This window comes from Pipistrellus kuhlii, unplaced genomic scaffold, assembly GCF_014108245.1.
Source record: "Pipistrellus kuhlii isolate mPipKuh1 unplaced genomic scaffold, mPipKuh1.p scaffold_m20_p_37, whole genome shotgun sequence".
NCBI classification, from domain to species: Eukaryota; Metazoa; Chordata; class Mammalia; order Chiroptera; family Vespertilionidae; genus Pipistrellus; species Pipistrellus kuhlii.
In genome coordinates, this window is record NW_023425537.1 from 2,849,611 (window position 1) to 3,137,968 (window position 288,358).

The 288,358-nt window shown below is 39.7% G+C and overlaps 4 protein-coding genes and 1 long non-coding RNA gene across 20 annotated transcripts; 2 read left to right on the forward strand and 3 right to left on the reverse strand.

The window, feature by feature from the left end:
• The first annotated feature begins 10,834 nt into the window (after positions 1 to 10,834).
• ABCA5 (ATP binding cassette subfamily A member 5) lies at positions 10,835 to 65,160 on the forward strand. Of its 6 annotated transcripts, XM_036407692.2 has the most exons (40): positions 10,858 to 10,974; positions 14,528 to 14,641; positions 16,650 to 16,766; positions 17,714 to 17,918; positions 19,893 to 20,054; positions 20,945 to 21,033; positions 22,526 to 22,755; positions 24,321 to 24,462; positions 25,371 to 25,559; positions 26,358 to 26,505; positions 28,847 to 29,015; positions 30,321 to 30,379; positions 33,018 to 33,128; positions 34,240 to 34,415; positions 34,912 to 35,031; positions 36,073 to 36,211; positions 37,852 to 37,942; positions 38,131 to 38,270; positions 39,184 to 39,303; positions 40,488 to 40,689; positions 41,773 to 41,942; positions 44,602 to 44,729; positions 45,132 to 45,269; positions 47,167 to 47,280; positions 50,355 to 50,525; positions 51,841 to 51,954; positions 52,344 to 52,478; positions 53,932 to 54,006; positions 54,855 to 54,946; positions 56,947 to 57,073; positions 58,925 to 59,036; positions 59,133 to 59,224; positions 59,951 to 60,126; positions 60,478 to 60,553; positions 60,669 to 60,763; positions 61,378 to 61,497; positions 62,638 to 62,787; positions 63,161 to 63,240; positions 64,306 to 64,361; positions 64,865 to 65,160. In XM_036407692.2, the coding sequence occupies exons 3-40, from the start codon at positions 16,665 to 16,667 to the stop codon at positions 64,970 to 64,972; spliced, it is 4,923 nt and encodes a 1,640-aa protein (XP_036263585.1). In that variant the 5' UTR covers positions 10,858 to 10,974; positions 14,528 to 14,641; positions 16,650 to 16,664; the 3' UTR covers positions 64,973 to 65,160. The 6 variants fall into 6 exon arrangements, 5 of the variants coding, with proteins under 5 accessions (XP_036263586.1, XP_045426719.1, XP_045426720.1 ...); XM_036407693.2 differs by lacking the exon at positions 14,528 to 14,641 and having other exon boundaries at positions 10,835 to 10,974; XM_045570763.1 differs by lacking the exon at positions 47,167 to 47,280 and having other exon boundaries at positions 10,857 to 10,974.
• Positions 65,161 to 75,332: 10,172 nt separating this feature from the next.
• ABCA9 (ATP binding cassette subfamily A member 9) lies at positions 75,333 to 228,374 on the forward strand. Of its 11 annotated transcripts, none has more exons than XM_045570770.1 (39): positions 75,333 to 75,623; positions 76,696 to 76,796; positions 78,011 to 78,215; positions 79,185 to 79,346; positions 81,532 to 81,632; positions 82,028 to 82,254; positions 86,717 to 86,858; positions 87,838 to 88,023; positions 89,545 to 89,692; positions 91,006 to 91,168; positions 92,167 to 92,225; positions 93,200 to 93,310; positions 93,626 to 93,801; positions 94,016 to 94,135; positions 94,381 to 94,519; positions 95,330 to 95,420; positions 96,328 to 96,467; positions 96,928 to 97,044; positions 98,122 to 98,275; positions 98,667 to 98,833; positions 99,985 to 100,118; positions 101,189 to 101,326; positions 104,603 to 104,710; positions 105,549 to 105,722; positions 105,950 to 106,063; positions 108,093 to 108,212; positions 109,703 to 109,780; positions 111,788 to 111,879; positions 112,563 to 112,686; positions 113,525 to 113,642; positions 115,078 to 115,169; positions 115,421 to 115,590; positions 116,288 to 116,363; positions 116,440 to 116,534; positions 117,987 to 118,106; positions 118,298 to 118,438; positions 119,973 to 120,052; positions 121,600 to 121,655; positions 121,780 to 122,141. In XM_045570770.1, exons 2-39 carry the CDS (start codon positions 76,701 to 76,703, stop codon positions 121,879 to 121,881), a joined length of 4,836 nt encoding a protein of 1,611 aa, XP_045426726.1. In that variant the 5' UTR covers positions 75,333 to 75,623; positions 76,696 to 76,700; the 3' UTR covers positions 121,882 to 122,141. The 11 variants fall into 11 exon arrangements, 9 of the variants coding, with proteins under 9 accessions (XP_045426726.1, XP_036263595.1, XP_045426725.1 ...); XM_036407702.2 differs by having other exon boundaries at positions 75,337 to 75,623; positions 98,125 to 98,275; XM_045570769.1 differs by lacking the exons at positions 92,167 to 92,225; positions 93,200 to 93,310; positions 93,626 to 93,801; ... (24 more) ...; positions 121,600 to 121,655; positions 121,780 to 122,141 and adding exons at positions 197,695 to 197,753; positions 198,759 to 198,869; positions 199,628 to 199,803; ... (24 more) ...; positions 227,294 to 227,349; positions 227,481 to 228,374 and having other exon boundaries at positions 75,358 to 75,623.
• Positions 228,375 to 248,268: 19,894 nt separating this feature from the next.
• LOC123651111 lies at positions 248,269 to 256,122 on the reverse strand. The gene is made up of 3 exons (XR_006739600.1): positions 255,945 to 256,122; positions 250,480 to 250,812; positions 248,269 to 249,467 (listed from the first exon to the last, which is right to left on the reverse strand). It is a non-coding gene; the product is annotated as an uncharacterized LOC123651111 (long non-coding RNA).
• Positions 256,123 to 258,952: 2,830 nt separating this feature from the next.
• Positions 258,953 to 259,466, reverse strand: GAST (gastrin). The gene is made up of 2 exons (XM_036407775.2): positions 259,256 to 259,466; positions 258,953 to 259,143 (listed from the first exon to the last, which is right to left on the reverse strand). The coding sequence occupies exons 1-2, from the start codon at positions 259,464 to 259,466 to the stop codon at positions 259,040 to 259,042; spliced, it is 315 nt and encodes a 104-aa protein (XP_036263668.1). The 3' UTR covers positions 258,953 to 259,039.
• A 10,048-nt stretch (positions 259,467 to 269,514) lies between these two features.
• On the reverse strand, positions 269,515 to 272,405 carry EIF1 (eukaryotic translation initiation factor 1). The gene is made up of 4 exons (XM_036407788.2): positions 272,218 to 272,405; positions 271,328 to 271,491; positions 270,885 to 270,986; positions 269,515 to 270,328 (listed from the first exon to the last, which is right to left on the reverse strand). The coding sequence occupies exons 1-4, from the start codon at positions 272,246 to 272,248 to the stop codon at positions 270,284 to 270,286; spliced, it is 342 nt and encodes a 113-aa protein (XP_036263681.1). The 5' UTR covers positions 272,249 to 272,405; the 3' UTR covers positions 269,515 to 270,283.
• Between the last annotated feature and the right edge of the window lie 15,953 nt (positions 272,406 to 288,358).

Below are 288,358 nucleotides of genomic sequence, written 5' to 3' on the forward strand. Positions count from 1 at the left end.
TTCAGTATTACTTTACGGCACACCACGCACTCTTTCCCTAACTTTGCCCGGAGTTGGCACCCAGCGAGTGGAAATGAAAATATCTTTCACATCAGTCTGTCTTGCCTCACAACATTCTCGAGCTGTTTTCCCCATTTTGGTATTTCAAGGGCAGTTCTGTGCTCCTAAAGCTGACTGGGTTTCCGAGGAAGAGTTGATCATCCAAGAAAGAAAAGGAGAGAATGGAATTCACCTGTGCTGACCAAGGGACAGAAGAGGTCACGGCAAGGTCAGATAATAGACAGTTCAAAAGTTCATCTTCCCATTTGTTTGCTAGAAAACCCAGACAGAAACGCCCTTTGCCCCAGAAAACTGTTCTGATGGGGTCTAAGTTTGCATCTTGAGGTTATTTTTATAGCATCTCTGTTGGTTTTCGATTGCCATAAATAGAGAGAAAAAAAGCCAACAAACCACTAAGTTGAGAAACTGGAATGATAATTTGAGCAGAGTGATGAGTGGGTAGGGTATGGAATAAAAAATGCAGTTCTTCATATAGAAAAAAAATGTCCTGTTTCAGAAAAACAAAGCTTTTGTGGTTCTCAAAAAAAAAAAAAAAAAAAAAAAGTCATTTCAACACTGCTTGCTTATTCAACTTAGCAGTTCAGGTGTAGCAATTCTTATTCCTCCAATGTCTAATGCACTCTCAATTGAACAGAAAAATATGTAATTAGGTGGGTATAATTTACTTGGAATGAAATTAGGTTCCACTTTAATTTATCTTCTGTGCCCATTGTAGTGTGGAAAATGCCAGTTTTTTGGGTTTTTTTTAACAGTCTTAAGAAAAAAGTGAGGTTTCCTTGTATTAGGACCTAATACAATTGCACTCATGCTGGAAAATAATACGCACAGCATTTCAATGGAGACATTTAGAAAAGAACTGCGTCTCACTCAAAGAACATTTTGATTCCAATAGAAAATCAGGTGGTGCCGAAACCGGTTTGGCTCAGTGGGTAGAGCATCGGCCTGCAGACTCAAGGGTCCCAGGTTTGATTCCGGTCAAGGGCATGTACCTTGGTTGCAGGCACATGCCCAGTAGGGGGTGTGCAAGAGGCAGCTGATTGATGATTCTCTCTCATCTATGTTTCTAACTCTCTCTTCCTCTCTGTAAAAAATTAATAATATATATATATATATATATATATATATATATATATATATATATATTTTTTTTTTTTAAATCAGGTGGTATTTCTCCTCTTTTTGTTGACAGGTATCCCTCCAATAGAAGGGCAGCCAAGCAAAGCTACGGCAATTCCCCATCACTACACCTCAGCTGAGAGCTAGAGAATTAAGTGTACTGGGATCCCCCCAGAAAAAGGAAACTTTCTCTACTACTATACAAACATATCATAAAATAGTGACTCAGAATAACCTGTGTCTTAGACAGATGAGAAGTTATCAAGCCCTGATCTAAAAGAAAAATAATACCCAGACTGGGACTACTCTGTGCCAGGCTGTATGCGACACGTGTCCCTTGTACTATGTCCTTACATTCTCATAACAACCCTATGAAACAGTTACCATCATTTATTTCCATTTCACAGATGAGGAAAGCTGAGGCTGAGAGATGTTCACTTATTTCCCCAATCAAACAAGCCATTATGTGTTGGAATTGTGATCTGAACCTACATTTTGAAAACCATTCTATTGCCCATGATCTTACACAACGTCCTCCAGGCTATAGGAGGTATTCTTGTGTTTTTAAAAATATTTATTTTTATCGCTTTCATGGGGGAAGGGAGAGGAAGAGAGGGATAGAAACATCAAGGGTGAGAGAGAATCATTGATTGGCTGACTCCTGCATGCCCCCTACTGGGGATCATGCCTCCAACCCTGGCAGGTATGTAAAGGTAATTCAATTTTAAATTCCTTGCTGTCTTATATGTTCAAAAGGAAAGAAAGATAGTTGGTTATTTTTTTATGTTAAATTTAAGAGCCAGGATAGTATAAATTCTATGGTTGGGGAGTTCCTTCTTATCAATGACCTGACCCTCTGATGGGTTTCCAGAAAGGTAAGTGAAATCTGCATTTTTTGTCTCTAGGCGTACCAGTGCCATCTAGTGGTAAAAGAGGGCCACCACAGGAATGAAATCCTCTTTATAGAAAACACTGACTTGTTTTTCACTTGCTATTTATCATAATTAGCTAATCAAAATGCACCGTGTTGTAACTGGATCAGAAAATAATGTCGCAGCCTAAAACAAGGTTATTTGATCATTGGCTTACGAAAATTTGGGATCAGATAAAAATGGATTATAGACAAAGGGCTTATTAAACACGAAACATTTGAATTTAACATCAAATTGTACTTTGGAATGAACCTGAAAGCAACATTTATTGACTTGTTAGAGACTGTTGAGAGGAGTAAATGAGGAAGAGGCTGAAATCCTGAAGATAACAGCATTCTACCAGAATCCTCTCTTCTTCCCCTTTACCTTACTCCTACTTAGACTTCAGACCTTAATACAGATGTGACTTCCTCTGGACAATGTCCCTCCACCTCTCAGGTCGGTATTAGACGAATCACTATGTCCTCCTGCCAACTATGGTCTCCAGGATGCTACTGACCACACCCCAATGTCACTCCATGACAGTCTAAACTCCTTAGCAGCTGGTACCATGTCTGTTTTATTTACTACTAGAGGCCCAGTACATCTCATGCACCTGTGGGGTCCCTGGGGCAGCCTGTGGGGATCAGGCCATGAGCCCTTCATTGGGCACCTGTGAGTCAACTGAGTGGGAGCGCACTGACCACCAGGGGGCAGCTCCTGCATTCAGGGTCTGTCCCCTGGTAGTCAGTATGCATCATAGTGACCAGTCGACAGGTTGCTCAGGCTTTTATAGATATAGATTGTATCCTAATGTATGTTGGATTGTGTCCTAATCCAACATACAAGTTGGTGCAAAAGTAGGTTTACAGTTGTTGGTATGGGAAATAATACAAGCCTATATAATAAAACCCTAATATGCAAATTGACCAAACGGAGGAACTACTGGTGGAACGACTGGTCACTGTGATGCGCACTGACCAACAGGGGGCAGATGCTCAATGCAGGAGCTTCTCCCTGGTGATCAGTGTGTTCACACAGAGGGAGCGCTGCTCAGCCAGAAGCAGGGCTCATGGCTGGCGAGTGCAGCCGGTGGTGGTGGGAGCCTCTCCCGCCTCCACTGCAGGCAGGTGGTAAGAAGCAAGGGATCCTGGACTACAAGAGGCTCGGACTGCAAGAGGGATATGACTGCTGGCTTAGGCCTGATCTTTAGGGGAATTGGGCCTAAGCTGGCAGGTGGACATCCCCCAAGGGGTCCCAGACTATGAGAGGGTGTGGGCCGGGCAAAGGGACCCCCCAAGTGCACGAATTTCATGCACCAGGCCTCTACTAATTAATAAATAATATGAGAAGAATGTTCCCTTGCTTTTTCCAGTGACTAGAGGCCACCTGAATTCCTTCCTCTACCTTCATAGCCAGCAATGGTGGTTGAGTTCTCACATAACATTACTCTCTCTTTTCTAATCCCCTCTGATATTTTTAAGGACCCTAGTAATTACACTGGTTATCGATTTCAGAGAGGAAGGGAGAGGGAGATAGAAACATCAATGATGAGAGAGATTTTCTGATGGGTTGCCTCGTGTGTGTGTGTGTGTGTGTGTGTGTGTGTGTGTGTGTATGAGGCCTGAAGCATGAATTCGTGCATAAGTGGGGGTCAGGCCAGCTAGCCAGTGGGAGGGGACATTGGCAGTTGGCCAGTCTGCCTGCTGGACTCCTGGTCAAGGGGACAATTTGCATATTAGCCTTTTATTATATAGGATATACACTGAGTGGCCAGATCATTATGCATTCAGAGATCATAATAATCTGTCCACTCAGTGTGTGTGTGTGTGTGTGTGTGTGTGTGTGTATATATATATATATATATATATATATATATATATATATATATATATTATCAACTCACATTGATCTTGGCAGACACTAAAGCCTCTGGATGTTTTTGACATGGTTAAACCAGAATCCCTCCTATTTTGTACTTCTGCCGTTTTATTTTTCAATTTGAACAAATGGAGGGATTGCCACGTTTCTACTAAATGTGGCTTTAAATTTAAGCTTAGTGTTTCAAGTATTCATACAATATTGTTTCCAGGTTCAGTTCTCCATCATATTTTCTCTGCTATATGGGCTTTTATTTTTTTCCAACCTCTGATTTGATCAGAATGATCACAATGACCTCACCTGTATAATTTATGAAAAATGATAAACAAAAATTTGACTGCGATTTTCCAACTAACGTTAAATTTATCCAATTAAAACTATATCGAGCTCTTATCTTAGACTCTCATCCACAAATATCATGAAAGACTGGCTTACATATTTTGCTAAAATTAATTTATATCATGATTACACAATTTCCATTTTAATTCGAAGATAAAATTTTAAAAAAGGAAGAATATACTTATCTTTAGGTAGTTTGGTTCTTTGTGACCACCAAGCTTTCTTATACCTAACTATTCATAAAATATAGTTAATTATGTACTCTGGAATTTTACTCTTCTATTTTAAAGTTTTTAGTATCTACTTTCTACACAACTTTTAAAAGCAGGTGATCTTTCATCTTTTTCATATTTTACAGTTTCTCTGAACTTAGCAATGGGTCTTAGGTTACGTGTAAACAGCCATGGGATGTAATTTGTGCCTGGAACTCATGAACTTCCTTGAAACAGATAGGTGTTTGCTTACTGTCTCCTTACCTATCTCGAGTTTCAGTTCTCTTTCTATGCTGTTTCACCTTTACTACTTGAAAGTCCGTTTTCCTTTCCGAGTAGGGAAAGAACACACAAATAGTCTAGTCCCTTTTTTAACCTTTTCATCATATCTTAGACCAACTGATAATTTTGTGTTTCTAAAAACCTGTGCAGGCTTATTTCTCTTTGCCTCCTGATATAGTCTCCGATTGGTTAAATCAATTTCCACATCGTTTCCTCTGGAAGGTACCAGGTAACTCTAGCTCTCAATGATTTCTCTACATTCCTTTCTAGTTTGCACCGCATAGTTTAACAGGGAAAGAAATATTAATCTTCCATGTGATACTCTTAACATTTCTTTTTTGGTCTCTCAGAATAACTGTTGATTTGTTTACCTTTTTTTAATTCTGCTGCAAAGTTGGGGTTCTTGCTGAGCACTCAATACTAGGCACTCAATATACTCTTGTTGGTTGCTTAAGGGTTTTTTTTTTGTTTTTTTTTTAATATTAGGTCTAGTAATAATTAATGTCGTTTTCTAATACTTTTTTTTAAATCGAATTTATTTAAACAATACAACAAAATTTAATCAACAATATAGTTGCCGTTGTTTTCTACTACTTGTGCCCAACGCTCAGGAAGCATTTTAATCCCTCTGTTGTAAAATTCTTGTGATTTTGATGCAAAAAATTCGGTCAATGCATTTTTGAGGCATTCTTCATTATTAAATTTTTTTCCAAGAAGAAAGTTTTGCAAAGAACGAAACAAATGGTAATCAGAAGGGGCAATATCAGGAGAATATGCAGGTTGAGGGAGAACTTCCCATTCCAACTGGCGCAGTTTTTCAGCAGTGATTCTTGCAGTATGCGGTCGTGCATTATCGTGGTGAAGAATTACGCCCTTCCGATTAATCAGCGCGGCTTTTCTCTTAAAGCTTGGGCTAACCTTTCCAATTGGGCACTATACACTGCACTTGTAATGGTTTGGTTAGATGATAAAAGTTCATAATGAAGAATTCTTTAAAATTCCACCAAACACACAACATCATTTTTTTCGCATGCAAGTCAGGTTTTGGCGTGGGCTGCGGAGCCTCATTTTTGTCCAACCATTGAGGCCGCCTTTTCAAATTAACATACAGCACCCATTCTTCATCTCCGGTAACAATTTGCTCTAAAAACGGCAAACGATTTTGACGAGAGAGGAGCGAACTGCAAATTGTGACTCTTTGATTACGGTTGTTGTCAGTCAACTCATGAGGAACCCATTTTCCAAACTTTTGGACTTTGCCAAGTGCACGCAATTGATTGGAAATTGTTTTTTGTGAACAATTTAAAGTTGTCGCAAGCTCTTGTTGGGTAATTTGAGGATTTTGCACCAAAAGAGCTTGAAGAGCTTCTTGATCAAAATTGGACACACGGCCTCGACCACTCTTGTCATCTAACGAAAAATTTCCCTCGCGAAATTTCTCAAACCAATGCTGGCATTTTCTGGCACTAACTGCATCTTGACCAAGAGCAGTACAGATGTTTTTTGCAGCCTCACTTGCTTTTCTTCCTAATTGGAACTCGTAAAGCATGCAGTGCCGAATATGCTCTTCATCTGCCATCTTCTTAGCCCTAGTTTTGCAACAAAAACCAAACCAAACACAAACTTTTTCAAGCAAAACTTGTTAATTGCACTTCACACGTTCCGTAGATACCACGTGTTTGAATGTTATGTCAATACAAGTCAACGCCAAGCAAGATTTTAAACGAATGTTAAAAAACGACATTAATTATTACAAAATATTTTATTGATTTTTTACAGAGAGGAAGAGAGAGGGATAGTTAGAAACATCGATGAGAAACATCGATCAGCTGCCTCTTGCACACCCCCTACTGGGGATTGCCTGCAACCAAGGTACATGCCATTGACCGGAATTGAACCTGGGACTCTTCAGTCCACAGGCTGACACTCTATCCACTGAGCCAAACAGGTTTCGGCGGTTGCTTGAGTTTTTAAACATCACATTTGGCAAGATAGTCTTCAAATATTAATCTCTGTGAATACCTTTTCTGTTTAGAGAAACCCAAAGAATATAATACTTGAAATTCTTTTAAATGTAATAAAAACAACATTATTAGTAGAAATAAAAGCTAAACTAAAAGTACCTTTGGAAGTCATTCCCTCTCTACCCCTCCTCAAATTGTCCACTTGCCTAACAAAATCTACCTTAAAAAAGAAAGGGAATCGGGGTGATGGCATGAGTGAGGGTGGGGTGGGGGGGTTAATGAAGGGATGAGGACACATATGTAATATCTTAATAAAGAAATTTTTAAAAAAGAAAGGGAAAAATATTAAATTCTTATGGAAGGAGCAACAAAATTATAATGATAACGTGGTTATGGGAATTACATAACAGGATCCTGAGAAAGACCTTTTAATAAACAGACTACACAGTGTAATGCATTGTCCATGACATACTTTTCTCTCTGTGTGTGGGATGCTTATCAGGTTGCATGTACCCTGTAAACAATTCAGCCACATCATCTTAACCTACATTTCCATAGTTACCATCTGCAGGGAAGATGTTACTTTCTGAGCTTCTGTATCTAGGAAATAGCAAACAAGCTGTTCTGCTTGGTTGTCATGGTGGCAACCTAAATCCCCAGACCTCATTAATAGATTCTTAGACAAACAAGTCACTTGGGAATACATAGATCATAGAAGTCATACACTGAGATGTAACAAGTTGCCTAAATGGTGAACCAAGATTTTGACAGTCTTCACACAAAGAAAGAGAATCAGGCTTGCTAACCTAAACACCAACCTACACCATAACCTCCTCCTGGTGAACAATAGATTCTATTCTTGCTAGCAACTAAAACCTTATTTAAATTTCTCAATTCAGGATTTAAATTAGGTATAATTTCAAATTGGTACTTTTTTTTGAGAATAGAGCAAGACAAATAAAGGAGCACATTCTTGACTGAGAAAGTAGGAAAGAATCTCATTTCTTTAACTATAGAATTCCAAACTACCATCTCAAATGTGGCTGAGGTTGTTATTACTAAAAACCTCATAAATTGCCTAAGGAAATGTTTAATTATTAATTTGAGGAGGGGTAGAGAGGGAATGACTTCCAAAGGTACTTTTAGTTTAGCTTTTATTTCTACTAATAATGTTGTTTTTATTACATTTAAAAGAATTTCAAGTATTATATTCTTTGGGTTTCTCTAAACAGAAAAGGTATTCACAAAGATTAATATTTGAAGACTATCTTGCCAAATGTGATGTTTAAAAACTCAAGCAACCGCCGAAACCTGTTTGGCTCAGTGGATAGAGTGTCAGCCTGTGGACTGAAGAGTCCCAGGTTCAATTCCAGTCAATGGCATGTACCTTGGTTGCAGGCAATCCCCAGTAGGGGGTGTGCAAGAGGCAGCTGATCGATGTTTCTATCTCTCTCTTCCTCTCCTTTCTTCTCTGAAAGCAATATATATATATATATATATATATATATATATATATATATATATATATATTTATATTATATTTATATTTATATTTATATTTATATTTATATATATTTATATGTAAATACTGTTGTCATTATTATCCCCACTAGTGAAAGCAGAAACAGACAGAATGAATGACAGAACATCACAAGGACAAGAAACTCAGGAAACAAAAGCCTTGAGTAACGGTAGAAAGGATGAGTCAGCTTCTGACCTTAAAGTAGTTTAAGGCTACTACTAGTCAGAAGTATAATTGGAGAGTTGGGGTGAATGGTATAATCCAGTAAGACTTTTTTTTTACCAACTTTATCTTCGATCTAATTTATTTGCCCACAAGGCCAAGGACATTAAGAGTGCATTCTCTTTGGATAGTCAATAGTGAGGAGATAATGGAATATGGGGCCAGGTAGGTGCTTGGTGGCAGCAATCGAACCACCCTGATGAGTGTGTGGTTTGCCCACCACTTTGCTGGGCATCTGAAACTGGTACAGAATGGTATTGAATGTAAATAGTGGTTGAAAAATGTAAATAAATACATAAAGTGTTAAAAAAAAAAAAAAGCATCCTTCTGAATTTGTAACTAAACAGTTTTAGCTATTTCAAGAAAAAAAATAGATAATAATTTCCGTTGCCTGCTTTCTTCAGTATTCTGGTGCAGTTTCTAGAATAGTCCATTTCCCTTCCCCAACTCCCAATGCCTGATTTTTAGTCATTATGGATTCTGCTAACCCTTTTTGAATTTTCTATTCAATCCCTATTTGGTAGAATAAATAAAACTTGATTCTTGAAAGGGTTAAAGAAAATAAAATTAGGCAGAGAAAAACGTGAATTTTTTCACATTTAGCAAATATCTTGCAGAAAGCTTGAAGCCTTGAGCACCACATAGCCCGGATAACCACTAGCCATCATGCTGGGAGGAACCAAGGATGGACCAGACCCTTATGTCAGCAGAGTGGCTTACAGCCAGCAAAAGCTAATAAAAACCTATCTCTCCCTGTTCTCTTAGCTGATGCCTTTCTCGGTCTTAGCCCACCTGTGCCCAGGAGCCTGGAATAAAATCTCTTTTGAGGAATTAGGCCTCATGTCATACATGTGTGGCCACAGACCACCCGGACCTTTCAATTCCTTTGTTTTAAAATATTTTTATAGAGCTTAGCATTGCAATTATTGGGGAAATCTGGCTTAAATTTGAGCAGAAAAACAAAGACGTGTTGTGTTTTTTTAATGCACGATATGAATAGGATTGGCAAATTAAGAGAAAAAAATTTGAAATTAAGTTAAACTCCCCAAAGTAAACAACTGTGCAAAGAAATGTGGCCATACAACTCAGCTGGTGTTGCTCAGTGGATAAGCATGGACCCATGAACCAAGAGTTCAACCCTGTCAGGACACATACCCAGTTGTGGCTGGATCCCCAGTCGGGGACCTGCAGGAGGCAGCCCATCAACGTCTCTCTCTCATCCATGTTTATATCTCTCTCTAAAATTAATCAAAACGTATTTTTTTAAAAAAAATTCTACACATTTATATGTATACAAAAAAAAGAAATGAAACGTGATCATAGAGAAAATTAAGAGAACAGAATTTGTGATGCTAGTGTTGTGAGGTTTTCTTTAAGGTCATTTTTTTGACTACCAAGTAGACTCCTTTATAAACACCGGTTTATATTTTCAGCAAAAGAAACTGTCTCTCAAAGATACCATCGGTGCCCACCTGGCTGGCGTGGCTCAGTGGTTGACCTATGAACCAGATCACCCTTGGATTCAGGTATATGCAGGGCACATGCTCATGTTGCAGACTCAATCCCCAGTAGGGGGCGTGCAGGAGGCAGCCCAACAGTGATTCTCTCCCATCATTGATGTTTTTCTCTCTCCCTCTCCCTTCCTCTCTGAAATTATATATATATATATATATATATATATATATATATATATATATATATATATATATATATATATATATATATATATATATATATATATTTTTTTTTTTAAGATACCACTTGCCTCAGGCCATTTAAAAAAAAATCCAGGATCTGCCCCTTTTCCCAGACTCTCACGAGGACGCTGCAGAAACTCAAAGCGTCCTTCTCGGCCAGATGTCCCGGGGGCGGTGTCTGACGGGGGCCGAGGAAGCAGGGACCAGAGGTCACTGCACCCCATCGCTGCGGCAGGAAGGGACTGCGGGGGAGGGAAGGGACATGCGGTCCAGGGAGAGGACGGCCCGACGTCGCAGGGAATCAAAAGAAAAGAACAGATTCTTACAACTAGGGACGACCCCGGAGGCCGCCGCGGGGAGGGCCGCCGGGCAAGGTCACCCGGGTGGGGACTCCCACCCGAGCTCCTCACTGCCAGCCGCTTCTTCTGCCCGCGCCTCCCAGGGCAGCGCGGCGAGGGCGCCACTGCGCAGTCTCGCGGCGCGGGACCTCCCGGGCCTCCGCAGCCAGGCGGGCGCGCGGGACCCTGGTCTCCCGGCGCCACGCTCGCCCCGCCCCCCGGCGCGCGTCCCTCACAGAGGCCCCGCCCCCCGGCGCGCGTCCTTCACGGACGCCCCGCCCACTCCACCTGCGCCCCGGCGCGCGCAACGCAGCGGCGGGGACGCGCGCGGGGGGCGCGCCTTCACGCACTTCTCGGAGCGCGGTCTGCACTGAGGGAGCACGTCCCGGCCTGACTGCGCTGCGGCTCCGGCTCCGGCCCGGGCCCTCAAGTGAGGACGCCGCCGAGGGCTGCGGCGGTGGAGGCTCCCCGGCCCGGGGGAGACCGCCCGCCGCTGGGGGAGGAGAGGGTCGAGCCGGGCGGCCGGACGCGGCCGTTGAGGGACTGGTTGGGCGGCGGAGCACGATGCGGGCGGGCGGGCGGGCGGGTCGGGGATGAGGTGGAGGCGGCGGGGGTGGGAGGGAGGCCGCTCCCCGGCGCGCGGGAAGCGCGGTTTGTCCCTTCTTCCCGGGCGTGAGGGTGCGGATGCTCGGGGTGCTGGGGAGGGGGCCCCGTCCGGCTCCCCGGACCCCAGGCCGACTGGGCTGGGGGGCGAGCGCCAGGGCGCGTCTGGGTGGACCGGGTCGTTTCTTTCCTTGGCGCGTCGCGGGAGATGGGAAATGTTGTCCATCACACACACACACACACACATATACATACACAGACACACACACACACTCAGAAAAACACAGACACACAGAAACACACACACACACAGACACACACACTCAGAAAAACACACAGAAACACACACACACACTCAGAAACACACACAGACACACACACTCAGAAAAACACACACACACACACACTCAGAAACACACACAGACACACACACACTCAGAAACACACACACAGACACCCCGCGGGATGGGAAATGTTGTCCATCACACACACAGACACACACACACACTCAGAAACACACACACACACACACACACTCTCAGAAAAACACCCGCGCACACACACCCGCGCGCCCCCGCGCCGCCGCAGCACCAGCTTCGCTCGCCCCTCACGCCGCGGGGCGCGCTCGCTCAGCCTCGCCGCGCGGGTGTGTGCGGGGCGGTGGGCAGGGGAATGCGCGCAGCTCGTGACACGATCCGGGGGGGAAAGACACCCCGTTTTCCTCGCCCGCAAAGGGAAGCTCCGGGCGGGAGCGCACGTCGGCCTGTGTGCGCGGGGTGGAGGCAGGGAGCGCCCCGATGGGATCGTGCTGGGCGCTGGGGCTTCGGTGTGCGCGTCAGTAAGCCTCCAGGGCGGACGGCCGGGTCTCCCGGGCATCGGGGACGTTGGGCAGGAACGGAAAGGGGAGGCCGGCAGTCTAGGGTCAGGCTTAGTCTTGATCTCATTTAATCCCGAGTGCAACCCTGTGGGGTTTGGAGGTGTTATTCTAGTCGGGGAAAAATGGGTCTCAGAGAGGTTAAGTCACTTCTGAAGGTCTCAGGCAGAAAATAAAATAAAATAAAATAAAAATAAAATAAAATAAAGGTAGAGCTGAGATTTCAACCCAGGGATGCCAGCCGCTTCATTTCTGGCGCTTTCTGTTTTGCGTCTGGGCCCAAAGAACAGTATTTGCTAGATTTAGGGAAGACTCCATAGGAGAGAATAGTAGGACAATGAGGGCCCTTGGGGTGTTCCAGTAAAAGTCGTTAACAAGGCGTGAATCCTTGAATACATGCTTGTTTCAATGTATTTGCCTTTAAAAAGGGGAAACCTTACACTCAGGAGAAAAGCAAATTTATTGGTACGTTCCAAATAAGGTATCCATTGAATACCTTATTTCCCAGATACTCAACTATGTGACCACGAGTAACAACATGAATAAAATGTAGAATCTGTGCCTTGAGTTTAATTGGGAAGGTGGTCTTATAAAAGAGTTCTGTAATACTCGACTGAACGTGGCAATCTGCATTGGTGTGTGAATTAATTGGGTTACAACAGTTTTGAGCACAAGCTTTTAGGAGCCATTAAGAGAAGGTGTTGGATAGCTTATCATTGTGCCATTGATGGCGTCGCTGTTTTCCCATTCAGCAAGAAATGCTGCCGTGAACTTTAGGTTAAAATCTAGCCATTAAGTCATTTTAACAGGGAGTATTTTGCCGTGTTATTATACTGCCTTTAGCAAATGTTCAAATAGTAGAGAAGAGAGCATTTATAATTTATCTCCTGTTAAGTTAAAAGGTTTGATATATTTTTTTTTTGTAGTGCTTTTATTTCATTAGTTGGAAAGCCTGTATGGGCAGGATTTCTTTCAAGTTAGCTGCCAAGTATGAGCTTAACCCCTTCTTCCAAAAAATAAATGTTAAAAGTACAGAGTGGGCAAAAGTAGGCTTACCGTTGTTCGCATGGAAAAATCACACAGTAATAATAATAATATTTGTTTTGTGTAGTCATAGCTGTAAACAGACTTCTGCCCCACCCTGTATAGTTAATACCAGGTCCCATGCATTTCTGCTTTTGTGGCTCAGCGTTCTAATGAGCACAGTCTTCAGTTTAGGCTGAAATTCTAGTAGCACTTCGTTGAAACGTATCACGTTACGTTAGGCACATTAGCGGTAGATGGGTGGGTGGGTAGGAGGGATGGTGGGGCATGTTGGAAATTTCCAGTAGCTTCAGTATTCAGTGAAGTAGAAATCTGCTTGTCATCGAGGGTAATGGGGTGGGGTGGGGTTATGGGGCGGGGAAGAGGTGGTTGAAGGGGGGGGGGGGTGTGTGGATGCTTTTTGAAGGTTTGGAGCTTTGAGACGGTGAATAGATTGGTGAAATAGATGATTGCCAGGCAATTAACCATTCAGTCTGAGGTATGAAAAGCCCGGTAGAGGAAATAGGGGGTGCTATATGTGGGTACACAAAATAGTGTCTTAATTTGATTTCGCACCCTAGGTGTTCCACAATTTATTTCCATTGCCCATCTGTACACTGTGGTATGAAGCATGCACCTGCCATCCTTTGCCCTAATTCACTTTGTGCCTCTGCCATATTGCAGGTGTCCTTGTTCTTTATGCAAGTTAAGCTTTTTGGGAGTCTAGCTTTTCCTTTTTTTTTTTTTTCCCTCTGCCTGGAATTTCCATTCCAGTCTTTTCCAAGCTCTTTCCCCCAATTTCACTTATCACATTATATTGCATCTTATCTATCTGTAAAGTCAGTGATAGGGTCTGACTTATTTTTCGTCATTATGTTTAGTGTGAAATGAATGTGCCACTTTTCTCTTTCTTATTCCTTTTATCTGTATCAGGGGTCAGTAGGCCCCCATTTCTGTAAAGAGTCACATAGTTAATATTTTAGGTTTTGCCGACCATCTGGCCTGTGTTTCAGTTACCTAACTCTGCTGTTGGAGCACAAAGCAGTTACAGACAATACCGAAACGAATGAGCATGGCTTTGTTCCAGTAACACTTTATTTGAATTTCATGTACTTTTACGTGTCATGGGCTATTATTCTTTGATTTCCCAATCCCCCAATCATTAAAAATGGGGGCGGGGGGAACCCTCTGAACTCGGGCTATACAAAACAGGCTGGATTTAGCCACCACCTCCTCCATTGTCATTTGCACAACATTGATCTCTAAACTCTCAGAAAGCCTCGTAATTTGCAGGAAGGTGATATTGGTTATAATATTACCATTAGTGGTAGAGAAGCAAAGATAGATAAAGCAGTTTTTTGTGTGTGTGTGTTTTTTTTTTGTCAAGGATCTCATGGGCAAGTTCAAGATTAAGACTAAGATGTGAAAAAAAAGATGATGACCAGTTTGGTAACTGCAATTACGGTTTATTTATTGGTTACAGACTCGGAACAGAGGAGCGATAATCAGCTTTGCTGGGGTGGAACAGAAGTAACTTCAGACAGTCAGCGGCACATTTTCAGCTGAGAGCCCTTCTGAGACTTTCAGGCTTGCTAAGGTGATTGGCCACATCCGTTACCAGAAGATTAAGAACAGGGTGATTCACTTTATTTTATAGGATATAATCTGAATTCATTTCTCTCGGAAATAAAACCAATGCCTCCCAAATTATTTTCCCCTAACAACTATTTCTAAAGGTCATGTACATTTTGTATTGTTTTGAGAAAGATGAACTATGTTTCATAGCATGCTAATGCAGTAATCAATATTTCTTTAGTAAACAAATGAATGTTTGAGATTGAGTTTCAGATTATGTAAACTTCTAATCTTTAAGTCAATTATTAATATATTAGAAAAGGAGAAAGGGCTTTAGTAGCTTTCAGTTTTCTTGCAATTTATTTGATTTAGTATGAATTATTTAACCTAAGAAAGTATTCATCTAGGAAAGTTAAATATTTGATTAATACGAGGTGTTTAAAACCTATCTGATTATTTAAAGCTGTACAACAAAAGTAACACATTCCCCAGGTATCTGTGAGTCAATAGAAAGTAACTTAAATTTTTTTAAACTTCTGTACCTTTATTTCTGTATATTTGTCATTTTCTTTAGCACTTAAGAAGTGGGTTTGTTAAAGAGTATTTTTTACCAAAATAACTGCATTGGTAAGACTTTGAGTCAGAACTATATCAAGTGTTACAAGTTTCGAAAGGTATATGTTAAAAATATGCCATTAAAAGTTTTAATGTTTATTAGTTGTAAACTTGTGCTTTCAAGGATCATCTAATGTTGCAAAAAAAAAAGTCTGATATATGTTGCTACTCAGAAAGCTGCTCTTTAATGTTGTGTGACCCTCTCCATCCTTTCCAGCTCTGCCATGTGCTTGTGTGAACTATATTACTAGAGAGCGAACTCCTGGATATTATTTGCATGATTCTGTTCTCACAGCCAATGTTAAATGTGGGGCAGGCCAGGCCTTCTTCGCTGCCTTTCCCTTTTATTCTTTTGAACACCACCACTTGCTGGAGCACTTTACTTAATAGCGGCTTTAAACGTTTTGCCAGAAGATTTCAAAATCTTGGCATTGGCTTCTGATTTTCATTTCTTAAAAAAAAAAAAAAAAAAAAAAAAAAAAAAGAGTTGATATTTTCCACATGCTTCATTTGCCAAGTCATTTTGGATTGTATGAGACTCTGAGTTTTGCCTTAATCCTATGGAGAGTGTTGTTCCTTTCTTTTAGCCTGCTGCCAACCCGGTTAGGTTCCGGCTGCAGGTTTACCCACACTGTGTGAGCTGTGGTTCTGTTTCGGTTTGGTTTACAAGAACCTTTGCACTGCAGTTTGGATGTGTCCCGTGTGTTCCACCTAGTGACAGGTCTGGATCTGGACAGTGGTCTGACATCTGTCTGTTCAGTTCCTTAAGCCTGTGGTACACAGAATAGGATAAGATCCCTGTATGCCCAGTTTGGAGGTTAGTTCAGGAGTTAATAAACAACTTGGCTGTGTTTCTTTCCTGAGCTCCTTTTGATTTGTTCTCCCTCTGGCTTTCCTCTTTTTCATCCTCCAGCCGGAAAGCTATGGTTTATCTGTATCACTGGGCTACACAGTTTTGCCACCACATTCACGACATGAGGGGCGTGTTGGCAAGGAGGGAAGAAAGCAGTAGGGTTTGGCCCCCCTCCTTTAGAACCATAACTTGCATTATTGCAGCCTGCCACTACTTTCTTGGTATTGCAGGGGGCTGGGGACACAAGAAAAAGCAGAAAACAAAATAAGATTGGTGCCCTGGTGCCTGCTTGCAGTGCATTCCAGTAAAAAGTGGCAAGCACCCTGTTGGCTGGGTGGTAGTCATAATTCCTGCTCCCTCTTGTTTCGCATGCCACTAATTACCTCCCAGGGTCTTCTAATTGCTGCTCAGAGACAGCATGGAGTATACTTAACTCCATCCAACATGAGACTGAGACATCCGTTTGTTTTGCCATTAAGAATGGCATGTTCTTAACTGTGTGGTTCCAGTTTTTTAAAAAAAAAGTTTTAATTTTTGTTTTTAAATCTCCCCCCTTTAATAGACTGACCCAGAAAACATGGCTACCGCAATTAGGGAGGTGGGAGTTTGGAGACAGACTAGGACACTGCTACTGAAGAATTACCTAATTAAATGCAGGACTAAAAAAAGTAGTGTTCAGGTAAGTTAAATGTTTTTCTTTCTTATGGCCTCTTGCAGTTTATATTGCATTCCATCTTTAAGAGATGTTTATTTTGCTGAGTACATTTTTATTATAATTTAATATTGTTAGGTTCCTTTAATTTGCTTGTGAAGTAAAAAAGCCATAGAAAGCTATTTTCTAAATGTTAAAAATTCTAATGATTCCTAAATTTAGTTAATGTCTGATATCAGTGCTTAATTTTGAATTTTTAGAAATGCATTTCCCAAGTTTCATGATATGAAAAATAAATTCCACAGACAACTTTGTTGAACATTATTTTGTAATTTATTCCCCGTAACTTCTCATCTTTTGACTCTTGGTTGAGTTGCCTAACATTACCAAAATTATGTCATGTGTTTGTTTAAAGTAATTTTTAAAGCATACATTGCTTTAAAGGATAAAGGAAAAATAAGAACTCTGGCTAACCAGTTAATAATAATTTTAAAGGATGAAAATATATTTTTTATTTTTTTCCTGAAACCAGAACAGTTAAATAGCAAGATGAAATAATAGATAGTTCATCTCTATTATAGTGGACTATTAATTTAACTGAGTGTAGTTTTAGAAATTTAGGTATAATTAAAGCATGAGTTTTAATGTAGAACTAAATAAAGACATTTTTATGGTCCTCTCTATTAGGGGTGTTTGGTAAGTTATTTTAAATAAAATTATATATGAGTACATTTGTTTAAATACATTAATTTTTATGTCTTGATTTATTACATGACTTGTTTTTTAAAATACAGTAAAAATTTAAAGGAAAATTAATATGACTGTTGGGTTAGGATAGAACTGCTTTTACCTTTTTGTACTTGAGAGCCAAATTTCTCATGTTTTTTCTTGGTATTATATTATTTGCATAGAAACTTTGATGAATTTTGTTGCCATTGTTATACTTCATAATTATTTTGTTTCCTTTATTATAGGAAATTCTTTTTCCACTGTTTTTTCTATTTTGGTTAATATTAATTAGCATGATGCATCCAAATAAGAAATATGAAGAAGTGCCTGATATTGAACTTAATCCTATGGACAAATCTATTCTCTTTAACCTAATTCTTGGATATACTCCAGTGACAAATATTACAAGAAACATCATGCAAATGGTTTCTACTGATCACCTTTCTGATGGTATTGTGAGCTTTTATCTCTGTATTCTATCTGTTACAGAAAACCTTTTCAGTATTTTTCTACTTGCTTTATTGAGAAAATAACATTCTTAACACTTAGAGACATGCCCTTTCACCAAAGTATAGTTTTTAAAAAATATTAAAATAATTTAATTCTTCTCTTATTTTTCTTCTGAAACTTTAATTTATATTTTTGTTAGTAGGATGCATATAATATATGTTTTAATAGTTTATTTTTAATTCTTAGGCCATCACAAAGTAAGTGTATTTATATGGGACAAAAGATTGGAAGGAATATTAATAATATGTCTCATGTAATAATTAAGAAGTTGGAAACATATGATAAAGATGATAAAGAAGTAATCTTTTCAGATTGCCATACTTATTTATGGAGGTATATGGTGTCAACTGGAGAAGCACTTAGTTTTGGATACTGTGACTGTGGCTATGTGCCTAAGTCTGTTTTTCTCAGTTTGTACTTCTCACAAAGAAATGGAATAGGAAACACTGAGGTATGAAGAGTAAAGTGGTTGAGCGAGAACCTAAAGCAGGACATGGAGAAAGTGACAGAAATGTTCATACTGTGGTGACTGATTTAATAAAATGCTGAATTGCAGAAAAGAACAGATTAACATGTCTTATGATAACAGATGAACATGTTTTATAATAGGGTAGTTGTAATTAACTTTTAGTATATGTCATGACATTATCGGATAGCGCATCATTCAATAGAAGATATTTGTTTACATAATCAGGAGTCAAGTAACTTCCCCCATTGATTTCTTTCTGGCTTATTGCTATTTAATATTTTTATCCAACACCTATCTTATTGGTATATAGCATGTTTGTTGATTTATCATATTAAGCACAAGTAACATGGATAATCATAATAATTTAGCATGCCAGCTCAAAAAACTGATCAGAAATGTTAACAGAATTTATTGATAACTCTAAGCAGGAGAATAGCATATACACCAAAGAAATTCAAGTCAGTGTATATTAATTTAGATGCCAAAATAGTAAAAACATATAGATTTCTTAAAAGTTCTGTCATTTTAATATAAGCTATCTGAAAGTGGGATATACCTACATAAATGGTAATTTGACTAAGAGGACATTGACCTAACACCCTTTTTATTCGTATCAATCCTGGAGTTGCAGGTCTACCTTAAGAGGTCTGGAAAATCACAGTAATTAACATTTAAGTAATACTTTAAATTTACACAGCATTTTCATATTTGAAACTGCATTTGATCTTAAGAATACAGTGTGATCAGGTAGGTATTATGCATCAGGATATTAAAGTTTGGGGAATTATTTGCCTGTGCTCACTCAGCTAATAAGTAATAAAGTTAAATACTAATCCTACGTTCTTTCCACTTCATCACATGTGCTGAAGCTTCTGTACTGGAAACTAGTTGCTTGTAAATAAAGCTTCAGTAAAATATTTTAAAATTAGGATTATCTGATGTGAAAGGATCTGAATGATGACTACAGTATTTCCTCCATGTATCTTCTAAGAGAGGAACAGGCTATATTGGTTTTCAGTGCCAATTTTTATTCAAAGAAGCATTGCATCATAGTTACGAAAATATATACTTTAGTGTCTGAGAAAAATTATGGAATTTTCTTCATAAGAAGATATTTGAAAAAAAAAACCACTCATTTATCAAGAACTTATTTGTATAGTTTAACTTGGAGATAGATAAGTGAACTGCAAGTATCACATATAAAGTGTATATTCTTATCATACCCATAACATGTATTGTACATAATTTATATAGTTAAATCGTGTGTGTAAAATTTTACTATTTGTTATTTTTTGGTATTTTTTTAGAAGAGCACTTCATTTTCTAAGAAGCTAGAACATAAAACGGAAGTGCTTACAAAATATTATATTCATCAAATATAAAGGTCTATTGTATTAGATAATTTATTTTAAATTGTGACTTAACTATATTGTTGTATTTTATAGTCATAATTACTGAAGAATATGCAAATGAAAAAGAATTGCTAGCAGCCAGTCTTTCTAAGACCGACAGCTTTGTAGGTGTGTTTTTCAAAGACTTCATGTCCTACGAACTCCGTTTTTTTCCTGATATGATTCCAGTAACTTCTGTTTATATGAATTCAAGAGGTAAGTAGTTTCCGCTAAAAAATTGAAAACTTGTTAAATGCATGTGTTTTGCTGCTCATAGTTTACATGCAAAATTTTAGTCAGGTCCAACATTGGCATTTTCAACAATGCTTATTTATTCAGATAAGAAAACTGTCAAGTGTAGCATGAATATATGTAAGTCTACTTAAATAACCACCTATCTACATCTACGTATATAATACAAAATACAATTAATCTAACACCCATTTTCATTTTAATACGTTTATATAACATCAATTACAGTAATTTTTTTTCTGTAATTTAATTCTGTTATTTTTTTCTCCATTTAATTGTTTTCACAAATAGTATATTACATATCTTTAAAACCTCAAGGTTTTCCACCAGAGAACTTCATTAGTTTATGTTTGAAACATGGAAAACAGCCTTCAGTGCTTAAACTTCTGAAGAAATATTATTAACCAGAAACATTTGTTGATCAGTATTGAAGTCACTATCATTATGCTAAGTATTGAATTTGTGGCTAATTCCAAAAAGGCCTTAGATAATATTTTTTTCTATTGACTTAACCTGGGCTTGTCCTTGTATCTGGAAGTGCTTTCAAGCTTATAAGTCATTGTAGAGTAACTTTCCTTAAAACAAAAAAGTGGCTTATTTTAAATATCTTTACAATTCCTTTCTATTTATTTTTATTTATTCAGTATCATAACACTTGTTAACATATTCTACAATTTCAAATGAACAAGTCAGGAATGGGATGTTTTTAGTTTTTGAAGGGTAATTGCTTATTTTCTTTGGTCCTGTAGAAAATGAGTAATCATATTTTGGTAAACATCCATGTTACCTTTAAAAGAAGGCATTTGCAAGTCATGCAGAATCTTATATCTCACATTTCCTCCCTCCCCCTATAGCTGGCTGTTCAAAATCATGTGAGGCTGCTCAGTACTGGTCCTCAGGGTTCACAGCGTTACAAGCATCCATAGACGCTGCCATTATCCAGGTAAATATGATAAAGGAAGAAAAAAACAACCCTTATTTTAACAGTTATGCCCTAGGTATTTACAACAGTATTTGTTTTGACTGCTGTCAAATGAATAAAATACATAACTTATTACAATTTAAGAAAAAAGATAAGGACAAAGTCATATTTTCTGTTTTAATATTTTTGAAACCCACATTTAACGGATAATTTCTAAATATATAATTCAGCATTCTATGTATCTGTATTATTGTATCTGTGTTGACCATAGGTAATATTTGTGAAAGATCTGTATTTTCAGACTTTGCCCCTTGAATAAAAATAACTTAGACTATATTTATCTTAATCATAGTAGATTTTATTTTTTAATTTAACATTTATAATTTCAGACTTTGCCCCTTGAATAAAAATAACTTAGACTATATTTATCTTAATCATAGTAGTAGATTTTATTTTTTAATTTAACATTTATAATTTATCTGCCAAACATGATTCTAAGTTATGTGCTAATATTAACCAATTTAATCTTTTCCAACCCTTTGTGATTGGTGCTGCTGTTATTATGTCCATTTTATATATGAAACTAAAGTAGAGGGAGATTAAGTGATTTTCCAAAACTTGGTTAATTTAGAGGCAAAGCTAGTTCAGCCTATTGCTTTTTGGCAGTGTAGTTTTAGTACTATTCTGCCACTAGGATTGCATATAGAATGTTTCAATTATATTTTAAAGACAAGCTTAAGGCTGATCCATGCTTCACATTTTTATAAAAATGAACAGGAGGCCTTGAACAGAAGACCTATCTCTGTTGTTAGACTGCTATATAGTAAAACGATTACAATAATGCTTTACCTGACAGGGTTGTTAAAAGAACCAAAGGAGATAATATACATAGAATCGTTTTATAAACTCTCACACATGGGATATGTTTTATAGATATGTAATATTACACAAATCAGTAATACAGAAGTTTAAGGTACAGACAGTCCAGATCACACTGGAAGAATAGGCCAAGTAGATCACATTTTATACATTACATTGAATATTGGTAGAGGTATCATAGGGCATCAATTACATTATTCTATCTATACCTGCTGTACAAATATAAAACAATAGGATATACTATTTAAAAAATACTATTTAAAAGTACACTTTTAATGATATTCATGTTACTAGTAATCATTCCTTAATTCTTCAATTTTATAAATGAATATGTTAATATACATAATTGCTTAAGATGATAACTGAAATTTAATTTTCTTTGACAAATTATTTTAACAAAATATGTATACTTCCCAACTTCTGACTTTAAACTTTATGGTCTGCTTCCAGAATGCATAAAAGCAATATTCTCTGTCATGGTTTTGGGATCAGTCACTTTATTTCAGGTGTTTAGCTTCTTGAAGATTGTATTAACTAGGTTATTGACTAATTTTCTTGGTATATTTATCACAATTTTTTAGGGGTTACTTTCAGGAGAAAATTAATCGAATGTATTTACATTTTCCAATTATAGTTGAAGACCAATGTTTCTGTATGGAAGGAGCTGGAATCAACTAAAGCTGTTATTATGGGAGAAACTGCTGTTGTAGAAATAGATACCTTTCCCCGAGGAGTAATTTTAATATACTTAGTAATAGCATTTTCACCCTTTGGATACTTTTTGGCAATTCATATCGTGGCAGAAAAAGAGAAAAAGCTAAAAGAGTTTTTAAAGATAATGGGACTTCATGACACTGCCTTTTGGTATGTTATTAAAAGTTTATTCAGTATGGTTATTAATTATACAAATTTCAGAATTTCAATTTTGTTACTCACCTGACTTGGTAGGAGAGGTACTGCTCCTGTTTTCTCACAGTGCTTGTCTTTCTCTTGAAATGTGAGACTATTCAACAAGCTTCTGCAATCGATTGGCTTGTTTTAACATAAGAAAAGTGGGATTTGGAAAGCCTGTTAACATTACATGTTAAATTTTATTGCACATTTTGTTTGCATTGATAAAGTGTGCTCCATGTATTTTAGTGTATTTCTTCACTGCAAAGAATATATGAGATCTTGGAGAGTTAGAAATTAATTGCTTTGTATGGTCCTCTCCCAATATCGTAGCATATATATGCTATTAAAAATTTAGTTAAAGTGATTGAACTTTGTGCATGCAGTTTATAGGCTTTTTTCCTGAAAAAAAAAAAGGTTATTTGTGTGAATTAAGATGAAATTGAAATAATTGATAGAGAAACAAATGAAAAATGTTTTCACAAGTGAACATTTTGAAACAATGATAATTTTATAGAGTCATGCATTTTTATTAGTAATTCTAGGTGTATTTTTTTGAGTTTTACTATTATGAGAAAATTTATTTGGACCCCATATTGGGAGAAAAGTTAATACATTTTGGGAAAAGTTAGTAAGTAATGGGAGTTGGTATTATAGGCCACTTTACAAAATTTTATTCCATTTAACTCAATGCAACAGTTAATTATAACACTTTACCTGCTGAGATCATTGTGTATAACCTGTTTTCTTTGCTTCTTTTTTCCCCCTCCTGTCATTTTAGCAGTGATTGGTTTTTAAGATGCATTGGGTTATTAAAGTATTTTGTGAGGAAGCAGTAGCTGGAAGAATTTAGGCAAAACAGTCTTTCAGTGCTTCAGGTTTACCTTTGTAAAATGATGGGCTGCATTTTGGAAATTTAGGTATTCTTAGCTCTATTATAGTGATTTTTATGATAGCATATATTAAATCAACTACTAACTTGATAGATAAAGATAAAATGAAACTACTATAGAAATTCCATTGAGCTCTGATTTGAGGAGAAATTTTGAACAAATATAGTGAATCTGTTATTGGTCTTCTTGATCTGATGTGTAAATATGTAGTAATTATGTTGTTAGTGATTAGTGATGTAGTCTTGTTTAAAATATCATAAGTTACCAGGGGTTTTATTGTAGCACATGCACCAAAGAAAATTGCTAGTCATTAAACTCGTGTATTTTAAGAAAATCAGAAGTAATGTGTATGATTGAAATTTTGAAATATTAAATTTAAATTATCATATTGATAACTCATTTTTTTACTCTTGCAAAGATAATCACCATTTAATATCTGTATCAGAGTATAACTTAACCAGTACAGTATTTTTAATTACATATAAGAGTATTCATTTTCAATACATGAACATACACAGAAATTAATAGATTGATTTAACTTTAAGAATATAATGGCTGAAACAAAGATGAAATGTAGTTTAAAGTGATTTTGAACTTTTAAAACCCATGCATTTAGCCATAAATATATTTGTATTCTCATTTTAGGCTCTCCTGGGTTCTTCTGTATGCAAGTTTGATTTTTCTCATGTCCATTCTAATGGCAGTTATTGCAACAACTTCCGCGTTATTCCCTCAAAGTAGCTGCGTCGTGATATTTCTACTCTTTTTCTTGTATGGACTATCATCTGTAAGTATTTCCACTTGAAATACGAATAAGGAACTGCCAAAATATTTGTTTAATGTAGTAAAGTCTTATTCTTTGGCTTACTTATAGTCAATTTCCCAAGAAAGACAGATTGTTATGAGGTTATTGATAAATGACACATATGGCATCATTGTACCTCGTTCTAGGAAAGGTACAAAATAGTCTCAAGTTTCAATTAAACTTGTTTTTATACGATGTATTTCACATACAAATCTTCTGAACCTATTTTTTACTCTTCATATAACGTGCATTTAAGATTGTGTAGTGCTAGACTTTTTATCCCTTTGTTTCATGAAATCTTGAAAGTAAACTTATATTATAGGATGATGTTGTATAAAGATATGTCTTTGTAAATGAAGATCTTGGGAAGTGTTGATGTCCATTCAGTATATTGGCTGAATGCTGACTGTTAATGACCAGCCTTTGCTTTAAGTGGTTCCAGTTTCCATCTTGGTTGGCTTATATACCCATGCTGTGCCAGTTATAAATATTTCACTATCATTTCTTTTCTTTAACATAATAATTTACATATCACTCATACACTTTTCTACATAATTGCCCAGTTTTTAATGTGTTTTGTTTCATATCGAAACAAAACTTTAAAGATGGGGTCTATATTTAAAAGCTTATTGATTTATTGTTTTGTTCATGTATGTATACATCTAACTCCAGAAACACATAGCTGTTATGGTTTCTGTAGACTACAGATGATCATGTTTGCCTCCTATCTAGATAATAAGCAGTTTTTAAGTTTGTCAGTTTAAATTTTTAAAAGTATATTTCTATTTGTATGAAAATAAAATATCTTACTGTAGCATTTATAAATTATTGTACTTTAATACCAATGTATATGAACAATGTGCATTAAACTTAATGTTTATATTTTATAGGTATTTTTTGCTTTAATGCTGACACCTCTGTTTAAAAAGTCAAAACATGTGGGAATAGTTGAATTTTTAGTCACTGTGGCTTTTGGATTTGTTGGCCTTTTGATAGTCCTCATGGAGAGTTTTCCCAAATCATTAGTGTGGCTTTTAAGTCCCTTCTGTCAGTGTACTTTTTTGATTGGTATTGCACAGGTAGGTGGCATATTTATATTGCTTTCACTAAATGTTGTCTTTTCTGTTCAGCTTCATGCAGCTTGTTACACTACCATGATTTGAAAGAAAAAAAACACAACATTAAATTTAAATCTGAGAAAGAAATATTTGAATGCTGGAGAACATTGTATACTGGTTTCATTTATATTTTCTCCATTTTAATTTGTTCATTTATATTACCTGTTTGTAAATTCTCCTGGTTCTGTTAGTATATCTCAGCAGTCTAGTTCATTGCAATAATAACTCAGTTTGTTAGAAGTGATTAGTTTAGGTGTCAGGTAATTTAGATTGCTTATGGCCTGCTTACATTGTTACCTGTTGTAAAATAATCTCAGATGTGTGTCTGGAGGAAATTGTGTGTGGAGCAGAACAAATATTTAATGACTATAGCAGTAAAATAAGTAGACTTGGTGGATATTATTGGTCCAGGATTCATGGGATTATCATTCACCTAAATAATATCATACTTTATTTTTATTTAATTTGATAACTGATAGTATTATAATTCAATACCCCAGGAGTGGATGTATACTAGTTTTAGAAGCACCACATTAACAATATGATTGAAAGGGATTGCTGTTATAAACTTAAGAGTTTGGTAAAGTTCTTACTGTTTTCCTTATAAATTTATGTTACTAACATGGTAGATTTTAATCTGTTAAAAGGCTCAATTTGATTACTGTCACTCTGGATATAAGAAGTAATTCTTAGTAGTAACTTTTGCTTATTTTTTTTTAATCATTTTTGTATAATAAAATTGGTATTTCTGTTCTCCAGGTCATGCATTTGGAAGATGTTAATGAAGGTGCTTTATTTTATAATTTGACTGAAGGTCCATATCCTCTAATTATTACTATTATCATGCTAATACTTAATAGTATATTCTATGTCCTCTTGGCTGTTTATCTTGATCAAGTCATTCCAGGTATGGACATAGTTTTTGGATTTAACTTTAAAGATTTTTAGTTTTGTCCAATAGGATCAACTTAACTTTGTTTCTTTATTAGCCAAAGCACCCAACTTATATTCATTGTTAAAGCTTTTAATTTAATTTTAATTAAATATATTTTGTACCTGTGTCTTAACCAGTAGTGAATACAAGAAAATTGTGTAAAAAGAGAGCAATTTCCCCCCCCCCAAATATATATATATTTTTTATTTAAGAGATAGAAACATGAATGATGAGAGAGAATCATTGATTGGCTGCTTTCTGCACATCCCCCACTGAGGACCAAGCCCAGAACCTGGGCATGAGCTGTAGACCGGAACCAAACCTGGGACCCTTGAGTCCACAGGCCAATGCTCTAGCCACTGAGCCAAACTGGCTAGGGCAAGAGCAGTTTGTTTTAAAAGGTTTGAGTCCCTAACTGAACTTCTTAGCCTGGTACTTCCCTATCTCAGTCTTCTTTGGCTAAAGTGTTTCATAATTTTACCCTCTACGGTCTAAAATATGAAGCAATCTTATAACTCCTACCATTCCCCTCATCTTCTATCCTACATCCGTAGCAGCAATTTTCAATGGGTGTGCTCCCTATTTAGTCAGATACACTGACTTCTTTTCCCTTTGATTGTCAAAATAAAACAACAGCCAACACAACAACAGAACAAAATGTCCAGTGTGAATGAATCAAAACTATACCTTTTTTGGGGGGGTCTGGCCAACAAAAGATACAACATTTTTGGATGTGCCACTCAATTCTAGTAATTAGTTTATGTGTTCCATGAGATGAATATCACTGATAAAGCAAATGCCTATAGATTCAAAATATTATGCAACACCCAGTACCCTTATTACTTTTCCCCTTGAGTTCATTATTTTTGTCTGTGTTCTAGACTTGCACTGTTTTATATGGTAACTGCTAAACACATGTGACTTAAAATTTAAATTAAGTAGAATAAATTAGCAATTCATTTCCTCATAGCACAGCCACATTGCAAGTGCTTAGTAGCCACATATGGCCTGTTAATTACCATAACGTCCAGCATAGATATAAGACATTTCTATCATTGCTGAAAGTTGTATTAGGTAGCACTAGTATAGACTCTCATCTAATTACTTACCTTAAGTCTAAGAACTTCAGTATTTCCTTTAATCAGGTTAGTTACCCACTCAAAATCCTTAGTGGGCATATCCTTATTAAATAGATATTTCTAGTTAAATAGAAACTCATTATATGTTAATGTCCTCCACAATACTTGTATATATTTAATCTCTTCTAATCACCCTCTCCATATTAACTTAATATTCATTAGTACAGTCCTATTTACCTATTTAAACACATATCCAGTGTATTGGATAGTTTTTAGCTACTCATAGCAGAAAATCGTTTCTTATTGGCTTAAACAAAAAGGAAATCAATTGTTTTTTACTTCAAAGAAGTCCAGAGATAGGATGGCTTTCAAGTTGTTTGACTTGCTCAACCATGTCATCTGGGATCCACTGTCCCCATGCTTTTGCCAGCTTAGTCTCTAGTTTGGCAGATTTGCTCTCCTCATGACCTCAGGGTTTTATTCTTCTTTGTTTCATGGCCAGTGGAAGAGGGAGGGCGAAACTTTCTCCCAACTAAGCCCTTTGCTGCTTCTGTCTGATTGGTTACATGCTTATGGCTGGGGCAATAGCAATCACTAGAGCATGTCAAGAAATGATTAGATCGATTAGAATCTTCTGGGTAATTAGGATCAGATTTCTTTGAAACATGGCCGTCTAGGAGTGGACATTCTTAAAGTGTCAGTTTTGGGGAAGAAAATGGGGGAAATGGGTATATGCTATGTGGGCAACTATCACTGTCTACTATATATGTTTCCTGTGTTTGTCCTATTGATGTATTATTCTCCTAATTCTAAAATGTCTTCTCTATGAACTATATTAACTTTTCTAAAAAATTCCTGTTTTCATAGTCTCTCTAAGATAATACATTCAAGCTTTCAAAATACTTCCCCTAGCCAGATATAAATGTTTCCTCTTCTTGACTCTTATTAGCATTGTGGATGACATGCCTCACACTCTGCATTGTGTTTTAGCCACTTTGTATACGTGTACTCATACAGATTTATGTTCCTTTAGGGAAAAATGTGCTTTACTCACATTTACACTCCATGCCCTCTCAGCAACTCTGAAACTGTTTATTGATTTTATATATCAGTATTGACTTAGTACTTTATCTCTAAACAAGATTGAGGTTATATATTTCACATATTGCCTTTATGATTATAAAACTGGTTTTCAGAAAGTTCGTTATGATAATTCAGTTTTTTTTATTTTTCAGGGGAATTTGGCTTACGAAGATCATCTTTATATTTTCTGAAGCCATCATATTGGTCAAAGAACAAAAGAAATTATAAAGAATTATCAGAGGGCAATGTTAATGGGAATATTAGTTTTAGTGAAATTGTTGAGCCTGTTTCTTCAGAATTTATAGGAAAAGAAGCCATAAGGTATGATTTAATTTTTGGCAATTTAGGTACAAGAATTGCTGATGGAACATTCCACATTTAAATCCTATATTTAAAATAAGCTGTGTAAATATTTTATCTTAGGAGATTTGGTACACATTTCATGATTTTTAAAACAGTGTTAAAAAGAACTTTTAAGTTCTTACCTTTTTTGCGACCTTTTAGAACTTGGGTGTCGAACTCAATCAGAGAAGGGGCCAAAATCTAAAATCCAGCCTAAATCGCGGGCCGAATGGTTTACTGAACAGTCATAAACTGTCATTGTGATGGAAACGCAGCGGAGTGCAGTGATGACAGCGCAGTGCGGGCCACATTGCAAGGCCTGGCGGGACGGATTTGGCCCGCGGGCCTTGTGTTTGACACATGTGTTTTACAATAAGGTTGTTGCTAGGTTTGAAATTTTCATCTTAAGGAAAAGATTTTAAAGTAATAAAACGGGTGTTTACACAATTAAGTTGTTTTAAACTTTCTCGGTATTGGATTAAGACAATATGTATTAACTATAATTCAGGATATGTTAATCTAAGTTGTAAAACATATGAAATTGTGCTCTGTTAATTTCATAGACCCTTAGATATTGTGTCATAATTAGAATATCTGTTTAATTTCTAAGAACCAAAGAGATTAATCACTTTCTTGCTAGGTCAGTCAAAACCAAATTAAAAAATAATGAGAAAAAGAGCAGAAAGAAAAATGAAAGAAAAAAAGTGAAGTGTAATTTGTTCTTTCAGTTTAAGAAAAATGTATAAAATCTGGGGAGAAGGAAATACTTGGGATATAATTAGTGGGCGAATGGTCTGCCTTTTCAAGGGTAAAACTCAAACTGGTTAATAAAACCATTCTGTAAAATATCTAAAACATTTAAAGTGGAATGAGAGAATAACTTCACATTTATTTACAGTTTGAAATGTGTGCTGATATATTGTTTTTTAACCTGTCTAAAATCAAGTATTTGATTAGTTGCAAACAGAGAAGTATCAAAGATGAAAAGAAATTTCTAAATTACTTGAGTTAAATGCTTCATTTTGTTTTAGAGGTTTGCTTATGAAAAATGAATGAATGACATCTAAAATGGAGAGGGATACTATATTTTTGTCTTGTATTTTGTTTGTTTTTTTACAAATGCTTTTATCATTATTATTAACTCTCTTTGATTAATTATTTTAGTAGGTAGGTACTTCATTATTATTCTTAAAAAATATGACAGATGTGATTTAAAGATGTACCTGGAAACACACATTTATAAATTGCTTTAAATACTTAAAGTAGAAAATGGTGTTTTTTCAGAATCAATGGTATTCAGAAGACCTACAGAAAGAAAGGTGACAGTGTGGAGGCTTTGAGAAGTAAGTAGCTTTCTTAGTATTAAACTACAAATGGAAAAATAATTTGTGGGAAATTTAAGCTTTTTTATCACAATTTTCTCTTTTTCCTTTGGGGATACTTAACATTTATTTATGTGATTAATATTCATAATACAACTAACATCAAAGTAGTAAAAGGAAAAAGTAATAACTGTTAAGATGAAAAATATTCAACTATTCTTTTATTATTATGCATGAGTATATAGATTAGTTGCTTTTTTTTTTTCTTTTGGCTTAACACAGGGTTTCTCAGCCTCGCCACTATTGATACTTTGTGAGTAATAATTCTTTTTTTGTGAGGGGCTGCCCTGAGAATTGTAGTTATATAGCAATGGGTCAGTCTGGGTTCTTCAGAACCAACAGAACATATATACTTTATGCATATACTTACAGAGACAGAGTAAGCTGCTTGGGAGAGGACAGGAAGGATCATATATATGAAGGTGGTCCCATCCTATATAATAAAAGCCTAATATGCAAATTTAACGAACAGTGGAAAGACCAGTAGAATGACTGGTTGCTATGATGCTCACTGACCACCAGGGGACAGATGCTCAATGCACGAGCTTCCCCCTGCCCACAGACTCCAGGACAGCCAAGGCGGGTGCCAGCAGGGCCACCCTAATCGCTCCACCAGTCACCCTGCAGAGGGAGGTGACCAGCAGTGGCAGCAGGTGGTGGCAGGAGGCGGGGCAGGCTGGCAAGCAAGTGGTACCAGGCCAGCCAGCAGGGGCCCCCAATAACCCTGCCAGTCACCCCAGAGATGGCCCTGATCACCAGCCAGGCCTTGGAACCCTACCTGTGCACAAATTTCATGCACCAGGCCTCTAGTAAGATTATAAATGGGAGATGAAAAATTCCTATCACCTAGTGACATGGTAGTTTTGTGACATTGTAGCGCAAAGCCTTACTGGTGTTGTGGTGATGTTGGTGTCAACAAATCTGCACTGCCAGTGGTATAAGAGTATAGCTCGTTGTATAAGTACACTATGATGTTCACACAAGGACGAAATTGCCTAATAATGCATTTTCCAGAATATATGGCTATCAAGTGGTGCATGACTATACTTGAGTAGAATATCTAGGTCATGAGTAGAATTGCTCTGTCATATGTTTAACTTTGTTCCAGTAGGAACTGGAACATTTTTCTAAAATTGGTATCCTCGTTTGCTATGACCAGAATGTATGACAGTTCCTCACCAACCTTTGGTATTGTCAGTGGTTTTAACTTTAGTTGTTGTGGTAGAATACACTGATAAGTTAACAAGGTTTAATTTGCATTTACCTACTAACGTGTTATTGATTTAAGGTCTTTCTGTTTGTTTTTTGGTTTTCAGCAGTTTTACTGTATGCAACATTGGTGATGTTTTTGTTTTTACCTTTATTCTGCGTTGTATAGTGCATCTTAAATCTGTGGCTTGATGTCTTGCTTCTGTTTTAGAGAATTCTCAGTCATTTCTTTTACAATATTTTGTCCTATTTTTCTCTCTTGTTACTTGCTATAAATTGTCACTATATTCCATTTGTCTTTTAATCTCTTTTTCAAATTTTTTACACTTTTATATCTATGCTCTAGTTTAGGTATTTTCTTCTGACTTTTCTTGTCATTCACTGATTTTCCCTATAGTTGGAAAGCTATTGAAATCTTTTTCACTTATCTTTTACAGTTTTTGTCTTTCCACTTGGTTCTTTTATGTAGTTTTTAGTTCTTTGCGAAATTCTTTTCTGACTATGATAGCTAATGATTTTAAATCTTCTCATATGGTGCCAGTATATACATCTCCTCTAAATCTATTTTTATTGCTTATCTTTTCTGTTGGTTTTTGGTCTTATTTTGCTCTGATTATTTTTGGCTGAGTGCTATATTGGAACCCTACCTGTGCAAATAATCTTCCAGAGATGATTCATTTTTACTTCTGGCCTACAGCTCTCTAGGGATACTAAATCCTAGATCACCTTCATTAAATGAAGGGCTATACTTATAGGGGTGGGCAAAAGTAGGATTATAGCTTAATATGAATAAATAATGCAATGCTTAATAAATAAAAATACAAGAATAAACTCTGATTCGTGTTCTCACAACTATATGCCCTCTTTCCCCCGCCCCTCTATGTGAAACTGGGTTTTCAGATCTCTGTTTCCTGTCCTCCTTCAATAATTGACACATCTATCCAATGACATTACTTTGTTCCATTTTTCTCTTATTTAAATTGAATCTGTCAAGTGTTAACTATTCCTATGCTATTGGCCAATTTCTAGTTTTCTTGACATGCCTATGAATACTCTTGGGAAGAAACTTTTGTTTTATTATCTATTTTAATTCCTTTGGAAATTCCCCAAAGTAAATGTACAGATCTTCCCCAATATTTTATGCATCCTCTTAAATCGGAATGCATAACAACAACAAAAAATAAAAGCTTATTTTTATTACTTATTGTTCATATTACTTACTATAACAATTATTATTATGGTATAATATTAAACATAACACATGTACATATGCTGGTAACTTTAAATTTGTCTTAAATTTACTGACTTGTTTAACTAGTATGAATTATCTTGTGTAGCTCAACAGAAATAAAAATTATATTTGAATCTTTTCCTTTCCCCCCTGAACTAGATTTGTCATTTGACATATATGAGGGTCAGATTACTGCATTACTTGGACACAGTGGAACAGGAAAAAGTACATTGATGAATATTCTTTGTGGCCTATGTCCACCTTCTGATGGTGAGAATTTTCTGACAAAAAAAAAAAAAAAAATCTTACTTGTTTTATTAGTATGGTTAACTAAGGTGTCACAATATAATTATCCTTGAAATATGTACGATAGATTTTTATCAGTGATTTGAAACCAACTTCTGTGTCTATAAAGGTGTTTTATTTTTTTTATTATATATGCTTGTTTTTAATAGAAAATTAAAAATGAATCATAAAGTAAAAAGGTTCTAATTTTGTACCTATTTTACCAGATTGTGTATGTGTGTTGATTTTTCATTTTCAAGGAAGGATAAATAAGTAATTACCTGGATATTAAATGAGACCAAAACGTATTTCAGGTTGAGAAAATAGATCCAGATTTCTAATTATATGACAACAGTTCAAAAGGAAAGAATAATAAATGTCAATACCATCTCCTAAAATAGAATTTTAAGAACAATTCCTTAAACATATAATTGTTATATGTGATTGCCCTGTAGATTAGAATTCAATATGGCAGTTCCATATTTCCACAGTAAACAAAGAGTAGAGATACAATTTTTATTTTGAGAAAGGGCCAAATTTCCATGTATTGAATCTGAATCTTTTAAATTGTAGTTTAACATTTAAGTTTACTTATAACTATATCGCTTTGTATTAATATATTTATATAAGAATGTATAATTTTTGCTATAAATCTACATTAACATATTGTTTTAACAATTCATAAGTGGGAAATATTTGTATTCATTTTATATGAGAAGAAGATGGAATTTAGATTAAGTGATTTCTCAAGATCACACTGCTAGTTAAGGGAATATTTTTATCTTTCTGTTCTTTCAACTATTGTTTAATGCCTGGAAATGAATATAGTTACTGAAATATCAGTGTGAATAACAAACCAATGAAGCTTCTGGCTCCTTGCTCTTTCCACTATGTAATATGTCCTGGAAATGAGGGAAGAAGAGATTGAACTATAAGTTGAAGTAAATTACCAACAGTATAGAAATGAGGGTGCATTGAATTTCCAAATTTATATTAATTCTTATATGTCTAATATACAAGTAACTGAGTTATTAGTGAATATATTAAAGCATATATACCTAATATATTCAATATGAATGTATATATTTTGTTTTAGGGTTTGCATCGATATATGGACACAGTGTCTCAGAAATAGATGAAATGTTTGAAGCAAGAAAAATGATTGGCATCTGTCCACAGTTAGATATACACTTTGACGTTTTGACAGTAGAAGAAAACTTATCCATTTTGGCTTCAGTCAAAGGAATACCAGCTAATAATATAATACAAGAAGTATGTTATTCATATTGAATTCATTACTTCTGTTTCCTGTAAATTAGCAGCCTTTTGTAATAAAAATACGCTTGAAAATCTAAGTAAAAAACCTATTTTGAGTCAGTAAACAAAATCCTTACGAAGAATTAGAATTTTGAGTAAAGATTTTGCACGTGTGAAACTGTCCTTGTTTCATTTGGAGGATGCTAGTCTTCAATATAGGTTTTTCTTTTCTTCCTTCCCTTTCACATCATCTCCCCCTACACACAGCCTTTGCACTGATTCCCTTCCCCACTACCCAGGAAATCACATGAAAGTAAAACAGACATTTCCTTCAGGAACCTTTTTATCTGTTATTTCAAAAGTACATATGAATATGTGTCAAAATTAAATTCTGCACTAAGATAACATTTTAAAGGCTGATATTAAAATTGGAACACTTAGAAACTAATAGTGATAATTATGTAAATGGTGTGCTTTTAAAAATAACATTGTTTACATTTTGCTTTTACAGGTGCAAAAGGTTTTACTGGATTTAGATATGCAGGCTATCAAAGATAATCAAGCTAAAAAATTAAGTGGTGGTCAAAAAAGAAAACTGTCTTTAGGAATTGCTGTTCTTGGCAATCCAAAGGTAAACAAACATTGTGTCACTGATGCCATAAATTTAAGTTATGCTAAATAAAAATATAGGTTGTAGCAAGATGTATATACGCACACATTATGAAGTTTAAACATGCATAAAACACTGTATGTTATTATAAATGTAATTATAGTAATAAGGCTTTAATTTTGAATTCAGAAAGATGCATAACATCTTTACGAAAGTGGTCACCACTGGGAAGAGGAATGGAATGGGTGGCCTTTAGATACAGCTGTGAAATTTTATTTTTTAAAAAAAAGATCTGAGGAAAATATGGCCAGAAGTAAGATTTGTTAAATTTCACTGGTGGATATAACAGTGTTATTCTATTATTCTCTATAGTTTACTGTATATCTATAATAGTTCATAATAAAATTCTTAAAATAGAATGAAAAGAATTGTTTTGGTTTTCACTGCCCTGCTGATTTACTTTTGTATGTGTCTCTTTGTGCCATTCTCCATCCTTAGAAACATAACTAGCTGATAAAATCCTTTGCAAAGTGCTAGAAAACTGCAAGGTACATGCCTGCAGCTAAGAGATCCAGGGACCCTACCATCCTGTCACATTTGTTCTTGTTGCTGCAGCTCAGGGACGGCTCTGGGTTCTGGCTTTATGTTCATTTATCTTTCTCCCAACCTTCGCCACCATGTTCTTTTGAAATTGAAAATATGTTTAAAACAAATTGCTTCTCTAACAAGCAGCTATTATATTTACAGCATTTGATTGTTCAGATAAAAATAATCTACTTAATGTTTTGTTTTAAGTTTATCTGATTATTATACTTATATGTTACCTTATTATACTTATATGTTACCTTATATATATTAGTCTTTTATCATTAAAGCAAGGAAAATATTCATTTGCCAAACTGATAACTTTAAAATCTAGGCTCAAATATGAGCAAAAAACTCAGAACTGATAGAGTTCTAGTTAGAAATAATAACTTGAAATGGGGAAGCTTTAAGTTCACACAAGTTTTGTATATTTAGTTTCATGAGGATTCCCTGCCCTCCCCTTGTTGTTTCACACAGATACTCTTGCTAGATGAGCCAACAGCTGGAATGGACCCCTGTTCTCGTCATATTGTTTGGAATCTTCTAAAATACAGAAAATCTAATCGAGTTACAGTGTTTAGTACTCATTTCATGGATGAAGCTGACATTCTTGCTGGTAAGATTTTTTACTTTTATTTTTGAAGTATCAGGTCATGGGGCCAAATGGGAGATTGGACATAGAAAAGTCAATTTTTTGAGGAATAAATAAGGAAGCTGGTGCTCTTAAGAAAGGTTTAAACCTTTTTTAAAAGTTACATTTTTTTTGTATTGAAGAGGCCCTCAGACTATTCAAGGGTTAATCATTTGCTGGGAGAACTCATAGGACTCAGCATAGTCACACTCATGCATATATTACAGTGAAACTGTCAGATACAAAGCAAAAAAGCAACAGGAAAAGGCACATGGGACAAAGTCTAGAGGAAACCAGACACAAGCTTCCAAGAACTCTCACAGTGGTCACACAGAATGTGCTCAGTTTGTCCAGCAATGAATTGTTAGCAACACATGTGAAATGTCTATGAGGAAAGCTCTTTAGAGACTTGCTTCCCAAGGTATTCACTGGGCACTGGTCACATAGGCACCCTCTGCCTAGCATGTACCCAAATTACAGATTGCAAAGCCATGGTGATGGGGCCAAGGCAGAGGTGGTTAGGGGCAAGTAGGCCAGAAGGGGGGAGGGGGCAGTTGGGGGCTAGCAGGCTGGCAGGGGGCAGTTGGAGGCAATCAGACCAGCGGGGGGAGGGAGGGTAGTTGGGGACAGTCAAGCCTCGGGGGGGGGGGGCAGTTGGGGGCGATCAGGCTAGTAGGGGGACAGTTGAGGGCGATCAGGCTAGTAGGGGGACAGTTGGAAGCAATCAGGCTGGCAGGCATGTGAGCGGTTAGGAGCTAGTGGTCCCAACTGCCGATTTGGGCTCAATCCCAAAGAGCAGTCGGACATCCCCATAGGGGTCCCAGATTGGATAGAGTTCAGGCCGCCATGGGACACCTCCCCTACCTCCCGTGCACGAATTTCGTGCACCAGGCCACTAGTTTTTAATAACTGAGGAAGTCCAAGAGTTTGAAATTCTAGAGCAATCACTTTCTGCTTATAATATAATCTAATAAATTTGGCATGCCATTTTTTTCATTAGTATCTTTACTAAAACAACTAACATTTTGTTTCTGTTGCTTTTTTGTCATGTTTTTACCTTTGGTTATAAAGGAAATCATGGAAGTGCTTGCATAGTAAATCTTAGGAAGTCTCTGAGATACTTGGAGCAGTATTAGGAAAATAGACTCAAGAGTTAGACTGGTTGGGTTCAATTCCTGGCTTTGTCATTTAATATGTGAAATGTGGGCAAATTGAATAGTTTCTCATTGCCTCAGTGGTCTCATCTAAAAAGCAGGGGATGATAATCTAGCACCTTCCTCAAAAGGTTGTTGTGATAATTTGATCAACTAATACCATGGTCGGCAAACTGCAACTCATGAGCTACATGCAGATCTTTGGGTCCTTGAGTGTGGCTCTTCCACAAAATACCGGGGCCTGGGCAAGTATTTTGAAGAAGTGGTGTTAGAAGAAGTTTGAGTTTAAAAAATTAGGCTCTCACAAGAAATTTCAATCGTAGTACTATTGATCTTTGGCTCTGTTGACTAATGAGTTTGCCGACCACTGGACTAATACATTGGTTCTCATATAGTAATTCATAAAATATGATTGCCAGTTATTAATGCTGTTACTAACTTAAAATTTGAAATGCAAATTTCTGTTTGCAGATAGGAAAGCTGTTATATCACAAGGAATGTTGAAATGTGTTGGTTCCTCAATGTTTCTCAAAAGTAAATGGGGGATTGGCTACCGTCTGAGGTATCTATCCATTCTTTATTGGCTCTATTCTCTATTATATTCTTGATCTATTGTTGTTATACTTAGGGCTTGTACTAATGTGCCTTGGACAGTTTTACTTTTTTGGCACTAACTTTAAAGCATTCAGAGTTTACTTTTTGGTTATTTACTGAGTAAGCACAAAAAAATATGATTTTTTGTTTCTCTAGCATGTACATAGACAGATACTGTGCCACAGAGTCTCTCTCTTCTCTGGTTAAACAACATGTACCTGGAGCTACTTTATTACAACAGAATGACCAGCAACTTGTGTATAGCTTGCCTTTCAAGGACATGGACAAATTTGCAGGTATTACCTACTTTCAATTTCTTGGTGGTTGCACCAAGGTCTTGCATTAGGAGTAGGATTTGTTTACTTTTTTACTTTTCTGTGTAATATTTACATGCTCCCAGGTGCCCAGATTTAATAATCTGTTTCTACTTTATTTTGTTTTAGAAAATCAGAAATACTACTAGCTAACATGTTTCTTTTCTTTTTTTTTTTTTACAAACAGCATGCAAGAAACTAATATGTTAGCTTTGGTAAATGTGTTTGCTTTGTTAAGAAAGAAAGAAATTGCTATATTTGTAGGCTTCAGAATAAGATTTGTGTGTGTACATAGACATATATATACACATATATTTTTACATGTATATACATACCACATATATAATTGTGTATGTCTCAAGTTCTTTTTCCTTTTTCTTGATTTCATGATAAAATACATTATTATATGTTAAACCATTGAGTTATTTTGTTAGTTTTTCACTTTATAATGTAGAACTGAAACTCAGCCTCTTACCAGTATATCTGTTTAGGGATCTCTTAAGAACCAAAAAGATATTACTACTGTATATATGTTGTGCAGAATTCTCATAGCATTTATCTCATAATCAGATAGAAATTTTTTGTTAGTTTAATTGGTTTCTTTCAAGAAATAAATTAGAATCATTAACTAACTGGATGGAATTACCTGTGCTAACTTAATGTACCCTGCCTATCATTCTGTCCCATAAAATATTTTTTTTCATTTATAATTAATGTCTAACATATTTCTATAAACAAGCATTCCTTAGGCTCTTAGCAATATATAAGAATGTTAAATTGAGGACCACTGTGCCAGCAGAGTAAATTTAGACACATCCTGTTTTTAAAATTATATTTAAGAACAATTCATGACAGTATGTTTAACTATGCAACATTCTTTTATATTTTCTTTCAGGTTTATTTTCTGCTCTCGACACTCATTCGAGTTTGGGTGTTATTTCTTATGGTGTTTCCATGACGACTTTGGAAGATGTATTCTTAAATCTAGAAGTTGAAGCTGAAATAGACCAAGCAGGTAAAAACAAAAGTAACAATACATTTTAGGGAGAGGGGTTAGACTTGTTCATCTTACAAAGTCATTCATCTAAACTGGTAAATTAGTAGGGTGCCAGGACAACCAGGTTGTATGTAAATACTATTTTATGCATTACTCCATGCCACTCTTCAGATTTTAAATGTTTATTTTTTAAATTTAGCGTAAACCCAAAAAGTCTCTCATATGGAAGCCACTTTTCATCTCTTTTTATTATTTTTTATCTGTTTGAAATTAAGTCAGTTATAAAAATAGCACCTTGATTTCTATCTTCATTGACTAGTTTTGTCTATTCTTGGTCTGATACAGTGATTTTCAATCTTTTTCTTATGGCACACAAATTAATTACTGTGGCATACCAAAAAGTATATTTTTTAACAGTCTGACAAAATAATAGGTATAATTTTGATTCATTCATTTTGGATGGCTATTGCTGTATTAGTGGTATCATTTTTTTATTTGACAGTCATCAGGTATTTTGATATTTTAGAGAGACGGGGGGAGGAATAGCAAGATAGAAATGTGAATAAGAGAATCATTGATGAGCTGCCTCCTGTACATCCCCTACTGGGGATCAAGCCTGCAGCTTGGCATGTGCCCTGACTGGGAATCAGACGCAGGACCTCTTGGTTTATGGCTCAATGCTCAATCACAGCCACACCAGTCGGGCAGGTTTTGCATACTGGTTGAAAATAACTGGTCTAATGAAATCACTCTTAGCACGTCTCTTTTGTGTTTGGCTTCTTTTATTTAATATTATGTTTATAAGATTCCTACTACTGTATTTGGACAGTGGTTTGTTTGCTTTCATTGTTTTATACTATTTTACTACAGGAATATTTCACAATTTATCACATTTGATAGCCTTTGGGTTCTTCCCACTTTATGGCTGTTCTGGATAGGGTGATGGTTAAGAATATTCTTTTACATGTGTTTCGGTGAACATATGTACATATCTCTGTTGGGTTTATACCTAATAGAATTTCAGGGGTTGTAAGCTATGCATCTGTTCAGTTTTTAATAATATTGCCAAAGAATATGAGAGTTCCATTTGACCTATATCACTGCCAGATGTGTGTGTCTTTTAACATTTACCTGTTTCAGAAAGATTTTCGTTATTTCAAGGAATAGATCATAATTTTCTATCCTTTTGTTTTGGCAAATAGATTATAGCGTATTTACTCAGCAGTCACTTGAGGAAGAAGTGGATTCAAAATCTTTTGATGAGATGGAGCAGAGCTTACTCATGCTTTCTGAAACCAAGGCTTCCCTAGTGAGCACCATGAGCCTTTGGAAGCAGCAGGTGTATACAATAGCAAAGTTTCATTTCCACACCCTGAAACGTGAAAGTAAATCAGTGAGATCAGTGTAAGTGTAATCTCTCTTCTGCCTGATGCATTGTTTTGAATGATACAAATTGGATTTATTACCATCTTAATTTTTAAAATGTAGACATATGTAAATAATCTCTGTAGTTTTGGAAGATTAAAACTAATTTCACATGTTAAAAAATATGCTTATGATAACTTTATTGAATACTATTAGAGCCTTACCCTTAAAAAAAAAAAAAAACAGCATTTTTTGGTCTCATTTATAAAGTGAGGAAGTGACAAATAATATTCTCAAATTGTGTAATTTTTGAATTACTGTTGTATTTAAATTTTACTTTGCATTCATATTTCTCACAATTGTTTTGCCATCTATTACTAATATTTATAGTAAATAGCAGATTTTTTTATTATAGGATTTCTGAAATGAAAAAATGTTAAAGCATGATAATTCAAGCTCTCTCTACCCACTTGTGATACCTTTTACATAGAATCTAGAGATATTTCACAGAAGGATTTCTGCCGTCCAGGTAGAAGGGCATTTTGAATGGGTGATAAAATTATGTAGCAGACCAGCTGCAAGTGATGATCCATATCACAGACTCTAGTCCATCTTGCTTTGTCTATAGAGAAACAGTGGGAGTTAAGGTGCTTAGGATGAAATTTCAAAGATCTGAAGCATTCATAATTTCACTTGTATTTTCATCTTCTTTCTTGTATCTAAAATATCTTTGTGTGGTACATTTTCTAAAATATAAGGACAGTAAATAGTTAGAATAGAGGTGGGGCTGGAATTACTTCCTTCAAGAAAATAGATGTAAATGTGACATAACTTCTCGTTCTTTAAAGTTGTAATGGTAGGTTTACATACCCTATAGCGTATTTACTCAGCTATAAGTAGTTTGATCTAAAGTACACTTTTATAGCTTTTAATTTTGTCATTGACTATCGACTTTCTGCCCATATTGTCCTGAAATAGTTAGAAATTCTATTATCATTCAAGTTTTTTCCTTTTCTTCCTTTCTTTTTTTAAATTAGCACCTTTTAACTAACATATAAAGATTTTTAAAAATAGTTTTACATTTGAATATGCTTTGAGCTATATTATTTTTTTCCCTTTCAGGTTGCTTCTGCTTTTAATCTTTTTTGCAGTTCAGATTTTTATGTTTTTGGTGCATCGCTCTTTTAAAAGTGCTGTGGTTCCGATCAGACTTGTTCCAGACTTATATTTCCTAAAACCTGGAGATAAACCTCATAAATATAAAACAAGCCTGCTTCTTCAAAATTCTACTGGTGAGAGTGTGTGAAGGTCTGTGAATGTGTGTTGGTTGGGGCATGGGGGTGAGGGGTAAATATAGGTCAGAGATGTGAATTTTAGAAATGTATGAAAGGTAAAGCCATGTTTTATCTGCACAATTCCAAACTAAATAAAGCTCCTTATTAATGCTGAGCAGTATGTTGCAGATATGAAATTTTGGTTAAAGTATAGGTGACAGTCTTTAAAAACATTCTAACTTACACAGCTTATAATCACAAAAGTTCCTTTTTAATGATAGAAACATTATTCTCAGAGCAGCATGTTTCATCTCATAATTTATGATGAGTAAAATAAACTTCAGAATTTGAAAAACCCTCTTTAGAGTTTCTGCATATAGTATTTATGCAGTTATCTACCAAATAGAAATGTTTAAGTTTTTAAGGGTTATCTGAAACATTCAAACTAAGGAAAAAGCACCTTAGATGTAAATATTTATAATTAAATACTTTACATTTATAATCCATATTTTTGGATTTTTCTATTGGGCATTCTTGTTACATAATTGTCAAATATGAAAGAATTTTTAAAAAACATATGGTCTGAACAATGGACAGAATAAAAAATACTGACATAGATTCTGCTTTCCAACAAACTTCTATTCATATGTGATCAGTTATTGCTATAACATCTTCCATATATAAAGGCAGTTTGTGGTCCCCGGGCTCTGGAAGAGAAAGTTGAGATTAACTAACTGGAAAACCACAGCCTCTTCATTTGCTTATCGTGCTGACATATGTTAGAAATTTTCATTTAATACAACCCTTTCTATACTTATAAACTCTTTGAGGTTTCACATCTCCCAGCACGTCAGTTATATTCTCATACCTTTTTTTTTTTTTAAGAATAGTTTATTGATTTTTACAGAGAGAGGAAGGGGCGAGAGGGAGAGAAACATTGATGGTTGAGCGTAACATCGATCAGCTGCCTCCTGCACACCTTTGAGCCCCTAAACCTGGACATGTTCCCTGACCAGGAATCAAATGGTAAGTTTTCAGTGTCTTGGATGACACTCAACCGAGCCACCTGGGCCAGGGCTGGTATATTTCCTTTTGATTCACTATTAACTGAAAAGCTTTGCTCATGTTTAAAATAATAATTATAGTTGGAGATGATTATAAATTACTCTTAAAATCATCACTCTTAAAATCTGACTTTCAAATTTATTATATAACTTTTCTTCTTTCGGAAGAAAAATGCATTTACTGATAAAAACAAAAACTACTTTTGAATAAAAAGTGTTATGTTTTGCAATTTTTCTTTTATTAGAATTCTTGGGGTTTAATATACATTTCATGTTGCTAAATTATACTGCATGGAGCTTTATACTCTGATATTGTGACAGTTTTTGTATATTTGGGAGTTGTACATGTATCTCAAAATCTTTCTGCTTTCCGTTCACTCTTAACTGATCTGCAGAAATTCTGTTATCTTCAAAGTTTGTCCCTTCTGTAATATTTCAGTATTTCTGGACTTGTTTATACACATATCCCATATTTTCCTAGGCCTTGCTTTTGGTCCAAATAAAGCCATGCTTCCTTAAGGAATCACTGGCTACTCTCTGTGTAAATATTGTTGGTATCTTACCCTCCTTGCAAAGTTTTTTTGTATCACAAATACAGTTCCTTCATTTATAATATAGCTCTCTCCTCAGGAGTACAGAGCCATTTTGGCAAGCTGGGGATGAGAGATCAATTAGAGCACAAGATGGGAATAAATGTAGTCTCACCAAGACCACTGCTCTCTGTGACTCTCAGGTTTGGTCCTGAGCCTGATCCACCCTGCCATACTACTTAATTACTGATCATGTTTTCTTTCGTTGGTTTCGATTTTTTTATTCCAAGTCACATTTCTCCTACCTTGAGTTCTGGCTTTTGTGATAATAAAATATTTTCATTATCAGGCATGTTGGTATGAATTTTAAACTTAGTTCGGTTCTAGTTTTTCCCTTGGCTCCAGGCAATTTAAAGACTGTAGATGGAGACCTGATAATGTGTTTTCCTATTTTAAGGTAGTTAAGGCAGTCAACATTTATAAAACTTGTCTATTCGGACCGCACAGAAATCCTCTAAGGAGTAATGTTCCCGAATGTTACACCATGATTTCTAATCTTCCTAAACCCACAGGTTAACTTGATACATAAAATTGCCAGATTTTATTGTCACTAACCAAATTTCAGGAAAGATAGGTAGATGTTCAGTGTGAGTAATAGTCTTAGCAGTAGCAGCAGCTAAAATTTGCAGTCGCCTTCAGGTTCTGTGCTCAGGCTGACTGGCTCCAGTGTTCTTAGTCATGTATTAGCCTCATGGTCAGCAAACTGCGGCTCACGAGCCACATGCGGCTCTTTGTCCCCTTGAGTGTGGCTCTTCCACAAAATACCACAGCCTGGGCGAGTCCATTTTGAAGAAATGGTGTTAGAAGTTTAAGTTTAAAAATTTTGGCTCTCAAAAGAAATGTCAATCATTGTGCTGTTGATATTTGGCTCTGTTTACTAATGAGTTTGCTGACCACTGTCCTACCCAATGAAGATAAAATATCTTTTAAGGAAGAGAGGGGCTCATTGCAGTGTTATTAAAAGCCTATATCTGTTTGTCATTTGAACTGATTCTTTACTGTTTGCTTTTTCTCTAACACCAGACTCAGATATCAGCGACCTTATTACCTTTTTCACAAACCAGAACATCATGGTGACGATGTTTAATGACAGTGACTATGTGTCTGCTGCTCCCCACAGTGCAGCTTTAAACGTGATCCAGTCAGAAAAGGTAAGAGTAGAATACCCATTGGAAAGTTATGAAAGGTTAAGATATTTCCTCTAAAATTAATAATTTGCCAATTTGGCCTCCTTAGGTTGAAATTAGAATTTACTTTTGGAAATAATAGCTGTGTTTATTTAGAATATATTTATTGGATGACCAATAAATAAAGCTTAAAGGAATTTAATTTTATGTTACATTTTTGTTTAAATATCAAAATATCTGTAGATTCCAAACCAGGTTGAATTTATCATTCAGTATTATAATATTTCTGTGATTTGCTGAGTAGTTTTTATTACAGTTAATGAGAATTAGCTTCAGGGATGAGAAAAGCTGGGCACATAGCAACAATATATCCATTTATATTTATATATGGTATGTAATAAGTCGTCTCTCTTTTCCAATTTGTAGGACTATGTTTTTACAGCTGTTTTCAACAGTACTATGGTTTATGCTTTGCCTGTATTGATGAATATCATTAGTAACTACTACCTTTATCAGTTAAATGTGACTGAAACCATCCAGGTCTGGAATACCCCATTCTTTCAAGTAAGCAAATTAAAAACTATGAGTGTGTGTGCATACAATAATAAGATGTGAAGAAGTTCATCTTGTGACATCTCCTAGTCTTCTTAAAACTTGGGGATGTTTTACTTCTGGGGTTAGGAGTCCCTAGGATTAGTTTACTTTAGGATCATTGTGTTCCGTGTTGGTGCTGACATTTTTGTAAAGTATAAGTATTTTTTATATTAATCATAGAAAAGTTAATATAATTTAAAAGTGAATGTTGTTCAGCTAAAACCTGGTTTCTGAGGTATATTGAAAGAACCTTGAGAAGTTATCTAGACAGTTCTTCTAGGTGGGACTGTTGGTTAGAAACATGAAAATTAATTTGTCTCCAGATAAATACTCAACATTTTTTCTTAGTTCTTATGTTTCATTTTTTATATGTGGAAAAATAAATGGACAAATATCTTTCTGTAATAGCGTGCTTCATTCACTGTGTTTTAGCAGCTTTATTGAGATGTACATCATATACCTTCTAATTCACCCATTTAAAATGTACAACTCAGTGGGTTTTGTTATATTCATAGTTATATAACTATCACCACAAATCCATTTTATATTTCAACACTCCCCCAAGAATCCCTTGTGCCTAGTAGTTCACCACTCCCTATTTCTCCTACCTCCACCCCCAATTTGCCCTCCATCTGCTTTCTGTCTTTATGATTATATAATCTACACCCAAAACTTTTTTTAGTTGGCTATAATTCTTTGCCATATTTAAATGGAAATCACATGGAAGATTAATTTAGTACTCCTCTTGTTATAGTTATACATAGGTATGGGGACAAAGTAACATTAAAATTGCATTTTCAAAAGTTCACTGGTGCTCTACCTGGTCTGGCTCAGCAAATAGAGAGTTGGACCATAAACCGAAGGGTCCCAGGTTTGATTCTGGTCAAGGGCACATACCTCTGTTGCAGGCTCGATACCAGCCTTGGTCAGGACTGGTGTGGAGGCAACTGATCTTTGTGTCTTTCTCACATCAATGTTTTTCTCTCTCCCTGACTGCCCCTCTCTTCCACTATCTCTAAAAATAAATGGAAAAATATCCTCAAGTGAGGATTAAAAAGAAAATCACTGGCACAGGATAGAGAGGTATTTCTGTTTGGAGAATTGTGGAGGGAAGAAAGTAAAATCAAATCAGAGATTCTTTTACTAAATAGCTTAGATGATAGGTAATGGAGTGTCTGAGTTAATTCAGGGGCAGTAATAATAATGACAGAGGGAAAGAAATGTATGGTGTACTCCATCATTGCTTGGGGCAATGAGGCTCCTTTGGGACATCTGTGTGGGAATATAGACAACCCTCTCCCCCTTGCTTGGGACAAAAGCTTCTGATTCTCCAGGAAATTGAGCTTGGGTGCAGCTTTTCCCATTGGAGAAAAGTAGGGTGTTGAAGATCCCAGCTGGCTTACAGTCTAGGCAGCCTAATGAAGGCTTCCAAGATCATTGTGAGATGGTTATGTTCATTGCATAAGGCCACTGGTGGATATGCTAACTGCTTTTCAGATTGACTTTTAATTAAATGGTGAAGCTTAATTTATATGCTCTATTATTATTCTATGTTGTAGATAAGAAAATGGAAGTCCAGTGGTTTGCTCAAGATCTCGTAGCTTTTTAGTAAGTGGCAAGGTTGGCACTATAGCTCACTGCCTGTTAACTTGGCCATCTGTTCTTTTATATAGACCAGCGGTCGCCAACTGGGGGTCTGTGGACCACTGGCGGACCATGAGATCTGAAAGGTTGGCAACCGCTGTAGACTATGCCTACAATAGTTATCCTAGTTTGTTTCTTCAGAGGTTTTGATAATCTTTTAGAATGTACTACGATGTATCAAATGATTCTTAGTTCCATTTCTTAATCTGTGGTTGTTTTTCAGGAAATTACAGACATCGTTTTTAAAATTGAGCTGTATTTTCAAGCAACTTTACTTGGAATCATTGCTACTGCAATGCCACCTTACTTTGCCATGGAAAATGCAGAGAATCATAAGGTAATGCTCAGTGAAAAAAATTACAAGTATAGTTTGCTTATAAGAAATCACATCAAAAAATAACCTGTTTTGGCTCAGCCGGTTTGGTTTAGTGGTTGAGCATTGATCTGTGAACCAGGAGGTCATGGCTTGATTCCCAGTCAGCAGGGCATATTCCTAGGTTTCAGGCTTGATCCCCAATGTGCAGGAGGTAGCCAGTCAATGATTCTCTCTCATCATTGATATTCCTATCTCTCCCTCTCCCTTCCTCTCTATAATCAATTTAAAAATATATATATATATTATATATATATATATATATGTTATATATATAATATATATATATATAAAAAACATTTTGCATGAGAACAAGACTTATATATACTTATTTCAGGAGTAGGCAAATGGAGTATAAATACATTTATTGTAATTATAGTAATACAGGGTGGGGCAAAGTAGGTTTGCAGTTGTGAGTACACAAAACACAGTTTATTCTTGTATTCTTAATTATTGTATTGTATTCTATATGGTCAGCTGTAAACCTAATTTACTCTATCCCATAGTAATAGCTATATTACTCAAATTCTTTAAAAGTTGCATCCTTTAATTCTTACAACCTTGTGAGGTAAGTTTTATGTGGCCCACTTTATATGTCAGGAAACGGAGGATGGAGGTGTTCAGACAATGTGTGCAGGTTGACTCATCTGGGTTCAATAGTGGATCTGGGAACTGACTGCGATCCTTATGTTCTTAATTGGTGCACTCCTCTTTAACCTTTAATGGAATGTGTTGATTGTATAAGGCATTTAATTTGGTGGTAAGTGGGGGGGGGGGGGGGCTTAGAAATTACTGCCATTGCCAGGGCCTAGAAAAAATTGCTGTGTGTACAGAGGGTCTTTAGTATTCTTCCACCTTCTTTTCTGTTCCTTTCTCTTTTTAATACCCCTATCCAGCAGATGCAGGTGATCTTTACACAATTTTTGAGCTTTTGACAGTCAGAGCCTTATACTCTTCACTCTGCTGAGATTGTCTTTTACATACTCCTCTAATCAAAATTCTCATTCTCTTTGAATCTGTTGTTAGTTCAGTTTGTTGTCTAAAGTAATTTAAACAATGTGATTAATAATGAGGTTAAGCCTCATCTAAAACTAATACATGAGTCTCAGGAGACATTTAAAAATATACTCAATTTTTCTGTTACACACATTCATTATACTAATTTAGAAAATATATTATAGGAAAGTTTAAAGAAAATAAAAATTATACATAATCTTTACCACTCAAATATAAAACTTACTTCACTATTGCATTTTTCTCTTTTTTGTTCCCACTTAAGTGATTTTTAATTTGGATTTTTATTTTGAGGTAATTGTGGATTTATATTTGTTGTAAAATATAATACAGCGAGATCTACATACTCTTGTCCACTTAACACCAATAAAAACATCTTGCAAAACTATTGTTCAGTAAAAGCCAGGATATTGACATCAAGAGCAGAATAGTCTGTCATCACAAAGATCCCTTCTGTAGCCCTTTCCAGCCCACATGCTAACCCTACCCCCTCCCCGACCTCTGGAAACCACTAATTTGTTCTCCATTTCTGTGATTTTGATGTTTCCAGAATGACTAAATGGAATCACAGCATATTTTCTTTGGAGATTGGTTTTTCTCACTCAGCATAATTCCCTGGAGGTTCATTCAAATTGCATGCAGTAGTATTTTCTTCTTTTTATTGCTAGGTAGTATTTTATGATGTGGATCTGGATTGTTCCAGTTTTTTACTATTATGAATTAAACTGCTGTGAACATTTGTGTACAGGTTTATGTGTGAACATGTTTTCATATATCTGTGATAAATGCCCAGGAGTATAAATGCCCAAGAGTACAGTGCTATGTTGTATAGTGATTGAAAGTTTAGTTTTATTAAAAATTGTCAAACTGTTTTCCAGAGTGGATGAATAACAAAAGCATCCAGTTGGATTATAAAAAATAATTTTATTTGCCTTGGTTTATGTTTTTATACACATATTGGAATTTATATTTTGTTATAATTTATTGAACACAAAAGTTGTCCTTTTTAAAAAGATCATTTCTCCTCTCTTTTTTTAATTGATTTCAGAGAGGAGGGGAGATGGAGAGATAGAAACATCAGCGTTGAGATAGAATCATTTATCAGCTGCCTCCTGCACACTTCCTAGTGGGGACTGAGCCCACAACCCACACATATTCTCTGACTGGGAATTGAACCATAATCTCTTGGTTTGCAGGTCTATGCTCAGCCAACAACCCACATTAGCCAGGCTCCTCCTCTTCTTAACTCTATATTACGTGCTTCCCTTACCTCACTCTCTGGCTACTTCTTTCATAGAATACTTTTATTAGGAGTGATGTTTTTATAGATGACAGAATCAACTGAATAAAATTGTTAGGAATTTGGATTTGTAACAGATTTTTAAAATTCAAATTAAGCAATGAGAACATTAGAGAGTTCGAAAACTATCATTTAAGTTACTCTTAGTGCTCATGAATATGCTGTTTACTTGCAGTAGTAATAGCTTGCATTTATGTACAACAAAAGAGCATATAAAAAGCTCTTAAATACATTATCTGTGCAGTTTCATGCTTAAGCTGAAAGCCCTATGTAAACCCGGAGGGTACTTGGCAGTTTGTTAATGTTTTCATGAAAGGTCAGTTTTTTAAAGTGAGAGTCCCTTGTTTAAAACACACCTTTCCACGTATTTCCACAGATTTTCATAAGCAACCATGTTTTGACTACTGTGATATAGAATCACCGTTGTACAACTATAACCCCACAACCTTTGTTTTATTTTAGTTTTGTGTTTCTTAGCAGCACTGCTGTAACCTGATTCTGAAGGTTTTTATTGACGTATTGTTACATTTCAGAAATAATGATCTAAATTAATATTAAATGGAATTTATATTATTTGTAAGAAGGGCTTTTATTACCTACAGACCTATAATATAAAATTTTATTGTTTTTTTATGTAAAATTAAGAGTTCTACAACTATTTTATAGAATTTTTTGTTTGTAAAATGTTTAAAATTATAACTAATTTTTTCCTTTCTTTTTTTAGATCAGAGCTTATACTCAACTTAAACTTTCAGGTCTTTTGCCATCTGCATATTGGGTTGGGCAAGCTATTGTTGATATCCCCTTTTTTTTTATTCTTCTTATTTTGATGATTGGAAGTTTATTTGGATTTCATTATGGATTATATTTTTATCCTGTAAAGTTTCTTTCTATGGTAAGTTAACATTAGTTTTACTCATTCTATTTGTAAATAAAGCACTGCTTTAAAAAATGAAGTCTTTCCAAACATGATAATCAGCTGGTTGAGTAATTTGGATATTAATTTTTTTATAGACAATAGAACCTGTTTCTATTTAATGATTGTATACTAGAGGCCTGGTGCATGAAATTCGTGCACAGGTAGGGTCCATAGGCCTGGCTAGCAATCAGGGCTGATTGGGGCCTTCTGTCTGACGGCTGGGGCCTTCCTTCATTCTGCGTCGCATTGGGTGGTAAGCACAAGTGATAGTGAGCAATCGAACTCCTGGTCTCCTGGCCAATCTCCTGAGGGGACACTTTGCATATTAGCCATATATATGTATATATAGACTGGAGGCACGGTGCACAAAATTATTGCACAGGTCCCTAGGCCTGGTTAATGATCGAAACATGAGCGTTTGGCTTGGAATATAAGTTTTAAAAGCAATGACTTACTACCATTATAAGATAATTCCTTGAAATTGAAGCAGCCTTTTATGTAGACTACCTACTTACGTGTAATTAAAAATATTTAAATAGTCCTTCCTTAAAATGTCTTCTTGTTTCTATGACTGAAATAATTTCACGAGGAAGCTCTTCTATTTCATAATTTAAAACATTGTCTAAAATCCTAAGTAAAAGTATGATTTGTATTCTTGTTCACATGTAAATGACATACTAAGCCCCTTTATATGAATGATTTATACGAGGTGAGGTCAGGGTTGCTGAAAGTAAACTCTTTTGCTAGAGATCATACTGATTTTTCTTAATTTCTGCCTTATAAATTAATGTTTTCCTTAAAAATTAAAAAATGCATTAAGTTCTGTATATTAAATGGTAGCTAATGGTTGATTGAGAAAGAGTTGCAACTTAATTTATGCCTTATAAATTGATATTTTCCTTAAAAATGTATAAAATGTACTAAGTGCTATAAGTTAAAATGATAGCTATATATTAAAATAGTTCACTGAGGAAAGATTTAACCAACTAACCTGTGGTGTGTTTTTTTTTGTTTTTTTTTAAATAAAGAGCATTTTACTTGGCAAAGAAAACTGTTTAGTTTAATTATTCAGGATTGTGTTGATTAGTTAAAAGCCTGAGTTTTATTATTTAGGAGCAATGTGCATGGTAACTCCTCAAGTAACCATACTTTTAGTTTGTGGAGTGATTTGTTGAGTAAGCAAACTTGAAGAATAATTATTCTGTAATATTTTAATATTACTGGTAATTTATATTTATATATTTCTAGTTATTCATATTTTTATATAAAATTTCATATTTTTGTTTTACAGGTTTTTTGTCTTATTGGTTATGTTCCGTCAGTTATTCTGTTTACCTATATTGCTTCTTTCACTTTTAAGAAAATTTTAAATACAAAAGAAGTTTGGTCCTTTATATATTCTGTGGTAAGTTACACTTTATATTATTTCATTTCAACTTTACATAGCAGCTTATTTGAAACTCATGTTTATACCAGAAAAAAAGAGAGCTATGAGCTCTTTCAGGATTAAACCCGTAATGTGTCTATTGTAAGTACAGGGTTAGGTATGTAGCTGGCAACATCTTACTGACTGTACGTTTGTCTTCTGCATCATCCACTCCTTGAAGGGATGGGTGATACTGAAAGCATTTGACAACTGCATGACAAAGAAGCCAGCTAAAAGCAGCTGGTACCAGTGTACTGGTACTTCTGGCTAAGTATCATCTGTGGTCCCATGTTTTACTAGAAGATTGAAAATATATTTAATATTGAGTATGAAATTTCTAAACACTTTTCACTTTCTTTTTTTTTTAGACAATGTTGGCTTGCATTGCAATCACCGAAATCAGTTACTTTATTGGACATACAGTTACAGCTATTCTCTATTACACCTTTTGCATAGTCATTCCAGTCTATCCACTTCTAGGTGGTCTGATTTGTTTCATAAAGGTAGGTCTGTTAGGTGTCTTAATGTTTAAAAAGTATAAATAGTACCTAATCTTTAAGGTTTTGGTTCTTGTGCTGAAAATAATAAAACAAAAACACTTCATGTTAGCTGCTACTACTTGATTTAAATGTTATTAATGAAACAATTTAGAATCACGATGGCATCTTTTTAAGCGTGTTTTTAAACTTAAAGTTTCAGAGGAGAATGGCCATGTTCATTATGTGTTCTGTGATGCTCCAAATGCCATATGTACATAAATTATAAGTATGATCTGACTTGAGGTAGTATTTGGGGAGTTTTTCCAAGGATTGAATAATGTATTGTCCTGTAAAGGGATGAGAAAATAAAGCGTAGAGATTTTTTTTCAAAGAAAAAGAAAATGACAGGTTAGTTTTATTAAGCCTGGATAATTGGGGAGTAAAATCCATGTGAATAAAAAAAAATTGATGAATTATTGATGTAGGATGAGTGCTGATTAATTCTACTCACTAATCTCTTTTACCTCCTCCCTTTTTGTTTCAGTTTAATTGTTTATATTATCTCCCCCACATTTTGGGATAGAGAAAATTTAATCTAAGTACAAATCATAGCTATTAATAATAGTAGCCAACTTATTTATACAGAATACATGTTTGCTGAACAAAATACTCCCCCCCCCCACACTTTAATCCAAATGTTTCTACACATTGCAGCTAAAATAAAACTAGTACAGCCCCTGTGAAACCAAATGTGTGGGGTTTTTCCTCACATAAAGCAATACTTAACTACCTGCAGTTAGCACAGACCCCATAGTTGAAGACTTCAACCCTTAAGACTGTCCCCCTTGCCCACTTCAGATGCCAGTTACAAGTTGTGGGTCCCCTATTACTAATCCTTCTGTCTGAGTTGGCTACAAACCTCATGGTTTTATGACCCTTTCTCAGGTTCAATCATTTGCTATTATGGCTTACAGAATTCAGGCAAACACTATTTCCTAGCACCAGTTCAGTATAATAGATAAACAAAGGAACAGCTAGGTCAAGAGGTACAGAGGGTGAGGTCCAGAAGGGTGCCACAGTGCAGGAGCTCTGTCCCTGTGGAGTCTGGAGTGTGCCTCTCCTTAGGACTCGATGCACCCATCAACCCAAAAGCTCTTCCAACCCCGTGTTTAGGGTTTTTATGATAGGTCCATTACTGATGGCATATGACTTAATCTCCAAACTCCTTGCCCCTCCCGCTGGGCAGATGGGACAAAAAGTTCCATCCTTCTAATCACTTGATGGGTCATCCTCCAACCCTCACGTGGCCTCATTGGGAAGCGGCTTATTTTAAATAACAAAAGATACTCTTGTCACCTCTGACACTCAGAAAATTCTGAGGGTTTTAGAAGCTGTGTGCTAGGAACCAGGGTCAAAGATCAAATGTCATGTCCCAACATCACAGCAGCATATACATTTTCAATAATTTCTGTCTTAGATTTCTTGGAAGAATATTCGAAAAAATGAGGAAACCTATGATCCATGGGATAGGCTTTTGGTGGCTGTTTTATCGGTAAGAAATGACAAAAATGTTTCTTTGTTAGCGTGTTACTTTAAGAATGTGAGAGGGCAGGTGTGTCAATTGTGGGGAAAGGGGACATCTGTAGTATTTTCAACAATAAACATTTTTTTTTAAGTTGGGGGGGGGGAAAAGAAAAGAATAATTGGGTTATACCATGGCCAAGTGGCTCAGTTGGATGAGGTGTGGTCCCATACACCAAAAGGCTTCAGATTCTATTACCAGTCAGGGCACATACCTAAGGTTGTGTGTTTGATCTCCAGTTGGGTGTGAGGGAGAGGAAACTGATCCCTATCTCTTTCTCTCTTCCTTTCTTCCTCTCCCTCCCTCTTTATAATAAAAAATATCCTTGGTTAAGGATTTTAAAAAAAGAATGAATAGTTTGGTTGTAAGATTTTAACTCTTCTTAGTTTATATCCTCTTGCATAAAAAGTCAAATGTGTTAATAACTAGCTAATGTGAATTTTGAGAGAAAAAAACAACCTACCTTTTATTCACTGAATACATCTATTTTAATATCCTTGGCTTTTTCATGTTAATTCTATTTAATTATGATTCTGGCTTCCATAGAGTAAAAAAGAAAGCTTCCTTTTTCCTTTGTATTTTATGAAGCTGACAACCAATAAACTTATTGAGATAGAAACAAAATATATAGAGATAAAAAAAATATGTCAAGAGTTTTCTAACTAAAAATCTTCCTTGGCTTATAATCAGATCTTTTTTTTAACTGATATGACTTGGAAAAAAAATTGTGGTTAACTTTTTTGATTTTGGAAAGGAAACTTATGTATGTGGTCTTTATTCTGTTGATAGTCATGAACTGTTCTGTGTTCTTCTTTTAGCCTTACCTGCAGTGCGTACTATGGATTTTCCTCTTACAGCACTATGAGAAAAAATATGGAGGAAGATCAATAAGAAAGGATCCCTTTTTCAGGTCAGTTCAATTTTTTTTTAAGTTTTAATGTTTTTCAGCATATATGTACAAGTTGTGCACTATACCATATATTATTTTAGATAATCTTTATCACTCCAAAAGAACCCATTAGTAGTTACTTATTGATTTTTAGGGGCGGGGGAGAAAAAGGGAAAGAGAGAGAGAAACATTGATCTGAGAGTGTAACACCGATCAGCTGACTCCTGCTACTTTTGTGGTATTTCTGTGGGTTCGAACATCAGCCCTCTACATATACTTAAGGAAATCTCATTTACACCCAGACTGTAAATTGTTTTAGGCCCTGTTTTCTTTTTGTTTTCTAATTTTTATTTTTCCCAGGCATATGCCCTTGCCTAGGAATCTAATGAGCAATCTGGTACAACGGGATGATGTCCAACCAACTCAGCCATACTGGCCAGGGCCTAATCTACCTTCTGTCTCCAAATAATAGACTTGCCAATTTTGAGCATTCATATAAATGCAATTTTACAATACATAGTTTTTTTTTGTCTGTTTCCCTTTTCTTAGCATAATGTTTTGAAGGTGCATCCATGTTATAGCATGTAGCTATACTTCATTCCTTTTTTATGCTAAATAATGATACATTTTAGATTATACCACGCTTTCTCCGTTTTATCAGTTGATGGGCATTTGAGTTGTTTGCACTTCTTGGCTATCACGAATAATGCTGCTATGAACATTTGTGTACAAGTATTTGTATGGGCATAACATCTTCATTTCTCTTGGATGGATGCCTAGGAAAGGAATTGATGGGTCATGTTGTTAATGTATGTTTAACCTTTTGAAGAACTTGCAGCTATTGTTTTCTAAAGTGGTTGCACCATCTTACATTGGTCTCCCTTTCTCTGTGGGGAATACACTCCAAGACCCCCCCAGTGGAGGCCTGAAATCGTGGGTAGTGCCAAGCCCAATGTGTGTGCTATGCTTTTTTCCTATACATATGTCCCTTTTCACTAAAGGAAGCACTTTCAGACTTTTCTTTGGCCTGTCTGAATTGCCAGCTTTGCTACCCTTGTGCTTTGGGGCCCATTATTAAGTAAAATGAGATTTAGTTGAACATAAGCACTGTGACACTGAAATAGTCGATTTGATAGCAAAGGAATGACTCACATCTCCATGGAGACAGATTGGGATGGTGTGAGATTTCATCATGCTCCTCAGGACAGCATGAAATTTAAAACTTATGCATATTTATATCTGGAATTTTCCATTTGATGTTTTTGGATTGTGGTTGACCATCGGTGAACAAAACTGCAGAAAGTAAAAGTGCCTGAAAGGGAGACACTGTACATTCCCATCAGGGATGCAGGAGGGGTCTGTTTCCTCCACATTCTTGACATATTTGTTACTGTTTATCTTTTTCATTTTAGCCATTCTAGTGGGTCTGAAGTGGGGCTCCTTATGGTTTTCATTTACATTTCCCTGATGAGTCATGTGTTTCTTCCCTCTCTTGGTATTCCTTTCTGTAAGATAACTAATGTCTTCCTCTTCATCTTGTCAAGGAGGCTCATCTGTCACCTTACATGTGATTGACTTCTTTCTCAGTCTTTTCTGTTTTTCCATTGTTTTCAATATGTTGAATCCTATTTTCCTTTTTACCTTACTACTAACTACTAAAAGTCAGATTTTCTCTGGAAGCATTTTTCCTCTGCCTGCCTACCTTTGTGGTATTTCTGTGGGTTTGGATGTCAGGATAATCTTATTTATACCCAGACTGTAAATTGTTTGAGTTAAGTGTTCTTTTTTGTTGTTGTTTTTATCTTTGTGTGAAGTAGTGTCTGATAATAAATAGTATAGATGAGTGAATTTAGATACTATCACATAAATATCAGTGAATGAAAAAACAGCTCTTTAGTTCCCATCTTTTAGAGAGAACCACAGATCTCATATTAGTATATTTTTTCATTCTTTTCTCTATGTAGTGCCTGAATTTTTTACTCTTTTAATTATTTGAAAATCTACTACCTTAATATATTTAGGACCCTTTCAACAAAGCCCAAAAATAGGAAGTTTCCAGAACCACCAAACAATGAGGATGAAGATGAAGATGTCAAAGCTGAAAGACTGAAGGTCAGAGAGTTGATGAGTTGCCAGTGTTGTGAAGAGGTAATTTAGTTTTTATAGTTAAGTCATCTTAAATGTGCAATGATCAGTTCCCATATTTTTTCTTTCTATATGAATTAATCTGAAATACTTTCTTTCTATATGAATCAATCTGAAAAAGAAATCTATAAAAAAATATTTTTGTCCACTTACTTTTTTTGAACAGTCTTAAGGTATATTAAAAAAGAAAAGATTCAGATTATTGTTACAGAATGATACTTTCTTAAAGTAAATGAACACATATATCTCAAGAATATACTGAAAGGATATACATGAAATTGGTGAGGGCAGATTGGGTGCTGAAATACGGAGGTGGCATATTTATGTTAATTTTCAATTTAAAACATTTTGAAATATATAAAAGTAATACAAAAAAATCAAATGGTAAAATACTCACAAAAGCAAAAAAGTAAAAGCTCTGAGAAATTCTACAGTAAGAAAACTTTCAACCTTCCCCTGATTCAGCATTTCCTAAGCCTATATGACTATAGGAATCAGATTCCCTTCTTCTTTTCCAATGAAAGCTGTTCTCTTCTATGAGAGACTAGCATTGCAGATACATGTTTTTTTTTAAATCACTATTTGGTTAATTTGAGCCAACTAAAAACAGAATACTACTTGTGTCATTTGAAATACTACTTTTTTATGTAGACAATCAGAGTAATTTCAAATATAATTGCAATTCCACTGGCAGTACAAAAGTTGCATCTTCTAAAAATCCCGACTTAGCATTTTCCAAGATATTCTTAAGTGCAGTCATCATCCCATGGCTTATTTGTCTCAAAGACTGGGTGTCTCTGACATTCCTGGCCAACCTGAATGAAAGTAACCATCTTTTAACGAGTGGTTAAGATCTTGAGCAAGTCATGTTAGCCAGCATTTCCTAACTTTTGTTCTGTATCCACACGTGATTTATTAGCATAGGCTCTATGACCAAACAGGTATGGGAAATACTATATATTATATACATTTTTAGAAGATTTATAATGTTTATAAACATATCGTGAGTTTGAGAAGTCCTCTGATTATGCATGCCCCCAAAGTTGTAACTAGTTCTGTAATTTAGGAAAGGCTTTGGATCTAATGGCCTGTAGTTGGCAGGAGGCCAATTAAATTCTGCAATTGGAGTTCTATTACCTGGGCCATTATTACTACTTTTGAATGGCTTGTGAACTGGGTTGGGAAGCATAAATTGAGTCAAAGCTTTATTAATAACAGTGTGTTGGGCCTTCTTTATACTGCTCTCTGTGGGCCCCCAGGTCTGCTCACCAAGACTCAGTTGCACTGAGAACGTCTGATTGATTGAAGCTTGGTGAAACAATATTGACCTAAGTGCTGTATCCCTCATGGCTCCAAAAATTTTTCCCAGGCTCCTGGGCTTCCTCACTTTCTGCTGGGGGAATGCAGCCATCCCACATCTGCTCTGGCCACCATTGTGCCATTATGCACTTAGTTTAGAATGTCGTAATTTCATTGACAAAGGGATATTTCTTTATATGATACCCTTTATTTTCAAATATAGTTCTTATGATATGGACATGAGGTGTGTGCAGCCTATGTAATGTCAGGATAGGTTTCTGAGTTTAACTCTTTTTTTTTTTTTTTAATATATTTTATTGATTTTGTACAGAGAGGAAGGGAGAGAGACAGAGAGTTAGAAACATCGATGAGAGAGAGTCATCGATCAGCTGCCTCTTGCACCCTCCCCCTACTGGGGATATGCGCGCTACCAAGGTATATGCCCTTGACCAGAATCAAACCCAGGACCCTTCAGTCCCCAAGCCGACACTCTATCCATTGAGCCAAACCGATCTCGGCTATAACTCTCTTTTAAATTCTTGTTTCCTTTGTTAGAAACCAGCCATTATGGTCAGCAATTTGCATAAAGAATATGATGACAAGAAAGATTTTCTTACAAGAGTCAAGAAAGTGGCAACTAAACACATCTCTTTCTGTGTGAAAAAAGGCTAGTATTTATTTATTTTTTTCCCTAAGTAACATTTTCAAAAGAGTAGTTTTCATTTTAAATTTGATTTGATAATTTTTCTTTTAATTCCTTTAGGAGAGATCTTAGGACTGTTGGGCCCAAATGGTGCAGGCAAAAGCACAGTTATTAATATTCTGGTTGGTGATATTGAACCAACTTCAGGCCAGGTATGATATACTGGGGTGTGGTATATGTTGACTATGATTTGAATATTTTATTAAAATAAAATTTTTAATGGCAAGTTATTTTACTGCTTAAATATTATATTTTTTAATCTTAAAGTTCTAGTATAAAATTGTGATCTTTTTGGTTACCTAAGAAAATAATGTACATAGTAAAATTTTTATGACATACCTGCAGGCACAGGTACATATATGCATTATTTCTGATTAGTACACCAACTTAATGGATAACAATAGTATTTCCTTAAGGAGAGGGGAGCTAGTTCTGATGCTGCCATCAATTAGTCTTTGAGTATAAGCATATCATTCAACACTTTGTGGAAACTTCACAAAACTGCTCTGATCCTATCTTCTCTCCCCTTGTTTACTTCACACCAGCCATGCTTTTCTGGAAAATGCTGACCCTTTTCTTTATAATATATATATATATTTGCCATAGTTATTTTTTTGTTAGTTATATCTCAGTGACCAAAATTGCTTACCTCGCTGGCTCAAATATCCCCTTCCATTGAGGCCCCCAATCTTTCTAGTTAAAATCGGGGCTGGCCATGTCACTGAACTCTGATTTCGCTATTCATGCCCTTTCTTCATTGAAAGGAGTAAAAAGTCTTACCCCCCTCTAGGAAGGAATTTGAATTAATTCACTTGGCATTCCTTTTATCATGTAAATTAGGCAAAAATAGTGATTTCAATGGGTTTGTATTTCTGTAGGTGTTTTTAGGAGATTACTCTTCAGATCCAGCGGAGGAGGATGACTCTGTTAAGTGTATGGGATACTGTCCTCAGATAAACCCACTGTGGCCAGATATTACACTGCAAGAACATTTTGAAATTTATGGAGCTGTGAAAGGAATGAGTCCGAGTGACATAAAGGAAGTCACAAATCGGTAAAATTTAGAATCTTTTTGTTAACCTGGAGAAAAGTTTACATTTCACATTTTAAAAGTTTTATATCAGGCATTGCCATAGATTATAATTTTCATAGGAAATGGTCATGACTTTTTCATATATTCCATACCAAATTATGTAGCTATGGGAACGAAAAGGCAATTTTTCTATATCTAATTACAGAATGAATTGCCTATAATTATTATGAAATTTAATTTAAGTGAATCTTTTAATTGAGATATTAATTTGTTTTATTGATAAAAGATGTAAATTGGAGGTCTAATTTTAGGAAGCTGAGCTTTCTAGAAAAAATGTCAGTGATCACAGACAGTACATTACCTGTTTTGCAGAATAACAAATGCCCTTGATTTGAAAGAACATCTTCAGAAAACTATAAAGAAACTACCTGCAGGAATCAAGCGAAAGGTACTTTTATCAAACAACAGATATGTGTGTGTTTTATTAATAGTTTAGCGCCTGATGCTGTGATGATAAATTTCTTGCTTTGAAACCCCCTCTCCCCCATTTTCTTTCCCTCTAGTTGTGTTTTGCTCTAAGTATGCTGGGGAACCCTCAAATTACTTTGCTAGATGAACCATCCACAGGTATGGATCCTAAGGCCAAACAGCATATGTGGTGAGTATAACTGTAAAGCCACTCGAGACACATTACACTGTATTCTACCTTGGAATAAAAGATTAATTTATTTTATTATAACTAATGGTTTTATTTTTTTTAGTGTTTTTATTGATTTTTAGAGAGAGTAAGCGAGAGGGATAGAAAGATAGATACATCAGTGAGAGAAAATCATCACTGATTGGCTGCCTCCTACCCAGCAGTCATCACAGTGCTATCTGTGTCTATAAGTTCTTTCTCTCCCTTTTTTTTTTTGCTCAATCCCTCTGCCCCAGCCCCCATGTAGCACCCCCGCCACAGCTGTCAGCCTGTTGTAGAGTCTCTATTTAGTTCATTAGTTCATTCTGTTCATTAGAGTACACATATGAATGAGATCATAATTCATTTCTTAAAGCATAGAAACATTTGAAATCATGAAATTTCTATTTGACAAGCTTTTAAAAATAAGGGAAAATAAGTTAGAATGGAAAAAATCGTAGTTGGGCAAAATATAACTACAGCAATTGAAATTTGCCATTTTAAATACTCTAATCAAATAATTGGATTTTTAAAAAACATGGGGTCTTCATTAACATTCAGATACTTTCCTCCTTTTTTTATTTTCTGTCTTGTAGGCGAGCAATTCGAACTGCATTTAAAAACAAGAAGCGCGCTGCTATTCTGACCACTCATTATATGGAGGAGGCAGAGGCTGTCTGTGACCGCGTGGCTATCATGATAGCTGGGCAGTTAAGGTACACATCCAAGCAGCCATTTGGAGGACACGGGGTGGGCTTTAAATATCATCATGTAAAAATGCACATTCACTTAAATGTTTTCCTTGTTTGATTTTTTTTTTGAATCAGTTGGCTTTGTATAGAGTTACTGGGAAATATGTCATTTCCTCACAAAAATATGGCTAGCTGCTTTGCATTTGGAATTGGCTTAATTATTCAACAATTTAGAATGTTATTTTCAGGTGTCATGTCTATTTCAAAAATTGTTAGGTAGTGTATTGGTTTACCTAAAGTATAAAATAAGTGTGCATGAATTCATACTCATTTAAATAAATGAATAAATAAATAAATAAATAAATAAATAAATAAATGTGGCGGAAGAGGCAAATCTTCCTTACAGAAAGATTTCACATAAATCTGTAAATACTACCCCCTCTTGTAGGGGGAGCTTAATCCCCCATCTCCCAAGTGTGGTCTAGGTTTAGGCAGTTTCTCCCGGTGTACAGAAAGGGGAGGATGGTAACTGCCCAGTGGAGAAACCTGAAGACTTGCCTTAACCAGACAGTGTCATGTGGAAGTCATGAACTGCCTGATACGATGTACTTCACTGTAAAGTACTTCTTAAGGAAAATATTTACTAAGCTCTGTGGTATTTTCTCCAAAAACCGGTAGCCCCAGTCTAAGTGTGAGAAAAATACCAGACTACTCCAAATTGAGGGACATTCCATTAAAACACCTGACCAGTTCTTCTCAAAACTCACGGAAAAAAGGGAGTAAGACACTGTCACAGACCTGTGGAGACTAAGGAGCCTTGAGAAATGTGTGCAACGTGGTATCCTGGTTAAATCCTGGAACAAAAAATAAAATAAAGTTAGTAGGAAAATCTAGTGAAATATAAAGTCAAATAGCGTTAATGGTAGTACGCCAATTCCCGTTTCCTAATTTTGACATACGTGCCATGGTGATGTAAGATGATAATATTAGGGACACTGAAACTGGGGGAGGTGTGTTTGAAGACTGTATATTTGCTACTTTTCTATAAATTTTAAAGTATTCCCTCATAAACATTTTATTTAAATCATGTTTTAGCGGAGAAATCATTTTTTTTGAAACTGTCAAACTATTTTATATCGGACCTTTCTTTTAAACATACTGCAGATGTATTGGAACAGTCCAGCATCTAAAGAGTAAATTTGGAAAAGGTTACTTTTTGGAAATTAAGTTAAAGGATTGGATAGAAAACTTAGAAATAGACCGACTTCAAAGAGAAATTCAGTATATTTTCCCAAATGCAAGCCGTCAGGAAAGGTAAATATTTTAAACATTTAATTATACTTTTTGTGCAGTAATCATAAAAATGTGTTACTGTGTTAAGAATTATGGAAAAAAATTCTGTATTGGAATAATATTGGGTTAATTGTAGTGAATGATTGGAGTTTGATATCTAATTTATTGTTAGGTCTTTCATTATAGGATACTACTTAAACTTTTCAAGTTCTTATTTAGTATTAATGAGAGTTATTTCATTTGCATGGAAAATTTAAAGATTTTAAAAAATTTTTATCTGAATGTCAGAATAAGTTATTGGCATATACTTTTGAACTTTAAAAATTTTGAACTTTAGCTTTAGAATACAGTAATAATTTAAATTTTTTTTCTACATTTTATCTTATGTTTTCAGCTTTTCTTCAATTTTGGCTTTTAAAATTCCTAAGGAAGATGTTCAGTCCCTTTCACAGTCTTTTTCTAAGCTGGAAGAAGGTAAGTAATATCTGAAGTACATAGCTTTCAAATTATAAAAGAATTTTATTTTAAAAATTTTAGAAGTTGGGACTCAGTTTATTATAGAAACTAAGGCAAATAGATAACTTTTTATTAATTGAATCTAAGATATTGGTAAATATTAATACTGTAGGGATTTGGTAGGTCACTAATATTGCAGGATTAGCCTCTTGCTATTTTGATAGCTATAACTACAGTTTTTCACATTGCGTCTCTGATAAAGTCCCGCATAATTAGCCGTCACAAAGTCAGTCTAGAAGTGGGAGCTTTGAGTTTCTTGAATCCCTTCTTCATTTTGGGCCATAGAAGTAGAAATGGTAGCAAAACTTCAGTCACATCAGGAGAGAGGAGAGTAAAATTCATGGTGCAGGAGGGTGGGCATTCCTAAAGCTTTAAAAAGCTTAATTGAATCTTGGCCTTTTTTAAAATAAGTAGTAGGTAGGACAGAGATACTCTGGTGGCAGTAGAGGGCGGTAGTAAGCTCCTGGATGGCGCAAGTATTCAGATGCAGGTTATTTTATGGAATTTATAACTATGAAACAGCCTATATTTCCTGGTGATTTCTTTATGATTAAAGAGAATGCTTGAACTACTTAGGAATAATTAAAAGAACAATTAGAAAAACAGAAAAGTTGGTGTTAGATGAAAAAAAAAAAAAAGTTGAAATAAGTATTTTTAAAAAGTATATAGATTTATGAATCTAGTTCAAGAAGGCAATAAGAATAGGAAATAGAGCCTAGAGATAAAAATAAATGAAAAGAGGAATAAGGTAAAGTACAGAGGAGATGCTTGGAAAAGGCAAAAAGAGGCAAGTAATATTAAATATATTGAGCTTAGCCCATGAGGGGCTTTTAGGCTGGGGAAGAGAAATAAAGTAAGACAGAGGAAAAGGACATGTTCTGATAACTTCAAATTTAAATGAATTAATTACAGAGATTATGTTGTGTGTTTTTTTAAAGATAGATTGTTAGCCACTTAGTAGTCACTGCCATTTTTATTCTTTAAAATACTAATAAGTAAAATATTATTTTCTTATTTTAATAGCTAAACATACTTTTGCCATTGAAGAATATAGCTTTTCTCAAGCAACACTGGAACAGGTACTTTAAAGTTAAACTAAAAGAAAAATATTTTATAGAAGAAAGTATCTAATATCTAATTGTTTAGGGTTACTTTGGAGGGAATTTAAGAACCAAAGACAAATTGTTACACAATATTCCTGCACTTTGTATGATTTTAAATAACTCCAGGTGCTCCCTCTGCTTATTTTGAATAGCTGAATTTTTTGTAAAGTAAGTGGGTCATGATGCTGGTTATTTTACATTATCATATCAAATTCCATTGCTTAAATATTGGTAAATTATTTGTATGACAGTGCTACATAACTTAATGAAAAATAACTAATTCATTAATCCTCCAAAATACTTACCTTTGTATGTGATAAATGGAGATTATTCTGTTTAAATATATTAATAGTAATCAGTCTTTTGATACTTGAGTTGTTAATGTAACTAGCAAGAGCCTTAAACTGTTTCTGATTTAGTTAAGTCTTTGTGGTAATTGAGATACAACATACTGTACTCATTTATTTACTTTCGTTTAGGTTTTTGTTGAACTCACTAAGGAACAGGAGGAAGAAGATAATAGTTGTGGGACTTTAAACAGCACACTGTGGTGGGAAAGAACCCAGGAAGACAGAGTAGTATTTTGAATTTGTATTACTGAATCTGCTTACTGAATTTATGCTTTATTTTAACTTTGGTTTTAAAAAAGTATGCTATTTGAATGGTAACTGAAAAACCATGAAAGCACTTGGAATTTTTCTAAGTTTCTTAATTGAAATGTTGTGGTTGTATGTTTTTCTTTTCTTCAAATAAAACTACGTGTAATTTATTGAAACTGCATGTTTATAGCTGAAGTATATTGAACTATAGTCTGTATGTGAAATTGAAAATTGACTATTTTTTACCTTTCAAAAAGAGTGCTTCTAAATGTATGATTTAAAGAAGTGATAGAATAATTTTATTTTGAACAAGTATCTTATTTTTCAGTTTATATAATCCTGTTACATAAATATGTAATGTCCCAAATGAAATAAAAAAAAACTAATACCTAAAAATACATAGAAAAGAGACATAAATCCAAAGTTTCTTGGTTCTCCTCTTTAGATTCTAAAAGAAACTTTGAGTGAAATTTGGCATCCTGAAAAGTTAGTCTCATTGCAGATATAAGTTTGTGAGAATTGACACCCACTAGGTGGCACTCATTAATCATAATAAATTAAATGAGACCTTGTTCTGTTAGGTGATTGTAAACATAGCTAACTTAGGTATTTGAAATTACATTTCTTTTGCTGACAGTAAAATTCATACATACAAAGAAGCCAGAATTGCACTCTGTCAAAGTTGGAGTAAGGTCATGGTTAATGTAATCTCAGAAATACAGTTGACTCTTGAACAACGTGGGGTTAACAGTGCCGACCTCCTCCCATCCCCCACCCCTATGCAGTTGAAAATTTGTCTATTTTCAGTCTACGTATATCTTTGATTCCTCAGAAACTTAACTAAGAGCCTGCTGTTAACTGAAAGTTTTCCTGCTAACATTAACAGCCATTTAATACATATTTTGTATAGGTATCATATATTGCACTCTTATCCATAAATTAAGCTAGAGTAAATAAAATGTTATTAAGAAAATCGTCATAAGAAAGAGAAAATACATTCATAGAACCATGCATATTTATTTTAAAAAAATATCTGCGTATAAGTGGACCTGCACAGTTCAAATCCGTGTTGTTCAAGAGTCAACTATACTTCCCTGTAGAACCCATGTATGGACTATTGGTAAAATATAGTATAATACCAGTTGACGTTATATTTCAGCCAGATGAATGAAAGTATTAACTTTGCCAAAGCTAATATATTGGGAATGTGATAATGGCAAAAACATAAGAATTGGAAGTACTTTAAATAGCCAAACCTTTTAATGAAATTATTAACTATTTAAAATAGACAAAACTTAGTGAACTTTTAGCTCTACTGTGTAATGAGACATCTGTGATTTTAGACTCTAGGTACAGACTGATATTTTCCTCCACTGCTTTGGTAACTGCTGTCAACATTCCTAAAGGTGCCCACTTTACCAGCTATCTCAGAGGTCTAACTAATCCGAGCCGTCTCCGGGTTTCTGCCTGGATTTTACAACTCACAACAAACTTATTTCTCCTTATAAGGTTTATTTGGCTCTTATTCTTAATCTTTCATTATTAAGTGACAGTCATTTGCCTCATGATACCACACTTTTGGATTCTTCATCTGAGAATCTTACTTTTAGGACTTTAGTACCAAACTTAAGTACTGCATGATGAATACAATTCCAGACACATTTGAAAGAAAATCGTTACCTTTGTAGATTAGTTAATAAATAGTCCATTGCATTTACTAAACAAGCCATTGCTAAGTGGTATCATAAATTTAAAGAGCTATATTTTAGTGTCCGATATCCACATAAATACCCAGGGACTTGTCTTTCGGATGGGTGTTTGTAGCTATGCATTATCTTGAATAGTTACACTCACAGTGTAAAGAATAAAACTATTAATGGTTTACTAAGACAGTGACTGAAAAGGTAGTTTTCATACCCGGGAAGATGTGTTATTTTAAAGCAGAGCATGACTAATACAGAACACTACCTGCTTTTGCATATTGACTTGGTCACCTTCATTTTAACATCTGGGAAGCGTGATCAATGGAAAGGAAAAATACAAAGTGAAAGTTGAGATTATACTGATTATGTTCTTTTCTACTATGTTCAACTTCTTTACATATTATTTTGTTCCTACAGGCATTTTTTAAAAAGATACTTGAATTATTTTTTCAGTTTTTACATAGAGTGAATATTTTGGTCATGAATTGAATTATTTATAGGCATGTTCTATTCCCCTTTTCACAGTAATTCAATTTTTCCTATTCAGAAGTATAACTAATCCTTAGGAAAGCAAGGGTAAGTAGGGTGGGAAGAAAAGAAGACAGAAAGTAAAATATGAAGTTTATGTTTATTTACAGTGTACTGTTCATCTTATTGAGAGAGCGCCGAATCCTAACCACTAGACCACCAGGGAGATCTGTTCATCTTATTGAATACGAGAGGCCTGATGCACGGAATACGTGCAAGGGGCTCGCCCCAGCTTTGGCCGGTCTAATTAGCATATTACGCTTTTATTATTATAGATGTTACTTTATTTAAAAATACCTTAAATTACGGATCTCAAACTCAAACTTTTTATAGCAATATAAATGCATATATTGGGCAAAGTTGGGGAAAAAACTCATCACCTAGTTTATATTTTCTGTCCATGGTTATGTTTTAAAAGTAAAGACTGGACTTCACTGAGTGACTGGTTACTGACTAATAAGGTAACCCTCTGTCTGCAGCACTTAAAAATCAAGCAGTTGGTAACAATTAAAAACAATTAAAAACGAGTAAGTGTACTTGACACTTCACTTTTTTAAAAAATCTTAATAATCCCCCTCTCCCTCAGTTTGTTCTTAGTAAAAGGCCATAGGGTTTTTTTTGACAACATTCCTTTGCATTGACGCAAGTTATCTTAAGCCAAATAGATTGATTTTTATCATTAAAATATTTTTAGAATTATTTAATGCAACAATTTATTAGTAACTGTGTTTGAAGCGATGGGTTCTTTGGATAGGAACAACTATCAATTTTGGCCCTGTAAGATTATATAATCTAATAGGTGGAAGACAGATCCTTGTGTAACTAACTTTGATATAATATGACAACTACTTCGCTAGTGATACCGACACTTTTATTGGAGCACAATTAATTCTACCTAGGGTAATTGGTCATTGTTTTTATTGTTCTGTTGGTCACACAATATTTCATTTTGATTGTACTCTGAATTTGATGAAATACCATTCTGTATTTTTATGTAATGCGTAAATAGGCATTAATTATTTAAAAAAATAGAGATGCTTATCCTTAATGTATTTTTAATATTGCTAACATTGATTTTTTTATTTTCTTTTCTGAAAGAACATATAACATAAATGAAAGAATTTATTCTTGGGTGGACAATTTTTATATCAGCTATTCTTATAAGGTAAAAGTTTACTTATTTTTTATTCGTAACATGTATCTAAGTATCAATGATGCCCTTTAAGAAAAAAAATTGATTATATTATTAGTAATAAGCTTTAAGAACTGAAAATTTCAGACAACCTTTATTTTGTATAAAATGAATTCTTTGGTATTTAGTATTGAGAAATGAAAATGAGTGGCTCATATTAAAAATGAAGAAAAAACCTGGCCCTATAATTGTTAGTAATTTTTGTTTTCAAATACAGAGTAAATGTGTTTATTATATTTAACATATTAAATTATTTCCAAATATTCAATACTACTTACATATTTATCAACTTTCTTAGAATTTTTGAATAACTTTGATTCTCTCAAACACTTAGGCCCTAACTATGTATAGTATGGTATCAGGTGGGTATTAGACTTACTGGGCTGATTACTTTGTGAATTATGTAAATGTCTAATCACTGTGTTGTACACCTGAAACTAAGATAATGTGTGTCAACTGCAATTGAAAAATAAAATTTTAAAAAAGATTACAAATTTAGTGACCAACTTCTTCCTAAGCATCTAAGCAACTTTTGCAATTCTAATTAATCACCTTTGATTTTATTTATTTTTTCAAATCTTCACCCGAGGAGTTTTTCCATTGATTTTTAGAGTGATTGGAAGAGAGAGGAAAAGATGGAAATACTGATGTCAGAGAAACACACCGATTGGTTGCCTCCTGTACAAGCCTCGACCAGTGCCCTGTTCGGGGAGAGGAGAGGGGCTACAACTGAAGTATGTGCCCTTGACTGGAACAGACTCAGAACCTTTCAGTCCGCAGGCTAACACTCTACCCACTGAGCCAAACCAGCCAAACCTTTTGTTATTTTTTAAAAATATATTTTATTGATTTTTTACAGAGAGGAAGGGAGAGAGATAGAGAGCTAGAAACGTCGATGAGAGAGGAACATCGACCAGCTGCCTCTTGCACACCCCCTACCGGGGATGTGCCGGCAACCAACGTATTATACATGCCCCTGACCGGAATCGAACCTGGGACCTTTCAGTCCACAGCCGACTCTACCACTGAGCCAAGCCGGTTTCGGCCAGCCAAACCTTTTAAATTAAATCAATTCTTTAATAATTTCAAGCATCTTCAAAATAGACAACATACAGAAAATTACATGTTAGGAGAAGGCCTACTACCACACTTGGATTAATACTGAATGCTCCAAAAGTATCAATATAGTAATAGGAAGTAATTTTTATTTTTTTTATTTTTACATATATGCCTTTCCTAAGGTTACACATTTACCAGTAAAAGAGCCATTTTGGGTCACAAAAGATTGCACTTTGATAACATGAGATAAGAAATGAGTGCTGGTTAGGTTGTTCAGTTAATAATTGGAATTGATTAAGGGCTATCTGTGATGTAACTAAGTACCAATACAAAGTAAAACCCAGATCTTCCTTTAAAGAGTAAGCTGGCAGCTGTAGTCTGGCAATATTCTGAGCATTTTTATCTGTGTCATAGAAGTAACCCAAATAAACAGTTTTGTCATATTAGAGGAGGGGAAATGCAACATGATACAAAAGCAAATTCTCTTAAGCTATAATTGCAAAAATCGGTTATGGTTGGAAGGAGGTCATCAAGAAGATGTGAGTGCTGGGTGACCCCCGGCTGGACAGACAGTTGGAGACTCCTCACTTGACTCCTATCCTTGGGATGTACATTCTGCCCATTGGTCCCACAGTGAGAGCCATTTTCAAGGACACAGCCTGGAGAGAGCCCTGTGTGGCTGAGACCATCTGGATGGTGTCCTGACTACTCACTCGAGACCTCCGTATAAAGATGCTGGCAGGTAGAGAGATCTGTTTGCAGTCGCCCAAGAGCAGTCTTGTAAGTAACTTCAGCCGACTTCATTATCAGAGAAAAAGTCTTATCCCAACTCATAGACTATCCCCTGGTGCCCCATGGGACTTGAAGTATAATGTAGGCATATTTAATGTGTATATGTATATTCATTTAGTCCTTGTTTTTCTTCAATAGCTGTCCTTGACGTATCTGATAAGTTCCTAAAGTATGCATGATGGAACAAGTACTCATAAAACCATGACATTAACAAACTTAAAATATATTGCATAATGTTCATGCCCTCTGATGGTCTTGATCTTAATGCAACGAATGAGAAATTTAAATTTCCTGAAAATATCTGTTCTTTTTCTGCTGTGCTTATCAATACTTACTCCTTCCCCCAATCAACTGGCTCTAGCATCCACTGCTTAGTACGGCTTTTCTCAGCCTGCTTCTTTTGCTTACTTAGAGCTTTTGTTCACTTCTGGCTTGCACTTCCCCCACGACCTACATTGTCCCTCCTGCCTCATTGCCTCCCTGTGCACATTGTGGAATCCACTGTATTTCCCAGTTGAGTTTCCAGAGAGCCAAAGCTTTTGATTGGGTTTGTCTCTATTTGAACTGAGCTTTTATAAAAAAAATTGATTTCAGAGATGCAAGGAGAGGGAGAGAGAGAAACATCAGTGATGAGAGACTCATTGATTGGCTACCTCCTGCATGCCCCACACAGGATTGAGCCTGCAACCCAGGCAGGTGCCCTGATGGGGAATCGAACCATGATCTCCTTGCCATGCTAGCTAGACTGAGCTGAGCTTTTTACAGTCAACAACACATAGGATGAAATGTGCTGTGGTCTTGTTTCCATGATACAAATTATGGTCAGCCTTCCATTAAGAACAGCCTGGGCCCTCATCCCTCCGGAGGGCTGTTTTCCCATGAAGCTGGTTAGCCCCATGTTTGTTCTATTCCAAAAAACCCATTCATAGAGTTTAACCAACATAGTTCATGCCTTTGAATACAGATCCTCCTCCCATTGCAAACACATGAAATTCTGTATAAAATAGAACAAAACCACTTTAACACCACCAGAGAGCAGTAAGCTCTGGCTTGTGTTGTGTTGAGGCCCAGCAGGATACTGAACCTGGATATAAATCCAAAGACTGAGACAAATCAGAGAAGGCGTCTAAAGTTGACTGGAGATGTGATGCACAGTACCCACTAATTAGAGAAGCTATCCTGGACACTGGACCTGCGAAAGAAAAGTTAGAGCCGTACTCAGGTGGTTGAGATAGAATTTATACTAATTGAATGAGATAGAATTTATACTAATTGAATGAGATTCAGGAATCCAGACAGAAAAAGTCAGCCTATCTTGCCAAATAGATAAAAAATGGTAAGAGTTGTCGAGGCTGTGGAGAAAGGAACTCCTGTGTACTGTTGAAGGGGATGATGCAAATTGGTACCTACTTCGAAAGAGTATGGAAGGTCCTCAGAAAATTAAAAACAGAACCACCATATGTTCCAGCAATTCCATTACAGGGTATATCACCAAAGGAAATGAAAGCAGGACAGTGAAAAGATACCGGAATGCCCATGTTCATGGCAGCATTACTCATGATCGCCAAGGTTTGAAAATGACCTAAGCATCCTTTGGGAAATGAATGGGTAAAGGAGATAGAGCCACTGGCAGAGAAGCCAACCCAAAAGCCACATCAGAAGCAGCGGTGAGACAAACGGTAGGTTGGTGGAGGCAGAGGGCACAGGCAGTTGCTTACTTATAAATCTTTGCAGCATGCAGTGTTTGAGGCAGAACAGTGCACAATCCTGATGGGATGAACACAGAAGCACATGCCATGAAAGAGCTAGCAGAGTAGGTAAAACATACTAATGGTTGCAAGTCAAATGAATGGCCATTCTCATTGCCCAGAATTTTTAATGTCTCAATCCATTTGACTTTTTTAAACTGGTGAAATATAACCTAAAATTTTCTTGAAATAAACGAGGAGTGCGTATTGTATTAATGGGAGCACTCATATGAAATATCTAGAATTGGCAAATTCATGGAGATGGAAAGTGGTTGAATGGTTGCCAGGGGCAAGAAGAAGAAGAAGAACAAGGGGTAAATGGGGAAGTGATTGCTTAATGCTTACAAAGTTTCCTGTACTGAAGTTTTGGAACTAGATAGTGATGATGGTTGTGTAATATTGTGAATGTCATTAATGTCACTGACTTGTACACTTAAAATAGTTAAAATGGCAAATGGGTGAAAAAGGTAAAAGATAAATAATGTCAATGACAACCAGACCCTTTGGAATTAAAAATAAATTCTGGAAAATGTTTTATACATTTTATCCTTGAGCATTCTTTTTACTTTGTTTTCCTCATTTAAAAAGACCTATTAAACATATTCTGGACATCTTTCATATCCTTTAACATCTCAAATATTTTCCCATTTTATTCTTACTTTGCACTAAATTTTATATGATTTCTTCAGTCATATTTATGATTTAGTAATGTTCTTTTCAGCTGTGTCTAAACTATAAAACTTTTCTACTAAATTTTTAAGCTTTATTAATCCTTTGTTAAATTCCTATAAATTCTAATGGGTTATTTTCCTATTAGTTTTTCTTTTCATTTCCTAAATATTTTTCTTTAATAATTTATATATTTTATAGTCTTTGGCATAATATTTATTATTATTTGTTTTTTGAGGTTGGTAATAGTCCCATTATTTTTATCTGCTGATTATCTTTCATAGTTAACTTTTGATTATGAGCTTAGCTGCTAAATCTGTGTGCCTTGTATTCTTGACTTATCTTTATAGATTTCTTTTGTCTTCTCTGTGGGGTTTCAGGATAATAGTGGTAATAAGAAGAAAGGAGGAGGAAGAGGCTTTTTGGCAACAAGTAATGTGGTTGTGATGTGTTTTATTCTTTGAGCTTTTATAATTTTCCAGGGCCTGTTCTATTAACTTTCCTTATATTAATGAACTCAGTCCTCCAAATAACCATACATATAGACAGTTATCTCAATTTTTTAAAATATATTTTTAATTAATTTCAGAGAGAAGCAGAGAGAAATAAAAACATCAACGATGAGAGAGAATCATTGGCCCACCATCTAGGCATGTGCCTGACCAGGAATTGAACCGTGACCTCTTAGTTAATAGGTCTAGCTCAACTACTGAGGCATATTGGCTGGGCAGTTATCTCAATTGTTATGAATGAAAAGCTGAGGAAGAAAAGTTAAATAGATGACACAAGGACACACAGCTATGGCATAGCCAGAATTTGAACCCAAGTACATCCACTGACTGCTGTTTTATTGTTCTTAAACATGCTGCTATGCAGGGAGAATAAATTCTGCTCCTGCTCCTGTGTCCTGTAACTGCCATGTGCTGCATATGCTTGGGTTTCCATTTTCTATGGAGAATACATATGTTAGTTTTTCAATCTAGAGATTGGCAAATAATGCATCCTTACTTTCCAATAGAGTAGAAGGTGAAGTTTTCCTAGTCTCAATTTCTAACGCTGAACAGTCTTGAAGCTTCTGGATTCATGTGGAGACAGGAGGCTAACTTCAGAACCTGCCAGGCACCACGCTCAGGTCACAAGGGTATGAAAACACCTCTTTGGACTGCTGGATTTCCAACATACTCACAGTTCCAGCACTAATTTCCCTTCCCCTTTTTTACACCTGAGAATGTGTTTTTCTTTCTCTTTGTTTCTTTTGTTGATTCCTATTTTCTTCTCTTGATCTTTTTCTTCTTTTAAGTTTTGGTTATATATCTGAGCATCTATTTTGGATATATTTTACCCACCATTTCAATGTGCTTCTAGCTGGAGGTTGGACACTTCTTTAACAAATTAGGTCAAATTTATGGGGAAGTCACGAAAAAAGGCCCCCTCAAAAAGTAAATTACAGTAAATAAGTCAAGAAAGAGGAACACAAAGAATACACAGAAAGTAAAGTTAGTATCAATAAAATACTTAATCTGAATAATTATAGACATCATAGTTGTGAATTTTAATACAATTATGAGAAAGGCAGGGTGGGAAAATGATTTTTAAAATAGAGTGCAATGTTAAAATATGTACACAGATAATAATTTAATAAATGTAAAATAAATAAATAAAAATAAAGTAAATAAAATAAAATAGAGTACATAGAGTCTAAAGCAATAACAAAATGAATAAAAACTTGAAATATATTTCAGGTGATTTAAAACAAACAGCATTTTTGTTTGGACCTCGTGACCTATTACTGATATAAAATTTTAATAGTATTTATGATCTGCTCCTCTGCCCCCATCTATGAGAACTTTAGAACATTTTTATTACCTTTGTTTTTGCAAAGTTTAAATGTAAATTACATATTAAATGTAAATGACAAATGTAAATTACAGTTTAAATATAAATGACATATAGTATTTCACTTGTATATTTTTAAAAGTAGAACTAAAATGATCCACCTTTTCTCCAAAACATCTCTCAGTTTTATGATTATTAACATCTGTGGATCAGGAGCCATGTCCAATATTTGAGATTTCCCAATTCATGGACTTTGGTTTCCTGTTTTGTCATTTACTTTGCTGGGTCAAGAAAAGTTTGCAACTCTTTACAGGGAGAAATCAACTATTCAATAACAGTTGAACAAATTTCAAGTTTTTTTGACTGGTTGTCATGCATAAAAATTGACCCAAATCTTTTTTTAAAATTCTTCTATGTTTTTTAGTCCCTAGAAATCCACTTTTTTTTTTATTATGTTCTATTGCCTTATGAAATTTGGTATTCATTATGAACCGAGGAATGAGGGAGAAGGACCTTATTATTCATTTGTCTAATTTAGGTGTTTCTCCATGGCAAACTATAGATTGCTTAGCTTTTCTAGGCAAAATTTGAAATTTGGCTCCAGTACATGGTGCATATTTCATCTGAAATAGTCAGATATATCATTGGCAGTTGTGTTTAGGCATTAGGAGTGAAAAAAAATAGCAAAAGAGTCCTTATACAAATTTACTTTGCTTAGTTATTGATTTTACTCAGTCATCATGCTACCCCCCCCCTCCCATCTTTATTCATCATGTCTGAAGGACTTGCTGCATTTGTTTACCATTGTCCCCCAGAGCTCTGGAGTTGAAAGGCCAAGTGCACAAAAACAGGGTTTGTTTTATTCTCAACCAACCACAGAACAGTCATTTCCGTGCAGAATAATTGGCGTAAGAAAGAAAACAAGTGCATCATGTGCAGCTCGGTCTGACTACACCCCTTTTCAGAGATCAGCCTGAGTTAAGAACTGTTGGGAGTGGGTCCCCATTTAAGGAATAAATGAAGAAGTGGCAATCAAAAACTTTTAATCGTTGCCTTAGACAAAAAGAGAACAGTGCTTTGAGAGTGGTTTCCAGAGTACTTCTGATTTTTCAGTAAGTAAAGCTCTGTGTTGTGGTGTTATGTCAAATATGTGGGTGGACACGGGGGGGGGGGGGGGGGCGGCAGAAGGGGAGATCAACCAAAGGACTTGTATGCATGCATATAAGCCTAACCAATGGACACAGACACCAGTGGGAGTAAGGGCATGAGTGATGTTTTTCTAAATACATGATTTATGATTAAATTTTTCTATTTTTTCCCAACCAAGTATATTATATAAACACAAGAGTAGAATATAGGAAAATGGTAAAAAAAATTTGCTTCTATGCTAGTCTGAATATTTTCATATACAAGTCTCAAATTAATTTTGAGATTTCAAAAACTGAAAAAAAAATTATCTCTTGGTTTACTTACAAACATTTGGGCGAAATTATATTCCCATGTGATTTTTTTTCTTTTCTTTTTTCTAAAGTGTACTTTGTAGTTTGTTTCCTCAGTTATTCAGGGACTTCAGAATTCAGAAAATTGACATAGATTGTTTCAATCTTCCTGTGTATTAAAATCAAGTATCAAGTAGTTTATGTCTGGATTATTATCCATGGCCTATCTCTTTTGACAAAAGTTGTTCAAGTCAATCTGGAAGGTAAATGCCACAAAATATTTCATTGGGGTTACATCTCATGGACATAATTATTCAGAAGAACTTAATAAGTTCGATATAATTTCTGGAATTTCTATTTAAATGCAAAGAATAAAAATATTAGTCATAAGATACAATTCAGATACGCTGTTCATATAGCTGCATTTCTATTATGAAAGGTCAAAAATGTGAAGCATCTTACAAGTTCTGGTATCTAATGATGTATTTTCCATTGTAATACTTTATTATTATAAAATTGTGATCATAATCATTTTACTTCCCCACCAAATAACTTGCAGTGCGTATATTTGATGTATAATTTTATAATGGTGAGTTATTCAAATATTTTAAATCCATTTTTTCCAGTTCTTAAAGGTAGGAAATATTCCCCACCCCGATATGATCAAGGTTTTTCTTATTACACATTTTTTTTCTGGTTTATGCTCCATGATGTTTACTTTCTTCTTGTTCATTTAAATGAATAGGCTAAATGCACAGGAAAAAGAAAAATGTGTATGAACAAACTCAAGCACTTCTGTGCAAAAATTTGCTTAAGAAATGGAGGATGAAAAGAGAGAGCTTACTGGTATGTTTGAAAGTTTTCTTCTTTCTATAGTCAGCATTATTGTATTTTATTACCTAACGATTCTCATTTTATATTTTAAGTAACAGACTAGATGTATTGATTTTCAAGTTGTCTCGTTGTATTTGTTGAATTGTGAGACTCACAGCACTCCAGAAAAATAATGTAAAATTGTAAAGACAAAATATTGACTCATTTTTTTTAAAATGAGGTTAAGTGAAAATTTAATTATGTGATAAAGTGCAACAACTATTAAAGCTACTATAATTTGCATGTAATACACTTAGAGTCAAGAAAGAATAAAAGTAGTGCCTGGCAGAAATTAAAGAATTTTAATTTTAGGGATTTATTTTCAAGGCCATGAATCATCTACATAGAGTCTGTTTCTAAGAATTAAGACCAAGGAACATCATTGATTGTCAGTTTGAATTAGGTAGGTGGGCTATCTACAGGTAACAGCCCCAAATCACAGTGGCTCCATTCTTTTTACAGCCTAAGTAAGGTTGGCAGGAAAGTGAAGTGGGTTGGGTAGGTGAAGGGATCTTCTCCACACAGTCATTTAGGAACCCAGGCTTTCCTCTAGGGACTCTGCCCTCTCCTTGGGCCTTGGAAACTCACTGGATCCAATGCATCCAGTCAGAAGATCAGGTATAGAAGGGCCTAGGTTGTTCCATGACCCAGGCCTGGAAGTGGCCTGTATCACTGCTGCCTACCTTCCATCGGCTGTAACTGACTCACTTGGTCCCACTTGATTTCGAGAGCCTGGAAATATAGTCTAGCATGTGCCAAGCAGGAAGAGATGACCGATAATGGTGAAACACTAGACAGTCTCTAACACTCAGTTCCTTTTCATTTTCTTTGATTTTCCTTGACAACTGACAAGGGTATTGCTCTTTGCCACCATAAAACTTATCTGGGATCATTGTGTCTTGTAGAATTTAGAACCTGATGCCCATACATACAGAGATTGTCATTCTTTTATCTTATAGGACGGTCTGTCCATTGGTTCATGATTTAGTGAAAAGGTGTAGTTCTGTTATGGAGAATGATATCTTTGGCAACTTTCTCACTATGTGTCTTTTCTTGAGTTCCTTTTGTTCTGATGGAGAGCAATGCTGTGGCAACACTGGAATTTGTCTTTAGTTGTTTGGTGTTAATTGAGCTCTTTAATGGAATATGATATAAATTTCTTCTTTTTTCCCCCTTCTGTGTTATAGGAATGGGGCTTTCCAGTACTTCTAGTACTATATATGGGCTTATTTTCATATACAAAAGAAAATATCCAGCTTCCTGGAAAGCCTTCTCAGAACCTGGGAAGGGTAGATAAATATAATAGCTCTTTAATGATTGCTGGGTATACACCAATCTCTAATATAACTAAGCAGATAATGAATAAAACAGGATCTGCTCCCTTTTTGAGAGGTAAGTAAGTATACGAAAGACAAAGGAATTACTGATACTGTTTTAAATTTTGGGGAAGATGTGTATATGTTTAATTTGAACTTAAGCTAATTATTTAGGTATTAAAATAGCATATAAACTTGGTTAGTTTCTTCTTTAACAACAATTAACCTATTGAACTCTTTTTCAGCTTGATGGGGGTCCAAGTTAGGGAGGCCTACATTTCTATTGAAATTTAACTAAAGCAATACATTTGTCATCCCAGACTTATAGAATAGTGAATAGGAAGAATATGTGGGTGTTACACAGGAATACAATGATTAAGATTTATGTAACTTAGGGGAAATAATCATCTAAATAAAACAAATTGGGCCATAGTTATTACATAATAATTTCAAAACTATAATAAGTTAGGATGAGTAGTCTAAAGATAATCTGTATCAGGTGTGTTTTGTTTTGTTTTGTTTTGTTTTGTTTTGTTTTGTTTTGTAAGCATCTTTCAAGGCCTTCATTCTAAATGAGATTGTCATATAACTGATATAAGCACCATGTGTTTCACTCATGGGTGAGCTAGGTACCTGATTTTTAACTCTTAATTTTTAACAGGTAAAACTCCTGGTTGTTAGATATAGAGTCACTTTGTGCTCTTGGTTTCTGAGTAAAGCAAAGATCATAGGAGAGATGTATTTGCTTCAGTAACTCTAATTTCTTATGCATACCAATTATCCTTTCTTATGCATACTTATCCTGGTATAATCTTTTATGTACCTAAAACTTGCCCTAAGACTTAACATTATTTCTAATGCATGTCTCCTGATTATATAACCTAAAACATTAAAATAAAAAATTCCCCTTTGCCTTTTGACATAAGTTTTATGTAAATGGAAAAAGATTTTAATTCTAGTGGAAAATATAGGATACAATTAGATATCACATTCTGTTTTAGTAAAATTCTAACAATCTTATCTGTTTATGCTTTGTAATTCACAGAAACAAAAGTCATTGGGGCACCAAATCAAAAATCTTTGGACGAACTACTTGTGAACAATTTCCCAAATGCAGTGGGAATCATCTTTAGTGACACTTTCTCTTACAAGTTAAAATTTTTTCATAGATCTGGCATTCCATTTTTGAAGGAAGAATATTTCTCAGGTGATTTTTCCTATAAAATATCATTATGATGTTTTTCATGTTTTTCACATGAACATTTTGGCATGGTCACCAGAGATGCTTTCAATGGCATATGAGAACACTCAAAAGCATGTGTTATTGCAACCTTCTCACAAGGTTAAGCATATTATCCCACTATAGGATGATGCACAAAAGATTATGGAGCCAAAACCAGTTTGGCTCAATGGATAGAGCGTCGGCTCGGGGACTGAAGGATCCCGGGTTTTATTCAGGTCAAGGGCATGTACCTTGGTTGTGGGCATATCCCCAGTAGGGGGTGTGCAAGAGGCAGCTGATCGATGACTCTCTCTCATCGATGTTTCTAACTCTCTATCTCTCTCCCTTCCTCTCTGTACAAAATCAATAAAATATATTAAAAAAAAAAAAAAAGATTATGGAGTCACCCAACGTCTGTATGTAGTGAGCTCTCACGTGGATACTGCAAGGATGCAGAGGGTGACCAAGAGTGATAGGTCCCAATCTAGCAGAATAGACAAATATTGAGATATGCTAATGGTAAGTGCAAGGGAAAGTCCTTGAAGCAACTTGGACCAGAGTTTATAATACGCTTGGGATTAGAGAAGTCGTGTGGGGAGATGATGTTTTAACAAACATCCGAAGGTATAGCACATGTACAGTGCTAAGGGCATTGTTTTTTTAGAGAGGAAAAGGGCAAGGTGAAGGACATCAGCTAATATATACAGTAGAAGAGCAGTATAACTGAATAGAGAACACTAGAAGGAATGTGATGGGAGAATGAGGCTGAAATTTCTAAAGGCCTAGATCCTGCAGGGTCCTATATTTATTTATTTTTTTATTTTGTCTTTTTAATATATTTTATTGATTTTTTACAGAGAGGAAGGGAGAGAGATAGAGAGCTAGAAACATCGATGAGAGAGAAACATCGACCAGCTGCCTCTTGCACACCCCCTATCGGGGATGTGCCCCCAACCAATGTGCATGCCCTTGACCAGAATCGAATCTGGGACCTTTCAGTCTGCAGACCGACGCTCTACTACTGAGCCAAACTGGTTTCGGCCTGCAGGGCCCTTTAATCCTAGGGCAATGGTCAGCAAACTGGCTCACAAGCTGCAGTTTGCCACTCTGTTGACTGATTAGTTTGCCAGCCACTGTCCTAGGGCAATGGAGAGCCATCCAGGTACAGTAATCGGCTCAGAGGCGTGATTAGATTTCTGAGTCTAAGGTAACAGTGTGGACATAGCCTTGAGGATGGATTGCAGAGGAGTCAGGGAGAATGCTATAAAACATACCAATGAGCTGATGGTGGCTTAGACCAGAGTGGAGGCACCTTAGAAAGAGGTGAAGATATTTGAGGACCCCTTAAGAAGCAGAATCGAAGTGACTAATATATCTGTTTTTTTTTTCTATCTCTTCAATAATGGTCTATTGTGTGTTCCGCATTTTTCTTGGCCTTGAAGATTAAAGTAAAGAAAACATACTTAGATAAGCCTGCTAGCACGGATCATTACAGTCCAGTGGCAGTAAAGCAACAGAGTAAGATAAAGCAGGAATAGAAGATAGAGCTTGAAAGAGCTATTTTCGATTATTTATGGTGGCCAGAAAAGACCACTATAATGAGTTCACTTTTGAGAAGAGGGCAGGCTGGAGGGAAGGAGTTCACCATTAATTCCTCTAGAGCACATGTGTCAAACACAAGGCCCGCGGGCCAAATCCGTCCCACCTGGCCTTGCAATGTGGCCCGCACCGCGCTGTCATCACTGCACTCCGCTGCGTTTCCATCACAATGACAGTTTATGACTGTTCAGTAAACCATTCGGCCCGCGATTTAGGCTGGATTTTAGATTTTGGCCCCTTCTCTGATTGAGTTCAACACCCCTACTCTAGAGTGAGAGTGAGCTCAAAAGAAGTTCTAGCCCTGGAGTGCATTTGGTGTTTTTAGGCACAGCAAGGGGTCCAGTATGGGTGAAGATTTCCTTTTCTAAGCTTCCTATGCATGCTATGGTCTCCAGGAATAAACTTGCCTCATCGAGAACTTTCATTTGCTGCTTTCTTTTTTTTTTCTATGTGGTTGAAAGTCCTGACTGGTGGGTCCCCTTCTACATTGTTTTCTCTTGGATTCTTGTTTCTTGTTCTCAAAGTGCATTCATCCTGTAATATTAAATCTGCCCTTTTTTGTGCTTTACAGCTCATTGCTGGTATGGAGGAAATGAACCATGTTCACTGGCCAAATACTGGCGTTCAGGATTTGTGACTTTACAAACTGCCATTAATGCTGCTATTATAGAAGTAAGAAAACTCCTAATAAACAATGCAAATTAATGCCAGAAGCATCAAAATGTTGATGAAAGGTGATACATAATCAGGTTTCCACATGGTTATATAAGGAAGCAGGTGTGCATAGGGTGTAATGGGCTTTAGGTAAAGGAACACATTGCTTTTGTTTTTTTTGCTTTAAAATTTCCAGTAGTAATGGAATGAGTGGAAGTTGCAAAAACAATGCCCAGATAGGTCTGTGTGTCCTTCCCCCAGTTTCTCCAATTGGTAATGTCTGACATTACCATGGGACAGTATTGGACAGTATTAAAACCAGGAAATTGACATTGGTACAATCCCCATAGCTTATTGATTTCTCGATTCTTGACTTTAAAAAGTGATTTTGTGTCTTTAAACTCTTTTTTAAGATCCTGACAGATCACTCTGTGATGGAAGAGCTGATGTCAGTCACTGCTATAAATATGAAGACATTACCTTTTATTGCTAAAGGCTTCCTTCAAAATGAGATGTTTATTTTCTACTGCTTGCTTTACTTCTCCTCGTTTATATATTTTGCATCATTCGGTGTTACCAAAGAGAGAAAAAAGAGTAAGGATTTGATGAAAATGATGGGTCTGCAAGATTCAGCATTTTGGTGAGTGACAGACATAAAGAAGCAGTGAGAAAGTATTACCATTTCAGGACATTATGATCTGAACTCCATACATTGGCCATTTTCCTTCTGTTCTGACGTTTTTATTTCGTCTTTGTTAAATTTTGCCATGCAAAACAGTTACCCTAATTTGCTGAGCACTTTTTCTGTGCCAGAGTATGTTAAGCTAACACTGTTATACTCATCAAAGAGGGTAAGAGTAGCCCAGTATCCCCTGGCCCATGATTGCCAGAGCTGGGACTACAACCCAGGTGCCCTTATGGCAACTCTCTGGCTAGGTCTGCCCACCATTGTCATTTGATTTCTTTACAGTTCCTTGTGTTGATGAAAGTATGACCTAATAAAGGCTAGCTTGCGTTCAGAGGTTGGGCCATCAGGAATATATATATATTTTTAGCAACTAAATATCACTTTACTTCTCCTCGAATTTCCTATGAATTGTGTTTTATTAACAGAGAGAGTTTTTATGTTGGGGTTAAAAGAGATTGTCTATGGAATGTTCCCAACACGCACAACACAGAAGCTGGCACATAGCAGGGCTTAATAAGAGCATTTTCTTTATATATTGATATATTTATATCGTTCCCTATGCCATGAATAGTTTGAAGTGATTATGAAATTTTGAAATACAAGTAGCTCTATGTGTGTTTGAATTAAAATAAGAACAGCCCTGGCTGGGTGGCTGGGTTGGTTGGAGCATCATCCTCTATACCAAAAGGTGGCAGGTTCGTTTCCTGGTCAGGACACATGCCTAGGTTGCAGTTCAATCCCATGTCAGGGTGCACATGGGAGGCAACTGATTGATGTTCCTCTCTCTCTGAAATCAATAAACATTTCCTCAGGTGATGATTAAAAATAATAATAATAAAATAAAAACAAATAATTGAGGAATAGAAGCAAAGACCTAGCAAAATAATTAATAGGTAAGACTTGATAGATGAAAATGCAAACTATAGAAACTCTAAGTGCTGAGTCCAAACAGAGAATTCTGCAATACAATCAGTTATAAAGTCCATAGTCTCTAGGAAAATAAAAAAAGATCAATTAATTTTACCCCCAAAGACACCTGATGTTTTTCAGAATTGAAACCTGGGAGACATGTCTCCATAGTCCTCGTGTCCAGAAAATAGTTTAGAAATGTGGAACTATCTGTGATAGATGAGAAACTATTTATTGACCAATCTTTTACAAGCCACATGTCCTCTGAAATAAAAGTGTGATATAGGTCTGGCCAATGGACACAGACAACTGGGGGGTTAGAGCGTGAGAGGGGGGGGTATGGGAGCAATGGAAGGATAGGACACATATGTAATACCTTAATCAATAAAAGGAAAGTATGGTCTAGGAAATTTGACTTAACCACAGGGTAAGGGAATTACAAGTACTTTTTTTTTTTTTAATTACAATTTCCTATGAATTGTGTTTTATTAGCAGAGAGTTTTGATTCTGATATGTAATATGACATGTGAAATAGAAAAAGAGAAAACTGGGTCTTTCAATAAAAAGGAAAGAGTATTTTGTAGTGAGACTTTGGGAAATATAAAAAAATAGATGGATCTGTGAGGAGGGAAAAGACGGGAGTTCTGTGTGAAGACACTCTTTCAGTCCAGGGCATGTCTTGTGGAACACACCTGTGCGGTCACCTGAAGTAGGTAGGACCAAGTCAACTCTAGATCAGAATCGGAAAGGCATTGGATATTCACATGGGGATTCAATCTCAGGATAAATGCTTCTTAAAAGCATCCCCAGGATGCATGTAACTGGAAACTAAGAAGGCAATAGATTCTGAAACTTTTCATTAAGTATAGGATGTCTATTGCAAATAAATTTTATGACAGCTTTTAAAAACTTACATAATGTATGTGAAATGTAATCAATATTCTTTTTTTTTTTAATCTTTATCGTTGAAAATATTACAGATGCTCCCTTTTTCTCCCCACTGACCCTTTCTAGCCCACACCCACCCCCACCCCAGGCCTTCACCATACTATTGTCTATGTCCATGGGTTATGCATATATCTATATTAATTCTTTGGTTAATCTCTTTCCACCCATTCACACAACCCTGCCCTTCCCTCTGAGATGGGTAATCTGTTTCATGTTTCTGTGTCTCTGGATCTATTTTGTCCATCAGTTTATTTTGTTTTTTAGATTCCACATATGAGTTAAATGTGTTGTCTGAATTGTTTTGTTTTCATGCTGAAGTTTTTCTTGAGTTTAATGACATCTCTCTCACCCCCTACCCCCAACTCTGCAATGAGTTCCTTGTTCTAGATAATGTTTGAGTTTCCTGTACTTGTAATTCCCTTACCCTGTGGTTTTTCAATTCCTACCTATTGTAGTTCCTTCTGTTCTCAGGAAGTGGATTCTGCAGAACATATTATGCTTTTTAAAAAATGCTTATGTTTCCAGTCAGTCTGAATCATTGTAAAGACATGAATTTTAAAAAGAAGTCTCATAGCAATATTTTTTTCTGACATACCTCATTGGCCAAGGGAAACAAAATAAAAAATAAATGCAACTACATGGAACTTTGAAGTTTTTACACATCAAAAGAAACCATCAACTAAATGAAAAAACAACACACTGAATAGGAGAACATACTCACCAAAGATACATCTGGTAAAGGGTTAAAATCCAAAGTTTATAAAGAAATAAAGAACTTATGCAACTCAACACCAAAAAAAAAACAAACAAAAACAAACAAACAAAAAAACCAACTAAAAAAACACACAAATAGTCCAATTAATAAATGGAAAAAGAATCCAAATAAGGATATACAGAAGGCCAATAGACATATGAAAATATGCTCAACATCACTTGATCATCAGAAAAATGCAGATTAAAACCACAATTAGATATCTTCTCACACCTGTCAGAATGGCTATCATCAATAAATCAATAAACATGTGTTGATAAGAATGTAGAGAAACGGGAGCCCTCATGCACTGTTGTTGTTTTTTTAGAGATTTTATTATTTTTATTTTTATTTACTTTTATACAATATACAAATCTATTTCCAGATTGTAGATACAAGGTAATTAGCCATTTACTTGCAATAAACATGAATATTTCAAGAAAAATGATTTTAAATAAAATATTACATGCAATAAACATTAATATTTCAAGGAAAAAATATTTCAAATATTACCAAAACTATATTAAAATAGTATAATATCACAAAATTTTTATGAAATATTAAAAATCTGCAAGTAATAGGATTACTTCTATTATATTCTAAAATATTTTTTCTCTGGCTTTATTTTGTTCATCAGTTTATGTTCATTATATTCCACAAATGAGTGAGGTCATGTGATATCTTTCTCTAACTGGCTTATTTTGCTTAGTATAATACTCTCCAGGTCCATCTTTGCTGTTGCAAATGGTAAGAGTTTCTTCTTTTTAACCACAATGTAGTATTCCATTGTTTAGATGTACCACTGTTTTTAATTCACTCATCTGCTGATGGGCACTTAGCCTGTTTCCAAATCTTAGCTATTGTAAATTGTGTTCCTATGAACATGGGGGGTGCATATATCCTTTCTGATTGGTGTTTCTGATTTCTTGGGATATATTCCTAGAAGTGAGATTACTGAGTCAAATGGGAGTTCCATTTTTAATTTTTTGAGGAAACTCTATTCTGTTTTCCGCAGTGGTTGCACCAGTCTGCATTTCCACCAGCAGTCTGCATCCTCACCAGCACTTGTCGTTCATTGATTTGTTGATGATAGCCATTCTGACAGGTGTGAGATGATACCTCATTGTCAGTTTGGTTTGCCTCTCTTGGGATGGCAAGAATGGAATAGGCTTAGTGGGGTTATGGAATTTGCTACTGGCCAAGATCTCAAGAATGGTCAAATTATCATTCGCCCCCAGTGCTTCCATGGTTACTCAATTGATCGGCAGCTGTCAAGTTTCTTCCAATTTTACAGTTATAACATGTTGGTAATATATAATTAAACTGAAGATACAAAGTGCTTATCCCCTTTAATTCAGCGATTTTACCTAAGAGAAATGTTTTTGCATTTCCCCCCCAAAAAAGACAAATAGAAGAAAGCTCTCAGAAACATTGCATTAAAAGAAAAGAAACACCCAAAATATTTATTGGCAGGAAAACTTTGAGATATACTCATTAATGAAATATTATATAGCAGTGTATACTATTGAATATGTTGATTGGTAAAGGCAAGTTGGAGAGGAATCCATATGGAATCCATATAAGATGATAATATTTTTGCAATGTTCATACTGTTTATACAGTATGTGAATATAGAGCTAACACCTACCCAGGAGATACAGCCATGCCAGTGTATTATTAGTGATATTTTAGTTAATAATCTAGGTGGCAGGCACAGAGGCAATCAGGCCATTATTCTTTAGATACTTTATGTTTCCAGTATTTCATTCTAAAGTTAAAATAATTGCAAAAATGTTTTGTCTTTAGGTTTTCCTGGGGTTTAATCTATGCTGGCTTCATCTTCATTATTTCCATATTCATTGCAATGATCATAACATCCACCAAAATGATAGTCATGACGGGCTTCATGGTCATATTTATACTTTTTTTCTTATATGGCTTATCCTTGGTAAGTTCATGCCATGATGACCACTTTCTCTGCTTTAGGTCTTAGCTATATGTAGCAAGAATTGTCTCAGCAGTCGTTTCTTTTATGTGCATTTTGTGTTTGAGAAAGTCCCTCTGACTGTGAGAAAATGATGTAATCTAAATAAAGTTGGACCTCACTTTTCATAAAGATCTGAATTAATGAAATGCATCAAAAAAAATAGTCCTAGCTGGTTTGGTTCAGCGAGTATAGCATAGGCTTACAGACTTAAGGGTCCCAATTGGATTCTGATCAAGGGCTCAATCCCTGACCCCAGTCAGGCTGCATGTGGGAGACAACCAATCGGTGTGTCTTTCTCACACTGATGTTTCTCTCTGTGTGTCTTCTCCCCTTCCTTCCACTCTCTCTTAAAAAAAAAAAAAAATCCTCTGGTGAGGATTAACAAAAAAAGAAAAGAAAGAAAAAAAAATATTTGACTAAATTATCTAAGATTTGTGTAGATGATTAATAAGGATGCACTTAAGGAGGGAACCCATCTTTTTTCTCCAAACTTCCCAGTCACGTGATAGCTTTACACAAGTCTTCTCCCTCCAACACCCCACCTTGCCATGATATCTGTCAATCTCCTTTCCCTTCTCTGAACAACAGCCTCTATTTTCTCCCACCTTTCGGGGTGTTTCCTGCAGAAGGCATCTCAACACTCTTTAATACTTTAGTTTCTTCCCATTTTTGCAAGTCTGCATTTCCACCCTTTCACTGAGCAATTCTTCCCAATCCCCCCTCACCCTATCCTCAGCAACAAAAGCCCAACATTTGAATAGGACAAAAAGGGATCCTATATATAAAAGGATTGAGAAAGAATGACTGAGTATAATTATATTTTAATATTTTCATCACTGTCTCACTCATAAAGATGTTATGACCCTTAGTTAATTGTGCTACTAGTGTTTCTCAGTGAATCAATTATATATAACAGCTACCTGTCTTCTCTCTCTTTCAGATAGCTTTAACATTCCTGATGAGCGTGGTGATCAAGAAAACTGCCCTCACCAGTTTCGTTGTGCTTCTCTTCACTCTCTTCTGGGGTGGTGTGGGACTCTCTGTGTTGCATAGACAACTTCCTTCATCTTTGGAGTGGATTTTGAGTATCTTTAGCCCTTTTGCCTTCACTGCTGGAATGGCCCAGGTGAGAGGATAGTTAATTGGTTGTTTATTAGTGTTTCAGAAGAATTTGATACTTCATGACTCTGTATAGTCAACACTTTGAGATGAAGAACTTTTGATCTAAACAGTTCTACTCCAAAGCTAAATTTGAAAATGTTATTACATTGTAGGAAAAAATGGTCAGCTCACATCTCACATATGTCTTCATTTGAAGTCTTGTCTTGTCTTATTTCTATACAGAGGCCTGATGCACAAAATCCGTGCAAGAGTAGGCCTTCCTTCCCCAGCTGCTGGCATCAACTTCCCCTCTGGCACTCGGGACCCAGGCTTCCCTGTGGCCACCAGCAGGCACCCCGACCCTGGGCTTCCCTTGCAGCCCAGGCTTCATCCAGAAGGTCTTCTGGAAGGATGTCCGGTCTAATTAGCATATTATGCTTTTATTATTATAAGTCATTATAGATAAAAAATGTATTTTTGCTTCACATAAGGTATTCTGCTAGTTTTTTTTAAATTTCTAGGTATACCTCTTTTTGAAAGCTCAAATATGGAAAACTTTCGAGGCATACATACAGAGTTGAACCAATAATTAAAGGGTAAATCCAAGGGTTCATGAACTAGATAAAGAAATAGAAAATTGCCCCAAATCAAGAAGCTCCTTTAAACACTCCTTTCTCCTAGAGTTTAGTTGTGTGAAAATTAATTTCTTTTTTATCATCACTTAAGTATGTGAACCTAAATGTAATTTTTCAGTTTTTCCTATATTCACCTTTAAATGATATTGTTACAAGTGTATTTTTGAAAGTTTGGCTTGTTTATTGAACGTTGTTTTTAGACATCATCCAGTCTTTAAACGTCCTCCATCTTTAGACACATTTTCAGTCTTTCAATTTTAGCCATTCTAGTGGATAGGTTATGATAAATCATCACTGAGTTGATTTGCATTTCCCTGAGGATGGATGTATTTTTGCATTTTCATTTTTATAAATTGATTCAAGCCTTTGCATCATTTTTTTGCTACCTTTTCTATCTTTTCCTGATGCTCTGTAGGAATTCCTTAGTCATGCTGACTATATGACATTTTGCAATTATTTGTTGCTGGCATTTTTACTCTCATAGTAGTGCTTTTGTTTGATGAACAGAAGTTCTTAATTCTGGTAAAGTCCAGTTAAGTTTTTCTTTTATATAGATTAATTTGTTTTAAAAAATCATTGCCTACCCCAATATTATAAAGATATTCTTCTACCTTTTTATTCTGGAAGCTTGAATGATTCCACTTTTATATTTAGATTTAAAATTCTTTTCAAAATAACTTTTGTGTATTTCTAGGTAGAGATAATATTAATTTTTCTGCATGAATATCCATGGTATTTTTTAAATCAGTATTTCCTAATATCCCTTTGCTATAAAATAGGAATAGTTTCCTAATAACTTCATTAAAGGACTTCTTCAAAGAGCGACCCAATAAAGTGATAATTCTTGCTACTTCACTGAATTATTTTTGTTTATTTAATTTAAGTATTTATTATTTTTGTTTGAATCTTAGATTATCCACATGGATTTTAATATGACTGGTGTAACTTTTCCTGACCCATCGGGAGACTCATATAAAATGATAGCAACTTTTTTCATGTTGGCTTTTGATGCTTTTTGGTACTATGTATTGGCATTATACTTGGACAAAATCTTACCCTGTAAGTAATAGAGTATTTTTCTCTGATCACATTAAAAGATTTTTTTCTTAAGGGCATATAAATATGTTTTAAGAAATGATGAGTAATAATTATTTCCCATCACAGTCTATGTTCTTTATTTCTACTTCATGATTTTAATGGTCTGAAAAAATATTTATGTAAAAACAATCATAATTCTGACTTTAATATAATACACATTTTAAATAGACAGTGATGATCATTTTAATACATATTATAACTATATTATATTAAATAATTTTAATTTTTTCAAGGATCCCTGAAAGTATTTTCAAATAATGATATTTAGGATCTATTTAGAACTAGCTGAAATAACTTAGTTCTTCAAATGGTTTGGACTTACACAGTATAGGGCCATAATACATGGAAGTACTTTCTAATAAAAATGTGTTTTTCTTATAAGAATGTGGAACATATTGTTAACTAAATAAAACTAGACCTCAGTTGTGAACTATTCAGTGTGTACCTCACATTTCAGAAGGGAGATATCTGCCCCTTACAGAAATATTAGGACATTTTCAGAGTCTTTGTGAAAAGTTTTCCTATATTGTTCATTCTTACAGAAGCATACTGCCCAGTTAGATTTCCTTTATCTTGCAAACAACCAAAAATTTCACATACACCCAGAATTCCTTCACATACACTAGAATCAGAATGCTTTTATCCTTGCACAGTCTTCTTACTTATTTATCTTATTTTTTATACTCCTTCCACTTGGACTGTAGTTGAGATTGTTTTGATGTACACCTGTCTTTTTATCACTTCTGCTTTATATCTTGAAGGCCCTTAGTAACAAATTCTACTTTGTGGGTTTTTTTTTTCTTTTAATCTAGAAAATGACCATATATTCATCCTAAACAAATATACTCTATGTACTTTTAATTCATGTACCATACAGATTTTAGTATTATGTTCCATGATATTGCTGTAGTCAGATGCTTCATTAAGTTCACAAATACGTTTGCAATTAATATTATGTCATATTAAGGCTTCCCCCCAAATATTTGGTTTTATTCATTGTTCTTAATACCTTTGAGACCAAACTTCATTCAAGCCTTTGATTCATGCTTTGTTGAATATTCTGTCTTTTAACTTTTGTGATAATGTTACTTCCTTTGGATTTTCATTTCTTAATTATCAAGTTTTCTTAATAATATGCTCAGTAATAGGAAGCTAGAACAATTTCTCTGACACTTAAAAGTCTAAGACATTCTGCACTGTTATGAACAAGGATTCTTCTCTCACTTGTTTTAATGTTACTGATCCGATGTTTTTATTGCTTCTCAATTAATTAGATGGAAATGAGCGCCGTTATTCTCCATTATTTTTCCTGAACTCATCATCTTGTTTCCAACACCAAAGGACTGATAAGATCATTGATAAAGAAACAGATCTGGAGCATACGTCTGATGATTTTGAACCAATAGCTCCAGAATTTCAAGGAAAGGAGGCCATCAGGTAATTACACTTATACTAATTAAAGGATGGGTACAGGCTGTTCCCTTTAGAATACCAAGATGCATTAAGTTTGACAACCACTGATTTAGAGGGGTGTGCATACGTGCGCACGTGTGTGTGTGTGTGTGTGTGTGTGTGTGTGTGTGTATGTGTGTGTGTATAATATTTGTATGAAGAAATCCAGCAAACCTTTGAATATGTGAGCCTAAATCTCAGGACCAATGACGGAGTCAACATTAGGTTGGTGTTGAAACCATGAAAACCAATGCGATGATGAACACATCAACAGAGTCTAGAATGAGATGAACAATAATATACATAGAGAAAACCAATAAAATGGAATGTGACCTTGAAAGTAAGCACTTTTAACCCAGAGAAGGTCATGAATGGTGACCCATAAGTAAGTAAGGATGGAAAAGTACTGGTTGCATTTGGTGATTACGAGGCCACCAATAACTTCCATGTGAAGTGGTTCACGAGAGTAATGGGTTCAGAATCCAGAGTGCAATTGATTGAGGAGGAAGTGAGAAGGGAGGAAGTGGACGTGTCAAGTTTGCATTTTCATTTTGAGAATTGTTTTATGATTAGGGAAAAATTCAGTCATATCTAAAGCAGATTTCCTGGCCAAATAGGAACTCTCAGGAAAATTCAAGTGACAGGATTTGGGAAAAAATGGTTACTGAATGCAGATACATATGCTAATCTAGCCAGGGGAAATCACCCAATGTTCTAAGACTAAAGAAAGTGAGGATGATTTACAGAGCATTCTACTTTTCTAAGCAAAACACTAGTAATTTCATCACAGCTTTCTAAAGAAACTTGTTCTATTTCATGGGGAAATGATTTATCAAAAATAAGTCTTTGCCTTCCTAAGTAGACTGGGGATGCCATCCCTTCTTTCACACCAAGTGGATGACTGCACCTGTCTAGGGTTGCTCATGATCTGTATCATTTTTATTTCTGTGTTGTCTAAGTAAGCACCTCTTTTGTCATTTCAGAATCAGAAATGTTAAAAAAGAATATAAAGAAAAGTCTGGAAAAGTAGAAGCATTGAAAGGTAAAGAAATGGACTTAATTGGGAAAAATCAATGTGAACATTAGAAAAGGTTAATAAAACAGAAAGAGAAAGAAAAAAAAAGTACAATGTAACTCCACCACGTGGAAATTAGTTATGATTAAGAACTGGATGTAAAATCCTTTTGGATGGTTTATGGATATATTGATCTACAAAAACAGGATCATATAATAAAAATGCAAGTTCACTTTTTTTTAAAGATGAATTTTAATATTTTATTTTCTTTGGAAGGAATATTTAGACTTAAAATTGATCAATTTTTTATACTAGCCAGAAAATCACATAGTTTACCTGTGCTGGTGAGATTAACTAAAACAAGATGAGTAACACCATTGACCAGGAATGAAATTTCACAAGCCAGTGGCATAGTTTATAGTTTTGAATGAGCCAACACATCTTATACTAAATATCCTAACAAATACAATTTTTGTAACAAATATTTAAGTAAGCCATAGATCTTCCCAAAAGTGGAGAGTTCTCTGACCTTTGTGTTTATTTTTTAGCAAATGCAGCACCCCTTCACTCAGACTTACTTATTTCTTTGAAATTAGAGCTTTATTTGATAATTTAATGTACTTGTATCAGCAAGTATATTCTTACTCCAGGTTTTTCTCATCAAACACTATAGATCTGTGGTTTCTTTCTTAATTTTGGCTAAGGCTATACTGAGGTATTTTTAAATTTATTATGTCATTTTCCAGAGCACATTTTATAATACTTTTGCACTCATCAACAACTGTGGACTTTTTAAGTCCAAACATCTCCTACTTCTGCAAGGATTTCCTCTTGTTTGAAGATAAAATTAACTCTAATTCCAAATATTAACACTCTACTTACTTACAGTTTACATGCATGTGTATATATGAATATGTAAATGTATATGTCTCTTACTTTTGTCTATAGATCCAGCCTTGTCTAATGCTCTTTTGGATGTTAATATTTTATTTTAAAAACAGGTTTGCTTTTTGACATATATGAAGGTCAAATCACAGCAATTCTGGGCCACAGTGGAGCTGGCAAATCTTCATTGCTAAACATCCTTAATGGGTTGTCTGTCCCAACAGAAGGTGAGCAAAAAGAAGTTCCTCAAAGGCAAGATATCTGATAATAGAGTGAGGTCATATGTAGCCTTCTCATTTCAGGCTTTATATTTCTCTCTTTAAGAGAAAATAATGTTTGTTTTATCTAAAGTTATTGACCAGAAATACATGATTTAAAATATATTTCCCAATTTTTATGAAAATTATTATCTTTATTCCATTGATACATCATATCCCAGGGGAAATAGACACTACTCTGAGCTCACATTTAGGTTAAGAATAATTACTACAATAGTTGTTAAGAAATTGTGAAGTCAAATTATTTCTCACTTCTATTTTTAGGATCAGTTACAATCTACAATAAAAATCTCTCTGAAATGCAAGACTTGGAGGAAATCAGAAAGATAACTGGTGTTTGTCCTCAATTCAATGTTCACTTTGACATACTTACTGTGAAGGAGAATCTCAGGCTGTTTGCTAAAATTAAAGGGATTCCGCCACTGGAAGTGGATCAAGAGGTAGATGGGCATGCTTGGGACTAATTAAACTGTCTACCATGTATCAAGTTAAATCATGACCACAGAAGTTCCCTCAGTGACTTACCTTCTTGTCCTATTAGGAATAGTGTTTAGGCATTGAGGTTCTATTAAAAAAAAAATGCTATAATGAACAGTTAAAATTGCACCATGTGAGTCATCTTGCCTTTTGAGCTTCGTATATTTTCTCCTACAGGTACAAAGAATTCTATTGGAGATGGACATACAAAACATTCAGGATAACCCTGCTCAACATTTAACTGAAGAACAGAAAAGAAAGCTGACCTTTGGAATAGCCATTTTAGGAGATCCAAAAGTAAGCACCACTGTGCATGGGGAGGAATGCAGATGGACTGTCAATGAAAAGCCAAGCTCTTCTTTTACCTCTGAAAGGAGCAGTGCTTTCCTTGTAATGTACAAGAGAGAATCTGCTGTAACTGTGAATATGAGTATATTGGACATACACAGTTGGATAGGTCTTTGTTTTGGTTACTCTTGCTATCATCAGGAAATAGGTAACATGAGAGAAAGACATACTTTATATATCATCATCCTCGGTAGGTTTTGCTGTTGGATGAACCAACTGCTGGATTGGATCCCTTTTCAAGGCAGCAAGTGTGGAGCTTCCTCAAGGAGCGCAAAGCAGACCGTGTGATCCTCTTGAGCACCAATTCCATGGATGAGGCTGACATCCTGGCTGGTGAGGGTTGATTTGATGTTGGTATCACAATAAAGAATCTGGGCAATATTTATTCCCAGAGCCCTGCTCTCATTACCTTGGTGTGCCTCTGTTGCTTACCAATCTGGGGGATGACAGGAGCCTACTCTCACTATAGAATTCCTCGCCAACTATATGATTGCTAGAGTTTGACCTCTAATAAAAAAAAGTTGTGATTTTTTCCCCCAGATGGGCTTTCAATTAATTTAAACATCCAACTATTCTTTAATATGTATATTTGGTTGAAAATATCTACTGGTTCTTTACCGTCCCATAGAAAATATACCCATGTAGTGCTAGCCTGTTTGGCTCAGTGGATAGAGTGTTGGCCTGTAGACTGAAGGGTCCCAGTTCAGTTCTGGTCAAGGGCATGTATCTTAGTTGCAGACTTCTCCCCAGTCTAGGCCTGATTGGGGCCCCTGCAGGAAGCATCCAATCAATGTATTTCTCTCAGATCAGTATTTCTCACTGTCTTTCCCTCTCTCTCATATTCTTTCTTAAAATCAAGGGGAAAATATCCTCCAGTGAGGATTAAAAACAAAAGAAAATGCACCCATGTAATTTCTGTTTTTACTTTTTTACATTTTGGAGAATACTAAAATGAAATGGAACTCATAAGCTCATTTAAAATGCATCAATTTTAAGAGGTATTTCAACATTTTAAATGGATCATTGATATAGCAATGCCTCATAGAACACTTTTCTTTTGGAAATCTGAGCTTTGGTCATCTGTTTTCTAGGGAGGGAAGAAATGACTTCTATCATCCTTTTTCTCTTGCTTTTTTTACTCAGATAGAAAAGTGATCATGTCTAATGGGAGATTGAAGTGTGCTGGCTCTTCTGGCTTTCTGAAGAGAAAATGGGGTCTTGGATATCACTTAAGGTAAAGAATTTGCAAATAAATTTCATGTGTACACACACACACACACACACACACACACACACAGAGAGAGAGAGAGAGAGAGAGAGAGAGAGAGAGAGAGAGAGAGAGAGAGAGAGAGAGAGAGAGAGATTTTAATATTGGTAATCAGAAAGGTAGACAATTATGAGGGAGATTTGGCCTTGTGCTTAGCTCTGCCAACCTGTATTGATCAATGTTTCCCAAATGTTTTCCCTGTAACCATTGTGATAATCAAAATTACAAAATTATCAGTCCAGGCTGATAGATCATAGCAGGGCTGCTTCATGGACCACTTTCCACCCTCCAGTTTCCTCAGGTGATCCATGCAATCCTGTGACATTGTTGCCTTATTTCATAGGGTACAAAGTCAAATATCAGAAGCTAGTATCAAAAATGGGTGTCAATCTGGTGGCAATGAGTAAAGAGGACTATGTCTACCGAGAAAATGTTTGCAGGCAGAAAGGATTTAAAAGACAAACTCTCTGGCTCATTGGCCAGGTTTTTCTGTTAGGCACTAATTTCTGGTATCTGCATGGTCTGGTGTATTAATGATATTTCCTAAGAAGTTTCTTCTGTCTGTTGTCCTCACCTCCCTCTGTTTGTCTTCCTACTTGATATATATCAGCTTTCAAATCCATCATGCATTTGTTTATAAAATTTAGTTATTTTGAGTTTATATACCTTCTCTGTATAAATCAGAAGATTTTTCTAATCAGTGGCATTATTATTATTATTATTATTATTATTATTATTTATTATTATCTACTCATTTGTTTATTCCCTAAAAGCCAAGTAAAGTACTCAAAGGTTAGCTATTAAATAGAAAGCTCTTCTTTTGTGATAGCACTGGAGGAAACATGAATGAATTGTCTTTTCTTTCAAACATTAGTTTGTACAGAAATGAAATATGTGATCCAGAAAGAATAACATCTTTTATTAATCATCACGTCTCGGATGCTAAATTAAACATAGAAAGCAAAGAAAAGCTTGTGTATACTTTGCCTGCAGAAAGTACAGATAAATTTCCAGGTAACTTAAATATTATTTCAATAGAATGAAATTTGGGAATAAGTGCCTACATTATTTTGGGAAGTCCATGAGATGTCCAAAGAGCACAAGTCAAGAGGTAGCTTTTGGTGGGAGCAGCTACAAGTCTTCTACCAGTACAGAAGAAAGACCCAGAATATGAGTGGAACTACATGTTGATTTGTGGTATAGAGGAGATATTTCCTAAAAATATATCTGCAGAAAGTTCATGGGCTGAGAATAGAATATAAAATGCAGACAGTGTGAGGATAAAAGGAGAAGTCTGACATTCATTTCAGAGGGGAAGAGCATTCCAGTGTAATTTTGGTTTCCCTTATTGGGATATTGCAAAGAAGTAAACTTTATGAGCCATATTCTGCATCATCTTTTAAATATGTTAATTCACTAAGTTTAGTTATCCATATGGTATTTTAAATTTATCTACTCCTGTCTGTTGCCTTAGACCTTTTCAGTGATCTTGATAAGGGTTCTGTCCAGGGTGTGGTGAGTTATGACATTTCTGTATCAACCCTGAGTGAAGTCTTCATGAAAGTGGAAGGAATATCAACGGTTGAGCAAGGTACATTTATTTGTATAATTCATATAAAATCAATTTCCCAGTGATTATATAGCAATTAGTATTTATAATGCTTATACCTTATTCACACTAAAGAAAGGAACTAATTCCAAATCTGTCTCTGCTGTTTGGGAAGAACAGCCCTTAATTCCTCATTACTAGGACTGAACACAGACTCCTCTTGGAATATACCAAATTTATCTTTAGAAACTACAAATATTTGTTTCCTTTCGTGGCAGTTTTCTTCTATCCTCTGTTACTCACTTCTTAGATACTTTGAGGATGTGAAAGGCCCTCAATTGAGGTCATGAACTCTAAGCAGATATATTTTATAAAAATTGCTCTTAGCTTGTTCATAGACAAAATTCCAGTAAGGTCTCAATGGCGGAATGGCCTAGGCTCTTGTGTATTTTAATGGGTGATCATAGTAAGGGCTGTCATTTATAGAGGGTTTATGCCAGACACTTTTATCAATGTGTGGCTGAATGGCATTGCTGTCCTTACAATAATCATTCAAACAAGTGGCGTTGGCACCCTTTAAACCTGAGAAAATCAGACCTAAGACCAGTTCAGTGATTTGCCCCAAGTTATGCCACTTGTAAGTCATATATTTGGAAATCAGGTGCCGGTCTTGTGGTTTCAGAGCTGGCGATTTTTTACCTGGACTTCTAAATGATTGATGGCTTAATAGTAGACATTTTGGCATCAATGTACCTTGAATGTACCTTGACTACTTCTCTGGAGAAGATTTCTTGAAATTTCTCAGAATAGTGTTACATATACGATTTTCTGTGCCCTTTTAAAGACTGGCAGATGAGATTACCGTTGACGGAAGTCTTCTTTTGATAAGCATTCAGAGTATTTTATCAGTGAGTTTATTAAATGTCAACATGATGAACATAACCTTGTGCTTATATTGTTTGTTTTATAACCAGAAATATTCAAAAACATTTTTTCTCTAAAAAGAGAAAACTTTGATGACCCAAGCATATCATTAATAATTATTATAGTACTTGTGTATATGTGTGCATGTGCTTGTGCGTGCACGAGCATGCATGCCTGTGTGTTTATTTTGAAAAGCAGAGACGAGAGACGCAGAAGGCCTGCCAGAGATGCAGCCGTCTCAGCCGCCTTTCCCTGTGAGTGACTTGGAACGCTGGAGAATGCAGATCTGTGCAGTGGCACGGCTCCGTTTCTTAAAGTTAAAATGTGGAAAGAAAACGCTTTTGACCCTGTGAGTATCAGAGTGCTGCGGTTTTCTTGGATAGTGAGTTTCAAGAAAGGGTTAAGCCAGAATAAAATGTAAAGCTAGAATAAAATACCCAACATTCCTGCCAGACACTAGATGAATGCAGCCTTTGGGTTTACTGCCAGTGGGAATAGCTGTATGTGAGCATTTGATTAGCCTTATACACAGGTCTGTTTAGTCTTCATAGTTTGATCACCTGGTGTTTATATAGAAAAACCTTTTGTACGGTGGGGCAATGTAAGGTATGACTTTCAACATTTTATCATTCATCCTTATGGCTAGCATAAAGGTTGATATTCTACAAATATTTGTGAAATGTCTGATGGAATAAATGAAATGGCTACAGATTAATATGGTAACTTTTCTTTATTGGTAGACTGTTGGTATTTGGATTTGCACTGATCCCGTTGATTGTGGAACTGATATTTGATGCTGTATTAAGCCAAAAGAGTGACTGGGAATTTAAACCTGAATTGTATTTCCTCTCTTCTGGGCAACTTCCCCAAGATCCTCTTACCAGCTTATTGATCATCAATAACACAGGTGAACAGAAAAACACAATTTAAATCTAGAAATAAATTATTTTTATGTAGAGGGAGGAAAGCAAATCATAAGGGAAGAATATGTGTATTTAGTCTTTATGAATAGAAAACAATTTCTAGCCCAGCTGAGTGCCTCAGTGGTTGAGTGTTAGCCCATGAACCAGGAAGTCACCCGTTTGATTCCCAATCAGGGTACCTGCCTTGGTTGCCGGATCAATCCCCAGTAGGAGGAGTGCAGGCGGCAGCCAATCAATGATTCTCTCTCATCATTGATGTTTCTATCTCTCCCTCTCCCTTCCTCTATGAAATCAATAAAAATAATATTTAAAAGAAAAGAAAAGAAAAAAATTTGAGGAACTGTGCACACTTGCTCTTGAGTTTAGATGTGCTGGGATGAGGGGGCAAGGTAGAAGCATCCTGGATCACTATGTAACCTGGTAGAGAATAGCCACTTATCTGCCTGATAACCCTGAGCTATTAGGTGAAGGACAAACTTCTGTATTGATTGAACCTTCCGTTTTGAGAACTCTTTGTTACACCATCCTTCACAGTTGATGGCTCCTGTGTGTGCTAGGCTATGGTTTTTCTCAGCTCCTACTTATCTGTTTTCTTCATTAGGGGCATATCGACAACTGTGTCCTGATAGTGGCACTCTTTTCCTTTCCCACTTCCTAACAAAAAATATACCTATGTAATATATATGTATGTAATACATATGTAAATAACACAAAATATATTCATGTTTTAAAATACATTCAGCTAAATGCCTTTTTCTGTTATCTGGAGAATAAGGGAGCAAGGGGAGTGCTATTATTAAGTATTTTAGGCTAGCCAATTTGAAGTACTCCTCATACATTTATTGTAGTTCTACAATATGTTGAGTTAAATTGTATTTTTTTTAACCAAGAGTCATAAAATAGAATTACATTGTCTTAATGGTCACATGTTAACTTAAATGAAATAGAATCATAAAGCTATCTCATCACAGAGTAAGATTCAATGAATAGAAGATGGTAGAATGGGTTCTCTTTTATAGGCCAGTATTATTGTGATGCCTTTATACATAATATAAATTGTGTATGTGACTTATCTTTTAAAATTAACATATATGTTTTTGCTTTCTGTGGCCCTCTATTGTTGATGTAATACTAGAATCCAACATTGAAGATTTTATACAGTCACTGAAGCATCAGAATATACTGCTGGAAATCGATGACTTTGTAAATAGAAATGGATCTAATGAACTGTCCTACAACGGAGCCATCATAGTTGCTGGGAAACAAAAGGTGTGTTTGCCTCTTGCTTCTTGGTTCTGCTTTCATGAAAAACAATAAACTGCTTCGTTTTAACTGTCTTAACACTTTGGAACGTCAACCCAGCAACTGCACTCATACACATTTGGGTCATTATTAAATAATCTGTGAACTTTAAAGAAGTGTTCATAAAACAATTTCTATCTTAACTTTTGAATTAGACGATTTTTTTTTTTTTTACATTTCAAAGTAGCTGAATATAATTGCATTATCAAACTCAAAAGTTCTGACTAGAAAATATATTAAATTCTATCATAGAAATCCTTCCAGGAGCAAGACTACTGAACTTGCATTCTATCATAAAGAAACTCAGTCTTCCTTGCACTCCATTGAAAAACAGAGCCGAATTATGGGAAGCCCCCTCTTTATTTCTTGCCAGAAAGAGAGAAAACAAAGACCTTTGAAGAGATAGCATTAAGTTCGGTTCTATCTAAGTCCACCAGGCAAAATGTAATCTCAGTGTGGGACGCTGCATTGCCTGGCAGTTGTTTTATTTGTTACTCTTCGACATATTTATTACATGAACCCTTGGTGGTATTTAAAGAACATGGATGAATGTGTGAACATTTTCATCAACCTGAAGAACATAAACGTTGTCCTAGAAAGTGTGGAAATGCGCCATTGGCCGTGTAGCCATGAATTCTTAATGACCTTCATGCTTATTTCCTATCCACAAAAACAGGGTTCCTTTATTTGCTCACTGTGAACCTGCCGTGTTTCCTCATGGGGCCATGTTTAAATCCCATCGGCTGAAATGTCCTTATCAACAAAATGAGGACAAAATGTTCTAAAATTAGTAATACTGATAAAAATTCATATTGCTGACTGTGCTAGGGTCTAATATACATTGTGCCCTTTAAACTGTACAACAACCCATTTGTTGTATTTACCCTTTCACAGGCGAGGATGCTGTCTCTCGGAGAAGTCGGTTAATTTGAGGATGGTCACACAGCTAGAAAATGGCACTATTAAGATTTTATATACAAACCTTTCTCTTTGTTCATTAGTTGTTTAGAATTAACATTGTTTTATTTTATTTGAAGGATTATAGATTCTCAGTAGTATGCAATACCAAGAGGCTGCAGTGTTTTCCTATTCTTATGAATATTATCAGCAATGGGCTGCTTGGAATGTTTAACCATACACAAAAGATTCGAACTATAAGAAGCTCCTTCCCTTTAGTAAGTACTGGGTTTACTCATTCTGAACAATTAGCAGTTTGACAAGTCCCCTTTGTGTGTTCCTTCTTTAGCTTTTACATATTTTTATTTGACTAGAGGCCCGGTACACAAAATTTGTGCACTGGGGGGAACAGGGGAGAGGGAAAGTTTCCCTCAGCCCAGCCTGCACCCTCTCCAATCTTTGATCCCTGGATTGATGTCCAATATTTGGCAGATGTACAACTGCCCTTTTAGGCCCGATCCCTCTCATAATCCAGGACTGCTGGATCCCAACCACTCCCTGCCTGTCTTTCTGATTGCCTCTAACTGCTTCTGCCAACCAGCCTGATCACCCCCTAATCACTCCCCTGCCAGCCTGGTTGATGCCTAACTGCTCCCCTGCCAGCCTGTTTGCCCCTAACTGCCCTCTCCTGCAAGCCTGGTCACCCTAATTGCCCTTCCCTGCAGGCCTGGTCCCCCCAACTGCTCTCCCCTACAGGCCTGGGTCCGTCCCCCCCAACTTCCCTTCCCTGCAGGCCCAGTCACCCCCAACTTCCCTCCTCTGCCGGCCTGATCACCTCAAACCACCCTCCCCTACAGGCCTGGTGGCCCCCAACTGCCCTCCCTTGCACGCCTGGTCCCTCCCAACTGCCCTCTCCTCCTAGCCATCTTGTGGCCGCCATCTTGCATCCACATGGGGGCAGGATCTTTGACCACATGGGGGCAGCCATCTTGTGTGTAGGAGTGAGGGTCAATCTGCATATTATTATTTTATTAGATAGGATAGAGGCCTGGTGCATGAATGGGGGACAGCTGGTTTGCCCTGAAGAGTGTCCTGGATCAGGGTGAGGGTTCTTTTGGGACATGGGGTGGCCTGGGTGAGGGTCCTGTGGTGGTTTGCAGGCCAGCCATGCCCCCCAGTGACCCAAGCTGAGGCCCTGGTATCTTGGATTTATTTATCTTCTATAAATGAAACTTTGTAGCCTTGAGTGGAGGCCTGGGCCTGCCAGGGTGTGCAGAAAACTTTCTGCATTGCTGGGGAAACCCAAGCCTCTCTCCTGCTATCTCCATGGCCATAGCCATCTTGGTTGGTTAATTTGCACACTTGCTCCTGATTGGCTGGTAGGCATGGTTTGTGGGTGTAGCAGGGTGATGTTTAATTTGCATATTACTCTTTTATTAGATAGGGTTGTTAACCCTAAAAAATTAACTTTGGCCTTATATTCTAAACAAATTGTATGTAACATGTTGTTGATTTTCCCCCTTCATTATGCTCAGAGAATTCTCTAGGGGAAATACTGTTTCATAGTATGCCACAGTCTCCCAAAAAGTAGTCTTCTAAAAAGATTTGTGGTTGATTGCACGAGTATACTGAAGAGAGAATGAGATGTGTGTGTGTGTGTGTGTGTGTGTGTGTGTGTGTGTGTTCACATACACACACTGACTTGGAAATCAGGAACAGTTGTTTTAGAATCTTATATTTCTAATGTAATTTGTTAGTGAACCCTTCATTGACTAGATGGGTAGTCGATTGACTGATTTAAAGGAAAATTTGCCAGCTCTGTGGCTAAATGCATTCTGAGGAATTCCTTCACCCACCCACAATGGCTCTGGGTCTGGTATACACAAGCTGTGTTCTCATGACTCTTTGTCCTCTGCCTATACTTGGCTTGCCACTGGAAGCAGTGCTTTCGACTAGGTCAGCAGAAGGATCCTTCCCCCTGGCCTTCAGTCACATCCCTCCCTCCCCTTATCTTTCTACCCCAGAGGTGACAGTTGCTTCTCACAGTATCATCCTTGCTTCTCTGCTCTTCCCACTCAAGTAACCATGGCATGATTAATTTTGCTCTATTTTTTTTCAAATATACATTTTTTTAATTGATTTCAGAGAGGAAGGGAGAGGGAGAGAGAGAGATAGAAACATTAATGATGAGAGAGAATCATGCATCGGCTATCTCCTGCACACCCACACTAGGGATTGAGCCTGCAATCTGGGCATGTGCTCTGACTGGGAATTGAACTATGACCTCCTGGTTCATAGGTTGACGCTCAACCACTGAGCCACAATGGCTGGGCCTTGGGGTGGTTATTTAAAGTGTATCTCCTTGAGGATGAGCTCGGTGGGATCGAGTTGTCCTTTAGGGTCTGTGCTTCATAACATAGCACCAGCTGCGGTACTTTGCATGGATTCATTGCTGGGTTTACTGAGGAAGACCTGCTGCTGCTCAAGCCTGAACTACCTGTTTCTCTAGGACCCTAATTCGTGAATCATTTTTTTTATTTTGATTTAAAAAAATCCACATAACATGAAATTTACCACCTTAACTATTTTTTAAGTGTACAGTTCAGTAGTGTTTAGTATATTCACATTGTGAAAAACAGGTCTCCAGAACTTTGTCATCTTGTAGAGTTAAAATGCTATGCCCATTAAATAAGAACTCTTCATTCCTCCCTTCCCTGGACCCCAGCAATGACCATTTTACTTTCTGTTTTTATAACATTGGACTACTTGTGATACATCATGCAAGGACAGTTGTATATTTGTCTTTTTGTAACTGGCTTTCCCACAGGATAATTTCCTCAAAGTTTATCCATGTGGCAGGATAATTTCCAAAATTCATCCTAGCATGTGCCAGCATTTCTTCCTTTTTAAAACTGAGTAATATTGCATTGTGTGGATGTACTGCATTTGGTTTATCCATTTGTCTGTCCATGGACATTTGGTTGCTTCTTGGATATTTTGTATAGTGCTGCTATGAAGTGTGTGAGAAGATATATCTTTAAGATCCTACTTTTTTTTTTAATATATATTTTATTGATTTTTCACAGAGAGGAAGAGAGAGAGAGTTAGAAACATCGATGAGAGAGAATCATCGATCAGCTGCCTCTTGCACACCCCCTACTGGGGATGTGCCCGCAACCAAGGTACATGCCCTTGCCCAGAATCGAACCCGGGACCTTTCAGTCCGCAGGCCGACGCTCTATCCACTGAGCCAAACCGGTCCCGGCAAGATCCTACTTTTGATTCATTTTCATATATACCTTGATGTGAGTGGGCCCTGAGTTATTTTTTTATTCCCCCACCCCTTTTATTTTCTAGGAAGAGAGAGAATCTTATATTAAACCTCATGTTAAATGATCAGAAATCATCTCTCTGTCTCCATGCATAGAAGTTGACGATCTAGATGTACACTTTGTTTTTTCAAAATATTTTGAACAGCATGTTCTTTATAGTTATTCATATTTGTTTCATGTTCTTAAATGTTTACTAGCTTACAGTGCCTCTTATGTTTACAGAATTTGTTCTTAGCCTGGAGTGGGCTGCCAGAAGGCTCCTTTTTCCTACTTTCCATTGTTAGCAGCATTTCTCCTTACATCGCCATGAGCAGTGTCAGTGATTACAAAGTAAGGAAAGGCAGTGGGGTTGGAGGGGAGCAGGGGGGTGAGGAAAATGACTTCAGAAACTTCAATAATTGTGTTTTAAATGCTGTGTGTTCAAAATGTAGTCCTGTGAGGAAAACATTTAAGCATATGTTTAACTTTAGATAAAGTAGTTAAGCATTATTTCTATCAAGTCAAAAATTTAACTTCTAAAATCACAAAATACTTTTTATTTCAAAATTAAAGGAAAAGTACAGTCATTTTACAGTGATTCAAGTTCATCTAATCCTTTAAAGGGGAATATTATAAAACTTTTGACTATATTAACATCTTAACTACAAAGAAGAAGTCATTGATATTGACATTAAAGACCAGATTTAAGACTTGAGTCCCCTTTCTAATGTGGGGAATACAATTTTTTTTTTGTTATGTTTGTCTTTGATTATATCCATTATTCAAGTCCAACAGTTCAATAAGATTTAGGTGAGTCATTCTTCATCCTTCTGAGTCAGTCTATTTGAATAATGGAGAATTTACTGGCCTGCAGGTCATAAAAAAATGGTATTTCTTTTGAAGAAGATTCATTCCTGGGTCGTGGTGAAGTCTATATTTCTATTGATTGTGCATAAGTTAAGGTGGTGTTGTGAATCAAACCTACATAATGAAATAATACTAGCATTCATTGTCAAAAATGGTCACCTTAATGGAATTCACTAAATTCCATTGAACAGTATATGCATAATTAAAATTATCAGAAGATTTGACAGTATTTGGTTAGATTGTATTTGACATATCTTCCAATGTACTTGTTCCGAATTTGGACTTTAATTGGATCTATGTATGTCCTGTGTTTTTCCATCAGAAGAGAACTAAGTCCCAGCTATGGACTTCAGGCCTCTACCCTTCGGCCTACTGGTTTGGGCAGGCCCTGGTGGATATTAGCCTCTTTGCTTTCTTTGTCTTTTCATCATTTTTAATCTTCTGCCTGGCAAACATAGCAGACTATTATTTCACAGCTCGACTTGTGTTTGCTTCGGTGAGTGATGCATTACATAGAGATTGTCTTATAAGGTAAGTTCATGATATAGTTTAACATTTGCTGTTTTATGTAATCAAGACATTTTCATTTCTATTTTGCCCCAAATGGAAACAAAAAGCATTCCAAGTGTATGTTCAATAAAATATTTTAAAATGCTCATAATTTAAATGTTCCCTCAATTCATATTTTATTTTTTGACTTTGATATTATATATTACCTTTTAGGTTGTGATTATATTTGGTTATGCAGCTTCTATCATCTTTTTCACATATGTGATATCATTTATCTTTCGCAAGAGAAGAAAAACTAGTGGCATTTGGTCCTTTTGCTTCTTTATTGTAAGTATACATACAAACATATAAATAGAAAGATAGAGTTCTTTTTTCACCTTTCAATGGAACAGGAAACATATAGTCACTTTTTCTCATGTTTATCTATTTTAGTGCACTTGTCTATTTATTTTATTTTTATACCATTTAAAAGAAACTACATGTTAATGGAATATTGAGATGTCAGGTTTGAAAAAAATTCAAGATTATCTAATTTAATTCCCCTCATATTTTTAGAATGAAAATAATTAAGCCACTTATTTAAGGTCACACAAAAAAACAGTGATAGACTCATGAAGAAATCTGAGATCTCAGACCTTATGACATTCTTCAAGTAAAAAAAAAATATGAACTAGTAGCATGGTGGATAATACTGATGTAAAGTTTGTATTGATCAACATCTTGATTTTAGTAAGCCAAAATACATCTTCCCAGAAACCTCATGCAGTTTACAATAATTTTTGTCTGCTACAAAGAACTTAGAATTTCATTCAAAATAGATATTGAGGCTAATTACTGTGATAATTGATCTTTTATCACATGGTATAACTTTAAACCATGCCAGTCTTAGGATTAAGGTAATTTTTTGTTACTCCCACAATCATATACAGAAATGTGTCGTATGCTGAGAGGCAGTATAGTTGTCCTTTGGTGACCTTGGGTTTACTTAGAAGGACAGTATAGGCAATGTCTCCCCATCACTGAGTGAAGCCAGATCAGCAGTTTCTAGAGTCCAATGCACTCCTGTACCTCCAAGGATGTGGCACTTCATGGGTACCTTGGGCCCTTGTCCAAGGAAGAAGCACCCTGTCAGCCCACATTTCAACCCAATGTGGAGGTGGAGTTGCACATCCTGTACACTGGGCCATTTCCTTTGACGCATTTTGGCATCTTCTCTTGTTCCAGTGGGTAAGAAAGGAAGAAAATAAATGGTCACAAAAGCAGAAATTTGGAGTCCTCATAGAATAAACGGAGTCAGCTAAGTGGACTAAAGGACTCATAGTTATCAAAAATAAGGAGCTAGGAGGAAAAATAGAGAAGTGTGATGTCATGGAAACTAAAAGAAATGTGTAAACATGGACAGTTGTGCAATACCTTTGCAAGGAGATCGTGGCGGTTGTAAAACGAGAGAAGTCTTTCGGGTTGGCTATCCAAAATGCTTATTGTGCCCTTCTTACTGAATACTTGATTATGAGTTTTTGGATTTTTTTTTTCCCAATTGTTTTTGATAAGGTAGATTACACATTTCCCCAAAATTTTAAATTCACTTAGTTTCAAAGACAACATTCCCTTTTATATACGTAACAATGCCTCAAAACAGTATCATTTTCTGACATAAAGACTTAGCAATCATTACACCCACCTAGAGTTTTGAACTCCAGCTTTGTCCCTCACTAACTGTGTCATCTTGAGGATGTTATTTAATATCTCTGGACTGTAGGTTCCCCATATATAAAAGTGGAGGGATAAGAAAAATACATGGTAAAGTCATTGTGCAGATTAAAGCAAATAGTGCATGCTCACTTCTTAATGCCTAGTCATTTGTGTAATATACAATGAATTGAGTAGTTATTATTCTTTCCAGTTTTATTATAATTAATACGTTAATAAGACCCAGCAAAGGTCCAATAAAGTGTTCAAAGCATACTTTTTGACTGATAAACTAATGCTTAAAACAAAAACAAAATATTAGTTTTAATCTCCACCCTAACATTTACCAGTAATCTAAAAGAAATTGAGTATATTACAATCAAAATGCACAATCTCCAAAAGAATCATTTACTTGAAATGGTGAATTAATGGAGAAGGTATATGACAACTTGAAAATTTCAGTCTAAGTAATAGGCAATATGGACTTTTCATAAGGTCATATATGTTCTCATTAATAAAAGCATATCCTTTCCCTCTTCCTTCTAAAAGGGGTGTGTCTGCATATAGGAAAATTCTGAGATGTGGATAAGAATATCTGCATGTTAAATGTTTTCTCAGATACCAACGGATTGAGTATGTCTGACATATATTTCAATTTTCCTTGTAGACCTCATCCAGCTTGTTAGAAGTAGTTGTACTAAATCAGTCCCTGACATCTGCCTCACTTTGGACCATGGTGTTTGTTCCCTCATTCACCTTGAATGGGTTTCTTGCTTTTATGGTAGAGGTAAGTTATATTATCAACTGTGTCACTAATTTTGCAACCTGTTAAAATGCTTTGTCCAAATCTATAAAGATGAAAGTAGGCTACAGGTTTTCTGGGGCTAGAGGATAGGGGATGGCAATAGGGAGTGACAGCAAATGTATATGATGGAAATGTTCTTCAATTGTGGTGTTGCTCTCACAACTCAGTACATTTACTAAAAATCCTTGAATTATACACTTAAAATGGGCGGATTTTAGGGCATAAAAATGTAACCTCAGTAAAGCTGTTAAAAAAAAAAAAAGCTTTGCCATACGCACTTTGCAAAACATACACTTATTCTAAACAAACTCCAGATTGAAAAATGTTGCCTCATTAAATGGGTGTTCATTATCCATTGTGAGGAATATGCTCATGGGCGATATCACTCATTCATTCAAAATGTATATCAAACACTATTCTGTGGCAGGTACTGTGCTAGTCATTGGTGACATCTGATGGACAAGATAGCACAGTCCTACCTTTGACAGAGCTTAGTGGAGACAAAGGCCAATTTCAAGGTAGTCAATGCAAGGGACTTAAAAGTTGCAAAGGAGAAGGGCAGAGCTGTAAGCACAGCTGAAGTGCTCTGGAGAGTCAGAGAATTCTCCTGAGGGGAAACAATGTTTAAACACAGCCCTAAAGAAGAAGAATTAATGAGAGAGAGTGTGGGGTGGGAGGTAATAAGCATGTTCTGTAGAGGGAAGCAAAAGCATCAAAGCAGAAGAGACCAGAAGTCATCAAATAAACTGAATGAGATTCAAATGGAAAGAAATGTACAATGAGGGGGGCAGAAGAGCTCAGTCAGGAACATAATTTCGGGGGCCCTGCCTCATCCTGAATGAAGCAAGGTAAAGAAGACTTCTCCAAGCTTTTGTTCTTGGGAGCCTGCAAGAACACTTCCATTGGCTGAGCAATGCCTGGGATTTCAATGGAATTCCTCTGTGAAACATTTTTCTCCTGAAATAGAAGTAGACCTGCAAAATGAAATACATTGATCTACACCTGTCACACATTATTTAGGCATCATGAGTCATTTTTTGAGTGCATTAACTGATAAAGAAAGAATAATACAATAGGACTAATTATGGAGGTGGAAATAGTCACCATTGTGGGATTAGGAGGGGACCCTGAAAAGATTCGTGATGGACAAATATTGTGGACCTCTCGAATGTATCGGGATGAAGGCATCTCTCTGTTATGCTTTCAGCAAACATTAAACCAAAATATTAAAGAAAAAAGAAGAATTGGAGAAGACAACATAGGTTATACCTGCTCATTGAGAGACATTCAGAGTTGAGTAGGGGTCCCCTCACATCTCTACAGGGAATTGCTTATCTCCTATGCATATAGGGGACTCAGGCTTAAGAAAAACATTCAAGATGTGCAATTCCTTATTACTTAAAAGAAAATTGTAAAGCTGATGAATTTTTATTTAGCATTTTTGTGTGTTTGTTTTGTTTTTGCTTTTACAGAGAATCTATCTATACGAAAGACAAAATGAAGGCCTACATTATGACCTGAGTGGAACTGATTTTCTAGTATGCCTAATAGTAAGAAGGTTTTTTTTCAACTCACCATTTATTTATCTTTTGTAGTTATTGTTTAGTTTACTATAACAACTACTTAATCTTGCCTAAAATGTACCAACTTCAAAGATGTTTTTAATTATAATCTCAAAATAAGCAATTACATTCCAACATGATTCTAAACTCTAGAGTTATATTTTATACGCATGAATGGATGGTATACATCCAGAATTCAATATAAAATTAATTTTTCTTGTTTATCATGTATACTGCCCCCTCCAAATTTGAGAGAGTGTGTTAAAAATACAGATGAAAGCCGAAACCTGTTTGGCTCAGTGGATAGAGCGTCAGTCTATGGACTGTAAGGTCCCAGGTTCAATTCCGGTCAAGGGCATGTACATTGGTTGAGGGCACATCCCCATAGGGGATGTGCAGGAGGCAGCTGGTCAATGTTTCTCTCTCATCAATGTTTCTAGCTCTCTATCCCTCTCCCTTTCTGTAAAGAATCAATAATATATATATATATATATGTATTTATATATATATCTGTATTTTATATATATATCTGTATTTATATATATATATATATATATATATATATATATATATAAATACAGATGGAATATAATTTAAATCCTTTGAATGAGAGGTAAAAAAGCAAAAGTTTAATAAAAATAAAAGGGAAATAATGATTATGTTAATGTATTTAAATTGAAGAAAGGCATTGCCTTTGAATATAATGTATCAGTACTTTTCTAGGCATAGAAGCACATATAAATATAAGTCCCTGCCCTCATGGAGTTTATTTTTTGGTGAAAGGAGACAAATAGTAAATGAAATAGATAATATGTACTGTGTCAGATAGGTGGTCAGGAAAGGCCTGGCTGAGAAATAATGATCTGAGGGAGGCAGGAAGCAAGCTGTAGAGAGAGCTTGGAGAAGAGCATTCCAGTAGAGGGGCAAGAGTTATCTGGCTTGCCGAAACCTGTTTGGCTCAATGGATAGAGCGTCGACCTGCAGACTGAAAGGTCCCAGGTTCGAATCAGGTCAAGGGCATATACCTTGGTTGCAGGCACATCCCCAGTGGGGGGTGTGCAGGAGGCAGCTGATCGATGTTTTTCTCTCATCGATGTTTCTAGCTTTCTACCCCTCTCTCTTCCTCTCTGTAAAAAAAAAAAAAAAAAAAAAAAAAAAAAAAAAAAGTCATCTGGCTTGCTCAGGGTCAGGCAGGCAGCCAGTGTGCTTGTGGCAGAGTGACCTAAGAGGGGAGTGGTACGAGAGAAGGCAACAGAGGCCACAGGGACACGTGCGGGTGGATTGAAGAGGTTACACAGTGTTCTCAGTCACCATAAGGACTTTGACTTTGTTTGAGTAACTGAGGAGTCACTAGAAGGTTTTAAGCAAAGGACATGTTTCAAAAGAGTAGCTCTAGTGGCTGTGTTGAGAATAGATGTTTGGAGCAAGGGGAGAAGAGGGAGACCATGTAGAAAGATATTGTAAATTTTTTTTTTTTGGATTGGAGAGAGAGAAAAAAAATCCATATGCGAGAAACACAGTAGTAGATGCCTCTGGCATGTGCCCTGATCAGGGTTGACAGCCGATCAGGTATGCCCTGACCTGGAATCAAACCCATCACCTTCTGATGTATGGGATGATATTCCTTCCAACTGAGCCATACCTCCAGGGTTCTTTTTAAAAAAATAATGATAGTAAAGAGAAATGATAAGGACCTGGCCCTGGGTGGGGGTAGCACAGACCTGGGTGAGAAGTAGTTAGTTGGATGCTGGGTAATTTTGAAGGTAAAACAGCAGCATTTGCTGGCAGACTGGGTGTGGGTTATGAGAAGAAGAGTCAGGTTCCCCTAAGCTGGATTGTCACTGTGCAGCTGGATTTCTCCCCAGTGTGTGTAAGATGATCCTCATCTTTTGCCTGAAAGCCAAAGGTCACCAACCTAATTCAAATGTTTAAATCATATTTGTGAACAAAATACCTAAATATAACAGTTGTTTGTTTGTTTGTTTTTGCTCCTAGCCTTACTTTCAGGCTTTGCTGTTCGCTTTTGTTCTAAGATGTCTGGAAATGAAGTGTGGACAGACAGTAAGGCGAAAGGATCCTGTTTTCAGGTAGAGGAAAGCTTCCTTTCATGCTTGATGTCCTATTTTAATATTCCTAGATAGGTTTGTCTTTGCAATGTAAACAGCGTGCTGATTTTCACTGGGATCAGCAGATTGCTGGCTTACTGCCAGGAAACAGGGCTCCCAGGCAGAGTTCCGGCACTAACCAGCTGATGGTGTTTCCAGTCTCTCCAAAATTTAATGAGTCCTCAAGTATGCCATTCTCCTGTCCAGGATGGGTACATATCCTTGAACGGAGGAAAAGGGATGGAACTGGTTGAGCAATATAGTTCCAAGTGCTTTACAAGTGTGTGTGTGTGTGTGTGTGTGTGTATGCTCCAGAAAGGGTGAACAATAAGAGATGCTAAGGCAAATGTTGGGCTGATTAGATGGACTCAAAGTAAACAGAGGAAATGTAGGTGACATGATTTTTAAAGAGGCACTGGTCCTTACCAACACATTGGAAAGGGTCAACAATGCTAACTGAAAGAATGGAAACAACATGGACAAAGGAATTCTGGTTACCAGGATGGGAATTTTTGGCAAAAGCAGAGGTAGTATACACAGGGCCATGGTCATCACCAGTTTATTGAAAGAAAGGGGCAGTGGTCATATCACCGGGGGCTGATTCGTGATCCATCTTGGACAACTGGAAAAAATCACGTGGCTTATATGTTTCCTTTTGTCCACAGAATTTCCCCCCAAAGAAGAGAGGCTGGGCCAAATCCAGAGGAACCTATCGATGAAGATGAAGATGTTCAAGCAGAAAGAATGAGAACAGCAACAGCCCTGATGACCACTTCCAGCACAGAGGAGGTAGGAAACCATGAGACAGAGGGCATGCTAATGGCACTATCCAAAAACTACCCATAGCAGAGGTTGATGTGCTGGCTTTCACTTTGAAAGTTGAGTGTTTGGTACATTTTCATGATTCTTAACCATTCTTAACACTCCCACTTCTTGGGAGTGTCCTAGAAGCTCCAAGAAGTGTACAAAGCAAGGGGCTCTATTCTTCTTTTGATAAAAATGGACTTCGATCATTTTCAAAACCAAAAATTTTATGAGTTGAGGAATTTACTTGAGTGACATTTGTTTTAGAATCCTATGTAGAGATTGAAATGCTAAGTGTCATTCATTTCTTTGACTTAGATGCCATGATATTCCCATGAGGTTAGACACTTCTGTTCTGGGAAGGCAGGGAGCCGGCTTCCGTGAAATAATGCTGCTTTTCTCAGCCTATTCAGAAGCATGAAATGTTAATGAATACATGTTATTTAGGGTGTGTGTGTGTGTGTGTGTGTGTGTGTGTTTAAATATTTGTATTGATTTCAGAGAGGAAGGGAGAGGGAGAGATAGAAACATCAGTGATGAGAGAGAACCATTGACTGGTTGCCTCCTGCGCAACCCCCATTGGGCATGGAGCCCACAACCTGGGTAAGTGCCCTGACTGGGAATCAAACCGTGACCTCCTGGTTCATAAATCAATGCTTAACCACTTAGCCACGCCATCAGGCCGCATGTTGCATTTGAATCAGGCTCAACTTAGCATCTGATTTGGTTCATGGAATAAGGTGCGAAGGGCTCCATTAGGGAGAACATGGGAGCATAGAGTCTCTGAAGGTTCAGAGGAAAATCACATGCTCATCTATTCCAGCAACCCGTCATCATTGCTAGCTGTCTACACAAAGAATACGCCGGCCCGAAGAAAAATTGCTTTTCAAAGAAGAAGAAGAAGGTAGCCATAAGAAATATCTCCTTCTGTGTTAAAAAAGGTTTGGAAGAACCCTTTTTTATTCATCATCATTTTTAGAAATACCCAGTGAATATCTGTGTTTTAGATACTGCTGTACCTGCTAAAGCAGTCATTCATTTAACATAAATAGGGTGTCCCCCAAAAATGCATAAACACCGTATCAGCGGATGGCCCAATTTTTTTTTAAGTGAAATGGATTTTAATAATCACTGCCTTTATAATTATTTAAAGTGTGTGTATATCTTTTTGGGGACACCTTCTATTTTTTTTTTTTTTTTCGTGTTCCAAGGATTGGTTTTAGGCTCTGAAAATATAATTATGAAGGAAATAGGCAAGTTCCTATCCTCACGGATTATATATCCTAAGGGCTGTTTCTCCCCCCCACACACACATTTTGTTTTTTTAAAGCCCTCTTTTTCTCTATACTGTGCTGCTGAATTGGCAGCACCAGTACTTTTCTTTGTTTTTCAAAATATGTTCTCAACGATGAGGGTGCTCCTGGGCCTGTTCTGAACATATTTTGAAGAAATAACCTATTAAGAAACAAAAATAACCTACTAAGAAAAATGTCTAAAGTCACATAGGCAAGTCCTGTGTGCATCATGTAAAAATGTGGAATGATAGGTGTGGCTTTCACTTAGGGTTTGGAAGGACCTTCCTTGAAAAGCCACATTTAAGCCACATCCTGGGTTATGAGAAGGTGCCAGCTGTGTTAAGCACGAAGAGAGAAGGGTACCCAGACAGAGGAAGCAACAAGGGCAGGAACTCAGGCATGGGGGTGCCTTTGATGTGGTCAAGACACATACAAAGAAGCCAGTGGCTGCATTGGTGGATGGAAAGAGTGAAATCAAAGAGGTGGGCAAGACCAATGAGGTGAAGCTTTGTGAGATCTAGCACAGAATTCAGGTTTTACAACAAGTTATTAGAATGCTACAGAGGGTTCTCAGCCAGCGTTTGTCACAATTATTTGTGTCTTAAAAAACAAAACAACACGCTATTGTTTGCTCATAAATTTGGGTTGTGGACAGATTAAGAGCCTTTGCATCAGTTCCAATGAAAGATGGCTTGACCACAGGCAATAGAATCTGGGGTGGAGAAAATGTCCCTGAATTCCCAAGTTTAGGAACCACTAACCCATCTCTACTCAGCACATCAACCACCTGTTCTAGGAAACAATCTGGGCACATTTTTTCACTAAAAAAATGTTTTTGAAAAAGAACACTGGTATTGACATCAAATTCATAAGTTTTTCACAAATACCTTAAATAATTATAGGAGTTGAAGTACATGTTTGGTAACATGGATTACATATATGTTATAAATTTCAAAATGGCACTGAGGGGTTATTTAAGAAGGTTATTGGAGAAACAGTTTTATGTCCTGTTTATTTTCTGATCTATGTCCTGTTTATGTTCTGATTATTTTACTTCCAATAATCAATGGTTCTCTTTCAGGTGAAATACTGGGATTGCTGGGGCCCAACGGTGCTGGTAAAAGTTCATCTCTGAGATTGATATCTGGGGTCACAAAGCCAACGGCTGGAGAGGTAGTAAAAAATGAAGAAACGGTATCCATTCCAAAAATAGAAATCTCAATAAACATAGACCATAGTTTTGTATGGCTATGCTTTGAATCATTAAAAAAGTTTTTAATCACAAATCTAGGAGGTGATTTCTAGAAATATTTTTTGATGCTCAAAAAAATGTAGACATTTATTAGCTACACGTCAGTGTCTTGAGTGATTATGTGATTGGAGAAAAGGCTGCATGTATTTCTAAAACCAGTTTACTTTCATAGGTGGAACTGAAAGGATGGAGTTCAGTTTGGGGAGATGGCTCGGTCAAGTTCCTGGGGTACTGCCCTCAGGTGAACGCGCTGTGGCCCAACCTGACGGTGAGGGTGCACCTGGACCTGTTCGCTGCAGTGAAAGGGCTGAGGAAAGCAGACGCCGCAGTTGCCATCACACGGTACAGTCATGAGATCCCCTTGTGTCAAGAGGCAGGGAGGCTGTCCACTGATGATGAATCCTCTAATAAAGAGTGGAGAGTAGAAAGGACATCTTCCCCCTCTCAGAGCAGGGATGTCAGACAAAGGCTGCATGGTGTTTTGTTTTGTTTTTTGTTTTTTTAGTTGTTGTTTTTTTTCTAAGTACTATTTTCCTCTGTACTCTGATGTTGAATTGGCAGCACCAGTACTTTCTTTTTCTTTTCTTTTTTCCCAAGATACGTTTTTATTTATTTAGAGAGAGAGGAGGGGAGAGAATGGGAGAGATAGAAACATTAATGATGAGAGAGAACCATCGATCAGCTGCCTCCTGCACGCCCTACACTGGGGATCAAACCCGCAACCCCAGGGGTGTGCCCTGACCTGGAATGGAATCATGACCTCCTGGTTCATAGGCCGACACTCAACCACTGAGCCATACCAGCCAGGCAACAAGGGCTGATTTTGACAGTGAATGAAGGATCATCCATTTCTATTCCTCACAGAATTCTACTACTCTTAAAAACTGTTTACGAAATGAAAATCTTTCCCATTCTGCAATAAACTGTCCTTTCCCTTGGTCATTGGAGTTAATGAGAACAATAGCACCCAGCTTCCCCCGAAGGCTGTTCCTCTTCCCTATGATGACCTTTTCCCCATTCTCTTCGTATTTCCCATCAGATTGGTGGATGCCTTCAAACTGCACCAAGAGCTGAATGTCCCGGTGCAGAAATTAACACCAGGAGCCACCAGAAAGGTATGTGTGGTGTGTGCTGCTATCTCGAGGGCGGACGTGGGCTGGCAGCAGATAGAGGTATTTCTCTGCATTTCAGTTGTGTTTCCTGCTGAGCATCCTGGGAAATTCACCCATCCTGATCCTGGATGAACCATCTACAGGCATGGATCCTACAGGACAGCAGCAGATGTGGTGAGAACTGTCCCCTATGAGCCAGCAGTAGAAACCTCATGTCATGTTTCATCCTTAAACTGGCCGTAGCAAAGCAAATCCACAGGTTTCCAGTGCAGTGGAGATACTCCATATTATTAGGAAAACAAATATTGAACAAATAGATTTGCTAATGTAGCATATTCATGTGGTATTCACATTTTTTAAAAAATTTTTATTGTTTAAAGCATTACACACAGTAGAACATGTCTCCTTTTTCCCCTATTGACCTCCCCCCAGCCTCCTCTATCCCTTCTCCCAGCATATGTCCCCACCCTCCTAGTGTCTGTGTCCATTGATTATACTTATATGCATCCATACAAGTCATTTGGTTGATCTCTTACCCTGCCCCCACATCTGCTCAACCCTTCTAGATTCACTAATGTAGTGTATTCATGTGGTATTCACCTTTTTTTTTTTAAGAACAGCAAAACAAACACACTCAAGGACTTTGTTGGAGTTTTAGGTATTGCAATTTGGGCTGTATTTTGATTTTATCTTTTACTCATTGAGATGTCTATAACTGTTTCCTTAGGAACTATTAATTTAGTGACATAATTTCCCCATTGCTGCCCCCCAACCCCCGCTACCTAATCTGTCAAGTTTGTTTATATAACTTCTTAGTTATAAATTCTTTTTAGTTTTCTATCTGAGACTTTCCATTTGGACTAATAAACTTTTCCAATTCATTTTTATATTTGTGACTGTCTGACCTCTAAAAAGAATTTTATTATGGACATTGTTATACAAATATAAAGAGAATCATTTATGAACACATTTACTCATCACCCAGTTTCAACAATTATCCATACAAAGTCAATATTTCTTCATTTATACCTCCACTCACTTTATTTCCCCACTCCCCAATTATTTTGAAGCAAATACTAGGCAACAGGTCCTTTATTGATAAATATCTCAGTTAGTTTCTACAAAAGATATGCAGTTTTTCTTTTTTTTTAAATATATTTTTATTGGTTATAGAGAGGAAGGGAGAGGGAGAGAGAGATAGAAACATCATTGATGAGAGAGAATCATTGATCAGCTGCTTTCTGCATGCCCCCTACTGGGGATCGAGCCCTGTAACCCAGACATGTTCCCTGACTGGAAATTGAACTGTGATCCCTGGTTCATAAGTCAATATTCAATCACTGAGCCACGCCAGCTGGTTTGGATTTTTTCTTTAACTTAACCAGAATCACTCCTAAATGGTGTGGTTTTATCAATATATAATAAAAATATTTAAAAATTTTTCTTTATGCTACAAAAACCTAATCAGTAGTCACATTTCTCTGTTTTGTTTTGTTTTTAATTAGGATCTAAATATGATTTATAAACTGTATTTTGCCTATAAAATTTCCCCTTTCTCTCATTCCCCCACATCCATCTCATGCTTTTTTTTTTTTTAATGGTGTTGATTTTATTGGTTTACTTCAGGAAAATGATTCAATTAACCATTAAAAACACAGAGAAGGGGGTTCTCTTGACCACCCAAAACCTGGTGGAGGCAGAGACTCTTTGTGACCGCATCGCCATCATGGTGTCTGGAAGGTTGAGGTGGGTGTCTTTCCATAGCCTTCACTTGACCCCCAAAATGAGATTTCCTATTAAAAGGGACAATCACCAGATGGAGTTTTTCTTTTCAGCTCCCTCAGTGACTTCCTTTCCCTTTTCTTCGAAATTTAGGAATAATGTAAAAAATTTCAGAGCCAATATTCATTCCAACATGTTTTCCTTCTTGTCCATAGATGCATTGGCTCCATCCAACACCTGAAAAGCAAATTTGGCAAGGATTACATTCTAGAACTAAAAGTGCAGGAAGCTTCTCAAGTGACTTTGGTCCACACTGAGATTCTGAAGCTTTTCCCACAGGCTGCCTTGCAGGAAAGGTGAATGGAGCTTCTGATTATGGAGAAACCTGTTGTTTTTACCCATTCATTGGTTCTTTTTCTGCTCTGAGAGAACTTCAGGGTGACTTTATGATGAAAGTTGGGGCCTCAAAAATGGACTTGCTGAGTCTTACAGATTATGAGATTTGGGAGCTACCCAGGTAGCTGTATCTCCCAGGGAGGCCTAGGGACAGCTTTCATGGGTCTCCTCTGCCATCCAGGGCTGATTCCCAGCTCTGGCGGAAGACTTGGGGGGAAATATAAGAGGGGTTTCTGATTATTAAAACCCACACAGGGCCATAGTCAGGCCCATGGCATCCTCCATTGGCCTCTTTGTAAATAAATATTCAAAAGATGTTAATATTCATAATTTAAAAGATATAACTGTTTAGGGTAAGTTCCCTTCATAGGGAACAAATAGTAACTGATATAATCAAAGAGTTTTCCATTTATGAACTGAATTGGAAATTTTTTGGAGAGATAATCACCCCAGAGAAGCAGAACATAACTGCTGTTTCCATTTTAGCACAGTATGAATATAATGGCACTACCTGAGGTCTATGGCTGGGCATGTAACAGCCCTATTTCTAGACCTTTGGTGTCACAAACCTGAGAAGAAGTTTTGATATAGGTGGGAAGGTCACGAAGGGCAAGGCTAGAAGGGCAGCATCTGGGATGAAGAGGGCCAGTCCTGGAAGTTGGGGCAGCTTTGGACCTACCTGGGATCACCAGGCTTCTGTGTAGGAAGGAGCTGAGAATGGGGCCTGAGGTCACACAGCCAGAAGTAGCATGTGGAAGCAAGATGCCAAACAGCAGTCCCAGGTCTTCTCTCCTCAGAGGTCAGGGACATTTTATTTAAAACCTTTTGAACCCATTCACTATTATGCCCCTCTTTCCCAACCTCATATCTCTCTTAGCTTTCTGGTGACAAGGATGAAACATTGAATTGAGATTAATTCCAGCCTTGTCTGAATTTACCAAAGGGATTAGTTCAGAATAGCTATCTATGTTCAACAAGAGAAATGTTTGTGTAAACTGAGAATAGTATAATTATGCTGGATTATTTCTTGGATAATTATCTCCAACAGCCAACTACCAAAGTCATTTTAAGAAATGTCCATTGATAAATTAGATTATTTCATATGTGAACTACATTGATTTGCATTATTACTTTTTTAATCTTTACCCAAGGATATGTTTATTGAGTTTTAGAGAGAAAAAGGGAGGAGAGAGAGAAACATCAGTGTGAGAGAGAAACATCCATTGGTTAACTTCTGTAAGTGCCCTAACCAGGTATTGAATCCCCAACCAGGGATTGAACCCCCATACTAGGTAATGTGCCCTTACTGGGAATTGAACCCAAAACCTTTGGTGCACAGGATGACACTATAACTTACTGAGCCAGCTGGCCAGGTCTAATTTGCATTGTTTTTATTACAAAAAGGAAATTGCTGGTAATATCAGTAATTATTTTGATGGTCATTTTTTTTCTCCTTGAAACTCAAGGTCAAGTATGACATTTTCCTTTTTCCAGATATTCCACCTTCTTGGCCTATAAACTGCCCGTGGCGGATATTTACCCTCTATCTCAGGCCTTTTACAAATTAGAAGCAGGTAAGAGTGACCATTTTTACAAGAAAACTTTTGTAGAATTAATTCAGGCTTGGTTAGTAATTTAATAGGAGATAATTGTGTAATACAATTTAAAAAACAGGTCCTGTAGGATATATATGATCTTAAGAATCCTAATAGTACAAAGTGGTCGGGATTTAATGCCAGTTTTGGTTAACCCAAACCTCTGAAAGAGGTTAATTTCCAGTGCAGATGGAAGCTGCAGAAAACACACAGTTGTGCTTGGTTGGTTTAATGTGAGTTCATAACATTAAATTCAGAAAGCCCTTTAGTCCTGTCTGCTTTGTTTACATGTATGTAATCCATTCATACCAAGTGTCCTCAATTCTCACTTCATTCCCCCTCTCCTTGCATATGTGTCTCCTTCCTGCTCTTCTCGCACAGTTGATGTCCTTGCTTTATATTTCACTCATAAAATAAAGACAACAGGAAACTTCCCTGTGTTTGCTTACAAGCTAGGAGACACTGGACAAAGTTGCTTAATCCCCGCATCTGGATGGTTCATCTCTAAAATGGGGGATAGCATCAGTGCTGCTTGGCAGGGTTGTTGGGAGGATTAAATGAACTCATTGGTGAAGAGCCTAGAACAGTGCGTGGCTCACCAACAGTGCTTGACATAATATAGACCTCTGGTTTGCTCCTTCTACTCTAGACACCCTGACTTCCTGCACTTGCTAATCCTTCTTTTTGGAATTCTGCTTCCTAAATTTCCAAGCTGCTTCCTCACCTCTTTCAGGTTCCAGCTCAGTTATGATCTTGTTATTGTGGCCCTTCTTAGCTATCTGTAAAGAGTGCCCTCCATTTCCTATTTATTTCACTTGATTTATTTTTTCTCAGTAGTAGCTATCATTTACTTTGTTATACTTACGTACATTAATATGTTTATTATATATTGCTTGTTTACCTAATGTCCATATTCCTCCCACTAGAATGCGTACTACACAAAGGCAGGGGTTCTTGTTTTACCTGTTTCATTTACAGCTCTATCCCTGGCACCTAAGGGTGGCTCCCATTCATTGAAGGTTCCCAATGTATAAATGGCGATCTGTGAACTCATGAATATGTAAATCTGATGACCACTCTCATGCAGATTTCCTCTTGAGAATGCCCAGCAGAGAGCTGAAACACACAGTTCCACCAAAGTAGTGGGTCCTCTTAAAGGGAATGGAATGAGTGCTCGCTTCGGCAGCACATATACTAAAAGGAATGGAATGGGATTGAAATTTTCCCCATGTAAGAGTCTATCAGTCAATTATGCAGTTCCTCCAGGAACCTATATATCTCCCAGGATATATCAACTAAGTAATAAAACACATGTCACAAATGTGTAATATGAGAAAATTCTAATATCAAGATTTATTTAATGTGTATTTGTATTCTGACTTTTTTTTTTCTCTCACCAAGGATTTGTTTGTTCAGTTCTATAGTCCATTTATATGAATGGTTTGCATTTTTATTTCATGTGATTTACAAAAAAAATATTGGTAATAAGTTATAAGCATCTACTGCTAGTCTTTTCTTTCCCCCAGTGAAACATAATTTTAACCTGGAGGAATACAGCCTCTCTCAGTGCACGCTGGAAAAGGTGAGCCAACTTGGACAATTTTGTGTAGTCTTTGTAAATTGCACGTGACAGTAACACACATTGTTCCTGTCTATAAGATAGTCAACAACTTGGTAATTCTGTTTTCTTCTTGTTTCTTATTTAGGTATTGGTAGAGCTTTCTAAGGAGCAGAAGGTGGGGAATTTTGATGAAGAGGTGGATACAACCATGAGATGGAAACTCATCTCTCATTCAGACGACCCATGAAGCCCGGTCATGCCTTGCTGATGTCCTCTAAGCTTCTGTTACATGCAATAATTTGCATTTTATATAATTTTTAAAAATCATCAACATCAATATTAGGTACTCTTTCTATATTTAGTTAATAAATGAATACATTATAAAATTACCCTTCCCCTCAAATTTAGGGCCAATAGAAAATTTGTGATAAAAGCAACACAAAGTGTTAATGAAGTTATCTGAAGAACCAGGCACTGGGTTTTGAATAAATAAAACTACAAACTTGGGATTTTTTTGAAGCATGACTTTTTTGAAATATGACATTCACTGAAAAGATATCTTACTGAACTATGTGAGGGATATAATCCACAGTCAGAGGCGCCATGATTGCTGCATGCCAGGTTCTGATACATCCTGGTTCCAAGTTTGCTGTAATACCCAAGGAGCCTTCCTCAGAAACCTTTTCAAGAATTGTTTTGAAATCCAGTTAGGAGCCCCTCAGCTCACAAAGGAGCAAGCACCTGCATTGGAAAAGCAGTTCAAACATACCTGTTGAAAACAATGGGAATCACCTCAGCATTGGTTGCGATTTTGAAATTGTTGAGTGTATTATGATTGTGTGAGTGCTGATTTCCCTCTTCACCTCATCAGCAGTTTTTTGTGTACTTACTATTATTTTAAAATGATTTTTCTTCTATATAAGGGTATGCACAAGTGTGTACATCGTGCGCGCGCGCGCACACACACACACACACATCTGTTGTACTACTCCCAATTTTAAAAGAAATTTGTGTTGATTGTACATAATATTTTATTTTTGCCTGCTTTTCATGGTTCTCCATTAACATTGTTTTGTTCAATGTCATTTTTGCCATAAAGTTGATCAGATGTTATTGTGAGCCATTTGTTCAAAGGAGAATGTCACAAATTTTCCTTTTGTTTTAAGAACTATCTATCTAGGTAGGGCTGCCAGCAGGATTTGAGAGTCCTCATGTGTGTAAGGCAGACTTTCCCCTGGTGGCTATTTCAAGACTCTGCAAACACTGTCCTCAGTTGCCAGGCACATCTGTTGGTCTGTTTTTAGAATTTGCTTCCTACTTCACAGAAAAATGTCTCAGGGGTGAAGTACATTTTTTTAAAGTATAATTATTAATTGGTTTATTTTATGATAGTGGGGAACTCTTGTTGTAGCATTGATGCTAAATTACCATAAATCTTTATAATAATTTCAAAAAGCTCTGTTGCTCTTTTTTCTTTCTTTTCAATTATGGTTTACATTCAAATTATTTTGTATTAGTTTTAAGTATGCAGCACGGTGATTAGATACTCATATACTTTACAAAGTGTTCCCCTTGATGTTTCCAGTACCCATCTGACACCATACAGTTAATTACAATATTATTAACTATATTCCCTGTGCTGTATTTGACATCCCTGTGTTTTTTGTAACTACCAGTCTGTACTTCTCAATCCCTTTACCTCCCTCACCAGTGCCCCAAGCTCCCTCCTCTCTGGCAACCATCAGCCTGCTCTCTGTGTCTATAAATCTGTTTCAGTTTTTGTTCACTTATTTTGTTCTTTAGATTCCACATAAAAGTGAAATCATATGGTATTTGTCTTTCTCTAACATTTCACTGAGCATACTACTCAGGGGTGAAGTCTTCACTTCACTTTGTCATATTTAAAAATTCTCTCAGTTCTCACTTTCACCTCCCTTTTTTCTTGTGACGAAGAACTTCTCCTTCTCCTTTTTCAGGCTGACCTCTCGTATTGGATCTGATCCACTCCCTGCTTACCACCTCTCCTGCCCCTAAAAGTAATGTTCCATCTGTTACTTAATTTCTCCTGTTTTTGTTATTTCCCTTTTCCTTCCTCTTCTAAAAAACACACTTTTAAAAAATGTACTCGATCAGAACAACTCATTTTGGCTACTATCCTACCAAGATTTCTTTCAAAACCAGGCTTCCAAAAACAGTAAATGATAGTTTGGTTTGGTTTATTTTGCTTCCCTGCCTCACATTCAACATTTAAAAATCAAAATATAGGTATTGAACAACTTTTAGGCCCCATACTCTGTGATGCTATAGCAATGAAGATTCTATAGCGGCCCCTCAGCAGTTTCCAGTCCATAGCTAGAGAAAGATGGTCATTAGTTTAAAATGGGGTGAGGTACATACTACAGTAGCAGTGACCTTGATGTGCTACAGGAGACCCTGGAAGGCATCCAACCCATGAGGAAGGCTCATTGGGGAGAAGAAGTCATAGCCAAGACCTGCAGGACAAGTGAAAATTAGGCAGATAGATGGAGTCATGAGAGGCCAGTGAGAGGAGGGGTTTATTCTAGGAGCACAAATAGAGGTAAATGAGAGAGTGATGCATTCATTTAAAATGAGTGATCATGCCCAGCTGATGTGGCTCAGGAAGTCTTGGTTCAATTCCCAGTCAGGGCACAACCCTTAATGTGGGGTGTGCAGGAGGCAGCCAGTCAATGAGTCTCTCTCATCATTGATGTTTCTATCTCTCCTCTCTGAAATCAATAAAAATATATTTAAAATAATTATATAGATACAAAGAGATGTCTAAGTACAGCTGGAATTGGAAGAAAGGCTCAGACAAGAGAAGTTTGGAGAGAGAAGCAGTGATCAGATAGTCAGAAGTCTTATTTTTTTGGCAAACAAACCAGAAAACTGGAGGTAGCTATGAGAGACATAATCAACATTATATGTTGGAAGGATTGTTTCTATGTGATGTGAATATGGATGGCTTTCCATTAATAGGATGGTGCATAGGGAAAAGATAACACAAGGACTATAGATGGTAAATACCTAATTAACTTCCAGGGAAAAAGAATAGAAAAACTAAAAAGAAAAAAAAAAATAGTGAGGGTAATACTCAACCAAAGTATTAGCTGAAAATTTCTCAGAACTTAGGGAAAAAAATTAAGACACAGGTTCTTGGATTACAAGTGCCCACAAAGTGCCATGCAGGACAAAGGGGAAAAGACAAAAACAAAAGCTACACCTGAGCACATTGTCATATTTCATACACTTGGGGTTGAAGAGAACATCCTAAAATAGCCTAATGGGAGAAAGACAGTAGATGAAATGAATGGGGTTCAATGATATGTAAGCATTCTCAGCAAAACGAGATGTGAGGAAGCATTAACATGTAATTATTTCTTTTATTGTTGACACTGTTACAGATGTCCCCCATCATCCCCATTAACCCCTCTACCAGCCCTCTATTCCCCCAGTTTTCACCACATCATTGTCTTTAACCATGGGCTATACATATATGCATGTATGTTCTTTGACTAATCTTTTCCAGTCCCTGACAGCCCCCTTCCCTCTGAGATCAGTCTGTTCCATCTATCTATGGGTTTGGATCTATCTTGTTCAGCAGTCTATTTTGTTCATTAGATTCCACATGTAAGTGAAATCATATGGTAACATTATTTTTTAAATATTTTTTATTGATTTCAGAAAGGAAGGGAGAGGGAGAGAGAGAGAGAAACATCAATGAGAAAGAATCATTGATCAGCTGCCTTCTGTACATCCCCTACTGGGGATTGAGCCTGCAAACCTAGGTATGTGCCCTGACCAGGAATTGAATCATGACCTCCTAGTTCATAGGTCAATACTCAACCACTGAGCAACACTGGCCGGGTGGCAACATTATTTTTAAAGTGAATGATTTAAGACATTTCAGCAAAGGTCAAAATCAAAAACGAAAACCAAAAATCCAGAAAGACAAAGTAACAGAACTGGAAAAATCGAAGTTTTTTTCTCAGATTATTTACAAATGGCCAAAAATTATATTAAAATATATTTACATCACAAGTAATTTAAAAAATGCATGTTAGGTAATCAAGGAGATATGATTTAAAATCAGATTAGTAATTAAAATACCTATAATTTCAGTCTCAACAAGGCTCTGGAGGATCTGATCACTAGGATTTATTGAATCTCACTCAACATTAGGTACTGTAATAAATACTTAGCATGTGTTTCTTCTTTAATCCTTACCTTATCCCCAAATGGTACATTTAAAATCCTAAATGACCCTGTTGGAGACGGTATCTTACAGGTGAGGAAACAGGCTTTCGAGATGGGTCACTTGCCTGGCATTGCAGAGCTAGCAGAAAGCAGACCTAAGGTTTCAAGGTCAAATATGTTAAAGGGCTTAACCTGTAAGGGGAATGATGGGGGCACATATGTATTGTAGTAGGTCCTGGAAAGAGATAGACAGAAAAATAGGCTAATTGTTTTTTACATTGTCAGGGTAATGTTTGTCCAAATATGTTTATCAGCATTTAAGGATGATCACTGGTAGAATGAAATAACAGCAAGCCCTCACTCTGACTTTCCAGATGGGAGGAGAAGAACAGAGCTAGGGGAACCTTAAAAAAGGAACAGAAAAAACATGGTCCAAGTAGAAATGGGGAAATGGAAAACCACAGGAAAGCTTAACTTAGAAACTATGAAATCAGATGACTGGATGAAATGGATGGGTTATCCTAGGGACCTACCTTCTTCCCTCATGGAAGTAAAATATTTGCAGGCGAGGTGAAAAGAAAAAAAAAAGTATCTTGTATCCATTGTCGTCTTCTTAACAGATCATGGAAGCAGGCCAGAAATATATCTGAGAAGTGCCACTGCACATAAAAATGAAGATCATGCAAAGGGTCTTTCCAGTCTCCCCCTTCTAAAAGAAGGCACAGATAGGATCGAGTAGAATCTGTTTACTATATTTTTAAGAAACAAATTTTTGGAAACTATCTGCCAAAACCCAGGAGATGCAGATGGATCTGAGGAAGGATGAAAAGCAAGAACAGAAAAGTCTCTCTGGGAAATGAAGTTCTCTCTCTTTCCATCTCTCTCTCTCTCTCTTTCTCTCATTGCTTGTTTATTTTAACTTAAGTAACAGATGTGACCCATCGCTTAGTTTACTGCAAAATTGAGAATATAATTTTACTTTACTGGGTGTATTTTAAGATGAAAAATTAAAGTAATTTACATTGTTGTTGAATAAACCTTTTTTCTTGTCTTCTGCGGGCACTGTTCACAGTGATCATGCCTTATTGGAAGGGGTGGAGGGGCTGCATTTTACTTACAGAATTTATTTGGAGACATTTATTTTATTTTCTACGTTTTGTGTATATTGTCATGGGTATTATAAAAAATACATTAGCCACATTAAACTTTTAAGCTTTAACTAACCATTTATAATAATGAATGATTGGGTGTATGCTTATATTAAGAGAAATTAATTGGAGTCAACAGCTCATATAGGCATATAAAAAGAAGATACGTATCAGCAAATATTCCTTCAGATGACTTGGGGGTTTTTTTGTTTTTGTTTTGGTTTTTGGTTTTTGGTTTTTGGTTTTTGGTTTGTTTTGGGTTTCCTATTCATGGAGGTATCCTTTAAAGCAATGATTTTTAAAGCATGCAATGCCTGACTATTTAGTCAGGGACACTGAACTCTTTTTATTTTACTTTTTTTTAACTTATTGGAGTGACATTGGTTAATGAATGTTTATAGTTTCAAGCATACAATTCTATAATACATCATCTGTATATTGTATTATGCGTTCACCACCCCAAGTCGTCTCCTTCCATCACCATTTATCTCCCCATACCCTCTTCTCCCTCCCCAACCCCCCACTCCCTCTGGTAATCACTGTTGTCTGTAACTATGAGTTTGGGGCAAGGGTTGCTTAATCTCTTACCTTTTGTACCCACTCTCCCAACTCCCTTCTCCTCTGACAGCTGACAATCTGTTCTCTACATCTATAAGTCTGTTTCTCTTTTACTTGTTAGTTTTACTCATTAGATTCCACATATTAGTGAAATCATATGGTCTTGTTTTTTTCTCTAACTAGCTTATTTCACTTAGCACAGTGCTCTCCAGGTCTATCCATGCTGTCCCAAAAGGTACAATTTCCTAATTTTTTATGGCCCAGTAGTATTCCATTGTATAAACGGGCTGCTTCCAATAGAAGGAGCATACTTCAACACAATAAAGGCCACATATGACCAACCCACAGCCAGCATCATAGTCAGTGGGAAAAAGCTATAAGCTTTCCCCTTAAGATCAGGAGCAAGACTCTTATTCAACATAGTTCAGGGAATTTAGATACAGCAATCTGACAAGAAGAAGAAATAAAAGGCATCCAAACTGGAAAGGAAGAAGTAAAACTGCCATTATTTGCAGATGACATGACACTGTATATAGAGAACCCTAGATTCCACTAAAAAAAAAAAACTACTAGAACTGATCAATGGATTCAGTAAAGTATCCGGATACAAAATAAAAATCCAGAAATCAGTAGCATTTTTTATACACCAAAGAACTTTATTATAAAGGGAAACTAAGAAAACAGTCCCATTCACAATTGCTTAAAAAACAACAACAAAAAACCTAGAGCCTGGCTGGTGTGGGTCAGTGATTGAGCTTCAGCCAATGAACAGAAAGTCATCATTCAATTCGCATTCAGAGCATATGCCCAGGTTGCAGGCTTGATCCCCAGAGCGGGGTGCACAGGAGGCAGTCAATCAATGATTCTCTCTCATCATTGATGTTTCTCTTTCCCTCTGCTCTCATCTCTGAAATAATAATAATAATAATAATAATAATAATAATAATAAATATTTTAAAAACCACATAGGAATATATTTAACCAATCTCTTTATCAGGCTGCTGGGCCAATTCATTCTTCAGATTATTTCTTCATTTGCACACAGTGTTGAGGCTTCACCAGATCCCAAGGTAATGCCGTGTTTCCCCGAAAATAAGACATCCTCTGAAAATAAGACTTAGCACATGGAAAGATAAGACATCCCCTGAAAATAAGACGTAGTGCAGCTTTGGGAGAAAAAAATTAATATAAGACACTGTCTTATTTTCAGGGAAACGGTAGTTATTTTCAATCCTAGCTGAATGTTTTAGTCTGATGCAAAGCCCATCACATGAAATCTATATGGCTTTTGGCACTGGAGATATTTCTACAAAACATAAGCAAAAGGCAAGGGGAATTATAAAAAGTGAAACAACATAGCATTTACTTGAGCTCACAGACTGGAGATGATCTGGGTTCTAACCCAGATTCTGTTACCAGTTTTGTGAAATCAGGCAAATTATTTCAACTCTCTGTGCCTTACTTTTCTTATCTGTGAAGTGGGGGTGATTATAATAGTTCCTACCATATGAGGTTATTATCTTAAGTGGGTTTTGTACATAGAAAATGCCATGTGTCATTGCTAAGTAATACATTAGGGTATAAATTGCCATTCCACTTTTGAAATCCTATTAAATCTCTTCTTTTTTCTTTTATTTTTAATTGATTTTGGTATAGGGGGAGACAGAAACATCAATGATGAGACTCATTGATGGGCTGCCTCCTACATGCCCCCCATTGGGGATCGATCCCACAACCCAGCATGTGCTCTGACCCCTAACCAGGGATTGAACTGTGACCTCCTGGTTCATAAGTCTTGCTCGGCATACAGAAACCATCAGAAATGGTGAGTGTTGTGTGTTTTTTTTGTTTTTTTTTTTAATGTCTGACAATCACATGCATTAATGAGTTCAGCCTGCTTCTACTCTGTTTGCTGAGCAATTTCTGAACTCGTGGAATTAACCAAAGGGTAAACATAATAGATTATATATTGAGGGACAATAGGTAAGGAAGACTTCATGTGATTTGCATGGACGAGGGGACCCAGAGTCTGTTGCCCTGAGAATTGCATGTCCAGCATTTTGCTACGCCTTCAGCTGTGTATTTAGGAAGTAATTGCAGCCCAGAAGAACTTAGACTTGCTGCCTGCAAGCAGAAAGGTAGCGGTCCTTGTTTTTTCTCCTTTCTTCTTCAGCTAAAGACTAACTTCATGAATTCCAAGAAGCTTTGGAACAGCCTTCTCTTCAAGTTACATGAGATGCTCAAAAAAATAGGCAGAATGGCAGCTCCTACCTGTTAAAAATGTTTGGTAAACAATATGGAAACTGGGACATACTGAAAGTCTATAGTTGCTTATAGAGGAAGTAGTTTGTTTTCTGGGACTTGTTGCAGAAGTGGCGTATGGAGTGCCGTTCTTATTTTTATGACATCGCTCTAAGTCCCTCCTATTTTGCACTCGGAGAAAGATGCTGCGGTTAGCGGGCATGCAATGCTACTAAACTGTATTCTCTGTGTACAAAATGCAGGTGATGTTATTAAATGTGATCATGTACTTTCTACAGAAGACGGTGGACATACAGCAACAATCAGAAATGTGTTTTAATGTTTGACCAACTCATGCATGAATATGTTCATTTTCTAACCCTGAAAAAAGCAATCAATTTGCTTCACTGCCGTATTTCTAGGTCCAGGTTTGAAGAACCAAATTTTAGAGGAAGGTTTGGGGCTACTTTCTGACTTGATTGGTATATTTCTAGCTGTTTATTCAAAATCTCCCCTACCTCCTGCCCCCTGCTTCTTTCTGCTCTGCACTGTCTCTCATGTTTCTTTAAAAGATTGGAGGCTGGGGGAGAAGGGAGGTGGAAATCCCAGTAGGGCCTTGTGTGAAAAAAGCTAACGGAGAAAGACTAAAACCTTTTGGGTCTGATAGTGCCTAGTGTTTTGTTCTGTCCAGACAGCCATCTGCAGCTCCACAATCCCTGCTGAGGAACTGGCCTGGAGACAAAGCAGTGGGAAACAAACAGTGAAGGAGTCACCCCGGTGATGTGAGCAGAGAGCTTTGAGCAGTAGCCTGGCTGAATTAAGACCACAATCTTTTTCAGAAATCAGTCTACAACGGAACTCTTCACAACAAACATGAAGTTAAAAGCATGATGTACTAGTGACCCAGAAGGAACGTGAGCGCTTCTCCAGGAACTGCCGAGCCCCAAGGACGCACCGTGTCTGGACGATCATTCCAGATTTCCTGTGAGTAAGTGGACCTCGAACCCTGTGGTGGTGTTGCCTGTGGAAATACCACCTATGACTTCCAACAGGAAATGCCAAACATTTGGGTGGAAACTATGAAGGGCAGTAAGTTATTGATGACTCGTTTTGATTTGTCAAATCATCTGAGTAGTTTCTATTGTAAGGCTAAGTAATCGGTTGGAGAACTAAGACTTTTTTTTCCCCCTTCTCATTTTTACCCCATGACTAAAGCATATTTGGACCAAGTGGCTTGTATTAGCTAATAGGCTGTTGGAGAAATGGAAAGAAATCGAACTTTCTGCTCCCCCTTTGCAAATAGGAGTTACTCCCCACGTTATTGGACTTAATTTTTTTTTTGTTTGTTTTCAGTGTTTCTGCCAGAGAATTTGTAAGCATGGGGTGTGGGGGTGAGGGTGAAGGGTGGAGGGGGGTGAGGTTGGAGGGTGGAAGAGGGTGGGCGGGGCTGAGGAGCAGGAGGGAGTTACATGATTTTCAGAGTTTTGAATTGTGTTAACTGGCTTGAAGATATTTTCAAGAAAATTCAGGGCAATGTTTTTATGAACCTTTGTGGATCATGCCAAATACATAAGAATTTCCATCTGATGTGTTGTGCAATTCACTGATGCTCTAAATATGAAGAATTCTGGCAGGAAATGACTGGGTTTTTATAGCCAAGTTATTCTTTCTAGATCACACAATTTTTGGAGCAATTTAAGCTACAATAGTTAGATGTTTTGTGCTACTATATGGTGAGTTGCATTTTTTTCTGGCATTTACATCAGGAGGTGCTGTGCTGGGGGGGGGGGCAAACGAAGAGGGGGGCAGGGAAAGAGCGAGGGAGGATAGTGTTAACAGTGAGAGACAGAGAGCCAAATGATGACACTTAGATCATGTCCATTCTTTTATTCATGCATAATTATCAGCACATGCACTAATCACAGAAAGAAAGAATTGGCAATATATTTAACCCTTTGATACTGTGGTTTACCAGGACAGTGATGTCCTGATCTGAACTGCTGCTGTTGGTGTCAGGTGGGTCCTCTCAGCTGTCATTGCCTGCTCCAGTGTAGTAATATCAGGAGCTCATCCGTGTGGCTTCTGAATCCTTCTGTTCATTCCTGGACAATTGTTAAACATAAACGCATGCCCTCCTGTGTTCCACAAACAGCACATTGTAGAAGGAACCTCCAGCAACTATTTCTGTCCTCATGCTCTTTATTATTATTGTTATTATTATTGTTATTATTATTATTATTAAACTAGAGGCCCCGTGCATGAAATTCATGCACTGACAGTGGGAGCCATCCCTCAGCCCAGTCTGTGCCCTCTCACAGTCCAGAAGCCCTGTAATGGATCACCCTCAAACATGTAGCCCCACACACCCAGTCAGGGCTCCGTGATGGATCACTCCTGCAGAGGGAGGCCCCAGCCCACCGGCCAGTGGCCTGGGCTTCCTTGAGAACATTATGCTAAGTGAAATAAGTCAGACAGAAAATGCTAAGAACCATATGATTTCACTTATATGTGGGATATAAAACTGAAACTTAGGAACACAACACTATGCCACCATAGTGCACATTAGGAAGAGCATCTTCATAAAGGACCCCTTCAGGGCTCCTATAAAATTTCCTGGGCATTTGTACCCTGCAGCTGAATTGACTGATGGCAGTAGTAACGAATAGGGAATGAATCACTTTTCACCTCCCCCCAGCAGTCCATAAAGTTCCTGTGTCCCCATTAGAAAGCTGAACAGTGGAAGGTTGTGGAGAGAAAACTTGACTCTGTGAAACTCTCTAATTTTTTGTCTAATTTTAATTTTCATAAGGAGTCAATACAAATTATGTCTAATCATTTTTAAGATTGTGGTTTCTTTCAACACTGCACATGAACATCCCTTTGTCTTGTCTTTGGGCTTTTCACCTCCTTTCTTTGCTACATAAGCACTTGGGAAAATCTGTTATGATATTTCTTTTCAGCTTGATTGCCCAGTGTTCCCTATGTCACACCTTTACATTTACTTCCTAATTTTTAAATAAACAGGTCAGAATGAGCAAGAGGCACTTCAGCGTGGGTCAGCAAACATGGGCCCTTCTCTGCAAGAATTTTCTTAAAAAATGGAGGATGAAGAGAGAAACCTTCTTGGTATGGTTCAGAGTCTATGTGTTCTCATTTGTAGGAGAGGAAAAAGTATTTGATCAGACAGCATAAATACTGTGTCTTCATTATTTAATGTTTCAGATAGATTCTATTTCTAACAGACTGACTTTTTTTAAATTCTGGACTTTGCTATTATTTCAAACTAGGGGCCCAGTGCATGGAATTTGTACACAAAATCCTGCATTGAGTGCCTGCTTCCTGGTGGTCAGTGTGCATTGTAGCAACAAGTTGACCCATTTTTTCTGGTCGTTCTGCTGTTTAGTTGCTGGGCTTTTATTACATAGGATAATATTTCTTTAAAAATATTATTATTATATGTCTTAAGGCATTTGAAAAATAATTCATATTTAGAAACTCAATGAAAAATAATGCCACATCTTTACACTGTGGAGTTAACAATTCTTAGCATCTGAACTCATTTGAAACTTATGAAGGTATAGGTACACAAGTTCAGGGTTAAAGTCAAAGAAACAGGCAACATTTAAACCAGAATTAATCCAGAAATAGATGAAGTTTTTAAAAAGCATTCAAAAGACAAAATGTAGCACTTCCAAACAGTTGTATTATGGATACAGATGATGTCAATTGGAAAGAAATAATGGGTATATATACAACTAAGAGGGGAAGGAAAGTGCATTTTGAACTTTTGCTTCTATTAGGATAGTATTTTTCTTCTAATCATAAAAATGATTAGATGTTCTAAAACATCATTCTGAGTGAAACAAGCCAGTCAATGAAAGAGAGACACCACATGACCTCACTTATTTATGGATGATAAAGAACATTATAAACTGAAGAACCAAAAGATAGATATTGAGACAGTAAAGCAACAAGCAGACTGTCAAATTACAGCAGGGAGGTTGGGGAGATCTGGGGGAGATAAGAGATCAACCGAAGGACTTGTATACATGCATATAAGTACAACCAATGGACACAAAACTCTGGGGAGGGAGGGTATGTATTGGGGGGGAGCATTGGTATATGTACAAAAATAATAATTTAATAAAAAATATATTATAAAAAAAGAATGATTAGATGTTCTTTATGTAGAAAATTCAGTAAATTTAGGAAAAAATATTAAATACATTAAAAATCACTCATAAAATATCCATAGGTTAAGGGATGATATATTAATAGTTAATCTTATAGACATTGTGTGTATAGGCTCTTTCAATCAATATGTATTGAAAACTTCAATTGGCAAGAATAAGGTCTATAAAAACCTGCATTGAGTAGAGATCATATGAATATAAAAGTTAGATGCTACTCTAGATAAATATTTTGTTATCATCATTTTAATTATTCATATGAGCATTGTACTGTTAATTTATCTTCCTGACTAGATAGGATATGTATAGGCCAACACACATAGCTGAAAGAAGAACATCTGATGAATATTGTCTTCTAAGGGACATGTGTTTAGAATTAAAACTAAATATTAAAGTGTGTTCTTAACACAGGACTTCACATACATTCTGTTGCATCTCCAGTTCCAGAATATTGTCACAATGATGAAGACTTTTAAAATATGTCTTTATGAGCAATATTTTGGAACTATATTTTTCCACGTTCAGGTAGCAGAAGATAAAAATATGACCTTGCTCCTGTGGATGGCTAGTTCTCTATTTCATGCCACCTAACATTTCTTTATCATTGTCACTCAGGTTTCCACATGATTATAAATCATTAAGCCATTCATGAAGCAATCTAGCCTTTAAAACTTGCAATGAAGTGTGATAAACTTAGATTCTCAATTATAATTGGAACCAGGGACCTGGTGTACAAATTCATGCATCAGTGGGGTCCCTCAGCCTGGCCTGTGGGATCAGGCCAAAACCAGCTCTTCAAAATCCCCTGAGAAGTCCCAGATTGCGAGAAGGTGCAGGCCAGGCTGAGGGACTCCACCAATGCATCATAGGGGATAGGGAAGGATGTGGGAAGTTGGCCACCTGGGGAGAGGCTGAGGGAGGGCTTCAGGGCATATTCTGCCTGTCTCACTCAGATCCCAGCAGTAAGCTAACCTACCAGTTGGAGAGTCTTCCCCTTGTGATCAGTGTATGTCATAGCTACTGGTCTACCAGTAGACTCTCTACCCCCTGGTGGTCAGTGCATAACATAGGGAGCAGTTGAGTGGCCTTAGCATATCATTAGCATATTATGCTTTGATCGGTTGAAGGGACAACCAGACACTTAGCATATTAGGCTTTTATTTTATAGGATGGATGCTATAACTCCATTTTGATAGATGTGCACATTTCAAAATGGGCAGATTAGAGGACAAGAAATTTGGGAGAGTTCAAGACTGGAAGAAAGGAAAAATGGAATCTAAGCTACATAAAAAAATTAAGTGTTTAAATTTGTTTGGGAATTATCTATCTGTAGTTGAATAGTTACTGATTTGCTCCATCTTCTCTCGTTGATGTGCAGGAATGGTTTTTTTCATTGCTCCTGGTGTTATTTGCTTACCTGATTTCTTCCTCTATACATTACGCTGATAACTTTCCTCAGATACCTGCAATATATCTGGGACGTGTAGATCATTTTAATGATTCTGATTTCGTTATTGCATTTGCACCCGAATCCAAAACTACCCAGGAGATCATGAACAGAGTAGCTTCAGCCCCATTTATGAAAGGTATGTGCTCTAGAAATTCAGGGTACATTTCTTGTTGGCAAAATACACAAATTCATTTTGAGATTCCTTTGATAAACTGTGTTAAATGTTTAAGTTTCTAGATTTAATTCACAACATTAATGCATAGTCCTTTTTGATATCAAGGAGATTTTCTTACTGTATTTGCTAGCCTCCTATACTAGGAAATTTTATGTTAAGAGGGTTTTCCTTTTATAGTCCATATTAAAATGTGGTAGTCCAGAATTATTCAAATGTTTGTTTCCAAGAAGATTCTGTAAAGATTGACCAATGGTGATAGCATGGTTTTTTAATCTCTTGAAATGCATAAAAATTGAGAGAAACATTAGACAGCAAAACCAAGAAACCTCCAAAACCGGTTTGGCTCAATGGATAGAGCGTCAGCCTGCTGACTGAAAGGTCCCGGGTTCAATTCCGGTCAAGGGCATGTGCCTTGGTTGTGGGCATATCCCCAGTGGGGGGTGTGCAAGAGGCAGCTGATCAATGATTCTCTCTCATCGATGTTTCTAACTCTCTATCCCTCTCTCTTCCTCTCTCTAAAAAATCAATAAAATATATATTTAAAAAAACAAAAAAACAAAAAACAAGAAACCATGGACAATATTCACAATGAAATAGGTGCCAAGGTGTTTCCTTGAGCCTCTAGATGTAAGTGAACAGGGAAGAAGCCCTAACAGCCACAATGCTTGCTGTAGGGTATCTAATGGGCCCATGAAGAGAATAAGAATCCCTTAAGAAAAGAGAGCCAATTTGAGAAAGATCAAAACCATTAGTAATTGGATTGGTGCTGTAGTTTTAGAATGTTATTCTGAGGCTGTTATGTATGTCATGTGAAATATGCCAAATAAGTAATTATGGAATAGTCTAATTATTCCTGAGTCCTTGAAACATAGGAGTCTTGGTATGGGAAGAAAGGAGATGCAGAGATCTGGGACAGGAAATTTACAGGGGGAGGAATCTTGACCTTCCACAAAGTTAGGAAACCTTTGAGAGCAAGTAGATTGTGTCAGAAAAACTCAGCAGTCAACTACCAGAGACCTCGTCCTGGGTCAAAGCTGGTATATGTTAAGCTTCAACAAGAATAAGCGCAATGATTTGAAACTCATCCAGTGTATATTTAAATGCCTGCTTTCATCATGATGTTAAAAGAAAAAAATGTTTGCCCTTGGAAGATGATAAGAAAACAGTTGTTAGGAACATTTGTAAATAAAGGGGAAATACCAGCATTTATCCTATGTGAACTGTACTATTGGATAACCAAACAGATGCTGGAAAGTACTATTTTATAAACATGTTCTACAAGTAGGTGAAAAACAAATGATGGAAATAGAACATCATCATTTTGAAATTTCTAGTGGATCTGGGTGCTGATTGTCAATGGCTGCTCATAACACAAAAAAGCAAGACACTCAGCAGTTATGACACTAATGAAAGAATACTCCATCACCTGTAGCCTGGCCGTAAGGATTGGACCTGGGTCCAATTAAACCTTTGGTCCAGCTGCCAGATGGCAAGGAAGTACAGAGGACAGTGGAACATGTTGCATTATAACGGGCGTTTGCATTCAACCGATTCTAGACAGTGGGTTAAAGGGCCTGAGTTTGGTCCATAAAAGGCACTCATTTACATGACATATTTTAGAATAAACAAAGTCTCTTGGGAAAACACTACCCAAATTGAACAATTTTATGCTGCCTTTGAAGTTCAACCATATTGACACCATTGTCAAATGGAAACATACAGGGTAGGATGAAAATAGGTTTACAGTTGTTTATACAGAAAATAATACAATCAATAATACAAGAATAAACTGTGTTTTGTGTACTCACAAATGGAAACCCACTTTTGCCTGGCCCCATATATTATAATTATAGAACATATTTATAATTGTAATATATACTTCTACTTTAGATAGGTCTGTATGCACATCAGTTTAAATGTATGCATTGGTATTGCTATTCCAAATTCATCATGCTTTAAAATATTGGTTATATACAGGGTGTCCCCAAAAATGTATACACACTTTGAATAATTATTAATTCTAATGAGTTAAATCTGAGAAGAAAAAGAAAACACATCATTTGAGCTATCAGCTATAAAGTATGTATACATTTTGGGGGGACACCCTATCTTTCATTTGGAAAGGCACAACCTGTGATAGAAGCGATTGCCACACGGCACTTCTGAGTTTACCAAGAGCGTTAGAATTCCCCCTACACACACCACATGTGAATCTCTCAGTTAGTGAGGAGAGGATGTGAATGTAAGTAAGACCTTCACCATGATTGTGTGTGGTGTGTTGTCTTTGGACCAAGTAGAGAAATTCCTTACCTTTTTCTCTCTTTCACCCACAGGAAGGACAATCATGGGGTGGCCTGATGAGAAAAGCATGAATGCACTGAATTTAAGTGATTCTATAGATGTAGTGAGAGTCATCTTTAACAATAACTTCTCATATCATTTAAAGTTTTTCTGGGGAGGTAGAATTCCCAGGGTGAAGGAGCACAGAGACCATTTAGGTAACTTTCCTATTAGAAAAATACTTATTTTTATTTTTATTTATTTATTTTATTTTATTTTTGCTGTTGTCATTAGTCAAAAGGAAGCATATGTGATAGTAATATATCCAGACTTTTAATTTCTGAACATAATGAGATTCAATATACACACAACATATCCAGACTTTTAATTTCTGAACATTATGAGATTCATTCCTGTTTTGTTTTTTTTAAAAGCCTGTGTTCTTAAGTATATTGTCTTATTAAGAAATTATATTTACTGTTGCAATTATGCGCTGCTTAACGAGAGGGATGCTTTCTGAGAATTGCATCATAAGATGATCTCATTGTTGTACAAACATCACAGAGTGCACTCACACAAACCTAAATGGTACAACCTACTACACGCCTAGGCTGTATGTATACAGTATAGACTACAACTTGTAACCTGGACAGCATGTGTCTGTGCAAAACAACATGGGATTAAATTAAGCACAAGAGAAAATGGTGCAATCCAGAGATGCACTAAACATGAGATAGTCTTTGGGCTGCTGTTAGCATAGCCTGGCATACTGCTTTACAGCCAGCTTTTTTATGTAAGTAGAAAGAGTATACTCTAAAATAATGATAAGACATATAGTATATATAAACTACTGAAATTCTGCAGCACACCAAGAAGTATATTTTTTGAAGAACTGATTAAAAAAAATAGGTGTCATTTTGATTCACTCACACTGGGCAGCTGTCATTTTTTGTGTTGGCATTGTCATTTTTTCATTTGACAATCTAAAGGAAAAGAGATCAGTGCCCTGACTAAGTAATCAGGCCCTAGATTATAAGAATTTTTCAACTTCATTCTATGTGTCCCATCATTTACCCAGTATAGTAACATGGCACATGACTGCATTCCTGTGTTAGTCCTAAATAAAATTTCAAGAAAAGGCTCTTGCTCAATGATTACCAAACAGTTTAAAAAATTTAGTGCTTCTTTGGCACAAGCCACAGAATAGTCTTGGCTCAACAAAATATTCTTGGGTAATGGCGAGAATTATAAGATTGAGTGAAAAATTGTTGAAAACTGATGTTCACATGAACAAAGCATATTCTCTGGATGTACATGCAAACCTTCCTTGCAAAAAGCCCTATCTCACACTATGTCATTGTGAACTTGGAGTGCATTTTGGAGCATTTGAAGTCTTCGTTTTTCCTATCACCAAGATTGTCCCATCCCATCCTAACTGTTTATGTCGTGTTCTCCTTTTCCTAAAGCCCATTGTCAACCATCATATGAACAAGTCACCTGTGAAGGTTCACTCTTCTGGAAGAAAGGCTTTATAGCTTTTCAAGCTGCCATTAATGCTGCTATCATAGAAGTGAGTATTAAGTTAACGAGACAAATGGCATTGTGAGTTCAATTTTGTTGGATGGTTATCTTATGGATTGTCCTATCTTATCATGTAATTGATTTATTCACTTCATTTATTGGGTACAATGTACTAGACAAGTAAGACAAATACTGTGCAGTCATGAGCCACTGTGCACTATGATGTTTGGATAATTTTGTCACTAGATTATGGGACCACTGTTGTATATACAGTCTGTCATTGACCAAGATGTATTGTTGCAGTGCATGACTGTATATAAACCATTACACTAAGCACTGAGGATCAGGAAATAAGTAGAACACAGTTACTTTTCTCCAGGGATACTGAATAGTAGGGGGAGAGAAATGGACCTATGGTTCATAGTAAGAGTTCACATTCTGTCATAAGATTATAAATGGTATACTAGGCAAATAATGAAACAAGATTACTCTGAAATATCAGAGAGGACCTACTAATAGAAATGACATTTTAGCCGAGACTTTGAGATTGAGTGGAATTTTATCTAGTGAAGATGGTGGAAAGATGTTCTAAGGAACCAAGACAAAAACTGGAGAGTGACAGGAACTACCTGGGGACAGATCGTGATAGGCATATGCTTTTAAATGTGGAATGCACATGGTTTCTTATCATTGAGAGGAAATGCATGAGGTTACAGTTAGCTTGATAATAACAATTTGTTCATTGATATATTTCTTTAGATCACAACAAATCACTCGGTGATGGAAGAGCTCATGTCAGTCACCGGTTTAAATATGAAAATATTATCTTTCATTGCGCAAGCAGGGGTGGAGACTGATATTTTCATTTTCTTCTGCATTATTTCTTTTTCTACATTCATCTACTATTTATCAGTCAATGTTGCCAAAGAAAGACAGTACATTAAGTCATTGATGACCATGATGGGGCTTCGAGAGTCAGCATTCTGGTAATTACATGGCTACAGTCTGTCACATAGCATTCATAAGCAGAGCTAGTTGTTTGGACTCCCTAGACCACATGTGTCAAACACAAGGCCCGCGGGCCAAATCCGTCACGCCAGGCCTTGCAATGTGGCCTGCACTGCGCTGTCATCACTGCACTCCGCTGCGTTTCCATCACAATGACAGTTTATGACTGTTCAGTAAACCATTCGGCCCGCGATTTAGGCTGGATTTTAGATTTTGGCCCCTTCTCTGATTGAGTTCGACACCCCTACCCTAGACCTATAAAGTACCATATTTAAACTTGATGGCTCTGTAGAATATGTACTTCATGAGCAAAGAAATTTTCTGACGTATTAGCTGTTGTATTCCCTGTACTCTTGCTATGTGATGAGCTGCTCAAATCATTTGCTGAACCCATGAATGAGTCCAGTGATGGAGTAGCAGCACTCTGAACTGACATTTCTTTTCTCTGCAAGGCTCTCCTGGAGTGTGATGTACGCTGGCTTCATCTTTATTATGGCGATTCTGGTGGCACTTGTTGTAAAATTGACCCATGCTATTGTCCTCACTGGCTTTGTGGTGGTCTTCATGCTCATTCTCTTCTATGGCTTGTCTTTGGTGAGTCAATGAATTTAATCAGCTTGTCTCTCTCTCTCTCTCTCTCTCTCTCTCTCTCTCTCTCTCTCTCTCTCTCTCTCTCTCTCCATATATAGATAGATAGATAGATAGATAGATAGATAGATAGATAGATATAGATATAGATCCTTTCCTTCTCTTTCTCTCCCTCCTCCTTTCCTTCCCTCCCTCCCTCTCTTTTTTCTCAAGGAAACCTACCCATTATTTATCACTAATTCTGATCACACCTATTCTTTTCTGTTTGCAGTATTTGACTATTTACATGAGATAGTATCTAGGAGTGGGGAGGGAATAGACAAAATATCATGCTATGAAATTATGCCTGTTAGTATGCCTCTGATGATTCTCAGAGAAGTATATATTTCCTGAAGTGTTTCTCTTCTCTCAGATAACTTTAGCTTTCATGATGAGCGTCCTGGTAAAGAAGCCATTCCTTACCGGTCTTGTCGTCTTTTTGCTCACGGTCGTTTGGGGGAGCCTGGGTTTCACTGCAATGTACAGGCATCTCCCTGCCTTTTTGGAATGGACCTTATGTCTTCTTAGCCCCTTCGCTTTCACTGTTGGGATGTCCCAGGTAAGAGCTGATGTAACTACTTCATTTTCTACAAGATATTTAAAACAGAGTGCCTCTGAATAATTCATGCTCCCAGGTGCTAAACATTAAAATTCCCATCTACCTTGGTAAAGACACATGCCGAAGGTATAGATAGGAGATGTATGTTTCCATTTTTCTCTCTCAGCACAGTTCATTTTCTTTTAAGTCCCTAACTGCAGTCTAATACTCCATTACTGATGCGGTTCTGCTTTTACTTTTAATGGGCTGTCCCATTGAAGATATACCTAATTTAATGCTCAAGAAACATGACCCTTAATATTATGACCAGAACTTGAAAACCAGAAATTCCATGGAAATACGTTTTTACTTTTTGATAGGCCAATTTAAATGAAACTGAGCCTCCTCTCAGAAAATTAATTCTAGTTAATTTGGCATCTATATTTATGCCTGGCCTGCAGGTATTGGGCCAAAACCAGCTCTCTGACATCCCCCGACGAGTTCTGGATTGCAAGAGGTCACAAGCTGGGCCTAGGGACCCCACTGGTGTAGGAATCCATGCACTGGGCCTCTAGTAAGAAAATAATAATTCTTGATGCGTCTTTTATCCTTTTAATAGTCTATGGATTTTTTTTTTTTTAGCTTATACATTTGGACTATGATGTGAATGCTAACACCCATTTGGACTCTTCAAGCAACCCAAACCTGATAATAGCTACTTGTTTCATGTTGGTTTTTGATACTTTTCTCTATTTGGCATTGACGTTGTATTTTGACAAAGTTTTGCCCAGTAAGTAGATTCATGATTGTGCCTCAACACAATTTCATTCATTGTATTTCTTCAATGGTCTATACTTTGTCAAGAATAAAATGTACATCATTAATAATATTAATATTGGTTACATATTGAAACAATAATATTTAGGATACAGTGGGCTAAATAATATCTATGGTGTATTGGCTATAAATTAGCAAACATTTTTTTCAAGACTTTAAAAATAAGTCTAATGATATTCTGCACTGTTTATAGAATAACTTCCTAAGATCTTGTCCTACCATAACACTTTAGATTATTTCTTTTAAGAAAGAGACACTTGTGCTCAGCCAATGTGGTTCAGTGGTTGAGTGTCAACCTATGAACGAGGAGGTCATGGGTTCGATTCCCGGTCAAAGCACACACCAGGGTTGCAGGCTCAGTCCCTAGTAGGGGGTGTACAGGAGGCAGCCGATCAGTGATTCTCTCTCATCATTGATGTTTTCATCTCTCCCTCTCCTTTCCTCTTTGAAATCAATAAAAACATTTTTTTAAAAACACAGACACTTGTAAGCGATGAAGGATAATTATATTATTAGTGCACGTATCAGAACTAGATGAGAAATGCTACTGCTATGGTGACTGCAGTCCTTAAAGTGGTGCCTGAACCAATATTTAATTGCCCCCCTTTCATGTAGCTGAACATGGACGTCGACATTCTCCCTGGTTTTTCCTGAAACGCTCTTTTTGGTTTGAACACCAAAGTCCTGACCACATGACCCTTGAGAATGAAGTAGATTCAGATTCTTCACCTAATGACTCTTTTGAACCAGTGTCTCCAGAATTCCATGGGAAAGAAGCCATCAGGTACAGAAAAAACTACCTGGAGATGCAAATGAAACACCTGTGCAGAGGAAAGAGAGCTATCAGGCAAAACCCAGATATGACAAAGATTTCCTTTGGTGTCCTTCTCGTACTCACCAATGTCCAGCCTGCTATCCTCAGGAAGCGCTACCCTTTTTCTTGATAACATTTTATTTTCTTACATTATCAGCATTTACATTTACTAATATCTAAGATTTAGCAACTACCATCCATGAATAAATGGTATTCATATTTCCACTCTCTTCATTATCTCTTTTCCATTGTTCATGCTTTCTCTCTCTCTCTCTGCTGGCTGTCTTTGTGACAGACACTGTCACCATCTCTCTGATTGTTTTCACCCCCTGTTCTCCGTCATTCACTCTGTCCCTTTCCTCTTTGCTTCCTGGTTAATACGATGAGAAGGAAGTGGCAGGTGAGGCAGAAAGGGGAAAGAGACCTTCCAGTGAGTGGATGTCTCAATCATCTGTCCACCTCCACCATTTCTTCACTAATTTTCATCTTTTTTTTTTCCAGAATAAAAAATCTTAAAAAGGAATATAAAAAAGGAAATCATGAAAAAGTAGAAGCTTTGAAAGGTAATAAATATCATACATAACAGGCGGGTTGGTTTCAAGACTGTATCTTAACTGTGATACTGTCTTGGCAGATGAAGAGTAGATAGTCCAGCTCTCATGATGCTCCTTTGTTTGAACCCAGTGTGTTTCCTTCCAAGTAAATGAAAGCCACATAACAATTTCAGAAAGTCAGAAGCATCCCTGATATCCTATAGGTTTGAGAGATGCATGATAGGCTCATGCTAGTTTATTTTCAGCTCACCACATTCTCCAATCCAAAAGCTATCTTAATTGTAGTCAGCCCATCTTTAAAGACAAAACTGCTTTGATCCCCAAGATTGTTAATCATAGAATAATATATTATGGCAATATTACACCTATAAAATGTATATCATAGCAGATACCATTTTAAAGAAAGGAATTTAGGGATGAATTTTGACTATTGCTGGCCAAATATACCCATATTATAAGAACTTACACAAATTTCAGAGAATGTAAAGTTATTACGTAGGCTCTGAGTGTAATTTTTTAAAAATAATTTCAGGTCTGGTATTTGACATATATGAAGGCCAGATCACTGCACTCCTTGGTCACAGTGGAGCTGGGAAAACGACCCTGTTAAACATACTCAGTGGATTGTCGGACCCAACATCAGGTGAGAAGACTATTATATAATGACAGAACATGGGCAAATGAATTAACTGTGCATTTTTATTAGTTAGTTTCAATAGTAGTTTCATAACTACTAGTCACACTCAGGTATTTAAAAGTTTTAGAAGTTTCCTCAAGTTATTCTTGCATAGATTCATGTTCTCTTTATTTAGGAAAATCTCCTTGGTTTAAATATTTCCTGGTAAGTAGCTTTATGCTTATGAATTGGCACCCAACTGGATCAGATGTATTTTGAACATAACATTTTTAATTAGTCAATAGTGTATTTCCTATAGGTAGGCCCAATGTCTTTAAAGGACTCTAGTGATTGACACACATTGTTTTTTCATTTTAAAATATCTTACATAAAGCAAGCATGCGACATTACCCTGATATTAACTGTCTACCTTTAACTTTTAGGTTCAGTCACCATCTACAATCACTCACTTTCGGAAACTGCTGACTTGGAGACTGTCAGCAAGCTCACCGGAGTCTGCCCCCAATCCAACGTGCAATTCAGTTTCCTGACAGTGAGGGAGAATCTCAGGCTCTTTGCCAAAATAAAAGGGATCCAGCCACAGGAAGTGGAAGGAGAGGTAGATTCCTTGTTAAATGGCATGCAGCCATGAGGATGAAATTATTTACCTAGGAAATTCTAAGTGCACTTGTGCTAGTTCACCCTCTACAGGGCAAAAAGGCCCCTTATAATGAACAGAAAAATAATACTGTTTTGTTTTGTTTTAAATAACCATTCTGGGCTTTGGACCAACTAGCCTTTCTTTGGTTTAGGTACAACGAGTTTTAGGGGATTTGGAAATGGAAAATATTCAAGACATTCTTGCTCAAAATTTAAGCGGTGGACAAAAAAGGAGACTAACTTTTGGAATTGCCATTTTAGGAGATCCTCAGGTAAATCGAACTAAAATTACTGGTAAAATCAGATTGAGGGCTGAGAAACTATTGTATTTGGTCAGACTTAATTTGTAAATGCTAAAAGCAAGAGAGCAGTTACAATGGAAAATTAAGTACTGCGCTATGTCTCCAAATACATCTACTAGTGTGTTGCTTTTTAATGAAATTTTTCCTGGAAGGGGAGATGACTTTATGTGCTTTTGTGCTGTGCAGATTTTGCTACTGGACGAACCAACCGCTGGATCAGATCCTCTCTCAAGGCACCGTGTGTGGAACCTTCTTAAAGAGAGGAAATCAGACAGAGTCATCCTCTTCAGCACCCAGTTCATGGATGAGGCTGACATCCTGGCCGGTGACTCTTGGGTTTCTTTCATGTACCTTCGTTAGAAATCAGAGTCACGTGTGGAATATATATAGATTCATTCCAACACAGTTAGTTACCATGAGTGTGACTGCCATTTGAGCACCTGCATCTCTGAGTACATTGTGCCATGGAAGTGCTCTGAACCTATTGCAGTGGTTGTAAAATATATAGCTGTTCTTAAAGATATACTATGCTTTGCCCTGGCTAGTGTGTTCAGTGGTTAGGGTGCCGGCCTGTGCACCACAATCGCAGGTTCGATTCCTGGTTAAGTGAACACACCAGGGTGTGGGTCTCTCTTCATCTCCTGGTTGGGGTGCATGCAGGAGACAATTAGTCTATGTGTCTCTCACAGCAATGATTCTCTCTCTCTCCACACCCCCTCCCTCCCTTCCTTCCACTGTCTGAAAAGCAATGGAAAAAATATTCTCAGGTGAGGATTAACAACAACAAAAAATATATATTATGCTTTATTCAATTTGAATGTCAGTTCGCTCAAAACAAACCCTTTCAATGTATATTTTTTTCTAAACTAGAGAATAAACTAACATGTCATTCCAGTTATTGTATGACAAAGAAAGTGGCTTATTTATGATCAGGATTCGAATGCATCTGTTTTAGTGGGTCATGCTTCTAAAATACGTTGCTTAGTAATAAATTTGTTTCTTTTATATTAATAGTGAAAATACAACACCTTAATGCAAGTTATTATTATTAAATTTTTTTGCTTTTAATACTTAGACCGAAAGGTGTTTATATCTAATGGGAAGCTGAGGTGCGCAGGCTCTTCTCTCTTCCTGAAGAAGAAATGGGGCATCGGCTACCATCTAAGGTACGACCTCACTGTTGGAGACAGGTTAGCACATGTTGGAAAAGCTGAGAGCAGGTGATACCACTATTGAGCAGGTTCAAGTAGACTGCACAGCTGGTGTGTTCATTTCAAGAGATCCATAGTTAGAACTATGCCATGGGGTTCTTTTTCTTAGCTAGAGTAAAGGATATGAGGGGTGGAAGACATGAAGGCTATAAGGATGATGAAGCAATGTTTAAATAAAATTTTTGGAAAATATTTTTACAACACTTAGTTTGCCAGAAGAAATGTATTGATACTCCTGTCCCTTCTCTTAACATAATTCGTTGCTTATTTGGGTTTATTGCGACAGTTTCAGTAGCCTCTTCTCAATTCCCCATGAATTCATTTTTTTACTTCATTCTTTTCTGTCTCCTTCTCTTCCAGATCATAGTTATTATCACTATTAAGTAATGTCGGTCACTTAATAAGCATTGGCTATGGTTTAGGTACTAGCTAAGATGTTGACATTTGGAATGCTCATATAATCATATTTAAACTTCCAGATAACTTTAAGATGGTTTTATTATTCTCCTTTGGCATGTCAGAGAGTTTTAATAATCCGCCCAACTCACTTATTAGTGGTAGAATCTTAGACCAAGATTATAGGTGTGATATGAATCACCCCTTGTACTCACACCAAAATATTAATATTTCTCAAAAATAATTAAAGTCACTTAATCTCCAGTGGTTAAATGAGTACCCCCATTATTTACTCCAGGTGTTTGATCTGATCTAGCCTACCATTCCATCATGATTTCTTGGTACTACCTGATTGAATCTGTACCTTCCAACTAAAAGGAACCACCCACTGTTCTCTGGGAGTGTTCCATAGCGTTGTGTTTTATCTGAGTTTGAAATAGGACATCTGTTTAACATGTCATCCTCCAACTCCTTCAACCCACATTCCAATCATATTCATTTTTGAAGGTCTTTTCTGAGTGTTTTCTTCTTGAAAAGCACACATTGTTCAGGAACCCTGAAAGCATTACTTTTAATTGCTGCCTTATGCAACTTAATTTACTTGATTCTCAGTAACTTCATCTATGGAGTAGCTGCAATAATACCTGCTGTGTATTTAAGACTAAAGATATTGAACGAATGAGTAATTGACAATGTGCAAAGCACTTAATTGAATTATTGAACTTCTCCCTCACTTATTTTATAATATGCTTTACATTATATTTATATTATTATATTATAGTATAGTTTAGTATAGTATAGTATATTTTGTTACAGGTTCCTTTAGAGAAGGTTCTGTATCCTTTTTTAAATATATTTTTATTGATTTCAGAAAAGAAGGGAGAGGGAGAGAAAGATAGAAACATCAATGATGAGAGAGAATCATTGATCTGCTGCCTCCGGCATGCCCCCTACTGGATGGAGATCAAGCCCATAATCCGGGCATGTGCTCTTGACCAAAATCGAACCCGAGACCCTTCATGCTGCAGGCCAATGCTTTATCCACTGAGCAAAATCAGCTAGGGCTGTATTCTTACTTGGTATCTTAGAGAGTGCTTAGCACAGGGCCTTGTAAGCACAAAATATCTTCTTCTAAAATGGATTTTTTTTTTTTTAGGTTCATGTCATCAAAGTCAATTGTGATACCCTCGTCATCCGATAGCCTTAGTGTACTTCAATGCATGTGACTAATAATAGGCTTCCTCCAATCCAATGATTTCATGAAGAACTTTGTCTGTTCTCATAATAAGACAGACCAGCTTTGACTTGAATACATTTTGGACCATAAAGAAAAAAGATCACATCAGCTACCATATTGAGGGTTTCCTTAGTGCAAGGCCCTGTGCTATCTAATACCTATTTTGTTTTGTTCTGTATTTTGAGATCCTTTGAGAGGTTAGTATTGTTCAGTCTCACAGATGAGACAACTGATGCTCAGGGACACTAGACCTGCATTCTGGAACAAGGATCAGTAGAACAATAAAACCATGTTCTTAAGGACTATACACAGTACCTCTGTTTTGTTTTTCCCATGTTCAAGTGCTAGTTTTTGCAGAACTCATACTTTACTGCAAAGGGAGAATTCAAAATTGAGTTATTGAACAGGTGGAAACAAAATTAGGCATTCCCTTCCACCTCAACCCAGCCAAGGTCTAGCCAAATATCTCTTTTCTCCAAATAATAATCCTTGAGTCACCTTTTCTATTTCTAACATCCCTTACACTAGTTCCCCTGCCATGTGGTACAGATGATACAGTTTGGACTATATTGGTATTTTTATGTTTCACTTCTTACATTAGGTTATACATGTTTTATCTCATTAATGAAAGGATGAGTGCATATTACAATTGCTTGTAGAGATAGTGTTCAAGAAAAATAATTTAAATTTACTCTTTTTAAACATTAGTTTGCATTTGAATGAAATGTGTGATCCAGACAATATAACATCGATTGTTAAACAGCATATTCCTGATGCCAAATTAATGGCACGAAGTGAAGAAAAGCTTGTATATATTTTGCCTTTGGAAAGGACAAGCAAATTCCCAGGTAACAGAATGCAGAGACCCAGAGTGGTTTATATTGATGTTACAATAAACTTAGTTCTTTTTCATTTGTTATTATAATGCCTAAAAAGCCTAACATGAAAGCATAAATCTCAATTTTCTAGAAAATATTTCTTAAATAATGGGGATTTCAACATATAAATTTTGGGTTGACACAGTCATTCCATCCATAATACTCTACATAATCTAACAGTTAAATATGTTAAAACAGATTAAGTAAAATATAACTTACTTCAAAAACCCTCACATAGGTAGTTTTCTAAGAATAAAAAAAATAACTGTTTAAAATTGTATACTCAAGAAGACATGGAAATGTACATACTGTATAGATCATTTTATGAATAAGGGAAAGTCTATATCATAACTTTGCTTCTGATTAATGCATTTGCTTCTGATTAATGAGTTTTCTATTTTTCTTAAAACGTTATTATCAATCTCATTACAAATCATATTCTTTTCATGCATTTTTGTGTCTACCTTTAGACCTCTATAGGGATCTTGATAGATGTTCTTACCAAGGTATTGAGAATTACGGTGTTTCCATGACAACTTTGAATGAAGTGTTCTTGAAACTAGAAGGAAAATCAGCTATTGATGAATCAGGTAAAAAAAAAAAATTTTTTTGAATTTTATATTTTTGTGCAGTATTTTATCTTGAAAATATACTTTGAATGATGAAATGATATGCTTTTGGAGTGTAATGATTTAGTCTTGTCTTGGGGAAATGTAGAACAGATAGAAATGTATTTCTGTTACCTACCCTCTTCTCTCAGTGCTGGCCTCCCACCTTGAATATCCTATTTTTGTACCATGCATTTTTTTTAAAGCCTGTGGAATACTGCAGGGCATAAGACTAAATCCTCATGGAGCTGAAAATATTTATTATTATTATTACATTTATTATTATGTACATAATATTCTATAAGCGCTATTGAGATAAGAAATTAGAGTTGTAGATTGACAGTTGGTTTTTTTGAGGTATTTTGATGACATCATTCCAGTGTCTTCAGGGTTTCATTGTCACTGTTGAAATTTTTTCTGTCAGTCTAATTGTCATCCTGCGAGAGTGTTCTGCCTGTTCTCTCTAATGATTCTAAGGTAGTCCTTTGTTTCTGGTTTACTATCTGTGTCTACTCTTTATTGCACTTTTTCATTCTTATTTTCTGGGGTTTTTTTCCTGATTGATCAAGTGGAGTTTTATGTTTTATTCTTTTTGAAGTTATACACTTGGTATCTTTTCTTAGTGGTTGTTGCACTTACCTTTGTTCATCTAGCTTTGTGAAAGTCTAAAGTAGATCAATTTGTCTAGGCTCTTTTTCTCTTATTTTCAACCATTGCTATATTAAAAAAAAAATCTTGTCTCTACCAATTTCTTATTCCCAGAGGGTAAAGGGGAGGATTTTATCTACATTAACTTTGCCAGCTGCATCAGAAATACTAAAAATCTGTTGACACGCAGAGATTCTTCTTCTTGGCTAAAGCTAAATATAAGTTTTTTTTTTTTCATTGATTTCTCTAGACTAAACTAAGTCCTTTAAAGCTGTAGACACAGAACTTTTTTTCTTCAGAAAATACAAATTTTCTTTTATTATGTCATATTTTTTCTTCTTGTAGTGTATCTTTTTTTTTTTTTTTTTTTTTTTTTTTTTTTTGCTTCATTCCCATGTCTGTAGTACTTGCTCAGGTAAAACTATGAGTTAGATTACTTGTATCTTTGTCCAAGACTCTACTCTGACACCATGTGCTGAGTAGATAACCTTAGGGAAATCAAAATAGGGCACATCTAAAATGGCACTTTATAAATTACTAATTTTACATTTTCTAGATTTTGGAGTTTGGGCGCAATTACAAAGTGACAGGACAAAGGATACAGGAGGCCTTGTTGAGCTGGAACAAGTTTTGTCTTCCTTTAATGAGACAAAGAGAGCAGCCAGCGGCATGGCTCTCTGGAGGCAGCAGACCTGTGCGATAGCAAAAGTTCGCTTCCTGAAGCTAAAGAATGAAAAAAAAACTCTGGTGGCCATGTGAGTCCCCGAGGGTTTCGGGTATGCATGGTCTGCACATCCAAAATCAATTCAAGAGGTGGGGGGGGGGGGGGGGAAACAATCACAAATAAAATAAATTTCAGCAATTGTATATGGTCTTTTAAATATAGAAGCCAATTTTTAGTTGCTTAAGGGGATATGTAATTAAAACAGAGAAAGTATGGAGGTTTTCTCTTCATTTCACACAGTATCTGCTCTTATCAAAAGCTTGAAGTAGTTTACCAGAAGCATGAATGTCAGCACTTAGGTCCCATCCCAAAGACTTGCCTCTGTGTGGGCTGCATCTTACTGGAGGCTTCATGTCACTCTCTGGAGCCTCTACCGTCCTCTCCAGATTCCTGTTTCTCACTGAGTGGTACCTCCTGGCATGAGCCCTGCTTTCCACCCGGGAACTCACTCATTCCATTGGCTCCTGAGGGTGATTAGAAGCCCAGCAAAAAGGCATAGTCCAAAACCGGACAATATAGTCAACCATAGAGTCCAATTAGGGCATTGGAAAAAGAATTTTACATGAGGGAGAATTTGAATTTGTTGTAGGAAAATTGAACATTTCGCTAAAGAGGGCAAGTAGGATGGAAATTCAGACAGAGAGAACAGTTCAGAGTGTGGAGGTGCATGGGAAGTCCGCAGAACTGTTATTAATTATTAACAGAGTGTGCAAAAATAAACAATTTTGATAATATATTACATAAAGTTAGAGAGTTTGGACTTTGTGACTAGTAAGGAGTTTTTGAAGTTTTAGTTTTTAGTTTGAATAAGCAACTGATATCATTAGAACATAATGCCAAGAAACTTAGCCAGGAAACAGTGCAAATGGCTTGGAAATAGCAGATAGTGGGTACAAGGAAAAGAGCCATTTAGGGCAATGTTGAAAGAGGTCAGGAGAGAGAGAATTAAAGTCCAAACTTGAAAAGTAGAAGAGAGAAGAAGGTGCAGGGCAAGTACTAATGATGATATGATAGACATTTCCAACCATTTGGAAAAGCAAAGAATGGGAGAGAAATGAATTTAACATAATTGAACTTCGGAAGCTGAGTGGATGAGAAAATGTTGGAACTTGCAGAAATCTGGGAGAGGAAAGGGAAAGTTACAGAGTAGAGCAAGTCAGGGTATAGCTTTCAGTGGTTCCCCCCAAAAAAGAAATGCAAGACTGAGTCAAGGATATTGGAGAGGGATATTAAGAGTGATAATCAGCATATTTCCTAGGCTTGAATGACATGTCTAAAGAGGGTAGAGGGCAGCTTTAGGAGAGAGAGAAATGTCAACGAGAGGTTCATAGGAACCATCTCATCTTAGAAAAAAAAAAAAGAAAAAGAAATGGGGAGGAAAAGTATGATTCACATATGTGGTTAGTATTTGTAATTTCTATTATAACATCCATTTTCTGTCCACATGTAAATACCTACGTACATGATTTTCTCTTACCTTTTCCTTTATGCAGATTACTGATTTTGGGCATTAGCCTTTTCCCTCTGCTTCTGGGATATCTGTTCTATGAGATATATCGAAAGAGTTACTCTTGGGGACTGTCTCCCAGTATGTACTTCCTCTCACCGGGACAACCGCCTCAAGCTCCTCTGACACACTTACTGGTCATCAATAAAACAGGTGAACATGGAGCTCAAATACAAACTTTCAATGTTTTGCTTGTTCAGAGATTTCGAAGACAGCATAAACCATGAAGGAAAAACATATTCTGAATGTTTTATTTTATTTTATTTTTTAAGCCTCACCCAAGGATATTTTTTCCATTACTTTTTTAGAAAGAGTGGAAGAAAAAGGTGGTGAAGGAATGAGAGAGAAATATTGATGTGATAGAGACTCATCAATTGCTTTTCTCCTGCACACGCCCTGACTGGGGCTGGGCATGCAGCCGAGGTACATGCACCTGACTGGGAATTGAACCCAAGGCCCTTTGGTGCATGGGCTGATGCTCCAAATACTGAGAAACATCAGCTGGGCTATTTAGAAAGCACACATGATGCTAAACAGAAAATTAATTTTAAAATGTCAAATAGAGGGTGGAAGAGTTGGTTTTAGAAACACATCTTGCAAGCTTTCTTGACCATGGACTGTTCTTCTAGATCTTTCCATAACACTTTTGAAGTACTATGCATTTTTAGGCTCTGGAAAGAAAATGTATTCCAAATTTCTAAGGAAATAAAATATTAATATCTTGGATGATAATGATAATTTTAAATAGTATTTTTTCAATTGATTTTTATTGTTAACACTATTACAGATGTCTCCATCTCCCCCTCCTTTGCCTCACCCCGAGCCCTCTTTTCCCCACTGTTGTCTGTGTCTATGGCTTATGCATATTTGTACATGAACAACATTATAAGTAAAATACCTAGCCTCTAGGTAACGTTACCTTGTCATATCCCAATATCAGAATGGGTTTTAGTACCACACCATCAATTCTGCCTTTTTAAGCAAATCCTCATGATGGTATGCTTTGAGTTACATTATTTAGTTTAGTTTTGTTTTGTTTTTAAATATGTTATTTGACTTTTGTTTTACTACATTTTTGCTTCTTTTGAACTTTACCTTCTTGGTAGGATCAAGCATTGAAAACTTTATACATTCACTGAGGCAACAGAACATAGCTTTGGAGGTGGATGCCTTTGGAACTCGACATGGCGCCAACGAGCCATCCTACAACGGGGCTATCACAGTGTTAGGTGATGACAAGGTATGTTGGGCTCTGATTGCTGCATTTCACCAAAGATGGTTTATGAATGTGCAATCTGAGAAATACTTATTGGGCTACGTAAAAGACCAATTGGCCGTGAGAAGATGGGGTAGTTCTTATTTGTAGAGGAGAAAGTGGACTACAGTTAGTTACCCACAGCCTCCATATTACATATTGTGGCTGATGTGGTGGCTAGTAAAGACCACAATACTGTATTTCTTGGCAGTATTTGGGGACTTCATCAAATATTAGTGGTGATGGTATTCATTGTATTCAGTGCTTTAGCCTTATTGTGTGGTCAATACTTTGTTTTCTATCAGATTCTCTCATTACCTTTCGCATTGGCTTTCTGAGGACTCAGAATGCACATTTATTTTCTTTCAGCACCAGAAATTTTCAATAGCATGCAATACCAAAAGGCTGAATTGCTTTCCTGTCCTCATGGACATCATTAGCAATGGACTACTTGGAGTTTTTAATTCTTCAGAACGCATCCAAACAGATAGAAGCACATATTTTACAGTGAGTATAATATTATCTCCCTTATCCTGAACTATAAGAAGTTTAAAAAAAAAATACCTGAAATGCTGAAATACCATCATGTTAATTTTTATGAACTTATTGAATGAGTTCATGTTTGTTTGTTTTTTTAATATATTTTTTATTGATCTCCAAGAGGAAGGGAGAGAGAGATAGAAACATCAATGATGAGAGAGAACCACTGATCAGTTGCCTCCTGCACACCCCCTCTGGGGATCAAGCCCAGGCATATGCTCTGACCAGGGATCGAACTGTGACCTCCTGGCTCATAGGTTTACACTCAACCACTGAGCAACACTGGCCAGGGTCATGTTCTATATACTTACAAGTTACTTACATTCAATATATATATATATATATATATATATATATATATATATATATATATATATATCATATTTAGCAATAATTGTATAACATTGTAAACTTAATTGGATGACTTAGGGTCAGTGGAACAGCAGAAAATACAATTAGTTCAGAAAAAGGAATGACTTTTGGTCTTAGATCTGTCACCATCTCTGGTCCTAAGTAGTAGGACCTGGTTGAAACAGCCAGGGTCATCAAGGCCAGATGCTGGGGCCTCCTTAACAACTTGACTTCAGCAGGCCTTGGTTCACCATTCCACACAAAACAATGAAGATGAGAAGTTCGTCACTGGGTTTTCTTTAGAAGTAAATGAGGCAATGTGAACACCCAGTGCAGTTGGACAAACTAGTATAAATATGAGTTATAAAATCCATAAATGCAAGAAGCCATAGGTGCTCAATAAAATGCATTTGTTATCATTACTGCTGTTAATATTGCTTTTCTTGGGATGCACTGTTTCTATTAAAGAGCATTCAGTTTTTATTAGATTGGAAAACTGGCTGAGTTAGAACTAGAAGCAGTTCTTGTTTAAAATATAATTTGTCACTGAATTTTAGAAGGGGCTAAGAGAAGAGAGAAGGAAGATAATCTCAAAACTCATGATTTCAGACCTCATGATACAGATGGCTCGCAGTGTAGTAAACCAGCTGATCATAGATCAGATCAAAGCTTCTAGCAAAACCCAAGGCCCTCTTTGATCTGTATAGGATTTTGACGTTTTTAAGACTTAATGCCCTTATGTGGAATGTGTGCTGATCATTTTTCTCTAAACCCATCACTCTTATTTCCTAACATCCTCCTACTCATTCATTTATATCTACCAGGTCCCCAAAGGCGTTTGAATTTGCTACTTATGCACTAGGTTGAGCCAGAGGAACGATTCTTCATAAGTGTTGGACTGAGCTGATTTGGCACCAATTTTTGAGAGTAGCTTTGGCAGTCCACAAGCTCTATTGCCCATAGAGACATCAGTCTAAATGTTATCCTCATAAAGTCAGAGCGCAGACGTTTTGTGCTTACCTTGCATGTTATTAACTGTGGGACCTTGGCCAGTTTTTGCAATCTGGTGGCACTTGCTTCCTCCTAAGAAAAGCAAGAGGCACGTTGAAGTTCCCATGTTGTTGCCAACTCGTGATTGAAAATTAATGTGGAAAGAAGTTGCAAAGAGAACCTTGGGAAGTATCTCTGGTGGTCAGATTGGTTGATTTATTTGAGTGATTTAGTTAAGAAAGTAGAAATGAACCTTATATCCAATTGCCATCAACTCTTGTGTTCTGCACTATTTCAGGAGGCCATGTCTGAGGAGATTGAGTCCATGAGCAACACCTTCTTCTGGGTAGTTGGGATGGCCTGTTTTACTCCTTTCATTGCCATGAGCAGCATCGGTGACTATAAGGTAAGAAGGGTTGACAAAGTATTTACATGTTCTTAACTCCCAGGGAGCACTTCCCCATCTTCTGACCATAAATTCATATGTAGGTGGTCACCCAGTGTATATACCTGAAACAATGAACACCCAAGCATTTTCATTAAAGGTTGACAACTATAAAGAAAATGCTATTTTTCTTAAACCAATAAGAGATCTCAGGAAGGGCAGATTCCGAGATATCATCATCTAACAGGAAGTGGGAGTTTTATCTGCTCTACCACTTAGTTTTATTTCTAAATGCTTACCCACAAACATCCCCTCTTCCCTGATAGCATAACAGCCTCCCTAAGGCGATGGGCCCTCATTTGTCATCTCCTATTCCATTTTCCACACCCTGTAATAGAGCAGCGTTTTTCAACCGCTGTTCCGCGGCACACTAGTGTTGCCTGGTGTGCCGTAGGTGCAGACAAGACAAGAATTTTATAATTTTTCACTATTTTGTTTACTTAATATTTCATAATAAAGTAATTATAAAATACTTTCTTTGTGTTTATTTGATTCCTATTCAAGAAATTACTTTATATATAGTCAATATAGGCACAGAGTTAAATTTTTTAACATTTTCTAATGGTGGTGTGCCTCGTGATTTTTTTCATGAAACAAGTGTGCCTTTGCCCAAAAAAGGTTGAAAAACACTGTAATAGAGCACTATCTTAAAAGCACAACCCTGATCTTGTTAATTACCTGCCTAAATCTTGTCAGTGGTTCTTTATGAAACCAAGAAGTGAGAATGAAATACCTGAATAGCCTCAAAAACCTGGGTAGACCCAGGTGTTTCCACTTGGATCTGATGCCACTCTCATCTTGATAACCATGTCCAGTTCTACTGGCTTCTTTCCAGGGTCCCCTACACTTCAGCTCTTCCCACTGCCCAGCCTTCTCTCCTCCTAGTCTGCCTGCCTGCAATGCTCCTGACCTGGCACATGGATACTCCCACTCGTGCTTAGACCCTAGCCCTTCACAAAGGACCCCTCCCTCCCGACCCGAATCCCGTATTACAATGCATCTGCTTTGTAAAGCCTCTCCTATGACCCTGAACCTCCTTAACACTTTTAATTTTACTTGTTTTCCGTTTTTTACTTTAATAACATTTTTAAATTATGTAGCTATTGTTGTACGTATTTGCTTATTGCCTTTTTACCCACCCCTCCCTCCCCTCCAAAACCTAAATTCTACAAGACCAACGCAAAGTCAGGCACATGAACAAATGAATAAACAGGACGTGTCAGCCCTCCAATGTGTCCTCGCTGTCATTCTCTTTCCTGCTTCCTTCCAGCTGTACTCTCCTTTCCAGAATACTTATCTGCTTTCCAACTTTCCCCTTAGTTCATCGTTTTTTATAGACTCAATTTTAGATTTAAAATTTTAATTGCTTTTGTGCTTTACTGTTAGAACGGGCCAAGTTATATGTTAGGACCTTATGTTAAAACCATCACCGCAACAAAATACAGCTTATAGTGTGGTCCACAATATCAAAAGCCACTACTACTTTTCACTTACATGAATGAAAAGTATGGTTTGCTTCAAGACAGGGAGTGTAACATTTTAATGGGAGACTTCTTAGGCCAACCTAAAGAAGCCATTTTTAATGAAATCAACCAGTGAGATGATCATTTCTTAGGCCACAAATAAAAAGCCAATTATAAATGCACTATTGACATCCAGTATACAATTTATCTATCTTATAGGGAATTGTAACCCTACATCTTTTGTTTATTTGTACAATTAGCAAGTCTTCAAGATGTCAAAGGGAGGAGTAGCTTTGGAAGGAAAGGAACAGGTATTTTCTCATTCAGACAATGGCTAGTCATTCTGTGTTGGAATGTAAGCTAGATACATAAGTGCATTTTCCCTTTATATAATGAAGTGGTCATGTGATTTACAGCATTATTAATAGCCCAGAAGCAGGAGTGTGGCACGTGAAACCCATTTACTAAGTCAGCATAACATATAGAAGGAACATAGGACGTTTGTGACTACATAGTTGTAATTTCTCGGCCTGAACAATCAGTACCTTTGATGACTTCATTTTTTTTAACCAGAAAAAAGCTCACTCTCAGCTCCAGATCTCAGGTCTCCACCCTTCCGCTTACTGGTTCGGGCAGGCATTGGTGGATGTCCCACTGTACTTCTTGATCCTCCTTGTGATGCAAATAACGGATTACATATTTCACCCAGAAGAAATGATAGTTATAATCCAAAACTTGTTAATTCAGGTAAGTGGCAAACATTAGGAAATGGTTTATTAGATTTTTAAGAAAATATATTTTATTGATTTTTACAGAGAGGAAGGGAGAGGGATAGAGAGTTAGAAACATCAATGAGAGAGAAACAACAATCAACTGCCTCCTGTACACCTCGTACTGGGGATGTGCCTGCAACCAAGGTACATGCCCTTGACCAGAATCGAAACTGGGAGCCTTCAGTCCACAGGCCCACACTCTATCCACTGAGCCTAACTGGTTAGGGCGAGATTATTTTTTTAAAATATATTTTATTGATTTTTTTTGCCCCCCTTCCTCCCATACATACCCTCCCTCAATCGAAAGCATCAAGGGTAGACTAGATGAAGCAGAGGGCTAGATTATTTTTAATGGATGTGGTAACATTATTTATCTTAAACCAAAGGACTTCACCTTACTTCTGCTAGTGCATAGCTTGGAAAGTTGGGGTTTAAATATGAATACTTTCCTAGATCGTGTTTACCTTATTCAACTTAATCTTCTCTTTTCAGATCCTGTGTAGTATTGGATATGCCACATCTCTTATTATCTTGACATATGTGATTTCATTCATTTTTTGCAATGGGAGAAAAAATAGTGGCCTTTGGTCATTTTTCTTCTTAATTGTAAGTAAGCATACAGTGCACATTGTTTTGTTTTGTTTTTAAGCCAGTTTATATAATTTTAAGATTGTATATTTTAATCTTTATACTAACCAGATTGGTAAATTAATGTTGCTCTCTAGAAAATTCTAAATAAGATAGTCATAGGCATATATAAGATACTGTATGTGAGAGTGTGCACCATTTATAAAGTAGGACCTCAAACATGTCTCCAAGTGTAGCCTGTCCCTGGAGCTATAGACTTCTCCCTTCAATAGTTCACTTACAATTTTACTTGAATATTTAAAAGACACCTCAAGGATCACATTTCTAAAATATAATCCTTTCCTCAATCCTGTTCTTTTTTTGTCTTTTCATATCTGACTTTACTACAGTGCACTCTCCCCAGATAATTGCTCATACCAGAAATGTAGACTTATCTTCGATTCCTCTCTGTTTCTCCTCAGATTCAATCCATTCATATGACCCTAAGACTCAACATTTCTCAAGTCTGTGTGGTGTGTCTCCATGTCACTGTCACTCTCATTGTCTAAGCTTTCAGCATCTCTCTCTACTGCAGTATTGCAACAGACGTGTAACTGGTCTCCCGCTTTCTACTTTTGCCTCCTGTAAATTATTCTCCATATAATACCAACATGATCCTTTTAAAATAAAACATTATTGAACAGTGTGACCTACATATGGAAAGTGCACCATAGATTCATGTATCCGGTTTCTGAACTTAATAAAAGTGGAATCACGTAGATATTCATAGAAACAGAGTCAAATGCTAGTTACCAGGGGCTGAGGGTGATAAGATGAACAAGTTCTGGGGATCTGATGTACGGTATAATGATTATTGTTCACAATATTATATATTTGAAAGGGGTTATGAAAGTAGACTTCAAATGTTCCCACTATAACAACGATGACAAAATGGTAATTATGTGTAGTGAAGGATGTGTTAGTGAACATGATTTTGGTAATCTGTTCCCAATATATAAATGTGACAATTGATCATATTGTACATCCTAAACTTACAAACTCTTATTTGTCAATTATATCTCCATAATGCTAGAAAAAAAGATGTGCCACTTAAAGATGAAATTCATCCAACCAAGAAATAAATCAAAATAAAGAATTCAACAAAATAAAAATTACTATAAAAGCATGAGTAAGGGTCACTGAACTCTGTGAAACGTGTGAATATTAGATAACTTTGCGAATCATGGTTTGGTCATATTTATATAGAAAAATTCTCAAATTTAATGGTTCCTTTTGTAAAGCTAGCATAACTTTAATAACAATCCTGTAGAAGATATAGTTAAAAAGAAAATCCCTGAGAAATTTAATCAGAAAAATTAAGGATAGCTCTCTAAATAAAAAGATGCCCAAGCAACCCAGAAGTAAATTTTTAAAAAATAATAATAAATACTCAGGTGTGATTTATTTCGGAATAAACTGATGGCTCAGTATTAGCAGCTGTAAAACTAAAAGAAGAAAACTGCCTTTGTTAAGAAAATACTGTACAACTCCTTTTTTAAAATATATATATTTGTATTGGTTTCCGAGAGGAAGGGAGAGAGACACTCAGAGAGAGAGAAACATCAATGATGAGAGAAAACCATTGATTGGCTGCCTCCTGCATGTCCCCTACTAGGCATCGATCTTGAAACCTGGGCATGTGCCCTTGACTAGAATTGAACCAGGGACCCTTTAGTCTGCAGGCCAATGCTCTATCCCCTGAGCCAAGCCAGCTAGGGCCCATACAATACATTTTTTTAAAAGCTGAGCAAGATGAAAATATAAATATAAGAAACACAAATTACCAAAAACCAATATCATATTAAATGGTAAATTATGTAGTTATTCACCTAATATCAGCAGTAAAATGAAGACACCTATAATCATTAATATAATGTGCTGTCTCAGTAATATGGCATGATGTGTACTGAAACTCATGGTCTATAGGAGAATAGACTGTCACCATCTTTTGGAAAAATAATCTGTTAGTAACTATGGAAAATTTAAGTGCACATACTTCTCAGAAATCTTCCTTAAAGATTATAAATGTAAATATACAAAAGTTTATGTTGCCCAGCATTTATAGGAGCAGAGAAATTGGAGCATCATTCTAAAATTATTACATTCTTGCACATCCATTCAAAGAAATGCTAAGCAGCTATGAAATGAATAGCTGGTATGCCAAAAACGAAAAGGGGTGTCTCTGACCCACTGGGCGATGGAAAAAAATGCAGAATGTGGAGTGTTCTGTAATAAATGGATCCTTTCTCAGAATCTAAATTTAGTAAAAACTCCTGCTGGTTTGTATGTACATTGAATTTGAGAAACCCTGCTGTGTCTTAAAAAGTTCATACTCCATCCAGATCAGAATTGTGACAATGCAAGGCAGAATTCTCTGTGTTGCAGAAGAAGAAAAAATAAAATGGCAGTACTGGCTTGGGAAGTTGAGATGGAAATAGAAAATAAGAACATTTACAAGATGAAGCTCTACTCTCTTGCAAAGCATCAAAAAGTTCAGATTGTTGCACTTTAGTGAAACTACACTGTGTTTCTATTTTAGGTCACCATCTTCTCGATAGTTTCTACTGAAATAAATCATTATAGATTTCTAGGGCTGTTAACCTGCACCCTATTGATACCACCTTTCACACTGATTGGCTCTCTATTAATTGTCTCACAGGTAAGAATTTCACTCTTGTCCCTTGATCATGAAATGTGTGGCCACTGAAGGCAGCCTTGAATATTGTAAAAATGTAGTTAGAGTTTTCAATTGTATAAGGTTTTAGGTCTCTGTCTTCCGAAAGTCAATTCACTTACCACAGGCAAGAATCATGTTCTCATTCAATAGGAAAGCCTGCCTTGATTTATGAAGGTCAAAGGCAACTCCACAGTAGTAGAACTTCATAGTTCTCATAACCCTCACTCCTAGGAACAAATGACCTAACTGAGAGGCCAATAAGATGCCTTTCTTATGGTATTTTGGACATATCAAGTCTAAGGCTCCTCATAGACATGCAATGGGAAATATCAAGTATCCAATTAAATTATGAGTCTGATATTCAGTGTGCAATGTTTTGAGGATTTTGGGGGACGTAAAGCTAAACATTTGAGATTCCTCAGCATGTAAGTTATATTTAAGGCCATGGAACTAGGTGATATTACCTACAGATTAAGTTTAAGTAGAATGAAAAGACAGTCCATGGACTTGGTCTTGAACTCCAAAATTTAAAGATCAAAAAGGGACTGTTGTGTGCCAGGATCTATTCTCAGACACTCTCCTTAATGAGATAGAACACCCATATATAAGGATGTACATCAGCACCACTGAGTTCCTCCTAGCAGGGCAAATCCTGCTAACTCGCAGTGTTAAAATATAAAGTATAAAAGCATTGTAGCCTACAGCACAGGCACAGGGTAACAGGTCACCAAGTGACTTTAGAAGCAAGGAGGACATGCTGCACAGTCAGAAATTGACTTTTATCTGGTGCATGAGCAAGAATCACATAGAAGGCTGGCAAGGTCATGTAATGGGCTTTAAATTGTCTTAAGTGAGATGAGAGTCATCCACAGATAGATGTTGATCTAAATACACCTTTTTCTTGCTTTACAGATTTCTCCTGACTCGATGGAATATTTAGGAGAAGCAGAACAGTATCTAATTTATCTGGCATTGCTGATAGTAAGAAGACATTTCCATTTAAATGTTCTTGCATGAGGGGGATGCATTTGTATGCTTTGCACTAAATTAAAATTTTAATTTTAGTGCTTGAAAATTTGGCACTTTACACATTTGAACACACACACACACACACACACACACACACACACACACCAACAGAGGCTACAAATTCTGGACCACTAATTTTATAATATTCGTCTGAGGCTGAGTATGAAACCCAAACTCTCACTGGCATGAACAGAGTGAGTATCAGTGTACTCCTACTTGTGCCATGCTCTCTCATAGAATATTAAACACAATTTCTCAATCTTGTGAAAATGTTATCATATCTACCTATACATGATCAAACTCTTTAAGTCATGTCTCATATTGAAATTGTTGTTTTTCATGGTGATGCTAATTTTGATTTTTTTTTTCCCTTCCTCTAGCCTTACCTTCAATCTTTCATTTTCCTTTTCATTCTACGGTGTCTGGAAACAAACTTTAGGAAGAAACTGATGAGAAAGGATCCTATATTCAGGTTGAAATATTCGTGTTTTATTTTAATATTCCTTGTTAAATACATTTTAATAGGCTTCAATTGGTTGAGTAAAAAGTACTGTACAGGATTATTTTTAAGGGACTGTGTTGTATACAAATTATAATTTCATGTTAATGAGCTTATAATATAGCAAGAGAAGCTACCCTAGCACACATAAGACACTGAAAAAAATAAGGCAAACCATAATTTCACTAATGTTCTAGAAGAAAGAGATAGCATTTAAAAATAATGGCTAAATGTAGATAAGTAATTGGATAAGTGTAGCCAATCCAGGAAGGAAGAGGAGTCTGAACAAAAGGACAAAAATTGGAATAAATGCCACCACCCTATAAGTTCATGAAGGCTATTGGAATAAACTTGAAGCTTTGTGTTGGAGGTTAATAGGAAATTAAAATTAAGCTAGATAGTGGAGTGTCTTGGAATAGGGAACCATTGGGAAGGTTTTATAGATTATGCAATCAGAAAGAGACAGGTATGTTTTGAAAACTTTGCCTAACTCAAAAAATATGACTGAAGCTCAAGTCTAATGTAGGCAGTAGAGCAGGAGAGTGACAGGATGACAATCATGGTTTAGGAAATCTACTGACTGCAGCCATTTGGGATGGCATGAGGGAAAGAGACAGGAATCAGCAGTAATCAGCAGTGGGGATGATGAAGGAAAGGGTTAGATTGGTAATAGTTAGGAAAGAGTGATTCTGATACACATTCCCAAGATGTGAAAGTGCTCAGAAACTGGTGATTCCATATCTTAGGATCTCTGGGACACATCCCTGATTCCAAATGTTTTGATCCGTTCTTCTCACAAAGCCTTCAGAATTCCAAAATATCTGTGTCAAAATTACAGTCCCTAGATTCCTTTATCAACCCTATCAGACTGTGAGTACTTTTATTATTTATAAAAGAAGTCACAGCCAACATGGAGAATGAAACTTAGACCAAAAGCAAGCATGGTGTGAAAGCACTATCATTTGAATCACTGCTGGAAAGTAGGCTGTCTGCAAGGCACAGGGAACAGCACAGAAGCATGGAGATCATGTGGTCTCAAAGTTACTCAGTCTATGCAAATAATTGATAGCAGTTTACACAAAGTTCATTATTTCTGTTACAAGTTGTTCAACTGGAAACCTGCTCTGATTTTAGAATTTCACCAAGAAGCAGTAAATTTCTTCCAAATCCAGAGGAACCGGAAGGGGAAGATGAAGATGTTCAGATGGAAAGAATGAGAACAGCGAATGCTGTGACCATCCCGGACTCTGATGAGGTAGAACTACTAGCAATACCCTTCATCATATACTACTGTCTGTCAGATAAAGTGGGCAACTATCTATTCTGAATTTGGGGGCAAGGGGATACACACACACACTTTGAAGTTCTTTCATCCTTGCCCATAGAGCTCATTACTTGATTTCAGTAAATATGCAAAGCCAGCAGAGATCTAAGAACACACACAAGTTACTTTTCAGTCATAGATTTGGTAGGCAAGGCTAACAATTGCAAAACCTAAAAGAGATTTTGGGAGCAAAGCAATCCAGAGGAGAGAGTTCACCTGAAGTGTATGTGTGCGCATGTGCGTGTGTGTCTATGAGTGTGTGTCTCAACAGACTTATTGGTTAGACGAAAGTCTCTGTTGCTATTTTTTGAGGAACAACGAGCATGAATCAGATGATACAATGCAAATATCCTTTTGCAGATTGGGGGAGTTTGCTTTAAAATGGCAGTTTTGAGAACTGGTTGGATTCACTATTTTGTATTGGGAAAGATCTGGCCGGAGGGAGGGAGTATGGGACACTCACTCATCTCAAGGTGATAATGTTGTTATTCCTTTGTCTTTCCAGAAACCAGTCATCATCGCCAATTGCCTCCGGAAGGAATATGTAGGCAAAAAGAAAAACTGCTTTGCCAAGAAGAAGAAGAAGAAAGTTGCCACAAGAAATGTCTCTTTCTGTGTTAGAAAAGGTTGGAAGCAGGGTGATCTTGACCTCTGAAGATGAGGTCTTTCGAAGGGAATAATGCCATCCAAATATGGGAACATCCACTGCTAAACAAGAAAGGCAGCCAGCTCATCAGCAGTAGAATTCTGACCCAGCCTGTTTCACAGCCAGTTTCATGGCCTGTTACAGTCATTAGAAGACATTAAAGCACCATAGGCTGATGTGCTTTGTCTGCTAAAACAAACAAAAAGGAACAACATTCAAAAAGGACACCGTGTTTATGTTAAGAAGGATACAACAGCTTTCTAAGTAGTCACATTAATTTCACAGCAGGAAATACGCACTGAAGGGAACTCACCAGGCTGCAGTAGCTCATTCTTCATAACAAAGAGCACGTTTCTCAAAAGACTCAATGAAATGCAACAGGCACTGGAATCAAAATTTGTTTCAATTCCTTCTCAGCCTCTTACTGGCTGCATGACCTTGGGCAAGATATTGATCCTCTTTACACCTTAGTTTCCTCGCCCATAAAATGAAGGGACATAAGAACACTCAATTTTGTGTGTGGGTGTGGGATACGTGAAATAATGTACATAGCACATTTGACATAAAGCTTGACACATAGTGAGAGTCCTCATATCTTATGTGCTTTTATTTTTGTAAATCTTTGCGGTTATAATATTGAGCATACCTTTTTTTTTTTTTTTTTTTTTTTCAGGTGAAGTTATAGGTCTGTTAGGCCACAATGGAGCTGGTAAAAGCACAACCATTAAGATGATAACCGGAGACTCAAAACCAACCGCAGGAGAGGTCAGTGACACATGCAGAAGGGTGCTCATGAGTGCTGCCTTGATGGACGTTTTACGATACATGCTGATGACAGTCTTTAAAAGCACAGGCGATCTTTTCCTACTAGTCAATGTGATTTATGCATTGAGTGAAGAGGATAAATTAATACAAGTTCCTCTCCTTAATTTTTAAGAGTAGTTAGGTGTTGAATAAAGCTGCATGTTATCTATACTATGCCTCTTATTGATGAACAAATAGAGACATTAAAAGGTGAGATTTTGGAAAGGAAAGCCAAACACTCACTTTACTGGAGGTCAGAGATCTTTGTTTTGTGGATTGATGTGTCCTGAGAACTTGTTAAATTGAATTGCCAAGATCCAGTATTCATTCAGAAAACAGAGATCATACGTTGGAGGGAAATTGATTAATTGTCTAAATTCCATAGCAAACACTAGAATAGTGTATGAAAGGCACTTGGCTGTTTGTCCATCCTAAGTCAGGTGAAATGACGGACAGAGGTCCAAAATCAAACAATGGACAAACGAATAAGCAAACTTGAATTCAATCACGGTGATGGGCTTAGTAATAAAGCCTAAACTAGAATGGAAGGCTAGAAAGATATGAAATATCTGCCTTTTGATGTATTGAGTTTCTGTCATCTTTTCCCCAGAGCTACTTGTGTACTCTTGGCAGCCATGTGTGTAAGAGGAGGACACCATTGCAGTACGCTCACATGCGCGCACGCGCACACACACACACACACCCCACATACACCACACCACACCACAATTTTGGCCAGAAGGTGAGAATGAACTTTTTGTGTAGGTAATTTTGAAAAGGAACAGCGGAGGGGACACCCCCAAGTTCCTGGGGTACTGCCCTCAGGAGAACGCGCTGTGGCCCAACCTGACGGTGCGGGAGCACCTGGACGTGTTTGCAGCGGTGAAAGGGCTGAGGAAAGCGGACGCCGCCATCGCCATCACACGGTACCTGGGGGAAAACACACCTATTCCTCTATTAGAGCGATGTCATGGAGTCACAAAAAGCTAAGGAAGGACCATGCTAACTGATGACTCCATACTTACTGGTTTGGGAGAAGACTTGTTCACCTAGACCCCAATTCAGCATTATGGTCTCTCACTTTCAGCCTGGAGAAGAAAAAGTCTAGTGATTATTCTTAATACAAAAATAAGTCATTAAAAATGTGAATTTAAAAACCATGAAAGGGCCCTGGCTAGTGTGGTTTGATTGGTTGAAACTTCGTCTCATTCACTGAAGGGTTGTGGCCCCATTCCCGTCAGGGCACATATCCAGGTTGGGGGTTCAATCCTCTGCATGTAGGAGGCAACTGATATATGTTTCTTCCTCCCTCCCTCCATCTCTTCCTTCCTCCTTCCTTTCCCTCCTTCATCTTCTTCTCAATATATAAAGTAAAATAAAATAAAAAATGGAAGGTTCATAAGTATCCAAGATAATTTGAATTTTTAAAAATTTTACTTTTCCATTACAGTTGACCTTCAATATTATTTTGAATTTGTTTCAGTACATAGACTCATGGTTAGACAGTCAAATATAGTTTCAGTTTTATGATCACTCTGAATAGTCCTGTTAAACATCTTGCATTGTAGTCTTTTTATTTATTTATTTATTTATTTATTTATTTATTTATATTAAATTATTATCTGTGTACATATTTTAACATTGCCTCCTCCTCCCATACATACCCTCCCTCCCCAGAGTTTGTGTCCATTGGTTGTACTTATATGCATGTATACAAGTCCTTCAGTTGATCTCTTATCTCCCCCAGATCTCCCTACTCTCTCCGCTGTAATTTGACAGTCTGCTTGTTGTCTCTATATCTATCTTTTGGTTCATCAGTTTATAATGTTCTTTATTATCCATAAATGAGTGAGGTCATGTGGTATTTCTCTTACATCTACACAATGGAATACTATGCTGCCATAAAAAAGAAGGAATTCTCATCATTTGCAGCAACCTGGATAGAATTGGAGAACATCATGCTGAGTGAAATAAGTCTTCTTATTCACCACATCTCCCATGTGCCTTCCAGTTGTGCGCTGGTCATGTGGGTTGACTCCTGTTTGCTTCAGGTTGGTGGAGGCGTTCAAGCTGCAGGGGGAGCTGAAGAGCCAGGTGAAGGCCTTACCAGAGGGAATCAAGAGAAAGGTAGGGGCGGAGCTGGGGTTACCTCAGGAGACCCACAGATCCCAGATTCCTGCTGGATGCACTGTTCCTTTCCTTCCAGCTGTGCTTCATGCTGAGCATCCTGGGAAACCCGTCCGTGGTGCTGCTGGACGAGCCGTCCACAGGCATGGAGCCCGAGGGGCAGCAGCAGATGTGGTGAGAGGATGTTATGAGCAACCCAAAGTGAAAGTGTTTTTCTTAGCAAATGAAAGGCCTCAATATTATCAGGAAAAGCAATAATATGGGGGAGAGGGAACCTGATAGCCCACATATTAATACCTAAGAATTTCATTGTCATCTTAGATTGGGTATGCATGGCCCAATTTTATACTCAACCAGATCAATCTGCATTAAGTTTTTCTGTGACATTTCCAGATACATAATTCTATTAGAACAAAATAATTCTTTAACTGTTTTAGGATATATTTTGAAACCTGTCATTTTGCACTTTGGTGTATACGTCATTATTATCATGTTTTTAAATATGTTTCCTCTTTTTCTATCTTTTTTCCTACTGCCTTCTCATATAAACTCTTGAAGTTTAGCATTTTTCTAAACTTTTTACACAATGTCATTCTCTACATTATTTAGCCCAAGCCATGCACTGAATTATTCACTCTAACCAGTAGTTTGGTTATTCCCATGCCTGTTACCCCTGCAAAAAATAAAATAAAAAATCCTTTCTTTGTGTGATCTGAATTCACTGATTATTTCGTATGTGCCCATGGAAATGTATTTAATTTATCTTTTCATATTACCTTGGCATTCCCCCTAGTGAACATTTCCCTTGCTCTAACATTAGGCAGGCCATCCGGGCCACCTTTCGAAACACGGAGCGGGGCGCCCTCCTGACCACCCATTACATGGCAGAGGCGGAGGCCGTGTGTGACCGTGTGGCCATCATGGTGTCCGGGAGGCTGAGGTGAGTACCCACCTGAGGTCCCCAGGCATGCCCTGCATAAAGGACATTCCCCTGTGAGGGGCAGGAGGGGCCGGCTGCTCCGGCTCTCCCTGGCCCTGCCCTGGCCTCCAGAAGCCCAAAATCACCAGCAGTAGATTTCTCTCTCCCTTTTCTTGATTGACTCTCTCCTCCCTCCAGATGTATCGGTTCCATCCAGCACCTGAAGAGCAAATTTGGCAAGGATTACCTGCTGGAAATGAAGGTGAAGACCCTGGCCCACGTGGAACCCCTCCACAGCGAAATCCTGAGGCTTTTCCCCCAGGCTGCTCGACAGGAACGGTAAACCCAGGCGGTGCTCTGTTTCACCTAGGTCTCCGTTTTATTTTCTATCTTCTCATGCTTTTTTTTTGCTTTTTTTTTAAACCTTCTGGTCATTGTGAAAAATTCCTAGAGGAAGTCCCAAACCCAAGGGCTACTACAGGAGGGGAACAAGAGAACAAAGTGCTCATTTGCAAACTGATTCTGTAAGGGAAGGGGCCAGGTACTAACCGGTACCCATACCGAATTCATTGCATTGTCCTTTTAGAGGGTGACCCACGCCCATTCAAGGAGACCAGCTGTGTAACACCCAGTGCCAGGCAGCAGTCAGCCTCCCTGATGGTGTCTCTTAGTGTTTTTATTATCAGGAACATTATCAAGTCATAAATGGCCCTGGAGGCTCAGGTAGGTTAGACCATGCCAAATAACTTGTGATGGGGCCAGGGGGTGAGCCTGGTCTTCTTTAGTTAAATAGGATTCTCTCTAGGAGAGAAGGATAATAAGGAATCTGTTTCTGCCCTTCCAGAGGGGTATGCACGGTCAGATTTCTGCCCTTTGTCTCCCATTCCTGCCTCGAGAAAAAGAGCCTCTTCTTAAGAACCTTGAAATGGTCCTGCTTTGTACATTGTCTTCTTGTTCGAAGGGCATTCACACCGTGGCCATTTCCAACGCTATACAGATGTGTACCTGCAATCAAATCATTGGTGCCATTGTTGCTCCTTTTCATTTACTTTTTACCTAGATCATGGTCTTATTTTTTTTTCCAATTACTGCTTATATTCAGTATTATTTTGTAGTCGTTTCATGTATACAGCATAGTGGTTAGACAGTCATATACTTTACTAAGTGATCCCCTGATATTTCCAGTATCCACCTGGCACCCTACATAGTTATTACAATATATTGATTATCTTTCCTATGCTATACTTTACATCCCCAGAACTATTTTCTAACTGCCCATTTGTAGTTCTTAATCTTTTTACCTTTTCCACCCAACTCCGAATCCTCCTCTGTGCACACCTCCCCCCCCCAAAAAAAAAACCTGGCAACTGGCAAAATGTGCTCTGTATCTATGAGTCTGTTTCAGTGTTCTTTCTTTGGTTGGTTGGTTCTCTAGAGAAATGCACATCAAAGCCACAGTGAGATATCACTTCTCACCTGTCAGACTGTTGCTCCTTTTTGGATGTTCATTCATCAGGGGTTGTACACCTAAAGCCTAGAGTTCAGCCTCGCTCTTTTCCTTCCAGGTTCTCCTCCCTGATGGTCTACAAGTTGCCTGTTGAGGATGTGAGGCCTTTATCACAGGCTTTCTTCAAATTAGAGATCGGTAAGAGCAACTGTTTAGAGGTAAGACTCTGGGAAACAGCCCTAACCTGTTTGGCTCAGTGGACGGAGCATAGGACTGAAGGGTCCCAGGTTTGATTCCAGTCAAGAGCACATGCCCAGGTTGTGGGCTCGATCCCCAGTAGGGGGTGTGCAGGAGCCAATCAATGATTTTCTCTCATTGATGTTTCTGTTTCTCTCTCTCCTTCTCCCTTTCTATCTGAAATCATTAAAAAATATATTTGTATAAAAAGACTGGGAAACAGACACATTCAAAGCTGAATACCTTCCTTTCCTGAATTGTCTTTTTATTCTTCTTTGTTTGTTTGTCTGTTTGTTTGTTTTGCCTGTCATCAGTCATTAGAGTCGTTGGGCATCCTAGTTCTTTAAAAGATCCTTCCCCTTCAGTTAAGCTTAGGATGGCCCCAGACAGGGTTTCTTTTCACCCTCTGGTTCTGCCCAGCCCTTTACTCTGTGGTCTGTGGCTCCTTTTTGGCCTTATGAACAATGTTGCAGCATTCTGGTGGAAGGATTCCCACAATGGGGTCTGATCAACAGGAAGGATTTTATAATTAATTAGAAGCGGGGAGAGAGATGTTCCAGGAAGTCTGCCTCCCTGGAATATAATGGAGCTTTTTTCTGAAGAGCCTTCCTGTGTTTCTGCTTTCAAAAATGTCCCCTCCCTCCTCAAATGCCTTCTGATGTGCTTAGTTTGCTGAAATGGAAGTACTGATATAGGGGGTAAATCAATTTTTTATCACTTTCCTATCCTGTTATGTGAAGATTACACAAAGTACAAGATATTGAAATGTCCTAAGCTAGTCTTTTTCTCTCCAAATGTTTAGCCATAGTTACATTCTCAGCAGCAATGCATGTACTGAAACTCCAAGTAGCATGGGAGTAAAAGGCATGCCCGAGATTATTTCTTTGCCTTACTACATAGACTCATTCTTTTTTTTTAATATATTTTATTGATTTTTTACAGAGAGAAAGAGAGAGGGATAGAGAGCTAGAAACATCGATGTGAGAGAAACATCAACCAGCTGCCTCCTGCACACCCCCTACTGGGGATGTGCCCGAAACCAAGGTACATGCCCTTGACCGGAATCGAACCTGGGACCTTTCAGTCCACAGGCCACCGCTCTATCCACTGAGCCAAACCGGTTTTGGCCATGGACTCATTCTTGCATACAATTATATCCCTTTGAGCTAATGCAAGTTCCAGTGAAACTGGAGCCTCCCAGGCCCCCTTCTTCCTTCAGATTTGAAAACTCAAAGCTGGGGTGGTTAGTTTTGTCTCTTTTCTCACTCTATGTCCCAAGTAGATCCCGGGAAAGGAACTGGGGTGTTTACGGCATCCCTTGAAATAAACTTTAACCGTGCAGGTGTGGGACATTCAAGTAGTTGCTAGCGAAGAAGCTATTCTACACAAGCAGGACCAAGGGCAGGCTTAGAACCAAAAAGACCAGAAGCTTTCATTTCAGTACTAAGTGAACACAAAATAATTCAAATAATTGCCAGGGGAATTATATCACATGAAACATATGCAGTTGCAAATCACACAGCACTTTATTACTCACACAATTCCTGGTGTTGCAGGTACAGACTTATTGGGGATTCCAGCGGTGCTGTCCTCTGGGGTCCGGCAGCTGGACTGGTCTGGTCTGGTCCAGATGCAGAGGGCCGGTGTTCCTTATCTGAGAGCTCAGTTGCATCTTGTTCGGGGATTACTAGCCTTTCTTTGTGTCATCTGGCAGAGGAGCGTAGAGCGGTGTTGCTTGCTGGACTGACAAAAGGATGTGCCTTTGTGGCCGTCTTGATGGGTGAGCACGTTGACTGGTCTGGACTCCATTTTTAAAGGCTGTACTGCACCCACAGTAGTCTAGGTGGCTATCAATGAATTACATCAATGCAGTCATGTTAATCTCAAACAGGGCGAGGGGCTACATGTGGTTATCTAGGGAGAGTACCATCACTCATTCAGATGGTTATCTTGACAAGTCACTCTGAGTTATTTACTCAAGTTCAAATTTTTATCTATGGATTACACACGCTTCAGGACAGTGGGGGAATGTGTCCTTAATATCACACTTTAAGTTTTAAGGAAAGTTAATTTAAACGTTTTAAAACCTTCTTAACATTTTTAGGCATTTTTAAACATTTCTATATATTTCTACAACAACCTACTCACTTCTACTCACAGGTTGATGGTTTAGGCCTCTCTAGGTCAAGTATAAGGGGAAGAGAGAAGAGATAATGTGGAAGCAAAGTTTGATTTGATCTTTAGAGATGTCCTTTGACATTAGGGCCTGACTCCCTTTCTCTTGGGGTGCTTTTGAGGGTTCTTTGATGAGAGCCTCTCCCCTCCCATCTTTAGCCTCTGACCACAGCTTCCCGGGTGAGTGATGCCTCCTCCTCTTGGCCTCTTGATACTTTTTATACATGACTTTGGTACAACCTTCAGGATCCAAAATATATGACTTCCTAATGCCCATCCATCCATCCTTGTGCAGTTAAACAGAGCTTCGACCTGGAGGAGTACAGCCTGTCACAGTCCACCCTGGAGCAGGTAGGTCTGTTTTAGAGATTTCTGTATCATCCATGGAATATAAAGGTGCAATATATGCATACCCTTTGCACACACTCGGAGTTCCAGGAGGCGGTGTGACACCCTCTCTCTGTCTTTTCCTCCACGGCAGGTGTTCCTGGAGCTCTCCAAGGAGCAGGAGCTGGAGGACTTTGATGAGGAAGTTGATCTCTCTGTGAGGTGGAAGCTCCTCCAGCGGGAAGAGCCCTAAAGCCCCAAATACCCTGTATTTCCCTTTGAGCCTGTGTCTCTTTTTCAGTTAATATTTTATACCATTATAATAATGCAGACACAGACAGGGTACTTTTGAAACGAATGTCATGATTTTTTCTCAATAATATCACTTACAGTGGGACTAAAAAAGCCAGGCCATACAGCCTCTGGACCAGCAGACAAAATCCATATTTCATACAGTAGCAAACACAAAGAATACACTTACTATAGAATTGTTTATGTTTATGAGGATGGTGCAGGGATTGCTTAATTTTTTTCTCTGAACTTTAAAATATGGGATACTTTCTTATCTTTTTTATTATAATACAAAGTAAGACGATGTTGATTATGGGGAAAGTGGAGACATAGTTGATTACATGGCAGCACAGTCTTTCCTTTTTGTAATTCTTTTTTTATTTCATTTTTTTACTTAATTCACTGATTTTTCTTTCCTGGAATTTTTAGGATTTTACATTTTAGAGTCTGTATTTTGCCTACTGTAACTATTAAGGAAATTTGAAACCCATTAATATAAATAATTGCAATAAGACATTGAGTAATCAAGTTGATGAAAAAATACATACATTTACATACAGTTTTGAAACATATTTCTGATTTTATGTTGTGTTATGATGCCAGGATCTACCCTGATGCAAAGCACTAGAACTTCATAGATCTTAATTTCCCATGTCTGTTCATGTTGTGATTTATTCAACTGGTAATTCTATAAACACCTTAAAATCAATACAGCATATTTCTATACTCATACTTAGATGAGTTTTTATTGTTGTTGTTGCTACATTCATTGTTGCATAAGTCACTGAGTTTATGGTAATTTGTTATGCAGCAATTAAAGTCTAATGCAAGTATATAAATAAAGTCATATTTAGAGAAGTTGACTTTCCCAAAATCATAGTCCCAGGACCCAGAATTCAAACCCAGGAGTCTGTCTGGTGGCACCTACTTTAAGATATCACCAAGCAGTTATTAAGCACCAGATTGAGATTGCAGTGAGAGTATAAAGAACATTTCTTCAACTTGAAGTTTTGATTGCCTTTCAGGAAGAGAATCTGAAGAACACAATAGACACTATATAATCAGCTTCTAATTGTTATGGTATCAACTAGAATGACACAAGGATTTGAAGCTAAACACTATTTTTGCAGCCCAAACATAGCCAATTATGGTGGTAAATTCAAATGACCCAATTATGAACCACAGAAATGTAAAACCTTGATGCTGAGAAATTTTTGTGCCCATTGAGAAAGTTAATTGCCCTTCATTTTCAGGAGAGTCACAGTGATTGATTATATTGTTTGAATGATACCAAGATCACTTGGAGATAAAATAAAGTCGCCTATTTTGTGGAATCTTACTGAAGTCAGCTGGGGCACTGTTTCTCCTTTGTTGCGGCTTCTTTACTGAGAATCTGGGGGTAACAACAGCCCCACTTAATTTTCTATGTCGTTTAGGTAGAGATCAGTTGATGCTCTCCAATCCCATTCTCCCTCTGAACAGACGGGAAGACTTCATTGTCTAGGTTCCTTTACAGTTACTCTGGGACCATCCTACTCTGGGACCATCCATCTAGCTCTGGACTAGAGAATATAGAAACGATGTATGCCACTCTTGGGCCATTATCTAACTTTCCTGCTAGATTGTTTGTGAGGTTTCTCTTTCTCATATATGGGTTAGGAAAGAAGGTACACTGAGATGCAGAGAGCACAGTGGAAAGTACTCAAGTCCCTGAGTCACCATGTAGAGGCAAGCAGCCTAGAAGAGCTAGCTGGTCTGCATAGGACAGAGTCATGAAATCCACACACACACACACACACACACACACACACTCAAAAACAAAACCAACAACTGAACTACTGCAAGACACTCAACTACTGACATTATTGAGACTGTGGGGTTGTTATACCAGGCAGCTAACATTACTCTGGCTGATAGAGTATATCATACCAAGAAAGGGATGGGACAAAAACCTGAACAGGGCATTGATGCAATTGCCAAGGACCTTTGAACTATCCCAAGTTGCCTGTCCCTGATCCTTTCCTAGATCAGGACTCTGCAAGGGCGATCTTTTCTGTGTTGACTCTGTAACCAGTTGATATTTCCGTCAATCTCAGTTTATCACCACCAGACTGCCCTCAAGGTATTTAGATAGACAAAAGTAACTTCCTGCTGTGACTGTTCATATAAATGTTTCCTGTTTTAATGCTTGTTTTGGGCAGCCTACATCCAAGGCTTACCTGTGCCTCAACCGGCCCTGGGCAGCTGGGCAGCCGCAGTCCCAGGCTTGCCTGCACCTTGGGCCCATAGCCAGGTGGGGCTGAAGGGACTGGATGCTGCCATCTTGTGGCTGTGAGAACCGCCATCTTTGAGGGTGTGACAGTCAATTAGCATATTCACTCTTTATTAGATGAGACTAGATGAGAATTAATCAACAGTGGCACTGTTGAAATTGCACTGGGTAATTTCTCTTTGGAGGCGGGAGGAAAAAAGAGAAGCTGTCCTGTGTACTGTAGAATTTTAAGTGGCATTCCCCCTCTCTGCCCACTAGATGCCAGGTGCAACCTAGCCCCGAGTGTGACAACCAAAAATATCCAAAACATCCCTCTTGCAGTACAATGATGTGTCAGGAGGATGTTGGGGGAAGGAGGGGAGTCTGGTCAAGAAGACTTCCTATATTTTTTGTTGAGCAAGTAAAATGTGGTACTGTTTCCTGGGATTAAAAAAAAAATTAATAGAAAAGCTGTGATATGGGAAGCAGAGAAGAATCCAGAATTTGCTTTTTAAGAAGTCAAACTCCTGACTAGATTGCCTGAGTCAGCAGGTCAGTGTAGGTCACACTTGGACAAATTGTTTTTTATTGACCTCCAGCTGTACTTGGTTGGCTGGCTGTATCGTATCCTAAAGAAGTGTCTTCCAGAGGGACTCTGATATTTGTAAATGTTCTTGTGTGTTTCAGACAAAAGGGGCTGGTTTCCAAATATAAATCACTACCTTTGCAAACAAGAAGAAATGGAGGAAACATCACTATTTTCAAATAGTGAAGAAAAAATAATAATAATAAAGAGGTTAGTCAGTGAAAAGCATTTTCTCCATTCAGGTGTTCTGACCTTGGAAATGACATCTTGACTTAGGCAATCTAATCAGTATTTGGAACTAATTTTGGATTCAGTGTTTTCCAGCCAAGAGAATTGCAGCCACAACCTCCTAGAAAGTTGTCTGAATGAGAATTTTCAAAGCAGGGAAACAGTTCAACCATAATGCAGACCTGTGTGAGGGTGTGGCAAAGGTGTAATAGCCACCGTAATGAGAAAGTAAGTTCAGACTCAAGATCAGTAGGCAACTCCATACACTACAACAGGATATATTACAGGGCAATTTACTTATGGGAAATTGGGCTGGAGTGAACAGATTACAAAGCAGTTTTTCACAAATTATTCTCCTCTATCAGACACCTGTTACAACACATTTTTAAAAATACATGTTTTTATTTATTTTAGAGAGAGAAGAAGGGAAAGGGAGAGAAAGACTTTCTTGATGAAGAGAGAAATATCAATTGGCTGCCTTCTGTATGCCCCCTACCTCCAGATTGTGACCTAGGCATGTGCCCTGACCAGATATATACCTGGCTTTCTTATAATTGTTGGAGTAGAAACATTGATCTGACACAGTCTGCTACATCTACCCCAAATCAGAAGCACTCAGCCAACTTTTGTTTGAAGTTCACAGGTCTATGAATATTTGCAAAAGGACACAGTAATAAGAACTGAGTGGCTTGATTATGTGTAAACTAGAGGCCAGGTGATGAAATTCGTGCACGTGTGGGGGATTCTCAGCCTGGACTGCACCCTTTTGCAGTCCAGGAGTCCTTGGGGGATGTCTAACTGAAAGTTTAGGCCTGCTTCCCATGAGGATCAAGCCTAAGCTATCAGTCGGACATCCTTCGCACTGCTGCAGAGGCAGGAGAGGCTCCTGTCATTGCCACTGTACTCACCAGCCGCAAGCCCAGCTTTTGGCTGTGCAGTGCTTCCCTTGTGAGAGCACACTGACCACCAGGGGGCAGCTCCTGCATTGAGCGTCTGCCCCTGATGGTCAGTGCACCTGATAGACATTTCCACCCTGAAGTCAATTTGCATATTAGCGTTTTATTACATGGGATCATTGATGCATGAGAAAACAAAAGCTCAATGCACATGAATTACAGCATGTTTTGGTTAATGTGCCCACCAAAATTTTATTCGAGTAAAGAATATTGAAATGAAAGAGAAGTCATCTGGTCAGCTGGTCAAAGATAGGGGGAATGACATATTCAGACCAGATGAAGTAGACTTTGGGGCATAGAAAGTTGCCAGGGATAAAGATGGACATTATATAATGATAAAAAGGCCAAACCATTCTAAATATATACCACAACTTTCAATTACCTTAGGCAAAAACTGTCAGATCTGAAAGGAAAGACAAAGCCTGTAATTTTTGTTAAAATCTTCACTACTCTTCTCCCATTAACCAATAGAACCAGTAGACAAAAAAATAAATAAATAAATAGTAAAATAAAAAAATAAAAACAGAAAAACTTAACAGCAACCAACTAGATCTGACATTTATATAACACTCCACTCAATCACTAGCAGAATATATTTCCTTGCATTTGGAATATTCACCCAGCCAGACACTACCTTGGGTTATAAGACAAGTCCTAATCGATTTGACTAAACAGTTATAGATTTGAATTGGAGATCAATAACCCAAAGATAACAGGAAAATATGTAGAGATTTGGAAAGGAAACAACACGTTGCTAAATAATCCATGGCTCAAAGAATAAGTCTCAAGGGAGATTAGAAGAAACTTGGAACTGAATAAAAATGAGAAATACAGGAGTAAAAATCCTGATTTCCCGGATGAGATAATCAATTGGGCAGTTGTAGAGAGGAGCTTCCCTCTGATGAAGCTGTTTCTTTTCTCATAGTTTGAAGACAGTGCTTAAAATTTTTGGTGTGAGCCACAATCATCTTGGACATAATAGAGGAAAGCTTACACATACTGGATTTCCTCTATTTGATTGCTCTTTATGATATGATACTGAGTATACATACCAGTATAATATGATACCAAGTATATTGATTTCAGAGTGAAGAAGGGGGAGGGAGAGAGGGTTAGAAACATCATTAATTGGCTGCCACCTGCACACCCCTACAGGGGTCAAGCCTGCAACCCAAGCATGTATTCTGTCCTAATTGATGAGTTGACACTTAACCACAATAGCTGGGCATCTAGATAGATCCTACTCTGTAAGCCAGTGGCCAAATGCCTCACTTTTAAAACCAGATATTCTGGAGGAAATGAATGGATAGACAGGTAATTTGTAACATGGGTGGAGACCTTCCTATTTTCACAATCTGCTTAGGTTGGAAGAAATCCTCTGCAACTAAATTAAAGGGCTTCATCCACCCACACTTTCACTCAAAACACCAACTCCAAGAGCCAACCCTCACTGTGCCAGATTAAGTTTATCTTCATTGAGTTCCATGTATTTTCTAATTGGCAAGTTAGGCAAAGGCTCAACTTCCCATTGACTATGGTGCACTCTCACTTTCTTCCCAAACTGCTAGTCTTCTGCCTCGCAGTGGTTGGGCAGTTGCTGTGCAATACCACCTAATGAGCTGCCTTTAAAACCCAAGGAAATGGCCAGGCTGGTGTTGCTCAGTGGTTTAGTGTCAACCTATGAACCAGTAGGCCATGATTCCATTCCCAGACAGGGCACATGCCTGGGTTGCGGGCTTGGTGCCCAGTGTGGGACATGTAAAATGCAGCTAATCAATAATTCTCTCCCATAATTCATGTTTCTAACCCTCTCTCTTTCTGCCTTCCTCTCTGAAATCAATACAAATATATATTTTTAATAAACAAAACACAAGGAAATACTTGGGAGTTAGACAATCACTGGGGACTACAAAGAGTAGTGCCTGAATACACTAAAAAGAAAAAGAAAAGGGGAGACTATTGGATTTTGGTCCTCTAATTCAACTATAAGACCCAATTGCCCTTTTTTTTTTTTTTATCTTCACTCAAGGATACATGTATTGATGAGAGAGAGAGAGAGAGAGAGAGAGAGAGAGAGAGAGAGAGAGAGAGAGAGGATATCATTGTAAGAGAGAATCACCAATAAGTTGCCTCCCATACAGACCCCAACCAGGGATCAAACCTCAAACCTAGGTATGTGCCTGACCAGGAATGGAACCAGTAACAGTTTGGTGCACAAGATGATGCTCAACCAATTGAACCCTTCTGTCCAGAAACAAATGTAAAGTCTTAACTATAGAAAAGATTACTCCCTGCAATCTCTGTGGAAGTCTGAAAGAGTTTATCTGGTTTTTAGTTGTTTCCATGGTGCCATCTCCATCTCAAAGTGGCTGCAGGTTTAGTTAAGTATTTGCTGCATTTTTGTTTTTATTCAGAAGCCTTCAGGAGATCCTGATTAGAGATCAGGATCTCGAGTGTTCTTCGAGTCAGTAGCTAATGGAGAGGACAAAAAGGCGTGTATCTGTGCAATTAGGATTGTCTCAGGAGATTGCTATCCAAGACTGAGGCAGGTCCTAACGTAGTTACAGAATGTGGTTGCTTTTTGAGCTTGTGAAAAGAATGTTACCCGTGAGATAGTATTGATTATAAGTAGATAATCAGTTGGGAAATAGACTTTTAAAACATTTTTAAATTTTTCTAGAGTCTGCTTCTTGGTAAAAAAATAATAATAATAAGTTTATTCTGAAACTCTGATGCTTCTGTTAATTCAACTGAAACACTGAGAATGAAGATAACGTATAACTGTTCAATTTTACAGAGAGAGAGAGAGAGAGAGAGAGAGAGAGAGAGAGAGAGAGAGAGAGAGAGAGAGAGAGAGAGAGACCCCCCAAGGGCAGTCACGTGAGTGTACTTTTTGGCAGGGCCAGCAAAACTGAGATCATAGTCTCTTCTGGAAATAGTCTTCCCGTGACCTTTCCACTGAAGCCAAACAGTTAATGCAAAATCTGTAAATGCGGCCGAGATCAGGAAGGAATGTGACTCGCTTCCTTCTATATAAGAAGTCCGGTGGATAAAATGTTATGTGCTTCACGCTTCTCAAAGGTAAGCTCGTTGTCTTTGTTTTGTTTGAGAGTGCATGTGTGTTTTTTTCTATCACAAAATTATAAATAAATCTTTAGTAACTGAAAGCCAACCAGCGATAGAGAAACTATTTTGAAAATGAATGGACTATTTGGATGTGTTTGGACATCTGATATTTACAATTGTAAAAATGAAAGCATCGTGTTACAGCATACGTTTATTTAAATGTTTTGCAATTGTTACGTGGTTTTACGCCAGAAACTGAAGGTAGAAATAAGCTGAAATTTGTTCAGAGATTGTGAAGAACTGAGATGATTGACACTTTATTTGTAAACCTGGATCGTCTTTGAAGATCTTCACTTTTATTGCACAATAACTTGGGGGCATTGCGATAAACTTTTTCTGATTTTGAGACTGTTTATTCAAAAAAAACCACAGAAACACAGGGGCGGGCAAAGGCAGGTTGTCAGTGGTGAGTACATGAAGTACCGCGTTTGTTCTTGAGTTATAATTATTTGCTAATTATTGTCTCATTTTCCATATGAAACACTGGGAACCTGCCTTTCCCCCCCTTGCATGTCTTTGTTGCTGTCTCTCGGGCTTGGGCTCTAAGAATTTTAGAAATGAAAACTGCCTTCCAGGGCTTTCTGCCTTGTGCACACCACGTATCAGGTCCCAATGTGAAATGTGCAGCTTTTCCTCATCCAAACACTCAGTTACTCTGCAGGACTCAGGGCTTTCACACACCTACAGTGTAAACCTTTTGTTCTGAATGCAAAGTGCCCTTTGAAACTGCCTGCTACTTGTATGAAAAGGAATGCACGTGTCTGTGAGTCTGGATAAACTACAGAACATACTTAAGCTCAGGGGAAATACAGTACGTGGTGCTAACTTACAATGGAAAGGCTAAAGGGTTGGAGCCACGCTGACATGTTCATGCTACAGTGGGCTGTGGCTGATTCCACAGTGAGGAGATCGCCCTCTTGCCCAGTTTACCCACCTGCTCAGCCCTGCACAGTTTCTTTAAAAGCAGTTGTTCTGGCCCTGGACGGTTTTGCTCAGGGATTAGAGCATCAACCTGCAGACCAAAGGGTCACCGGTTCGATTCCCAGTCAAGGGCACATACCTGAGTTGCAAGTTCAATCCTCAGCCTTAATCAGGGGGTGGGTTGGGATGGGGGAGAGTATGGAAATAGTCTTCCCATGACCTTTCCACCGAAGCCATGTGATGTGTCTCTCTCACATCAGTGGGGGTGAGATTTTTTTAATTGGTTACTCTGAATTCTCTGCACTAGAACCTTCTATGGGGATCCTGAGCCCCTCTCACTGGATACCCTCACCTAATGCTTTTTCCAAGAATCTTTTCCTCCCTCCGACTGCCTCTGCATGGGCTCTCCAGCCTCTTCACTCAGTCCACGCCTCCCTAGATTTGCCTCTCTGCCTCAGGAGCATCCACGTGTAGGTTCTTCCTCTGGCAACGCCCTCTGAGGCTGCCTTGGCTGGTAAGCCTGGCATTGAAACCGGCATCCAGACTCATTTCTCAAGCCTTGTCCCTAGGAAATAGACAGCCCTGCCGGCATCTTCTTCCAAGAATGGAGTGGGAGCTTCAGGCAGGGGCCCTTGTCCCACTCGTTATCACAAAGGAGGAGGCCATGACAACGGCCTGCTCTCTGTCCCGACTCATGTTGTGTGCATAGAGGAAGGAGACTGCTTGCTCCAGGTTCAGGACTTAAAAGCCAATTTCAGGGTGGAGATGCTGCTCTCAGCTCAAAAGCCCTGGCCTAGTCTTCCGAATCACCTGGCATGCTTCCCAGAAAACTAGTGATTGTCCCAGAATCCCTTACTTCTTATTGATCAGCTCAGGTGCACAGTTTTCGCCTGCAGTGAACTTTGGGAGCATTCCAGTCCCACGGTGTACAGGGCAGGCTCAGCAGGTCATATTTTGTGATATTGTTTGTTAAGGCAATGGAGAGGATGGAGCTATTGTTATGCATAGAGGCATCTCCTTCTGGGAGGTATTCTTGGTCCTTGGGGTGGGGGTGGGAGGGAAGCATGTATAAATTCCCCTACCTAATCCTCACCACACCTCCAGCTCACTCTCTTCCTCCTCTCTCTCCTTGCTCAAGGTGGCCTATGCTAAGACTGTGACTTGCTACTTTTACCTGGAGGAGGGATATGGTTTACTATGTATTTCTGGTGCAATATCTGCAGAAAAATGCTGCTCTCTGCAATCGCTTTTGGGCAGAGCCCCTGGAATGTTTTCACAATAAGCTGGTCTACACACAAGCCAGAGGGTTCCGGGTTTCTCACCCAACTAACGCTGTCCAAGCCCAGTCGGATGGAATTTCTACCTCCATCTGGAGCTCATGCGCAAATGCATGGCAGCCTCCCCATAGGAACCTGTACACTCTATTGGCAGATCTGGAATTACTACTAAAATACAAAATAACACTCCTGAATAAATAACAAAAATAAATAAATTATTATTTTTGGTTTCAAAAGATTTTTTTTTTAAAGTAACCATTATATCTTTAGGATAAGAGGGAAAACGTGGAGGGGAGAAAAAAAGCTTGATAACATTTAACAGAAGGTAAGAATGTGGGCAAAACTAGAAGCAAAGGAAAACCAGGTTTGACATGAGTATAAAACACAATAAAAGAAAGATCCTCCAAAACAAGAACTTATTTGTGAGAAATCTGGGGGCAGAAGGGAGCCAGTATTAAATGCTAACTTGGGAACCCTCAGATACTAGGCACTCAGATTCAGAACACTGGCGTTCTCAGGCTGCTTGTTTGGGTGTTGGCAGGATTTTTTTTTCCCCATTAAGACCATCATATATGCTTACCTTCTCCTTTTTGTTTCCTCATGAAACAGGGCAACATGAGTAAGAGAGAGAGAAGTGTGTGTCAACAAACTTGGGCCTTATTATGCAAGAATTTGCTTAAAAAATGGAGAATGAAAAGGGAGTCCTTAATGGTATGATTCAATATCTGTTTCTCTTCTTTATTTATGATTGAATAGTGTTCATTCCTTCAGAGGTATCTGTTTATTTTCCCTCTAGAAAAAAAAAAAAAACCACCTTAATACAATAGAAGAAATCTTTCTCAAAATATTTTTATTAAGTCCTGTATTCATTTTGAGATTATTTTTGTGTATGGTGTTAAGTTGGTGGTCATTTTTTTTTTTTTTTTGCATGTGTATGTCCAATTTTCCCAACACCATTCATTGAAGAGACTGTCTTGACTCCATTGTATATTCATGCTTTATTTGTCAAATATTAATTGAGCATAGTGTTTGGGGTCGATAGAATGGATTCTCTATTCTATTCCATTGGTCTATATGTCTGTTCTTGTCAGTACCAGGCTGTTTTGAGAACAGTGACCTTGTAATACAGCTTGAAATCTGGTATTGAGATCCCACCTACTTTGTTCTTCTTTCTCAGGATTGCTATGGCTATTTGGGTCTTTTTTTAACTCCAGATGAATTTTTGGAGTTAAATTCATGTTTGTGAAATATTCCATTGGTATTTTAATGGTTAGGGCTTGGGCAAAAGGCAACCAATTGATGTGTTTCTCTCTCATCAATGTGTCTCTCTGTCTTTCCCTCTCTCTCCCACTCTCCTAAAAATCAATGAGAAAATGTCCTTGGGTGAGGATTAACACAAAACAAATAAACTCCTAGTAATAGTTCATTGATATGACCCAGACTGCTGAAATTTGTACTGTCGATATTGAAAATGTTTCAGAATGGGGTCTATATTAAAATGAGAAAAGTAAATGAGACAAACTGCATGACCAAATGATTGTGGGTCACTTATTTGAAATCATAATTTTCTTTATTTTTTTTCTTGCATTGTGTAGGAATGGTTGATCTCATTGCTCATACTACTTTTTTTGTACCTATATCCTTCTACTCATGAAGTCATGGATTTTTCTTCACTACCTACTATAGACCTGGGACGGGTAGATTCATTTAACCTATCTACATTTGTGATTGCTTACGCACCTCTCACCCATACAACCCAACAGATAATGAAAAAAGTTGCCTTGGCCACCCATATAAATAGTGAGTATTATAGCAGTCTAAGAGGAATTTCTAATGTCAATAATTTATTTGACTGCAGATGCATGCATTTAATTTGTACGTATGTTGGTAACTATGTCAGTTGTCACCATTTCTAGATAGTGTAAAATGTGAATTTTTTTTTTCTTTCCAGAGCATAAGAGGCCATATCTAAGTAAAAAACTGTGAATGTATTTCTTGCCAATTAAAGGGTTATCACTTGCAGTGTGCAGTCTTTCCAAAAAAAAATTGGCTGATGTTGTGTAGGGTTTGGGGAGGCATGGAACATACAAATGGGTAGATGTTGAAAAGGAGGAGTGTTTAGCGATTTGTTGTCTTGTAGCTGTGGAAGCTTTGTTACTGGAATGAGACTAGTGCTCTAGTATTTGCTTATTATTATATCCAAAAAACAGCCAGTCTTTTCTCCTCTTAAATTTGATTATAGGAATTTTATTCTCACCTTTCATTATTAAAAAGATTACCTAACCATATTTGAAGATCCTCTTGAAGAGTATTCTGTGTTTTAATTGTTCACTGTAGTGGAAAGGTACTTATCAATGAAAAATAAGATGATCATTCTTATTGTCAACATTGTGTCTGTAAAAATTTCCTGAAATTTGAGAAGAAGCAGCGTAGAAGAGAGGACTGAACATAGTGTCAGAGAGCATTTGCAGACTGAACATAGTGTCCGAGAGCATTTGACTAAAGTAGTTCTGTGTTATATCTGCAGTACGTTTTACAAGTCATTAGCTTCTCTGAGTCTCGCCACCATATTTAAAATAAAGTTAATAGTACTATATTTGTCATGAATATCCCAGTTGAGAATGAGGGAATTCCAATTCATCTTGTGGTAAGGAAAAGGGGCACCTTTTGTGTAGCTTAAGGAAAAAGAGTACCAAAGCACAGCTGGATAGATGAGTGTCAACAGCAGAGGAAGAAATGTGTGTCTACTTCTGAGGTCTATAGCAATGTGTGCTGCCTTCATTCCTAGGTCGGCTCTGCCCAAAAGATGCAGAGTTGGTCTTCAGAATCTCCAGTTGTAGCCCTACCACATAAACAACTCCAGTGAAAGTGAAAGGAATACAACAGATCTTTCCCAACATTTCAAAGTAATTTCGGAAATCATACCCATGAAACAAATGGTGGTCTTTAGGTTAGTCTGGATCTTGGTCCATCAGGAACTAATCTCATTGCATAGGGAGGTAAAAGTATTGTCATTATCCACTGGTTGAGTTTTCAGATCCCCCTGTAAACCACATCCAAACCACAGGATGTGTGAATGGAAGAGGGGCAGTATCATAGATAAATGTTAGGGTGTTTGCTAGAAGGAGGACTGAATGTCAGTCAATTAAAACAGGAGCTTTGTTTTTGTTTTGTTTTTTTGTTTTGTTTTGTTTTGCAAAATAAACACACACTTCAAAGGGGAATCTATGGTGATTGCCCCATAAATGTGAATTGAGTTATAATTTGACAGTGGTTTATTGCTTGCACAACTTTGTGAATATCTTGAAAATCTTGAAATTGCACACTTTGAAAGGATGACTTTTATAGATCTAAATCTCAATTTTTTTAAGAACACAAAAACATGACTTGAAAGGGACTCAGTATTAATTTTAGGCACCATAATTCCCTACCAAGGGTGGTATTATTATAAAGGCAACCTGTGACTCTTGTTCCACCCAGTCACTGGAAGTTATAGAATTCATGTCTCTTCTTTTTGTCAACCTCTGTCCATCATTCCACTCTGGCCTCAGTTGTGTTTGGATTCTCACTCCGTATCTGAACTCAGCACCCAGAAGTCCACCCGCTCTGCAGTTTATGTTCATGACTGCACATCCCAGATTATGTGGACCTTTCTTTCCTGTCCTTGCTTCCCTGCACACAGGCCAGGAGGGTAGGGGTAGACCTCCCTAGCTTTCCCATGATACTACAGCACACATCACACCACTGGTTCCACTTGAATCTGAATGTCTACACTGTGCATCTTGCCTGCAAACACTGAATCTGCTGTTGATTCAAAATCTTAACCTGAGGCCTAGTCTTCCTGTGTACCCTGAGATGGGTTTGTTCCTATCTCACAGTGTTCTCCTAGGGGCCCCGATGACATAAGCATGTGCTTCTCAACAACACCTTTGGTAATAGGCACATGCAATTGCAATAATAAATATTCATTAAATGACTACTGTGTGCAAGATCTTTACCTGGAGTTTGTCTTCACAATGAATGTGTTATTATCTTTAGTTTATAGTAAGGTCACTTGTGATTATGATAATAAATATTAATAGTATTATTCTGTATTATATTTACCTGTACTATGTATAATATTCTGTATTACTAATAATTTGTACTAAATTTATTTTATAAATATGGAAATTGAGTCAAAAAGGTTAAGGGACTTACTCATGATTATAGCATATTTAATGAAAAATATTATCCCAGGGGAAAAAATGTTAATTCTGTCAAAATATATGCTGCTTTCTCCCTCCACTTTGATATTTGACATTCCCACCCCAATGAAAGAACTTTTCTTTCATTTCTCCTCATTTTTTTCAGTCTTACTAAAGCATCTATATGGTACTAAATACATTATTAGCAACAAAAAAAAGGGATTATTTTAGTGATATCAATATAAGCATATTAACTATACTGTAAGGATTGTTAAAGAAAAATGAAGTTACATAGTTAATTCCAACTGATATAAACTATTACTAATACCTAATTTTAGATTTGTTGTAATGCTAATTCTAGATTTTTTTATAATGCTAATTCTTCTTTGAGTATTTAATTGATATGGTATATTATATGTAATTAAAATTGGTTCAATAATTCCAACATATAAAATTATTTTTTATGTATGTCTTCTGATTATACACTATCTGGATAAAATTATAGAAAAGTCTGTCCCACCAGCCAGTGTTATTCAGTGGTTAAGCATCAACCTATGAATCAGGAGGTCACAGGAGGCCCCAGTCAGGGCATATGACCAACTGGGTTTTAAGTTTGATCCCCACTGTGAGGCATAAAGCAGCAGCCGATTAATGATTCTCTCTCATCATTGATGTTTCTCTCTCTCTCTCTCCCTCTTCCTTTCTGAAATCAATAAAAACATTTTTTTTAATTAGAAATGTCTGTATTCAACTTTGACTGCCTGACTTACTCCAAGTGGATATATGATTTAATTTTATTTCCATAAAGAACTTTAATAAAAGCAATTGAATGTGAAACCTGTAGTTAGTCTCCTAATACTCCCGCTATTATTTCATGTTCTATTGGAAAGGAACTGTCGCGGATTCTAACACACTGGGAATAGCTCAACTTGTAACATTTTATAATAAATAAAAGTGCAATATGCTAATTAGACCAGATGTCCTTCTGGACGACCTTCTGGACAAAGCTGAGGCTGTGAGGGAAGCCTGGGTCCCAGGTGCAAGAGGGAAGCCCGTGCTGGCAGCCAGGTGAAGGAAGGCCTACCCTTGCATGAGTTTCGTTCATTGGGCCTCTAGTTAATTATAAAATTACTTTCTTATAATGGCAGAAACAGATGTCTTAGGACTGTCCAATGAAGAGAGGATGGAAGAATTAATGGAAAATCTTCCTAGGCATATAGTAGGAGTCATCTTTACTGATACATTCTCATATAATTTGAAATTCTCACATGAAGAAACAATTTCAAAAAGGAAGGAACACAAAGACCATACAGGTAACTTTCTAGCTATACAATTCCACTACTTTCTATTTAATTTATATCATAGGCATATGTGGGAATAGGTGGTAATGCATTGAATTTTAAAATCTGTATCTGCGATGGTGATGTCAACAGGCCAATGGACACATTTAGAAAATGTGCAGTGATTTTGAAGTACATTAACATACTGTATTAAGTTGTAGTTTTATATATATACTTATATTTATATATGTTAAAATATATATGTATATATATGTATGTGTGTGTGTGTGTGTGTGTGTGTGTGTATGTATATATATATATATATTGTATATATATATATATTACATGTCCATAATTTATTTATTGCAGATATGAATTCTGCCCAGATTTCTTCAGGAACATATTATATTTCAATCAAAATCATAGCGGATATTTAAATATAAATTTATATATTTATTCTAAAATATACCTCTAAAAGGAGCACAGAATAGCCAAGATGCTCTATAGAAAAGAATGAAGTTACAAGTAATTAAAACTGTGCTGCAACAATAGTAATAGACAGGTAGATGAGAGAACCAGAAGAGAGAACTCTGGAAGACATTGTGGATCAGTCAGTGCAAGGAAAATTGTCTTTCCATAACGAACAAAATGAAATTATTTCACATGAAATGACAATTTCAGATGAAAAGTTAAATGAGAAAAATACATGCCTCTAAACCTTTCAAAGGCAGTATAGGACAATGTCTTTTATAACTGTGGGATGGAAAATAATTTCTTAAAACAGTTACACATCTTTCCCTTAAAGCTCATTGTTATGAAACATATCAAGGAAATATGGACTGTGGAGTCACAATATCCTGGAAGACAGGCTTTGTGCATCTTCAAGCTGTCATTAATGCTGCTATTATAGAAGTGAGTACAAAAATGTCCAATGCAAACTAGTGTTCAATGCAGATTAATGGTATTAGAAGCATCAAAAGTTTCATCAGCTCTGGTCCATGAGTGTCATCCTGTACACCAAAGGTCACCGGTTCAATTCTGGTCAGGGCACATACCTAGGTTGCAGGTCCCATCCCTGGTTGGGGTATGTATGGGAGACAACCAATCAATGTTTCTCTCTCTTTCTCTTTTGGCCTTCCTCTCTCTCAAATCAAGTTTTTTCAAGTTTCATCAAAGAAAATATAAATCAATAGCCTTGTTTTTTCATTTCCTCACCGGTTTGCTTACAATAAATTTACCTAAGTTGCCACGTGCCAAGGAGGATAAGTATAAATAGAAGAGAATTTTTCTCCTCGGAGAAGCCAGGCATAGAATTAAATTCTTGGAAGAGGAGAAGTAGGCAGTCATGGAGGTGTTCATAAAGTCCTTCCAGGTAAATGAGCACTAGCTTCTCGGTCTAGGAGACCACGGAAGAATGCCTCATTGAAATAACATTCCACACTGAAGCTTGAGGAAAGAAGTTTGCTGAATAGATAATGTCATCAAGACATTTCAAGCAAATCATCAGGCAAGGTTAGGCAGAGAGGCGATAAAGCACATGGCTAATTTGGGGAACTCTGTGCAACTCTGGATGCCTGGAGTGGAGGCTCCACGCGAACAAGTGGCAGAACAGGGAAGTGAGAAGTTGGGCTAGCATCAGCTTCACACAGACCCATTACTTGTCCATAGTAAAAGAGATGATTGAAAGAATACGGAGCCTGTCATCCATAAATATACAAATCCATGTCTTTCTTCAGATCACAACAAATCACTCGGTGATGGAGGAATTGAAGTCAGTTACTGGAAAAACTATGAAGATACATCCCTTCGTGAGTCACGAAGGGTTAACCATGGCTATCACCCTTTTCTTCCTCATCGTTACCTTTTCCCCATTCATTTATTATGCCTCTATTAATGTCACAAGAGAGAGGAAAAGGATGAAGGGTTTGATGACAATGATGGGTCTTCGACATTCAGCATTCTGGTGAGTCAAGTGTACCAATAAATGAAGGTGGGAGTTTAGGGAAAGTGGACTTCTTCAAAGCATCATTTGGCAAATGCAATGATTTTCTCCCTTTTTTCTACAAATGGGATCCATTGTCCTTAGTGGAATGCTTGTCAGGCTGAGGCTAGGGGTTACTATGCATCTCAAAGAGAGGACATCAGGTTTTGTTTTTTGGGGTGATTGCAAAGCAGGGTTCCTGGGGGATGACCACTGAGTCTACAGATAAGTGTGGTCAAAGTGATAGACATCGGTGCCTAAGCCAAAAGTAAAATTCCAGCCAGAGTGAGGCTGAAAGGGGAAAAAGAGGTCCAGGATCAGAAGCCCTTTTGGGGATCAGGTATGATGGATATACTTGAGGGAGCAGACTGGCAGAACAGGCTGGTATATCAGGGCTGGGTAATTGGAATTTAAAATGTCACAAGTTGAGCTATTCCCAGTGTGTTAGAATCCACGGCAATTCCTTTCCAATGGAACATGAAATACTAAAATAACATTATTTCCCCCTTAGGCTCTCCTGGGGTTTGCTCTATGCTGGTTTCATCTTCATTGATACTCTTTTATTAGTGCTTATTATAAAATCTACCCAATTTATAATTTGGACTGGCTTCATGGTGCTCTTCACTCTCTTTTTCCTCTATGGATTGTCTTTGGTGAGTTGGGGAATTATCCTTTTTCCCATCTGATAAGATTAAATGTTGGTTTTCAAATAGGTTATTGTTCTAAATAATCCTTTTCTTCTGTGCCTGTTCTCTTTGCAGGGAAAGTCTGTAGACTGGTATTTGACTTGTAATGCCAGTTTGTAGGGGAAATTTCAGATCATCTTTTGTATTTAATACATAGACTAATAACATAATGCTAATTTTATATATTTGATTTCTAATGTTATTTTGTTAGGAATAATTTCTAGAGAAACATAAACCAACTGTGTCTTCTCTCCCCATAGATAGCTTTGGCTTTTCTAATGAGCGTCTTGATAAAGAAGACATTCCTCACTGGCCTGGTCATGTTCCTTCTCACTGTCTTCTGGGGGAGTCTAGGATTCACGGTCTTGTACAGGCATCTTCCTGCGTCCTTAGAGTGGATGTTGGGTTTTCTCAGCCCCTTTGCCTTCATGCTTGGAATGACCAAGGTGAGAAACCATCTGATCACTTACTAATGGCATTTGTGAGCCATCTTCCTTCTCTGGGATTTTGTTTCTGGTATCACATTATTTACTTCATTAAAAATCAAACACTGGCATGTTAAATTTTTGTTACATTTTCTTTCTTCTACGCAAACATATATAAGTATCTACAAATTGCATCCTGGTGAGATTAGGCATAATAATTACCTTAAATACAACAATTAGAATGCTCTATGCACTGAGTTATAGGAGCAACTCAAATCTCAGAACACGAGAGTATAAGATAAAATAAATTACATTTAAATAAAAAATAAACTATTATTTTGCTATGTATTAACCCTATTTTTGTCTCCTCTCATTTCTATGCTTAGTATTATAAGGTAGAAAGTCCTAATAAAGACTATAGTGAGGTTTTAAAAGCTTTGGCAGCACTTAGCCCAGTAAAATAAACCATGGGTGAGTAAAAAAAAAAATAGAAGGCCAATATATAATTTTTGGATTGTTATTTTGGCAGCTAATTAAATATGGACATGATGTCACAAATATAATACTAAATAACTCTTCCAGTTCATATTTTGACTTAGTAATTATACAGCATGCATGATCATAGAAACCAAAAAAATAATAAAAGTTAAAGTTAAAAACACTTGAAAATGCATTCAGTGAATTACATTTCTGTTCATAAAATATCATTTCTCTTGATCTGATTCTCACATTAAATTTACTTTGCCATTCTTCCAATTAATGGTCATGTCACTCACTACAGATCCGTTATTTAGTGCTTAACAAAAGGGCTGTTTGTTACAAAGTACTCATTAGCTTGAACATTATAGACCAGCCCACTCATTCTTCAACACAGCAGTGATCTTTCCAGGAGCATGAATTCTCTCTCAGGAGACATTTTTAAAGAACACCATACCTTTCCTCCATATTCTATTTGGTAAAGATTTATTGAAGGCAAAGCTCACATGTCATCTTTTTCCAAACTCCTCTACCTCCTCCTGACACTCCCATTTCATTGGGAACATATTGCAGTTACTAAACTACATTGTAGTTGTTCTCATATGCATGCTTTTTAACAAATTTAAGACTAAAGTAGTCAGTTTTATTCAACTTTGTATTTCTGGTATGGGGCAAAGAATAGCTTATTTTATTTTTATATGCTATACCTGTTTATCATTTATCATAAGCCTAATTTCCCTTCACTAATTACCTTTTCATTTTCAGCTTTTACGTGTGGACTATGATGTGAATTCCAATGCACTTCCTGCTTTTTCAAACTACTCGAGTCAAATAATAGCAGTGCATTTTATGTTGGTTTTTGATATTTTCATCTATCTGGCATTGACGATTTATTTTGAAAAAATTTTGCCAAGTGAGTAGTGATATGATTAAAATCAAACGCCATTTAAATCCTTTTTTTTTTTTGCTAAAATTAATCTCCTAATGAGTGTTATTTATATTTAAAGAACTATCCTGTGCATCAAGGTCATTGAAATCAACAAAGTTATTGCCAGTGACCAATTCGGTTGTTTATTTCTCTCTGGCTGTTTTGACTGGTCAGAGCAGAAGCCTGAATTTTGCTTATAGAATGACTAGCCTTTTTTTGTACTTCACTCTACTCTGGGTGTGGCTTGTTTCTTTTTAAAGAGATGCTTAGAAAGCTAGTTCCTAAGTGGCTCTGGCTTGGTACTTAGTCATGGAAATTTATAGCTGCTTTGTCTAACTATTTAGCTCACCTGTTATGAGCCCTGGCTGTACTTTAGAACCACACGAGGAATTTGAAAAACCTTCTGAGCCCAGCTCAACTCAAAGAGATTATAATTCATTTAACCAGTGGTGGAACCAGGGTACCTCTACTTCAAAAAGATCTCCTCATAGTTTCACAATGGGAAAGTCAATAGGTGATAAATCTTCATTTTTATCAGCCTGCAACACGAAAGAATATGCATTCCACAAAAGCAGGGCTATGTTTTGTTCACAGATAAACCCCAAGCACCCACCTCAGTGCCTGGTACATGCCAGGGACTTAGTAAGTACTTGCAGCTGAAATATTGCTGCAGTTTTTCCTCCCTCCTTTTATAATGAAAGGCAGGGGCTGTGTCACCTCTGCATTTCCCATTCAGAACAGAACACCAAGGGCCTTTATTATACATTTAATCCATACATGTATGTATGGATGTATATAATTTTTATTTGTTAATCATACTTCCATATAGCTGGAAAAATTATGGAAGTCACTAATGAATAAACACATTGAGTGGGTAAAAATATTACCAGTGACTACACACAGTAGAAAGAGAAGAAGAGAAGGGAGTGAGACTGAAGACACACAGTGTGGTCTTGAAGCAGTGACTTGATCATGCTCTTTTTAGGTAATCCCTCAAAAACAATAACTACCTCTGCCTTCTAGAAAAGCCCAGAAAAATAGATGTCATGATCTATACTTTTTGGCTTATATATTTTATTATACAGTTGGAATTATTTGTATCATCCATTCATTAAGACTGAATTTAGCCTGGCCTGTATGGATCAGTGGTTGAGTGTCAACCCATGAACTAAGAAGTCACCAGTTTGATTCCCTGTCACGAAATTTGGCTGGGTTGTAGGTTTAATCCCCAGTAGCAGGCCTATAAGAGGCAGCTGATTGATGATTCTCTCCCATCAATGTTTCTATTTCTCCCTCTCCCCCCTCCCACTCGCTCTCTCTCAAAAAAAAGAAAAGAAAAGAAAAAAAAGAAAAAGAAAAGGAAAAAAAAAGAGAAAGAAAGACTGAGTTTAAGCCTAAATTTAAACAAGATGACTTTGTTAGACATTCTTTTAAAGATAAGAAGTATGAATGTTAGAAAGGAAAATTAACTAGATAAAATGACAGAATCATGTATTAATAAATCTTATGGCAGAATGTATCCAGTTAAGCTACATGCTTTATTTGATAGGCTTCCTAATTCAGGGGAAAAGATAAGTACTAACTAATAATATACCTACGACAAGTATGTAGGGAGTGTTCGGTATATATTTATTGCATGGATGCATGCCTGAACATGTGAAAGCTATACAAAAGTTTGAAAACCCATCAATCTTACATTGGAAGCAAGTTGCAGAATATTAGATAAAAATAATTCTTCCATTTCATAATGTCCCTTACATGTTGGAAAATAGAAGAGATAATTAAGTGCAAATATACTGTGGATTCATTTCCAGAAAGAGGTTCATGGATAATGCATTCTTAACGCAGATCATAAATTTGCTTCAGAGGAATGTTATAATTTGGAGTTGACATAAGGCGTAAATACAAATTAGCTTTTGAAATTCCACTCAGTGTTCAATTTTAATAAGTTCTCTTGCCCCATTCTCTCCCATTCTTGTCACTTATTTTTGTTAAATTCTAATCAATCTTGTCTTGGAGCATTTGTTGTTTTATATGCAGCTAGAGGCCTGATGCATGAAGATTCATGCAAGAATAGACCTTCCTTCCCCTGGCTGCTGGCACCGCCTTCGCTCTGGCCGGAGCTGCCATTTGCTCCTGCCCAGAGCCACCTTTCTGCCTTCCCACGCTGCCCAGAGGCTCTGAGCGGCTGAGGTGGTGTGGAACAACCCCTGCCCCCACCCAAAGCCACTTGGAGCCTATGTATGCAAATTAACCTGCCATCTTTGGGTTAATTTACATACTCACTCCTGATTGGCTGGTGGGTGTCACAAAGGAACGGTCAATTAGCATGTTACAATTTTATTAGTGTAGAAATAGTCCTCAAGTTCTTCTTCCTTTGCCAGCATGGATAGAGTTCAGCATGCCTGACCTATCTTCCATTTGTCTTGATGTTTTGGGGTTAAGAAGAGACTTAACATTTAAGTTCCTCCAGAATTTTTTAAACTCACAGCTTCAGTTCTTCTCAGAGGAACAATAATTATAATAGAAAGACATCTTAGTGATCTTTTTTCTCCTTAAGAAGCTACATATATCCAAACATGTATTTTTTCATGTTGACCATGTCTCAAGTTTATTTGCAGAAAGTTTGTGTTGCTATGCTGCATTGGGGTAACTCTCTCCTTTAATGTGGTAATTGATCCAGAATTTTTCTCCTGGCCACATAGATGAATATGGACATCAATACTCACCCTTGTTTTTCCTGAAGTCCTCATTTTGGTCACGACAACATAATGCTGATCATGTGGCCCTTGAAGATGAAATATATTCTGATCCTTCATCTAATGACTCTTTTGAACCAGTGTCTCCAGAATTCCATGGGAAAGAAGCCATCAGGTAACAAGGATACAGATGGAGAATAGGCCAAAGAATGAAGAGGCTAGTAGTTCGCACTTGAAATAGGCCAAGTTCTCTCTAGTGCCCTATTGATAGTTCCCATCAAACCTCATCCATGCTACATTCATCACTTCCCACTTCAAGCTGGAAGAAAAGTTCCTTTACCTTTTTTGTCTTATATTAGTGACATTTACATTAAATATAAACTGAGATTTCATCCACAAAGATAACTTGACAAAACCTTCATCTGGATTCTTAATCTTCTATCTGTTGTCTTCTTAAATTTTAGCCTCAACCTTACTCTTTTCTTTGTCTGGGCTCATTTATTCACACATAACTCCTACCTCTATTATATTCCCTATTTTTTCTCTCTCAATTTTTTAAACTTCTCTTTTCTATTTATTACCCTTCCAAAGAAAATGAAAGAGTAGGGAAGAAAAAGGAAGAGAAGATCTAAAGATAGTCACATTGGGAATTAAGGGAAAAGTGCCTTTTAGAATGTGCTTTGTTCAGTGCTAATAACTTTTATTTTTAAATTAAAAATTAAGAAGAAATTTCTCAACATCCCTAACTATATTTTATTCATCCATCTGTACCCAGCATATATGTTAGTCTTTCCTGAACTGTCTCAGATTATGCCAGACTACTAAATTTCTACTACAATTTCATTTTTTATTTTAATATGTTCCATATGTATCTTCCATACTTATATTAGTCCTGTGACCTAAACTAGGTTTAACCTCTAGCAGATCAACTGGAAGCAAAGCAGTGACTTTAGTTGATGTGTTTATATGTTTATTTTAATTTTTCTATCTCTTTAGCAGCTCACTCAACTATAAGAACTATGTAGAATGATGCTAAAATGGGATTAAAACAGAAAGGAGAAAATCTAAACAGTTCAATATGAATAGAACCTGAATTATGCGATGAATTCATGACAAAATAAGAAATGTAAATTTGATTCAGTTTATGGATATGTACTTGATAAAAATAAAACATGTAAAATGCCTAGCATTCCAGATCTATAATAGCACCTAGCATGCTAATTCTATTTCTTTCTATTACCATAATCATCATCATAAACCAATATCATCTGATGTTTACTGAATACTTACCAAGAACAAAGCACTATGCATGCAAGATGAAATATTTTACTCATCCTTCAACACAGCCCTAAATTATTGGGTTACAAAAGCCAAAATTTACCCAGAATATGTACACTGGCTAAGGTAACAGGGCTACTGAGTGTTCTAGCTGGGGTGAGTTCAGTTGGGTAGGACTGTATAACCCATTGCTCTCACAGTAATGATCTTTGCCTCTCTCCCTTACTCCACCCTGACCTTGACTCAAGATAACCAAAGATAACTCCAGGCTGAGTCAGTAGTTCACAATGAGCCCTTCAGGAATGGATGCCTGTGTTACCTCTTGGTCGAACTTCTTTGGCTTTGCAGTTTAGAGATGATCCTGGTTTTCAATAGTAAGATCAGATTCCACCTCAGTCATTGGAACAATATTACCTGCTGATATGTTCCAAGCATAGGGAGATTTTAAAACTTGACAGGTAGCCCAGCTGGTGTGGCTCTGTGTGGTTGAATGTTGATCTATGAACCAGGAGGTCATGGCTCTGTTCCCGGCCAGGGTATATGCCCGAGTTGTGGGCTCAATCTCCAATGTGGGAGGTATAAGAGGCAGATAATCAATTATTCTGTCTCATCATTGATATTTCTATCTCTCACTCCCTTTCCCTCCTCTGAAATCAATAAAAAATATTTTTTAAAAACTTTGCAGGTTAAGCTAGTGTGCAGCCAAGGCGTGGGGAAAATACTCTAGCTGATTCTCACACACAAGCATGATTGCCAGAGAGTAAAGTCCCAGCTTTCCTATGCACTGAAGGGGGCAGATTTATAAATCATGTCAGCCAAACCTAGAATTACCAACTAAAGAAAATTGTCATAACTTCAAACCGCTTTTTCTTTCTTTCTTTTTTTTAGAATCAGAAATGTTACAAAAGAATATAAAGGAAAGCCTGATAAAATAGAAGCTTTGAAAGGTACTGTTTAGTTATTATATTGATACTGGAGGCTTGGTGCACAAAACTGGTGCACTCCGGGGTCCCTCAGCCCATCCTGTGCCCTCAGTCAGACATTTTTATGCTGCTGTGGAGGCGGAAGAGGCTCCCACCACTGCCCTGCACTGGCCAGCCTTGAGCCTGGCTTGTGGCTGAGTGGTGCTACCCCTATGGGAATGCATTTGACCACCAGGGGGAAGCTCCCGCAATGAGCATCTGCCCACTGGTGGTCATTGCACATCAAAATAACCAGTATTCTGTGCTGTTCAGTCTATTTGCATATTAGCCTTTTATTATATAGAATTAATTTTCTGATTTTCACTCTTGTTTTTGTCCTTGGTGAACAATTACTGGTGGTATTTCAGATTTGAAATTAGTTATTTCGCTATATGATAAAATTTCCTTTCTAACAATTAGTTATATATAAAAGGAAAAAATTGTGTTTTCAAATTATATATGTCTTTGAAAGATATACTATATCATACTGAGGTAGCCTAAAGCTATTCTGGCTTGTTTTCCACAAACTCAAATTTTTCTTCTATAATTCTAAAGCTTTTGTGTATGTTGCTATTTTTATTTTGTGCAAAAACATTCTATACATCAAAGGATTTTTATCCACATAACAATTTATATAACTATTAATTTATTTATTGCCTAAATTAGCATTTAGTCAATAAATAATAATATTCACTTGCTATATACCAGGCAATATCAATGAAGTTAAGAGTATAAGATGTTTCTTGGCTTTTCAAACAAATAATTTCAAATTTTCAAAACAGGATGCACATACAAATTTATCAAAGCATATATTTTTACTTAGAGTTTAACAACTTCACATATTCATATATTGAAAACATGGCCATTCAAGGAAATTAAAAGACAAATTTTAGCTCCACAATAAATTTGTAGTTTTTTTTTTCTACCTCCCAATCTCTTTTTCTGCTTTCCTTTCCCCCAGCCTTCTTTCCTTTTCTTTTTTCTTCCTAGATCTGGCATTTGACATATATGAAGGCCAAATCACTGCAGTACTTGGTCACAGTGGAGCTGGAAAAACAACACTATTAAACATTCTTAGTGGGTTATCTATTCCCACCCAAGGTAAGATTGTTCTTTTTCCCCCAAAGGCAGGCTGACAATAATAAGTTCTTGTGATCATTAATCACAAACACAGATTACCAGGGAAAAACGGAAGTTAATTTATAGTATTCTAAAGAGGTATGCAATACTTAATTGGTATATATGAAATTTTATTATTTCGTGATCATTATTTACATGTCCCTTTGACATTCCAACTTGTATCTGTTAGCTTTTGCTGCACAACAAGCATTCCCAAAACTAATAGCTTAAAATAAAAATGTTTTCTTATGTCTCAAGATTCTGTGGGTTGGTTGGTGGTTTTTCTATCTGGATTAAAATAGCTGGGGGCAGACGCTTTAGCATAGCCTTACTCACACATGTGGGGCTCTAGTTAGGACCACAGCACTTCTCTTTCTACATCCCCTAGGAAGCTAGTTAGGGATTCTTCATCCCGTGATGCCCATGACTCCAGGAGCAAAGAGAGGGCAACCCTAGGGTGGAGGCACTTTGCAATCCCTGCTTATATACCACTTATCATAGAACTGTACCTAACTATGAGGAGAGAATAAATAGACTACAACTTAATGGAAAAATCTGCAGAAGGAACCTTGTTCCTACCCATACACCACACTACTTAAATTTAAGTTCACAATGCCTGAGTTGTATAAATCTTGAAGATAAAACCATATATTGTAAATAACTCAATAGTGACTTTTCATTCAGAAAGATACCTTAATTTAAGTATAGTCTGATGTTAACTTTTAATATCTTTGTTATAGGTTCAGTCACTATATATAGTAATAAACTTTCAGAAATGGCTGATTTAGAAAATATCAGCAAGCTCACTGGAGTTTGCCCACAATTCAACGTGCAATTTGACTACCTCACCGTGAGAGAAAATCTCAGACTCTTTGCTAAGATAAAAGGGATTCCACCACAGGAAGTGGAACAAGAGGTACATAAATATATCAGAACTAATGTATTAGTCAAAATGAGAACGTGAAGTCTATTTGCTCTGAGTTCGAATGCATTTCATTAAATTATCTTTGAGCAAAATCATTCTATGAAAGTTGGGCCAAAAAAATCTAATTTATCTGTTAAGTGGTTAAATAACATTTATGTATAATTTATATGTGAAACATTATCCCTAACTTTAAATATACTAATTCATTTATTTCCCATAACAACTCTATAAGATAGGTGCTATTATTATTTCCATTTTTACATATGTGGAAACTGATGTTCAAGAGAGCAAGTAACTTGACCAAGACTACGCAGCTAGTTAATGTGAAGTGGCATTCAAATCGAGTCAGTCTGGCTCAGAATGTATGCTTTTAACCATTATACTTTTCTGACTTGTATTTGTCAATGTAAAAATAAAAAAGAAAGGAATCTTGTATCATGACACAAATGTTGTCATTTTGTTAGATACAAAGAGTTGTGCTGGAATTGCAAATGGACAATATTGAAGACATCATTGCTCAAAACTTAAGTGGTGGACAGAAAAGAAAACTCACTTTTGGGATTGCCATTTTAGGAGATCCTCAGGTAAATAAAATGAGATTTAGAGATGGATTAAAATTTTTAAAATTAAAACTTTTGGTAGTAGTTCCAAACTTTTATTTGCAAAGGACATCTGTGATAAAATATTTATGATGGGACATCCTATCTAATAAAAGAGTAATATTCAAATTAACCTTCAATCTGCCACATCCACAAGCCATGCCCACCAGCCAATCAGGAGCAAGTATGCCAATTAACCCACCCACGATGGCTGTGGCCACAGAGCGAGCAGGGGGCTTGGGTTTCCTGGGCAATGGAGGAAGCCAAGCTTTCTGCACACCCTGGCCAGTCCAGGGCTCCACTCAAGGCTATAAAGTTTCAATTATAAAAGATAAATAAATCCCAGATAGCAGGGCCTCCGCTTTGGTCGCTGGGGGGGCATGGCTGGTCTACAAACCACCACAGGCCCCTCACCCAGGTTGCCCCATGCCCCAATTGAATCCCCACCCTGATCTGGGACACCCTTCAGGGCAAAACAGCTGGCCCCCACATGTGGAACAGGCCTCTATTCTATCTAATAAAATAGTAATATGCAAATTGACCATCACTCCAGCACACAAGTTAGCTGCCCAATGTGGACACAATCTGGCCGCCACAAGATGGCCAGCAGCGGAGAACAGTTGGGAGAGACCAGGCCTGCAAGGGAGGACAGTTAAGGGTGACAAGGCCTGCGGGAGAGGGCAGTTAGGGGCAAACAGGCTGGCAGAGGAGCAGTTAGGTATCAATCAGGCTGGTAGGGTAGTGGTTAGGGGGTGATCAGCTGGCAGGCAGAAGCTGTTAGGGGCAATCAGGAAGGCAGGCAGGCGAGCAGTTGGGAGCCAGCAGTCCTAGATTGTGAGAGGGAAGTCTGACTTCCCGTTAAGGCCCAATTCTACCTGGATCAGGCCTATATGGGCAGTTGGACATCCCTTGAGGGATCCCAGATTAGAGATAGTGCAGGCTGGGCTGAGAGATACAAACCTCTGTGCATGAATTTCCTGCACCGGACCTCTAGTTATATATAAGAACAAAATCCTAACCACAATGCCCTTTGAAACCTAAATAATATTGTTTTATTGTGTTTTCTGGAAGAACTACACACTTTATTGAAAAGACCCTTTTATATATACACCCCCCCCACCCCCCGCTCCACTGTAGATTTTCCTATTGGATGAACCGACTGCTGGGTTGGATCCCTTTTCAAGGCATCAAGTGTGGAGCTTGTTGAAGGAGCGGAAAATGGGCCGTGTGATCGTGTTCAGTACCCAGTTCATGGATGAGGCTGACATCCTGGCTGGTAAGTGCTGGTTTGCTTTAAGTATCACGATGAATTCTTTATGAAATTTGAGAAATATGGATTACATGCTCAGCAGTTCTATTTTGTAACCTGGTCATCCAGCTATATCCAGCCATTGGAACACCTGGCAATGGTATGAACTGGCCCAAGAGTCTTATTCCCAACCACTTCTGTGTATCTCCTAGGATTTTGTATCCTTTGATTTCATGCAGGTATGATCTTCCAGGAAACCCACTTATTTTGAAGGAAGAGTCTATATTCAAAGGCAATGGTCCTGCCGAAACTGGTTTAGCTCAGTGGATAGAGTGTCCTATTAAAATGTATAATGCGATGATCCTCTATATTCAAAGATTTATCCGCATAACCTCTCTGACTGGCTGGAAGGAAAAACATTCTAAAGTACATAAGTAATATTAAAATGTGTCTATTTCAAAGAATCTTGATGTAGCCCTGTATTTGAAAATAATAGAAGCTCCTGAATAAGAGTTGTATCATGCAGACAATTATCTATTTGGGAAAGAACGGTCAAATTCCTAACAAACTTTCTTCTTTGCTTCTTCCCTTTCAGACAGGAAAGTGTTTCTCTCCAAAGGGAAGCTGAAGTGTGCAGGCTCAAGTCTGTTTCTAAAGAAGAAATGGGGGATTGGGTATCACTTAAGGTACGGCCACTTGAGGAGGCCGAGAATGAGAAATGGGCTAAAGCAAGGCATGATGCTTGAAGCAACACATTGCAGCACAGAACAAATGTTAATATATACATACATACACATATACACAAATAAAATAAGGAGATGTATAGCCAGATATAGAGAGATCAGAGATTAAAAATAAACATAGTGATATATGGAGTATATAGTATATGAGCTATTGATTGGCAGATTTTAGAGATTGAGAATATAAGATAACAAAAAAAGCTTAGATAAATGTGATAGAAAATATATCCATAACACATTATTTAGTAAGAAAGGTATGTATTAAGGGAACTTTCTCAACTGACATAGTATTTCACAACCTCATCATCTCTCGCCCAGGGTTTTAACAGTCTCTGAAGCAGACTCCTTGTTTCTTCTCTTTGCCCAGCTCCTCCTCTTCTCTCTTATTCTTTCTCTCTTGTCCATCCTCTCCATTTTATTTTATTATTATTTTTATATAGTGGCATATTCTGTTATTTGTTGATTGATTCAGAGATAAGATGCTTAACATTATTGTATTTCAATCTTTTATTTTAGGGGGTAGGGATTGCATATAACCTGATTTTTTTACCTCTTATTTCATGTTTGGATGACCTATTTTTTTCATTAGTTCTTATTTAATTTTTCTTTGTCTCCTAGAGACAAGTAATTTTCTTCATGCAATTGGAGAATAATGTCAAATAACACAGATCTATATTTTATCACCAGTTTGCAATTGAATGGAATGTGTGTTCAAGAAAAAATAACTTCCATTGTTAAAAAGCACATCCCTGAAGCCAAATTATCAGCAAAAAGTGAAGGAAAACTTGTCTATACATTGCCCTTGGAAAGAACAAATAAATTTCCAGGTAATGTACAAGAATATCATAAAATGGAATACATAAATGTTATTTATAAAAATAATATCAATGATAAATACTGTAACTAACATTTATTAAGAGCATACAATGTGTTCAGGTATTTAAAAAATGAGGTAAGAATAACTAGACTTTTATCTACAATGGGAAATATATTCTAATTGATGTAGTATGCTTGTTTTAATTTGCTATTGTGTATGTGTTTGTTTGTTTTTTAGAACTTTATGAGAATCTTGATCGCTATCCTGACTTGGGAATTGAGAATTATGGTGTTTCCATGACAACCTTGAATGAGGTGTTCCTGAAACTAGAAGGAAAATCAACCATTGATGAACCAGGTAAGTAAAATGATTGAAAATGATCATATAAGTGTATTCATAACACCTAATCCAGTATATTCTTCAAGAAGACACCATTCCAGGCCCTTGCCGAGTAGCTCAGTTGCTTAGAACATCATCTTTTTTTTTTAAATAAAGTTTTATTGTTCATATTATTACAAATGTTCCTTCCCCCCCCTTCCCACCCCACCCTCTGGCCTTTCCCCACCCCACATTGTCCTCATCCATAAGTGCACAGTTTATGTTCAGTCTCTTCCCACATCTCCCTCTCCCCTTTTCCCCAAGAATCATTAGTTCACTCCCCTTCCATACCTCTGATTCTATTATATTCAACAGTTAACATTGTTCATCAGATTTTTTTTTTAATTTCCTTGGTTTTTAGATTCACTTGTTGATAATTACGTATTTGTTGTTCATAATTTTTGTCTTTATTTACTTTCTCTTCTGAAAGAACCCCCTTCAGCAATTCATATAATTCTGGTTTGGTGGTGATGAACTCCTTTAGCTTTTTTTTATTAGTGAAGCTGTTTATCTGACCTTCGAATCTGAGTGATAGCTTTGCTGGATAGATTATCTTTGGCTGTAGGTTCTTACTATTCATCACCTTGAATATTTCTTGCCATTCCCGTCTGGCCTGCATGGTTTCTGTTGAGAAATCAGCTGACAATCGTATAGGTGCTCCTTTATATAATAAGTAACTACCTGCTTAGCTCTTGCTGCTTTTAATATTCTCTCTTTGTCTTTTGCTCTTGGAATCTTAATTATGATTTGTCTTGGTGTGGTCCTATTTGGATTCCTTTTATTTGGAGTTCTGTGTGTGCTTCCTGGACTTGTAAGTCCAATTCTTTCACCAGGTGGGGGAAGTTTTCTGTCACTATTTCTTTCAGTATGTTTTCAATATCTTGCTCTCTCTCATCTTCTGGGACCCCCATAATTCTGATGTTGGATCGTTTGAAGTTGTCCCAGAGGTTTCTTACATTATCTTCAATTTTCTGGATTCTCTTGCCTTCTAGCTTCTGCAGAGGAGTGTCTTCTGGCTCTTTATGTTCCAAATCTTTGACTTGATTCTTGCGATCTTCTATTCTGTTTTTAGGACTCTGTATAATATTTTTTATTTCAGACAATGTATTCTTTATTTCTTGTTGATCCCTTTTCATATCCTCATAAGTCTCATTTATTTTATCAGCCTTTTCTAGGAAACTCTTGAAAAACCTTATAAGTGTGGTTTTGAACTCTATATCCAGTCGCTTTTTGTCCTCCATTTCTTTCGTTTGTGATTTGGTTTAGGCATTTTTGCAGGCAGCTTTTCTGATGGGGTGGGGTTTCAGGGTGGAGCCTACAGCTTTGGCTTCCATCCACCCCGCCCTATGCGACTCCTGGGTCTCAGGGTCATTCAGTATTCGTTGCTAGTGCCTCTGAGAGGAAGGTGCCCTCGATTTTCGCCTGCTACCAAACAGTCTATGCTCTCCCCCAATGAGCCCGGTATTGGGGTTCAGTTCAGTTTGAAGTGGAGTTGGAGGTGGCGTTCAGAGCAGTCTGGAGCCCCTGTCTCCTTCCCGCCAGGTCAATCCCACGGCACAGCCGACCGTCCCTTCTCTGCACACAATGTGCGCACCACCGGGACATCCTTTCGCTGCTCCCCTGGGTTCTGCCTTACAGCCCAGCTCCCTCTGGATGAGCCTGGGTCCCGGAGTCTGGCCTAGAAATGGGGTTCAGAGCAGTTGGGTCTGGGGCCCAGCACAGTCGGAGCGTTTGTCTCCTTCCCGCTAGGGAACGCCAGCCAGGCGCTCAGCCGCCCTCCTCTCCAGCTCTGTCCTCTCCATGCACGCCGCGTGTCTCTGTACCTTAGGCTTTTACAGCTCCTCCGCGCTTCCTTCTGGTTTTCTCCTTGCTTCTTGTTGTAGAATTTCCAGTCAGTCGACTTTCCTGTAGTTCTGGGTAATGCCCATTTTATATTTTAGTTGTATTTTATTGAAATTGTTGCGTGCTGCTGCAGCTAGGTGCCTACCTGAGCAGCCATCTTGGATTCTCCTCCAGAACATCATCTTGATACACAAGATTGCAGGATGGATCCCCCTAGTCAGGACACATACAAAAATCAATCAATGAATGCAAAGATAACTGGAACAACATCTCTCTCTCTCTCTCTCTCTCTCTCTCTCTCTCTCTCTCTCTCTCTCTCTCTCTGTGTGTGTGTGTGTGTGTGTGTGTGTGTGTGTCTTTCCTCTTCTCTCAAATAAATAAATAAATAAATAAATAAATAAATAAATAAAATACTATTCCAATAACATGATTCAAAAACATGATTACAACATGTGGGATTCCATGATTAAGGCCATTTTGGACAAGAATACATTAAGGTTACCTCCACTACCAATATTGCCTTGATATTAAAAATGGCCCATTTTCTCCTATCCAAGGCTCATAGCCCTCATTGAATCCCATTTTCCAAGAGCAATTTCAGATGAAACACTTATTCTAAATCTCTCTCTAAGCACTTTGAATGAGTCATCATGCTGCCTGTTGGTCTCCGTGGTTTCTGATGAGAAGTCAGCTCCTGATCTTATTGAGGATTTCTTTGTATGATGAGTTGTTTTTCTCCTGCTGCTTTCTGTCTTTGGCTTTGACAATTCAACTACGTCTTCAGGTGTGGACCTCCTTCTGTTTATTCTATGTGGTATATATGTGAAGATTAGAGTTTTTCATCACATTTGGGAAGATTTTAGGTACTATGATGATCTTGCATACTTATCTTAACCTCTTTAATACATTGTCTGTGTCCATCTAAGATTTTCTTCCTAGTCCTTTTATTCAAGTGCCTACACTATGAGTGGATGTTATCTGTGATGTCTTTGGTATAACAAATGCCTATAGTAAGCTCAGTAAAGTCCATCTGAAGTGGGCTTTTCATGCATTACTTATTTTGTGTTTTGCAGGTTTTGCGACATCTGGAGAAGTACAAGCAGAAGGAGCTGGAGACACAGAAAGATTTGTTGAGATGGAACAAGTTCTCTCTTCACTTAGTGAGATGAAAGAAACAGTAGGTGGCATGGCTCTGTGGGGACAGCAAATCCGTGCAATTGCAAGGGTCCGCTTCTTAAAGCTAAAGCATGAAAGAAAATCTCTTTTATCACTGTGAGTATAAGAATGCCGTAGCTTTTGTGCAGTCGATGCATTAAAAAATATTAAGGCCTAAAGACTAGAGAAAACAAACAAAAAATAAAAATACATGTCTGCATCTGCAAACTGGATAAACTTTAACCCTCAATCTAGTTCATGGGCCTAGTTTTTATCTACTAGCAGACTAGCAAGTGGAATTTATAAAGTCTCAGAGCTAATTTTAGGAGAAAAGTTTTCCTATAATATTTGCTCTCATTCGTTTATATATATATTTATTTATTTTATATATATATATATATATATATATATATATATATATATATATATATATATATATATATATATATATATATATATATTTGTGTGTGTGTGTGTGTGTGTGTGTGTGTGTGTGTGTTAATCCTCACCTGAGGATATTTTTTCCATTGACTTAGAGTAGAAGGGAGGAAGACAGAGAGAGAGAAACATCAATGTAAGAGAAACACATCAATTGGTTGCCTCCCGCACTCACCCCAATCAGTGATCAAGCTTGCAACTGAGGTGCATGCCCTTGATTGGAATGGAACCTGGGGCCCTTCAGTCTGAGGGCTGGTGCTCTATCTACTGAGCCAAACCAGTTAGAGCTATTTGCTCTCCTTTAAATTTTCTATGGCAGGTGACAAAAACATTGGGATGTAGATATTTCCCAGTGTCTATATGCCAATGTCTCATTTTAGTTGTTACCTAGTCATGCTACTGACTCAGCCCTAGAAATCCTAACTCTCCCATTATGTCCTACTGGCTCTAACATAGAGGGCCTAACTTCCCTCCAGCGCTCTTAAGTGATGGTAGCTCACTCTCCATACATACTGCGTGCATAATGGGTGCCTCCCTGCTCCTAAGAATCATGTCACCTCTCAGTAACATGATTAAGTGTCCAAGGGATTTTGGCTATCAGTCAGTGCCTTGTCTGTGAATACATTGATTAAGCATCAAAAAATTGGAGGGTTGGCACTTAATAGAATCTCAACAAGTACTTGTTAAATCAATAAGTAATGAGAATTCACTGAGAATATTTGACTAGGAGATGAGCATGATTTAACAAAATCTTTAAGCTTAGTCTGGCAACAGCATATAACAATGTCTCGAGAGATGCCAGTCCTTTAGCAAGAATTGCAACAAGATGTATCACAAAATTAGAAATTAGGAATGGATAAATGTTTCAAACTAAGATATCATGAAAATATAATAAAAATTTTCAACTTACTTGAAATGGAGAGCATGGGGAAATAAAGAGTAAAAAATAATTGAAAACTTGAGCCTGGAAATCCAAGAAATCATGCAGTCATCACAGGACTAAGTGAAAAGGATTGGCCATGAAGAAATTTGAGTATAATGTGTTGGTGAATGAACCTCTCACTGGAATTCCAGGAAGAGGCAGAATCTGGACACAGAGTTTAAGGACACATGTCACATGATAGCGTACAGGGTAGCTCATGGCCAGAGAGGAACAAGAGAAATGAACAAAAGGATAAATACAATTTATCTTCTCTAACTGAGAGGTAGGAAAAGGATAAGGTACTCAGTATCTGAGTCAGAGGGCTATATGTTTAGTTTTCATAATTTCTTGATCTCATTTAATTAGAATCTGCCTAGACCATTTTTAAAAGGTTAGGGCATGACTGTGCATTCACACTGGCAATTTTCTTCTGTGTAGGCTATTGATTCTGGGAATTGGAATTTTTCCTATGCTGTGGGAGTACATCAACGTGAAAACATATGGTGGCACTTACACGTGGGAAATTTCTCCCCATTTATACTTCCTTGCTCCTGGACAACCACCGCATGATCCTTTTACTCAGTTATTAATCATCAACAATACAGGTAATAACATGCTGAATACTTCATCTCCAATACATTCACTGTTCAGAGTATTACTTGGACAACATAAACATGAAAGGAAAAAATGAGCTTTTTACTTCTTCAGCAGGTGTTCAGAAAAATTTATGAGGCTTGGGATGATGAATATGCAAGACCAAAATAGAGCAGGAATTAAGAAAGCATTTGTCAAGGAACAATAAATTATCTGATGACATTTTGCAAAATAAAAAAGTTTATACCCCAAAACACATTTTAATAGCTTGAAATATAATTCAAATGCCATATTGATTCATTTAAAATGTGCAGTTTAATGGTTGTTAATGTATTCACAGAATTGTATAATCTTTAATATAATTCATTTCAGAATATTGTCATCTCAAAAAGAAATCCCATATCATTAGTAATCATTTCCATTCACTCTGCCCCTAGCTCTGATCAATCATAAATTTATTTTCTATTTCTATGAATATGCTACTCTAGACATTTAATATGAGTAGGTTCATACTCTCTCTCTCTCTCTCTTTATATATATATATATATATATATATATATATATATATATATGATCTTTTGTGACAGACTTTTTCAGTTAGCATGATGTTTTCAAGGTTCAGCTATGTTGTGTGTCAATACTTCATTTTTTAAATTGTTGAATAATGTTCTATTAAATGGATATACCACATTTTATTATTCATCAGAGGGCTTATATTTTGGGGTTTTTTTTCAATAATTGGCAATTATGAATAATGCTGTTATAAAAATCCATGTACTAGATTTTAAGTGAAGGTATTTTTATTCATTGCTTTGGGATATAAACCTAGGAGTGGAATTGTGTTACATAGTGACTATTGTTAATCTTTTGAGGAACTGTAAAAGTATTTTTATAGTGACTTCATCAATTTACATTTGCACTAGCATTTTGTGAGGATTCCAATTTCTACACACACAAAAAAAAATTATTAAAAAATAAAGTAAAATGCCTCCCAATTGTAGTGCTGAAGTGCTATCTAATGTTCCTAAGTAAAGAAGGCTGTGATGTACCTTACAAAGAAAATATGTGTGTTAGATTAGCTTTGTTAAAGCATGCATTATAAAGCTGTTGGCTGTGAGATCAAGGTTAATGAATCAACAGTGAATATACAGAAACATATATATATATATAAAATAAACCAATGTACTGATTTGGTTAAAGACCAGAACTTACAGAAACCTAAACCTGTGTTTCCCCTATAAGCACTGATCCAGTATTCACTAATTCAGTGTTTATGATAACCTTCTAGTGACTATAGAAGTAAAGTACATAACTACTGAGAATAATAAGAATCAACTGTAACTATATTGTAAATATTTAATTCACCCATAGATCATCTTTTCACTTTGTTATTGGTATCCTTTGAGGCATAATGCTTTAATTTTTATGAAGTCAAACTTATTTTTTCCCTTGCCTGTGCTTTTGATGATATATTTTTGTAGGCTTTGCCTAATGTAAGATCACAAAAATTTATTCCTACAGTATATTTTCTTTTAAGGCTTTTATACTTTCAGTTCTTACATTTGGGTCTGTGGTACATTTTTAGTTCATTTTTGTGTGTGGTGTGAGGAAGGGATGCAACTTCAATAGATATCTTCCTGGGAGGGTCAGGCCACCAAACTTTCCCATTCCCTTCAGCTTTATGTTGCAGAAGCTTGAGACCACCAGAATTGGGGGGGGGGGGGGGGGAGGCAAAGAGATCTGGAGTTCTCTTCTTACCCATAAGGTGGAAGTTCTAATTTATGGACAAGTGTTTCTCAATCATCCTCATCACAATTGCTCCCTGGAAGACTGGGCTTGAAGAGGTAGAATTCCTGAATCCTTCTCTAATCCATTCAGAGGGGAGCTTTTATTATGCCAATCAGGAAGAATTGTAAAGGTATAGGTCTTCATTACAATTTCTTAGTGCTCTTACACAAATTTAGCATAATTTTTTTTTCGTTTTCTGTATGTCTTTAAAATAATTTTTTAAAAATTCAACTTGTTGGGTTTTTTTTAGTAATTTTTACAAGTAATGGTTGTTTTTCTGGGGAGAAAGTCCATAGAGCTCTTTACATAGCCATTCAACAAGTGTCTTCTTTTATCAAGAAACATTTTGAAAATCAATTAACAATCTAGTGATAGTGAAGTGAAATTTAGCCAATTTGGTGATTAATTAGTAGAGATTACCTATGTCATTAAAACTATCTTGGCATAGCTACTCATTGAAATCTTCTTGGAAAAAAAGTCTATTCCATATGCACCATATGACAGTGATCATAAGTTAATAAATATATTATTAAGTAAAATCCATAGAAGTGAGTTGATTTTTAAATTCACAGTAGCAAGCATGTTACTATGTAGGAAAATATCCTCACAGTTAATATTACATGAGGCCATTAATTTTCATTTCACTGTACAGGTTGACGTTGATTTTCTTAGTTTTGAGATTCCTAATACATTAAACTACAATTTAGGGGCAAGCATTGATGACTTTATACATTCCGTGGAGCGTCAGAACATAGCTTTGGAAGTGGATGCTTCTGGAAATAGAAGTGGCCTAGATGATCCATCTTATAATGGAGCCATCATAGTGTCTGGTCACAACAAGGTATGCTGGTCTCCATTTAAGAAATTATCCTAAAGGTGTGCAAAGCTAATAAATTATCTATATACTCTGGCCTTCAATTTAGGAAACCAAACTAGAAACAAATACAGGAGTACTGCTTTCATTACTTAGGTAATTGTACTCATTAGAGTGATAAATACTTCATATATTAATCATTGTCTACCAACACAGACTGTGTGCATTAGCAAAATAAATACTATACAATACCCACCATCAAGAACATATTTAAGTCCAAAAAATAAGTATTTCCTCTCAAGGATTTTCTAATTCATATGTGCTGAAACTTCTGTTTTATTTTTATTTATTTTTTTAATATATTTTATTGATATTTTACAGAGAGGAGGAAGGGAGAGAGATAGAGAGCTAGAAACGTCGATGAGACAGAAACATCGACCAGCTGCCTCTTGCACACCCCCTACTGGGGATGTGCCTACAACCAATGTACATGCCCTTGACCGGAATCGAACCTGGGACCTTTCAGTCCGCAGACCGACGCTCTATCCACTGAGCCAAACCGGTTTTGGCTTCTGTTTTATTTTTAAACAATGGTAATATTTGATTCTAGCCATAAGCCAGACACCTGGTGTCCTGAAAGCCAGATACCGCCTATTATACATGTTTAGGTTTATTTAACACAATTTTGTTTTTGTTCAGATTATTTAGCACTATTTTTAAAACATGATTTTTAATTAAAATATTGAATGTTTACTTTTTTACAAAAAAAAATGAAGATCTCTGAAAATTTATAACCTTGCTTTTTCTATTTTAGAATTATAATTTTTCATTAGCGTGCAATACCAAGAGACTGAATTGCTTCCCAGTTCTTATAGATATTGTTAGTAATGGGCTACTTAGAATGGCTAAATCATCAGCACATATCCAAACTGGAAGAAGAACATCTTTCAAGGTAAGTATGTACTTTTTGACTCTCCTCCATCAGGTATCTTCTGGATGGCTGGGATTTTATTCTTTTTTTTTTTCTGGTTTTTTTTTTTTTTTTTTTTATTTTTTAAAGAGAGGAAGGGAGAGGGATAGAGAGCTAGAAACATCGATGAGAGAGAAACATCAACCAACTGCCTCCTGCACAGCCCCCACTGGGGATATGCCCGAAACCAAGGTACATGCCCTTGACTGGAATCGAACCTGGGACTTTTCAGTCCGCAGGCTGATGCTCTATCCACTGAGCCAAACCGGTTTCGGTGGATTTTATTCTTATTGAGTAAACATCTGCAAGGTAAACTAGCATTTGGATTCATGCAAGTTCTGTGGCTTTGGGAAATCAATGTAATTTTTTAGAGCTTTGATTTTTTTTAAATGTAAATAGAACTAAAAAACTATATTTTCAAAGAGAACATGAAGAAATTAAAGTGAAATCATGCAGCTCTGTGACTAGCTCTTTCCTTATCCATACATGTGGGTATCAAGTCAAAAATCAAGCTTCAAGCCTGGATGAATAGTAAAGAGTTTGGTAACAAAATGGATGTAAGGCAGGGTTATACAAAGGCTGTTTAATTTTTTTAATTAATTTCAAATTTGTTCATGCAACTCATCATATTCTTTGCCTTTTCAAAAGGAAATGGATCGTCCAGTTTTATTCATGATGCCTTCCATATTCTGGCTGTTAATGTCATCCGGCTGTGCTCCTTATATTGCCATGAGCAGCATCAATGATTATACGGTAATGATGAGTAACTGAAACTTCCCTTACTTTGTATGATCATATAATGAATGTAAAATAATTACAGGATTTTTCAAGAGGCGATTTATACACAAGTAAACAATACAAGTTTGATAGCCAATTGAGACAAAAATCCTAAGTTGTAAAAATGAAAGGAAGTGTTATAAGTGGAAATATCAATGTATAGATAGAGTCTACAGAATAATTCTAAAATGTATATGAGTATGCAAGTAACTGAAAATAAAATAACTTTGAAAAAGAAAAACAAAATTGGAAGATTTATGCTTCTGACTTCAAGGCTTACTACAGTTAGAGTAAGAATGTGTTGTACTAAGTAAGAATAATCATATAAATATATGAAATGGAATATACATTTCATATATAAACCCATACATATATCATCAGTTGATTTTCAATAAGACTGCCAGGGAATTCAAATGGGGTAAGGTTGGTCTTTTCAGGAAAAAAAATTGTATGGGAAGAACTTGATACTGTTGTGAAAAACATGTTCTTGACACTCGGTTCTCACCATAAACAAAATTATTTTGAAATGAATCATAGGTCTTCTGGTAGGCAAATATTTCTTAGTTGGGACAGAGGAAGCATAAACCATACCAAAAAAAAAATGATATCTGACCTTCATCAAAGTTCAAACCTTTTGTTCTTTGTAAAACACCAATCAGCAAATAAAAAGCTGTAGGCTGGGAGAGAAATATTCACAATGCACATCATAACAAAAGATTTATGTCAACAATATAAAGAGTTCTTACACCCCAGTAATAGAAGATAACCTGATTTCAAAGATGGGCAAAATATTAAAACAGAGACCTACCAAAGAAGATATGTAGATGGAAAATACTTCCATAAAAAAGATGGTTAACATCATGTGTAATCCAGAAAATAACCCCAATGAGATTCCTTTTCACACCAAGGAAAATGAGTACATGTTAAAATGACTGACAATACAGAGTTTGTGATGGGGTGGAGAAACTGGGGTTCTCATGTATAGCCCACGTTTTCTGAAACCTCTCATTGACACAGCATCTGTATTTTTGCTGTCTTCTGCTCAGAACAAAGTGTGGTCCCAGCTTCGAATTTCCGGGCTCTTCCCCTCTGCTTACTGGCTTGGACAGGCATTGGTGGACGTCCCACTGTACTGGCTGTTGTTCCTACTAATGTATTCCCTGGATATGATGTTAAGCCCCAGAGATCCTATATTTCAATTTGCAAGTGAGATTGTACATGTAAGTTACAATATTCATCGAGCAAATATCATTGTACGACATAGGTAGAAACTTTGAGGATGCAAATTGTTTTCATTGATATTCTCATGGTCACAAGTTATTAATAACTATAAGACCTAGGGCTGTGCCAATGTTTTGATTCTAAAATGTTTTCCTAGATTGCATTTGTCTTTAACTAAAACATAACATCCTGTTTATTTCAGATCCCATGTGCTATTGGTTCTGCCACATCCCTTATTTTCTTTACATATGTAATTTCATTCATTTTTCGCAAGGGGAGAAAAAATAGTGACATTTGGTCTTTTATCTACTTTGTTGTAAGTATGTTTCTTTTGAACATGTATTTTAAATATGTAATGTATGATTCTGATAAAGTACTTTAAATTTTCCGTTGGTAAAATACATTAATATGAGAGTTTAACATATTTAAAGTTTCCCTGCCTTAGATATGGATTCTTTTCAAAATCTGCCTCTTTTCCTCTCCCTATTTCTACCCTGTCTTTCTTTAAAAGTGGCCACATTTTTTCTCACTATAATATATTTAACAGAAGGAAACCTGGGAACCATCTGTATTTTCTTTTTACTGAAAGAAAAATAACCCCAAAGATCTCCATGGTGTTATGCAAATACTGTAACCAGCCTAGTTAAAACCAGAAGCAACTTCTCCAAATCTTTACTTAGAATTCCATAAAGTGATGCTTAATTTATCTAAATTAGGAGGAAAAATATATGTAATCTATAAGCCTCTATTCTAATTCCCTGTCATTGACAGTTTTAACACTGAAAGAGTGCTCAAATGGTAAGCAGATGAGTAAACAGCCAATTCCTAAAACAGTGATAAGACAAAAGTTACCCAGATACCATCTATCCTTAAAAGTCTAACACAACCACCCTATCTGGTTTGGCTCAGTGAACAGAGTGCTGGCCTGTAGACTGAAGGGTAATGGGTTTGATTCTGGGCATATGCCCAGGTTGCAGGCTTGATCCTCAGTAGGGGATATGCAGGAGGCAGCCAGTCAATGAATCTCTCTCATCGTTGATGTTTCTATCTCTTTCTCCCTACCCCTTTCTCTCTGAAATCAATAAATATATATTTTAAAAGTAAATAGCTAAAAAAAAATCTAGCACAACTGAGTAATAAATAGGTCTTGAAAACCAGAAAAGGGAGACAGTTACTCATAAAAATAAGAACAGAGGTTTCCTTCGGGAAGTGAAACCTGAGGAAGAATAAGATTTCACATTTGGAGAAATTGAAAAGAGTAGAGGAACAGAAACCCAAAGGGAGAGTGTCCAGAATAGGGAAAAGCCCTAACTACTGGTAATAATCTGACATGAATATGGGTAGAAAACAGGCTGCAGCCTGAGCCTGGTCCTAGTTGTAGTGAACATAATTTTAGGAACCATGACTGGCCTTAAATGATGGGCTCAAGACTTTATTCTACAGCCCTAGCCAGAAGCTCTGTTAGTTTGAGCATCATTCAATATGCCCAGGTTGTGGGTTTGATACCCAGTCAGGGCACATAGAAGAATCAACCAATGAATGGGTAGAACAACAAATTGATGTTTCTCTCTCTTGTTCATTCTCATGATACACCATGGAAGCTAATAATACAGAATAGAAATATGATCACATGCACACTTTTAGGAATAATATTCTGGAAGTCATAAAAGTGACGGTTTGTAACAGAGAGAAATTAGAAGTACAGAAATGTTTCATCATAGAGAGAAGAAAAAGTCTAAGAGGGTCAGACATACTCATAACTTTCTCTTCTCCCTGAATGTTGTGTTTTAGTACTTCTACTAAGCCACTGCAGGTTTTTAAATGCTTATATTTCTCCATTGGCATAGTTAACGGATATCCTTTTATTGTTGCTTTATTCCTATTAGATATTTTTTAAATATATATTATTTTATTGATTTCAAAAGGAAGGGAGAGGATAAAGAGATATAGAAACATCAATGATGAGAGAGAACCATTGATTTTCTACCGCCTACACATCCCATACTGGAATTAAGCCAGCCTCTGGGCACATGCCCAGACTAGGAATTGAACTGTGACCTCCTGGTTCATAGGTCAGATGCTCAACCACTGAGCCATGGCGCTGGGCAATCCTATTATAATTCAATTTCATTTTTACCTATGATTGTTGCTCATATACCATTCTGAATTTTACCTCCCAAAATACAGTAATATACACTACCTTTTCCTTTTCTATATTTAAAATGGTCTCCATAGTAGATCCTAAATTTACCCAGTGAGGTCTCATTCATGATCCTCCGGGCTGAAGGAATGTGGCTAAATCATCAAGAGACAATGTCAATGAAGATCTGCTAATTTCAGCTTGGTTTTCTGGGTTGGAGTGGAAGTTAAGACTATCTCCATGATGAGCCATCTTAATTTGGAGCATCTATTGATGTTCAGAGTGGTTAAAATGCTTTTCTTTTTCTTTTTTTTCCTTTTTAGATCACCTTTCTCTCGGTGGCCATATCTTTGGTGGAATTGCCTCAATATCACTTGGTGTTTTTGATAAACTTTTTAGTACCACAAACCATATTAATTAGCTGTATGTTCTTATCTTTTTATGTAAGTAATGCTACCATCTGCTCCAGTGTCCTCAAACTCACAACCAATCATGAAAACTTTGCTTAGGGCTGGGACTGCAACATGTTCAGTATGTGTGACATTTGAAGATTTCTACTTCATGCTTCCAACTGATTCTCTCTCCAGATAGAACAATATGCTCCAGCTGAACTGTGATAGAATTGTTGACCCTAGTTGATGTGCGGGAGGAAGAATAATGGGTGGGGAGAAATAAAACAGCCTTCATACTCATTTTGAGCTCTATACACTCTTGGGCATGCTTAGCTCTACAAGAAGGCAAGTGAAATGTCCCTAATCTTAGGGATTTCAGTATTCTAAAGAAGCTCTCAGTCCCCCCTTTTTTTTTTTTTTTTTTTTTTTTTTTTTTTAGCTGACTGATATCTATACTTCTTTCTACCTATGGAAGGAAGGTGCAATATATGAGCTAAGAGATATCCATAGGGAAGAGAAAGGAAAGGAAAGAGACTTATGAAAGGGGCAATGAGCACTAGAAGGTATATGAAGGACTGTGTGATAAAAGTTAAATCTTGCCTCTCTCTCAATGTTTGGGGAGGCTAGCATAACAGACCCCAAGGTTCTCTCACCAGGTGATGAATAATTGCTAAATCCTATTGCTTCAAATAAAAGCACAATAGATCATAAACCTTGGGAAGAAGGGAGACAGCTCCTCACTACACACTGTAGAATGGACACTTAGCCAGTACTCATCAGGGGGAGTGCCAGTAGGGTTGTTCAAATGGGCCAATTCACTTTATATGGCAAAAACTCACAAAACGAAAATTTTTGTGTTTAACCATTGTTCTTCTTTTTGCAGCTTTTCATGTTTTCTTCATTTGAGGGAGAGCCCTTTTTGATATACCTAATTGTAAGAACACATTTTTCTTTAAAATTTATCATGTATTTTACTAACTAAACTATTTTAATTCCTTTAAACATGGCAGAATTTTTTTAATGTGGATATATAGGTATTTGCAGCCCTAGTTGATGGGGGGGGGGGGGAGAATTGTAGCCCATAGAGATATCCTATTTGTAAAAATAGAATTTTTTTTTTATAAAAATCAACTAACCAGATAATATGCTTCCCAATTTTTAAGGACACTGTATAATTATTAGAGGAAATTATTTAAAGTAATGGTATCACACAATTTTTATACTTGTTTCCTATGTTTTTGTAAACAAGACTGAGAGTGAATTTATTAGTTTCACAGTTCACGAATAGATTATTGGAAATTGGCAATGATTTTGCCAAATGCATCTTTGTAGAAGTCCAATTATTCCTAACTCACTTTTAATGTGAAACGATTTTCTTTTAGTGTTTCTAATTATGCATCTCTTTATTCCTAGCCTCTCCTTCAACTTATCTTCTTGATTTTTATTCTTCGATGTCTGGAATGGAAGTTTGAAAAGATATCCATGAGAAAGGATCCCCTCTTTCGGTCTGGAGAAATGAAATTTGATTTTTTTATTTCAGTGATCAGTGTTTTTAAATATTTTATGCATAAATTAATCCATTAACAAAGAAGTGCTAAGAACTAGAAGGGGCTGAGGAAGGGACCACATGTCAATACAAATAATAGAGATATAGGTACCTAAATCAAATATCATAAATAGTGGAACAAACAGACCTAAAACATTGAATATTAAAGAACTCTCTCTAACACTGTGCAGTGGAACACTAGGTAAAGTTACATTCAGCTCATTCAGTTTAAATAGCAGTTAATTTGAATAGATTGACAGTAACTATGGACTGCTTTCTGTCCAGAATGGAAGAATAGAACGATCAATAGGTCAAAGACAGCAATAACTGTGCTCTTTTCCTGTGGTAGTGAGAAGTCCAACTGGTGGACCATAGACTGGTTCAGTTATTCATGGCACTTAAAAGCTGAGACTGTTCCCATCATTCAATAATGCCACCATAAGCATCTTACTGCCCATCGGTTTCATTAATAACTCTTACAAACAGTTGCATGGGAGACTTCCAAAATACAAGACTTATAAAAAGTCTTCTAAGATCAGTATGAGAGATTTAGTTTAAAGGAAAATAGAAGAGAAGGAAGAGAGTATGAGGGACAGAGTTAGAATGGAGGAAAATTAGTGAATCTGACACATATTCCAAAGAAATGGCTAACCTTAATAGGAGATCAAGCATCTTATTTGCATTTGGAGGCGGGTTGAGATTTCACTGTATTGAGGGGAGATTATGATAGGTTTTTAATCACCCAGTCTACTCAAGTACAAAATTTAAAGAATTCAGTGTTTTTGATACGAGGATAAAAACCCAAAATCAATTATTAATGGATGGTTTTGACTGCAGAATTTCTCCAAGAAGCAGTGATGTACACCAAAATCCAGAGGAGCCCGATGGGGAGGATGAAGATGTTCATATGGAAAGAGTGAGAACTGCTAATGCCTTGAATTCCACAAACTTTGACGAGGTAAAAACATACAGAGTAGTTATTTTATCAAATAACACAAATGAATACAATCAGAAAGCATCTAATTCTCAAATGATCTTGCATTTTTCTAATTCATACAAATGAGAATCATAACTTTATTTTAGCAGGTAGTTATCATTTTTACATCTAAATGAGCAGATGAAAAAGTCATTTTAATTCACTTTGTCTTCCGTAGAAAATAAAATTTTTAAATGGAGTGAAAATGAAATTTCTGAAGCCAAGAAAGAATTTGTGAATTTTAGAAACTGAGCAAAGTGACCCCAATTACTGCTTCTTGGAGAAAGTACACTGTACAAAATGCAGGACCAAGTCAAGTCCACAGTGTGTTGTTTGTCCTTTGAGGGAGATTTGATGATTGCTTCTCTAAGTCTCTGCTTCTGTTCTGAGAGAGGGGCTGGTTAAATTAAATAGTGTGTTCCTGCTTGAGTGCCCTTGTAGGAGAGGGAAACATATGCGCTAAGATAGGAGAATGGCCCATAAATGTGTCATCTAGGAGAAAGTCTTCTTGGAGAAATGGCTTGTGCAGTCAGGGCTAGCCCAGTGGGAGAATAGAGCTTGTTCAAGGTCAATGGAGAGTATTAAGGTCTGACATGATGTACTTGTCATTTACAGAAACCAGCCATTATTGCCAGCTGCCTACGCAAGGAATACACAGTGAAGAGGAAACTCTGCTTTTCCAAGAAGAAGAAGAAAATCGCCACAAGAAATGTCTCTTTCTGTGTCAGAAAAGGTTGGGCATGGAGGCTCTCCCACCACTGGCTCGGAGCCCTCCTTCGAGCTTTGTGGTTCTTGATGAGAACCATCTGTGACCACCTCTTTGTTCACACACAGACCCATCAGCAGATGACCTTGACAGTCCTTATACATGGCTCATTCCTAGGGAAATTAAGTCATGCCCATGGATACAAGCTTACTCACATCCACATGGAAACCATAGCACTCTATTGAAATAAACCATTGAAACCCCCAACATGTGCATTTCTCTGTAATGAACATGATTAATTTCCTAACTTTCATTATTTTTCACAAGAACACAAAAAGAATATACCAGCATGTTCTGAAGTCATGTACCATGACCAGCAGATGGTACATGACTTTATTTTGTGACATTATTGCACAGGTCTTAGGATCACAGGAGATGCGTGGTCTGATACACCTAGCTTCCAAGAGTGACTTTGTCACTTCCCATCAGTGTGGCTTTGGGCAGCCAACCTCATCCCTAAGAGCTTATGTTCCCAAATATGTAAGAAAGGCTTATTATAACCTCTCAGGGGGTGGAGGGGTTACAACAATTTTATGGGACACTACCTACAAGTCACATAGACTTGTCACACAGTGAGACTTCAGACTATGTTTTATTCTTAATTTTATTATCAAAATCAATTTGTATTAAATATGACTTTTTTTTTTTCAGGTGAGGTTTTAGGATTACTAGGACACAATGGAGCTGGTAAAAGTACATCCATTAAAGTGATAACTGGAGACACCAAGCTAACTGCTGGACAGGTAGGTGAACCACGTGGAAAATACGTTACCTTGTGGTGCTCAAATTAAATTTTATAAGATGTCAAAATATTATTCACAGCCAAATCTCATTCATTAGATGAATGAAGTGATTAATGTGGCTGAAAACACATTACAAATTATCACATTAATACACAACAAAACTAATCATTGAAAGATAATAATTATTTGTGCCAATAAAGGCAATTAGTGGGAATGTCCAATCTCAGAATGCATACAAATTCTGTTTATACTACCATACGACACTTGGATTTGCACATTCAATGAGCACTGTCCTCACAATATGAATTAAAATGTGTGTGTGTTTTTAAATAACTTTATTTAGCGATCATTATCCTTTAAAAGTGCTCAATTACTGTAACTCTTACTTTGGTAGAAAGAAGAGTACACTAACTTGGGGGAGTGTTTTCAAGGAATGGCTCAAGTTGAGCAACAGGGATAAGAAGTTGACAGAATTATCCATGCAATTCAACTGTATAAAAGGCCAGGCAAACAGAAAAAGAGCTGAATTTATCAAAGAAACAATATGAGTTACAGAGAAAAGTAAAATTCTATGGCAGGAGAAAGGTAACCTTCAGAACCCCTTTGAAAAGTATGTCAGGGTGAGAGAATACAGAACAGAATCCTAAGGCAGAGGTCTGTGTACCTCCACCATGGGAAAGGGGCTGGTGGTCATGCCCACCAAGGAAAAGACCCCCAAATATCTGATTGGCAGGTGTCCCAGGAAAGAGGAAAAAGGAAATATATTCATAGTGGCTCTGATACTGAGGTGAGAGCAAGTGTTGGTGAAGGGCCTCTGGGTGATGTTGGTGGCTCAGCCAAGCCTAACGGGAGTGCTTAGTTCAGTTGAGAGCACCACCTTGAAATAAAATCAATATTTCTCCTTAAGCATGGGACAAAAAGGGGTAACTATTCATTGAGATCTTGGAATGAAGCATTTCTGAAGGTTACATGAGATCTGAATGATAAAGCCAACAACCATTTGGGTGACGTGAAATCAGCTTGAATCACATTAGCCAGTGACCTTATTAATGCCATTGTCCTGCTTAAGCACTTTCAGTGACCTCCCCCTGCTCTGTGCCTGGGAGGAAACCTCTGATTCCCACGCCCTTCCTGTCACATCTCTCTCTTCTCGCCTGGACCACTCGGCTCCAGGTGCCCTGCCTTTGCCGGGGGTCTGAGAGCACACAGAGCATCATCCCTCCACAGGCCTTTGCACTACCCCAACTCCTGGCCTCTTCCAGGGCAGGCGCCCTGTCACCCTCCTGCTGCAATGGCCCCTCAGCAGGCAGGCTTTCTCAGATCGCTCCACCTGAGGTCACTCGCCCTGAATATCTGTTTGCTGCCATGTATGTACACTCTGACAGCCTTCCTCCAACCAAAATGGTTGCAGGTGATCAGAGTCAATGAGGTCGGAGACTTTCTCTAGGTTTTCTAGCTTTGGAAGGAGAAAGGCGTCATGGGAACACAGAGGAGCAATGCAGGCCACAGGGTCTGAGAGTGACATTTTCTCTGCAGGTGCTACTGAGAGGCAGCAGCGAAGGGGACCCTCTGGAGTACCTGGGGTACTGCCCTCAGGAGAACGCGCTGTGGCCCAACCTGACTGTGAGGGAGCACCTGGAAGTGTTCGCTGCGGTGAAAGGGCTGAGGAAAGCAGACGCCAAAGTCACCATCACAAGGTGAGGGGTAGGAGAAGTGGGGGGAAACACACCTATTGCTACCTGAGAGGTCCAGGAAGTCAGGTGGAGTGCCAGCCTTCACAGGAAACTCAGGACTTCCCAGGACCTCAACACTGACCCAGACCGCAATGGGGAGATAACTGGTTTCCCCGATTTCAACATGTTATTTTATTTTCCCATCTAAAATATGGAAAGAAAAAAGTATGCATTGGTAAACTTATCAAAAATACTAAAATTTGCCGAAACCGGTTTGGCTCAATGGATAGAGCGTCGGCTTGGGGACTGAAAGGTCCCGGGTTCGATTCCGGTCAAGGGCATGTACCTTGGTTGCGGGCATATCCCCAGTAGGGGGTGTGCAAGAGGCAGCTGATCGATGACTCTCTCTCATCAATGTTTCTAACTCTCTATCTCTCTCCCTTCCTCTCTGTACAAAATCAATAAAATATATTTAAAAAAAAAACACTAAAATTTAAGTGTAAACTATCATAGGACAGAACTGTGCATGTCATAAAATGCACTTCAAATCTTTTAAAAGGAAAAATTAATTAAGGGGGTAGGGGGTGTCAAACCAGGCCATTGTAACGTGGCCCAGCATCTATTTCAGAACCCCAATTCCGAGCTCTGTTCCCACCCTGCTCCTGCGGGGCTCGGTCCCCTTGTCAGAAGCCTGTAGGCCCATTGTGTTTGCTTCAGGTTGGTGGAGGCACTCAAGCTGCAGGAGGAGCTGAAGTGCCCAGTGAAGGCCTTACCAGAGGGAATCAAGAGAAAGGTAGGGGCGGAGCTGGGGTTACCTCAGGAGGCCCACAGATCCTAGATCCCTGCCAGATACACTGTTCCTCTCCTTCCAGCTGTGCTTCATGCTGAGCATCCTGGGAAACCCGCCCGTGGTGCTGCTGGACGAGCCGTCCACAGGCATGGACCCCAAGGGGCAGCAGCAGATGTGGTGAGGGGCCGCCCCGTCAGGGCCAGCCTGGACGCCTGGCAGGGAACCAGACATGTTTAACTCCTGTGAACATTGTCCCTTAAGCTGTTTTGTTTTGTTTTTTCCTTTTCATCACGTTTTTAACATGTGAAGTCTGAATTCCTTCAGAGACCTATACAAACTTATATCAGTTCTGTAGGTCAAAGTTGTGGCTACTTACTTTTATTTTTTTAAAATATATTTATATTAATTTCAGAGAGAAAGGGAGAGGTAGAGAGATAAATAAACAAAAATGATGAGCACATACACACAAAAATGAGGTGCTTATGTAGGTGGGTTCTGACTTACGGGGTGAATCTCTGATGTAACCCAAGAACCTACTGCATTGTAATTGCTCAATCGATCTTTTAAAAAGCTCTGATGTATCTGTGTGACACAATAAGACACAATCACCCCGTGTCCCACACTTCTCATGAGAATGGTAATTTTCATTAGGATTCACAGGTGGGGCAGAGGATGGGGTTCTGGATGTTGTTGTGTATGTTTCCCATGCATCTTTTCTTCCCATTTAGGCAGGCAATCCGGGCCAGCTTTAACCACACTGAGAGGGGTGCCCTCCTGACCACCCATTACATGGCTGAGGCAGAGGCCCTGTGTGACCGTGTGGCCATCATGGTGGCCGGGAGGCTGAGGTGGGTGTCCGCCCAAGCCCACACTTGACCACCAGGTGCATGGCTGGCAGTTTGTCGGTGGGCAGAGAGGTTCCTGTGAAAAAATGGGACCACCTGGCCAGGGTCTGATGGCCCAGTCCTAAGTGCTTGCAGCAAATCCTAAGTCTCAAGCATTGCCTCCTCCTCCTCCCTCCAGATGTATCGGTTCCATCCAGCACCTAAAGAGCAAATTTGGCAAGGATTACCTGCTGGAGATGAAGGTGAAGACTTTGGCCCACATGGAGCCCCTCCACAGCGAAATCCTGAGGCTTTTCCCCCAGGCTGCTCGGCAGGAAAGGTACAGGTGGTGGCTGGCTTTGACCTACTGTCAGATGTCAGTTGTTCCCTGTCAGGCTCATAGAGCTGTGGTCATTCAAGTCTACATTTAGCCCAAAGGAAACCCTAAGAGAAAAGATTTGTTGGACACTTCAGAAAGTCAACTAGAGAAGAGCTGATGTTACGTGTTATAGTCCTACTATGTACCAGGAATTATCCTGTTCTTGGGTTATCTTACTAAATCCTCACAGAGACTTTCTAAGGTAGACTCTGCTGTTCCAGTGAAAAAGGAGATGATTGCAAAAATGCATTTTAAGGGTCTGACCTTCAAAAGGACCTTAATCCATGAAAACTGATAGATTGGTTATGTCACATGACAGCTAATAAATGGCAAAACTGGGATGTGAAACTTTCATTTCAAATCTTTTAATATTTCCAATTTTATACAGAGTCTGGTCATGGAACAATCCTCATAAAAGTAATACACTAAAAAAATACAAAAATTAACATTAGGGTCATTTTTTTTTAACAACTGCAATTTAACTGCAAAAGACTGATAATTGAGGACTTGGGGAAAGTAGTAAAGATAAATAAGTCATAATGATAAAGCTAGAAAATATATTTCTATAGTGGAATATACTGTAAATATAAAGTCAATGTTATAACTCACCAGCCCAGTACTAAATGGAAATATGTCATAGGGGTGCAGGGAATGAGCAAAATGGATGAGAAAGGCTGCTCCATAAATATGGGAAATAGCATCTATTTAGGAAATGAAATCTGACTCCTCTTGGTTTTCAAATGATGGAAGGAAATTTATCTGAGAAACAAATTATTTTAAAAATGGTGGCTGGACCATTATTTTGAGCTTGAATTCTTGGAGATTTCTGATTTCCTAATCAGAGGCTCAGTTATGGTCTCCTGTGTTAGGAAAGCAGTTTGAATAGGAAGGGGGAGGTATGCTAGGTGGAAATGCTCTGAAGAAGCTTGAAGAAACTGCATGGTGTCAGGGCCCAGATGGAGGATGAAGCTGAGGAGTAAGTGTTGAGCCTAGAAAGTGAGGTGGGCCCTAGCCAGTTTGACTCAGTGTACAGAGCACCAGCCCGGGTTCGATTCGTCAAGAGCACATATTTCAGGTGCAGGTGCAGGTTCATTCTCCAGCACTGGTGAGGCCTATGCAGGAGGCCACCAATAGTTGTGTCTCTCACACATCGATGTTTCTCTCTGTGTGTCTCTCTCCTTCCCATCCACTCTCTCTAAAAGCCAATGGAAAAATATCCTCTGGTGAGGATTAAAAAAAAAAAAAAAGTGAGGTAGATGGTGACTTTGTTAAATCTGGAAATTTAATTTGCATTTGTAGCTACTCATCTCCATCTGAGGGGCCAAAGGCACTATCTTCTGACTCCGATCCCCAGTTGTCCTATGAACTGCCTCTTTCTATTAGTGTGATTCACCCTCTGCATTTCACCTACCCCAAACCACACTTACAGAAATAAAGGCCAGAGCGATATCTGAGTCAGTTCATGTCCATCACGGGTGGTATCAGCGTCTCTCTCCCCTCCTTGCCTCCCAGGTACTCGTCTCTCATGGTCTACAAATTGCCGGTGGAAGATGTGCGACCTTTAGCACAAGCTTTCTTCAAATTAGAGAAGGGTAAGAAATCGACTTTGAAATAAGAGCCTGAAAGCAGATAATTTCAAATCACAAAACAATCCATCTCCATGATAAAATGTGTTAAATGTGATATAATGTGTTAAATTCAATAGTTAAAATTTCAAATTGAATTTTAGGAGCACAATATCAAGGAAGTACAGGCATTCTGTGTGTGTTTGTGGGAGTGGGGAAATGGGAATGATTTTTACTCTTCTGTGTTTTTTTCCCCCATATCTTTTGTGTGTGTGTGTTTATGTGTGTGTGTGTGTGTGTGTATATATATATATATATATATATATATATATATATATATATATATATAAATTAAGTCAAAACTCAATCATACATGCATTTAATAATAATACTGTCAAAAAAAAGAAGAAGAATATTGTCTATTGGTGCTTACATGTTTAAAACTAAATTTTATGTGGACTTGCATATTAATGTTTGCCTTGGGTTCTCTATTAAGAAACTCACCTCTTGTCTGGTCACTAAGATGATCTTGTGTCTGTTGTGCTACAAACTGACCACACTGTGTCTTTTCATCGCCAGCCTCATGTGGTCCTTGCCAACTCTGCTCTGTGCTAGCTGGAATACCTCTCCATCCATATTCTGTCATCGGCACTGCCCTTGCTTGTCACATTCCCTGAGGAAGAGATTCGAGTCTTCTGGTTCTAGAAGCCTCTTCTTGCTCCTGTTAATGGCATCCATGTTCACAGTGATGCCTCTCCTTTCCATTCTCTGAGCTGAGCGCCCCAGCGTTCTGAGCATCCCCAAACTGACACTGTGGCCAGTACTAGCCTGGTACCTCTGGTGGTGTTTTTCCAATCTGCTACTATTGGTGGCATATTTCCAACCTGCTGGGCTCTTATTGGAGCTCTAACTACCCTTCCCAGTCCATTTTGGTCAAGGAGAAGGTTTTCTACTTGGTTTGGGTCAAGCAAGCTACATGGACAGAAAGAGGTCCGTGAGGATTACCTGCTTCTGTGAAAACCACAGGCATCTTTCTCTTAATCTTCTGATGCAACTCTTTTCAAAATGTGTCTGCCTTCCACCTCTTCCTGCGCTGGATGTGCAAACTCTCAGCTCGCCTGCAGGAGAGGAGGCCTTCTCGGCACCGCTTCCTCCCTTAAGCAGACATCTCAGAATCTGTACAGCAAGCACCTTTTCTCCAAACCTGTGTCAATGCATTGCTGTTCTTTTAGCTGAAGGCTGTACTTAAACCATCCTAATGGTTCTTGTCTTCAACTTTTCATTTACTATTTTTAAAAAATTGTTATTTGTATTCTGTGCTGATTTCTAAGGCCATCTGGAAATAAAAACATAAATCCCTAACATCCATCCATCCTTGTACAGTTAAACAGAGCTTTGACCTGGAGGACTACAGCCTGTCACAGTCCACCCTGGAGCAGGTGGGTCCGTTTTAGTGATCTTACCTTATCCATGGAATTTAACTGTACAATAAGTACATACCCTTTTCACTCACTTAGAGCTAAAGGAAACAGGATGACATTCCTGTCTCTCTACTTCTTATCCTTTTTAGGTCTTCCTGGAGCTCTCCAAGGAGCAAGAGCTGGAGAATTTTGATGATGAACTTCAATCCTCCATGAAGAGGAAGCTCCTCTCACAGGAAGAGCCTTGAAACCCCAAGTACTCCCTGTTTCCATTGAAGCCAGTGGTTGTTTTTTAAGACATTTATTTTTATAGCATCCGTGTTTGTATTTAGAACCTGTATTATGAACACTGACATGGGTTTTGGTGTGATGGCGAGGAGGAGTGAGTTCTGGGCAAATGCAGTGACAACAGGGACAGAGACACCCGACTGAGCCAACTCCCAGGCCCTGCCTGCATGTGTCGCCAGGTCACCCTGATCCCATTTTTCTGCCCAATGCTGAACAAATAAATTTACATTTCTGAATATGATATACAAATTTTACTTAATATTTTTATCAAAAACTTAAAATCCTTTTTTTTTTGCTAACCTAAACTGAGAAATCCATATATTTACTCTTCAGCAAGTGTGATCCTTTATAAAGCTGATTTTTTAACAATAATTTAAGTGAGCATGTCAAAAAGTATTATACTTATTGAAAAATATTTTAATACATATGTTATGGCTTAAAATATGAAAACATCATTCATTGGTCATAAAATCTGATATCAATACATTTGATAACATTTCCACTGGTAACAGACATAGTCATACAGACATAGTCTAGAAAACTAAAAACTTGCTATTAGAAATGTATTATACTTTTATATTTTTATAAACCAACAGAGTTCTATTTTATTGTATTTTTTAAATCATTGCTAAAGATGCTTGTACTATAACTGATCTTTTTTGGACATCTGCCACTTCATCTCAGAAAGTTGATAAATATAATAAGTCCAATGACCAAGTTGGTGGAAAATATAAAATAAATCTCATATATATATATATATATTTTTTTGAAATGCCTTCTATTTCCTGTGTCTTATCTCTACTCTTGGCCCTCCAATTTATGAGTTCATTGGAATCCAATGGAAAATGATTTCTAATACAAGAGCAAGTTTGCTGCTTTAATCAATGCACTACCAAAATCTAAATAAAGAAGACACCACACCATGATTAAGGAAGTAAAAAGTGGTGGCAAACAGAGCCATTTTCTAGAAAAATCTTCTCAAACTACGTACCAGGTGTGATGACCATGCATAAAATGTATGATTTTCTGAGATTTATACCAGTGCTTTTATGTCTTTTCTTCCCTTTCAGAAAATTCTTAGCATCCCAGAAAATTCTGCTCTGCCCAACTGCCTTCCCAGGCACTTATGTGAAGTCTGTTTATTCATCTTGTGCTGGGGGGGGGGGGGGGGGGGGAAGGGTAATGAATGGAACTCAGTTCCTATCTTCAGTGAATGCTGCCATGTAGCCTAAATTTAATCTGCCATCTACTATCTCTGTAGACCTTGTTTACTCATCGGTAAATGGAGATCTTGATCTCCTTACCCACAGTAGAGGGTTGCCATGACAGCCAAAAGAGACAAAGGCAACAACAACAACACCAAACTGCTGCCTGGCTGATTCCAGTGCCCAGGGACTCAAAGAAGCACTTCTCAAGGACACATCAAAAATGAACCTGTTTTTACCTGATTCCCCAAAGGCCAGAGGAGGTATCTGGAAATGGTACACTTAACAGACTTCTTTTAATGTGGGATTTCACATTGTAACTCAAAGAAATCACACAAACTAGGTCAGTGGGAGAGATATCCTGGGTCAAGGAGAGTTTTAGTACTGAAGTACCCTTTTGTTTAATCCATGGATTCAAACCAGTCTTGGTATCACAACCAGGTCTTTGGAGAAATTAAAAAGACAACTGTGTCATACCTGAGCTTAAGTTTTCACTTGCTCTTGGGCAAAGAAAAGCTTGCCCAATTCTTCATGCAGCTTCATTGCAGCCAAAGTCTGCTGTTGGTTTCAAACGATATATCTGGGGCAAAGGGAGCTAAAAAAATGAATACTATTTCTCCCACATTCTAGGTTCTTCTAGCTGGACTAGTAATCAAATTAGCAGTGTCAGATTAACAGGGGAAAGTCAAATTTTAATACATGGGCATGGGGAATTCACATATGCATGAAAACTACAAAGACACAAGGCAACATTGGGTATATATGTCATTTTTGGACAAAGGAGAAGAGGGGGAGAATGAGATATTCGGTTTCAGAAGAGAGAGTGAGCGGTTTACAGATAGTTGAGGAAGAGTGGAACACACTTGGCAGCAAATTCTTGCCAGGCAACTCAGAAACGATGGGATGTAGGTATCTAGCTAATAGACCCTGCCAAATGCACCCTTAATTCAAATTAGGCTAACATGGACATACTCAGACTTCCTTTCTGATGCAGGTTTTTCCATCTGAATTTCTTGGGGAGCAAAGGAGGAAGGGTCAACATTTTTCTCTGAGTCTTTTGTTTCTTAATCAACAGCTTAAAACCGGTATTAAAAACAACAACAACATCTCAAAACATTTTGTCCCCTACATCTACAAAGGAAATCCATTATCATGAATTTGGTACCACACAGAAGATGATGAACTTGGAAATATTTCATGGCCAGATGGCAGTTGTTGACATTCCTGAGGCCAATGAGAAAATCTTGAACTGCTAGTAAAAGAACAGATGAACTGAAGCGTTTACCCTTCAACATATCACAGCCACTTATATTTATAGATCACAGAAGACAGGAAACATTGTGCAAAAGATTATTCTTTCTGCTCCTTATGGCCAGTCATACTCTATCCATCCATTTTTAAATCATCATCTCACTTCTATTCCATAATATTCTTTTATCCTCCTTTGTTTTGCCTTTTCTCTGGAGGCCATATCAAATTATATTCAAGGGAAATATTCAATTAAAGTAAATTGGTTGGCCCAGCAATGGTGTCTCAGGGGTTGATTATCAACCAGTGAGCTAGGAGGTCATGTTTTGATTCCCCGTCAGAGCATGTGCCTGGGTTGTGGGCTCGATCCCCAGTGGGGGCCATGCAGGAGGCAACTGATCAGTGATTCTCCCTCATCATTGATATTGCTAGCTCTCTCCCCCTCTCCCTTCTTCTCTGAAATCAATAAAAATATTTTTAAATAAATAAATAATAAAGTAAATTAGTTGACATGGTAGAAACAATGCTAGTTAAATGATCAACATCGTTATTTTTCAATCAGATATACAATTCTAAGGAAACCTGGCTTCTGTCTCCCTCTCCCAGGCTTCCTCTGTTTCTAGTGTCTATGCTTTTGATTCCTTTTCTGCTCACATGTTTGTTTCTTTCTAGTTCTATAACACTTCCAAAATCTTTTCCAAGATTTTGTTGAAGTAAAACTATGGGGGAGGATTTTTCCCACAACTTAGCAACAACAATAAAAAAAAAAAAGTACAGTCTTCCAAGCCCCCAGATAGGCCAAGTAATATATTATGTTGAATGAGAGTTGCTAAAGGCAACAGGGAAGATATGAGAATGCCTTTACAATGGTGGGAGCCAAATGTCTTCAAGAGACATCCTTTGTCTTCTTCAGAGGAAGAGACCTTCCACAGCTGTGAAAGGATTGAGGGGCAAGACGAAATCACTATCATCACATAATACAGAGGAAATCGCAACATTTGGAAGTGGGAAGAGTTAATATTCTTTTTACAAATTCCAGAATTTCTGGTAACTTAAAATATGTGTTTTCACCTTTCTCTTCACCTTCAGGAGAGAGTGAGGGGATGAAATATAATACATAAGACTTAAACTAAATAGTGATTTTGAAGTTGAGATCGTAACCTTTGGGAGCCTGGATGATTTAAGTCTTGGTTTGGGGATTGAAAGGTCTCTTGTACCCAGGTTCTAAGTAGGCTAAAGCTGCTCTGCTGCCATCAGAGACTCATGAGAACTAAGCATAAAGCATGCGAGTGATTCTTATTACTTGGTTATTTGAAGTCTTGACACCCTGGATTTTTTGGGGTATTATGAAAGGAAAGAGAGGAGTCTGTGCCATTTTATTTATTTTTAAAATATATTATTTATTTCAGGAAGGGAGGAGAGAGAGAGAAAAAAACATCAGTAATGAGAGAGAGTCATTGACTAGCTGCCTCCTGCACACCTCCCACTGGGATCAAGCCCACAACCAGTCATGTACCCTGACTGGAAATTGAATCATGACCTCCCAGTTCCTAAGTCAACACTCAACCACTGAGGAACACTGATGGGGCACCATTTTAAACTTCTAGCCTGTGCAATACTGGAAAGCTCATGGAAGGAGGGTGGAACAAACGTTGGAATCTAATCTTTCAAATGCAACAAAACTTTCAAATATCTCCAACCCTGACTTTTCCCTTGAGCTCTCCTGATATATCCAACCACTTGCTTAATTTCCCCATTTGAATGTCTAACTTGAATCTCAAACAAAAGGTGTGCAAAATAAAACACTTAATAGATTTCCCTTAGCCTTTTCCTCCTTAGTAAATAGCAACATCCAGTTGCCAACCTAGGAGCCACCCTTGGTTTCTCTCTTCCCTTCTTCTCTTCATCTGATCCAGAGGTACTGTTGACCCTACCTCCAAACTGTACCCCAAATCCATCCACCTCTTAACATCTCCTGTTACCACCATAGTTTGAATGTTCTCACCCAGATTTCTGCATTGGCCTCCACACTATTTTTCCTGCATCCAATCTTGAACTCTGTACTTTATTTTCCATGCAGTGGCCACAAATCATATCATGTCACTGTTACTGAACAGTGTACCAACTTTGTGTGCCCAACACTTCGAAAGACCAAAACTCAAAACATCAAAGTTTGCCGGGACTGGTTTGGCTCAGTGGATAGAGCATCGGCCTGCAGACTGAAAGGTCCCGGGTTCGATTCCTGTCAAGGGCATGTACCTTGGTTGCGGGCACATCCCCAGAGGGGGGTGTGCAGGAGGCAGCTGGTCGATGTTTCTCTTTCATTGACGTTTCTAATTCTCTGTCCCTCTTAATTCCTCTCTGTGTAAAATCAATAAAATATATTTTTTTAAAAAAAACAAAAACAAAACAAAACAAAAAAAAACATCAAAGTTTGGAGTAAAGGAAGGTTTATTGGTCAAGAAGGTGCCAACTGAGAAGATGAAAGACCTAATGGTGACTCAAATCCATATTGTTCTCTGGGGTAGGTTAATGGATTTTGAGGAACTAGGAGTACACGGAAGTACTGGTGGGACAAGTTTTAACTGGAAGACCTTAGAACTTGGCCATTTATGGTAAAAGGCATCAGTACTAGTCCTGGACAATAGACTCTTTGCTTCTGAAAAGGTGTCAGTGTTCAAGATCCACTTATGTCTCAATCTGTGGTTCTCTGTGTTTATGTGTGCGTGATATGGGACTTTGGTTCCTGGTGCAGCTAGAGATCAAAGTTCTCTATTTTGCACATGCTTCAGCTGCATTAAATCACCATTTTGGTCTGTTGTCTCTAAAAAGCAACTCAGCATCTTACTAAATAGGATAAGACTATTTTCAGCTGGTTATGTGGTTACATCACCACATCCCTTTTAAAATCCACCATTGCACTAAAATAAACTCCCTGTTCAAGTGTACACATCCTTCTGTGATGTCCACTTCTCTGAGACTCCAGCCACATGGGCCTTTTATCAGTTCCTTAAAAACACCGAGATTGTTCCACTCACAGGACCTTTCATCTGCTTTTCCTTCTGCCAAAAACCTTCTTCCCCGGACATCTGCATAGTTGGCTCTTGATTACCTTTCAAGTCTTAGTCAGTTCAGTTGTCTCCTCTTCAAAAATATAACCCTGACCACCAAACCTAAAGCTACTCCCAGTCACTCTCACTATTTGCTTTGCCTTATTCTTCTTAAATTATCTGGCTTATTTACTTATTTACTTGTAGACAAACTGTATACCCCACTCCAGTTAAAGATAACCTTCATGAGTGTAGGGATCTTATCTTTCTCATTGTTTTCCCATGGACTGGAACAGTACTTGTCCTATAAGAAGCAACCGTTAAATAATTATTTAATTAATCAACTACCTAAATAGAACCTCTACTTCTCTCTGTTCTAGCATTTATTACTATCAAATATAGCCATCATGTCACTAAAGTTTTTTCTTCATTGAACTTTTCAACATGTTGAGGAGGAAAAAAATAATTTTACCTCCACCCTTCTAAGTTCTTGGCTAAGATCCCCCATCCCATAATAAAAATATTAATAGAAGAAATACAAACAGAAGTTTGATAACATGTATACAAGGGAGATACCCAGGAAAACTGAGAAACTCCCCAAATGGCTCAAGCCATCACTTTAAAAACAATCTCTAGCCTAGCCAGCATAGCTCAGTATTTGAGCATTGACTTATGAATGAGGAGGTCACAGTTCGATTTCTGGTTGGGGCACATACCAAGGTTGTGGGCTTGATCTCCAGTGTGGGATGTGCAGGAGACAGCCGATCAATGATTCTCTCTTTGATGTTTCTATCTCTCGCTTCCTCTCCCTGGCCTAAAGGATGAGCAAGTCATCAAGGGGAAGAATGAAAAGCAGGTGAAATGGTAGGGAGTCTTGAACTGGCTTTTTCAGTTCACATTTCAATGTGGAGAATACCAAGACCAATAAACTACAAGATAATGATTTGACCTGCCTGGGAAGTTGAAGGAGGAAATTGAAGAAGGAAACCAAAAACATTCTCAGAGCCACTTTTTTCAGACCTGTGCCCTTGGGCCATTTTTTATGTAATGGCCATGTCCATGGTTTTGGCCACTCAATATACTTTAATGGACTCGTTGTAAATGCAAACCACAACTGCCAGGCATTTAGTTACAGCTGTCTAAGAAATGACACATCCAGTTTGGGCTTGTCATGAACCCTGTGGGTTCCTTTCCAAATAGCCACTTCCTGTGTTGTCCCTGAAGAGGGATTGTGAGTACCTTCAGAACAAATATAGGGAGACTGCTATTTCTATGTGGACACATTAGAAATAGACTCTATGCTGCATTTCTACTCCAGAAAAGAAAAAGAAAAGAAAAAGGAAATTATGAAGAAACTATACCCTACAGCTCAGAAAGTTGGAGAGCTTTAAGAAATCCCAGCAGGGCAGCAAGATGCTGGCAAAGAACACAGAGCAGAAGCAATGCGCTCTGGGAAGAGAGGGTTGGTACCAAGGGACTCTGAGCTATAGAGGTAGGGAGCTGATCTGCTGCCATTTGGGGAGGTAATAAAATCTTGCCAGAACTCTAGAAGGATAAATGTTTGAAATGTTTGAATACTGCTCTAGCCTGTTTGGCTCAGTGGATAGAGCATCAGCCTGCACAGGTGTTTTTTAATCTGAAGACTCCCGGTGGGAGCCAGGCAGCAGCAAGAGTCAGCGGACACATACCCCTCTGCTTTCCTGAATGACCTTGAACCAAAATGATGTAGTTCAGAGGAAAAGAACCTGGATCAAGATAGCAAAGGACATACTGTTGACCTTTTCTCTCAGTCCTCTTTCTGCAGAGATAAGCCAGCTTATCTGTCACTGCTGCTGGACTTCCAGCACTTCCATCATGAAGACTGTCTATACCACCCCTTCCCCTTTACCTCACTTCCCCTGGGTTCAAAGACTCCTACTGGATGGGCTGAGAGGGAAGTTTGGTTTATTTGGCTTCCACCATGGACAGCCAAATTCTGCCCTCCACCAAGGCTTAAACGTTATGGACTGCTCGGCTTAGTGTTTGAAAGAATTGTACTATATCTAAGAAAGATTGCATGAGGGTTTTAAAACAATGGCTTGCTGTAAGCAAGTAAAGCTTCAGGGAATAGAAAAGACTGACTCATCACAGAAGGAATCCCTTAAAAGACAAAGAGTGACAGGAGGGAACATTGGGAAAGTCAGCAGCTGTAGAAGTATGAGAGAAGAAAGATCACTCAGGGACATTCTAAAAAAATCAGATTTATCACGGGATTTTTTTGTTCTATTCTTTGTTGTGTGTGTTTATTATCATTATTTTTGTCACTACTCCAAGATCTCCATACTCTTCTTGATAGTTGTCAATTATCTATTTTAAATTTAAATATTTTAAATATTTGGACTTCATAGGAGATTTACTTCCATACCCAAATAAGGATATTCTGGAACACCCCCCAAAAAAATTACTAATCATAGACTCTAAACCTGAAAAAAACTTTCTAGTTGAATATTTATGTCTATGTCTATGCCTACATCTACCTACATCTATTGTGAGGAGAAAAAGAAGAATGAAATCATATCCGGGTTTGATTCCTTAGGTTAATTGATAGTTTCCAACATGATGGCCAAAGGACTCGGTGAAGAGTTGGTTACATCTACTTTGTTTTGGTTGTCAACAACTTTATTAGTTGCTATAGAAACATCCCAAAGATTTCAAATAATTTCCTGTATGCTGACAAGATTGACCGCCGTTTGGTTTCAGTCCTGAGCCCCTCTTTAGTGACACAGTAAAAACAGAATGATCACTCTCTGGAATTACCAAAAATTGTATTGCATTCCCACTTCCTATGTAAGCTTTCCTCTGGGGCTTTTCCCTCTTCTCTCAAACTTCCAGTGTCTGTTTATTACTGAGCCAAACACTGAGCCCTTGTTTCAATGAGGGATGTGCTACAACTTGGATAGTTTGCACACAAACGAACCTATTCAAGATCAAGAGGCGAATCCAAAATTTCTCAGATTTGGGATTAAGTCATAGAAACCAATAAAAGAATGTCTTTACTATACTGTTTGCTTTAAACTTATGAACTGGGAAACTCAATAGTCACGTCATTAAGAATGGAGTATAACTTCATTGTGCCTTCTACAAAGTCAGAAAAATAGACTCCAATCTGAACCCATTTATCTTTGCTGAATGCTGGAAGGAAAACACACCACCTGGGCTCTTACATAAATTAGCCTTTTTTTTTTTTTAATTAAAAAGTGCCTCTTATTCTTTGGCTTGTTCTCGAGACTTTGGTGCAAAGTGAATCGAGTTTTCACCACCCAGTCCTGAGATGACTTGAAGAGCTCTTCCCACGCTCACTCAAGGTTGTGCTTACCCTGAAGGACAACAGAGCCCCATGCTGCCTACGTGGTTACCCCAATTGTTCAGTAAAGTCCTTGTATCAAACACCATGCCGTTCTTTCTTTGGTGTGTCTTAGGCAAATAGGTAGTGGAGAATGGAAAGGGTCTGATGTTCAGTTTCCTTGTTATTTGCCATCTCGATCTTTAATGGAAGACTTCTCGTTCAAGATAAATACATTCTTCCCCATCACTCCAAATCCTCAGAGGTTTGAAAAGATGAAAAAACAAAAGTAGAATGAATGGAGGAGAGGAGGGCGGGGACGGGAGGGAGAGAATAGAAAGAGAATTGGTTGACCATAGACTGTGAAGAATTCCTGAAGAAATGAAAGCTACCAAGAACACATTGCTGGGAAAAAGGAAACATTATCCAAAATGGGGATCAGAGAGGGCTGTAAGAAAAGGGGGGAGTGACACAGAACTCCACACTGGGCAGGGTGGATACTGGGACCAATGAGACCAAAGACCAAATTACAGGGGGCATTTTGGGAAGGTTGACTCTGTACAACACCCTCCATTTGGGCCAGCGACGTCCATGCTACATGGCTGGGGGATATTAGAGAAAAGAGGGCAATGGTGATTCACCAGGACTGAGGTGGAGGCATGTATCAGGACTAAAACAGCTATTTCTGAGAGCCCTGAATATGTTTCCCTGCAAGCTTTTCACCACCTGTGTTATTTCATTAAATGAAGCGACATCTGTTCTCTGTAGTAGGAGGTTGTTTGTGCTACATGAGTATAAATTCCCCCCTGCTGAAGTCATTAAGCTTTGTCATTCCTTCTTCTCTCCCATGATTCTCTTTCCTTTACTAAGTTGGGTCTGATTTATTGAGGGCTATTGCAATCATCAGGGATGTTACAGCCTTGATGTCTCTGAAAAGCAGCTTATGACATATCACTTCCTGACCTGGGCAAGTCAACTTGGCATGTTACCGATTATGCCTGTCAGGATCTGTCTCTGATACCCCAATGCCTTCTACTCCAAAGTCCAATCACTGGAGTAAGTTCCCATTCCTGGAATTCTTCATGCATAAAGAACTCAAGAAGTATGAGGGCACAGATTTCAGCATAGTCCGTACCTATTGGGATTATACAGATAGGTAAGACATGAGCTAGGAAGACCCAGTAGTGTGGCATTTCCTACCAACTCTGGCAATGAGTATGACTTGAAAGCTGTTTGCACTAAAAAAATTCCCTTATATGTGACATAGTATTTTGATTCAGTACAGTTACTTTGGTTGTATTCAATTATGACATTGAAAAAATATATTAGAATGAAAGCAGCCTGGAGTTCATAATAAACGTAATTTATACCACCACGTAATTAGACAAAGAATAATTTTAATAGCTTTTCCTAATAATTTTAACAAGTTTTTCTGATGACATGACCATGGATCCTGGTCAAAGAAGAATTAATTTCTGAGATTAGAGCTGCAAGAGGTAAATTGTGAGTATTTTTTTAATTGTCAACTCTGGTGGGGGCTTTTGTGTTTTTTATTGGTATGTTTGTTTTTATTTTTTAATTTCACTTTATTGCTGAAAGTATTATATTACATATGTCCCCTTTGTGTTTTTTTCCCCATTGACCCCCATCACCCCACACCCATGAGCTATCCATATATGCATATAAGTTCCCCTGTTACTCCCCCTACCCACACCCACCCTCACCTTCCCTCTGAAATTCGTCAGTTTGTTCCATGCTTCTGTGTCTCTGGATCTATTTTTGTTCATCAGTTTATTATGTTCATTACATTCCACATATGAGTGAGATCATGCAATACTTATCTTTTTCTGATGGGCTTATCTCTCTTAGCATAATAAGCTCCAGGTTCATTCATGCTGTTGCCAATGGTAAGAGTTCCTTCATTTTACCACTGTGTTAGGTCTCCATTTGTAGATGTTGTTACATGCGAACTCATTTGAATACAATTTTATATTTCTCAACCTAAATTTTAAAAAAGTGAATTTTAAAGTTGCTTTTATACTTTTACAAATCACCAAAGCATTTGGAGCAGATAGGTAAAAATAATTATACTACCAGATATGATCCTTCTTAAGTGTTATCCCTAATTTTTGCTTAATGAGCTGCCTACCAGCTCCCATAAAATAGTTACTCCAATAATCATAGGGTAGGAAAATCCCAAGTTTTAACTCATTCTTACTAACTTATTATTTCTTATTCACTTATTCTTCCCCTTTCGCATCTCTAAGCTAATCACACCTGATGCTTTGTTGGCACAGAAAACACCTACCAGTCACCTGATCCACAATACATAGTCACTGTTAAAATTTGAATCCTGTTCCATTGCAATCTGGAGTATGATTAAGGAGGAAGGAAATATGGAGAGCACCAAATTCTGTGGCTGTCCTATCGGATTCAGAAATGAGTTGTGATTAAATAGTGTCTCCATCTTCATAAGAAATAAATGAACCACTTAGGCCTCGGCACCTGACCAAACTGATACACCACTAAGAGTAGCCTCATCTTGGCCCTGTGCCCTGAACGGCTGCTTTGAAAGGAAGAGGCTAGCATCTGCTTTGATTCACGTCGCCTGGTCAGAACACATTGTGTTCGTCTCTCTATTGATGTGGGAATGTAGTGTTGTGGTCCCCCTGGATGGATGAAGTATTTGTGATGTTTCTTATTAAGCTGTTGACTTCCTGAAGCTGTTGAAAAATCTCAAATTCACACTCTCAGGCGTCCTCAAACTTTTTAAAGTGGGGGCCAGATCACGGTCCCTCAGAGAGCTGGAGGGCCGGACTATATGAACTACTAATTCCTACTGTAACACCTCGGCTGCGCTCACTGCCCAAAAAACCTGGTGGGCCGGATCAGACTCCTCTGCGGGCCGCATGTGGCCCGTGGGCCGTAGTTTGAAGACGCCTGAGTCTAAACCCATCAGAGGTCTTTGGCTTCTCGGTGTTGCATAGAAGTGGAAAGGTTGTAAATCCAAATTTATGTCATTTTGATTAAACAGGGCAACTGAACACAATGACCCTCCCCTGTTGCTTCAAAATTAACTTCAAGCCGAAACCGGCTCAGTGGATAGAGTGTCAGCCTGCGGACTGAAAGGTCCCAGGTTTGATTCCTGTCAAGGGCATGTACCTTGGTTACATGCACATCCCTAATGGAGGGGGGTGGGGGGGTTGAGAGGCAGCTGAACAATGATTCTCTCTCATCGATGTTTCTAACTCTCTATTCCTCTCTCTTCCCTTCTGTAAAAAATCAATAAAATATATTTTTTTAAAATAAAAAAATTAAAAAAATTAACTTCAAGAAGGTTTTGCTTTGAAATGAGAAAATATGGCCTATTCTGTTGTACAGTTAGGGAATGTGAGAATAAAATTTAAAAGTGCTGCCCTGGCCAGTGTGGCTCAGTTGGTTGGAGTGTTGTTTCATACACGAAAAGCTTGCAGTGTTCGGTTCCTGGTCGGGCACATCCCTACATTGCAGGTTCTACCCATGGTCGGGATGAGTACAGGGAGCAACTCATTAAATGTGATTGATGTTTCTCTCTCTCTCTCTCCCTCTCTCTCTAAAATCAATAAAAATATATCCTCAGCTGAGGATTTAAAAAGAAAGAAAGAAAGAAAGAAAGAAAGAAAGAAAGAAAGAAAGAAAGAAAGAAAGAAAAGCTGCTTAATTGAGTTTAACATGACATAAAACCCCTATATCTAATATAATTCATCTATGAAAAATACATAGGTAAATACTGTCTTCTTTTGAAAATATAACATAAATAAGCAAGATGTGAATATATGCAAGTGTCCTTTAAGTAACTAAGTAAAAATTTAATTTTTTTTAAAAGAAAGTCTCCATCCATCACCATTTATCCCCCTATACCCTCCTCCATCTCCCCACTTCCCCCGACACCCTCCTCCTCTGCACAGCAATCACCGTACTGTTGTCTGTGGAGCTGTGACCTATTTGGCATTGACGTTTAGGTTCTATTAGAAAGGCCCTTTAGTCCATTTCAAACATGGCACACAGCTACATATGGCTTCCTGCTGCTGGACTACAGAGGTCCATCTGCCTGAGCCCGCTAAGATATGAACAGGAGTTTGCAGCCAAGAAAGTAAGGGTTTATTATTAGTTCAGACACCTCATGCTCAAAACCCAGCTCCCAATGGCTTCTGTGGGATGGGTTATATGAGAAACTAAGAGAGTTATGGTTGTGTTTGGAGTTGTTGGCTTACTGATTGGTTGGTGCCAAGTTAGGGGGTGGTTGGTCCCTCCCTCCTGTCCTGTCGTCAGTCATGGCGTCACTTCACCTGATTTCCCAAGGATGTGGAAACACAACTGAGGCCTAGATGTTATCTCTGGCTTGAATGAAACTCTGTCTCTGTGGTCAGCAGACCTGAGGCTCTGTTGCTGACGTTGGTTAATGCTGACCAGGGCCTCGCTGTCCTGGGGCCTTAGTGATTAAGGGAGTGGACATGCAGGGGAGAAGGAAGTGGGAGAGTCAGGGTGCTGGATGAAGGCAGTCTGACTCAAAAATAAAGAAAAAAGAGCCCAGCTGGCATGGTTCAGTGGTTGAGCGTTGACCTGATTTTGGGCTCAATCCCCAGTAGGCAGCACGCAGAAGGCAGCAGATAAATGATTCTCTCATCATTGATGTTCCCCTCTCTCTCTCTCTCTCTCCTGCGCTCTCTCTCCTAAAAAAGAAATGGAGTTTCTGTATGGTTACATTCCTGCTTCTATAGACACTATGTTGAAGAATGTTGGGATTCTTAAGAATATTACGAGCGTTCCTGCCACACCTCTTTATTTGAGTTCCATTGCAAACCTATAGGTGAGTAAGATGTAAGAGGAAATCAAGGCTTGGCAAGGTTGTGGGATTTGCTCACAATCACAAAGCTAGAAAGAAGCCAGTCTCAAGTTGCATGGGATCCCAAATGCCCTTGACTTTGAAATGGAGGAAGGGGCATGGGGAGTTAGTGTGTCGTAGGTGCTAAGTTTCAGTTTTGCAATTTGAAGAGCGTTCTGGGGTTGGATAGTGGTGATGATTGCACCATAAAGGGATGAGCTTAATGTTACTGAGTTGTGTGCTTTAAAATGGTTAAGATGGCAAATTTTATGTTATGTACATTTTACCACAAATTTAAATAAAAAAAAAATTTAACGAGTGTGTAAAATATCTGGAACACATGGTATGTGCTCAATCGATAACAGCTCTCTTTTCCCACAATTTGATACTCATTCTCCTGAAGTTACTGCAGAGCTAAGAGTCTGTGAGATATAACATTAGTGAAGAATCATTTTGTTCTATAAAAACATTTGATTTAAATGCTCTACCTAAAAGGCATTTGTCTTCCCTTGTCAAACTTTGTGAGAGTACTGAGAAAGCTAAAATGATGCAATAGGCTGTAATGGGCTCTTGGCTGGGTTCCCAGAACTGACATCATTAAACCAAGACTTCAACAAAGGGTGTTGTAGGCTCTGTGTTTGAATTTGGAGAGGGACAAAAATCGTATAAAAGATAAAGTAATTAAACACAACTAGAATCCTTTCTTTCGACTCTCTTGATACAGGAAACAGGATCCTTATCCCTATCAACTGATATGTAAAATATTTTACTTTTCCTTAAGAGCATCCTATCTAATAAAGATATAATATGCAAATTGACCACCACTCCATGACAAAAGCTGGAAGTACCCACAGCCAATAAGGAGGGAATATGCAAATTGATGCAGCAAAGATGGCATTCCACCCTGCCCCAGCACTCTGGGCCTCTGGGCAGCATGTGTGCACAGACATGGAGCAGCTGGGGTGGGGTGGGACACCTGCTATGAGTGGGGAGCAGAGGGTGAGGGAGCTACAGGAGGGCAACAGGGCCAGAGCGAAGGTGGAAGGCAGTGGCCAGAGCAAAGGCCCGGGTCCTAGATGCCAGAGAGAAGCTGGTGCTGGTAGCCAGGGAAAGGAAGGCCTATTCTTGCACAAATCTTCATGCATCGGGCCTCTAGTCCATATATAATTTTGTTACCAACATCACACAATAAGCGAGAGTGATTATTTCTCTTTTAAAGATGAGTCAACTGAGATGCAGCTCAACAAGTTTTTACTAAAGTTTCCCCTACATTCAAAAGCTAAGTGACAGAGCCACGCTTGTGTATCGTTTCATTTCAAATCCCTTCACCTTCCTGGGACTCACAGATGTTGAACAAATGTTACAGTTTGTAAAGCATGAACTCTGCCCCGGCAAAACCAGAGATAAGCATTCTTCTCTCTGAGAACGACCTCGTTTTACTGTTATAAATCCAAACTAACCTCAAGAATAACTGAATTTGTCATCTTTAAGGAAAAAATACAGCTCAGTTTAGCTGGTTTGACTCAGTGGGTAGAGCATCAACCTGCAGACTAAAGGTACCAGGGTTTGATTCTGGTCCAGGGCACATGCCTGGGTAGGGGGTATGCATTCCCCACTAGGGGTTGTGCAAGAAGCAGCCAATCAATGGTTCTCTCTCATCATTGATGTTTCTATTTCTCTCTATCTTTCCCTTCCTCTCTGAAATCAATAAATATATATATACCGTATTTTCCGGTGTATAAGACGACCCCCCTAATTTTACAGTTAAAACATAGGTTTAGGCCTATGTTCGCTGTATAAGACTACCCCCCACTTCTGAGGCAACACCTGTTCTTTTTTAATAGACTGCCTCTCTGACTCTGGCCAATCTGAGCAGGCATTTTTTCATTTCAAAAGTCGATATATATATATATATATATATATATATATATATATATATATATATATATTTTTTTTTTTTTTTTTTTTTTTTTTTAAACAGCTCAATACAAAATATGCCAGATTTCAAAATAATAACACTTGGCAGATCCATACCACTGTTTCAAAGCAGTTAATGGAATTAATATAGTGTGATTTTAAAAGATATTTACTGATAATATCTACAGTTGCAGTGCTGTGGGTGTCCTTCAAATTCCTGTGTGGGAACTCTAACCCCTATGGAGACTGTCTTTGGAGATAGGGTTGTTAATAGGCAATTAAAGTTAAATGACGTCATAAGGGTGAGGTCCTAATCAGATAGGACTGCTGGCCATCCCAGGAGAGATAGGGAAGCAGGTGTGACAGCATCAAGGTCTGCAGCAGCAGGGGGCGGGCAGGGCTGGGTTGAGTTGCACTGGCCTGTGTGAAGAACCATGACTTTCCCAGCAAGGGTGCCCCTGCTCACTGATTAGAGCTTGAATCCTAGGGCCACAGCGGCCAGGGTAGAGGAGACTCCCTCTCCTCCTCAGAGCTGCCCGGAACTTTTATCCAGTCATCCAGGAGTGCTCTAGGCTAGAAAATAGAGGTAGCCTCTTCCACAAGGAGCTCTGGACAATGAAATGCTCCAGAGTTGGTGCCATTGGAGGCAAGTGTGCTGGTCTTCCGCACTCCCTGTGTATTGTCCGTGAGCACGGGCTGTCCCAGGGGCGGTGAGATGGCTCCCATGAGGCCAAAAGCAATCCTTGGGAGATGAGAGTGGCTGTGAGCCAGGAGCGCCCAGAACTCAGAGTAGCTGGAGATGAGTGCATTTAGCTCAGAGAAGGTAAACCACGGACATGAACTGACCTTGTCATCACACTTTAACCTTCCCACCTTGAGCCAGGCAAGAGCCCTTAACAACTTCCTGCCCGTCGGTTTCTAAAATCTAGAAAAGTGTCCTTAGAGCCCAGAGAATTCCTCTAAGCTCTGCCTTCTACTCTCGACTTTGAACTCTGCCTTTTATCTCAAAACTACATCTTCTTCTCATCCTTGTCCTTTGGGATCAATGACCGAATTGGATTACCTGCCTAGCTTCCCACGTAGGATTCACATAAGATCTTGATCCCATCTGTCTCAACAACACATCCTGTAGGCCATGCAAATAGCTGTTTGATCCCTGGGACAAACAAATGGAGGTATTTGGGTGAAGGGATAGGAATTATTTAGAGAAGAAATAATAGGAAAATTAAGATTCTCTTTCCCACTCTAACTGGTTTGGCTCAGTGGGTACAGTGTTGTCAGCCTGAGGACTGAAGAAATGTTCTGGGTCCGATTCTGATCAAGGGCATGTACCTCGGTTGCAGGCTCTATCCCCAATGAGGGGGTGTGCAGGAGGCAGCTGATGGATGTTCCTCATTGATGTTTCTAACTCTATCCCTCTCTCTTCCTCTCTGTAAAAATCAATATATATATTAAGATTCTCTTTCCCAATATGCTAATACCCTAAGCAAAGCCAAGGAGATTCCTAGACCAGAGAAAGAGTTCTGAAGACTTTTAGCTAAGATGATGGATTCCCAAAATTTGGAAGTAGCATACTAGGATTAAAATTTTAAATTCATCTTGAGTCCCATACCCTCAGATACAGATGCAGACTATGAATATCATCTGCATTAGAGTAAAAGATAGTCCTACATGTTATAGCTTCTAAACACAGCAGGATCTTAATTACATTCTTATCCTGAGCACTTTGGTTTATGATGGGAAGAACTAGTTGACCTTACTGTTAGGTGTTAGAAAGTCAGTTACACATATATAAAACCTGAGTGCAGGAAGTCTCAGGGCTTAAAGCCTGTTTTACTTCCTCCCTTTTTAGCCATTGCTATTCTTACCTAGTAAAGAAAGAATGGAAAGGAAAAACATATCTCTGGCTCAATCCTGTTATTAACATTAACAACAACAAAATCGTTGTTTGCAACTTTCTTTAGAACATCATAAAATGTCTCCAGAAACTCCATGAGATTCCTCTGCCCATTTTTCAAAACTGAAAACAATCGAACAACAAATATCCCTCAAAACCATCATAAAGATGTCATTCAATGTCATTACCAAATGCTGTTCTTTTCCCAGCTACGCATCACATTGCTGCACTTGAGATTAAACAGAACACTTTCTGTATTGTTCCTTTTAATTTGCCAAGCTAATTTTCAAAGGGTGCCATCTTCTGGTCTGGTTTTTAAAATATCCATGGACGTTCAATGCTTCTAGAAGCTCACTCCACAGTGGCCCTGCACAGACAGAGGGATGTTGGCTCCCTCCTTCCAGCCACCTGGGTGGCAGCAAATGTTTCTGTCTTCTGAATATCCGACCCAAGAGCCTTGGCAAGCGCTGGCTGGAAATGCATTCCAGCAGAATGAGGATTGCAGAAGCATAGCACGTGCCAATTCGAAGGCAGCTTTTAAGTGTCAACGTTGTGTCTTACAAATACACTTAGTCTGTGCCCTGGAGACTAAAAGCTGCCCCTCGGTGCTCTTTCTTGCCAAAGGAACACAAAGTCCACCAGCCATGGGCTTTCCTGTCCCTCCTACATATTCAGATTGGCACCAGCCCTGGAATCTGAAGCTTATTCCAACACGAAATGTTGCAATTTCCCTTATTTATTTGAGCCACTCAATAATTCATCATGTCAAATTTTAAAGTCTCGTCATACTCTTCTGAGTGCAATGCACAGCTTAAATCCATTTAAACGTGTGCCACGTCCCAACATGACTGCGTAGCTTTGCAAGCATGTTTCTGTTAGAGTAACCCTCCTGATAATATCAATTGTAAAATTTGGGGGAGCATATACTAAGGCAGTAGAGAATAACCAAAGAATGTAGTACTTGGAAAGGACATGACCCTTGAATTTACCCATACTTAATTATGAGACTGAGCCTCAGCAGAAAGTAGCAGTCATACTGAAGTTAGGAGACAGAGCTCGGCTTAGTTCAGGGTTTCAGTTGTGACTGGAAAGTAACCCTGGAGAGGAGAGACCCACAGAGCGTGAGCCTCAAATTCTGCACGCAAGGACCCCTGACAGAGTTGGTGTCTATGTAAAGTGCCAGTGTGTAGACTGACTCCAAGAAATCTGGTCAAAAGCAGCAGAGAGGGGCTAATTTCGGCAGAGACTTCAGCAGCGATAAGCAGAGAATTCTCCAAGCTGACTGAAATATCATGCTACAGATTCAAGGCCCTCAACGAAGCCAAAGCAGCCTAAAGACAATGAAAACACATCTAAGAATTCGTAGGCTTTTAAGTTTCGTTTTTTTATCTTATTCTTACAAATGCCACTATTACAAACATTCTCTTCCACACATATTTCTACACAGCCATGAATGTTTCATTTGGGAGGAGGGTCAATAAACGGTGCTGGAAGATTTTTTTGCACTCTATCCCCAAGTATTTTAGGCTGTACCCTATGAAATTGCCGTTTCCCGGGGGAAGGGAGGGAGGTTTGCATCTGTAAGATAAAAATAAGTCCTGATGGGAAAGCAAAGCCCGTGAAACCTAATGTTTTGCAAATGGAAACACAACACATGAATAGTTGAGGTTTGGAAAGGTCTGTGGGGCTGTTTTTGTTCCTGGGATTTGGTTTGGTTTTGTCTTTTCAGCCAACTCCGTTCACAAAGCATAAGCACACCCCCGCCCTTGGTTTCCAGCTGTTTCTTCTCCTGCTTTAGGATTTGTCCACTCTTTACCTTATTTCCACCAGCATCTTTCTAGCCCTCTCCTGTTTGTTGTTCTACCCTTACAGGGCCACACAGACTTCCAAGCTGCAGGGTGGTGAGAAGAATGGCTTGTTCTTGTAAACAACGTGGAAACGGAGCAAGGAGGTGGGCGTTCTGACGTGAGCTCTGGGCCTCAGGGGGCTTTCTGTACCCAGCCTCACAGGGAGAACATCTGGGGCTGCGCACAGCTGGAGAGAGCTCCGGTTTAGAAAAACAGACCAGGCCTTTGTTATATAAAGGGGAAGACCATGTTTTTGTTTTTGTTTTATTTCGAAGTCCCAAGTACTCCCGCTTCCATCAACTTTGAGTATTTGTGCTGTCTTTGGGTCCACCCAGCACATCCAAGAAAAAGTCCTCAATTTAAATAAAATAATGGTGTAGAATGAAGTTCTCCAGCCTCAGAAGCTTGAATTACAGTTCTCAGGAAGAAATTGGGGCCAATCAGGGAAGCGACGCCGCTGTTTTAAACGGAGCACCCTGAGGCAGTGGGGAACACTGGGGTTCTGGGCTGTTTGGAAGGCCAGGCCACCTTCTTGCAAACATGGCCCCGTTTCCTGGTGGTTAGTCTCCAATCCTAAAGGCATCGACTGTGTATTGAGACACAGCTTCATGCTGACTTGTTTGCAAAGCCCTGAAACTTGACATTCCAACAACCCAGTGCCAGCCCACAGGCTCCGTGACCCTGACCCAAAGCCACCCAGAGACAAGTGGCTCAGAATGGGAGCATTCATGTTTCGGTATTTTGTTACATTTTCACTTGATTTTTTTTTTCCATACCAAAGAGCATGTTTACTTCCAAGACTTCGTTGGGGGTCTTCATTTTTGAACTAAGCACTGCATACTTTGAACATCAGGATCTTATCTGGGAATCAGGTCATTTGCCAGGAGGAGGAGGAAGAGGAGGAGGAGGAGGAGGAGGAGGAGGAGGAGGAGGAGGAGGAGGGGGAGGGGGAGGGTCAGGCTCCAGCCTTCTGGTCAACCCTGAGTCCCTAGGAACAGGCAACTATTACATTGGTTGGTCCAGGTTTAAACATGACCTTGTGGGAGTCTTCTGTACCCTTTTGTAGCCAGAATGCCATCACCCTGCACTCAAGAACTACTTAGGCCAGTGGTCAGCAAACTCATTAGTCAACAGAGCCAAACACCAACAGTGCAACGATTGAAATTTCTTTTGAGAGCCAAATTTTTAAAACTTAAACCACTTCTAATACCATTCTTCAACATAGACTCGCCCAGGCTGTGGTATTTTGTTTGAAGAGCCACACTAAGGGGCAAAAGAGCCACAGTTTGCTGACCACAGACTTAGAGGAAGAATTTCCATTTGAGGGAGAAATAGCTCTGGGACATGGACATGCTCTGTCTTCTAAACAGCAATCAATCATGCATGTGCTTAAGCTTCATGCTCCAAGGAGGGGAAAGTTTTAATCTTTAAAAAACACTCAGTATTTTACTAGTCTTACTGTGGAAAGGCGATCGCAGAAGTTACTCGTTCCCTTTCCTTTTCGAAAATATTGTAGATGTAAAAATAAACTTTGAATCCAATTACTCAGTCTTCAATTTAGTGAGGCTATTTTGATGTCCTTTTCACTCCAGTGGTCACTGTGAGAAACCCTCAGCTAAACCAAATTACCAAAAGGAAGTTTTATTTCCAGAAATAGCCCCAGAATAAAATGTATCTTCCTTTGGCACAGAATTTGAATTGAGTTTTATCCATCTTGGCATCTAATTTCAGTCAGTTACTGCCTCAGAGGACAATAGAATACTCAGTTGTAGGAAGGCAGAACGTGGCTGACATAACAGCAATAGAACCCGTACAAAGGTCACAGTCCTGATTTTTTTTCGTTTTAGCCAATAGTAGTGTAGATATAGAAACGAAGTTTTCCCAGCAAGCATGATCTGACCAAGCACGGGCCTAGATGCATGGAGTAGCTGTGATTCGTGATGTTTTTCTTGGTGTGACTGGTCTAAGTAAAGTGTGGGGAGGAAGAGTTCAAAGTTTTACCGCAGAATGTGCCCCAGGCCCAAAAATCAGTATGTGGAAAAAATAACAACATGGATATTGCCAAAAGAATTTTTTTTTTTTTTTATCAACTCTGGTTCATAAGAGGAGAGAAGATGGCAAAGAGTATGGCTAAAAGTTTGGATTTCCTTCAAGATTTATCACGGGAATAAATTTGCCCAGCAGTCTACGAACCACTGAACAAACGAGGGAAATAACAATGCTTGAAACTTCCTATCCACAAAGGAAGCATTCTGTTTACGATACATATAGGAACAGCAATACAGCATCAACCTCTTGCTACTGCTTAGTGTTTGGGGAAAGCGTTTTTGCTTGCTTCTTAGTCTCATTTGGATTCTGATGGTTCCAACTGCCTTGAATATGTTGAGGGCGGCGGGAACGGCACCTGGTGTCTGGCTGGAGGGGGTCAGACCAAAGCAGGGGTCAGAAACCTTGGCACTTGGGTCCTGGCGAGGAAAGAATTCGAAGTCCAGACCAAACTGTAAGAGAACATTTATTGGGTAAATCTCAGAGGTGGAAAACATAACTCCTAGAAGAAGGGGGCTTAGCAAGCACGTTCTAGAGGTAAAGGAAGGGCCCTGGGAGCTTAGGAGGGAGGAAACTAATGGCAAGGTGCCCAGGAATGGTGAGGGGAAGGGGGAGAAAAACGGAGAGGAGAGGGAAAGGCACGGGGTGCTCCCTGGAGGGAGAGCGCACTGGGTCCTCCATCCTAGGGTTTTCAGGGCAGAGATTTGGGGGCGGTCCCAGGAAAAGGTCTGAATAGAATGACCAGCAGTTTTTCATATGTGTCCACTCAGGGCTGTGTTCTCCACTGATTGATTGGCCAGCACCAGGGCAGGGGGTCCTGGGGTCAGCCATGGCTGGTTCTGTGGCTTCTCTGGGCCTGGGCTGAAATACAACTGAGCCTAGATGTCTGTCATCTGTAGGGAGGAAAGGTCACCCTGGGGGTGAGGTCCCACCCACCCTTCAACCAAGCCTCACCTTGGTGACCTTCTGTACTTGACCCCTCGTCCTTGCTCTGCTCACATGTCTAACCGCCTACAGCATATGTAAATACAATATATTTAAATCCCAGAGAGATGGGGCACTGGATGTTTTATTGAGGCAGTTTCTCCCCGTACCCACTTCTTTTCTCTTCTTCACCCACGTTTCTGCCCTTTGTCCTCCTAACTCTGCGTGATAAAAATGTGAGCAATGCGTGAACACCCTAAACATCGCATAGTTGGGCTTTGTTTTCTGTCCCCTCGCTCCCTTTGTCTCTATGCATGACCGACACCCAGCCCTTTTCCCCTGGAGTTATTATCTTCCCCCGTCTCACATTACTCAGTCATCTGCTATGGATCTCGGAGTGATAGGAACGTATTTGTTTTGAAATGAGGGAGAAAGACAGGAGAGAAAAAAAAAAATTGGAAGCCATTGACTTCCCTCTTGCTTCACAGAACATTTGAGTATTGCACAAGGTCTTGTTTGAATCTCAAAAATACTACTCACAAATAACAAGCAAAATGCCGTCCTATCACCGGAGGGCTGGTTCCAGAAACTGACCCACCGCTGCAGGTGAGGTCACTGTCTTCATGTCGGTCCCCGGGATCTCCGTGTTGAGCTTAGGATGTGGTATCTTGGATATCTCCTCTAGCCTGGACGCTTCAGATGGAAGTGACGTGTGGTATGAGTTGCTGATTTCCTGCAGGTGTTGATACGTGTTTAGACTTTAGAGATAAATAACCAAAAAGTACTTCCTCTGGTCTCTTCAGTGTCCATGTTGCAGTGTGGAGAGCTGGGGCCCGGGTTCCAGAAGTTGATGCCGCTGGTCCATTTTGAGCCCTAGAAGATGTGAGACTCGGGGTGATGCTGTCTGTGGCGGGGGTCACTCTAGGATGGCTGACAGATTGGGAGACCAAGACTGGAGGAAGGGAAGGGTTCCCAGGGACCCAGGACTTTAAGTTTTAAAAAGCAGAAAGGGCCAGGCACACACTAGGACGAATCTGTCCTGACTCCCTCCGTGAGCGGCTCGGTCCGCATATAAGGCGGTTCACGGGGCCTGACATGTCATTCTCACCAAGCTTACTCCGGTCTTTGAATACAAACTCCACTCACCACTTACCCTTTCCTTCCCTAAGCTTTGAAACCCTTAGACCCAGCCTGATTGGTGCGGCTCAGTGGAATTGTGTCGACCTATGAACCAGGAGGTCACGGTTTGATTCCCAATCAGGGCACATGCTGCCTCTGGCATGCCCCCTCCTGGAGCATGCAACCCGGGCATGTGCCCTGACCAAAATCGAACCCTGACCTCCTGGTGCATAGGTCCATGCTCAACCACTGAGCCACGGCGGCCGGGCCACCCCCTCCTTGTTACTAAAGATTCTCGGGGTGACCCTCTACCGTCCTCCCTGGGGAAAGCTGCCGACGGGAACAGCGAAGATTCGCTTTGCTCAGCTGTCATCTGGGTCTGTGTCCGCTCGGCCACCTAGGAGTGCCCTGTCTGAAATAATGTGCTCCCAGTTGGAGCTCGTCTCCTTAGGAACCTCACTTGTGGGGGCTGAGGGCGGGAAGGTTCATCCTAGCCACGCTGTTGCTGTGTTTGTACTCTGCGGGAGAAGAGCAGAACGGTTTTCCCTGCTGCTTTAAACCCCAAATGGCAAGGGGACCCCCTGCACTCAGGTTCCCAGGCCAGACCAGACCTTCCCCAGCTGGGGGCTCCGGGAGCTGGAATCCCGTGTTTCCTACCAGGAAGTCACAGCCATCAGCACAGTCAATTCCACTCAGAGGTCCATTGTCCTGAAAGCAGCTTGCAAGGCACAGAGGAGTGAGCAGGGTGAATAGAGGGGAAGGGAGGTGCCGGGACAAAGGGACACATTCGCAGAGGGGCCTGGGCTGGCTTTGCTTCATGTGGGAATAAATAAATAAATTAATTAAAAATCCTGGCTCCTCTTCCCGTGTCCCCTTCCAGCCAGCTGTGTGCAGCTGCTGTGCTCACAGGACGAGCCCTAATCCCAGCCCTGGGCGCTGTCCGGCCGAGGTCTGCTCCAGCAGGTGCATCCGCGGAGCCCAGAACAGATGCTTCACACACAACGAATGAACAACTGAGCGCATTCGTGGCTGAACGTCCTGGGAGTCCTGTCTTTCAGGCAAAGCAACTGTCTGGCTTTTTTAAAAGAAGACGCGGTGGTGGCTGTTGGTAACGGCAGCAGCATTCCTTTTAGCGGGAGAGAATAGTTTTCTTACGCGTCGTTCCTCATTGGCTTTGCACAGCCACCCCATGAAGGGGGAAAACGGGGTGTCGTTATCTCCATGGGGGAGATTCCCTCTCTGCCCCATCTGCCAGCGTCCTGGCACCAGGGATGGCAGAGCAACAGGCAGGGGGGCGGCCCACAGCGGTCTCAGGAGGTCACCCCGAGGACAGAGGCCGGCCCAGAAGGAAGCAGAGTCCCAGGGGATGAAGTGGTTTGCACAGGGGCAGATGGAAGCTGGTTGGCTGCAGAAATAGAGCCGAACTCACTCACTCTCACTCTCTCTCTCTCTCTCTCTATCCAGAACACATGCAGAGCAAGGCAAGCAGTGGTCACAACCCGTCCTCCAGCCGGTCCCACCATTCTGGGCTCGATGGTTACAGAGGGACCTTGCCCGATGGGAGCCATGTCCTTGAGGGACGGTGGGAAACTGGGTCTCTTTAGCCCAAGACAATAAAGCAGAGTGCGTGTCCGGACATGCTCATGGCATTCAACTATCTGAAGGGTTGTCATGTGGAAGAAGCAGCTTTACATTTTTTTGTTAGGTCTTTTTTTCTTTTTTTGTTAATCCTCGCCTGAAGATATTTTTCCCATTGCTTTCCAGAAAGAGGGAGAGGGAGAAAGGGGGGTGAGGAGGAGAGAGAGACAGAGACAGAGACAGAGACAGAGACAGAGACAGAGAGAGAGAGAGAGAAAGAGAGAGAGAGAGAGAGAGAAACATTGATATGAGAGAGACACATGGACTGGTTGCCTCCCCCACATGCCCCGACAGGGGGTGGGGAGCAAACCTGCCGCCCAGGTACCATGCCCTTGACCAGGAATCGAACCCAAGCCCTTTCCGTGTGCAGACCAACGCCCTAACCACTGAGCACACCAGGCCAGGGCGGGAGCAGCTTCGAGACAGAGACATGAAGAGCGCAGGACCCATCCAGGTGCCCTGTGAGGCGGGCGTGTTTATCGGGGTTCACGGGAGAACACTCAGGTGGCAGCGTGAGACGGCGGGGTCCCCAAAGGGCCCTGCACACCGAGCAGGTGCTGGTTCGGGGCGTGGACTCCGGGTCAGGCCCCGCGTGGCCACCACCTGTTTCCCTGGAACGTGGCTACTCCCCCTGAGGGTCCGCTCCTCACCGCCGTGGCAGAGGATGGCAGTGCCCGGCTGGGGACCGGTTACAGGGTTTAGTGCGGGGAAGCCAACCAAGTGCATAACCAAGTAGCCACTGAGTGCGTGCACTGGGGATGCATCTGGGGCTCCATGTGCAGAGTGGGGGTGCAGTATGGGGGTGCAGTGTGAGGGAGGGGTGCAGTGTGAAGGGTGCAGTGAGGGGTGCAGCCTGAGGGGCGCAGGGTGAGGGGTGCAGTGTGAGGGGTGCAGTGTGGGGGTGCAGAGTGGGGGTGCAGTGAGGGGGTGCAGTGAGGGGTGCAGCCTGAGGGGCGCAGGGTGAGGGGTGCAGAGTGAGGGGTGCAGCCTGAGGGGTGCAGTGTGGGGGTGCAGTGTGAGGGAGGGGTGCAGTGTGAAGGGTGCAGTGTGGGGGTGCAGTGTGGGGGTGCAGTGTGAGGGGTGCAGTGTGAGGGGTGCAGTGTGAGGGGTGCAGTGTGAGAGGTGCAGCCTGAGGGGCGCAGGGTGAGGGGTGCAGCGTGAGGGGTGCAGCCTGAGGGGCGCAGGGTGAGGGGTGCAGCGTGAGGGGTGCAGCCTGAGGGGCGCAGGGTGAGGGGTGCAGTGTGAGGGGTGCAGCCTGAGGGGCGCAGGGTGAGGGGTGCAGTGTGAGGGGTGCAGCCTGAGGGGCGCAGGGTGAGGGGTGCAGTGTGAGGGGTGCAGTGTGAGGGGTGCAGCCTGAGGGGCGCAGGGTGAGGGGTGCAGTGTGAGGGGTGCAGTGTGAGGGGTGCAGCCTGAGGGGCGCAGGGTGAGGGGTGCAGTGTGAGGGGTGCAGTGTGAGGGGTGCAGCCTGAGGGGCGCAGGGTGAGGGGTGCAGTGTGAGGGGTGCAGCCTGAGGGGCGCAGGGTGAGGGGTGCAGTGTGAGGGGTGCAGTGTGAGGGGCGCAGGGTGAGGGGTGCAGTGTGGGGGAAGCAGTCCAGGCAGCAGCCCACCCGGAGCGGCCCCCTGGCCTGTAGGTCTGAGGAGGTCCTGACAGCTGCATGGGGGAACGCACCATTGACCCCTGGTGAGGTTTGCAAACTAGATGGCGTCCCTGCCAATGAGGTCCGTTTCCGCTGGGGAGAGCCTGGACGTAATGTCCCTTCCGATCTTACATTCCCAGAGAGAGAAGAATGCTCAGAGGTCCCACTGTACCAGCAGAAAGCGCCTCCCCTGCAGGCCAGCGGGGCAGGTCAGGGAGCGGGCAGCATGAGGCCGGCCCCTCCGGAGAGGGGGGCGCATCCTTCCCCCAGGCCTGCCCGCTTGGTATTCACACCACACAGCGGGGCTGTGCCTGCCCTCCTGAGGCCGCACGGGAGCTGCCCCCGGAGCCCCAGAGCGGACACAGGAGATTTCTCCCCCCACCCCGTGTCCTCCCAAAGAAACCCACCCCAGAATTGTACGAATGTTCAGGTTTTGAATTACGGTCTTTGACAACGTCTGGTCTCCTTCCAGCCCGGCTTGGGACCTTTGACCTCCGTGTGCACAACAGACAGGCCCTGTGTGTCGGGGATGCGGACATACGTTTTCAGGTGGCACCCCCTGCTGGTCACAGGCGGGAACGACACGGCGGGTCCGGATTCCTTGTTTGTTTTTTCTGCAGCGCAAGCCCCACCCCCAGTCCCCTCCCGCCCCCGGGGCAGCCGGACAGGAAGCGCCCTGCTCCCCAGAGCTGAACCCGGGCCTCCCTCCCTCCCTCCCTCCCTCCCTCCCCGGAGCTGCAGCTTGGCACGCCTTCACCTTCAGCTGTGGCGCAGCTTCCAGACCCCGTGTTTATGTACTGCTGGAAGCACGTGTTTCTGCCAAAGAGCAGTCACTCATCAATCACGGGTGAAGGTCACCCTCTGGAGACAGGACTCGAATTAGGACCTTTTCTTTTTCTTTTTCACTCTGTTTTTTATTGTTGGTAGGATGACAGATCTCTCCCAGGTTCTCCCCCCCTTTTAAGACCTTTTCTGGAAGCTCTGAGCTGGGTCCTGGACAACAGAGGACAGCAGGCGGAGAGGCTCAGGCCCCCAGCCCATTCTGTCCCCTTGTCCCCAGCCAGGGCAGCGCCCCAGGAGTCTGGCAGAGGTCCGGGGGGGGGAGGAGGGGGTGTTAAAAGGAAGAGGGGGCCTTGAGGGGTGGAGGAGCCCAGGTGCTGGGGGAGGAGGGGGAAGAGGAGCCAGGAGAGGGAGGAGGGCTCCCCTGAGGCCTGCAGGAGGCAAGGGGGAAGGAGGGAAAGGGAAGGGGGACACCTGTCCAGGTCACCCTCTCTGTCCTGCTCCCCAGTTCGGTGCAGAAGGTAGTTCTCATGCCCGGCCCTGCCCTGACCCCGGGCACTGGCCCTCAGGGATCTTGCCATGGGATACCCTGTCCCAGGTGACTTTTCCCAAGGCTGGGCATCAGGGCGATGGTGCCCCAAGTTCATGGCTCTGGTGGAGGGGCGGGGGGTGGGGGGGCCTCCTTCTACCCTCTCTCTGGCCCAGCAGGAGTCTGAGGGCACCCATTGGGAGGGAGGGGGAGCAGGAGGCCCTCTGGGGTCAGGCAGCAGCACAGGGTGGGGAGGGGAACAAGGCGCCTGTCCGGTCTCCCGGGCTGTGGCTGACGCCTACCTGCTGGGCCCGAAGGTTTCCCTGCAGAGTGAGCCCGGGCTGAGCCTTGGTTGCTCTGTCTGCAAAACGTTCCCTTTGCAGACTGGGCCTCTTTTGCCGGGTGACTGGTCCTGCCCAGGAGGGCGTTGGAGAGCCGTGAGATGCGGGCTGACACTGCCCTCTGGTGGCTTCCTCTGGAGTTGCTGGGCTCCCGTGACTGAACCTAGATCAAGCTTGTCACCCTCAAAGGCTAACACAGACCAAGTAAGCAAGGTTTAAGTTTATGTGGGCCGCAAAAACACAGAAGCTTCCATTTTCATGGAAACGTAGGTTTATTTTAGTAGAGACATGCTGAATACAAAGAGCTGAAATAAATGAGTAATCACTGACTTAAAATAATTAATTTTAATAAAAATTAGTGTTTTTCTTGAACATTCACTCAGCAGACACTGAACAACTGCACAAATTAATAAGCATAACGCAAATCAACCTGTTTTTCTTGTTCTCCGAAAGCAAAATATTTCTTGTTGCGCACACCAAACAAGTCAGTACAAGACTAATGCCCTGGCAATCAGCTACTAAAATATTCGCTGCCAGTATTAGGGGAGAGAAATGGTGCGCCTGCGTGTTAAGGCGAGTAAGGGAAATGAATGCAACATGGTGATAGTCATCAGTCATTAGCGAACGTTGTAGTTCGTTATTGATAATTATGTATAACAGGATATTGTAAAAATTAAGTTACAAAGTTTTTATTAATATTTCGTCTACTCCCTTCCACTCTCTAAAATAAATCAATGGAAGAATATCCTTGCGTGAGGATTAACAACAAAAATCCATGGCTTTATTTTTGTCTTTCCCTTACACCTTGTCTCATTGGAAATGAATAGTATTGTTTCTTTTTAAAGGTAAAAATATATGCGTTTGGCAAAATGGCAAAATAGGAAAGTTCAGCCTGCTCATGAAGTCATCTCTAACAGTTCTTTCTAAATTATTTAATAATGAGGTCTTACAGGCTGAGACTGGAAGGTCTGGGGGGTATTTTAGGTTTACATGATCCGCTGAGTAGTCATGACCATTTATTTTACCACATCTCACCAATAACACCATTCATTAATTAACGGAAGTGCAAGTTAATTAAGCTGGGAGAAATAGCGAAGCCTTTTCATAAAGCGTGTGAACTTGCAACAATGGCAAGGGAATAATCTTTATTTTACCTTACATAAAGAGCATAGACATTGCAATCAGCAGATATGTATAATATATGTGCAAAAAGTTTCTTACATTCCATTATATTGACTGGACCTCAGAAGTACTCATGGTGCACCGAAACCGGTTTGGATCAGTGGATAGAGCATCGGCCTGCAGACTGAAGGGTCCTGGGTTCGATTCCGGTCGGAGGCATGTACCTTGGTTGCGGGCACATCCCCAGAAGGAGGTGTACAGGAGGCAGATGATTGATGTTTCTCTCTCATCAATGTTTCTGACTCTCTATCCCTCTCTCTTCTTCTCTGTGAAAAATCAATAAAAATATATTTTTAAAATATATATATATTCATGGTGGGCCGCCTATGACCCCCCAGGCTGGGAGTCTGATGTGCTTGACTAGATGGTGCCCCCACCTGGGGGTCCCTTTCGTCTCTCTTTGTCTTCTCCATTTCCTGTCCTCCTCCTTCACCCCAAGCTCCCCAGGGACCTCAGGGCTGCTTTTTCATGAGCAGGTCAAACCCAGTTCAACAAACATCGACTCCGCAGGAGGTGAATGACCCTCTGCTGTATGACCCGTTGCATGCTGGGAGCTGGAGACACAGAGCTGTTTACAACACAGCGAGATGGTCCAGGAAGCCGGAGGCTGGAGGCTAGTGGGGAGCCACTGGGCAGAGCTTCTGTTTTGTTTTGTTTTGTTTTGTTTTGTTTTGTTTTTTTAATATATTTTATTGATTTTTCACAGAAAGGAAGAGAGAGGGATAGGGAGTTAGAAACATCAATGAGAGAGAATCATCAATCAGCTGCCTCCTGCACACCCCCCACTGGGGATGTGCCTGCAACCAAGGTGCATGCCCTTGCCCGGAATCGAACCCGGCCGCAGGCCGACGCTCTATCCACTGAGCCAAACCGGTCCCGTCAGAGCTTCTGTTTCATGAATGAATGAAAGCATGACGCTTCCCAATAGTGGGGAGACCTGTGTGGCTGGATTGGAGGGGATGGCAGAGGGGCAGGGGGATGAGAAGGGACCTCCAAACAGGAAGAGCATGCCTGTTGGACCCTTACTGGCATGATGACAGGAAAACGATGAGCAATGGGAGAGGAGAGGCTGGCAGTGATTTCCTTGTGGAGGATGGGGAGTCATGGCGGGGAGGGGGAGGCGGGATCATGGATCAGCAGCCCAGGATGGTGGACCCCAGACTTTCAAAGGCTGGAGGAGTGGCTTTTAATTTTTATCTTTTGAATATACTTTTATTGATTTCAGAGAGGAAGGGAGAGGGAGAGATAGAAACATCAAAGATGAGAGAGAATTGTGGATCAGCTGCCTCCTGCACACCCCATATTGGGGATCGAGCCTGCAGCCAGGGCAGGTGCCCTGACCGGAAATCCAACCAGCGACCTCCTGTCTGGTTCCTAGGCCCACACTCAACCACTGAGCCACACTGGTGGGGCCAGGGGTGGCTTTTTAAATCGTAAGTAATTCTCTCCTGCAGATGGCATGACTTGCTCTGGAAGCGGAGGCTACCAATCAATGATTCGCTGTCATCATTGATGCTTCTATCTCTCTCTCCCTCTCCCTCTCTGTCATCAATAAAAATATTTTTTAATAAAATAAAAAGCTTTCTCTGATTTCAGCCCTCACCCCCTATTCTCCCACTCACATGAGTGTTGGGCTCTGGGGACACCAAGAAGGATGAGCCATGGCCTCTTGCCCCTAGAACAGTGCTCAACTCCCCTCCCTGCCTCCACCCTGCCCCAACGCCCCTCCCTGCCCCAACCCTGCCCCAATGCCCCTCCCTTGCCCCAGGACACTTGACGCAATGTGGTCCATTGGAAGCCGCTTTATTGGGATTGGTTTTCCATGGGGCTGGGCTGGGCTGGGCTGGGCTGGGCTGGGCGGTGACCGGGCGCTGCTAGGGCTGTTGGTCTCCTTCCTCAGCACTGCGGCGGCCGAAGTCCATCCATCCGTACGCTTCCTCTTCCTCCTCCAGCCACGGCCCCTGCTTCTTGGACAGGTCTGCAGCCGGAGGGGGAGAGGAGGTGAGGATGGACCAGGACACCTGGCCCCGGGGACTGAGGCCCACACTGGCTGGGCGAGGCCAGCAGGGAGGGCTGTCCGCGGCTCCTACCTGCCACGGGGTGTGGGGGACCCGGGAATTTCAGCTGCCTTTGGTGGCGAGGGGCTGAGCCCAGCTGGTCCAGCCAACGTGCCTCCAGGGCCCCCCCGGCACCTGGGCCCGAGGGTGCATCCTGCAGCTGGGAGCGGGGCTTCCAGGAGGCTTCGGAGAAGGCGGCCAGAGCCAGAGCCAGGAGCAGCCCATACACGCACAGGCGCTGCATCTTGTCTGCAGAGAGAGCAGGACCGAGCGTGGAGAGGCAGTCCGGGCACCAGGGGCAGGGGCCTGGGCCAGGTGGGCTCCAGGTGCCCCCTGCTGGCAGGTGTGCAATGCTGCGAGGGCTGTTGGACTGTTCCTGCTGTCCACCCCATCCCCCCCTACTATCCCCCACCCCCCCACCCCCAACACACACACCTCCACGCCTTGCCCCTCTCCTCCTTCCCTACCCTGATTCCAGCGGCTGCTTTTCTTAGGGGGGGATGGAAAACCTAGAGCAACGATTTCTCAGCTGTTCTGCACAATCCAAAGAGCAGCTCAGTGGGTGCTTTGTTCTTGCCATGGAAGGCAAACTTTAAAAGGAATAACCAGGGGTCCGGCCGGCGTGGCTCAGGGGTTGAGCATCGACCCATGAACCAGGAGGTCACGGTTCCATACGTGGTCAGGGCGCATGCCCAGGAGGCCAGCTAGCTCCCCAGTGTGGAGCGTGGAGGAGGCAACCGATCCATGATTCTCTCTCATCCCTCTCCCTTCCTCTCTGAAATCAATTAAAAAAAAAAAATACATTTAGAAGGCAAAAAAGAAAGCATGATCTCTCTCATCCTTGATGTTCCTATCTCTCTCTCCCTTTCCTTTCCTCTCTGAAATCAATAAAAAATGTGTTTTGTTTGTTTGTTTGTTTGTTTTTTCACTCAACAGTGTTGAAGGACCACAAGGGATCTCTTTGGAGACTCCCAGCACACTCACCGTGTCCAACACTAACCATGTGGGTAGCCACTGGCCCCATGTGGCTCGTAACATTTAATTAATCAAGATAGAAAGGTCCAGCCGAAACCGGTTTGGCTCAGCGGTAGAGTGTCGGTCTGTGGACTGAAAGGTCCCAGGTTTGATTCCGGTCAAGGGCACGTATTGTACATTGGTTGTGGGCACATCCCCGGTAGAAGGTGTGCAAGAGGCAGCTGGTTGATGTTTCTCTCTCATTGACGTTTCTAGCTCTCTATCCCTCCTCTCTCCTCTTCTCTGTAAAAAAATCAATAAAATATATATTTAAAAAAAATGATAGGAAGGTCCTCCCATGCACTCGCCCTGTTTCCAGTGCTGTGTGGCTCGTGGGTACCGTACAGGACAGAGCAGACAAGAACACTACCACAGTCATGGAAGGTTCTTTCAGACAGGGCTGGTCTAGGAAAGAGCTCCAGCTGGGATCCAGGAACACGGGTTCCAGGCCCGGCCTTACCCAGTCATTTGGGTCATACCTCTCTCTGGGCCTCAGCTTTCTCATCTGAGAGATGGGAGAACAGCCTTTGTCTCTCTGACCTCCAGGACTGGCGGGGAGGTGGGAGGTATGGCGTCAGAGGGTCAGGGCTGGGCCCTGGGGGAAGCTGCCGCAGGTCAGCTCAAAGGCAAGGGTCGGGAAGCCAGGGTGGGTCCTCCTGCTGAGGCCTAGTCCCACCACAGGTAAAGGCGAGTGACAGTGATACGGGAGCCTGACAGGGCGTGGGGCCCCATCAACACTCTTCCCAGCCTCCCCCTCCCTCCCCTCCAAGTGCTCTCACCTGCAGAGCGGGAGTTGGTGATGCTGAGGTCCGCCTGGTGCCTCTCGGCTGGTTCGGTTCTCTGCTGGGCCGGTGGCTCCAGCCCAGCCTTATAAAGCCCCTCAAGGCCCCTCCCAGCCCTCCGTTCCCAGGAGGCCAGGCTCCCCCCAGCGCGAAGAAACCTGCCCCACCCTGCCATCCAGTCAGTCCCCCGGATGTGGGGGAAGGAAGGGATGCTGAACTTCATGGCGAGGACAGAAGCAGGGTAGGGGCTGTTCTGCTGGGCATGGAGGCAGGCAGGAGACGGGCTTCCTGGGGCCAGGAGCAATGCCCCCGCCGTGTCCTCGGGGCCAGGGGTCTGGGGGGGCATCCTTTAGACTACTTCCTGTTAGGGGGCAGGTGAGGCGGGTGGACCCAATGACCTTAGAGTCAGAGAGAGCGTGTTTGAGACCAGGAGGGCATGACCAGAGTGACGTATTGATCTCCTGTCCGTCCGCCGGCCTCTGCAAACAGGACGTGTCCCCGTTATCGGGCACAATGGGCCGTGGCTGATGGCCGCTCTCTCCCTGCCCCATGGCCACATCCTGGTGGCTGTGAACCCCTTCACCTTCCCTCACCTGGAAACCCCAGAGTATCGGGCCCCCTTCCCTCCCCCCTCCCCCGCCCCGAGCCCTCTGTGCTGGGCTGCATGTAGCTCACAGCTACCCCACATCTTCCCAGGGCTGCCCCCCATCTCCCCTCCTGCAAACCCCCTATCCAGAGCCAATTCCTGGAGGCCCCTGTGCCTCAAGGGAAGGCAGGAACCCGCATAACACATCCACCGCTTTGCCTCATAAAAATACATCTTCAGCCAAAACCGGTGTGGCTCAGTGGATAGAGCGTCGGTCTGCGGACTGAAAGGTCCCAGGTTCGATTCCGGTAAAGGGCATGTACATTGGTTACAGGCACATCCCCAGTAGGGGGTGTGCAGGAGGCAGCTGGTTGATGTTTCTCTCTCATCGACGTTTCTAGCTCTCTATCCCTCTTCCTTCCTCTCTGTGGAAAAGCAATAAAATATATTAAATAAATAAATAAATAAATAAAAATACATCTTCACATGGCTAGCAAAGAGAGTAAAGGGTCTGCCCAAGATGTTCCAGAAAACCAAATGGAACGCTTGTTGACCTGGGTTTAAAATATACATATTTTAAATATTTATATATATATATATATATATATATATATATATATATATATATATGTATAAATTGATTTTTAGAGCGATAGGAAGAGAGAGATAGAAACACCAATGGGGGGGGGGGTGCCCTGACTGGTTTGAGAGCATCAGCCTGGGGACTGAAGGGTCCCAGGTTCGATTCTGGTCAAGGGCATGTACCTTGGTTGCAGGCATATCCCCAGTGGGGGGGGGGGGGGGTGTTTGTGCAGGAGGCAGCTGATCAATGTTTCTCTCTCATCAATGTTTCTAACTCTCTTTCCCTTTCCCTTTCTCTCTGTACAAAACTCAATAAAATATATTTTTTTTTTAAAAAAAAAAGAAACACCAATGGGGAAAAAGCATCATTTATAGGCTGCCTCCTACATGTCTTCTCATGGGGATCGAGCCTGCAACCCACAGGTGCACTGTCTGGGAATCAAACCCATGACCTCTTGGTTCCTGGGTTGATGCTCAATCACTGGGCCACCCCAGTTGGGCTCGTTAGCCTGCTTGATAAACTGCTGTCTTGACCTCGTTTGGATGGATGTAACTAGCTCCAGGCTGTTTATGTTTTTATTTTCCGCAGCTGGGACTGGGGGTTTTGCTTTTGTTAGTGCATCATCAGGCCCCTCCCAACCTGGGTAAGAGGCCGGGGTCCCCACACCCCCAGCCAGCGTGGCCCAGAATGAACAGGTGATGAAGGAAGCACGGTGTCCATGGCAACCAGTGGCCAACTAACCATCCTAATCCAGAGCAGGTCTCCGAGACTCGGCAGATGGAATAAATGAAAATGGCAAAAAACAACCTTGCGAGCTTTCACCATCATCATTGAGTGACAGACTCTCAGAGGCAGAAGATACTTTGGGGGAGCCGCTCTGCTCGCATCCTGGGGGAAAAAGAGGCTCCTGTTGCTGTGGCAACGGGGGATGACAGGCTTTCAGCAGAGTCCTGGTTGTACCACGACCCACGTCTTGATTTCTCCTGGGGGGTGGGAGGAGGGGGATTATGGGAGTTGTGTCCCTTGGCTTGTCTTGAGCAGGCAGGGTGCATGGGGGTGGCAACGTCACCGAGTCGAGCTGTGTCCCTCCCCCCATTGGTCAGGGGTGGAGGCCCCTGTTAGGGCGCTGGTGGGCGTGCAGCCGGGGCTCACGTCCCCAGAGAGGGTGTCCCCCAAGGAGCTGGCCATCATGGAGACGGCCTGGTCCCCTCACAAGGGAGCCTGCTGAGCTTTGGGAGCTCCTTCCCTTCCTGAGCTGTCTTTCCCTCCCGGAAGTGAGCACAGTAACTTGGGAGAGAGTGTCCTGAGAGCTGATGTGCATCAAGCACCACGCCCAGTGCCCGGAATGGCACGGGCATCCGCTTTCGTTGCACCTCCCTCCTTTACCCGCGCTGGGCGTCAGTTAGCCTCATCTGGGAAATGGGTCTCCTTCATGCCCGCCTCACGGGGCTGCCATGTGACAAGGTCTGTGCGCTCACTTTGCACACAGCAGGGCGCTTCACCTCCTTGGAGGCTTGAGGAGGGCAATTCCCTAAAAAAGCACCGTCTGTGAATCCAAGGTTTGCCCTCCCGCTGGCGGGGTGACTCGGAGGGACCACCGCATGGAGCTGCCACTGAGAGAGGCAGCAGGGATGGCGCCTGTGGAGGCTGGGTCTCCTGGAGTCCAGCACCTACAGAGTGAGGGGGGTTATGAGGCTGGGGAGGTCAGGGTGGAACCCAGGGACTGCACTTTGACAGGCTGGTGACCAGAACACCCAGTTTCTGGGTCTATCAAGTTGATGACCAGATCCCAGACCTTGGGGCCCAGCCTCCTCCCCTTCCCTATGAACCCAGCTTCCATGTTCACAATGATGTCGGTGCTGTGGGCCAGGCGCCCCTGTGTCTTTTGCATGAACAAATGCAGCTGCTCTTCAGCTTGACCCTAGAACCATGGGAGAAGGAGACAACCATGCTCAGAATATTTGGGAGCCCCCCCCCCCCCAAGCTCAGGGGTCGGGGACAGGCCTGGCTGGCCAGGAGAGAGAGCAGAGGGTGCCCCCAATTTAGCCCCTGCCTTCCCTCTCTGGCCTCCCCTCGCACGTTCTCCCCTGACGCCCACCTGATGCCCACCTGGGCCTGTGAGCCTGCCTCTCAATCCACATTTCACATTACGATCACCTGGGGGCCCTAAGCCCCACCCTCAGGCCCAGGCCACTCAGGTCCAGCGCCCAGTCCTCCCCGGGCAGAGCTGAGGGTGAGGCCTGGACGCCTGGCTGGCCCCTGCAGGACCGGCTTTTGCAGTCGGGGCGGGAACCCCACCTCGGTAGCACCTTCTAACCCTCCAGTGGCAGGCGAGTCACAGAGCGGAGGGACCCAGGTGCTCCAGGCCGTGGGGGGAGCTGGTCTCGCTCACAGTAAGTCCTAAGGAAGCTCTGCTGTCATTCCGGGGTTCTCCTCACCTCAGCCTCACCAGCGCTTCGGCTGCCACACCATCCTGGCTAACAGGACCATCTCCCCCTTCCCTCCGTTACTCTCCTCCCCACTCTTCCTGCAGCAGTCCCGGGCAGCCCCCTCCTGGGCAGATGAAGGCCAACCTCCATGTAGGCCTCACAGGAGCTCCTCAGGTCTCCCACCTCCTGCCTCCCACAGCACTGGGTCACCCTGGCCTCCACCCTGGGGGCTGTCTTGTCTCCTTTATATATTTTTTTTTCTTTGTCCCAACCGGGAATCGAACCGTGACCTCATGGTCCATAGGTCAAAGTTCAACCACTGAGCCACGCCTGCCGGAGGGCTCCCATATCTTAACAGTAACAGCTTTTGCTGTTGAACGAGCGCTCACAGGCCTATGACCTCACTGAACACTCAGACTCAAGGCCAGAACGCTGTGTGCAGGCTCTCTACCCAGTGAATGCCAAACCCTCCTTCATCCCAAACCCTCCTGCTTGCTCAGAGACCTGTGCCTTCACCTTTTCATTCATTCATTCATTCATTCATTCATTCATTCATTCATCTATTTATTTTTAAATATTTTTAGCCAGTTTGGCTCAGTGGCTATAGTGTCAGCCTGTAGACTGAAAGGTCTTGGGTTCAATTAAAGTCCAGGGCATGTACCTTGGTTGCAGGCCCCTCCACCCCCTCCCTCCCATCCGGGCCCTGGTCAGGACATATAGAAGCAACCAATACAAGAAGCAACCAACCGAAGTGTTTCTCTCACATTAGTGTTTCTCTCTGTCTTTCCCTCTCTCTTAAGCATCAATGGAAAAATATCCTTGGGTGAGGCCTGGCTGGTGTGGCTCAGAGGCTGAGTGTCCACCTATGAACCAGGAGATCACAGTTCAATTCCCAGTCAGGGCACATATCCAGGTTGGGGGGCTCCATCCCAGGAGGCAGCCGATCAATGATTCTCTCTCATCCATGTGTCTATCTCTCTCTCTCCCACTCCTTCCTCTCTGAGATCAATAAAAATATATTTTTTTAAAACAATATCCTCAGTTGAGGATTAAAAATATTTCTTAAGTGCTTTTTTTGTGCCAGGCTCGGTGCTGACTCTGGGGACACAGTGGTGACCAAGCAGGTCTTTGTTCCTTGTCTCTTGGAGGGGAAGCAGCGTCCTGAACATTGTGGTGGGGAAGTGAGCAGAGGCCCCTCCTTACCCCGGGACCTTGATGTTCTTTTCCAGGCAAGCCTGCTGGCATCTACAACTCGTTTTCACCTCCCTCTTCCCCTAATGATGGCGATGGACATTTGGGGAGCACTTGTAAGGCCAAGCTCCTACAGTCAGCACTTTGCAGGCGTTATGTCTTATGATCCTCATCACAGCCTCACGAGGAGGGCGATACAATGACCCCTCGTTTATAGCCAGAGACACAGAGACACAGAGATTGGTGATTGTTGGCGGCCTGAAGCGCTCTTGTACGCCAAGATGCCGGGCCTGTCTCTACCTGCACCGAGTCTCAGGGCTGTGTTTGAGGTAACCTCAAGGCATGAGGTAATGTCTCCCTATGGGTCAAAGAGCAAGCTTGCTATTGCTTGACTAGAAAAACAATAGATTAAAAAAACAAAACAAAACTCATGGTTTCTTCTAAGAGTTCTACCTCGTTAGCTCTTATGTTAGGACTGTGATCCATTTTGAGTTCATTTTTGTATATGGTGGTTAAGTACGGGCCCAACTTCATTCTTTGGCATTTGGCTATCCAATGGTCCCAGCATTATTGCTTTCTGTATTCAACTGATTTTGTGCATTTCAATACAGATCTAACACTGTCATAAAAATGCACTTATAAAAAGTGAAAAGTCACAATAATGCTGTTGTGTGTTTTTGGTTTTTGAAACCAGCTCACAGAACACAGTTTGAGGTCTGCTGCTTTTATGGTTCAAACGGGTGCTTCTCAAACTTGGTAAAAGGAAGATTGGTTCGGCAGGTGTGTGGAGGGGGTTGATATCCTACACATCTAACGAGCTCCCAGATGATGTTGAGCGGCGGTCTTTAGTTCCGTCTCCACGGTGGACCCGGAACCAGGCAGGTCACATCTCTCTGCATCTGACGTCGTCCTTCTGCTCATTTCCTGTTGTTTCACAGAAATAGAGTGAGAATCGATGACTTGCTTGCCACACACACGCCGAATACTGACGTGTTTGTGCTCCGCATTAATATAGCTTGTGTTCCCTGTGTTTCCTGTTTTTAAGCAATCATCCATTCTGGGTGTAAATTAACCATCAAGGACTATGATTAAAGATGATTTAACCTGTGCAGCGCTCAGACTGCTGGGGCTGGCGATAGTGGCCGGGGACCGAGTGAGTCACACCCCGCTTCTGAGCTCTGTGGAGCCGGGCTGTGTGTGCGCCTTCCACCCGATACACGGTTGGTTTTAGAGATATTTACCGATATTTTTAAATAGTTATTAACTTTACAAGTTGACATGGGAATACGCACTGTTGCTGTATGTTGGGATAGGCCTGGGAAACCTGGTAACCGCTGGGGCTTTTGTTAGCCTTGGGAGATAACCAGGGACCACTGATGAACCGTTTTGGGTATCAGGCTCTTTTAAGAATCTGATCAGCCAAAACCGGTTTGGCTCAGTGGATAGAGCGTTGGCCTGCGGACTGAAAGGTCCCAGGTTCGATTCCGGTCAAGGGCATGAGCCTTGGTTGCGGGCACATCCCCGGTGGGGGTGTGCAGGAGGCAGCTGATCGGTGATTCTCTCATCGATGTTTCTCTCTGTCCCTCTCTGAAAAAAAAATCAATAAAGTATATTTTTTAAAATAAAGGAATCTGATCAAAGCCATGGACAGTCTCACAAGTCACACATGCTGGTAACCAAGTTCTGACCCTCTACCCCCCCTTTCTAACCCTCTTCAATGCGATACTTCTGATTCCTTTCCCTGAAGGTTAGCTCTGAGTGCTTCTTCCCTGCTTGTTTCCTCACTAACTCCCCACACGTGGTTTGGGGCCCTCCGGTAGGAATTGGCTGATGCTGGTTAAAAAGGCCAGTTCCTGGGGGCCCCGTCAGGGCTGCTGGACCAGACATTCTGGCCCTAAGTGGGCCATGTTTTGGAGTTCACAGGCGGGGGCTTCTAGCCTGAGGCTGTCACACCTCATACCAAACGAGTCACAGGCACCCACAGGCCAAACAGACATCATTTTGGTAACATTTTTGAAAAGTTGTTTATCAGTTTTACAAATCTATCTTGCCTGGGCTGATGGCTCAGTTAGTTGAAGCAATGTCCTGAATGCCAAAGGGTTGTGGGTTCAATTCCTGGACAGGGTATACATCTGGGTTGGGGATTTAAACTCCTGTTTCCCTCTCACATGGGTGTTTCTCTCTCTTTCTCTCTCTCTCTCTAAACTCCTGTTTCCCTCTCACATGGGTGTTTCTCTCTCTCTCTCTCTCTCTCTCTCTAAATCAGTAAGAGCATATCCTCAGGTGAGGATTCGAAAATAACAATGTTCTTTCTCTAGAACTTTGTTAACATATCGAGTTATGTAAGGATCTTTTGCAGTTATTGCCAACGTTACCTTCAGATGGCCCCCTGCGCGTGGATGGAAGGGGAAGCCTTCCCAATCCTGAGATCCTGTGCTTTTAGCTACGCCAAGGGATGGCACTGGCCCTTCTGCCTCAAAGCAAGGCTATGCTGGTCTAACATCCCATCAGGCTGTCTGCTGACGCACCTTTGCTTGCCCTGTAACAACCCCCGTACACGGCAAGAACCAAGACTCAAGGTCTGTAACGTAAACGGAGCTATTTAACTTGTGAAGGTACAGGTTTCCGGATGGGAAGAACAGACTGGGTTCTAGATTACCTGAGTTCTTGAGAAGCTCTAGAACCCGGGGTAGATGAGGCTCTGTCACTTCCACATTTCAGTTCTCTCAACCATCAAATGGAGACAATCATGCTTTATTACTTCAAGCGTAAGATACACCCACGTCACATCGCATTAGGGCATTTATAAAACTCCCGTCAACAGATCATTTTGAATGGTTGCAGACAGCTTACTTAATACTGGTGTTGCTAGCTGATGTCAGAACAATCTCCTTGGGGGAAACTGCAGGTCCTTCAAAGGCACTGATGTGAACAGCCTCACTCAGACCTTCATAGCCACTATGGCAGGATTCCCTTTCATCCCATCTTCTGTGATTCTGTGGGTTGGGCCCCGTGTTACTTCTATTAATTTCTCTAGGAAAAGCCCTTTTGTTGTCTTTTAAAAACATCACCCAAATGTTTTGAACAATGCCATCATTTGGAGCAAAGTGGAAAGTTGTTAAACAAGTCAATTTCGTAGGACTGTGTTATAAACTGTCCCTGAGATTAGAATCTTATTTTCAAGGCATTTGCAATTGGTTCAGCCTTTTCACCAGATGACCTCCACACATTCATTTGACCTTGATCTACAAAATGGGGGCTGGGGAGTGTTGATTCCTGATAACCTTTCTTAGCAGTTGGAAGCCTGTTATTTCAGTATCTGAAGTTAGGAGTGGTTTATGATCCAGTTTATGCTGGATTATACAATATGTTTAACAGAATGGACCCTGGAGTGCACATACTTTACTATTCATTGTTGTCAAGGGTTGGCTCCGGATACTAATTTCAACTTCACAAACACATCAGTCACTATGCTTTTTAATACTACAAGCCTAATCTTCTAGCCCACTTCTGCATACCTTTTCTAGGGGTTTGGAGATTAGGTGAATCCCCACACTATGTCCTCTTGGGAAACTTAAAGGAGTGAAGTTTTCTTGACCCATTTGTTCAGGCCCCAGTTGAGAAACTCTGGGGTAGACCGAACCCCCGGCCCACTTCTGTGCTTCTTTCACACACAGACAAACATACAATAGAATCTGCAGGTTAGATGTTTCTGAAAACAAGTTTTATTTAAATAAGGGTTTAAATACATAACACAACATTAAAACTGAAGGAGGGGAAAAAAAACACCCCAAAAATCTTTTTTCTTTTACTTCACATGGCATTGGGCAGCTGCTGCTATTAAGTTGCAAGCTCTACAGCTAGCTACACGACTGACACTTCAGTTTGAAATTTGTTCCCTTGTCAAAAGTTTAACTCGGATAGAAGATTGGCCTCAAATTATGGTTTGGACAATGAGCTAGGGTTATGTCGGGTCAGAAAGACCGTGGTGGCAAGCCTGGAGTCCTTACACCTCCCTGGAGGGAAGGTGGCAGGCTGCTCTGAGCTCCATCAGGTGTAGATCTTTGACTACGGAGGGCTCCCTCTAGTGGTACACATGCCGCTGCTGCCTGCCCCCTCTCCTCTCCGCTTCAGGGAAGGCTGCTCAGGCGGTGACATTCTCTGAGGGCAGGGAACTCTGGTGAGGAGCTTTGGCCAGACATGGGCTTGGCTGAAACCTCACGGAACTGCTGGTTCAGGCTGGACACTGCCAGGCGCCCACTGCTTGACCTCTGTTTAAATGAGGGACTTCAAGACTAGACAGCATGGCTCTTTTCAGTTTATTGCATGAAGGAGTTACACTAGTCCAAGTTAAAAGCAGACCCCAAATGGTTACATCATACAAGCTGTGAGGTTTTTAAACTTGTGACAAGGGACAGGAGGGAAATTCTACTCATTGCAAAGAAATCCTCACTTAAGCTTCTGAGCCAAAAGCACTTAAAACCCATGAACCTTCAGCTGGTCGTCCTTAGCCAGTCCAATCTGCAAAAACATAAAAGGGCACAGTTTTAAAGAGTCAAATGAAAGAGTTCAAGGGTCCTACCTTCCTTCTACACTGAGCAAGGGAGGTCCAAGGGCCAAGATGCATACCCCAACCACTAGGAGCAGTGGTTCTCTACTCAGGGCATTTAGCTAAATATCAACCATGTAACCGATTTCAGCAGCTAGGAGGAACAGCCAACCAGACTTCCTGCTTAGCTTAGCACCTGTCTGCACACTTTAAATCTGCAACTTTTAAAAGCAGAACCATAAAAAAGGGGGAGGGGGGTAGACATATATAGTGCTTTCAACAATAAAGATTTTTTTTTTTAATCAAACGTTTTTTTAAAAGGAAAAGTAGGTCCATAAAAAAAAGTAAACTTAAAGCAGACAAATTCCTCCTGTTTTTGATAATACATGCATCTATGCACTTTGAAACTCAACCATTTCGTTCAGCCTTACAAAAGGAAAGGTCTAATCTTCCCAGCAGAAATGAACCCATTAGGCAGGGTCTGAGATTAGCCGGGCCAGAGGCACCAACGCAAGTGACAGAACTCACCTCGACAAGGAACTGGCATATGTTCTTGCGCTGGTCACCCTGCAGCTGAATTACTTCTCCATATTCTGGATGCTCAATTACAGTACCATTGCAGGCAAATTTCTGCAAGGGAAGCAAGACAGATTACAGATTAGGCCAGGCCATCATCATCTCTTTGGGGGGGAGGGGGATACCACAGCGCCTGCATGTGAGCAAAGCTAAAGGTCTATTTCCTCCCACGAAGACCTACCTTCTTTTTTAAAAAATATTTTATTGCTTTTCTACAGAGAGGAGGGAGGGAGAGGGATAGTTAGAAACATGGACCAGCTGCCTCCTGCACACCCCCTACTGGGGATGTGCCCGCAACCAAGGTACATGCCCTTGACTGGAATCGAACCTGGGACCCTTCAGTCCTAAGACCGATGCTCTATCCACTGAGCCAAATCGGTTTCGGCAAGACCTACCTTCTTAAAGGCCTTCACTAGTTTCTTTTTATCGTAATCATCGGCGATCCCTTGGACGGTGGTAAGGGTCTTCCTGCCGTTTCTCTGTTGAATTCTTATATGGATATAATCCTCAGTGCCAGCGGGAAGCAGATCATCACCCTTACTTGCATCAGCAAAGGGGTCTGGGAAGAAAAGGTGCAAGTTTAGAGCCCTGGAGGCTCAGCTGCCGCCGTCACCCTCCCACCGGGTCTTTTGTTGAGTGCAGAAAACGAATCCCGCCATCGCCCAAGAACTGGGTCAGGTCAGATCAGATGATGTCCTTTGTAGGCTCTTCCCCGGAACATGTCGGTCGGGGACGGGTGACTTCCTCCCCGAGCCCCGCCAAAGGCCTGGGCCTCCGTCCGGGCCCGCCCTCGGCAGCCGATCACGTGTCGGGGGAGCCTGGGCGGGCGGGCACCGCCCCAGTCGGCTGATGCAACCGGCCGGAACCTGAGCCCCGAGGAGGGGCCGCCTCCCCGCCCCATTGGCGCGCGCGCCTGTCACTCTAGAGCTGGGGCCGCCCCCCTCCCCGGGGCCCGGGACAACGGCAGGACGTACAGGATGTGACGCAGCGGTGGCGGGAGGAGGCGGGTGTGGCCGGCGGGGGGGCCGGAGCCATTAGTAAATGCGCCACCCGAGACGCTGGGCCCGCCCAAGGGCTGACCTCTCGTCCTAAGTCTTCCGGTCCCGCTCGGGGGCCGACCCCAAGGCCCAGGCCGGGTCCCCACCGCCCACGAGCCCAGACACGTCCCCTCCGCACACAGTGACAAAGGCCCGAGCGCTAGGGGGCCTCTCCGGGGCCGCCGCTGGGCCTCGGCAGCCCCGCCGCCCCGCCCGGGCCTTTCCCGCGGGCCCGGCCCGCCGCTCACCGAAAGAGTGGAGGTTCTGGATAGCGGACATACGATACGATTCCTTTTCCTCGGTGGAAACGGCCTGCGGAAGGCTGCGGCGGGAGAAGGCGGGCAGGGGGGACGGAGCGTCGGGAAGCGAGGGGGGCTCGAGGGGGAGGTTGCTGAGTCCTCGGCGGCGGCTCAGTCACTGGGGCGAGGGGCGGTGCCTGTATTCACTTATATAGTCGCCCTGTGTCGCCAGCACGCTTGCCCTCACGTCCCGGCCCCGCCCACGGCGTCGTGCCCCCGGCGCCCAGGCGCTGCCGCTTCCAATTGGTCCGGGGGCGGGGGCGGGACGCGCGGCGGCGCGTGCGCAGACGCTCAGGGGCTGCGGAAGGGCGTCCTCGGCTTCGGAAAGAGGTAAGAGCGGGGGGAGGGGAGGCTGGGGAGGCCTGTGCGCCTGCGCAGTGCGGCCGGAAGGCGGCGGCGGCGGCGGCGCGGAAAACTGGCGGAGGTTTCGGGCGCGCCTGCGCACTGCGCTCCCTCTGCCTGGTCCGTGTTTTTGACCCCGCGGTCGCCCGCCCTGCGGCAGAAGGGGCTTCTAGGGGGCACATGGGCCATTGGGGACCCGGATGCTGGGCCTCGGAAACCGGACAGGTTACCAGGGTCTCATACTCGCCTCGTTACCCACTTGCTCCTTCTTTCAGATTTAAGGTGGCCCGATGTTGATTTAAGGGCCTTAAATCAACATCCAAAACAGAACCCAGACTTGACGAACTTAAAAAATAAAAAGGGCTTTCAAAGGGAGAGACAACAGGGTTTATTTGAGCTCCACAAGAATAGCTGTTTGGGAACCACGGGTTCGGGCAGAAGCCCAAGGGATGTCCGTCCCCATCAGCAGACGAAGGCAGGGTATTTGTGAGGGAGGCATGTCCGTGGTGCAGATGGCGGGACCGGCGGTGGTCGGTTTATACGATGGGTTTATAATTTCTGATAGCAGCTTCCTTGTCATCTCTGTAAACAGCTCTTTGGGACCCAGTATTGTCCCAGGCCCGGTCCAAAGATTATTTTGTTCCGTTTTAGCAGACCAAGGTTTGAGGTAGGGAGAGTGCAAGGCAGTGCCTCTGGCATGGCAGCTCTGGCTCTATTTTATTTTATTTTATTTTATATTTTATTTTATTTTATTTTATTTATATTGTATTGTATTGTATTGTATTGCTTACTTAATCCTCTCCCGAGGATATTTTTCCCATTGATCTTTAGAGAAAGAGGGAGGAGAAGGAGAAGGAGCAGGAGGAGAAGAGGAGGGAGAGAGAGAGAGAAAGAGAGAGATCAGTGTGAGAGAGACACATCTGATCCCCCAACCCCCATCCACACGTGCCCACATCAGGACCTGGGAGGTGCCTGCCCTTGGCGGGTAGGCGGGCCAACGCTCTAACCGCAGAGGAAAACCGTCCAGGTTTTAAAACGGCTGCATTTTAAAATGTCTATGTTTATCAAACATATTTTGACAACCTTAACTTCATGATTTAGGTTAACGTAGGATGATATCCAAGATCTCATTAGATGAACTCAACCTACACGTGGGCTAATCTCTAAATTCATGAGTTAGCTCATCTGAGAAAGGCATGCCCAGCTCGGGTCCACGGGAGAGGACCTGGCTGGGGGCTGGAGGAGAACTCGGGCGTCTGAAAGGGTTGCTTTGTGTTGAACAAATTGTGTGGGGTAGAGCCTCCCAGAGAGTGGGTGAGTTAATTCCTTCAATGTGGTTGACTTTTCTTGTTCTTTCAACGTATTAATTAAAATGCTCTCAGCCCTAGCCGGTTGGTTGGGACCAGTGGTTTCAGGCTCCTCCCTGGCATGGGTGCTGGTCGGGGCACATGCAGGAGGCAACCAATCAATATGTTTCTCTCACGTATGGTCTGAGAAAGATTCTAAGTTTTTTTTCCCTATATGCGTAGCCAATGGCTCTGACACCATCCTATTTAATAGGGAATTTGCTAATTGACCCTCACACCATCGAAAAGATGGCAATGCCCACAGCCAATAAGTGAGGGAATATGCTAATTGACCACCACACCCTCAAAGATGGCAGTGCCCACAGCCAATAGGGAGGGAATATGCTAATTGACTGTCTCACCCTCAAAGATGGCGGTACCCACAGCCACAAGATGGCAGCACCCAGACCTCTCAGCCTCCCAGCTGCCCAGGGCTGCCCGAGGCTCAGGGAACCAGGGATGGCAAAGGCTTGCGCTGCTGGCAGTAGCAGCAGCAGAGGTGTGATAGGAGCATCACCCTCCCCTGATTGCTGAGTTGCCTCCACCCCTGAGGGCTCCCAGACTGTGAGAGGGGGCAGGCTGGGCTGAGGGACTCCCCCTCCAATGCATGAATTTTCATGCACCGGGCCTCTAGTTTATTTAATAATACACCTTGGCCCCACTGACTCATCATGCCTTCTTTATCATCATCGTGTTTCTACATGTGTGTGGGTTAATTTTTAGAGTTTTGGCTCTGTTCCACTGGTTTGTTTATCTCTAAGCCACACACTCTTACTAAGAGGAGTCTACACAATGTCTTCATGTTAATAGGACGAGCCTCTCCTTGTTCTTCAGAATTATCTTGGCTCTTGCTGGCCCTAGCTCTCCGGTCAGGCTTATGGCCTATCACCCCACACCCCACCATCCCCCACCCACTCACATTCTACATCACAGTGGTTCCAGATTTTCTCACCTCAGAGTGTTGGTGCATGCTCTCCGTTTCCCCGCACATGCTCTCCTCCTCTTTGAGGATACATAAGAACTTTCCATATTATGACTTGTGGCCCAGCATTCGGATCTCTGCAGTTTGAGCTCTGAGACTGCTAACGGAAGAAGTCTCTGGAAACTGCCCACAGAGCCAGCAGGCCCTCGGAGCTGTTTGACCCCCATTGATATGTCACCCACCAGCTTGTGTTCTACCAGCCGGAAACAGAACTGGGGCTGTGACACCTGTCTCATCATACGCTGCCCGATGTCCCTGTCTCTCGGCCCCTCTTGCTGACCACTGGGTCAGCCGAGTGGTCAGAAAACAAATGATGTTGAGGTTGTGGTCTTGTTTCCCTTAGCAACCCAGCTCTCTGATCATCAGCTCCTTGCATTATTGCATCTAAAATCCTGGCCCTGCCCCCTGCACTTGGGAACACGTCCCTGGTTCATACGGAGGGCAGGTCACTGGCTGGCAAGTGAGGTATGATTACAACCCCCTCTGAATTTCCTGTGACGCCTTTGCTAACATCTTCATTTGGTGTCTTCCCACTCACCCTCCCAGCTGGGCGATCTGCTCTCAGAAGAACATGTGGGGTCCTTCTCTGGGCCCTCACTGTGTTGGCATTTTTCACGCTGCGTTTGCCTGCCTGTTCCTTGGCCTGGCTGGGCCAGCCCTTATGTTCTCGCCTTGATTTGCTGGGCCCAACTCAGGTTCTCTCCTTCATTCCAGATATATAAAAGAATGGCAGACTGTCTTTTTCGGAGCATTTGAGGTCTTGCTTCTTGGCAATGCATTGGCTTTGGCTCAAGTAAACTCTTTAAAACAACAACAACAACAAAATTTATATATATAAATATATATTTAAATTTATATATATATATAAATTTTGATCTGGTCCAAGGGGCCTCCCCTAAGCTCTGATGCTGCAGAAATTTATATATATATATATTTCAGAGATGAAGGGAGAGGGAGAGAGAGATAGAAACATCAATGATGAGAGAAAATCATTGAAGGGCTGCCTCCTGCATGCCCCCTACTGGGGACCAAATCCTTGACCAGAATCGAACCTGGAACCCTTGAGTCCACAGGCGGAGGCTCTATCCACTGAGCCAAACCAGCCAGGGCCCCCTTAGGCTTCTTAAGAGGATTTGAGCCAAAACCGGTTTGACTCAGTGGTAGAGCGTCGGTCTGTGGACTGAAAGGTCCCAGGTTCGATTCCAGTCAGGGGCATGTACATTGGTTGCGGGCACATCCCCGGTGGGGGGTTGTGCAGGAGGCAGCTGGTCGATGTTTCTCTCTCATCGATGTTTCTAGCTCTCTATCCCTCTCTCCTCTCTGTAAAAAAATCAATAAACTATATCTAAAAAAAAAAAAAAGCATAAACTTAAAAAAAAAAAAAAAAGAGGATTTGAAGAGGAGATTATATGTGACAGGATAAAAATGAAACTTGATCAAATCACTAAATGAATTCTACTAAATTCCCAGAGGGGAGGGAGGGAGGAAGGAGGGCTGGAGAGAGAGAGAGAATCTGAGAGCAGGGACAGGGTTGAGCCCCTCAGAATGGGGTGGGACAGAGGTGGGAGCTCTCAGTCCTTTGTACACGGCTGTGTGGGACCCCTGAGGACCCTCAGCCTCAATAAACTTCCCAGGGCCCCAAACTGGCCCCGAAGCAGCAGAATCTCCCACCAGGAAGGGGTTGCATCCTCTGTGGAAATGGGTGTCTCCATGGTCACCAGGGCAGCCGGAAGATCTGGTCCAAGGGGCCTCCCCTAAGCTCTGGTGCTGCAGAAACCTCCCTCCCCCCATGACCTAGAGGGAGCCCCGGAGCCCCTGTCACAGCCAAGGTCAACCTCTGGGCAGCCCGTGGGATGGTAACTGGCTCAGGATTTAACTTGATTTTTTAAAAAGTCAAATAACCGGAATATTTCTTGCATTCTTTATTTGGGAGCTATCACCCCCGTGTGTGAGTGATGTAAATGACTGGAATAGTTCATGCTCCTCCCCCGCCTGCAACCCCCCCCCCCCCTCCACACACACACACACACACACATTACCCAGTTTGCTCAGCTCACCTCAACAGGAGATGTGCCTGTTAGCTGTCAGCTGGTTACCCCTGCATCAGGAGGGGACCTGGGGGGGTGGGCGCTGGGAATGATCTGGGTCCTGATCCAGGGGGTGAACATTCATGGAGCTGAGCCTGTTGACTGGCATGCTCTCCTGCGCGTGTCAGTCACACGCCCGCCTCACCCTCCCTCGCCGCCCGCCAGGCTTTCTTCTTCTTCTCGCCTTTCTTCCCAGGGCCAGGGTCCCACCCGGCCAGCCCAAGGCGGGAGCTCTGTGCCTCTGCCTCTCGGCTGGCCCTGCGTCTGCCTCCTCCATCCCTCCTTCCCCTCCTCTCCCTCCTCCTCCTGGAAGTCCTACCAGGAGCCCTGCAGCTTAAGGTGACCAGATTTTAACATTGGTAAAGCAGGACACAATTGACGGGGTGGGGAGTGATGGTGTGGTGGTGGTGGTTCTTGATTAAAAATTTGGTCTATATGGAGCAACAAAGATTTTCATAGAATGCAAAAATAGTATTGTAATATATTTTTTAAAATTTCAACATAAGTACAATTTAAAAATATAATAAATAAAAAATATGTATAGTATTATTTTATTCTTGGGCATATTTCTCATTTGAGTGAATATTTTTAGTAGATTGCTGTTGTTTAAAAGGTCATGAAATTTTTCACAAGAATTTGTTAAATTATATTTCACACATAAAATGGCTTTCAAAGCCTCAACACTTAATTGTAAGTCATAAGTGTCACTTTCAAGGCCGGCGCTAGACTTTTCGCCGCCACTATGATACAAGTACTGTCTGCCAAATTCAAGAAAATTTATGTATTTCTTAAATAAATAAATTACTTACATAAATTATCTGAATAGCTGGTTTGTAATGACAGCACTTGTTTAGCTTACTAGCACGCAGTACGATGTGTATCGTCTGAGAGACAGTCACAAAATGTTTTCGTCATTGCAAACTTTGATAAGCAGTTCTTGATAATCAGTTCTCGACAAGTATTTGTTATTATTAAAGTTTAACCTTATAAAATTAACAAAAATAATATAAAACTCATCTCCCGGCTAAATAGCCACATGGCCGCCGAAAACCGAATACTCCCTTCCCGCTCTCCCGCTGTTCCCTAGCTTGTGCGTTATTTCTAAAAATGGGGACTTTTACCGAAGCCGGTGTGGCTCAGTGGATAGAGCGTCTGTCTGCGGACTGAAAGGTCCCAGGTTCGATTCCGGTCAAGGGCATGCACCTTGGTTGCGGGCACATCTCCAGTAGGGGGTGTGCAAGAGGCAGCTGGTCGATGTTTCTCTCTCATCTACGTTTCTAGCTCTCTATCTCTCTCCCTTTCTCTCTGTTAAAAATCAATACAATATATATTTTAAAAATGGGGACTTTTTTAAAACGCTGCGGGACGCGGGAAATATTGTTAAAAATCAGGACTGTCCTGCCAAAAGCAGTCACCTTACTGTAGCTGGGCAGGGGGGGAGCCGCCTTGCTCAGGTGGGCGGGTACAGGCCACGTGCCCTGCCTGCCCTGCCTGGCTGTGCCACTGTCTGGAGGGTACAGTGAGCCCGAGCTCTCGGAGGAGGCAGGGAGGGAGGGCCAGGCCGGCACCTGTCCTCAGGCACACAGCCCAGCAAGGCTGCAGACAGGACGTACTGCTGTTTGGGATGCCGTGGGTAAGGTAAACTGTTCCGTTAAAATGAATCTTACCTGCTTCTCTTTACATGGCTGCGGGGAAGTGAAGGTTACCTGGGCGGCGCGCACTAGATTGCTATTGGACGGCGCTGCTATAGGCACTGCCAGAGCCAAGTGCACGCTGGCTCCGGTGGCTCTCTCCCCAGCCTTCGCACCCACATCGGTCTGGTTTTGATTCTGTATTTTTTAAAGAGGCTTAGAACTGCTCTTTATCATTCTTGCCTGAACAATTGCAATGACTTCCAATTTCACTTTGAGGTTCCATTTTTAAAAATACATATATTTTGTATTGATTTCAGAGAGGAAGGGGGAGGGAGAAAGAGCTAGAAGCGTCAATGATGAGAGAGAATCATTGATCGGCTGCCTCCTGCACGTTCCACACTGGGGACCGAGCCCGCAACCTGGGCACATGCCCTTGGCCAGAATCAAACTCGGGAACCTTCAGTTCGCAGGCTGAGGCTCTATCCACGGAGCCAAACCAGCGAGGGGTCACCAACACCAGTCTTATTTGCTGGTCATCCTTTGCCTTACACAGCTTAGCAGCTGTGCCCTCTACCTGTGGATAACACTTTTCTCGGGAGAACCTACTTTCTTTGGCTCTTTTAGAATTCTAAATGAACCGTGTGTCCCCAGCTGTAAAATAATATAGTCCGGGAGACCCTTGAACTTTGCTGAGTTAGGAGCCCGACCCTCATGCAGCTGAAAATCCACTTATAAACTGTGACTCTCCATAAACTTAACTGCTGCCCTAGCTGATTGGACTCAGTGACTAGAGCATCTGCCCGCGGCCTGAAGGGTCTCAGTTAGATTCCGGTCAAGGGCAGGTACCTCCCTTGCAGGCTTGATCCTTGGCCCAGGTCAGGGGCCTGTGGGAGGCAACCAATCCATGTGCCTCTCTCACATCGATGTTTCTCTTTCTTTCTCCCTCCCCACTCCCTTCCACTTTCTCTAAAAAAAAAAAAATCCATGGAAAATATCCTCAGGGGAGGATGAACAAACAAACAAAGAATATCCTTATTAGCCACCTTTATCTCCTTACTGTGGGGATTAACCTCATTCCTTGGCCAGCTGGTAAATAAAAGGAAGTAATAGCCCTTGCCTTTCCTATAAAATCTTGCCTTAGTGGGACCAAATTATAGACATATTTTGGGGGGGGGGGATGATTCTCTTTATTGAAGTATTAGTGGCATGGTGCACAAAATTTGTGCATGGCGGTGTGTGTTCCTCAGCCCAGCCTGCACCCTCTCAAATCTGGGACCCTTCATAGAATCTGGGACTGCTGGCTCCTAACCGCTCACCTGCCTGCCTTTCTGATTGCCCCTAACCACTCTGCCTACTGACCTGCTCGCCCCCAACTGCCCCCCCTCCCCTCCTGCCAGCCTGATCACCTCTAACTGCTCTCCCCTCCTGGCCTGATTGCCCTTAATCACCTTGGCTCCGCCACCACGCTTTGTCCAGAAGGACGTCCGGAAGGTCTCCCAGCCTAATTGGCATATCACCCTTTTATTAGTATAGATTTCACGTTGTAAATGAGGAAGGAAAGATACAGTTAGAATATCATCATTTAAGGAAATAGTTTTATTGATTTCAGAGAGGAAGGGAGAGGGGGAGAGAGAATCATCGATCGGCTGCCTCCTGCATGCCCCCACTGGGGATGGAGCGTGCAATCCAGGCCTGTGCCCCGACTGGGACTTAAACGGAGACCTCCTGGTTCATAGGTCAATGCTCACGCACGGAGCCACGCCGGCCGGGCTGTGCCCACTTACAAAAGCAGCCACGCAGAGCCAGGCCCCGGCCGTTCTGAGGACCTTCCTTTCCTCTGTGCTGTCTCCCTTGTGCTTGAGCACAAGCTTCATGAAATCTGTCTGGACATTCCTCTGGGGTTCCCTCTCTATTTTTATCTTGGAGAAACCAAGAACCCCAGCGCCGGTACCATGACAAGGTCCCAAACTTCTGACTCCTGCTCCCTGGGTCTCGTATTCCTTCTTCTGTGGCAAACTCATGCCCCATCCGTGAGGACGACTCCTGCAGCTCAGTTCTGTCTCACGGGTTTCCGATTCCAGGTGTGCTTCTGGGGTGGGTGTCAGAATCCCAGTCACCGGGGAGCCAGGAACATATCTGGGGCACAGGTGCTTGGCTCCGGGCTCTGCTGCCTCCTGTACGAACCTTCACCTGCCTGATTCTCAGCCCCCCACACCCCCCGCCCCAGGTAAAAGTTAGGAAACAACGTATAGGGTTGGGAAACACTACAGCCATCCCTCTCCCTCTCTCTCTCTCTCTCTCTCTCTCTCTCTCCACTAATCCTAAAGTTTCCATGTGATCCATACACATGAAATGGAATATTATTCAGCCTTCAAAAGGAATCAAATTCTGTCCTAGCTAGTTTGGCTCAGTGGATTGAGCGTGGGCTTGTGGACCCAAGGGTCCCAGGTTCAATTCTGGTCAAGGACACATGCCCTGGTTACAGGCTCGATCTCCAGGAGGGGGATGCAGAAGGCCGCTGATCCATGATTCTCTCTTAACATTGATGTTTCTATCTCTCTCTCTCTCTCCCTGTCCCTTCCTCTCTAACATCAATCAAAATATAAAATTTTTTTTAAAAAAGGAATGCAATTCTGACACGTTACAACGCAGATGCAGAACAGACGCACTTCCTGCGATGACCACGAGATGGCAGCACAGACTGAGCTTCCTGCCAGGTGATGCCTGTTCCGCTCACCCTCCCGGGCACCAAATCCGGCACCAAAGGGGAGGACGGAGGAGGGTCCTCTCTCTGGAGTCAGCGGGCGTCCTGTCCTGAGGGTGTGCGTGTGCCTGCCGAGCTGCCCCCTCGCGAGGTCTCCTCTGTGGTCCCCTTTTCAGGAGACCCCGGTGGGTGGGAGGAGCGCTGGGCAGGGGCGTGGGCGGGTTCGGGTCCCGGTTCTGCAGGTTCTGCACCGCGGGCCGGGGCTGGCGTCTCAGGGAGCCCGGAAGGGACCGTCACAGAGTCCAGCTCGTGACAAAGGCCCGCGAATCTTCGTCTTCCCGCTCTCTCTGGGTCCCCGTGCAGTTTTCCCAAGGACCTGCCAGGCACCCCGTCTCCACCTTCCTGGGGTCCCGTGTGGCCCCCAAGAGGGTCGAGGTGAGGTTTCCGGGCCGCAGAGGGCTCTGCCCTCATCTCAGGGCCCACTCACTGCCCTAACGGAGGCGGGAGGAGCCCCATCCGGGCAGATGGAAAACACTAGGGAGGGCCCTGCCCGGTGTGGCTCAGTGGATAGAGCATCGATCTGCCTGGGGACTGAAGGGTCCCGGGTTTGATTCCGGTCAAGAGCACATGCCCGGGTTGCGGGCTCAATCCCCAGTAGGGGGCGTGCATGAGGCAGCTGGTCCATGATTCTCTCTCATCATTGGTGTTTCTATCTCTCCCTCTCCCCTTAAAAAAAAAAAAAATAAATAAATAAAAATATATATATGTATTATATATATATATTATTGATTTTTAAAATATATATATTTTATTGATTTTCCACAGAGAGAAAGGGAGAGGGATAGAGAGCTAGAAATGTCGATGAGAGAGAAACATCAACCAGCTGCCTCTTGCACACCCCCTACCGGGGATGTGCCTGCAATGTACATGCCCTTGACCAGAATCGAACCCGGGACCTTTCAGTCCACAGACCGACGCTCTGTCCACTGAGCCAAACCGGTTTCGGCTCCCTTCCTTTTTGAAATCAATAAAAATACATTAAGCTGAAACCGGTTTAGCTTAGTGAATAGAGCGTCGGCCTGCGGACTGAAGGGTCCCAGGTTTGATTCCGGTCAAGGGCATGTACCTTGGTTGCGGGCACATTCCCGGCAGGGGGTGTGCAGGAGGCAGCTGATCCATGTTTCTCTCTCATCGATGTTTCTGTCTCTCTATCCCTCTCCCTTCCTTTCTATAAAGAATCAATAAAATATATTTTAAAATAATAATAATAAAATAAAAATACATTTTAAAAAAACACCCACACTAGGTTTCCTGAAATCCCTGCCCCGTGACCTTGAGTCCCCTCCACAATCTGGCTGCCCCTCGGGGAGGGCTGCACTTCCGGGAGGGGGTAAAGGGCTGAGGGTGACAGGACCTGGCAGACAGGTGCCCAGCCAGCTGCCCCTCTGCCACCTCCCTCCCTGCTCCTGCATTGGACGATGCTAACGTGAGACAGAGCAGGGCCTGAATGAGTTTGCCAGGGGGGCAGGTGAGAGGGGAGAGGATAGAGGAAGATATCTGTGGAGGGTCAGGGGCGCCTGGGGTCCCCGTGGCAGAGGGGTTGTGTAGGGGAGGCGTGGAATTGCTCCCCCAGCCTGCCAGACTGAGCCTTTCTCCCTGGCCTGGCTCCTCTGGCTTCAGGGAGGCTGGGGCGTGTGGCGGCCGTGCCGGGCCTGGCCAGCAGAGGGCGCCCGCAGCACGCAGGGCCTCCTCTAGGGTTTCCTCTCTCACTGAGCTGAGGGTGTCTGCACGTTTCCCAGGAAACAGATGGGTTGGGGATTGGGTACTGCTGGCTGCGTTGAGGGTCTGAGGGTGTTGCCACCGCTTGCAATTGTTGGCCTGTGTCCCTAGTGGCCAGTGCGGATTTGCCTGTAACCCTCACAGTAATCATTCATTCATTAATTAATTCATTCATTCAACTAATGCCATGAACACCCATCGAGCCTGAGCACTGTGCTGGGAGGAGCCCCCACTGCTGCCAACACCCATGATCCACATGCCAGGGCCAGCCAGGGCCTGGGGGGCACCGAGGAAGAGGGTAGAGCTGTTCTTCTCAGCAGTCCCCCCTTACTCCTCCCCAAGCCCCGCATCCGAGGCAAGCAGCGTCAGCCTGTGACAGCGGAGAGAAGTGACTCCGAGAGGCTGAGAGGGGCCCAAGGCCACATGGCCCTTAAGGGGATGCGCCGGGATTCGCACCCGGAGCCGGGTCCAGACCACCTCCATCTGCCCCGAGGCCTCTGCCAGGAAGCAGCCAGTGAAGACGGGGTGGGTGAGAGGCTGCCATGGGGACAGCGAGCTGACCCCACCCGTGATCCTCAGGGGACAGGAGTCTGTGGGTCGGGGAGGTGACGGGGGCTGAGTTCATGCCAGATCCAGGCCTCGGTGGGAGAGCCTCCTCCCAGCCCCTCGATGGCTCCAGGGTGAACCTGGCGCACTCACCGGCGCTGGGGGCCCCTCCCAGCACTGCACCCCTCCCTCCAGCCTCATCCTGCCCCCTCCCTGGTACCCTGGGGGCTCCTGGCCCCCAGTCCTTCGTTTGGCAACTTGCTGGGCACACGCCCCACCTCCAGGCCTTGGCATCTGCATGCCCCTCTTGGTCTGGCTAACTCACCCTTTCTTTTTTTAAAAAAAGAAATGCATATATTATTGCTGACAGTATTACAGATGTCTCCCATTTTCCATTTATTTTTAGAGAGAGTAGAAAGGGGGAGAGACACACAGAGAGAAACATCGATGTGAGACACATCGATTGGTTGCCTCCCACATGCACCCTGACTGGGGCCACATTTTTTAAACTTAAACTTCTTCTAAAGCCAGTTCTTCAAAATAGACTTGCCCAGGCCGTGGTGGAAGAGCCACACTCAAGGGGCCAAAGAGCTGTAGTGGCTTTCGAGCCACAGTTTGCTGACCTTTGAAACCTGGCGATAGGGCCCTGTGCGCGCTCTCGCGCTCGCACTCGCCCTCGCTCTCTCTCTCTCTCTCTCTCTCTCTCTCTCTCTCTCTCTCTCACTGGGACTCCGGTTGCGCTTCTGCAGAAGGCCACCAGGTGGCGGCAGGAGCTAAGAATTAGGGATTTGCACGAGCCTGCCAGTCACGGGCCGCCGGCAGGGGTCGCTGCTGCTCTGCAGATGCTCCTTGAGGTGGGTGAGGTTTACCAGCTGGACTGAGGAGGCGGGTCAGCCAGGCTAGGAGTGAGGGTGAGTCCCAACCACTTTGGAGATGGAAGGTTGTGAGACACCCTCATTCTTTCTCATTTATACAGTGCGGTCTTTTAAAAAAAATAATATTTTTAATTGATTTTTTTACAGAGAGGAAGAGAGGGATAGAGAGTTAGAAACATCAATGAGAGAGAATCATCAATCAGCTGCCTCTTGCACACTCCCTACTGGGGATGTGCCCACAACCAAGGTACATGCCCTTGACCGGAATCGAGCCTGGGACTTTCCAGTCCGCAGACCAACGCTCTACCCACTGAGCCAAACCGGTTAGGGCAGTGCGGCCTTTAAAAAAATTTTTTTTAAATTAATTTCAATAAGGAAGGAAGGAAGAGGGGAGAGAGACACATCAATGATGAGAGAAACATTAATGATGAGAGAATCACCGATGAGCTGTCTCCAGCATGCCCCTTACTGGGGATCCAGCCCACAACCCTGGCATGTGCCCGGAATTGAACCCAGGACCCTTCAGTCCTCAGGCTGATGCTCTATCCACTGAGCCAAACCAGCTAGGGCAGCAAGGTCTTTCATATATATATATATATATCTACCTATCTATCTATCTATCTATCTATATATTTTTTTAAGAAACAAAAAATGTAGGGTTAACACACTTTTTTAACTTGTTTTCAAACATATTTAAGGCTTAAAAGTGAGGATTATCACTCCTGGTAGGAAATTCGTGCTCCCTGAATGAATCCCCTAGTGGCAAACCAATGCGAGCTATTCTGGCTGCGTTGGGGGCAGAGGCTCCCTGTGAGGTCAGAGTTCCCTGCTTTGTGTTACTGCGTCGTCCACTGGGGGATCCATGTTGTTTTTGCTTCAGTAAGGGCTTTACTGGTCAGAAGTCATCACCCTTGACCTCCTGGCCTGCTGGCTCCCAGGCGCACCCCTAACTGCCCTCCTGCCTGCCTTTCCCCAGCACCCTCTGTGCTCCGGGAGGCGCTGTGCACACACATCTCCTGGCTGCTCACAGGGCAGACCCGGGACGGCAGCCCGAAATGCAGAGTCTCAGGCCACACCCAGGACAAGGACTCCCCAAGCCCGGCATGTTTGTCTGTCCTTCCGTGCGCCCACCTCAAGGCCTCCACCGGCAGCCCCAGTGGATCAGAGCGGAAGAGCAGGTGAAGGGAAGAGGAGGCTGCAGTGTCAGGGGGAGGGATGGGAAGGGGAGAGGGCAGAGGCCAGCGGGCAGAGGGGGTCTATCCATTCACTGTAGCCATGTCCAAGCTGACTCAGGGAGTCTGGGCCCACTTGCATTTATTTATTAATTTCCCAGAGGCCCAGTGCGTGACATTAAAACACACACACACACACACACACACACACACACATACACACGCACACCTGCTTCTTCCAGCTAAGAAGGAGAAAAAAGAAGCCATGTTATGAGTCTAGTTTTGTAAAGCACAAAAGTGTGCCCAAGGGGTCCATGCTGCCAGGAGTAATGGAGACGGGTGGGGGGTGAGGGTTCAGTCTCTGAGAGAGGTGCCTGGCAGGGGGAGGGGGGTCCTGGGAGGTGCCCAAAGCGTTTTGTGACCTGGGTGCTGGTGGCACAGGTGACTTCGCCATGAGATCCGCCCAGTGGATGGGGGTGACCTGTGCATTTCTCTGTTTACAAATAAAAAGCTGAAAAAGACCAGACCTGAATTCGGAGAGAGCCGAGAGAGCCGGGGCCGTGCCCCAGGGCCTGGACACCCTCCCCGGAGGCTTCTCTCCTGCCCTCGAGGCCGGACAGGCCCTGGCTGCTCCCAGTGCCTTCTCCCACGGGGCCCTGAGCTACCACTGCGGGCAGCCCACGTCCTGGCCATCCCGGGCCCTGGCGTGTGACCGGGCCCAGCGCTGAGAACACGGAGGCCCAGGGCACGGAGCAGCCTCGATGGGGGGGTGTCTGCTTGTCACCTGTGCCCCCACCCCCCGGACCTGGCATCGTGCCCACGGCTAGAAGCGGGCTAAGGGGTGGGGCGGCAGAAGGTGCCAGAGAGAGAGAGGGGGGTGGGACTCAGGGGTGCCGGGGTGGGTGTGGGGTGGTGCGGACAGGGGTGCCTGGGGCCCAGCACCCTGGCCTCCTCCCTGGGAGGGCACCTCCTCTTGGCTTTGCATCCACCCAGACCCCGAGGTCGCCTGGGTTCCCGCAGACACAGGGGCGGCGGCCGCGCCTGGCTCTCGGGGACTCGGCCCTGTGCCCAGCTGCTCCGGACCTCCCTGCTCCCAGCCTCCCTCACCCAGGGCCCCTGACTCCGTCCGGGTGACGGGGCCTCAGGCCCAGAGCCCCCTCCCGCCGACGGGGCCTAGATTGATCGCTCTGGCCTCATTTCCGTGCTCTGTGGAGAGGGAGGGTAATCTTGGCTGCTGAGAGGTCACACAGCGGGAGGGTGTGGGAGATCTTGGGACCCAGGAGTGTGGGGGACAAAGGCCTGCTTGGAGGTGGGGGGACAGCTAGAGAGGGGCGGGAGCCTGCACTGGGCGCGGGGGGCCGGGGGGGGGGCAGGTGAGGGGCGTGCTTCCCTGGGAGGGAGGTGGGGGTGCTGGGAGCACCGCAGAGCCAGGGTTTGGGCTTGGGCTCGCCCGGATGCTGTCTGCAGGCTGCTCCCCTCTGGGCCTCCGTTACTGGTTTTCAGAAATTAAATTTATTTTCGGGAACTGGTTAATAAGACAATACAGGTTTCAGGTGTCCGTTTCTGGGTGACAGGAGCTGTGAATTGCATGGTGTGTCCACCGCCCCATCTTCAACTACCACATATGTGACCCCTTTACCCGTTACTACCCTCACCCGACAATTTATCTTTTCCCCCATTAAAAAAAAATGTATTGATAGAGAGAGAGAGAGAGAGAGAGAGAGAGAGAGAGAGAAGGGGGAAAGAAGGGTGAGAAGAAGGGAGAGAGAGACAGAGAGGGAGAGAGAGAGGGAGAGGAACATTGACTTGTTGCTCCACTGACCTATGAATTCACTGGTTGCTTCTTGCATGTGCCCTGGCTAGGGGAGGAGCCCACCCCCTTGGTGTATCGGACGATGCTCTAACCAGCTGAGCTCCCGGCCAGGGCTCAGTTTCCCCTTCTGTCCAGGGCCATGGGGTTCCGTTGCCCCTTGGGCCCCAAGCTCCACAGCCTCTCCCTGCCTCACGCTGTTGGGCCTGCAGAGGGGGGGCAGGGGAACTGCTTTGGAATCAGGGACCACATCTCAGCGATGGTGTCTCCCCAGCTGAAGGCAGCGGCCGGTGTCCCGGGGACAGCAACCGGCCGTGCGGGACCCCAGCTTCCAGCTGAAACGGGGGCAGCGGCTGGGGACGGGCCTCCCGGCCAGGCCAGCCCCAGCCTGACCCCCACCCCGGGGACTGCGGGCCCCGCGGTCTGCAGGCGGCAGCTTTGCGCGGGCAGGAGAAATCTTGCTTCTTGTTCTGCTAGCGTCAGGCTCCGGAGGGCAGGTCTGGGCCGGACCGCATGAGCTCATGTGTTTTTCCGGAGCAGTGGCCTGGGTCCTGGTTCCCGAGGGTCTGGAGCTTCTGTTGGGAACGAGAGACCGTGTTTGCTGGTGGGGAGAGGGGTCCCTCCCTGCCGAGACCTCCCTCCCCCTCCCGCTGCGGTGACCCCATCCCCACGTCTGTCCTGCCTCAAGGCCCTGAGCGACCAGCTCCTTGCCTCTCCCCCACAAATGCCCATGCTCCTGTGACCTTTGTGACACGGCCTGTCCCCTCCCTGTCTTCCCCTGCCACCCTCCCCCCCAAGACTCAGTTTCTCCAC

What these genes read in the sequence shown, in the direction of transcription:
- ABCA5 (XM_036407693.2), top strand. Translation starts at nt 16,665, where the DNA reads ATGGCTACCGCAATTAGGGAGGTGGGAGTTTGGAGACAGACTAGGACA. An exon ending in CTGTAAAGTTTCTTTCTATG is followed by an intron (nt 50,526 to 51,840) that starts GTAAGTTAACAT and finishes TTTGTTTTACAG; the next exon opens with GTTTTTTGTCTTATTGGTTA. An exon ending in AAGGCCAAACAGCATATGTG is followed by an intron (nt 60,764 to 61,377) that starts GTGAGTATAACT and finishes TCTGTCTTGTAG; the next exon opens with GCGAGCAATTCGAACTGCAT.
- ABCA9 (XM_045570766.1), top strand. Translation starts at nt 180,599, where the DNA reads ATGTTATGTGCTTCACGCTTCTCAAAG. An exon ending in GGAACACAAAGACCATACAG is followed by an intron (nt 188,366 to 189,137) that starts GTAACTTTCTAG and finishes TTTCCCTTAAAG; the next exon opens with CTCATTGTTATGAAACATAT. An exon ending in GCCAAAGTCACCATCACAAG is followed by an intron (nt 222,377 to 223,069) that starts GTGAGGGGTAGG and finishes TGTTTGCTTCAG; the next exon opens with GTTGGTGGAGGCACTCAAGC.
- GAST (XM_036407775.2), bottom strand. Translation starts at nt 259,466, where the DNA reads ATGCAGCGCCTGTGCGTGTATGGGCTGCTCCTGGCTCTGGCTCTGGCC. An exon ending in TCCCCCACACCCCGTGGCAG is followed by an intron (nt 259,144 to 259,255) that starts GTAGGAGCCGCG and finishes CTCCGGCTGCAG; the next exon opens with ACCTGTCCAAGAAGCAGGGG.
- EIF1 (XM_036407788.2), bottom strand. Translation starts at nt 272,248, where the DNA reads ATGTCCGCTATCCAGAACCTCCACTCTTTCG. An exon ending in TAGTGAAGGCCTTTAAGAAG is followed by an intron (nt 270,987 to 271,327) that starts GTAGGTCTTGCC and finishes CTTCCCTTGCAG; the next exon opens with AAATTTGCCTGCAATGGTAC. An exon ending in TATGCCAGTTCCTTGTCGAG is followed by an intron (nt 270,329 to 270,884) that starts GTGAGTTCTGTC and finishes ATGTTTTTGCAG; the next exon opens with ATTGGACTGGCTAAGGACGA.